Source organism: Eublepharis macularius, chromosome 2, assembly GCF_028583425.1.
Source record: "Eublepharis macularius isolate TG4126 chromosome 2, MPM_Emac_v1.0, whole genome shotgun sequence".
NCBI classification, from domain to species: Eukaryota; Metazoa; Chordata; class Lepidosauria; order Squamata; family Eublepharidae; genus Eublepharis; species Eublepharis macularius.
In genome coordinates this window covers 233,365,054-233,653,411 of record NC_072791.1, presented here as the reverse complement: position 1 = coordinate 233,653,411, position 288,358 = coordinate 233,365,054, and the positions used below count along the sequence as shown (strand labels likewise).

At 47.2% G+C, this 288,358-nt stretch overlaps 4 protein-coding genes and 3 non-coding genes across 7 annotated transcripts; 6 read left to right on the top strand and 1 right to left on the bottom strand.

Annotated features, from left to right (window-relative positions):
* Positions 1-25,996: 25,996 nt before the first annotated feature.
* FZD7 (frizzled class receptor 7) lies at positions 25,997-30,233 on the top strand. Its single transcript, XM_054971664.1, has one exon. It carries the CDS (start codon positions 26,101-26,103, stop codon positions 27,760-27,762), a length of 1,662 nt encoding a protein of 553 aa, XP_054827639.1. The 5' UTR covers positions 25,997-26,100; the 3' UTR covers positions 27,763-30,233.
* A 52,530-nt stretch (positions 30,234-82,763) lies between these two features.
* Positions 82,764-188,586, top strand: KIAA2012 (KIAA2012 ortholog). Its single transcript, XM_054971825.1, has 23 exons — positions 82,764-83,102; positions 90,033-90,317; positions 105,697-105,865; positions 106,762-106,917; positions 110,270-110,466; positions 113,788-113,980; positions 119,606-119,727; positions 121,279-121,435; positions 123,537-123,776; positions 126,131-126,334; positions 128,068-128,160; positions 140,132-140,220; positions 162,512-162,587; positions 162,678-162,821; positions 164,413-164,499; positions 171,150-171,243; positions 174,636-174,804; positions 177,346-177,481; positions 177,676-178,052; positions 181,031-181,233; positions 184,197-184,369; positions 185,845-186,064; positions 187,612-188,586. The coding sequence occupies exons 1-23, from the start codon at positions 83,016-83,018 to the stop codon at positions 187,757-187,759; spliced, it is 3,819 nt and encodes a 1,272-aa protein (XP_054827800.1). The 5' UTR covers positions 82,764-83,015; the 3' UTR covers positions 187,760-188,586.
* A 2,275-nt stretch (positions 188,587-190,861) lies between these two features.
* SUMO1 (small ubiquitin like modifier 1) lies at positions 190,862-206,894 on the bottom strand. Its single transcript, XM_054972114.1, has 5 exons — positions 206,712-206,894; positions 199,965-200,039; positions 195,247-195,324; positions 193,078-193,149; positions 190,862-191,972 (listed from the first exon to the last, which is right to left on the bottom strand). Exons 1-5 carry the CDS (start codon positions 206,721-206,723, stop codon positions 191,904-191,906), a joined length of 306 nt encoding a protein of 101 aa, XP_054828089.1. The 5' UTR covers positions 206,724-206,894; the 3' UTR covers positions 190,862-191,903.
* Positions 206,895-227,081: 20,187 nt separating this feature from the next.
* Positions 227,082-253,387, top strand: NOP58 (NOP58 ribonucleoprotein). The gene is made up of 15 exons (XM_054971706.1): positions 227,082-227,252; positions 229,479-229,555; positions 231,001-231,053; positions 231,692-231,816; positions 234,346-234,482; positions 235,584-235,648; positions 237,894-238,028; positions 238,662-238,807; positions 239,766-239,892; positions 240,309-240,472; positions 242,818-242,952; positions 244,301-244,362; positions 244,968-245,092; positions 248,395-248,540; positions 250,997-253,387. Exons 1-15 carry the CDS (start codon positions 227,208-227,210, stop codon positions 251,060-251,062), a joined length of 1,608 nt encoding a protein of 535 aa, XP_054827681.1. The 5' UTR covers positions 227,082-227,207; the 3' UTR covers positions 251,063-253,387.
* Positions 236,302-236,388, top strand: LOC129325374 (small nucleolar RNA SNORD70). The gene has a single exon (XR_008596620.1). It is a non-coding gene; the product is annotated as a small nucleolar RNA SNORD70 (small nucleolar RNA).
* Positions 239,102-239,187, top strand: LOC129325379 (small nucleolar RNA SNORD11B). The gene has a single exon (XR_008596625.1). It is a non-coding gene; the product is annotated as a small nucleolar RNA SNORD11B (small nucleolar RNA).
* Positions 240,062-240,149, top strand: LOC129325377 (small nucleolar RNA SNORD11). Its single transcript, XR_008596623.1, has one exon. It is a non-coding gene; the product is annotated as a small nucleolar RNA SNORD11 (small nucleolar RNA).
* Positions 253,388-288,358: the final 34,971 nt, after the last annotated feature.

Below are 288,358 nucleotides of genomic sequence, written 5' to 3'. Positions count from 1 at the left end.
TTTGTTTTACTTTAGGATGACAGATTAACACAGCTACCCTTTGCAATTAACTTTCTACAGAGTGTCTTGCCAGATTCTTTTCTGATTTTCCATACACAGTTCCACATTCCAATAGCTTCTTAAGGACATGTTCACATCAGTTTTGAAATAGGATTTGTGTGCTTTCAGTAATGGGTTTTTAAAAAAATGACACTAGGTCAGTTAGGTCTGAACTAGCTCTTGCATCCTGAACAAATTTTGCATGAAGGCAATTGGTTAATGGCTTGATGGGGGAAGATTGTATTCTGGTTGCAAATCCGTAAAAGGTTTAATAACCGCATCATTGTTTTAACAGCTGCATTGATGATGTGATTCTAGATTTGGCCCAAGAGAGCTGTATGTAGGATTTGTCTGTAATTTTAACATTAGGATTACTTCCAAGTGTCAACTGCTAGTGTGCAAATGGGTCAAATTTTCTGGGTTATCTTCTGGAGTTAAAAGAATTTTTAATAGCTAACTTCCCATTTAAAATGGGGTGCAAGTTATATAAGAGAGGAATCCGCCTTTTCCTTCAGATTTTAGGGGGCTGCTTGGCACATGCATTTTTTTGAACGCTAACGCTGGTTCCCGAGTATTTGTGCCTTGGTAGTGAATGATGCGCTACTGTCTTTGTGAGTCAAGGGCAGTTCAAACGGAGCCCTTGCCACATGTGGGGAAGAATAAGGCCCATATAAGGGCCTGTTTGCATTAGAATTTAACCAAGCAAACACCATGGAGGCAAGTCTAAACGGCCGGGGTGATTAAGATACAGCTGGGCAATTCATTAGCTAGTGGCACCTACAAAAACAGGCTCTAGGGACTGGAGCGTGGCTTTATCCCCCACTGTTCCCCTCATCACAAAATATAATTAAAACAATTGTTATCTGGTTTTTTTGTATCAATGGGAGGGGGAAGAGGAACGTTGTTCGATTCCAGTTGTTAGAAATACCTATTGCTATTGAAGGGAGAGAGAGACTTTAAACAAACATACAAAGCAGATGAGATGTGAATTGTGTCTTCGGGCATTCTGACTGGCCTCCACCCCCCAGTTTCTAGTCCATCCTGATTTCTCCATCAGCTTCAACAGAGAACAATCTAGCAAGCAAGAGGCCTTCATTTCCATAGCCATTAACCCTAAGAGCAAATCCCAGGCAGGAGACAGAGGCCGTTTCACACGTCTTACCTGTCTGCGCAACATCCAGCGAAAGACCCGGAAGACCGCGTCTTCTCATGCGAAATCGCGCCAGGAAGACGCTGTTATCTGGGAGTTTTGCCCAATTTCGCACAAAACTCCCAGATAACAGCGTCTTCCTGGCATGATTTCATGCAAGCAGACGCTGTCTTCCAGGTCTTTCACGCGATCTTCCGCAGGCAGGTAAGATGTGTGGAAATGGCCAGAATGAGTGATGCATGACCACATGGGAAATGAAATATTAGAAGGGAGGGACATTTTGTGTGTGTTGTGTGCCTTCAAGTCGTTTCCGACTCACGGCGACTCTATGAGTGAAAGACCTCCAAAATGCCCCATCATTAACAGACTTGCTCAGGTCCTGCAAACTGGAGGTCGTGGCTTCCTTTATTGAGTCCAGCCATCTTGTTTTAGGTCTTCCTCTTTTCCTGCTGCCTTCCACTTTCCCTAGCATTGACTTTTCCAGAGGTTGACTTTTCTGCATGGGGAGAAAACTCAGAAGAGAACCCTTGAAACACTGCTTTGAAATCTGAAGGGGGAGTTAATCAACCAGAATTTGGAAGAAAACCTTGGCCCAGCATACCTGCGGGACCTCCTCCCTCCCCGTGTCCCTCCAGGGCAGCTTCGCTCATCCGATCAGGGTCTCCTGCAGGTGCCAGCCTGCACGTGGGCAAAATCAACTGCAGCCCATACACGGGCTTTCTCTGTGGTGGCCCCTACCCTGTGGAACAGCCTGCCTGAAGAGGTCAGGAGAGCCCCCACCCTCCTGGCTTTCCACAAAGGACGCAAAACCGAATTAGTCAAACAGGCTTTTTACTCAGATAGGAGGTCAGTATTGTAGGGAGGGGGTCTCAGATGCTTCGCTAATGAGTTAGGGACCGTAGACTTCACTGCTATGTTGCCTTGCGTATTATCTGTTGCTTTAAATATGAGGAGGGAGCACAGCAGGGTATAATGCTATAAAGCCCACCCTCCAAAGTAGCCATTTTCTCCAGGAAAACTGGGGCTGAATCCACACACCCGCGGAGCGTCCCAGCGTTGCACTAAATGTTCGCTAAACACCAGCAAGTGTAGCATCTTTCTAGCGCGATTCAGAAATCGCGCTAGAAAGATGCTACACTTTCGGGTGATTAGCGAACGTTTAGCGCAACTCTGGGACGCTCCACGGGTGTGTGGATTCAGCCTGGGTTGTTTTCACCCGTCTTGGCAGAGCGCTAAACTCGTGGAATGAGGGTGTCTTCATGGCGCGATTTCTGACGTCACAATTTCTGTTGTGGCGCGATGATGTCAGAAATCGCACCATGAAGTCGCCCTCGTTCCACGAGTTTAGCGCTCTGCCAAGACGGGTGAAAACGGCCCTGATCTCTGTTGTCTGGAGATCAGCTGTAATTCCAGGAGACCTCCAGGACCCCTATGACATTTGGCAACCATACCACCCAGTCATGAAGCTCCCTGGATGACCTCGGCCCAGTCATTGTCTCTCAGGCTAACCTACCTCACAGGCTTGTTGTGAAGATAAAACAGGGAGGAGAGTGAGCCATGCTTGCTCACCTTGAAATCCTTTGAGAAAATGTGACAAATAGATCCTCTTCTTTTAGAAAATTAAGTCATCCGCCTCGTGGTTCATATTCTATGTATTCCACTCTTGGCCATACAGGGTTCCGGGATGTGTTCTGCACAAGGACCTCATCGGCTTACAGCCCCCCTCCAAATATGCAACGCCAAGATATACGCATACATGCCTTGTGTTTCTTCTTTTAGGATAGGAAAGCCAGGCTTTGTCCTTGGCAGATATAACTCCCTCAGAAGAAAAGCCCCCCCCCCAAACCCCACCAAAGCCCTCCACCCCCAAGAGCTGCTTCCTTGGCCGTTTGGTCTTAATCCGAGGCGACTGCTCTCGCGTTTAGCACGACTTATGTAACTCCAGATCCATCGAGATAAGGCCACAACAGATTGCCCTTGGATTATTTGGTCTACTGGGTTCACCTTCAGCAGAGACAGCTCCGCAAGGCCCGGCACTGGCTGTGTGCAACGCAAAACCACTTCGGTTCACCTCTTGGCGTGGCTGTGGGTGCCGGGCCCCAAGGGTGGCGTACGCTTCCCTTGAATAAGCTCTTCTCTCTACTTTAGAGATAGAGACAAGGAAGGGGCATGTTTATATTCCGACACAGCCTCGCCTTCCTTCGGGTTCTTGTTTTATTGATTAACTTGTTCTGTTCCACTTGTCATTTTTCTCTTCGTTTTCCCGGATCTTTCTTTCCCCCAGTCTCTCCTATATGTGCTAAATCTGTCCTTGAGTGAGGAACTTGGACTTTTAGAAAAATCTCTTTAATTCCAACTTCTTTCCTTCTTTGTAAAAAAATAATAACAGCGTCTCTCCGTAAACATTATTTTATTTTATTCATTTACAAAATTGATACTCTGCCCTCATCAGGGACAGCAAGGCATCCGACTGATTAACATACTTAACAAAAACATATATTGAAAACCATTAAAATCAAACAAAACACGTTATTAAAATAATTAAAACCGGAGTTAAAGCAGATGCACAAAAATGTAAAAACAAGAATTAAAGCATTGGGCAGAAAGGAAGGTTCGCTAAGGGAATGCCAGCCCCCTTCCTGCCTTCCGTGGCTGGGGGGCCCAGGTCCCCTTACCCTCCCTGCAGGAGAGGGGGCCCCCGGTGCTCACCTTCCCCCCCTTTCTGTGCACAGGAAAAGCGGGGGGGGGGGGGACTCCTGAACCTGTGCCATGGCTGACTTCCAGGAAGTGAGGTCATCATGGCTGACTTCCAGGAGGTGAGGTCATCATGCAGGCCCAGGAACACGCGTGCGCTTCACGCCAGGCCCAGATCAGCCTGATGCGAACAAGGGAGCACTCCCAGTGCCATGTGACTGCATCACTCCCAGGCATGGTGGCTGTAGCCCTCAGGGGAAATGATCAGAGCCGTCAGGTGTGAGAGAGGCAGGCCTGGGGGTATGCTGGTCCCAAGCCATTTGCACTCAATGAACTATAAAACCTGCACATTTAAACATATTAGTAAAGAGTCCAGAAGCACCTTTAAGACTAACCAATTTTATTATAGCATAAACTTTCGAGAACCACAGCTCTCTTCGTCAGATGCATCATAGTAAAGTATCCAGTAGCACCTTTAAGACTAACCCTCTTTATTGTAGCATAAGCTTTTGAGAAACACAGTTCTCTTTGTCAGATGCATCTGCTGAAGAGAGCTGTGGTTCTTGAAAGCTTATGCTACAGTAAAGTTGGTTAGACTTAAAGGTGCTACTGGACTCTACTATTTTACTACTACAGACTAACACGGTTAACTCCTTTGGATTTAAACATATTAAGCATTTTAAATGGATACAAATTAATATCAAATTTATTTAAAACATAGTTCTAGGTTATTAAACCACCCAAGGGAGTAAAATTAAGCAGGGCTTCTCAAGAGCAAGGCCTGAATTACTCCATAAGAAACATCGTGGAATAGGGATTAAACTGTTGAATTAGGATTAGTGAGTCATGAGTTCAAATTCGACCATAAGCCTCACTGGATGACCTGGAGACAAATTAAACTCTCTCCATCTAGTCTACCTCATAGGGTTGTTGTGAAGCTAAAAGGGAGGCAGGAAGAGTTCTTCGATGGATATAAATAATAATAATAATAATAATAATAATAATAATAATAATACTAACAACATTTGATTTATATACCGCCCTTCAGGACAACTTAATGCCCACTCAGAGCGGTTTACAATGTATGTCATTATTATCCCCACAACAAAACACCCTGTGAGGTGGGTGGGGCTGAGAGAGCTCCAGAGAGCTGTGACTAACCCAAGGCTTCAAGTGGAGGAGTGGGAAATCAAACCCGGCTCTCCAGATTAGAGTCCCGCGCTCTTAACCACTACACCAAACTGGCTCTCATCTGCATAGTTTGTGAAGCTCATGGAGTGGTCTTTCAACAGCTTAACCTACCTCAGAGGGCTGTTGAGAGGACGAAACAGAGGAAGAGAATTGAAGGAAAGGGGAGAGAAATATGTGATAGAGACAGAATTGTTCCATAACTGAACACTGTCACTGGCTAAGCTACAGTTTTTGCGGGCAGAGGATTCATAAAACTGGAGCCAAACTTTTTATAAAGCTCCCTGCTCCCTTTACCTGTCAAGAAATGGCAAAAGGAATACTAAGCAAAGCCTGTACAGATTATCTCAACAGGCCAGTGGTGAGAATTGCACGAGGAGACCTTTGCCTGGCAGTAGCCCTGTGCTTTTGACAACTGCAGCCCCCCAAAGGAGAAATTAGCAGGTGACACTTTTCCTGACGCGGAGGTGCAAACGTCCAAGAAAGCTTCAATTGCTGAAAAAACTTCAGTCATGTAAAGTGAGGGCAAAGTTTTTGGGGTTTTTTTTTTAAGTTGGCACCCCTCTCTATAATATGACTTCCAGCATCCGAGGGATAAAAATAGAACGTAGGCGATTTCCTGTCCAGCAATAACTTTTGACCTTTTCTATTTTGTTACACAACAGCGAGGAGCCTCAGATTACGTACTTTGGAGAAATCTCAAAGAAGGCGCTCGCTCGCTGCCTCTGGTGACATGCTTTTTCCTGGGAATTTCTAAAAGGAATTCCATGAGTTGCCAACTGCTTGGAGGAAAAAAAAACGTCCTGCCTCTTTAGTCAAGGGGATATTATTTACCTGGTGCAATGAAAAAAACTCAGCTGCCCACTTCAACACATTAAGCCCTTGTTATAGGAACAGGATGTTTTTATCCAGGTGTATTGGCAACCCTACAGGACAAAACCTATATCTATTTACTACAGACGTTTAACTACTCAGTGCTTTACAATCATCTTCTATAAATAGCTGTGACCAAGGTTACTGTTTATAACATGAACCTATTATTGTCTGACCAAAGGGACTCCAGGTCACCAAAGTTTTGCCACAATAAATCCATTAGCCTTTCTGGAAGAACATGTGTCGGGAGATGCAACGTTAGCCAGGAAGGGTAGTTTAAAAAGACAGAGCCCGTGGCAGGATAAAGACTTTGCTATACACTGGAGCTGTGTGAGGGGGCTGTGCAATGCCAGAAGGAAAAGTTCAGCCCATTATATCCTCTCCCGGTCCAAGCCCAGCTCTGGAAGGCAGCTCCAGCCCATTTCTAATCCTTGCTGTTCTCTGGTTGTGATCCCACGCAGCAGCCAGCCCAACTTCGCTGCAATCTTTCCCGAATCTGCCATGTCGCTCATTTCTCAAATCCAAGCATAAATTAAGGGGAGGGTCGCTAACAGACCTGGCAGAAAAAATGTCCTGTCCCTTTAGTAGCGGCTTTGTGTGGAAATGGGGCAGCCAAAGGTTTTCATGGCATGGAGGTAAAAGGCATCAGCAACAGGCCAACCAGAAAGGCGGGGGGGGGGGGGCAGAAGGGCCAATTGGCCGGGACCTCAAGCTCAACGGGAGCGCCGCAATTTGGTCACTTGTTAATTACAAAGAAGCTACATTTTCTCTCAGTAATTTATGCATTTGCACAGAAAAAGGCTAGAAACTGTTCATTTTTTTAAAAAAAAATGTTTTTTTTTGGTTCCTTGTTTTGTTTTCATGTTGTCGTTTGAAATTTTTTATGGCTAGGGCCCTCAAAAGCTCGAAGCGGCCTCTTGTCACTTCTGAGGGGCTGGGCTGGCCACTCTCACAATGTGGGTTTTAGTAAAGCTAACACAAGACACAATCCCTGCCTTCAGAGGGAATGCTGTTGGTCCACAGGCTCTGGACTCTCTTGCCTTCTGCCTCCCCTCAAGTCCCTTTGGTGTGAGAGCCAGTTTGGTGTAATGGTTAAGAGCGAGGGACTCTAAACTGGAGAGCCGGGTTTGATTCCCCACTCCTCCACTTGAAGCCAGCTGGGTGACCTTGGGTCAGTCACAGCTCTCTCGGAGCTCTCTCAGCCCCACCCACCTCACAGGGTGTTTTGTTGCGGGGATAACAACAACATGCTCTGTAAACCGCTCTGAGTGGGTGTTAAGTCATCCTGAAGGGTGGTATAAAAATCGAATGTTGTTGTTGTTGTTGTTGTTAAATGCGACTCCAGAACTGAGAGTCTCTTTACACGAGACATCTTACACGGGTAGGATCAAGTGAAAGATCTCACACTTGTTCTCCCATTGCGGCTACACGTGCACCGCTAGGGAGACTGAGCACACTTGACTATAAGACCACACAGAAAGGAAGTCACTTGAGCATGCCTGTGTAAGATGTCTTGTGTAGAGAGATTCTGTGGACTGTCCAGATCACAACAAACTAAGGTTTGTCTTTAAAAAAACCAAACCATACCATGCAGTTAAAACCTAACAACAAACTGCAGTTGGTTGCAAACCTGGAAGTTTTCAATTTCTGACTCATGCATGAGGAGGCGTGGGGGGGGGGCGATATATGGGCACAAGTATTTGTAATTATAAGGCATGCAAAAAAACCGATAGAATGCTTGTATAACCGATGTTTCACAGCAGCACATCTGCACCTGCCACGATGCCCTCCTGCACAGCCTTTAGAGCCCCCTTAGCGTTAGTCTTGAGTCGTTCTACACATCCCCCCTTCTTGTCCTCCCTGCTTTTAAGAGGGCTGCCCTCTGGGAGGGCTTTTGTGATTGTCACAGCAGTCACTGCTTCGGCATAATATGATCAGGGTAAAGACTCTCAAGTTTTGAGTAGCAGGGCACTTCTCTTGCCATTTGGAGACATGGTTTCCCAGCAGTAGCCCAGTCACTTCTGGCAGCTTTATATTTGTATGTATGTATGTGCAGATGACTGGGGAAAGCCATGGCAAACCATCCCGTAAAAAGTCTGCCAAGAAAACACCGTGATGCGACGTCCCCCCATGGGTCAGTAATGACTCGGTGCTTGCACAGGGGACTACCTTTACCTTTATGAGCAGACGTGATACAACTGGCTTATGGCAACCCGTGCAAGTGAAAAGCAGAGCTAGTTTGCCATCACTTTCCTCTGCAGAGTCTTCCTTGGTGATCCTCTATCCAAGCACCGAATTTGCGTAACTTGCAAAATCTGAGGAGATCAGGCTATACCAGGCCACTCCAACATCCCTAGAGCATCTTTAACAGCAGGTTGATGCTGCTCTATGAACACGTATTGAAGCAAACCAGGCACTTCACGTTCCACAGTACTGACAGTCCAGCAACTTTTCATCTCATGTTCCATACAAAAATGCGTCTTTTAGCAACAGAGTCAATTTTTCTCCCTAATATTCTCTGAAGCTCAGTTACAGAAAATCACAATGCAAAATTAGGAATGAAGTAGAAATGGCTTTGGTATACTCCACCCCTACCAGTTTCTTGCTGGTCATGATAATCACGCAATTTCCATTTCCCTTCTTGCAGCTCTGTCTCTTCAAAATTTCTGGCAGCCACGTGGTTGCTTAAGGCGCCTCTACCAGGGGAACTGATCTCTGCGCTCTGGAGATTTTGTAATTCCAGGAGATCCATGGCAACCTTATAAGGCCGGGATGGCTGGTCCAAGGCCACTGAGTCATGGCTGAGCAGAGATTTCGACCCAAATCTCTCTGCTCAAATTCCACATTGTTCCTATGCAAACACCAAGGTTCGTTCAAGCTTTAGAAACGTTTGAAACTAAACCGAGAACCCTGATGGGGCCATGTTGCCATCAAACACTTGGGAGCAGTTGTTCACTTTGTGTCAGTCATTTGGAAGCTGCAACCCAAACAATGGCCCAAGGAAACTTTGCAAGAGCAGGCCATTCTACGGAGCGGGAACCGGGCTTCGGATTTGTCCGTGCTGGCGGGAAAAGTCAGCCGTGATATTCCACCCTTGGTTTGAAGCCCCACGCCCACGAAAGGCTTCTTCTGTGTCCACTTGTGCAAGAGCAATTTATTTGCAGCTGTAACTTGAGCGCTAGCAAAGTGTTTGCACCTCAGTTCCTGTATGTGCTCCGACACAACACACAGCCCCGCATATGCTTCCAGTTGTTGTTCCTGGCAAACATGCATTTCTGTACTTATTCGTGGGAGATTTGCTTTTCAGGCAAGGAGTGTGGCACACAGAGAATGTTCGGAAGTGGAAGCGACATGACGGCGCATCGTATCACCTAACACCATGGCAGTATCTGTGTGGTATCTGGAGTCATCTCTGACATTTTACAGCTAGTAATAAAATACTGCTAAGCAAATAACTCACGGAGAGAGAGGAAGGGAGGGGGCTAACTGGAAACCATGTGAGGAAGCAGAAAGAGGGTGACCCTCCCAGTGGGAGGGGGGAGCCCAGCACCCACCTTATTCTTTGTCTTCGCACTCGCAGTGCAGATGCTCTCCAATGGCTGTGTGATGATGTCACTTCCAGGGAGTGACATCATCATGCAGGAGCCTGGAATGCTCTTGGGGCAGCATGATGTCATCACACTGCCCTGGGAGCGCACCCAGGGGGCCTGTTCCCCCGGCATTCCCCCCCCCTGCTGGCCAGGTGTGTGCTGGCAGGGGGTGGAGGGGTGGGAGTGAAGGATCCCCGCCCCCACAGGGGGCCCTGGGATGCCTAAAAGGGGCTTCATTCCCTTCAGTGTGTTAAGACAAACATAAAGGGGGTCTGAAAACTCTATGTAGGCCACTAGGGTCAGCTCCCACAATCGCCAGAGGAGGCCCATTGCTTGAGCCAATCAGAGGAACTGACAGGGATACGAAAAATAGTATTTTTGTCATGATTTTTTAAAGAACGTAACCATGGTGTTTGAGGGTTGTCAGGAGCTGGAGCTGTTTCCCAATTTTCTGTACCTTCTTCTGGTTCACTTTAAGTACACTCTTTGACGGTGCCGCTCCACATGATAATATGACAGGAAGTGCCTCTTGGAGCCAGAAAAGGCTGCGTCATCCTTCCGACTCTTGGTCTGGGCTGGAGGCAGTTCCATTTATAAAGTTATACATACTCCAGGGTAAAGTTAAATTTAACATATGGAATTCATCGGCTCAAGATGTAGAGAGGGCCTCTTGTTTTGTTAGCTTTAAGAGGAAATTAGACAAATGTGTGGAGGAAAAGTCCACCAAAATTAAGTGGAACATCAGTGCTCAGAGGAAGTAAACTCTTGTTGGCAAAAACAGGACCTTTATGGCCTGATTATCAGCCTTCCAGGGCACCTGCTTGACTACTGTGTGATACAACATGTGAGACTGGGTGGAGCACTGCCCTTATGTTCTTAAAGTTAATTGACAGATGATACATCAAAAACAAAGTCTTGGACCCTCAAGAATTAAAGCTGCTCCCTGAAACACACGTACTAAGGCAAGACAGAGTGCTCAGTTCAAGGAATTTAGCAGCCTAAAAGCCCAGACTAGCCCGATCTTGTCTAGAGCTTGAAAGGTAAGCAGGGTCAGAACTCGAATGCGAGACCTCCAAGGAAGATGGGGGCTGCTATGCAGAGGAAGGCAATGGCAAACCACCTTTGCTCATCTCTTGCCTTGAAGACTCCCACGAGGTGGGATTTTATGGAGTTGCCATGCGTTGGTTGCAACTTGACAACACCCTTTCCCTTTTTTTAATTCCAGGAAAATCCAGTTAGAATTGAGCTACGAGAAGACTCAACATTTGGGACCACTGTCGCGTTCCATCTGCTTCCACTGGGGAAACTGCTTGGCCACTGCGTAATACGAGATGCTGGACTGATTCTCTCTTCTCTCTTCAGCCAATTGCTTATGCGCTGACTGTCCTTATTCACCAGAGAGAGTCTCTACTGTGTAATGTTCCCTGTTCAGATTTGGTCCCAGCTATGAACACATGCAGAGGGCGGGAGAGATAAGCCATCCTATCTCATCGGTTTCTTGATCTATAGAGGTAATAATATTGACCTACCAGTTGTTGGAATTGTTGGAGATTGCCAAGATAATGTATACCATCTACTGAAATAATTAAGCATATAACCCGTACTGTTACGTACTACTAGTATGTACTACTCGGTCCCGTTAAAAAATCCTCCACGGATCCTCACCGTCTTTCTGTTTACAGCAATGACCGTGGCCCTTTTCCACACAAACATTTATTTGTAAATTATATCAAGGACTCTCGGGCTATAGTGAGGAACATCCTTGATGTTGTCAGCTGGGTGTTCATTACAGTCTACGGCAGATCATGAGAGGGAGGGCAGGAAGGTTGCTTAGTTTTCGTGGTCCCTTCTTACTTGCCCAAGGTAGGGCTGATTGCCACCTTGGGGCCAGGCAGCAATTTCCCCCAGGCCAGTTTGGCTAGGGATCCTGACGGTGTCTTGCCATCTTCTGGGCATGGAGCAGGGGGGTCATCAGGTGTGGGGGGGAGGTAGTTGTGAATTTCCTGCATTGTGCAGGGGGCTGGACTAGATGACCCTGGAGGTCCCTTCCAACCCTAGGATTCTCTGATTCGCAAACTTTTTACCTTGAGGGAATGCTTCTCATGGCAGATGGCCTTTACACAGCTGCCACAGAACCCACACACGCAGTACAGGTATTTGACAGGGTCCACATATGGTTCACCTATGATCGTGGCCTGGAGTTTTGAGCCTCACTTGCCCCCTGTGTGACCTGCAAGTACTTTCTCCTCCGTTGCTGTGTTACAGGAAGGTTGAAGAAACTGGGAATGTTTAGCCTAGAGGAGAGAAGACCGAGAGGGAACATGATGTTGCTCTTCAAACAACTGAAGGGCTGCCCCATGGAAAAGGACTTTTTTGTCTGCTGCTCCAGAAGTCAAGACTAGAACTAAAAGCCTTATATTATGGTGGTGGAAGAGAGTACCCGCAAGTCATAGCTGGTGGGCTTTTCATGACAAGAGACTAAAAGAGGTGGTTTGCCATGGCCTGCCTCTGCAACCCTGGTCTTCATTGATGGTCTCCCATCTGATTACTAACCAGGGCTGACCCTGCTTAGCTTCTGAGAGAGTCTCTCTACATAAAACGCCTCAATGCATTTTCTTCAAGTTTAGGGAGACACAATGTTAACCAAGAAGTGTAGTTTAAAAAGACAGAGCCAGCAAAGATCGCTCCACAGAGCATTCGTTAATTTCATCTTCCCCTCCTGGAAGGCTGTCAGTTTCACCTCTCCAGTCTAAAATTGTGTTGGATCACAACTAGAGGGCAGCGAGAAATGGAAATGGGCTGGAACTGTCTTCCAGAGCCGGGCTTGGACCTGGAGAGGTTATAATAGGCTGAAGTTTGCCTTCTGGCATTTCATTGCCCTTTCACACAGCTCCATGTATACCAAAGCCTTTGCCCTGCCACCAGCTCTGTCTTTTCGAACTACCCTTCCCAGCTACCGTTGCATCTCCTGACAGGCGTTCTTCACAGGTCAGAAGTCTCACGGAGAGAGATGAAGAGATCAGGCTCACCTGGGTTATCCAGGTCAGGGCTGGAAAAATGTCAGGAAAAAGACTTCTTGTCTGCTGCCCCGGACGTCAAAATTAGAACTAACAGCCTTAAATTATAGGATGGGAGATTTTGACTTCATGGGAAGCGGGGAGGAGCTGGAAGAGCAGACCTTGGACGTGGGCAGGACCTCACAGGACATGATATCTACATGCCCCGGGGCTGAGCCCTCTGCCCTCCCCAAACTTTGACCTCCCCAGGCAGCACCCTCAAATCTCTAGGAATTTCTCAAGCCGGAGTTGGCAAGCCTACCAGGGGATGGGGTGGCTTGTCCCTCCCTGAAGTTGTTTAAGCAGAGGCGGGGCTGTCATCTGCCAGGACTGCTGTAATCTAGAGCAATTTCCTCCACTGCGCAAAAAAATCAGACTAGACCCTGCACCATTACGATTTTAAGAGTTTGCATGCCGGCTGCTCCCCACGGAGGATTTGTTCTCCATGGGGAGCGGGGGGGGGGTGCATTCAGCACATGCATCCTGCACACATGCGCCTTCTTGCCTTACGCTGAGTTTCCCCCAATGTTTGTCATCGTATTTCATAAAACTGGAAAGATCAGCATCCAAGTCGGGGTGTTGCCCCCTGTGGACAAGAAGGTAAACCGTCTCCTCATCCACGTTCAGTGCCACCCCCACAACACACACACACACACACACACACACACTCACACACTCACACTGATGGGCTTCTGGGCATAGAAATGTTCTACGTGAATGGAAGAATTGAATTTATTTCATTTATACCACATCTTTCTTTTCAGTGGGGACCCAAAGCAGCTTAGATCATTTTCTTCTCCTCTATGTTAGTGCTCACAACAACCTTGTGAGGTAGGTTAGGTTGAGAGAATGTGACTGGTCACCCAACAAGCTTCCCTGGTAGAACAAGGATTCAAACCTGGGTTTTCCCAGAGAGAGAGAGAGAGAGAGAGAGAGAGAGAGAGAGAGAGAGAGAGAGAGAGAGAGAGAGAGAGCGCGCGCTAAAACACTGTGGAGATGTACCTCCTCTATTTTTTTGTAAGCAAGAAAATGTCCTCCGGTGGCATGGGGGAGAATGGTGAGTTTGAGGAGAACGGGAGGAAAGAATGGAGAATGGACAGGCAGGAAGGCTTCCTCACAGCCGAGAATGCTTCCACAAACACAACCGTCATGAGTCGGCAATGGGGAATGGTCCCAGTGCGGAAGCTGCCACAGCGTGAAGCCAGAGGAGTCAGCCGTGTTAGTCTGCAGTAGCAAAATAGAAAAGAGTCCAGTATGCATCTGACGAAGAGAGCTGTGGTTCTCAAAAGCTTATACTACAATAAAGTTGGTTAGTCTTCAAGGTGCTACTGGACTTTTAAACGGACATGGGGATTTTCTAGAATGAGGGGCATCTGGAAGCCCTGCAAAGAACAGGGCGATCAGCACAAACTTCTTTTGAAATACTATCTGACTTGCAAAGAAAGGATGGTTCAGTTCATCGCCAGCCGTTTAATTGTGAAACCGGTTCCATTCCCCCCACCCCAAAGCTACAGCATTTCCCATCAGCTAGCCAAGAAGGGGGAAAACAAAGCAATTAAAGCTGTTTGTTTTTTCTCCAAGATTTTGAAATGCAGTCCCTTGAAGACGTCACCCCCCCCCCGCCACCCCCACCACAGCAGTGGGATCTGAGCCGTCTAAGCCATTCTTTAGCGCTGGGGAAAGGGGGAGGGAGGGAGGGATTCTCCAAACAAAGGCTTAGCAATTCCTTAGACCCTTTGAAAGGCACCTGGAAAAAACCATCTCAAATAACAGCTCTTTTCTTTTGTGCTTTTAAGAGTAAAGTATTTCCACAGATTGTGTGTTATTCCTGGAGTGCTAGGGAATTTTAATCAAAACCTTGGGGGGGGGGGGTGTACCATTAAAATTTCCCATCACAGACCTGTTAGATGAAGGAACAGATTTCAAGATGAGCTGAAAGTCTACCCCATATATCTCCCTCTCTGCCAGTTTACCACATAAACAAGCCATGTGGTGCAGCCATAAATTTACCTGACCTTTTGGAACCCACAAAAAATTCAGATCCACTTGGACCCCCTGAATTAAACATCCATCTCTCTCTCTCTCTCTCAATCTCTCTCTCTCTCTGTGCAATGGGACACCATTTCCTCTTCTCACAACAACAACCCTGTGAGGTAGGTCAGTTATAAGATCATGTGACTGACCCAAGGCCGCTCAGCGAGCCCCTCCCAGAGCCTTCTCAAACTGTAGATAAGGGTGCCCATCCTAAGAGGGAGGCGGTTGGAGCCCCTGGTGGAGGTAGCTGGCACATTCCACGGCGGAAGCTAACTTGGTATAGCCCTGAAAGCTCACCAGGTGAGATCCTGCCTCCATACTGCAATCGATAATGCAATATTATGCGAAGTTACTCCACCCAAAGCCCATTCATTCTACCCAGCACAGGATGGTTCTGTCGGTTTCTTAGAGGAGGAAGGAGGCGTACTCAGTTCCTTAGGATACTGATGTCTGCCTCCCCAGAAGCAGAATGTAGTTTTCTTTCAAAGTCTGTTGTGACACCTTTCAGGACTGGCGTTGTCAAACACATTGAGCAAGAGTATTTCCAGACTTCGCTGCATAAAAGAAATCAGTCTGACATGGGCGACTGCCAGGGACTGCAACTGAAGCCAGAAAAGGACCCGGAGGCCTCTCCCCTTAGATGCTGGTGGCTTTATTATGTCAGGTTAGGAAATCAGTTGATGGGATGAACGCTTGGCCTAGGCGAGAGCATATGCAGCCAAGGGAACGGGGTGGTTGATCGAAGAGTCAGACCTTCTTGCATTTTTGACGAAACAAGCCCATTCATACAACAGCCCTGTACTTTGTTCAGATGTTTTAATCTATTGAATAGATTAAACAACGCGTAGGACGCTTTGTGCCTATATTCTTGTTCTATATGCAGGCATATTGGTTAGAGTGTCAAAAAAGAATCTGGGAAACCAAAGTTCGCATCTGCACTCTGCCATGGAAGCTTGGAGGGCGACCTCAGGCTGGCCACACTCAGTCCACCCTACTTCACAGCATGGTTGTTGCGAGAGTGAAGCGGGGGAGGCCAGGGTGGTGTTGCAAGGAGGGTGTAAATGAATTAAATAAATAAATAGTCTGATCCTAAGTACCTGGAGGCGCTTGTCATAAACCGTTTCCATTGGAAGCAGATCTGGCTGGAGCTAATCACTTCCTTAAACATTTAACACAATCAGGAGTCACGTCTTGGCAAGGCACCCATGCTTACGTGCTAAGAGCCGATGACCCAAATGGGAAAAAAAAGCCTCTCGCTTGCTATCTAAGACAGAAACAGATGCTGCGCCTACTGGGCAGATTGTGTGTGTCTGCACTGAGCCTTTTCCAGCAGTCCTCCCCGTTTAACTAAGTATTGGGGCCAGGGAGTTCTCTCTCCTGCCAGGTCTTGGCAGATTACTGAAGAGGCCAGAGATCCTTTTAGTAAGTCACGGGGCAGCCAGGGTCTAGCCCCCTCCCTGCGTGGAGACCTCAGGTCCTGCACTGCTCTCCTTTTGTCTTCCACACCCTCCCCAGATGCTCCTTGTCACTCACCTTGAAGAGGGCGGGGTGTGTGTGGTGTGGATCTTTGTTACCTTTATGCCAATGAAGTGTCAATACCCCCCCCTTAATGTTCAAATTTGAACAATGGGGAATGTTGACTCTTACCCCATACTGCAATAATACCAGGATCTTAAACATTACGACTGTAGGTTACATTTTGGAGGGATGGCCACTGATATGCGGACACATCCAAAATGACATAGGTGACATCTTGAGAGTTGCAAAGTTTGCTTTGTACTTTTATGCCATCCAGAATGAGGGATGTGACTCCCAGAATGTTGGTGAGAAAGATATTAGAGGCAAAGTTTGGAGAAACCTAATTCAATTACAGATAAATGTCAGATAAATCTGGAAAGGGAGTAGAGGTTGGACTATAACAGGGCTTTTTTTCAGCTGGAACGCGGCGGAACGGAGTTCCGGAACCTCTTGAAAATGGTCACATGGTTGGTGGCCCCGCCCCCTGATCTCCGGACAGAGGGGAGTTGATTTGCCCTCCACGTCACTTGGCGGCGCGGAGGGCAATCTCAACTCCCCTCTGTTTGGAGACCAGGGGGCGGGGCCACCAGCCATGTGACCGTTTTCTCCGAGGGCAACCCACTGAGTTCCACCACCTCTTCCCCCCCCCAAAAAAGCCCTGGTAATGCCAGCACATGACCAAAGCCTAGCGAAGGCAGATTGGTGACCTGCTCTTCATTAACTCTAGGAATTGACAATTAAGCATAGAAACATTAAGGTTAAGACATCACATGACAATATGCCTGGTTTATTCTCAAGTTCACAGACCTTCTACCCTTCCTTCATCCATGGAGTCAAGATTCAAAATGTCTTGGTTTTGCTCTAACCACAGTTCATTGTGAAGTACAAATTGTGTCAGTGTAACAGGCTGGGGGGTTTTCTCCAGCCCACAGAGCAGGATTCTGAACCTTGTGTTGGCAAGAAACAGCACCTAATTTGTTGAAGTTCCAAAACCTGGATGTCACCACAAATTGTGGCCAGATCAAAGACTTCCTAAACCAGAAAGTGTTTCAATATCCGCCCCCCCCCCCCACTCGGAGACCATTTTCTCCAAGGGCAGCCCACTGAGTTCCACCACCTCTTCCCCCCCCCCAAAAAGCCCTGGACTATAATAAACACTGATAGTTGCCAAATAACAGCAATTGTCTGCAAGATATGAGATGAAATGGAAACCAGGGCCGTTTCCACACGGCTCCCCGCTGCTCGTAACAACCTGGAATATCATGGAAGATCGCGTTTTCTCTCTCGAGATTTGCGCGACGTCACACGTCGCGCAAATCTCGCGTGAGAAAACGCTATCTTCCGCGTTTTTTTTCACAATATTCCGGGTTGTTACAAGCAGCAGGGAGCCATGTGGAAACGGCCCAGGAAATAAAAAGTCTTTGTTAATTTAAAAGCCGTTGACGATGACTGAAAATCCCAAAGCACATAATCTGAAAACGTTACCAGAGAGTCCATAGAATTACTGCTGGATTGTAGCTTTCCTGCCTCATGGAAATAAATTTGATTTAAACCGGATGAATTACTGACCCACAAGGTTGAAGTTTAGCACACATATGGAAGGCAATTCTGTTTATCGGACCAGACTTCTGCTGGCAAGAGTAGCCCTTCGCATTTATAAAACTGTAGAGAGCACTTTGCATACAGTAACTTCTTGTGATCCGTTGAAGAACCCTGTAAAGAAGGCTAAGATTATTATGTACACAAGGCTGGCAAGGCAAAGGAGATTGGTGGTAGAGGCAGGACTCAAACGCAAAACTCATTTTTGCACAAGTGGGCTGCCAAAACGGGGCCAAGTTCCAGGGGCCCGAGGGACCGTGGGCAGTGTAAGTCATGCGATTGGTTCCCATATTATGTTTAGGCTGGAGGGAATGAAGGATTTGTTATCTGTGGACGGAGCTCTCCACAGCTCTGGTTCACAGCTTGGTCTCTTAACCACTATACTACACAAACCTTTTGAATTTTGCTCACAGCATAAGTGTCACAGAGCACTGACGCCAACGTTTTGAGCAGTCATGCTCAAAAACAATATTTAAGGCATTGTTTTGTTATCAGGGAAAAAAAGGAAAACTGGAATATTTCTGAACTAATCTCAAAGGAAACTTTCAGTCTTAGAGCTAGTTCCTACGAGGTTTTCCTTTGGGACATAGTATCTGATGAAGGGAGCTCTGACTCCCAAAAGCTCCTCCCCTGGAAATCAGGCGGGTCTTTCAGGTGCTCCTGGGCAGGAACCTGGCTGTTCTACTGCAGACCAGCTCAGCTGCCCACCTGGAAATATTGGGCATAAATACCCAAGTACAAAGTACATAAGCCGTGCACAGGGCAAACATTAATCAGACCTGCGTGTCTCGTTATGCCTGTTCCTCCTCGATACTCAAGTATCAATACAAAGTATTATTCCTGTTCCTACTTGATACTCAAGTATCAAAAATTTCATGGCACCTGCCCTCCCCGGAACTCATCTGCAAGGACAACTACGCAACTCAGTTCAGCAGGGGGCCTGATCCCAGCGCACTTTCCCCAAGCCTTTCTCCACTACGGCATGGATGGGAGGGGTCTGCTTTTCAAAGGGCGAGGAGGACAACACTTCCACTGTGTATGCTCAACGTCTTTCTAAAAACACCCACACTTTAAAATTTCTAGAATGTCTTTAAATCATGGCCTGTACCCCAAATAGACCACATTGCTGCTGGTCAGGATCTTTGCCCTCCAGTTAACCTCTGATAACTATGCATGTTTACGCCGAAGTAAGTTGCTACGTTCAGGAAGACTTCCTTCTTCCACGTAAGTGTACCTGAACGAGTAGCACTCTTTCCAGGACACAGCAATTAATGGGAGAATTCTAGCGAAACTTTTTTTTACAAGGTTGATTTAAAAGAGGGGGGAAATACATTTGAAAGTGCATAAAGAATCTTGAACAGAATACAGAATAATAGATTTAATCTACAACAAAAAAAATAGGCTAAACTTTAAAAGGTATTGAAATGGCCCTCTGATGCACCCAGGACATCAGGGACGGATGTGTGAACAAGTATCCCAAGACTGTCCACTGGATAACTAATAGACTTTTCAACAATTTATTTAGATTTACACCAGACTATATTTTGAATAGAGCATAAGACCTAAGAAAATAAAGAATTGGCTTTCTACGTTTTGGGATTGTTGAGTAGTATTGTAGAATAACAACAGTGTAGGGGGAGTTACAGGATATAAGAAGATCAAGTTCATTTTCTTCCATTAATGTTGGATCTTCCATTGCCAAGCAGCACGTCGATCATGATTATTAAACTGCTTAGCTAGAGAAGGGAAGGAAATTTACAGATGTTTCTGTGCAAATGTCAAATCAAGATGGCGCCAGTCGTGCCATATGCTTGAAAGAAGCTCTGCGGATGGATTAAATGCCTTTCTGGTCCGCATCTAACACAGGGCCAAGCTACACATGACGAATGACACTTGAACAGCAAGTGTATTTCTCCCTGTTCACTTGCCCTCCACTCAATCCACTTGCCGTTCAAGTGTCATTCGTCATGTGTAGCTTGGCCCAAAGTGGCCAGAATGAGCCTCAAACAGGCAAACAAGCGCAAATTTTACAAGTAAACAGCTCAAGGGAAATGTGAGCCTTCTGGCAGGGGGTGGGGGGTGGGACTTTCTTTGCTCTCCAGCACCAGCTTCTGCAGGCTGACATTTTCCCCTACTGTGACTAACAACAGTTTAGAGGAGCCCATAGAAACAGCAGGAGGGAAAGCGTTAACTCACATAAACACACACACACACACACACACACACACACGAGCCCAATGCCATGGTACCAATCCAGATCAAGGCACTCTGTTGCTGCTTTTCAAGAAAACAGGCATTGTTTGGACACCCAGTACCCCATCCATTCAACATCCATCAGTAGATGCGGCCATCTCTTGATATGACAGGGGAAGAGGAAGAAGCCCATTGACTAAGAAGGCAGCAGTGCATACCTTCATGGCCCTTAATCGTTGTTACTCCCTGAGGAAGCCCATTAATCAAGAGTCTTGTGCTACTGAGAAAACTAGACCGTGGAAACTATTCTGGATAGAACTCATAACAGACACAGAACCTGAATCTCAGGGTGAGTAGCAGTATTTCCCGGCATTATTCCTCTCTAAGAACATTTCGGGAGAGAGAGATTATTTTTCCAGTATCATTGATCCAGAGGAGTTAGCCGTGTTAGTCTGTAGTTGCAAAACAGTAAAGAGCCCAGTAGCACCTTTAAGACTAAACAACTTTATTGTAGCATAAGCTTTCGAGAACCACAGCTGTCTTCGTCAGATGCATCGTCAGAACAGAGCTGTGGTTCTTGAAAGCTTATGCTACAATACAGTTGTTTAGTCTTAAAGGTGCTACTGGACTCTTTACGTATTTCAATACGACAGATATGTAAATTGAAAAAAATGAGAGGGGAGTGCCTTTTTAAAATTATAACGGTAGAGGATTTTTCCTGTACAGCTTTTCCTCATGAAACGTGGATTATTTACATGCTTTATCACTTTCTTTGCACAAAGTGAGATTTTTCCCCCCTACAGGAGGAGTTCCAAACTACTCCAAGAGGTTTAGCAAATTTTTTTTGTTTCCACTGCAGACGGTCCTTGTTTCAGTCCCAGGCCCGTGTCTTGCCCCCTCTGGAAAGCCTAAACTTCCTTTGGCGGGTTCAGAGAGAATCGTTTGTCCACGTTCTACCCGAAGGCTTCAACTCCTGGGCACTGCGTTGGATTAGCCGTCTCATTTCTGCCATGGCTGATTTGGGACGGCTTTTCCTCTCAAAAAAAGAGAAGGGAGAGCCAGCCTGCTCCCCCCCCCCCCCGTGCTTCCTGCTGTAGCACAGGTCTGGTTTCCTAAACAATCCTTTTATACATTTCACTGATTTGAATTGCTCTTTCAAATCCCCAAATCCAACGAAGGAATCCTTTGGTTCACATTTCACCTTATTTATTTAGTACATTTTTATCCCACCGTTCTTCCAAGGAGCTCAGGAATACATTGCCATCCCCTCCTCCCTTTCACAACAACCCTGAGAGGTAGGTCAGGCTCAGAGACTATGACCGGCCCAAAGTCCACCAGCAAGCTTCACGGCAGGACAGGAATTGGGAGGCACGCTTTCGGCAGTGTTTTGGTCCTGTCTGGAAGGCAAGTCTCCGAACGTGATGCTGGAAGACTGCTGCTTGGCCCCTCGGCCTCTCTGCCTACAGGGCCCCACAAGCTTCCACTTTGCCCTCCGTGCTTTTTAACCGCTACATGAAGCCACGGGGCCTTTCCCAAAGTTGATCTGAGACGGGCTGTCGTCATTACGTGGATGATAATCAGCTCTTATCTTGTGCTTCCCATGGATTCCATGCCCTGGTGCCTGGAGGCAGTTTGGGGTTGGATGAGGTCTAGTAAGGTGACACTTGATCCTTGCAAAATCGAGGTGCTATTGGTGGCAAGAAATACCGGGTCAGGAAACCGAGGAGTCTCCAATTATGAACGGGACTGCACTCCCCCTAAAGGAGCAGTGCTGTAGCTTGGGGGTTTCTCCTCTTGGAAAAGCGGGTCGCAGCGGTGGCCAGGTGAGCCTTTCTCCAGATTTGGCTGGTGGTGAGCCATCTGTGGCCTTTCCTGGGCAAACAGGTCTTGCTACTGTTGTGCATCTAGATTAGGCCACTGCAATGCCCTGTACATGGGGCTGACCTTAAAGAACGTCTGAAAGCCCCAATTGGTCCAGGCTGCTGCAGGCAGACTGCTGGCCAGAGTGTGTCGTAGGGGCCGCATCCCTCCAGTCTAGTTCCATCTAGACTTGCTCCCAGGCTCAATTCACAGTGCTGGTATTGACCTCTGAAGCCCTGTATGGCTGGGGGCCAGCAGAACTCAAGGGCTGCCTTCCCTCTGGGACCATTAGGGTCATCTTCGGAGGCTGTTGCACGTCCCCATCATCGGAGGCCAAATGGGAGGCAACTGCAGAATGGGACCCAAACGCGGCATTCCCTCCTCAGGGAAATGAGTTTTCTTCTGCCGGGGATGAAGGCTTTTGTGTTTTGTTTGGCGTTACCTCATTTACTTTAACCGCTGCACAAAGCAGGCCTACGCCTTAGCCATACACTCACTAACAGGGCAATCCTAAACAGAGTTAAACCCTTCTAGCCTCATTAGCTTCGGTGGACTTAGAAGGGTATAACTCTGTTTAGAACTGCACTGTAAGTCTCTCAGCCTCTCAGGTGCAATATAACTTAAAAGGCTACTGTAAGCTTTACTGAGATGATGTATAGCAGCCTCTCTGAATACCTATAAAAGGACTATTGTAAAGTACAGACAAGTGCAGAATAAGTTTATTCAGAAATATGTGGTGTGAGTCTGGTTTTGGAATGAGAAATTTAATGATGATATTAGACCATATGCTCCTCTTGAATAGCAAGATCTAAGGATTTAAGTCTTTCCATGTTTTGTACTATCTAAGAATACAAGGTTGTAAAATCCCCCCCCACACACACACACCAGTTACATGGTTGCTATTGCTCTTCCTTACAAGGTTCTTATAATACTTATTGAGATAATCTAGTACAATAGTTATTATTTAGTACATTTTTATCCCCTTCCCCTTCCTCCAAGGGGCTCAGGGAGGGATGTATTGGCCTCTCCTCCTCTACTTTATCCTCACAACAACCTTGCGAGGTAGGTTAGGCTGCAGGAGTGATGGGTCCAGGGCACCCCACCAGCGTCCATGGCAGAAGGGAGAATTGAACTGGGGTCTCCAGATCCTAGTTCTCCTTCTTCTAAGGAGTGCAGAGTGACCTGTAGAGTTCTCCCTTCCTCCCTTCGAACAACAAACATGTGAGGTAATTTTGGCTGAGGCGCTGGGACTGGCCTTAAGGTTTAAATTGGTGGGGGTTTAAACTCAGGTCCCCCAAATCTTAACCTGACACATCTATGCCACATTGGCCCAGATAATGTATGTGAAGTATCTGAAACCTTTGGGGAGAGCACTAAATAAAATATACTAAAGTATGTACTTAGATAAAGGTAGTCCCCTGTGCAAGCGCTGAGTCATTACTGACCCATGCAGGGACATCGTATTACGATGTTTTCTTGGCAGACTTTTTACGGGGTGGTTTGCCATTGCCTTCCCCAGTCTACCCTCAGGAACCTGGGTACTCATTTTACCGACCTCAGAAGGATGGAAGGCTGAGTCAACCCTGAGCCGGCTACCTGAACCCGGCTTCCGCCAGGTTCAACTCAGGCCATGAGCAGAGCTTGGACTCCAGTACTGCAGCTTACCACTCTGTGCCACGGGGCTCCTCAATATGTACTTACTTGGCAGCAAATTCCACTGAACAGAGTGGGATTTATTTCAATGTAACCACACAAAAGATCATTTTCTGTCCTACGTACTTCTCTTATTTCTTATTTTATTTCTCTTGTGACTGGAACGGTGAGGTTGTGGGGACCATATCACCCCCGTCTTGTTCCATCTGCACAGGCTCCCGGTTTACTTTCTGGCTCAATCTTATTTCTTATTTCTCTGATGTCCTTATTTCTTGTGTCCTATGTAAATGAATGTTTTAAAGGCTCACAAGACAAGAGGCTACTGGAAAACAAATAATACCCGGGGGGGGGGGGGTGAGGAAAGTTTTTTGCACAACACTCATCCTCTTTTTTATGTATCAAACTATTGGAAGAAACGTGGTGAAATTCATAACAAAAAAGCATAATTGCTGGGGGGGGGGAGGTTTCTTAGGGCTTCATTAGGAACTCCTCTCTTTCAAAACAAACATTACAGCATGACGTACGAAAACAGTTGAAGAGAAATGAAAACTTTTGATAAGAAATCCTCGAATGAGAAAAAATCTGGATTAATCCAAGAAAGGAAATGCATCTCTGTTCTAGCTGAAAAGGGGCACTTCCTCACGAGGCTCTATGTCCCTGCCGATAACGCTCACACAAAAATCTTCACATGACCAGGCTCTGTGTGGCCACAGGAAAATTAGCTATTTTTAAAGGAAATGGACTCTCTAAGCCACAGATAAAAGGACCACTTCAGAGTTCTGCAGTTACAAATAAAAGACAAGTGATTTATCTCCAAAATCAACCCAGAAGCAAGTCAAATCCTGCCACGTTAAACATATATTGCGACATGTCAACAAGGTGCCTGTAAAAATAGAACTGTGTGGGCGTAAGTCTTGCGGTAACTCCCGGGGCTGAACACGTCCTCCTCCGTGGAGGCTTCTCTCCCCACATCGATGCAGGCTCATCTGCTCAGCTGGTGTAAGAAGAGAATTTCACAGAGCCCTACAAGGGCAGTGACAGCACTCCGGTACAGCAGGGCTTAGGCTGGGCTGCAGGAGGAGGTGGGGGGGGGTCATTTCTCAGCCACGACACCTCTGCTCCACCCACCTGTATGGGATGGAGGAGGAAAGGGGGGACTTCTCGCCTGGCATTTTAATCCTGCTACTTTAGCCAGGTGCGTGGACTTACCAAAGACTTCATGCAGATACTCAGGAGTAAGCTAGTAGTATTTCCTGCCCTGAAGTGTGATGCGGAAGCCCCCTCCCAGAAGGTTTCCCCAAGACCCTTCGCTGGTTTTTAAAGGCACAGTTATGAGAAGGGAAAGCGCCTAGGCAAGCAATATATGATCGAGAGGGAAGAATTCTGATCCAGGCTGCGCGATTCACTCATTTTTAAAGTAGTTTCAGGTGGGCAGTTGTGTTGGTCTGCAGTTAAAGACCAAGATTCGAATCCAGAAGCACCTTAGAGGCCAATTAAATTTGCAGGGTATAAGCTGCAGCGCTCTCTGGTATCTGACAACGGCAAAAGCAAATACCCTGCAAATCTTAAAAAGTCCAGCAGCACCTTGAAGACTAACCAACTTTATTGAGGCATAAGCTTTTGAGAACTACAGCTCTCTTTGTCCTGCATCTGACGAACAGAGCTGTGGTTCTTGAAAGCTTGTGCCTCAAGAAAGCTGGTTAGTCTTCAAGGTGCTACTGGACTTTTTACTATTTTGCATCTAAAGACTAACTCGGCTAACTCCTCTGGATCTGTGACCCTGCAAATCTTGTTGTTTTTAAAGGTGCCACTGGACTGAAATCGCGCCACTCCTTTTAAAGGCTGCCGAAGCCTACAGAGTCCACCCACCGGAGTATTTGAATGCAAACTTTCAGACGCTGAATTCGGGCCGATCTGTTCAGCGGATCAGACCGGCGGCACAAAAAAGGTCATTTTTGCCGAGTCTGCTTCAGCGAACTGCACGATTTTCAGGAGGGGGCTGCTCGGGAGCAAGCGCCGGCGTGCGGCTGGGAGCCGGCCCCCTTCCCCGGGATCCTCGTTCCAGGACCCGAGCCCGGCGCCCGAAGAACTTTCCCCGTTGCCCTCTGCGCCCGGCTTTGGATCGGAAAGGCGACGCCACCCGGTTCTGCGGGGAGCCTTTCCCGGCCCGCCCTCGTCTTCTCCCGCGTCTGCCCGGCCGCGGCCCCGCAGGACTCGACGGGCTTCGAGCGGAGGGCGCCGCGGGCCCCGGGGCACTTTCTCCGGCGCCCCCTCCCCGGCGAGAGCCGCCCCTCGCCCGCCCGCCCGCCTCTCCCCGCCGTCCAATCGGGGCCGGGGCGCGGAGGCGAGGGGCGCGGCCATTGGCGAGCCGGCCTGCCCGCCGCGCGGCTGGGAGCGGGGTGGCGACGGGGCGGGGCGCCGCGCCTCCTCCGGCCATATAGGCGCCGGCCGGCCCGGGAAGCGGCGGAGCTGGAGCGCGCCTCTGCTGCTGCTGTTGCCGCCGCCGTCGCGGGTCCCGGGCGGGCTGCCGCGCCTGGAGCTGCCGCGGGGGCAGGCGACTTGTCGGCAGGGCCGCCGATGCCTCGGGAGCGCCGCCGGGCCGCCGCGCCGTGAAGCCTGCGCGCGGGCCGTCGAGGGGCCGTCGAGGGCGGCGATGGGCCGGGCGCCGGCGGGGGCCTGCTGGGCGCTGGCGCTGGGGGCCGCCGTGGCGGCGGCCGCCGTGGCGGGGGCGTGGGGCGGCGAGGCGGGCGTGTGGGTGCCGGAGCACGGCTTCTGCCAGCCCATCTCCATCCCGCTGTGCGCCGACCTGGCCTACAACCAGACCATCCTGCCCAACCTGCTGGGCCACACGAGCCAGGAGGACGCCGGGCTGGAGGTGCACCAGTTCTACCCGCTGGTGAAGGTGCAGTGCTCGCCCGAGCTGCGCTTCTTCCTCTGCTCCATGTACGCGCCCGTCTGCACCGTGCTGGAGGCCGCCATCCCGCCCTGCCGCGCCCTCTGCGAGCGCGCCCGCCACGGCTGCGAGGCCCTCATGAACAAGTTCGGCTTCCAGTGGCCCGAGCGCCTGCGCTGCCACCGCTTCCCCGTGCACGGCGCCGGCGAGATCTGCGTGGGCCAGAACACCTCCGACGCCCCGGCCGCCAGCCGCCCGCCCCCCGCCGCCCCCGAGGCCCGCCCGGGCAGCCCCCCGCCGCCGCCCGGCCCGCCGCCCGCCGCCGCCTGCCCGCGCCCGCTGCAGGTGCCGCCCTACCTGGGCGCCCGCTTCCTGGGCCGGCGCGACTGCGGCGCGCCCTGCGAGCCGGGCCTGCCGCACGGCCTGCTGCACTTCTCGGCGGCCGAGGTGCGCTTCGCCCGCCTGCTGCTGGGCGTGTGGGCCGCGCTGTGCTGCGCCTCCAGCCTCTTCACGGTGCTGACCTACCTGGTGGACCGGCGGCGCTTCAGCTACCCGGAGCGGCCCATCGTCTTCCTGGCGGGCTGCTACTGCCTGGTGGGGCTGGCCTACCTGGCCGGCGCGCTGCTGGAGGAGCGCGTGGCCTGCCTGGAGGCCGCCTGGCCCGAGGGCTTCCGCACCGTGGCGCAGGGCACCAAGAAGGAGGCCTGCACGCTGCTCTTCATGCTGCTCTACTTCTTCGGCATGGCCAGCTCCATATGGTGGGTGGTCCTCTCGTTGGCCTGGTTCCTGGCGGCCGGCCTCAAGTGGGGCCACGAGGCCATCGAGGCCCACGCCCAGTACTTCCACCTGGCCGCCTGGGCCGTGCCCGCCGTCCAGACCATCACCGTGCTGGCCCTGGGGCAGGTGGACGGCGACGTGCTCAGCGGGGTCTGCTACGTGGGCCTCTCCAGCGTGGACGCCCTGCGGGGCTTCGTGCTGGCCCCGCTCTTCCTCTACCTCTTCCTCGGCACCTCCTTCCTGCTGGCCGGCTTCGTGTCCCTCTTCCGCATCAGGACCATCATGAAGCACGGCGGCACCAAGACCGAGAAGCTGGAGAAGCTCATGGTGCGCATCGGCGTCTTCAGCGTCCTCTACACGGTGCCCGCCACCATCGTGCTGGCCTGCCACTTCTACGAGCAGGCCTTCCGGGACACCTGGGAGAAGACCTGGCTCCTGCGGACCTGCCAGAGCTACGCCGTTGCTTGCCCCACCGGCTTCACCCCCATGAGCCCGGACTTCACCGTCTTCATCATCAAGTACCTCATGACCCTGATCGTTGGCATCACCACCGGCTTCTGGATTTGGACTGGCAAGACGCTCCAGTCTTGGCGGCGCTTTTACCACAGACTCAGCACGGGCAGCAAAGGGGAGACTGCGGTATGAGGGTCTGCCCCCTTTCTCAGGGCCGCTCTTGGTTGTGCAGGAGATGTGGGGTGGAAGGGGGCGGTTGAGCAACAGAAAATGTCCCATGCACTGAACGTTCTGACTTGGTTTTCCTTGTGGGCTGAGTTGGAAGCGCACCGAATTAAGTGTCCTTCTTAAGACTGCTTTGGGAGACCGTGAGGGTCCGTCTTCCTTTTTTTGGGCTGCTGTTTTATTCTTGTAATGTGTGTCCTGCAGGGTCTGCTCAAAGGGGAGTGCTGGAATTCTTGTGCCGAGGATGCAACGTCGAGGGTGAGGGGTGGGCAGGAGAGAAAAGCGGAGCGCGCACACACGTACCTTACACAGAGTAGCCCCAAATCAGATGCAGGCTTGTAACTTGGATAGAGGAATGTTCCTTGAATCCAGTTTCATTCTCTCGCAAACCATAGACCAGCACGGACTCTGGTTTTGTGCTGTTTTTTTAATTGAAACTGCCAATTAAAGCTCTGTTGGGGCTCTCTGTCTATATGTTTGGTCTGCAGTCCCATTCATGCTGACCCGGGAGTAAATCGCATGCTTCTCAACAGGACTTAACTTCTGAGTGAATGCGTGCTTGGGCTGCAGGGGGAAAATATTCTTTCACTTCAGTTCAAAAGTTTTCTTTCCAGTGGAGTCCCCCTTTGGCAAAAGTGGGTTGCTAAGGTTTTGGGGAGGGGGAGGCAGGGAAAGAGAAGGAGACGCTTCTCTGTGGGGTTGTAAGAAGACAGGATGTGTTGATTTTCGGGAGAATGCTTTTTACTCTTGGGCCTTTATTAACAGAGACAAAAGAAAAAAGTCTATTCCCCCCCCTCCAGTAAAGCATAAGCCGGGGATCAGCTTTTATGGACAAACTAACAAAAGAATTTGGTGAGGTTCAGCTATGGATGCAGCCAGACCAGGCAGTTCCACATTCCTTTTGGAATATGGAGGGAGGGGAAGGGAAGTCTCCGGAAGGTCTCTGGTCAAACTGAAGGATATCCGAGACACCCTCCCCCCCCCTTTTACAAACACTGGTTTAATTCAGAACACCTGACAAAACAGCTCGCATAAAAATCGGTAAAACAAGCATGGATAAATATCTCCTTTCTTTCCACCAGCCTCTGTTTTCCTGTTAATTATATCTTGCCCTTTGATACAGGAAAAGAAGGATTAGCTATTTGGCAACAAAAAGAATATTTGGCAATGTAGACCTGAATGCTTTGATGGCTGCCCTGTGCTCCATTCGTGTGCTTGGAAACCCCTCTGGGGCTTAAGGGTGTTGAACAGTGTTGGGCTGTGGCTCTTTTGCAGAAGTGAGTGCTACCAATTTTGTGCATATTTTCTGCGTAACTGGCTCACATTGCAATCGTAAGAATACTTTCCTGGGAGTAAGCCTCATTGACTAGACCTGAGTAGGATTCTGAGGAGACCTGCTTAGGATTGCTCTCGGGTAGTTCCTTAAAAGAGTGATGATGAAGGCTTGTGGTCCTTTGCACTTGTATGTGAGCGTGTCCCACTGAACTCAGCATGTGGAGGATTGGGCTGTATGTCCTATGGAATGAAATCTGTCATGACTAATTGATGTCCTGTTAATTGACATGACCAAAAGTACACAACTAATTTGCGGGGTTTGTGCTCACAGTGCAGAGATTGGGATAGTGCAGTAGTTTAGTATGTCTTCAGAGTCCTTAAGAGGTGCCTGCCCTGCCTTCCTTTCCTTTCCCTTCCTTCCTTTCTTTCAAAAATCAGTGTTCTGAATCTTTTTAAAATAAAACACACAAGCTTTCTGATATCTAAATCTTGTTCTTTTGTAATAAAAACGCAAACATGTTTTAAACTACATCATTATGTATAACATTTCCTGAATGAGGACCACTGGTTAAAAATAGAAAGAGGGGTTTTAAAAAATGGGAAGAAGGAATATGAAATGCACCTGAAGGGAAAGTTCATTTATCTTTTATTTTTTCAACTTTTTGTATTGGCTGCTGTGAACTGAAGGGGTTTGACTGTCTTTTTTCCTGAAAACCTAATTGGAGAATGGTGGGTTTTAACAGGCTTACTTCTGTTTCTCCTTCAGCCTCAAGGCTGTAATCATTTCCTCTTTGTTTTAATGAATGGAGCCCCAAATTCTTGTTTTTAAAACCTCTTTAGAGAGCTGTTAAGGGAGAGGACAGCCTTCAAAGGGGTGTGCAGGCTGGATGTGTGTGTCTGAGGATGAAGCGGGGAGAGAAACAGCCCACTATAATTTTGCGGTACTGATTTCCTAGGTTCAGCGATGCTGGCTTCCCCCCCCTTTTAAGCGTGCATAAGACAAACTGAAAGTGCAGTATGTATATTTTGTAAATCTGATATTTTGTAAGAAAATATATATGTATTTATGTTTTTACTGGCTGTTTTGTTTCATTTTCAGAGGTCTGTGTAAGACTGATTTCATTATATGTACAGAACACAAAATAAATGGATTTTTAATACAATATAGCTTTTTAAAAAGTTATCTTTTTATTTTAAATTTCTTACAAGGTTCATGTTTCTTGCCCAGTTTTGCTTAGCTGTCTTAATCAGTCCTGAGCAGAGTTGCCCCCTTCGAAGCCCATTGGCCTCAGTGCTATTAGAAGGGGGTAAATGCTGCTAAGGATTTCACAGTTAAACACCCGCCAAGTCAAAGTGGCGTCAGACTAATTCCGGAGGTGATGCTGTATTCCGACATCCCCCGAGGCCAACGAAAAGCCCCCTTGTTCATCTTTCTGTCTCCGCTAACTAAACCAGGAAGTCCTCTGTCTCGGAACGGCCCGGTTTCTTCCACTGTCCCAGTTTGGGCGCTGTAAGGAACGCACTGGCCGTTGTTTCTTGCTCACAAACGAGGATCAGAATCCCGTTGAGACTGATCTTAGAAATGAAGCGAGTTCTCTAGTACGCAGCCCTGATCTTCCATAACTTTTCCTGGCTCTGCCAATTGCTTTAAGGAAGTTGCTTAATGCAAGTCCTGTTTGGTGGGTCCCCTCCCCCCACCAAAAGAGTGGCGATCATTTGACCGCTGCTAAAGTTACCAGGCTGCGAGTGCAAGAAATGCTAACGCAAAGACTTAAACATAGCTACTGGGAGGAAAGAGAGCCTTACTCATAGCGGAAAAAGGGAAAGGAAAATGTGCTTTCGTAAATGCTTTTTTGTCTTTTAAAATTCTGTGTCTTTTTCACCTCGCCTGGATTTGCTCTTCCCACACTTCCATTCTGAGGAATACTTGCTTAAGCATGTTTCTTCTGAATTAATTCCCTCGGAATTCAGTGGTATGCTACATGCTAAGCACGTTTGGGTCATGGCCTTGAGTCCCCAAGGAACACACACTTGCTAGTTCATCATGTACAGGATTGCTAAACTTTTTCTTTGCTAGCAGATAGCTTGTGCCAACCACAATCTAGAAAAAAAAACACCTTCACAGAATCCTTGACTCCAGGTAGTATTTTATTGGGATTTATACAGTTTTATCATGGCTTTCTTTAAAGTCACCTGGTGCTTAAGCATTGTTTTCAGTAACAAAGATACTAGAATTTGCAGTGCTTTGCTGCTAAACGTGCTGACGGTCCAGTGCAGATCTTTAGAGTTAAGGCAACTAAAATGTGTGACGTACATTATATCCAGTATTTGGGCCTACCCATTTCCCATCTTCCTACCACCTGGCTTCTCCCCCTTCCACTGCATGCAGATGGGGATATTCTTCTGTGAAAACAGGCATGGCTCAGGCTGATGACTGAGAGCAGAACCACAAGTGACAAAGGGCACAGATTGGACACTTGTCAGCTTCCCTCAAGTTTTGGCGGGAAATGTAGGCAGCTTGGCGGAATGTTGGACAAGTGACCGTTGAAAAGTCCGTTGGACAGCAGTCAGAGAGCCAAGCTGCAAGACCAGGACGCCTACATTTCCCATCAAAACTTGAGGGAAGCTGACAAGTGTCCAACCTGTGTCAGGCGTCACTTGTGGTCCCGCTCTGAGAGGGATTTTCATTTAATTAATTATCAATTAACTAATTTTCAGAATTTATCTTCTGCCTTTATCCCCAACCAGGGCTGCTGAGGCCCTGCAAATTAGCTGGAAATGTTCTCTAGGAACAATCCTGTCCTCGGGGTGTAGGGGAGAGGTATTTGCCCTGTGCTTCATGCTCTTCTTCGTCGCCACTGACGGCAGATTGAGGTGGGAGATGAATAGCATAGCCCTAAATCTTTTGGACCTCCGGATTTATTTGTTGACGCCATTTACAGTCTGCCTTTCTCACTTAGGCTCTAAGTGTGTGATCCCAAGAGCCGATGGTCGTGAGCCACAGCCTGCCAGAAAAACATTTCCAGATGTGCCTCCCTCCTCTAGTTTGAAAAGAACTGTTTTAAAGCAGTGGCTGCTTTTTTAAAAAGGCATCCTTGGACACATGCCATTTGCTTGGGTTGGTGGGATTTGCGATGCATATTGTCGAACAGTTAGATAATAAGGGGAATTGTGTCCATCTCGCCTTCAGGAGGAGGCCCTTAATAATAGCCACATTTCAGTGTGACAAATATCAAAACTAATGAAATGACTGTCAATTTTAGCTAAGGTTCAAGGCGCTGACAGCTTCATACAACAGTTTGCATCTCTGTCAAGGTTTCACAAACTTGCCTTGACTCTTATGAGGGTTTTCCTGGAAAATGGTGTATTTTGAATAAACCCCAGAGAGGCAAATTGCCTTTGGCATCTCTGAAGTCTGCTGAGTTGTTGACTTTGGGTATGTACGTTCCCAATTTATCTTGGACCCACCTGAACTAAAGAAGAAATGCAGCTTGTTTTCTCTCTTCCAGTCCAAAGCATGTCAGAGATCAGATTTTATTTATTTAAATTTAGAAAGAAACCTGAAGGAACGGCCTGGAGCCTGCATTTTGACAAGTGCAAACGAACCCCACTTGGTATTAGGAAACCCCAACCTGCAAAAACTTGTTCATTCGAGGTGCCTAAGCCATGTTACAACTTGGTTTGATTGCAAGTAAGTTTTTATTTGATACAAGGGTTGTTTTTTTAAAGACCGAGAATGAAGCAAGCCTACTACACTGTGTCACAGTGTGGCTTGCCAAAATAAATCTCTGCTTAGCATGAGTTCTGCACACAGACAACAGGCTTAAGCGCATCTAATCCTGTGGAATTTGCTGGCTTGTAGCCAGACATTTCTGCATTGGCCCTAAACAATAAGGCTACAGCATGATGAGTAGATGTTTACTGTTGGACCAATTCCTGTAGCTATAAGATGGTGCAAGCTTTTGAGTTACACACTATTCTTCATCATGCCGAAGGAAAGGTAGCTGGATCAAAGCAAAGGGAGTTGTGTTATGTTTTTTCCTCCCCATATTTAACCACTTGAAATACTTAATAAAACAGTTTATTGGCTATGATAATGATTGAGATGTCTGTTAAATCCATAAGGCACCAATTTGTGAAAACTTCTCCCGTGCATGTTAAATTGTATTGAGTGGGAACTACACTGAACGCCATCGGGCACAATCACTCTACATTTCAATGAAGTTTACGCAGGAGGGGATCCCTGCAAATCTGGGCGGAGGGGGAAGTGTTACTTGGATAGCAATAAGAGGTGCGCTCCTGGGGGCAGAAAGCCGCCTTCGGCTGCGTTGCTGCAGGTGGCCATTGCATCCCGCCACCTTGTTCTGCAGCTATCGCAAGTATCAGGGCCAGCTCGAGAAGAAAACATTCCCCATTCACACGTTCAGTGAATACACACCAAGTCAGAGGAAGTTACGTTTGCAACTTCCTTCAACAGCATCCTTCCTGAATTGGCCAGTCCAAGCACACAGGCTTTGCAGTCTGCACAGGTATCTATAATAATAACAATAACATTCAATTTATATTACACTGCCCTTCAGGACAACTTAACGCCCACTCAGAGCGGTTTACAAAGTATGTTGTTATTATCCCTGCAACAAAACACCCTGTGAGGTGGTGGGGCTGAGAGAGCTCTGAGAGAGCTGTGGCTAGCCTAAAGTCACCCAGCTGGCTTCAAGCAGAGGAGTGGGGAATCAGACCCGGCTCTCCAGATTAGAGCCCTGTGCTCTTAACCACTGTGGCGAAACGGAGCCTCTCCTCCCCCTGGTAGACCCCGCTCTGCCTACCCCTCCCTTTTCGCCTCTGGCCAGGCACCTGAAGGGGCTGTCTCCCTTTCCTGTCTCCGGGTAGTTGCTGCCACCACTGTCCCTGTATGGGGTCCTGGTTAGGCGGGACAGCCTCCTAACCCCCCTCCTCTGCTAGGGGGCCCAAGCGGTTGGGGGACTGTGTGGAACAGATCTTTCTTCCTTCATAAATTCTGAAAATCATTTATTTTACTTTTAACTATACACAGGCAAATATACAGTGAACAGAAGGAATAATAAAACCTAAAAAGAAACCCCTACTCTGTCTCCCTCATGCCCTGATTAGATGTTGGGTAGGGCAGGCCCGATCCTTTGGTACCTGGGGTTACACTAGATCTCCATCTTTCCCCTCCGAGCCGTCTCTCCCTCCGCTCCCCCCAGCCACCAACTGTCCACTCCCAACTCCCCTCCGTCAACCGACTCGCTCTCCCTCCAATCACCTTCTACTCCAGAACTGGCCCCTCCCCTCTGCAGCCCATAGAAAGGGAACTCCACCCACAGAATGGCGTTTCCCCACAACCGCTATACCAAACTGGCTCTCAGTCATGGATAGAATTGGAAGTGGAAGTGGTGGAGAGTGCCCTCAAGTCATAGCTGACTTATGATGACCCCCTGGCTGGGTTGGCGTGGCAAGAGACTAACAAGAGGTGGTTTGCCACTGCCTGCCTCTGCAACCCTGGTCTCCCTTGGAGGTCTCCCATCCAATTACTAACCAAGGCGGGCCCTGCTTAGCTCTGAGATCTTGATGAGATCAGGCCCACCTGGGCTATGCAGGTCAGGGGTATTATGATAAGTACAGCAATGTTTTTAAAACAAGAACACAATGCTATCAGAATTGTCAGCTGTAATGAATTACATTTTCATAACAACAGCGCTATCTTAAGCAGAGCTCCAAAGTCAAGGAGAGAGGGTCTGCTCAGGATGTCCAGGGCATTTGTTTGAGCTCTCCGTTAATATTTTCCTGATTTGTGCACTTCAATAATTTAATCTGCATTGCATTTCATACAGAGGAGCTATGGCTCAGTGGCAGAGCGCACACTTTGGGTTTCACCTGGGTTTCATCTCCAGCATCATCTGTGAAAGGATATCTGATAACTTTTCTGCACCAATTCCTGAAGAGCTCTGCTGGTCAGACTGGAAAACACAGACCTTCAAGGACCAGCAGTCTGTCGCTGAAGAGGGATGGTTTATATGTTCAACAAGATAACCAAGTTTCTTGGAGAAGTGTGAAATGCATTAGAGGAAGCTGCCCATTATCACTGAGGTTTAGGTTGCGTTTGTGGCACACTCACAATGCTGCATCTGTTAAGAAGTATTTAGAGCCATTCAGATTTCAGGTTTTACCTATGCTGGAGTGCTGTAGATCCATACCTAGCAGTATGAATGCTGGGGCCATTCCCAGGACATGACATAGAATGCTCCCTGGTAGCAAAGCAGATGACTGGATAACTAACAGACGTGTTGATACCAACACGTTCCCTCTAAGCTGTGCAGTGTTGTGAGCTAAAAATCTACTTTATGAGCCGAAACAACAAATTTCATTAAAGTTTTGAGTGCACCTCCTTTTTTTAAAAAAAAATCATGTCAGTCTACAAACAAACTACAAACTAATTGGTGTTGTTTCTCACTTAGAAGCAGTCATTCAAACACAGATTCTAAATATCAAACTAAATTACTCTGCAGGTAAAATTATTAATACTTCTCCTTCCCAACTATTTGATATACAAATATAAATATATCTGAGAACATGTGCTAGGGTCTGCATCCCATCCTGGGCATGTGTTAGTCTTCTCTATTCCAACAAGATTGCAGCAGGTGGGTGGAGAGATTTACGTATAATCCTGTACAAAGTAACTCCAGTCGAAGCCCATTGATTTCTAGCCTCTGTAGAATCCAAAAACAAAAACTATGTAATACATTTTGATTACAATCCAAACAAATTAATTATAAAAATCAGTTGTCCAAGTCCATCTAGTCCCATTAGGTGAAAGGGCCACAAAAATCAGAGTATACTTCTGTCTAAAAATGGATATATGTTCATGCTGATTGCAAAAGGGTAGCTGTGTTAGTCTGTTGCTGCAAAATAAAGCAGACACCCCGCGGCACCTTAAAGACTAGCACATTTATCTCAAGATGAGCTTTTGTGAGTCAGTGCTGACTTCTTCAGATATGTATGGAAGTCAACCTGAGAATCATTCTCACATTTTCTTTTTCCACATAATGAATCTGTACTTGAAAGACTCATGACAGAATTCATCCTTGATCATACTCTCCATCCCGCCCAATCTGCCCCATAAGAAGGATTTTAACGTTTGATTTCCACATCTGAAGGAGTGAGCAGCGACTCACGAAAGCTCATACTGAAATAAAAATGAATCTTTAAGGCACCACTGGACTTTCATTTTACATTCATGCTGACTGGCTTTCTTGTGGTTCAGGTGCGATTCTGACTTGGATTTCTCAGCTCAGACAGTTAGCCATTACCCTATACAAGCACCTGGAAATCTGACACCATACAACATTTGGAACAATTGTGCTTTAGACAATTACAAAATACATAAATGCAGTATCTATTCTTCCCCATGTCACAAAGAAAATGTGAGTCATCTACTCCTTTTGTTTTAGACAGAACCTGAGGAATGGCAAACCTGGCGCCTTAGTAACTTTGTGCATGCAACTTCAGTAGCCTGAAGTCCATTTGCCAGTTTTCTGGGGCAAATAAACAAGCTCTGCACAGTGTTGCAGCTCAGAGGGATAGAACGTATAAATACAGAATTGCAAACTTTTGATTTTTCTTTAGAATATTTATGTACCACCTGTACAGAGAGCTGCTTCAGGTGGCTCACACACAGAAAGCAACATAATTTTTAAGAAGTCAGGACGAGAGGAGGAATCATTTCCAGAATGCTCCGATCTATCATCATTAGGATACTCTAAAACTGGGCCCATCAGCAGGTTGCAAGCCAGTTAACATGAACAGGATCAAAGCTTAAACCCCTGGAACTGGCCAGTAACCACTGGTTTTGGACAAAGCGAAAGAGGAGACTTTGTGGCACCAAAACAGTTTTGGTTTGGTAGCCGTCTTGATCTGCAGTAGGACAGCAGGATTGGAATCCAGTCGCACCTTAGAGACCCACAAGATTTTCAGGGTATAAGCTTTTGAGAATGAAAGTTCCCTTTTTCTTTGTGTCTGAAGAAGAGAGCTTTGACTCTGGGAAGCTCCTGTCCTGAAAATCTTGTTGGTCTCTAACGTGCCACCGGATTCAAACCTTGCAAAATCTTCCAGGCTTCCTGTTTAATTCTGCACCTACAGACTGTGAACAAGGAGGCCTTCCCTCGGCTTCTGCTGCAGGCGAGAAGGCAAGTCAGGCACAGCTGCCCTTGGAGGCCCACTTTAGCTTCAGATCCAGATTTGGGGTGGAGGCAAAGAAGGGCTGTGAGCCTGCAAAGACGAAGGCGGCTTAAAGAAAACAAGAGAGCCAAGCGGGAGCCAGCCCCAAAGTGGCTGCGCTAAATGAACTCCCCAACAGCACAATCCTATGCAGAGTTACTCTGGTCTACATCCATTGATTTTATTTTAGATGGAGATACTCGGCTTGCCAAGACAAGGCAGCCAAATCCAGTTCTTGGCCAAGTCTGCATTTCAGGCTATAAAAGCCACTTTGGAAGAGCCCTCAAAAAGGAGGCCTCATCAACGGTAAAGTCCAACCAGCCTCCTTCAGCACCACAATGGTCTTCTCCTCATCATCTGGCCGTCAGCAGGCAGGATGAGCACCTGGCCCAGCCCTCCTTCCCCTCCTCGTCCTTCTTCTTTCCGGCCTCCTATTGCACCAAGGCCAAGTTAAACGACACCCTCACCATGGCAGCGGGTGAGGTGCCACCTCCTCTCCTCTGCTCTGGGGCTGAGGGGATCTCAATGGGGTCAGGTTGGGCCCCATCGCTCGGCTCTGCTCTGTTCCCCAGCTAGAGAGCTGGCGGCAATTGGAGTCGCTCTCTGGTTCCGCTCCGAGGGCTAAGCCAGCCACAGCCAAGAAGGAAGGAGAGAAGCGGGATGAGGCTCCATCCCTATTGGGCCCGCCTGCTGGCGCCGGCTGAGTGGGAGGGCGGGGCCACCTGAGAGTTAACACCTGTGAGCTACAGCTGAGAATCTGTGAGCAGAGGAGGCAGAATCTGTGAGCAATTGCTCACGTGCTCACATTAGCGGGAACACTGGTTGCTACCTGCAGGCACCTAGGAAGCAAATGGTGAATCATTCAGACAACCATCACCCAGTTTCCGAATCATATAGGAGTCATGTTGTGTGATTTATGGATTCTTAGCCATTCAGATGGATTCCTCCCTAACAGTCCAATGACGTATGGAAGCGGACTGAGAGGAAAGGGGGAGCAGGCGATGGAAGGACTTTCTAAACGGAGAACATTTCTTCGGTTCTACAGGAGAAAACGTTGCACCTGGAGTCTCCTGGGTGCATGAGACTGGCCTCGCTTCCGGAGGTAGGCTGAAATTCTTTGACTCTTCCCTTCCCATTGGGCTCCTCCTCCGAGGGATTTAGAGCAGCACCAAGCATTTAAAATGTGTAATGACCAAAATGGTAATGGTGTAATGTAATGTGAAATGGCCGAACACAGCAGGTGGTGGGGGTGCAGACATTGCCATGATGAGCCGTGGAATTTCACCCATTTCTGAAAACTATGCATCAAGTTGCATCTGAATAGGTGGAAGAAAATGAAGTTAAATCAGCTACATCCAAACCAAAGTTCGATCAAGTCCAGTTCACTTACACACAAACTCACTCGCTCACTCACTCCACTCACTCGCTTGCTCACTCCACTCACCCACCTGCTTTGTAGCAGACAAAAGTGCCTGTTCCTAGCTAACCTGCCAGACTGCATATTGTCTTAACGTGGGACGTTCAAAGAGTTTTCATTTTACTTTGGGAGTCTCGCCTTGGCAGCACCTCCTTACTGCCTTTTTCTACTTGGAGATTGCCCTCTGCCGATTTTCAGATCTGTTAGGATGAGGCCGAGAAACTCGATGCTTGCCACATATAATAAAACAAATATGACTCGGCAGTCCATGTTTTTTTTAAGCACATTCTTTTCAAGTTTACACCACCCACACTTCTCTAGAACTCTAATTGTCAATAATTTTTCTTTTCTTTTTCCATACACATCAAAGGCATGTTCCTGGCCCCAAATCATCGTTTTGTTTTTTATAGAGTCTGCACTGGAGACAGTCAAATTGAACTCTTTCCCGCATGTTTATCTAAACTATGAAGTAGATCAAGTGTCTTCCTTGGCCCCTTCCCAAGAATTTCCTGCACACCCTATTCCTCCACCCCACCCCAGCGCAGCACTGGCCCAAGTTCCAGCGTAGGTACGATGAAGAACGTAGTAAAGTCTGGGAATGAAAAGAAGCCTCTTCCCCCAGTGCAGTCGGCTGACAATTAAGCATCGGTATTCATGGCTGTAGTTTATCAGCATCCTATAAGCTGATTGCTTCCTTCAGATCCTTCGCATTCTCATAGAAATCAAACCTGTCCCTGAAAGAAATGAATGATGGTGATGTGTGTGTGCGCACCAGGGCTTTTTTTCTGGGAAAAGAGGTGGCGGAACTCGGTGGGTTGCCCTTGGAGAAAATGCTCACATGGCTGGTGGCCCCGCCCCCTGATCTCCAGACAGAGGGGAGTTGAGATGGCCCTCCGCACTGCTGAGCGGCACAGAGGGCAATCTCAACTCCCCTCTGTCTGGAGATCAGGGGGCGGGGCCACCAGCCATGTGACCATTTTCAAGAGATTCCAGAACTCCGTTCCACCACGTTCCAGCTGAAAAAAAGCCCTGGTGTGTACATATATTTGTAAAAAGGAGAGGGGAAAGGTTTGTTTTTTTAAAAGTGTGTGTGCACACACGCACGTGTGTGTTCATGCAAAAGTACAAACCCAGCTTTGATTATCTGAAACAAAAGTCAGCCTTTAGAACAGCAAAATTTTCTAAATGTAAAGGTGCATTTTTAAAAAAATGTAATCTATGAAGAAAAGGGATTTTTTCAAAAAAAAAAGGAAAAGGAAAAAATACCCTGGTAATGCAATACTTTTTTTTGTAATGCAGGAGTTTCAACCAGCATTTCCTGTGCTTGTTTTATGAGCGGCACACAGCAGCATTCCGCTGGGACCCGCAGCCAGTAAAATGGATGTCACTCGACACCCTTCCACATGTACGCAAAGAAGTCTGGAACTGTGCGGTATTGTGTGGGTGGATGGAAAAAACACTTTAGAACTCACTTTTGTTCATGTTGCTTCTCATTTTATTGTACACTAAGAATTCTCCCTACGGTTAATAAAATAAAATCTGTTTTGCCATTCTCATACAGGGGACTCGTTCAGAAGCAGAGAGCAACCCTCATCAGTCCTGGGGTGGGGTGGGGTGAGGGGTTGGAGCCAGGGGTTATCGCCCCTCTTTCTTAGGGTAATTTCTGGGTACCTTTGAGGAGGGCTGAAATTCAGGCAGAGCTCACAAATCTTTGCTGCGTGAATGAATGGATTTTACCACCCCTTGAAAACTATATTCTCAAATGTTGCCCATGCTACGTCATTTTGCCTTTGGTTTTCCTTTAAGCTGTAACTTCACCCATTGTGCTCGGTGTGTTAAAAAAGGGCCAGTGAGAACTGTGTTCCAGTCTTGACTCTGCCATGAAAGTCACGCGATGACCGTGGGCCAGGCACTCTGTGGCTACCTCCAAACAGTTTTTTCTCACTTTGGCTTTTAAACTGCAGCAGGGCAGGGCGAGAATGCACACAACTAGGGTTGCCAGCCTCCAGGTAGTATAAACCCCAACGAGAGAGCCACGTGTTAGGAATGGGAAAGCATAAGCCGTGGCCAACTAACTAGGAAAATATCAAAAAGTGTATTTGAAACAATTCTATCAAAGTGAATTATACAATAAGTACAATAAACATTCCTATGTCACAATCAATACCACTCTTTAGGGAAGCCCCAGTAAACACCTCTCCACCCCGTCGAACGAAGGGGTAACACAGGCTGCCCTAGAGTTCTTTTTAGGCTATGAACTCGGCCCGATTTGGAACAATAAATACAGCAAAATACAAGTACAAATATGTGCAACAGTTAATGCAAGGGTAAGTCACAATGCCAATAAGGTCATAATACAATAAATTCAATCACTAACTGCTGAAACCATTCAAATTGCAACCGCAACGGGTTAGCTAGCAAATGAACATCCCGTATCGGATTCTCCTTCTTCCAAGCAGTTACAACTGAAAAATACAAAATAACAATAAATAATCCATTCCAATATTGCACATATTCCCATAGCATCTTGTAATTATATACTCACTTCTTGCACGCACGATTCACAAGTATTCCAAATCAAATGCATAATGACGGCTCGCTCTCAGGCGTAAGCACAGCCTAATTGAACGTAAATTCTTAAATACCATCAAACCATCAATGCCTTATGAAGTTGCTCAGATATTTGTCCCCTTGTAAGTCCTTCATCCAGGGAGTTCCTAATAATACCCTCTATCTCCTTGGTGGGGTCTTTGGGGATTTGTTTGTAATTATTGATATCTGACAGTTGACGCTCAACCTCCCCTATATAATCAGTTTTATTCAAAATCACAATGGCCCCTCCCTTGTCCGCCTCCTTGATGACTATAGAGTCATCTGATGTTAAAGAGCGTAAGGCTTCATTTTCCTCCCGCTGTAAATTCGGTCGCCAAGGTTTATGTTTAATTTCCAACATTTCTATCTCCTTTAATACCATTGATTCGAAGGTCTGGATCTTGTGGCCGGTATTAGGTGGAATGAAGGTGGAACGGGGGCGCAAATTGGGAGGAACATGCTGTATTAAAGGCGAAGTTCCAAAAAATTCCCTAAGTTTAAGAAGTCGCACCAACTTAAATAGATCTATCCTCGTTTGGAACACATTATAACTGAGCAACTTCATAAGGCATTGATTAATATCACCCCTAGGGTCCCCATATTTTATATCTTGCCTAAAATACATAAACCAGGGTTCTCCCCTCCCAGGCGTCCAATTATCTCAGGCTCAGAGTCCATCTTGGAGCCTTTAGCTAAGTATTTGGACTTATTTTGCCAGCCGTTCGTCAAACAGATAAGGTCATACATCCAAGACACACGGGACTTTATAAGGGCAATGGAAGGCTTCCAGATCCCAGAACAGGCAGTATTCCTTACTTTAGATGTCATTTCACTTTATACAAATATACCACACAATGAAGCACTTTCGACCATACAATTGACGTTGGAACAACGGGAATCACAATCTCCCTTTACTACATTCTTGATTAATTTACTGGATTTGGTGTTAAGTAAGAACTATTTTCGTTTCCAGGATCAATTCTATATATAAACAAGGGGAGTAGCGATGGGATGCTCTGTAGCGCCCAGTGTGGCCAATTTATTTATGGCCCGGTTAGCGAATGAGTTTTTTTCAGAACCCGATCAAGAATCCTTTTTGCTCACAAATCTTATTTTATAGGAGATTTATTGATGACTTATTTTTAATAGTCTCCAATAAACAGGGCGCCCAGGATTTATGTCACTGGATGAATTCAGTGCATAGAAATATCAAATTTACATGGGCTAGTGACAGTATGGCTATTAATTACCTTGATGTGACGGTATTCCGAGACAAGGGTAATGTAGTGTGTGTGCGACCCTTTAAGAAACCAACGGATAGGAAAGCTTACCTGCATTTTCGCTCCTTTCACCCACCTCACCTCAGACAAAATCTGCCATATAGTCAATTCCTACGCCTGCGACAAAATTCAACCAGGTCACAGGATTTTTGGGACAGTGGGGGAAGGCTAGCTGAACAATTTCTAGACAAAGCCTACCCCCCAGAGATAGTAGCCAGCAGCAGGAGGCGGGCATTCCATCGTGATAGAAATGAGATATTGAGTATCAAAAATAAGCAACACACGGAGAGATTTACTTTTGCCATGGATTATACACCCCTGGCTAAAAACATTAAACAAGTGATCTTTAAATACTGGCCCCTAGTTGAAGATCTGCCGGGCTGCCAAGGGAGACCATTAGTGGCACTAAGAAAAACCAAGAGTGTTAGGGATCACTTGATTCGGACTGACATGTGGAGGGCTAAACCAGCAACTAGTTTACCGGTGGGTCACTTTAAGTGTGGCAGGTGTAACACATGCGATTTTGTTATGTCTCCTCTTCAGTTTAAAGCTATGGGACTTTACTGGAAAACTTTTTCCACGTGTAGTACACAGAATGTGGTATATATGATTGTGTGTGTATGTAAATTGGTGTATATAGGATGTACTAGTAGAACAATAAAGACAAGGATTCAAGAACATCGCTCTAGGATACGCCGCCAAGTGGAGGAAGCTCTGATGGTCTCTCACTTTAAAGAAAAAAACCACAAGGACACGGACTTTGTTTACTCTGTGCTTCATGTAAGCAACTATAAGGACCCACTTTTAGCGCAAAGGGACCTCCGAAGAAAGGAAGCATGGTGGATCCACAGACTTTGCACTGTTGAACCTAAGGGACTAAATGTAAACTGTGGTTTTACTGCTTTCTTGTGAGGACGGATCAGGACTCTGGTGCTTTAAATTACTCTAAATGCCTTCGGGTTTGATGGTATTTAAGAATTTACGTTCAATTAGGCTGTGCTTACGCCTGAGAGCGAGCCGTCATTATGCATTTGATTTGGAATACTTGTGAATCGTGCGTGCAAGAAGTGAGTATATAATTACAAGATGCTATGGGAATATGTGCAATATTGGAATGGATTATTTATTGTTATTTTGTATTTTTCAGTTGTAACTGCTTGGAAGAAGGAGAATCTGATACGGGATGTTCATTTGCTAGCTAACACGTTGCGGTTGCAATTTGAATGGTTTCAGCAGTTAGTGATTGAATTTATTGTATTATGACCTTATTGGCATTGTGACTTACCCTTGCATTAACTGTTGCACATATTTGTACTTGTATTTTGCTGTATTTATTGTTCCAAATCGGGCCGAGTTCATAGCCTAAAAAGAACTCTAGGGCAGCCTGTGTTACCCCTTCGTTCGACGGGGTGGAGAGGTGTTTACCAGGGCTTCCCTAAAGAGTGGTATTGATTGTAACATAGGAATGTTTATTGTACTTATTGTATAATTCACTTTGATAGAATTGTTTCAAATACACTTTTTGATATTTTCCTAGTTAGTTGGCCACGGCTTATGCTTTCCCAGCCTCCAGGTAGTGTCTGGAGATCTCCTGGAATTACAACTGATCTCCAGGCCACAGAGATCAGCTCACCTGGAGAAAATGGCTACTTTGGGGGGTGGACCCTATGGAATTATGCCATGCCAAGGTCCTTTCCCTCCCCAAACCCCACTTTCTCCAGGTTCTCCAGGTTTCACCCCCCAGATCTCCAGGAATTTCCCAACTTGGAGCTGGCAGCCCTACGCACAACATTGTCCCCTTTGAAGGTCCTTAAAAATGTTAATTGCTGTTGTTATAATGAAATAGCTTTGCAAGTTCCTCTAATGCCCAATTTTCATTTTTTTTAAAAAAAGGTCTCATCGTTTTTCCTTTGGGAAGATATAACAACAACATTCGATTTATATGCCGCCCTTCAGGACAACTTAATGCCCACTCAGAGTGGTTTACAAAGTATGCCATTATTATCCCCACAACAAACACCCCGTGAGGTGGGTGGGGCTGAGAGAGCTCCGAGAAGCTGTGACTGACCCAAGGTCACCCAGCTGGCTTCAAGTGGAGGAGTGGGGAATCAAACCCGGCTCTCCAGATTAGAGTCCCGTGCTCTTAACCACCAAACCACTACACCAAACTGGGTTTCCCCTTATATATCCTCAATGAAAAGGGCCACCAAAGTTTTAAAAATCAAAGCTGGGAACTCAGATGAACTGCTAGAAAATGGCCACAGATGGTTACGAAGCGGTTTCATTATCGTGGCTGATTTAAGGGTGGGGAAGCAGCCGCACAAAGCTTCCAGTAAGGGGGGAAAGTGAGGTCATGGCAGTTGATGGAAGGAAGCGCTTGTCAGACTCCCATTTGGATGCTTCTTTGCCCGTGCCAATGCCTCGGCATTTATGACAGCGGGGACAGGAAAGAGAACACCCTCCCTGGGCCATTTCTTTCATCCTGACCTACCTTGCAGGGTCCTGAGGGCTAAATGGAGGAGGAGGGAAATATGAATGCTGCTCCGACTTCCTCAAAGGAAGAACCGGATAAAGTTAAGCAACTTTGGGATTGTTTCATGTGGACTTTCTTTGCTGAATTTTCTCTTATTTATTTACAAAATAGTAAAGAGTCCAGTAGCACCTTTAAGACTAACCAACTGTATTGTAGCATAAGCTTTCGAGAACCACAGCTCTCTTTGTCAGAGGCATCATGCATCTGATGAAGAGAGCTGTGGTTCTCCAAAGCTTATGCTACAATACAGTTGGTTAGTCTTAAAGGCGCTATTGGACTCTTTACTATTTTGCAACTACAGACTAACCTGGCTAACTCCTCTGGTCTTATTAATTTACATCATTACTTTCCTCACTGAGACTCAAGGAGAATTACACTGTGTGAGCCAATACAGTTAATTCCAAGCACATTTCAATAAACAATGTAATAGGGTATGCAAATTTGCAGAGATTTAAAACTAAAAAGAATCTAATACAGAGTTGAAGAAATGCTAAAACAGCATAAGCATTTCAAAGATTGACACATTAAACAACACAGAAACTATCCAGTCGGATCATGCTTACAGCAACGGATAGTACACAGCAGTGAAGCACTTCCTCCTATCTAAGGAAAAATCTCTCTTGAATAATTCAGTTCTGACTAATAAATAGATAAATAAATAAAAATAAATGGACTCGCTACTGCTGCCTTTCTTGAGTTAAGCAACTTTGGAACTCTTCTGTGTGGATTTTTTTGTTTTGCTGGATTTTGTCTGCCTGATCGGATAAATGTGAATTCTTGTGCTTGTAGAGAAAAGTACTGTACAAACCTGTAGTATGTAAGTATACACGTGTGACTGCGTGCTCCACAATTGTGTCTGAACATTTTGGTGGTGCTGTGAGCTAGGAAATCATTATAAAGTACATTCATGCAGTACCAGTGCATATATTATTTTCTCCATCCAATAAAGTAGTTAGAGAATATTTGTGTGGAGTGAAAAAAATACCAAGTACTTTACTTTCCTGAAAGGAAGTCTAGCTTTTTTCTCCCCGTATATACCATCAAGGAACAGAAGGGGCAGCCATACGTTTTCATAGGAGTTACTGTTGTGTCCAGTACTAAAAGAAACTTCTTTGTGTATAGAAGCTTTTTTAGGGGGATCTCGGCATTCAGGGCTTTCTTCTTGCGGGGTAAATACAGTATATCTTTTTGACTTATCCCTAAGGTTATCCTTCTAAACACGCTGTCGCCAAGCCAGGCATAAGGGCTTTTCGGACATTACAATAATGCATACCAGGAACCTGTCAATCGTATGCCATGGGATTGCACTGCAGGCATGATCCTCCTGATAGATGCGGTTGCCATGTTGCGCAAACAGGAGCAATGCATGTATTTATCAGGCACGTCATGTGCAAACTGACTGCCAGAATGAGCAGGGCTCACAGTCACACACGATCAAGTACGCGCGTCGTAAATATGCGCATTGCCCCTGTTCACACATGGCGACTGCATGGAGTGGAAGGATCGTGTGTGGCGTGTGCTCCTGTTATGCACAGCTGTTGGGCTTCCAGTGCGCATCACTGTCATGTCTGCAAAAACTTCTACTGCTGAATGCAGCAACAGACTTGCCCAAGGCCGTGTCTGGGCTGGGGCCTGGGACCATTCCCCAAGAGGCAGCGCGCCGCTTCCCTGACTCGCCGTCTTCTCTGGCCTGCTTGCTACCGGGCGGGTAGACTGCCTTTCTTCCTCCAGCAGTAAAGCAAAGCAGCCTCTCGAAGCATTAAGAAAGTCGATCCATTCTTCTTCTTTTTTTTTACTTTTTAATTAAGCTTTATAACATACAACAAATAGAAATCAACAATGAACATCAACTGTAACACAACAACTAATCAATAATAGTTTACAAGTTTTGAAGAATATGAACATTACAATAACTTTTAAACAAAGCATACGTAATATTACCAAATATCAGAAAACTGAGTCAACGTCTGAGCAATTCTTATTTTGGGATGTAAATCGTGCATGTCTATAAATTCAAGAAAAGGGGACCATTTCTCATAGAAATTGGAACTGGCGGGAAAGCCTTCAGCATTGAGGATATTGTCATCAATTTTATCCAGGATGAAATGGTCCCGTATCTTAGAGAGCCACATCTCTTTAGTTGGCACTTTCTTCAGATTCCAGACAGAAGCTATCGCTGATTTCGCTGCAACTAAAAATATTGCTATAAGATTCCTGATAGCTTTTGGGATCTGTGGAATATTCCATTGGTCTAGAAATATAATTGAAGGTGATAATGGAATATCGTAATTCGTTATCTGTTTTATTACTTCCAATATTTCTTTCCAAAATGTGGCTATCCGTGAACAACCCCACCAACAATGAAGAGCCAAACTACAAGTGACGTCTTACACAGGTTGGACACTAGTCGGCTTCCCTCAAGTTTTGATGGGAAATGTAGGCGCCTTGGTTTTACAGCTTGGCTCTCCATTATAGCTGCAAGACCAGGATGCCTACATTTCCCATCAAAACTTGAGGGAAGCCAACTAGTGTCCAACCTGTGTAAGATGTCACTTGTAGTTTGGCTCTGAGAGAAGGATCCTACCTCATTGCAACCCTTCCAACACAGGGGAGAGCAAGAGGTTGACATTGTAGACAATCTTTTAGGCGTCAAGTGCCACCTGTGAATAATTTTAAACGTTTGGAATCTTACAGAAATTACTTTTGATGTGAATATTGAAGATGACCAGATTTCCTCCCATTTTAGAAAGTCGATCCATTCTCACTGCTGCTAATTAGGGCCCAGCGAGTCCCCAAGTTCCTTCCACACTGCAGTGGCAGCTTAAGCTTGATTTATACAGTTTTGTGGGTGTGACAAGACAGCTACGTTTAAAAGCCACAGCCCTCCGATCTGGAACGGCAAACAGATTTTGTATTCTGAACTTTAAGCTAGGCAGCTTCCCAGTGAAGAAAAAAGCCTGCACCTTCCAACTAAGACATGTTCGATGGGCTGTTTTTAATGCGGGCCAAGCAAATATTACTAAGGCTACGTGTCCTTAAAGGGACAGCCCACAACGCAGATGTCTCCGTTTGCAAAATGGTTGCAGGCTGTCTGGCTTCCATTTTTTTCAGCGCCTTTTTTGGGAACGCACTTTCCACAGCCCCAGAAAAAGTGTCAAAGAAATGGAAGCCAAAGAGCCCGCATCTGTTTTGCAAATGGAGACGTTGTCAGTGTTCCGTTAACATGCCATCCCTTTAGGGGCACACGGAAACGGCCGAAGACTTTAGGAGGGGCTGGTTACCCATCTTTGGAATGCTTCACCACGTCTCTCCCTGGTTCTCAGTATCAGCATTTCCCCAATATTTGCAACACCGTTTAGAGCAGTCACAGGTACAGGGGATCGCAGGCAACTCCTAGCAGCTTTTTTTTAAAAAAATCAGCCATATAAACAAATCAGCCATAAAACAAAAATAAATTAGCTTTCACATCAGATTCTGACCTTCAGCTTATTTCATGTACACCCCACCTTTCTCTCCAAAGTGACTTAAACCTCATCCTCTCCTCCATTTTATCCCCAGGACAGCCCTCCGAGGCGGAGAGAGAGCGGCTGACCCACAGAAACCCCGCAAGCTTCCCTGGCAGCGGGGGGGGGGGGGGGATAACAACAACAACAACAACAACAGCTGTGCTTATACCTCTCTTCTAGACTGATTAGTGCCCCACCCAGAGAGGTGAACAAGTCAGTGTTATTCTTATCCTCGCAATGCAGCTGGGGCTGAGAGGAGGAGCTGACCCAAGGCTGCCTGCTCAACTCACGGCAGTGGTGGGCGTCGAACCAGCAGAGTGCTGATTCACAGCCCAACCACTTAACCCCTGTGCTACTGCAGATCCACCCATGTTCTCTCAGATCCTAGTCAGACACTCTAACCATGAGGTGGATCTGGGACACCTGGGTTCGAATCCCCACTCTGCCAGGGCAACTTGCCAGAGCAAGTCACTCTCCTTCAGCCTCTGGGTTGTGGGGACAAAATGGAGGAGGGGGTGTGAGTTGCTTTGGGGGCCCACTGGGGGGAAAGGCGGGGTATAAAGAAGTGACTACGCAAAAACTACGCTGAAAGTCAAGCAGAAGGGAACATTCTGCCCTCGTTGCTTGTTCCTTTGTGCATGATGCAAAAATGGGGGATATCCCGCGTCTTGTAACATTTCCCGGTTCACAAGATGCTTTGCACAATTCCGTCGCCCCCTTCCAGTCTTAGAACTCCGTGGATCGGTTTCTGGTATTCCTTTTGTTTGCAGATCCTCTGTGAGGTGGGCCTGCCAGAGAATCAGGGAGGCATCCTCCCCACCCCAGCACTCCCAAATTCTCAGTTTGGCGCAGACTTCCCCTGCAAAGTGTGTGGGAGGGGAGGGGACCACAATCCTGCCTTCCTCCAGCACCGCTGGCAGTGGCTTTGCCTCGAAGTTGCTATGCTGGTCACTCGGGCACCTGCACCCCCCCCACACACACACACACTGGAACTAGTTTAAAGGGTTACAAACCACCCCCACCACCCCCGGTCCACGCACTCACTGTCTGCTCTTCTGCAGAGAACAAGAACCACAGCTTCCCTTTCCTCACTGGCCGCAATCCACCTACAAGCTGGAGAAGGAAGCCTTCCGTAGGGTCTGCAGCTGCTGTAGGGAGGCAGGGAAGGGAACCAGCCGGAATTGGCCTTTGCACAGCCAGACAGCCTAGCAAGGGGCAAGAACAGCAGCAAAGCAGAGCAAAACTAGCCCTTTCCCAGCCGTCCGGCGCCGCCGTTCACTTGCGCTCTTGCTAGAGACTGGCTGGCCCCATTAGGAACTGCTGCTGTGCCGCGAGCGACCCTCCTCCTCCTCCTCCTCCTCCTCCTCCTCTGAGTCTTCCTGGCTTCCCATGGAAACACGAGTCCAATTCATTCTTTCCTTCTGGGTAGAAATGAATGCATGAAACAGTGGGAGGGGGATCAGGGCCATGTGCTCTGGCACAGGAGCTTGGTACCCAGGACAGCCAGTGTGCTGTAGTGCTTACAATGGCGGATGACCATCTGCTGGTCTACTCTGCTGGTTGGCCATGGGCCAGCCACACCCTTTCAGCCTAACCTACCTTACAGGATGGTTGTAAGGATAAAGTGGAGGAGAGGAGAATGACATAGACTGCTTTGTATCTCTCTGACGTGCTTGGGTGTAATAAATTAAATTAGTTTATTAAATTAATTAATCCATGCAATGGCTTGCTTGATGAAGTCAAGAAGGCTCCCACCCGCCTGGCATTCCACACACTACGCAATACTGAATCATTCAGGAGGGCATTTCTACGCAGAGGATCGAGCCATACCGTAGCAAAGCGGTTCAGAAAGAGGCTTGAATAAAAGGCATTTCCTCACCTGGGGTTGGCAACACCCGATCAGCAGCCGGTATGCTGTGCCCTTGCCCCACCTAGGATTCTCCATCTTGGTTATGAAGAAAGCAATAGACCAGGGGCAGGAATTATAGAGGCACTGAGGTACTTTGCAAATTTGTGGTTTGCTGAAAAACCAGTCCCCTGTGCCCTGAAAAATACAAGCCATGTCTTTCGAGAAAAACAGTAATCTGCCCCCCACCCCCCAGCCCTTTCAACAGTCCAAATTAATGCTATAGGCAGGGCTTTTTTTCTGGGGAAAGAGGTGGCGGGACTCAGTGGGTAGCCCTCGGAGAAAATGGTCACATGGCCGGTGGCCCCGCCCCCTGATCTCCAGACAGAGGGGAGTTGAGATCGCCCTCCGCGCCGCTGAGCAGCGTGGAGGGCAATCTCAACTGCCCTCTGTCTGGAGATCAGGGGGCTGGGCCACCGGCCATGTGACCATTTTCAAGAGGTTCCGGAAGTCCGTTCCCCCGCGTTCCAGCTGAAAAAAAGTCCTGGCTATAGGTTTCAATCCACTGTGGGTACCAACCAAGTGCAGTTGCTACTGAAAGGAAGGGAAGTAGTCCAAGGGCACTGTCATGGCCCAGTCTGAGAGTGAGGTCTCCTCTGGAGGAGAGGAGCCTCGTGTAGCCAGCCAGGACTCCTCAGGAGAAGAGGAGCCCTGTGTAGCCAGCCCTAGCCCTGATTCAGCAGAAGCCAGCAATCAGGAGCAACAGCTGCTGGCTGATCGAAGCCCACAGCCAGCAGCTGAGACACCAGCACCCTCTAGCCCCAATACCACGGGGGAAGCTCAGCCAGGGACTTCTACAGGTGCAGCGCAGCCAAGAGCCTCCACCCCCAGGTTCACCCACGCCCAAGGAACACCGCAGGCAGCGCCAGAGACTGGAACTGCAGGAGAGACGGCGCAGTGCTCGCCTCTTGAGCCAACGCCAGCTGCTGGAGAGTGACGATGAGTAGTGTCAGGATGGAGCCCCAGCAGCTGGCTGAAAACCACGCCTGGCTATAAGAGCCAGTCTGGAGGAACTGCCGGGCGTGGAAGCAATGTGTCTATTGCCTGCAACCACTCCGTGTTCTGTGAACCGTGCCCGTGCCCGTGCCCGTGCCCGTGCCCGTGCCCGTGCCCGTGCCCGTGCCCGCGCCCGTGCCCGCGCCCGTGCCCGCGCCCGTGCCCGCGCCCGCGCCCGCGCCCGCGCCCGCGCCCGCGCCCGCGCCCGCGCCCGCGCCCGCGCCCGCGCCCGCGCCCGCTTTTGGACCTGACACTACCGGTAAATGACCTTGGATTGTACCTGACCTTGCTCTTGGACTCTGGACTCACTCCTGGCGTTATCTCGTGCTCTGACCACCGGTTTGACCTGGCTTTTGCTCTTGGAACTCCCCTCAGACTCTGGCATTAAGGTTTGGACTTGAACCACCCTGCTTGGGCTGGCCCAGCCCGTGACAGGCACTGTTGCTGGCGAGCCCACCCTAGAAAGATCAGAACGGCCTCTTTGGGATGGGAGGATTTCTTCAAATGGTGACTATGCCAAATGGCCTCTCCTGCTGGTTTGTTTTCCCAGCCACAAACGTCGTCGTCGTCTCACCGGCTGCAGGGATAATGCAAATTCCATCGCAGTTTCTACACTTTAAATGGTGACTCTGCTACAAGACTTCTGGCCAGCTGCCTTGCTATTCCCTAAAAGATGGGCGGTGGGGGGGGGGGGGAAGCCAGTCACAAAACCAAGTTGTCCATAAAAGTGTCTGAGAAGCCAGCCATCCGCAGCAGAAAACCAAAATCACTCTGACCGGAAGGAGGCAGTGGCACCGAGAAGGGGGAGAGTTGTAAAATCACACTCAAGACATTTCAAGGCAAACGTTTCTCTCAACTGTTGCAAGACATTAAATCTGTGCAGAGCAACCACAATATAATGATAGGGCTAATCATTAATATATAAGCATTTCATGAAATGTCCTCTTCCACCAGGATGTCTGCTGTGGCAACACGGCCCTTTGGCTGTTGGGCTGAGGACAAATGGGTCGAAAGAGTGCCTCACTGGGCATTGAGCATCCCCCAAAAACAGCAACATTCAGAAACTTTTAAGTCTGACAGATCCCTCCGCCCTTCACCTGGAAACTGCCTTTCTTCCGCAGAGGAACTTCAAAGGCAGAGTCCAAATTGCTGGATTAGACTTCATCCCTAGGTTTGATTGTATCAAGGAGGAGTTAAACAGAGCTGGCACCTTTCTTAGCCAAAAAAGGTGTTAAATTGCTTAACATAACTTAGTTACCCACCAATTACTACTGTGAAAGGTCAATGTACTTATCTTGTATACTTTTGCATTTTGCATGCAAATGTCAAGGACTGCATCTGTTGTATCCTGTGGCCATTTTAGCCATTTTTCTCATTTCCCCCTTTTTATTTTATGTAATTTTTTGCCCACAGTTCCACTAAGGAGCTCAGGGCAGCATATATGGGTCTCATCTCCTCCATCTTATCCTCACAACGACCTTGCGAGGTAGGTGACTCTGAGAATGGCTGGTCCAAGGTCACTCAGCAAGTTTCATAGTTCAGTAAGTGGGAACCTGAACCTGGATCTCCCCAGTCCTTGTCCAGATCTCTAACCGCTACCCCACACTGACTCTTCTGTCCCTCTGCTATATGTTTCTCGGACTGACAATTCACTTCATGCTTCTGGTGAAGTAGACCCAGCACATGAAAGTGAACGCCTCGATAAATCTGCTACTTTTTAAAATGCCATTAAGACTACTTTTCTGCCAGTGTTCCATATCTTTGAACAGTCTTGAATATGTGTATGTGGAGATTATTGTTATTGTATTAGGTAAAGTTAAAGGTAGTCCCCTGTGCAAGCACTGACCCATGGGGGGCTGTCACATCACAACGTTTTCTTGGCAGACTTTTCGTTACGGGGTGGTTTGCCATTGTCGTCTACACTTTACCCCCAGGAAACTGGGTACTCATTTCACCGACCTCGGGAAGGCTGGAAGGCTGAGTCAACCTTGAGCCGGCTACCTGACCCCGGCTTCCACCAGGATCGAACTCAGGTCATGAGCAGAGCTTGGACTCCAGTACTGCGGCTTACCACTCTGCGCCCCGGGACTCTTCATTATTGTATAATTATTATTGATTATACACACCATGAACCTTCTTCAGAATCATAAAGAAACATCAAAAGAAGAAAAGCAGATTTGCGTCCAGCGGCACCTGAGAGAGCAAGATTTTCAGAGCGTAAGCTTTCGAGAGTGAGAGTCCGAAGAAGGGAGCGCTGACTCTAGAAAGCTTATATCCTTGTTGGTCTCTAAGGTGCCTGCCGTTCTACTGCAGTCCGATACCTAATCTCAAAAAAGAAAAGCAGGCTGCATTTTTATACCCCGTTGAAAGGGGCATGAATAAACTTACTGATTTCAAATGAAGATATGTTTACATTACAGTTTAACAACTTACTATAGTTCGCTGTCATCCCCTCTGTCTGCTCTGTAGGTTTCATGCTCCTGTCATTTCACCCCAAATCCATGAACTGAGTTTTCCTGCCTACTTTTCTGCACTCTGGAAAATCCATTTCTGGCAGTGGAGGAAGACTCTGGAATTATGTAGCAATGGGCTGCAGCGGGCAGGGGACAGGGGGCCGAAACTGGAAGCACCACAAGGAGGTCTTTGCATCCAAGCCAAAATGTCTTGGGCTATGGTAGGTTCTGAGGAGCTGCACAGTTTCAAAGTTGAGAATGAGTAAATTGAAATTGTTCCAGATTTTCTATTCCTTGGCTCAATCATTAACCAACAGGGAGACTGCAATGAGGGAATCAGAAGGAGATTGAGGCTTGGAAGAGCAGCTGTGAGGGAGCTAGAGAAGATCCTAAAAAATAAAGATGTCTCTCTGGGGACCAAGATTAACATAATCCAAGCTATGGTATTCCCCATTGCCATGTATGGATGTGAAAGCTGGACAGTGAAGAAAGCTGACAGGAAGAAAATGGATTCATCTGAAATGTGGTGCTGGAGGAGAGTTTTGCAGGTACCATGGACAGCCAAAAAGACCAATAAGCGGGTACTAGATCAAATCAGCCTGAATTCTGCCTAGAAGCTAAATGACAAGACTAAGGCTATCGTCACATCATGAGAAGACAAGATTATCTGGAAAAGTTAATAATGCTAGGAAAAGTAGAAGGCAGTAGGAAAAGAGGAAGACCTGAAACAAGGTGGCTGGAATCAATCAAAGAAGCCATGTCCTCCAGTTTGCAGGATCTGAGCAAGTCTGTTAATGATGGGGCATTTTGGAGGTCTTTCCTTCATAGGGTCGCCATAGGTTGGAGGTGACTTGATGGCACATAACACATACATGGTCGGTTCCAAATTTCAGTTTTTGGGGTGGCCTAGAAGTACCACATCCATTTTGGCATACATTTCTTGCCTCTTGTTTAGAGAAAAAGACTTCAATGTCTCCTCTCAGCCTCCGAGGTGTGGGATGGTTCGGGGTTATAGAATCTGAGCATAAAACTCTAGGCAGGCCACCTGCCACGACTTGCAAATCCTCCCCCTCTCTCCACTCAACCCTGAATGCAAAAGTCATGCCTCTCTACGTGGTAACAAATATTTCATTTATGTAAGTGGACTCCTGTCTTGACTAGTAATGGAAGAGCCAACCACAAATGTATTGGTTGCTTGATTTGCTGTATGTATGTAGACTCTGCCTTTCTCTTGGAGACTCAGAAATCTCAATCAAAGGGTTCTCTGTTGCATATCTCAGCCTAAACTACCTCACAGGGTTGTTGTGAGGACCAAAAAGGGGCAACCATGTGTACTGCCCTGAGATCTTGGGTGGAAGGGCAGGAAAAATCTGGTTCTTCTGACCCACCTGGTATTGTTTTTGCAGCCTTATTCAGCAAGGCCCATTCTATGATGCAAATGCAGGGCTTTTTTTCTGGGAAAAGAGGTGGTGGGACTCAGTGGGTTGCCCTCGGAGAAAATGGTCACATGGCTGGTGGCCCCGCCCCCCTGATCTCCAGACAGAGGGGAGTTGAGATCGCCCTCCCTGCCACAAACTCCCCTCTGTCTGGAGATCAGGGGGGCGGGGCCACCAGCCATGTGACCATTTTCCCGTTCCCCTGCGTTCCCCCTGAAAAAAAGCCCTGTGCAAATGTATCATATAAGCAAAGTCTGCAAAGTCTCTCACAGTTGAGAGAATGAAATTCATCTTAGCAGGCTTAGCAGAGGAAACACTGAAGTGTTTTTTAAAACTAAAAGTAGCAATGATTTCAGGAGAGAATTAATTAAGTTAGATAAAAAAACAGTCTAAATCGGATTTGTGCTATCAGATCACTTAATTAGTTCTGGCTTTTAGTTACTAGTAATGAGTTTCTGTGTGGGAAGGCAGAGAAAGGATTGTTTATTCAAATGGTAATAATTTTGAGCTCCTTTAATTGACTCCTAGGGAGTGAGAGAGAAACGATTCCTGCTGTTTTTTTTAAATGCAGGATGGAAAGTTTTAGTGATAATGAAGATTACAGTCCATCTCCCACTGCAAGGAGCTTCTGTGATGGGAAGCTGATTTGCGTTCTGGGTCAGTTTTCAAGGTCTAAAGTGTGTGTGTGTGTGTTGCATCTGCAACAGCACTATCCAAGGGCTTGGCAATTTCTGGACGCCAGAGGGTTTGTTAATTACAGTGCAGAATTAATTATAGTCTTATAAATTAGGCTGGTTGGATTCTGAACGACATACAGATGTTATTCCGGACTACAGAGACAGTGAACAAGTCGGACCTTGGGAGTGGGAGGTGTTTTTGAAGAGCTGCTGAACAATCTCCAGAGATTTGGCGCAGGGGTGGGAAGGAGGCAACTTTGGTTTCAATGTAGAAACAGGCTAAGTCCACCAGCTTCACCGATGACATCACGACGCTGACTATGATATCACTACAAGAAATAGATTGTGAAACAGCGGCATGTTTCTTCCTCTCCGAAGACGTTTGTGCAGGGAGCTGCGGAGAGTTGACCTTGGAGACGGCAGTTCTCCCAGACAGTCCACACCCCCCCCCAAGGGAGGGGGCTAATGCTTTGTGTATCTATGCCTAGAAATATTATGTAATTCCTAACAAAGTCTTCGTTATACCACGAACTGGAAATTTTACAATAAATCTTCATATAACCAACCAGTGGAGTCTTTTGTGAATTTTCCTGGCAAGGTCCTCCTGACACATACTTTGTAAACTACGGGCATCTGTTCTGTTAAATTTACAGCATATAGCGTCATCGCTGATATCGGCACAGTAACGTTTCTTTGGGTCACCTTGCGTTTCTTCGCGCTCCCAGCTGTCCACACCTAAGCGCTCTGTTCCGTTCTCTCTAATGGGCGCAGAAGCAGCTCCTCCCCCCCCGTTTTTTAAAAAAAAAATTTGCCGTTTAATTCCGCTATAACGGAATAACATTAGATAAACATGCCGGCAGCACAACCCAGAAAGACACTGATAGGTTGCCCTTTTTTCCCGCCCATGGAGTGGCCAGAACATTGGTTGACCCTTTTACTCTTCCAATTTTGAAATTATATAAATAGCCCTTTCTCTAATGGCAATTCAGTCATTTTTACTTGTTTTCTTCAGCAGAAAATTTTCATTGTGTGATGTCGTTATAGCGATATAAGGACATTATTACAAAAAAAAGGGGGAGTCGTGGGAGAAATGGATTCTGGGATTGAGGAGAGAAAAAAAGGGTGGGCCTATGGCGTGGCGAGGCGAAAAACATCGATGTGAGGCATTCACACTGAGGCGCAAAATATCGCGACTATCAAGCACAAAGCAGAAGAGAGAAAATCGCATCAGTGTTGGAATAAGGTGGGTGTTTGCCGGGAAATTGCACCATTTTCACGCTAAATAGAAGCCCGTGTGACGACAGCCCGTGTGACGACGGCCCTGCTCTGAGTGGGTGTCAAGTCGTCATGAAGGGCAGTATATAAATCGAATGTTGTTGTTGTTGTTGTTAAAAACTGTATGATAAAATGGATGCAGAACTTGGAAGAAAATATTTCTGTGAGCCAATGGGAATCTTTATAGACTAAAGAAATTAAATGTATGGATTGTCAAATGTTAAGGGAGAATGGGTATAACATTTTTTTGATGGTATATTACTTGTAAGGAAATTGCAAAAAACTAATAAGGACTATAGTGGAAGGTGCTGGAAATGTCAAGGTACAGATGCAACATGTGGTGGACATGCAAGAAAGTGAGAAGATATTGGATAAAAATACATGAAGAGATGCAAAAGATATTAAAGTTCTGCTTTTTGCTACACCCAAAAATACGTTATTAAATATTTTACCAAGTAATGTTACAAAAGAACACAGTGACCTCTTCAAATATATGGTGACGGTAGCGAGAGTAGTATATGCAACAAAATGGAAGGCTGAACTTTGTCCAGACGTGACTGAATGGATGTATGCATTGTATGTTCATGTGTCAATGGCTTAATTAACTTCTTATATGCATAATATAAGATGCTTTAGGCTCATCCTGCACTGGGCAGGGGGTTAGACTAGAAGGTCTGTATGGCCCCTTCCAACTCTGTGATTCTGTGATAATAAGCCAGTTTCAGAATTTCAGGGAAAATGGAAAGTCTTTTTTAACCTTCACTGCTACAAACTGACTGCACACCAAAAGGAAATGTTTACATTTCCAAGCAAAGGAATGTTTTGATAGCCTCCATGCTAATTGCATTCTGCCTTCTTGTGATTTATGCCCCCTCCCTTTTTTCTCTCTCTTTCCCCCTCCTCTTCTGTATCTGCCCAGTTTTGATCAGGCATCTGACGAAGAGAACTTGATTCTCGAAAGCTTATGCTATAATAAAATTGGTTAGTCTTAAAGGTGCTACTGGACTCTTTTTGATTTTGCTACTACAGACTAACACGGCTAACTCCTCTGGTTTTTTAACTATGTGGCTGAAAGATAAGTTTTTTCTTAATATGTTGAATATAAAATGGCGAGCATAATGTATTTTAACATAAATAAGTGGGGCAGGGTGGAGAGGAAAAGTATTATGTAGTTTAATAATCTGATGTATATTCTGTTTTTGATATTATGTCAATTTTCTAATGTACTTTTTGTTATATTATTATGTAGTTTTAATACTTCCTTACATATTTTGTTTTCGATATTATAGTGTTTAATATCACTTTCTGTTATATAGTTTGTTTTTGATTTTTTTTACAGTTCTATGCTATTTTCTGTTTTAATTTTACAAAAAATTTAAATGCCATCATAGTTTCTATGGGCATAGATCCGGAGGAGTTAGCCATGTTAGTCTGTAGTTGCAAAATACTAGAGTCCAGGAGCACCTTTAAGACAAACCAACTTTATTGTAGTATAAACTTTCGAGAACTACAGCTCTCTTCATCAGATTCATCTGATGAAGAGAGCTGTGGTTCACAAAAACCTATGCTACAATAAAGTGGGTTAGTCTTAAAGGTGCTCCTGGACTCTTAACCATGGTTTCTAGGAGTGCAATCCTAACCAGGTCTGTTCAGAATCCTTCTCAGTGGGGCTTACTCCCGGGAAAGGGTTCTTAGGATGGTGCTGTGCATCACAGAGGTCACAGAGGTCAGTTTTGTGGCTGTTCATTTGTGCTTCACTTGTGAGCATGTGCTGTAGAGGCCACTTCCAAGGCAGATCTGAGTTCTCAGGAGGAGAAGGCAGGCGAGGAGTTGACCCCTGACCTGAGAAGGTTGCAGCTAGAAGAGGATTGCCAACTCTAGCTTGGTAAACTCCTGGAGATTTGGGAATAATGCTTGCAGAAGACAGAGTCTGGGAAATGGAGGGAGTTCAACAAGGACGTGATGAAACAACGGGGACTTGGTGAAACGTTCCACAGAGTGATGGGGCTCTTCCTCAAGACACAACATTAATCAATTAATTAATCGACGGGTCTAATTAAACAACTGGGCAGCAAGCGTGACTGGCCGTACAATCCTAAAGAAGCTTCCCTGGGTGTGAGCCCCACTGAATAGACTGCCATCGGCTTGCTTAGGACTGATGTCTTGAGGTCACACTTGTGAGGAGGGGAGAAAAGAAAACCCTGGTTTGCTCCAAAATACTGAGATGCAGCTTGGTGGTGGTGGAAAGGGCCATCAAGTCACAGACTCTCCGTGCTGTGGTTTTGCCATTGCTTGCCTCTGTGTAGAGGCCAAGGTCTTCTTTGGTGGTCTCCTATCCAATTATATCCAAGGCTGACCCTGCTTAGCTTCTGAGATTTGATGAGATCCAGCTAGCCTGGGCTATCTAAGTCAGAGCAAGATATAACTTAGTATTTACTAAGTTTAAAGTTATCTGATGCCCTGACCAGGATAGCCCATGTGAGCCTGATCTCAGAAGCTAAGCAGGGTCAGCCTTGGTTAAGAATTGGATGGGAGACCTCCAACCAAGACCAGGGTTGCAGAGGCAAGCAGTGGCAAATCACCTCTGTTAGTCTCTTGCCATGAAAACCCCACCAGGGGTCGCCGTAAGTCACCTATGACTTGAGGGCACTCTCTACCACCACAAGTTATCTGACACGCCCATTGATACCTCAAAACAACCCCTTGTTTTTTGCTTGACTATTTAAATATAGTCAATGAACTGGTTAAAAGGCAAATGAAACTCTTTTGACAGCCAAAATCATTACAAATAGCCAAACAGCAGCTGACTGGACGAGTTGTACATAGAAGTGAATGGCAATTCTCTCCCCCCAGCACAGAATGCCTCCTCCTGACGGTTCGGTGCCCCTTTAAACAGGCTCCGTGAACAGTTCCGGATTCCCTCCACCCACGAACATTAGCCAAGTTGCGCAAGACTTGACTGGGCCTCCTTGCTTAAGGGGATCGAATGTGGTCTGTGCTGGCGATCACATCCTCTCGCAGGAAGTTTTTTGACCGAGCCCAGCCGAGTCCTTGGCTCCAGAGCCCCTCCCTGAGGCGGGCGGTTGCCTCACTCTTCGGGAATGCCCAGGCCTTAAGCGTCACACAGGTTGAGGCCAATCTGTTAGCCCAAATCAAAGGAAACCGGGACCTATCACTTTAAAAGTCAGGCCGAGAGGCGAAATGATTCTTGGGGGAGAAGCTGGGCAAAGGGAGCATTACATTACCATGTTTATTAATAGGGGCTCTCTCTTAGACAGTACCGGGGGGGGGGGCTCTTTTTAGGCCTGCAAAGGGGGTCGTCCCCCCTCCACTTCTTTCTTTGTGACGCAACCTTCTCTTTGTGAGCATGCCCTTGAAGTGGCTTAAGAAGGAGCTCTTTGCTCCCATTGTTCTCTGATTCATATGTTAGGAGATTCCCCCTCCCCTCCCCTTTCCTGCTTTCCTCTTGTCGGGGGACAAGACTTCCACAATATGGATTTCATTGTGTATCCCCACACCTCCCACCGCCGGCCCTTGTCAGAACCAGAGAGGCTTCTCCGCCACCCTGGCCAGAAACAGGAAATTACTACTCGAGGAAGCACAAAAGGCGCATGGATTTGCATGGCACAAAAGAGCATTTCTGAAGAGGGTCGTTCCCCCCCCCTTTGGATCCAAACATCTGCACCAGGAAGCCGAAACTGATGTTTCCCAACTTGCCCCATATAAACCAGTGGGCGCAAGCGACACAGGGCAGGTGTGCGACATACGACCGCCTCGCCCTCCAGTTCGCTAGCATTATTTTTCATACCAGCTGCATCTTAAACACTCAGTTAAGATGGTGATTAGGGGTGGGGGTGGGGGTGTCGCGGCGGGGGCCTTCTGAAGAAGAAAAGGACTTTGAATGAGCCCATGAAAGCTGTTGCCAGGGAACCAGATGCTATGAACACATCACTCCGGGAGCAGAAGAATACAAACGATGGGGGGGGGGCATGACATGCATGGGGGGGGAGAAGGAATCCTGAAACATTAACCCTTGCAGTGCCACACATATCCACACAATTAATTGGGAGACTAATACGGAATCGGTCAAAAATTAAAGCACACACACAGCAAAGAGCATCCCTCTATACACCTTACCCAAAAAACCCCGCCTCAAATGAACTTTTTAGCGCCCGTTCTTCCCTTTGCCTTTTCTAGCATGTTTCTTCTCCTTATTAATGTCCTTCACCAGGAACATGGAAGGAAAATTTCCTTTCCTTTCACAATCATTAACCGTCAAAGGAGGTACTCTTGCCAAATCAAACATCTGCTTGGTTTTAAGAGAGTTTCTAGTACAGTTGCCAACTCTAGCTTGGGAAATTCCTGGAGATTTGAAGGTGGTGCCTTGAGAGGGATTTCACCTAGACTCTGTGGGGTTTACCTCAAAGTCTGCCCCCAAAGCTGCCACGGTCTCTAGAGGAACTCATCTCTGAAGTCTGAAGATCGCTGTAATTCTGGGAGGACGCCAGGCCCTGCCTGGAGACTGGCAGCCACACTTCTAGCCTTCTGCCTTTGCGAGGGGGGTTGGAGCTGCCGCTTTGGAACTGGTCCCTTCCCCTCTGGCCCTAGGTTTGGGCTTGAGGGGCAAGCTTAGCTGCGTCCCCTGAGCATGACTGACCACACGTTTGCCATCCTCTACAGTTGCTTCTGCCCCTTCCCCATGGCTGAGTTATTGCTGTTCTTCTTGAGAAAGGCCATGGGACTGTGGCAATCTCATTTTTAGGTTGCTTACACACGGGAGCGATTCTCCATTTTATTCTCATGCAAAAGAGGAAATGCATGTGTGGGGGAAACAGAGAAGCGCAGAGATCGTCTCCATGCTTTCCCCTAGCACCTACCATTCCCCCCCGCCCCAATTCTGGTGGGCTTTTGCCCTTTTTTAAAAAAAAGTCAGTTGTGGGAACATCACTATAAAATTATACCAACAACCAATAATGGGGGGGAAACTGGCAAAAGCCTGGCAGCAACTGGGGTGGGTGGGGGGTGGGATGGTGGACAAGGAGGGGAAGTGGCACCAGATGTGGTGCCAGATGTGGACGCAGAAATCCGCACCTTCCACCCACACTTCCCCCAAACCTCCTTTGGACACAGCCCCCCTGGAAAGATCTACCAAAGCAGTGGTAGCGTTGGGGAAGGGGCTCAGAAGGTGGGGCAAGGCACAACAACTTTGTTCTGAAGCCCTAATAAAAAAACACTGCTGTTGAGGGGGCAGGGGGGGCTGAGGAACAAGAGCTCTGTGGGGAAACAGGGCTTTTTGTCAGCTGGAATGCGGGGGAATGGAGTTCCGGAACCTCTTGAAAATGGTCACATGGCTGGTGGCCCCGCCCCCTGATCTCCAGCTGAGCGGTGGAGGGCAATCTCAACTCCCCTCTGTCTGGAGATCGGGGGGGGGGGGGGGAACCAATCATGTGACCATTTTCTCCGAGGGCAACCCACTGAGTTCCACCACCTCTTTTCCCAGAAAAAAAGCCCTGGAAACAACCTTAGTTCAAATCCTGTGAACGTTTACTCAGAAAAATAAGTCCCACTGATATCTGTGTGGTTTTCTTCCTTGTGCTGGGACATTGCTCTAAAATGACACAACTTCTAATTATTTTACAAATATCCTTATCCACTGTTCCTTGGTCTTACCATCTGAGACTTTATAATAAGGCAGCTTTCCTCATCCACTGTGTAAATAAAAAAAACAGTAAAAAAGGGAAGATGGTTTTTAAAGTCTCTTTATTGGTTTCCAATTTTTTACTAGTTTATTTCTATAAGGTCTTGCTGGCATATTACCACTTTTGGACAATGTGTTACCCATTAAAACATTCGAATGTTCACAGTTTGCTGCCTACTTAGCATGACGCCTACTTTACAACTGTTAGTGCTTATTAGTGCTGCTCGCACAAGGGCTCGTAGAATGAATGCCACAAAATACCCACATCTCTGGAAACCAGGATAAGAAAGCCTTATACAGCTTCCAGTGATCAAAGATTAATTTCTGGATTGTACCACAATCCCTTCACAACAGCTTCACCATCAAGTCATTTATTCCTCCATGAACAAGCTGTAAATTGTCTCTCTGACCTCATAATGGTCCCATTTTAAATAAATATACTCGGTACCAATTTAGCATGCTGACTGGTTTATGATCTTTATCTCATTCGTAATTAATGTAATGATCTTATACAACAGAGTGAATGAAATTGTCCCATATTGAATCATTTTCTTTAATACATGTTCCACAGGGTTCTGCCACTTCCACAATAAAGCCACAAATCATAAGCATGCCTACTCACAAGTAATTCCCAGAGCGGCCGCTGAGGCTTAAAAAGTAATCAAACATAGCCCAGCAGCCCAAAGCTGTAACTTTTTGCCTCCCCCCTCTGAAATCACGAACAAGGATATTATTATTCATCATTTTTATAGCCCCCGTTCAGAATGCTTTCTGGTCCTTCTCTCATTCATAACTGATGTCATTATGCTTTTTAAGAGCGTTTAAAAATTTTTTTAAAAAGGACAAGGAAGCTTTATCGCCTCTGTCAGTCAGTCCCCAGCAGCAGGGCTGACAGCGACTGGGACAAAGCAGCTTTTTAAGTAAATATTTTAAGTAATATTTGTGCCGTTCGCATCTCCCTGAACTGGTTCCAAATCAAGGGCTTGAGCTCAGCGCATGTCTTGTGAAGAGGGAGCCCAGGCATAGCTGCAGATAGAGGAAGGCCCTCAGAACCGAGCTACAAGTGATGCCTGACACAGGTTGGACACCTGTCAGCTTCCCTCAAGTTTTGATGGGAAATGTAGGCATCCTGGTTTTACAGCTTGGCTCTCCATTACAGCTGCAAGACCAGGATGTGCCTACATTTCCCATCAAAACTTGAGGGAAGCTGACAAGTGTCCAACCTTTGTCAGGCATCACTTATAGTTTGGCTCTCAGAAGCACAGCTGCTGGGGCGGGAGAGAACGGCATCACCACCCCTTTTCCATCCTCCCACCCCATTCCAAGACTCATTCCTCTCCCCCTGCCCTCCATCCCACTGTTCTCTTGCTCTCTCCAAATGGCTCTTGCTCTTGGACTGTGGCTTGTAGTTTTTGGCCCTGAGTGGACTGGGCCAGCGAAACCCTGCAGGAACGGTCTTGGTGATTCCGGGGGCCCTGTGCAAAAAGTCCAGGCTGGGGCACCAGAATCACGGCCACCCACCCAACGCTCCCAGGCTCAGGAGAGGTGGTCGGGCACGCACTGCAGCGGCTTAGCCAGCTGTTGCCCCAACCCCAGAGGGGTGGTTGTGCGGATGCCCAGTGACTGCTGCTGAGCTGGCTGCGGCAGAGCCCCAATGGGGCAGGTACTGCCGAGTCAGCTGGGTGCTACCCAAGCATGGAAGAGGGTGGGTGGGTGGCTGTAGCAACCACCAAGCCTGCCAGCTGCTGCCCAAGCCCCACAGTAGGCTGGTGTGTGCTGCCACCACGGGCTCTTCCTCTCCATTAGGCCAGGGGCCGGGCTATGGGCAGTTAGAGCCCCACCAAGCTTGGGGCCTAGCCCAGGATAGCTGTCCCAGATCAGTAGGGTTGCCAATTTGCCAGCCTCCAGGTGGTGTCTGGAGATCTCCCGGAATTAAAACTCACCTCCAGGTGATAGAAATTAGTTCCCTGGGAGAACATGGCTGCTTTGAAAGACAGGCTCCATGAGATTATAGCTGGCTGAAGTCCCGCCCCTCTCCAGGCCCCACCCACCCCCTCAATATCTGGCAACCCCACGCCCTGTCGCTAAGACAGCCTCTGAAACCCAGGCCAGGTTAGGCTACTGCATGCAGAGGTGGAGTGAGGGTCTGGTTGTCTGTTTAAATTGTATCCACATACTTTGTAAGCTGCTTTGGGTCTCCGCTGGGCAGAAAACGGATAAGAAATGCTCGATATGAAACATGTAACTCGCTCCTCTAGTTTCTTGGACTCCTGCGAAGCGGGCCTTAGAGCCCTGGTCTTCAACCCATAAAGGGCCAGGATCCCCAGGCCCGTTATCCTGTAGCCCCACCTGCTGGGTCAGAAGTGTGACCGATTTGTTTCCACTTTTCGGAAACGCCTGCACGCCAAGAAGGAGGGCACCAGGCCTCAGGCATCTTTTCAAAGGCAGGCTGGGAGGAGCAACAGGGCAAAGGGGGTTCCCTTGGAGAGGAGCCTCATTGGGCTCGGGCAGGTTGTGCGTCTGCCTCCTCCTCCGCCTCCGGTCAGGTAGCTGTGGTGCCTCATGGCTTCCTGTAAGCCCACTGGCCCCAGGCTGACCAAGCCTTCTCAGCAGGGTCACTAAAATTACGGAAAGCCTCCGTAGGGCATTCCTCACCCTTTCCGGATGATCTTCGGGTAGAGTTGCCAGGCTCCCGTACCCTCCCAGCGGAAGGACCCGGCACTCACCATTTTGTTGCTCCTTGTGTGTGCCCTCCCACACCTATGATGATGGCACTTCCCATTTGTGGCCCAAATTAGCCCACTGTGAAACGCGGGAGCACTCCCACACCTGCGGGATGACGTCACTCCCGGGAGTGACATCAACGTGCCACCCTGGGGATGTCCCTGCCTCCCCCCACCCTCGCACTGACCAGGTGACTGATGGCAGGAGGGCAGAGGATGAGGGCAAGGGATCCCCCACACCCACCGGGGGACCTGGGATCTCTGCCTTGGGGCATCTGACCAAAACAGTATTCTTTTGGAGGGCAAAACAGCTGTAGAAATATTTTGTTTTTGTCATGATGCTTGGCTGGTTTGATTTTTCTGTGGTTCTTGCTACTACTTTTTTATTGTTAGTAATTTTATGGTGGGTTCAGAATTCATATTTTAGCCACTTCAGGGAAAGTTGATGGAGTAACACGTACCTATATGCAGGGCTCATTTCGAGGGGGAACGCGCAGGGATGCAGTTCCGGCACTTCCCCAAAGAGGTCACATGTCAGGTGGCCCCACCCACCTGACTCTCGGCCATTTTGGGCCCATTTTGTCCTGGATTGGGGCTGAAACGGCCCGGATCGGGCCTCTAACAGGTGGTGGATCACTCTCCTGCTCAGCAGCAGCCCGATCCTGACCATTTTGGGCTCCTGCTCAGCCATTTACAGCCCCTTTTTGCCATTTTGGGCCCAATTTTAGCCCTGAATAGCCAGGATTGGGTAGGGGTGCCAGACCTCCAGTGAGGGCAGGGGATCCCCCGCCCTGGCCCCCCACACCCTGCCCCACTTACCTGGCCAGTGGGGGGGGCACACACCCTCTGTGCGCGCTCCTTTGCAGAGCTGCGTGCTCCTGCGGATCGGGCCCGTTTTGAGGTGCTGCAGAGCACTGGAATGCTCCTGTGCGCTGGAGCGCCTCAAAACGGGCCTGATCTGCAGGTGTGTTTTGGGCCACTGTGGAGTGCAGGAGCGTTCTTGCGCTCCACAGCAGCCCCCAACGCAAGCCCCTGCGGAGCGTGGGCGTTCGGGGGGAGCGCTGTGTGATGATGTCACTTCCTGGAAGTGACGTCATCACACTTTGCAAGCGCGTACACCTCTCGGAAGACAGGTAGGAGCCAGGCCCCAATCCCCCACTGGGAGATTGAGGGGGCCTGGCAACCCTAGGATTGGGTCCAAAACAGCCTGGGTAGATGATGTCAGGGGATGTGGCATATGCAAATCAATTATGCCAATGACACATTTCTGGTGATTTCAAGGGGCGTGGCATATGCTAATTAGTTATGCTAATGAGCTCCTCCAGCTCTTTTTCTACGAAATGACCCCTGCCTATATGAATGTGCTAAGATTTGCATCCAAAGTGTCTTAAATCTGGATAATGTCTATCAGAATTCAAAGAGGAAGGTTCACCTTTAGAACACGCAACCTGTGACCGTATTTCCATCTGAGGTGGTGGACCTGAGCCAAAAGGCTCAGAAAAACTACAAGCGCAGAGTTGCAGAGTTCTGAAGCAACCGTTTTTTATGTCTTTTTTATTGCAAGCAGCGCCCAACATCCCCCACCCCAGTTTTTCCCTGCTGCGAACATTACAAGGATGGACTGAGGAAGCTGGAATGCAAAGGGACAGAAATGACTATGAGGGTCAAGCTAGCCCTGAGCCTTCGAAAGCGGGGAGGGCGGAATATAAATCTAATAAATTAAATTTAGAAGTGACGGATTACCCTTGAATGGCAAGTGAACAGGGAGGAAGACACACGGGAGCCTGTTCACTTGCCATTCAAGGGTAATCCGTCACTTCTAGCTTGGCCCTGAGTTGGCAGGCGGCTGGCGAGAGGCAACAGTTTTTGTAAAGGATTCTGGGAACTGTTGCTCTGTGAGGGCATTTGAGATATCCCTCAGACAATGCCCATCACGAGCTTCTCACAAGACTACAGTTCCCATGAGTCCCTTTTGGCCAAAATTAATCTCAAACTGGTATCTCATGGATTTTAATTTTTGGCTTGGCGCCAAGCTGGGCCATAGTTCTTGGTGTGGGTGGCAGATCACCAACGCAGCCAGTTAGGGAAAGTATAAGCCAACTATCCATCACCGTTTGCTAAAGAAGCCTAGAACATCCACGGCATTTAAAAACAAACACCCCATTGCCCTAACTGGCGCTAATTGGTTCTCACATTGACAGCCTCAAAAGACGCATTTTGATGTGAGCAAAATGATTCATCTCCCTTCTTATCCCCTTGACAAATATGGTTCAGACGCAGCGTCTGGGAACACCACGTTGTGTCTGCATTTTACTAAACCTAATTTGTGAACAGAGCCCAGCCACAGCCTCCAAGGATATCAACTCAGCAACTTTAACAAGAACTAATATTCACTTGAAAGCGAAGAACTGTTGAAAGAGGAACAATTTGCACTGCGGCATCTTCAGGCGCCAAGTGTGGAAGTTTAGAGGCACACTGGCAATATTTATTTTGTTGCTGCAGGGGACCAAGGCATTGTTTTTTTTTGACCTTTGCATTTATTTAAGCAGTGACAGCCATGCCAGCATTATTCAGACCGGAGCTGCTGCCAAGATGAGTGTAGTAGCTGTTGAAACAGCTTCTCAACATGGCACATGCTTTGTTTATCCATAATGCAAATGCAGTTTCTCAAATTTGGGTGGGCCTTTTAAAAATAAAGGCAAACGTACAAGATACCACTTGCTGTGACAGTTTCAGCAGTAAAAACTACAGTCAAGTTCTCACCTGAGCACACTCTAGGCCACCGTTCAGGCAGGTACTTCTAAACACGCTTGGACGGCTTGTGCGGGCCCCGAAGAACATTTGACTTTTTGAGAGTTGTCAACTGCAGCTTGGGGAAAATTCCTGGAGTTGGTGGGGTGGGGGGAGAGTTTGGAGATGTGATGCCGTAGAATTCATCCTCCAAAGTTTCCATTTCTTCCAGAGGATCTCTGTAGTATGGAGATCAGCTGTAATTCTGAGGGAACCTTGTAGATGGTATCCTCGCTTTCCTCCTTTGAAGTACAGCCACATACTGTAGCATTTCAAATTGTTTTTGAAGCTTTTCCGTAACTGCTTCCATACAGAGGTTTTCTTTCCCCACGTTGGCAACTTGTTGGGATTTAGCAAGTGTTTTCATTTCAGTCATGAAAGAGTTGAACTGTTTGTGTGAAAATCAAGATTAAAAATAAATTAAAATAGAGAAGGACAGAAAGAAAGACTTGGGCAATGCGTATCAATAGATACGAAGATAGCTGGGAAAGATAGGATAATGATATTTAAATAGAAGTGAAATATTTAAAAGTGAATTTAAATAAGTAGTTCTATAATGTATGATTTGATTATAATAGATTATAGATTGTGAATGTTATGTTTGCGTGTTTCTAAAATGAAATAAAAATTTAAAAAGTCTTCACATGCTGGCAGAAGACAGCAACAGAAGTGGGCAGGACAAATTCTTCCATGACTGAAGGCCAAAGAACCTCTCCAGGGTTTGCCACCCCGAAGGAGGGCCTCTGAATCTGACTGCCATGGTTGGGCAGGTTCATAAGGGAGTAGGGATGTGAGGTATGTGAGTCCCAAACCATCCACTTGGCCCTGTGGAGCAATTATGCCCCCACAGTCTTTCCCCGGTCCTTGTTATCCTCATTTCTAAACCTTGTCATGCTCATTTCTCCGATCTTTATAAAAAGGACATAGTCCAAGCACATTATCATGTCAACTGGACAGGAAAGAACACATTTTCTAAGGTCCCACCAGGGCTTTTTTTCAGGGGGAACGCGGGGGGACGGAGTTCCGGCACCTCTTGAAAACAGTCACATGGCTGGTGGCCCCGCCCCCTGATCTCCAGACAGAGGGGAGTTGAGATTGCCCTCTGTGCCGCAATGTGGCGCGGAGGGCAATCTCAACTCCCCTCTGTCTGGAGATCAGGGGGCAGGGCCACCAGCCATATGACCATTTTCTCTGAGGGCAACCCACTGAGTTCCGCCACCTCTTTTCCCAGAAAAAAAGCCCTGGGTCCCACCATACTGGCATAATTCTCCTTCTGTCAGCCCCTCATGGCTGCCATTTTTCCCTCTACCAGCGAGTTTTTGGAGGGCATTTTAGTGCTATAGCACTATTATACTATGTGTTATAACAATTATCAGTTTTTAAAAGCCACCCAAAAATCCTCCATACTGCGAGGGCGGGGGGGCACAAAAGTGTTGGTTGATGGAGGAAAGTACATATAAAACTGCCCAGGGGAAGCTCTGTTTGCCCGCAAACATGCCTCTGCATTTGCAGGACCAATGAAGGCAAATGGAGAATCCGTGCCATACTGATGCAATCCATGTTTCATAACTAGTCTTCCATTAAGAATGAAGCAGGAATTGCTATTTGAGAAACCCATACCCAAAGCCCGAGCATACAACAATAGTTCTGCAGTTCTCTGAATATTGTAATATAGATTATGTGACTACTTTGAAAAAGAATCTGGAAATGGGGAGAAAATGCACTGGATTACCCGTCGTGGTCATGTTTGGAAATTTGCTTCTTGAAAAGGAGTCAAGAACTGATTTGGACTTTTTCAAATGCAGTATGCCAGTTCTAGAGTTTCTCTTGAATGCACTTTATATTGTACTGCCTTTTAAAGGCTATTTCTATTGTACGAATTTGGTATTGACTGGTATTTTTTACAAACAGGTTCTGCATATTTTAATATATGATATTGATTGTATATTTGTGAATGGCCAAATTGCACTAGCACTTTATGGGTCTGAGATACTCTTGTTGGACATAGGGATTTTGGATATGTAGTCACTAGCACTCACTGAGGTTTATATAGCACTTTGAGATTCTTTAAAACAGGGGTGGGCAATTGTTTTGGCTCGGGGGCCACTTTGTGGGAGCGGAGGTTAGCAGAGGGCCGCACCTTTTAAAATGATTGCATTCATTAGTTAACTTTGCATTACAGAAAAGGTATAAATTGTATCAAGGCGGATTTTTCTGACTGTCTTGGCGGGCCACAAAAAACTCTGTAGTGGGCCGCATGTGGCCCGCGGGCCGCAATTTGCCCACCCCTGCTTTAAAACATACTCAACCGAGCCTATTGTAAAAATGTGTCAGAGCATTACTTTGTTAGCCTAATTTGTTAGGACAAATTACATATATTTTTCATACACTATTGACTCTTGTTTTCTAAGTATTTTCTAAGTATTTCATTTGGATAATTTTGATTGATGGCTTAGTTTTCACAGCTTGTTGCTCTGGATATTGTAGGCAGATGTGATCCTCAACAAATATATTCACTACAAGATTGCCTTTGGGTAACCCCAGGTTATGACTTTTGAATTCTTACATGTAATAAAGCCGAGTGGTTTCAGATCCAAATCAGGCTTGAGAGTTCTAATCCCTTTCTAACATCTGGGTTTTAAAAAAAAATGCTTTCTCTGCTTGCCCAGGAAACCCAAGTCTTCAGTTTGAATGCTTATTTGTTTTGTACATATTCTATGGCTGTTTGTATTTTGCAAACCACTTTGAACACACGTTGCGTGAAAGGAATTCTACCAAATCCAGCAGAAGGTAGCCCTGCTGTATCGCTTTGTACAAGGCAGCAGGGGCCACTTTTAGAAGACGGATACGGAAGTACACTTGACATGTTAGACTGGTTTCTGGAGTGAATACACTCTCCTAATACAAGAAGAACAATTCTTGTTTCAAAGCAAGACAGAGCCCCCTTCCCTGCCTGCTGAAGTCCCAAGACAAATTAGGTTTTTTAAAAACAAAAATTCATAAAGAGATTCTGTCCAAAATGAGTATTCTATTGCTTTTGTGAAGGGAAAAAAAAAGAATTAAAACTACAAATCAATCCTCCCTCCTACCAAATTATAACCTAAATTAGATTTAAAAGAAGTATAATAACCTTTCTCCCCAATGGGCACCCAAAGCCGCTTACATCATCTTCCTCTCCTCCATTTTATCTTTACAACAACCATGTGAATTAGGTCTGGCTGACAGTGTGTGACTGGTCCAAGTTCACCCAGAGAACTTCCATGGCAGAGTGGGGGATTCGAACCTGGGCCTCCCAGATCCTAGTTTGACATTCGATCCACTGCACCACACAGGGCCTGACAGGTAAGGAAAGTTAAGCCCCCCCCTTTGTTTTGTAAAGGAAGAGCTCTCTTCCACCCTCCCTGTCTATGCTTCCTACGCCTTCCTGGCCTCTCATTGAATAAACTTTAGCTTCCATTGCAAATAGCATGTGTGTGTGTGGGGGGGTGCTTCTAGAGGTAACGGTGTCTTTCAGACACCAGCGTTGCTTGCTGTTTTCCTGGCTTCTGGGGTGCCTCCATCACAATGGGTTTGTGATGGTGGGGTCACACTGCAGGTTCTTATGTGGACCTTCCCTGTGCATTTCAGGTAGGTAGCTGTCCAGGGGCCCCTTAGAGACCAACAAGATTTTCAAGGTATAAGCTTGTATCTGAAGAAAGGAGCTTCAACTATTGAAAGCTTATACCCTGAAAATCTTGTAGGCCACTGGACTCAAATCCTGCTGCTCTGTGTGTGTGTGTGTGTCGTACGTTCCTTTACACACTTTTCAGTTTGTGGCTTTCCCCCTTCTCCCATTTTTGTGCCCATGTGCTGCAGCGATGTTGTGCTATATTGAAGACAAGATAATACGCATTCACACATGCACTACATTGCTGTGTCACTTAATCAGTTGCCAACTGAAAAGCCCACTTGTGAATTGTACCTTGAGTACGTCTCTGCCCGTGGACTGGTTTGCTGATTCCCCATGCTTGACTCATTTTCATTGGCTACTCAGGCCTTCGTTCCCTTTTTGAATTAAGGGCAGTAGCTGAAGAACGCAGCAGAGCTATGATTGTGGCCAGTTGCCACAGACGAAGGTGATATTGCTTTGAACGGTTGTTGTTGAGGCGCCGCAAAACACAGTGCGCTGCTCAGTGTTCTCAGCAGGGAAGGGTGAAGCTCTAATCCGAAGGCAGAAGTGCACAGAGGAAGGTCACTCGGGAATGTCTCAAGGAAGAGTTATTTGCAAGGGCACCATCTAAAGGTGTGGTGGTATTCTCTTGTTGAAGCTGGTACAGGCAACAATTTTGTTTTAAACTTTGCCTTACTTACAGCTCCTCCGTATATTACCTTAATCTTTTACCTCAGGAGGGCTCTGGTCACAACCAACACTCCTCCCCCCCCCCCACAGTTCTTCAGGTATTCTCTACTTTACCCGGGCTTTTACCTCAAGAATACCTTCCCTTTGGGGTTTGGATCCTACTGCTAACCCCCTCACACACACACCGGTCCCATTTTGCCCTGTTTGTGTGACCTATATATTGCTGCCTCCCAAAAGGTTTTCACTGCCACCGAAGGCTTTTGCCTCAAATCCCTTCAGTTAAACTGGTATTATAAAATGGTAATATGACAAAACTGTCAGATTGTGGGGGTGGCCGTGAGGTAAAAAGAGATCTTTTCCCCCTTAGAAGTAGAATTTATTTATAAGTACGTAAGCATGATGGTTGCAGCGTGTTGATAAGCATATTGGTTTCAGAATAGTTCATAAGCTTGGTGGTTTCAAAATAGTTGTATCTTCTTAAAGCTACATTTACAGACCCAGTCACAAAGACTTGTTTTCCACGCAGATCTCCCCTCGCAGACTAAACTCTCCTCCCCACAGACATAGATTCCCTCAGGCTTTTCCACACTTGCCTGACCTAGAAAGAATGACCCTCTTCCTGAGATGTACACAGACTGACCCAGGCGCATGCACAGTTTGCCTGACTTAGCCAGAATTTCTCAGAACGTCACACAAATTTACTTAACTTGACAGACTGAATACTTTCCTCTCAGTACTCTGACTAAAAACTGCAGTTCATTCTGTACCCCTGGGGTACAGCTACTGTCCAACCATAGCAGTCTCCATTCACCCATCCATCCCCTCCTTCTTACTTCAGAGGCCCACAGAAACCAACAGTCAAAACTTCCACATTAATGCACACAAACTGATTTACATGCAATTACAGGATGCGTTGTTGGTGTAGGGTTTATTCACACAACATGGACTCGTGGGAACAGGTTGTTTTGATCAGATGAACAGTGGATTCCTAATTTTTGCATGACCTGAGGCACACTTTTAAAAATTTGATTTAACACAGAAAATAACATTAAACACTGAACCAAGAATCAAAAAGAGAATATGTAACAGAGTATTAAAGCTACAAAATATATATCCTCTCCTTTCCCATACTTATTTACAATAAAATACACTATACTCGATGAGGCACACTTTTTGAGATCATGGATTTCCTCTGCCCACACCTCATGTGAAAGACAACACCGATGAGGAAATCTGTCCCAGTGGAGAAAAGGGTGGCAATTGTTATTTGGTACCTAGCAAACAAGGGCTGAATCCACACGTACTGGCATAGCGCTAAACGGAACGATAGCATCTTCCGGGCGCTTTTTCTGACGTCATTGCGCCATGAGAGCAGCATCATGGCACGATGATGTCATAAAACGTGCCAGGAAGACGCTATCATTCCGACTGTTTAGCGCTATGCTGGTAAGTGTGGATTCAGCCAAGGACTGCTACTGTGATCTTTGTGAACAGTTTGGAGTCGGGCCGTCCACTGCAGGAGAGATTGTGCTGGTGTTGTGCTGGTGTACTGCAGTTGGAACTGTTTGCCTCGGCGAAGAGATTGGAAAGGTAGCGTGTAAATCCTTCCTTGCGTGCTAGCAATGTAAACCACTCTTTGATTCAGTTTGTACATTGGAGTTTTACTCTCACAACTACAAAGTTATCAACAATTCCTCCACTATTAGATTGATTCTCCATGAGGATGTGATACAAGGAGAAATGGTAGAACAGAATTACTCTCCCTTTCCTTTAAAAGGACAGTTAGTAGTAATGGCACTGCAGTTTTTTGAGGGGGAATTTTACACGGGCATGTTGAACAATTTCAGGATTTTTCTCACCTCCCATAGATGGTTTTGTGAAGCTTGGATTTTCACACAGCTTTGATGGGGCTTCTATAGTCACATTAGAGCACCAGCTTGGAATGGTTATGAGAATTTTTGCTGTGTTTTTACTCCTTAGGGCAAGACTGGTATGTCATACGAATGTGCGTGGGGGTGGCGGTGGCATTAAACGATAGCAGTGAAGCCAATTCTCCTGCAAAGTCGCCTAACCACCAGTAAATGGTGACCACTGCCAAGAAACGCTTTTGAATCTGCCTTCTGATTTTTGAATTGTGACGTGTTGAACGGTCTACTTAGTGCCTTTGTAGGCAGTTGGCCTTTTTGCTGGTTTGTGTATTTGTACTCTAACAATCTAGGGCAACAAAGGGCACCTAAAGTAGGAGAGTTTTTGGCTTTCGCAGTTAGTTTCCCAACACATTGATCACTTTGAAAGCAACCCACGTGATTATTCCCAAAGTTAAAATCCCCTCTTCAGACCCCCTCCCCTCATAAGAGACCTTATGCCATGGAATGACCTTTCTGCCATGGGAAGCCCCCCACAATACTGACCCTCCTTTCCAAAATCTAACGCCTGCAGCAGCTCAGCATGGAAGGAGGAGGAAGAAGGTGAAAGAACATTCGTTGAGGAGACGCCTCTTGCCAAAAGGAGGCTGCCTTTCAGCCAAGGTTTGTACACGCCTCTTAAAACGCGTAGGGAGACGAGGAGTGGTTGCTGGGCAGCCTTTGTTATTCACTGCTGTCTGACCAGAGTTTCCTGGCGTCTCATCCCAGACACAGGGATTCATGGCTGTGGCTGAGCAATAGGAAGGGCAGGCCTGCGGCACAGCCAACATCAACACAAAGGACAACTGGCACAGCTGGGGGAGCTGCAGAGTCTGGCAAGTATCTTGCAGCAGAACTGCTATTTGGTTAAAGAACCTGCTGCAGAATTGTACTGAAAACCTTGCTTTATGGCTAGAAGACAAACCACAGAAGAGACCCAAACAGAAAACGCAGCACCCTCCCAGGTTGAAGAGCGCATGGAGTCCACATGCAGGACACACGAGCATTTTTCATCATACTGTACAGGCTGAGTTGGGTTCGATACATACTGTCTGAACAATTATGTATGTTAATTTTCCTCAATAATAACAGCTTTGCAGGGGCACAGAACACACTGCCAGGGACAGAGGCCGGCCTTTGCAAGTGGACGGAGGAGGACACGGCGTACCATGATGTGCGAGGAATTGGAAAGCAGACGGCAGGACCCCTGAACAACAGATGTTATATTATTTATTGTTTTGGTTCTGAAGACAAGATACCAACAGTTGCTGTTCCTAACCAATTGTCCATTTAATTACATACATCCCTATCGCAAGCATAATGTCTGTCTCCAAACAGTACTTGATTTAGAATAACCGGTAACTGGGTTTAAAACAAGAAATTGGTAGTGAGCCTTGAATCAAAAGAAAGTCCTGGTTAGGGGGAGTAAGTGTTGCAGGGTGGGTTTGTGTAGGCACATTGTGTAGGTGCTGCAGGTTGAGTGGGAGGACACAGGGGGGCACTTTCTGTGGGGTGCTGAGTGGATGTAGGCTGTGGTGCTAGTGGTGCAGAGGGGATCTTGCATGTAGTGGCGCATGCTGCTGCATCGAAAACATCTTAGAAGTGTCCAGTGCAGCCTCCAGGACAGTGAAGTTTCACTTTAGGGCTTCTTGGACACGTGTCGCCTGCTCCGTTATCTCTTCATGGCAGCACATCTTCTCTTCACGGCTCTGCGGACCACCAATTCTCCATTCTGCATGCCACCAGCTCTTCCTTATGCTCTTTGCCAGACCACGCTGTACGATCCCACGACAAGCCTCCACAGTCCGAGCATTTACTGTTTCCCAGTAAAGGCAGATGGGCGTGCGCGCACACATGCGCACACACACAGACACACACACACAAACACACATAAACATCACTAACACAAATTATAGCATGTAACGAAATGGTTACCCGGGGTGAAATGAGTGCCAGTGGCTGTTAATCTGTCTTTAAAGAAAGGGGAGGAAATGTTCCCCCTGAGGTTTAATGGGCTGTGGGGCCAGGGAGAGGCCTGTAGGAGTCTTGGGGCCAAACTACAAGTGATAAATGACACAGGTTGGACACTAGTCAGCTTCCCTCAAGTTTTGATGGGAAATGTAGGCAGCTTGGCAGAATGTTGGACAAGTGACAGTTGAAAAGTCCATTGGACAGGATTCGGTTTCGTTTTCTCGGCCATGTCAGACGCTCCTCTCCACAGGTCCGGGAGGAAGCGCCTGAGCACTCTGACCGGGCAGCTGATCTGCGAAGATTAGCCCCCAGGACTCCCAGTGAGGGAGGCACGGTCCGGGACGCTGCGGGAAGAGCCCCCCGAAAATCAATGCGGGGGGTAAATTGCCCGTTTGTCCCTATGGAGGCCGGCAGACGTGCGCGGCGACTCGAGTGCTTCCAGGCCATGGAAAACGGCAAAGAGCAGAACTAGGCGGAAGCCTGTAAGTAAGCGAATCCCTTCTGTTATTACAAGCGCACGTGAAGGAGTCGTGGGATCTGAAGCTAAGAAGGCTAGTTCTTCCCCCTCGCTGAGTCTCAGAATTTGGCTGGTGGTCCCCCCCCCCTAAAATGGCAGCGAAAAAACAGAGTCCTGTTCTGGGCAAGTCAATTTCGGCTGCCCTGCAGGGGAAGGGAGAGTCGCTCGAAGAATTGGTGCGGAGGTCGGTTATCGAAGCCATAAAACCCTTTGTTGACAAGCTGAACGAAACAGATCAAAGGGTGGGCTTAATTGAGAGTGAAGTGAAAACCATTAAGGAAGCAGCAGGGGGGGGCAGAGAAGTCTGCTCGGGAAAGTGCGTCACTCGTGAAGGCTATGAATAAAGAGTTAAAGCTGGTGGAGAACCAGCTGATTGGGCTACAAGTGGAACGAACACAAACAATTTTGCGCCTCCAGAATGTGAAAGAGGAGGAAAATGAGGATTTATGAGGATTATGGGGTCTGGTCTCGGAACTATTGGCGACACCCGCGAAGGCAACTAAAGAAGAGGTTAAAAGCGCCATTTTGGAGGTCCGCAGGGCTTCTTCAAAATATGCAACGAAGCGTCAGCTGCCTCGCGAGATCATCATTGATTTTTCATCTAAAAGGATCCGAGACACTATCCTATACAACTCATACAATGCGGCTCTGGACTTTTTGGTAACAAAGTCAAGATACTGAAAGACGTCCCATTTTTAGTTCGGAAAAAACAATTTAAGTATAAAAAGCTCGCAGCTCTTCTGAGGGAACGTGGAATAAAGTATAAATGGCTATTTCCTGAAGGTATCTGGTTTAGTCACAAAGATCAAGCTTACAAGATATTATCAGAAGATCAACTAAGGGATTTTGAGGATAAAAATCCGGAATTTCAGCGAGACACCAAGCTAGAAGAAAACGAGAAGTCTGAGGGGGGGGGAGGAAACGAGCACTGCGGCTGCAGCTGCTCAGAGAGAACTGCGTCCAGGACCCAGGAGGGGGAGGAAAACTTAATTTGAATTTGAATTGTAATTTGCATTTTGTAAGGTCAACCACTCCATCAATATTATACAAAGCTTTAGTTTTTTTTTAAATAATGGCAGTATGAAGGGAAAGCATTCTGTGTAGTGTAGATGTTGTATGTTATTGTTTGGTTTTTTTTTTCTTCCCTACCCTTATTCCCCTTCCTTTCCTTTGTATTGTTAGTTAATGTAGTTAATTAAAAAAAAAAAGTCCATTGGACAGCAGTTGGAAAACCAAGCTGCAAGACTAGGATGCCTACATTTCCCATCAAAACTTGAGGGAAGCTGACAAGTGTCCAACCTGTGTCATTCATCACTTGTAGCTTGGCCCTTGGTGTGGGACGCCCTCCTTCCTGGACTACAACTCCCAGCTGCCCCGGGCGAAGAAAGTGCGGGAAAAATAAGGGGTGGAGCCTGAATGGAGAGACCCAGCTGATCCTGAGGGGAAAAACGTCAGTTAGTCACCTTCTTGGTTGAAGAAGGAGAGGCTCCTGCTGCTGGGTGAGACCCGGGTGCCTGGGCCCTAAGTGTGGAGGGCCTGGGAGGCAGCAGAGAGGGAATAAAGAGAGTCACCTTCTTGGTTGAAGAAGGAGAGGCTCCTGCTGCTGGGTGAGACCCAGGTGCCTGGGCCCTGTGGAGGGCCTGGCAGGCAGCAGAAAGGAAATAAAAGGGAGTCACCCTTCTTGGTTGAAGGAGGAGAGGCTCCTGCTGCTGGGGGAAACCCGGGTGCCTGGGCCCTAAGTGTGGAGGGCCTGGGAGGCAGCAGAAAGGGAATAAAGAGAGTCACCTTCTCGGTTGAAGAAGGAGAGGCTCCTGCTGCTGGGGGAAACCCGGGTGCCTGGGCCCTAAGTGTGGAGGGCCTGGGAGGCAGCAGAAAGGGAATAAAAGGGAGTCACCCTTCTTGGTTGAAGGAGGAGAGGCTCCTACTGCTGGGTGAGACCCGGGTGCCTGGGCCCTAAGTGTGGAGGGCCTGGGAGGCAGCAGAGAGGGAATAAAGAGAGTCACCTTCTTGGTTGAAGAAGGAGAGGCTCCTGCTGCTGGGGGAAACCCGGGTGCCTGGGCCCTAAGGGTAGAGGGCCTGGGAGGCAGCAGAAAGGGAATAAAGAGAGTCACCCTTCTTGGTTGAAGAAGGAGAGGCTCCTGCTGCTGGGTGAGACCCAGGTGCCTGGGCCCTAAGTGTGGAGGGCCTGGCAGGCAGCAGAAAGGAAATAAAAGGGAGTCACCCTTCTTGGTTGAAGGAGGAGAGGCTCCTACTGCTGGGTGAGACCCGGGTGCCTGGGCCCTAAGTGTGGAGGGCCTGGGAGGCAGCAGAGAGGGAATAAAGAGAGTCACCTTCTTGGTTGAAGAAGGAGAGGCTCCTGCTGCTGGGTGAGACCCAGGTGCCTGGGCCCTGTGGAGGGCCTGGCAGGCAGCAGAAAGGAAATAAAAGGGAGTCACCCTTCTTGGTTGAAGGAGGAGAGGCTCCTGCTGCTGGGGGAAACCCGGGTGCCTGGGCCCTAAGTGTGGAGGGCCTGGGAGGCAGCAGAAAGGGAATAAAGAGAGTCACCCTTCTTGGTTGAAGAAGGAGAGGCTCCTGCTGCTGGTGGAAACCCGGGTGCCTGGGCCCTAAGTGTGGAGGGCCTGGGAGGCAGCAGAAAGGGAATAAAGAGAGTCACCCTTCTTGGTTGAAGAAGGAGAGGCTCCTGCTGCTGGGGGAAACCCGGGTGCCTGGGCCCTAAATGTGGAGGGCCTGGGAGGCAGCAGAAAGGGAATAAAGAGAGTCACCTTCTCGGTTGAAGAAGGAGAGGCTCCTGCTGCTGGGGGAAACCCGGGTGCCTGGGCCCTAAATGTGGAGGGCCTGGGAGGCAGCAGAAAGGGAATAAAGAGAGTCACCTTCTCGGTTGAAGAAGGAGAGGCTCCTGCTGCTGGGGGAAACCCGGGTGCCTGGGCCCTAAGTGTGGAGGGCCTGGGAGGCAGCAGAAAGGGAATAAAAGGGAGTCACCCTTCTTGGTTGAAGGAGGAGAGGCTCCTGCTGCTGGGTGAGACCCGGGTGCCTGGGCCCTAACTGTGGAGGGCCTGGGAGGCAGCAGAGAGGGAATAAAGAGAGTCACCTTCTTGGTTGAAGAAGGAGAGGCTCCTGCTGCTGGGTGAGACCTGGTTGCCTGGGCCCTAAGTGTGGAGGGCCTGGGAGGCAGCAGAAAGGAAACAAAAGGTGAACCTTCCCTCAGACCACCACCACCCTTAAGGCAGAGTAGGGGACAGTGTGGCAGGGAAAGCAGACGGCGGTTCTCTTCAGTTTGATTTTCTGCCCTGTGAGCTCTGAACAGGGGGGTCTACCCCTGTGTGTTGTGCCTTTACCTGCTTTGTATATAGTGCTCTGTATATAGTTATTAAATTATACTTTTTTGGAATATAAAGGACCTTGTGGTGCTCTGACTACGTAAGCTCCCCCACTTGGCACGCTACAGGGAGGGAGGGAGCCCAGGAGAACCTGATCAGGCCAGACCTTGGTGGGTTGCCAATTCTTCAGGACCCACCCAAAGATTGGGGAATTCACTTCCCAGTAAGGAACCTCAGCCAGTGGGGTCTCACTGCCCCTCAGTCAAGCGGTGTAAAATTCAGTGAGTGGTGGCAGCAACGAAGAAGGTGAGCCACGCCCACCAGGGACGGTGGGAGGCGGATAGCGGGGCTAGCAGGCCATTGACGGCGGCTCAGTTGCCCAGACTGAGAGCCAGCGCCCGTTCCGCCACACAGCATATGGAGGAAGTTCCCTCAGTGTCAACCCCTCCATGTTCTTTTCCAGGGAGGCCGGAACCCCCACCCCCATGGAACCAACATTCTGGGAAACTTCCTACAGAAAAAGTGTTTTCATGTGGACCCCATGGCATTATACCCTGCTGAGGGGCCTCTCCAGGCTCTACCCCCAAATTTCCAGGAACTTTCCAGCCTGGAATTGGCAGCCCTAACAAGGGTTACCAGGTCCCCCAGCCTCTCAGCAGGAGGCAGAAGACCTGGTTCTTAACTTACTGCTGTTTCCATAATCCCCTTGCCTGTGCATGAAGCATGCGAGCACCCCCACACCTGTGCGATGATGTCACATCCAGGAAGTGATGCCATCTCACAGGTGCAGGAGCATGTGCATGCCAAAATCGGCCCATGGTGAAGCGCGGGAGCACTCTTGGGGCAGCGCAATGACGTCACTCCCAGGAATGATGTTGACACGCCAACATCATCATAGGAGGTCTGTTCCTGCGCCTTTCCCCCCTGCCGGCCAGGTGAGTGGTGGCGGGTGTGTGTGTAAAAGTGGGGATCCCCCACCCCCACCAGGGGAATGGGATCCCTAACCCTAGTCTGAGCAGGTATAATGCAACAGAGTCCACCCTCCAAAGTAGCCCTTTTGTCTGGAGGAATTGATCTCTGTAGTCTGGAGACCAGTTGTGATTCCAGGAGATCTCTAGGTCCTACCTGGAGGTTGGCAATCCAATTTTGCACCCAGGTATGGAAGCAGCTCCCCAGCTATCAAATCCCACTCCTGCCCTGAGCTCAGCAGGTGGCCTTGGGCGAGCCCCTCCTCTCAGCCCAGCTCCCAGCGGCCTTGTGGGGATAATGATAACACTGACCTTGTTCACTGCTCTGGGTGGGGCACTCATCTGTCTAGAAGAGCGGTATACAAGTGCAGTTGTTGTTGTTGTTGGTGGTGGTGGTGGTTGTTATATATGTGACAGAAACGAGGGGAGAGTTGGGCACGGGGGGGGGGGGAGCATAAAATCTCCTTGGCCTGCAGATTCTTGAGTGACAAGCCCCAACGGGTCATCGTCATCCCTGAAAGTCTGGCTTGACACCAGCGGGGTCCGGGAGGCTGGACATGGGCAAGGGAGTCTGGGAAGCCCTGCTGCTGATTTCTCTCTTGCAAGCCTTACACATTTGTTTGTGTGATCCTAGCAAAATGTATGTTGGAGAATGTCAAAGAAGAAGGAAAAGCAAGACAACGACCAGGAGCCAGCGGGGCAGCGGGGCAGTCCTCCAGGCGCCCCTCCCCCTCCCCGTATCCTTTTCCACATCCAAAAAAAAAAAGGAAAAAGTTTTCTCCAGAAAGTGGAATGCTAGAAACGATGGATCCTGGGAGAGGAAGTGGGTGAAAAACCCTCCGGACAGCTGCATTTCTGGTCCGTGCTTTGCTTCTTGTGATAAAAAGAAATATTAGAAGTTTGTCATATTCTGGGAAACAAGAGAAAGGATGAGCTGAAGTTGCTGCATGAAACTCTATTTTTGTTGCGGGGGGGGGGCGGGGGGCGCGTTTGCCGGACCCGCCGTCCCTGAAATCCAAGCCCGGTCCTTCCGAAATCGGCGCGCTCCCTCCGTCCCTCCCTCTCCCCGGCCTTCCCTCTGGCTGGCTCGAACAGCTTCATTTCCTTTTGCTGCCATAGCAACGCAGAAACAACCTCAGCGCACGATAAAAAGGATGGCATGGCAGAGCTCCGCAAACCCCGGCTGAAGGACCGGCGGGAAGAGAAGAAGGGGCGGCCGAGCAGGCGGCAGAAAACTTAACTCGCAGGACTGAAAACCGCTACAGGGAACTTGCAGGCTCTTTGGTTACTTCCAGCACAGGGCGGATTTATGGACCGGGGGGAGTCCGCGCAAGAGGCCCCCGCTGGCTTTTTCAGTCAGATGCGAGGAAGCCATGCTTGCAGAAGGCCGCTGAAGTTGCCCAAGTTTTAAAATGCCCAACCTGTCTCTTTTAAGTCGTGGTGCGGGACAAGTGGTCAAGACAACGCAAGAGAAGCTGGAAGTGCATGTCCAACCAGAGGCAAGTCCCCGTTTTAAGACTGGGACAAACAAGGCTGTTTTCTGGGCAGGTATTCCAACCGAGGTTAAAACAGTAACTGTTTGGGGAAGTCCTTTTTTCAGTATGTCTAGAATGCGTAGAGTTTGCAATAGCAAAAGAATAATAATCTTGCTTTATTGGCCTGTTTTAATCTGTAATGGGAATATCCGTAAACAATTTCAGCATCATAGTATCGCTCCCTGTCTGCCAATGGCTTTAATTGGTCTGTTTTAATGTTGGACATAGGAAGTTCATGTGAGTTCAAATGCATCAGTTCTGAAATAATATCAGAATTCTCTACTGGTTCGAATCCCACTCCTGCCCTGAGCTCAGTAGGTGGTCTTGGGTAGGCCCCTCCTCTCAGCCCAGCTCCCCAGCTGTATTGTGGGGATAATAATAACACTAACTTGTTCACTGCTGTGGGTGAGGCACTAATCAGTCTAGAAGAGCAGTATATACGCGCAGTTGTTGCTGTTGTTTTGTTGTTGTTGTTGTTGTGGTTCATCCAGGTCAGTCTAAAAAACCAGCTTTAACTATTTATCCTGTTTAGAATCAACTCCGTTTGAAGAGCTTTGAACGATAGTCCTGCAATTTCAATAGTTTCTTAACCATTACTATGAGCAATCCTAAGCAAGTCTACTTTGAATCCTATTCTTTGAGGCTTACTCCCAGGAAGGTGTTACTAGTATTATGCTAAAAGTCGCCTGGTTTTACGGGCCTTTTGTGGGGTGGCAGTGGGGGTAGTTCCATTTATGCCTTAATTCTGTCTACTTCAGCAAGTCAATCTTTTATCATGTACCTTAGGGACTGGTGGGACAATGCCACAAAACTTGACTTTATGTTATGCAGGCACTAGACTGATAAATGAGAACTGAAGTGGAGCCATGGATACCAGAATAGTGTATTTGCTGTATATCTACCGTACTCCCCACCGGATCAGTCTCTGGAGAAATTAATCTGGTGCACACTCAGAACATTGGACATGGTCCATTTTCACACTGCTTACCGGCCACGGAACATCACGCCAAGCTCCTGGAATAACAGCGTCTTCCTGGCATGATTTTGCATGAGAGTTCGCCTTGCAAAATCGCGCCAGGAAAACGCTGTCATTCCAGGAGCTTGGCGCGATGTTCCGTGGCCGGTAAGCAGTGTGAAAACAGCCATGGTGATTGAACTGGTGACAGAGATCTCCAAGAATTACAACTTATCTCCAACTACATAAATCATTTCCCCTGGAGAAAATGGCTTTTTTAGAGGATGGACTCTATGGCATTTTACCCCTCTGAAGCCCCACCTTTCATCCTCTGTCTTAACCCCCAAATCTCCAGGAATTTCCCAAATCAGAGGGTGGCAACCCTAACCTAGAGTAATATGCATGGGCAGCAGGAGTTTATGCTTCTGGATTGATCCGTGTTGACATGGAGCGACTAATTGTGGTTGTGGCGAAATGGGGCCTTTTCTCCCACTGGTAGACCCCGCTCGGCCTACCCCTCCCTTTCTGCCTCTGGCCAGGCACCTGAAGGGGCTGTCTCCCTTTCCTGTCTCCGGGTAGTTGCTGCCACTACTGTCTCTGTAGTGGGTCCTGGTTAGGCGGGGCAGCCTCCTAACCTCCCTCCTCTGCTAGTGGGCCCAAGCGGTTGGGGGACTGTGTGGAACAGAAGAGCTTTCTTCCTTCATGAATTCCGAAAATCATTTATTTAACTTGTAGCTATACACAGGCAAATATACAGTGAACAGAAGAAATAATAAAACCTAAACAGAAACCCCTACTCTGTGTCCCTCATGCCCTGATTAGATGTTGGGTAGGGCAGGCCCGATCCTTTGGTACCTGGGCTTACACTAGATCTCCATCTCTCCCCTCCGAGCCTTTTCTCCCTCCGCTCCCCCCAGCCACCAACTGTCCACTCCCAACTCCCCTCCGTCAACCGACTCGCTCTCCCTCCAATCACCTTCTACTCCAGAACTGGCCCCTCCCCTCTGCAGCCCATAGAAAGGGAACTCCACCCACAGAATGGCGTTTCTCCACTGTGGTAAAGAGTGGAACGTGTTCAGGAGTTATGACGTGCTGTTGTAGTTGTTGGAGGGGCTAATGCAACATGGAGGACACGACGGAGGGAAGGAGATTAGTGGAAGCACCTGGGTCCTCATTGTACAGAAAGGGGATAAAAATGAAGTAAATAAATAATCAATATAGCTGAAGATGGTGGAGCAGATAAAAAGTACTTAGTGTTTTGGAAGGAGAGAAGGAAGCAGAGAAGGGTGAGGATCTGCGGTTGCCAGGAGGAGGGAAAGAGAAAATCGTGGGGGGGGGGGGGAATGAGATGCCATAATATTCCCAGGGAGAGGCTAACAGGGGGAGGAAGCAGGGGAAGCTGAAGACCGAGGTGGGGCAGATAAAGGTAGGCTGGCTGGTGGGCGGGAAGGAGAGACGGAAGCAGGAAAAGGGGAGGGGCTGTGGGAGCTTCCAGGGAAGGGAAAGAAGAAATAGTAAGGGAGGAATGAGATCTCCCCCGCCCGCAACTCCTGTGGTTCTCCTGCTTGTGGTTTCTTTTATTGGGCTGCCAGGTGTCCTCCAGTGGTGGTGGGGGGGTTTCCAACCCCTGCCAGCCGCAGCTTCTCGCCACTGCTCACTTGAGTGGCAGCAGGGAGGCATCCGGAAAGGGGGGAAGCCGGTCAGTGGGCATGCAGGCAAAGCACGAGCCCGCCCTCGCACTCCCTGGCAATAACACAAGGCCCAGAGCAACCCAGGAGTGGCAGATCAAACCATAACCAGTTTTTAAAAACTCTGCTCCCAACACAGCATTTTCACTATGTTGGGGCCAATTTTTAAAGAATTGACCCTGGTGTGACCTGTTGCTTACAGGATGTATCAGAAACTACATGATTGTTGGGAGACGCAGGGGGATGTGTATGATTTCTGTACATGCACAGGTGTGCACCTGCTGCCCCCCTCCATTCCCCCCATTCACTATCCCAGCCTCTTCTCCTCTGCTGCCTCTTACTTGGCTGGCAGGGGGAAGAAAGGTGCAAGAGTGGCATGCTGGAGGTGAAGCATGCACGCACCCTTGTTGCTCCAGGAATAATGTCATTCCTGGCGTGATGCAGAAGTACTGAGTTGTGCCAGGGGCAGACTGAGTGAAATTCGGCCCCAAATTTAGCGTTTGGGGCTGATTTTCACTCCGTTGGCCCCTGGCACAAGCCATGACTTCTGCATTGCTCCAGGAATGACGTCGTTCCTGGCGCAATGTGGGGCACTCCGGAGCATGCATGTGTTTTGCGTGAAGTGAGTACCCCCCCCATGTGACTCCCTCCATCCCCCGGTTTGCCCCCTAGGGACCTGGAAACTCTTCCCTGGCCAACCCTGATTTCCAAACAGAGACACGGCTGTTTCAGCAAGCCTTCAGGCTTGCCCGGCTCCTACATTACTTGCTTTCAGGCGTCAAGGCAAAAGTTCCCCCTGGCTTTCGAAGCATAGCCTGCTTCTAGCCTTAGAATTGCTCTATGAGACTCGTAGTAAGCTGCTTGGTGTTTTGTGCTGTTTTATGCTTTGGCTGGGTTTTTAAAAGTTAACAGTTTTTACTGTGATACGTTTTTATTATGTTTTATAAGCCGCTGCAAGCAGGTTCTCCAGGGAGGCAGCATAGAAATGTTCTTGATGAATAAATAATTTTTTTCTATGTTCCTATCTGGGCAAAGCTAGATAGTTACGGCGTTGTAACTTGTAGTGCTCTGTATATCTGTAAAGACTGGTTTGGAAGGTGGACCCCATTACATGGCGCTGGCAACTGGCTTGGAGGAAAATGTCCTGTCTGTCCCTTGACTAGAGGCTTAATATGTGAAAGTGGAGCAGAGGAGGCTTTTCATGGCCAGGAGGTAAATAACACCACTTGGTAAATAAGATCCCATTGAGCCTCCATGAAAGGGACGGGGCATTTGTCTGGAGGCTTGTTGGTAACTCTAGCTGGACTCCTTGAGGTAAGGAAATGTTTGGAAAATCTCCCTTTGACCCAGAATTTCTCTTTGCAGACTATTATAAATTCTCAGAGGCTCAAACGGGTCAATTTCTTCACTCCCTCACTTCCATTCCCACCCCCACCCCCCTTTAACTGATGCCGGACGATCCTCAAGAGCCTGCATCCCAGGCAACACGCGCTCCGTCCTCATCGGGTGGTTTGGGGAGGATGTTGTCATCATCTTCTTTCCAACAAAATAACATCGGAACTTGCACGCCTGGATATTTCTCCTAGTATGAAGAAACCTCTTACTTGCCTGTGGGCAGACCCTCTTGGTTGGTCCTAATAGAAGGTGTGGTGCGGACTTGGTTTGGGGTTTCGCTTTCGGAACAGCTTCCTCCCTCTTTCCTGTTGATAGGCACTCAGCCAGGAAGGTTCGGTCAGAGAGGGCTCCCATCTCAGTTAAAACTAGGAGGCTCCTGGCGCTTCCCGGACCGACGAACCAGTTGGTTCACGAACCAGCTCCGGACCATGAAAAGTTTGTGGTCTGTGGTCCATGAAATGCCACGGACCATGGATCGACAGCCTGTGGGTTTTTCCTAGTCTGTGCCCACCCCTAGTTGGCAACCATCCTATACAGGAGGGAACAAAAAGTAGGTTCTGCGGGCTCTCTTAAAGCTCTGTGTCACAGGTAGGGCTGCCATTCCCCCGGTGGGGGTGGGGGACCCTCTGCTCCCACTCTCTACCCGCCCACCACCACTCACCTGGCCAGCGGGAGGGGAAAGTGAGGGGACAGGTCTCCCAGGCATGCTTCCAGGGTGGCACAACGATGTCCGCGATGGCATTGCACTGCCCCAGGGCTCTCCCATGCTTCACACCAGGCCGATTTTGGACCTCAAATGATTTGGGCCCTGGGAGCACACCTGTGCTTTGCGTGCATGAAGAAGAGAAGACAGGTGACTCAGGTCCCCCCCTCCTGCCAGGACGGTAAGGGAACCTGGTAACCCTAATCACAGGGCAAATTGACAAAGGCTCATTCATGAGCAGAAAAGGAGACCTTTCGAAGGCCCTTCCACAGCCACAGTGTTCACTGGCAACCCACCACATGGCTGTGCCTCAAGACAGCCTGTATCATTCACCTGGGAGCAGTACAGTAGTCCCCTGTAGAAGATCCCAAGCTGAAATGCAGCAGCAGGTACGTCTGAGGGCTCGGTCTCGTGGCTGCTCCGTCATGCGGAAGAAGTCACAGGGAACGCTGAGTCTGGCGAAATTCCACGAGGCCAGCTTCATTGGCGGCTGGAGCTGTTCGTCTTCACGCAGTCTTGTTCGGCTGTAAGACGAGGCTCTCAGACAGACGTTCCTTCAGTACCTGAACTGTGGCGCAGACACATATTCTCTCCACATGCCTAAACACAATTATCCTCCCCCTTAGAGTGTATATGGCGAATTCTCTCTGCAAAACCAGGTTGACGAAGATCCAGCAAAAGGCCTAAGATTATGAGGGGCCTCTAAATAGGAAAAAATGCACTAAATGTGTGTGTGTGTGTGTGTGTGTAAAATGCTTATGAAGACTCACACTTGACAGAGCTTAGGGCCTCAGAATATCTGTCAAGTCCTTCAGCTCAGCATAAAAGTCTTTCTTCAGAAGCAAAAAAAGAGATACACGGACAGTAGCATCTTAAGACCTGTATCTGATGAAGGGAGCTTTAACTCTTGAAGACTTATATCCTGGAGATCTTGTTGGTCTTTAGGGTGCTACTGGACCCAAATTGTGCTTCTAGCAGACCAAAACAGCTACTCGGCTGAAAAAAGAGATACATGTGCATGCTTGAAGAAAAATTCTCAGGCAGCAGCATCAGGTATTAGATTCAAATAAAGAATCCTGGAACAGCCACCTCCTTCTTCTCCTTCTTCTTGCCTTGTGCAAGTAACATGCCTTTGTTTTGCACATTCCAGAACGATGAGCTTCATTGTAGAACAGCATTGCCAGTAGGTTGCCAACTCCAGGATGGGAAATTCCTGGAGATTTTAGGGGTGGAGACTGGAGAGGGCAAGCTTTGAGGAGGGGAAGGACCTCCACGAAATAGAATGCAAAAAAGGCCCTAGAGTCTACCCTCTAGGGTTGGCCAAATCCTGGATTGGGAAGCTCCTGGATGTTTGGGAGAGGAGCTGTTGGTGCGTACTGTTGGTGCATACTTGAGAGCCAGTTTGGTGTAGTGGTTAAGAGTGCGGGACTCTAATCTGGAGAGCCGGGTTTGATTCCCCACTCCTCCGCTTGAAGCGAGCTGGGTGACCTTGGGCTAGTCACGGCTCTCTCAGAGCTCTCTCAGCCCCACCCACCTCACAGGGTGATTTGTTGTGGGGATAATAATAACATACTTTGTAACCTGCTCTGAGTGGGTGTTAAGTTGTCCTGAAGGGCGGTATATACATTGAATGTTATTATTATTATCATTTGTTGTTGTTGTTAAGCCTACTTCTGAAGCATATCGCAGAAAGCAATTTTGATCATGCCTTCATAGTCAGATGGAAAATTGATATGAGTGCCTCTGTTTTTGTTCTGCGAATTTCACAACCTTGTGTAGCCATGAAGCTTATTCTTTTCCTCACACTGTGGAAGCAGCCGATGTTTTAAATTCCCGCTGGTAAAGGAAACAACATGGCTGCTGTTCCTTGTCACATAGTCAAACACAGCCACAGTACCCTGTAGAAAAGTTCAGAATGATGATATGAGGCACGTGGTCTCCACACATGGAGTCCCTCAGAGAATTCCATCTGACTGCTTCAGAGCCCCTTCTCTGTAACACCAACAAAGCAAATGGAGGAAGGACAGAAAATTTTAAAAATAGGATTGGTTCATTTTTTCTTTCTTTCAGGCCCCAGAGATAAGATATATGCAACTCTGACCAATTAATTTTGTTGCATTTCCTTTTCTAATATTATTGTCCCCCCATGTTAGGATTACTTCAACTGGATGTCCCCCGAATACCATTGCGATGTCAGCAGTCCCCTGGATAGCAGTGAAGTCATGGAGAGACCCTGGAGGCTGTACCTCCCTAAAACCTACAGTACAAAAACAGGCGGACTCGTTCTCTATTCGGAAGGTTTAGCCAAATCTTCTAGGAAGCTGAAAGGATGCAAGAAGTCCCAGCGAAGACTTGGAGGTAAAAGCAGGACACGACAGATCGAACCGCACACCCTTCAAGATCTGGTGCGAGCCATTTTGGCATATGGTAGCAAAGAGGTAAGAGGACACAGTCAATTCATACTGAGGAATCCGTAGTTTACTCATTTTTAGTGATGGGGTTTCTTTTAAAAATTGTTTCAGCAATAAGCACTGGTTGTGTCATCGCCAGGGCTTTTTTTCAGCAGGCACACAGTGGAATGGAGTTCCGGAACCTCTTGGAAATGGTCACATGGCTGGTGGCCCCGCCCCCTGATCTCCAGGCAGAGGGGAGTTGAGACGGCCCTCGGTGCGGAGGACCATCTCAACTGCCCTCTGTCTGGAGATCAGGGGCGGGGCCACCAGCCATGTGACCATTTTCTCCAAGGGCAACCCACTGAGTTCCACCACCTCTTTTCCCAGAAAAAAAAGCCTTGGTCATCACCATCCCACCTTTATATGTAACCCTCTCTCATTCATTTATTTGTTATTGCAGCAAAAGCCAGTAAAACAAAACAAATCTGAGATAAAAGATGAGTTATCACATCAAAACATAGCAATAAGATCAGAACATTGGCAAAGGGAAGGTTAATAAAATAGGAACAGTAGAGATAAAAAGGGGGGGGAAACAATTATACGACATTTTCAGCTAAGAGGAGTCTGCGTTTCCTAATGGCGAAGGAACAAAATTTGGCCACAGCGTAAGTCACTGAGCTCTGAGCATCTTCTAAAAGGAAATTGTGCAAGACTTCTGGTCTGAAATCAAGATAGGACTGCAAGGGATTGAATCTAATCAAGAGAGGCAGTATAAGGGAGGCCTGTTCCTCTTGATAAGATTCACAGAATAAGAGGACATAAGTAACCGTTTGGTGCAACACGCTGCGGCGCGACAATTATCAGGAGCGAGTAGGAGCAGGAGCATCACCCCCCATCCTGCAGTCACTCCACTGACTACCTATCAGTTACCCTGCTCAGTTCAAGGTGTTGGTTATCCCATACAAAGCTCTTGATGGCTTTGGTCCAACACACCTACGGGACCGCCTCCCTCCCTAAGTCCCTCCACGGCAGCTTTGCTCATCTGAACAGGGTCTCTTGCAGGTGCCAGCCTGCAGATGGGCAAAAAGTAGCCCGCACACGGGATTTCTCTATGGTGGCCCCTACCCTGTGGAACAGCCTGCCTGAGGAAGTGAGGAGACCCCCCCCCCATCCTCCTGGATTTCCACAAAGGATGCAAAACCAAATTATTCAAAAAGGCTTTTGTATTGTGGGGAGGGGGTCTCAGATGCTTCACTAATGAGTTAAGGACCATAGACTTTACTTCTATGTTGCCTTATGTACTACCTGTTGCTTTAAATATGTGCTCCTATGAGCTACTTGTGCTTCATGTGGTCTAATGTCATCCCTAGAACTGCTTATGTTCTGTTTCAACATTTCTTCAACTCTGCATGGATTCTTAATAACGCTATGTCTTTAGAAAATTGTGTTTATTTACCCTTTGGCATTGTTTATGGAAATTGTTGTTGTTGTTGTTGTTGTTGTTATTACATTTCTAACTCCCTTCCCACAAGCGGGCTCAGGGTGAGGTACAGCAGTTATAAAAATATAATACAAATATTAAAACAATTCATAAAACAACAGTTAATCATAAAATCAACAACAGATACTAACTGTCCCAAGATGGGGTCAATTTCAGATTCCTGCCCATCAACATATACGGGGAGGGAAGCGAACAGATAATGTACTGCAACCCATATGTGGGTCAGTAAACAAATGGGCACTACATAGCCCCGTGCTGTACCCATATGTTGGGCAGCCATCCAGTGGACACTGTATAACCCCCCACTTCGTGGGGGGCTGGTGGGAGGCTCAGTGAGGATCTCATGCTGGCCTCAACTATACGCTGGTGGAACATCTCCATCTTACATGCCCGCCGAAATGATAGAAGATCCTGACGGTCCTGATGGTGTCCTCAGACAGAGAGTTCCACCAGCTTGGGGCCAGGACCGAAAAGGCCCTGGCCCTGGTTGAGGACAACCAAGCCTCCCTGTGGCCAGGGACCACCAGCAGATGTTTTCCAGCTGATCGGAGTGTTCTCCGGGGCACATACGGGGAGGGGCGGTCCCTTAGGTATGCTGGTCCCAGTCCATTTAGGGCTTTATAGGTCAAAACCAGCACCTTGAACCGAATCCGGAATTCCACGGGGAGTCAGTAGAGCTGCTGCAGAATTGGTGTGTCCTATAAGGAACACTTGTCAGAACACGTGCAGCAGCATTCTGGACCTGCTGTAGTCTCCGGATCAAACCCAAGGGCAGCCCTGTGTAGAGTGAGTTACAGTAATCCAACCTGGAGGTGACCGTTGCATGGATCACTGTCGTTAGGTCCTGGGCTGAGAGATAGGGGGCTAGCCGCCTGGCCTGCCCAAGATGGAAAAAAGCAGCCCGGGCAACCGTTGCAATCTGGGCCTCCATAGATAAGGAGGAATCCAGGATCACTCCCAAACTCCTGACCGATGGTACAGGTACAAGTGGTGCCCCCCCCAAAGGCTGGGAAATGGATCCCTTCCTCTGACAGCCCACGGCCCAAGTACAGGACCTCTGTCTTCACGGGATTCAACTTCAGCCTGCTCTGTGCCACCCATCCAGACACGGCCTCCAAAGCTCTTAGCAGGGCATCAGGGGCAGAGTCAGGTCGATCATCCATCAGCAGATACAACTGAGTGTCATCCGCATATTGATGACAACCCAGTCCAAACCTCCACACCAGCTGGGCGAGGGGGCGCATATAAAGACTGAACAACAGAGGAGAGAGTATCACTCCCTGAGGGACACCACACACCAAAGGCTGGCGTATGGACAATCTCTCTGTCCCCAACCATGGAGAAAAGAAACAAGCCGCTGCAAGGCCATCCCTTGAATCCCCACGTCGGCGAGGCAGTGGGCCAACAACTCATGGTCGACTGTGTCAAATGCCACTTAAAGATCTAACAAAATCAACAGCACTGACCCACCACGATCCAGGTGCTTACGGAGGTCGTCCATGAGGGCAACCAACACTGTCTCCGTCCCATGGCCCAGACGGAAACCTGACTGGTATGGGTCCAGGACAGAGGTCTCTTCCAGGAAAACCTGCAGCTGTTCCACCACTGCCCACTCAATCACCTTTCCAAGAAACGGGAGGTTCAATACTGGGCGGTAACTAGACGGGTCAGTGGGGTCCAAAGATGTTTTTTTCAGAAGAGGCCTCACTATGGCTTCCTTCAACACACGGGGAAAAACCCCGGAGCTCAATGATGAATTCATAATATCCTCCAATTGGGCCCCCAACGTGTCACCACTGGCTTTCACCAGCCATGACGGGCAGGGGTCTAGGGAGCACGTAGTGGGCCTGACCAGCCGCAGGATCCTGTCCACTTCCTCCTGGGTGACCAGGTTGAAGTGATGCAAAGTTGGACCGGAAGATGGCCAAGGGGCCTCCAGTTCCCTTACTGTATCAATTGTGGAAGGCAGGTCATGTCAGGATCAGAATGCTCTTTTGTATACAGTTGGATAGCCGGCGTAGCCTGGGATCTATACCGGAGCAAGCTGAGGGCCGTCCATGGCTGTTCTGGAACCGGACGGCCGAGCGAACGGAAGGGGATACTTCCCAGCGAAGTGCTCTGAGTTGGGACTATGCCGAAGTCACCCCGAGAGCGGGGGAACCAGATGTCGGAGAGCATCAATGGGCACAGCTCCAGAGCAGAACCATTGCCATTGATTCTGGGATTTCAGCAATCACTGGATTAACCAAAGGTGTTCTTGCTGCGCGGTCGCAGGAGGAACAAGGGGTGGAAGCACCCCTGCCGTGGCAACAGACGCTGAGCACGGACCACCCGACAACCCCTCCAACTACTGGGGATACGGGGGATCCGCAGCAGTCCACAGACAGAGTACAGAGGTTGGAGAATAGACTACAGAATATGGAAGAGAGTCTAGCCAACGCTGTACATTTGCTTTCAGTTTTAGTGGCGGGAGACAGAGATAGGGCCCCGCCAACGGGCCTGTCTGGCATTAGCCAGAGTCTGGCTAACTTGCAAGACCAGATATGGCCGCAGCAACCGTCGGAAACGGGTGAGGTGATTGGGGCCACTGGAGGGGGATCCCTCCTGACGGGAGAAGTTGGTGAACCGTGTCCGGGGGACCGGTACCCAGACCAACCACGGATACCGGCAGCAGCGAGGAAACGGAGGAGGAGGAGGAAGAACCGCCACTCAGACCGGCTTCCCCTATAATTCCTCCACCAACCACCCAAGCGAGTCAGCCCACCACACCGACGGTGGTTCCCAGAACTTTGCCGGCCCAACCACGCAGGCCGATTTCCCCTATAATTTACCCACCGACAACCCAAGCAAGTCAACCAATTACACCGCGGGTGGTTCAAGGAACGCAGACTTCGCCGAGGGGACCTCGCCCCACCCGACCAGCGCCAACCCGACCGACGCCGCGCCAGCCGACACCGAGGGGACCCCTGCCGTCTCCGGGGTCGATACCGCTAACGGGGCCAGTGGCCCCTCCGCCCCTACAACCTCTGCACCCGCAGCCAACGCCAAGGCAACCGGTCCCCCAACCTCAATCGCATTCCCACCCGCGCCAGTCACCGCTGCAACTGGGGCCAATGGACGTTTATCCCATGCCAGACCAAACCCCCAGACAGGATTTACCCATGGGATGGGTCAAACTGGACGCTACTTTTGATGGAGACCCTTCCAAATTGGGATTTTTCCTGGTACAAGTGGTGCAATTTTTTAATCGTTGGGGACACCTGTTTGGAAGCGAAGCCAGCCAGATAGAGCATCTGGGATCGCGTCTCCAAGGTAAAGCTGCGGACTGGTACGTGGGACTATATAATGTGGGGGGGCCCCGAGTTAGAAACTCTCCAAGGGTTAGTGGATGCTATTCGGGCGCAATATGAAGATCCCTTGGAGGAAACTCGGGCTCGAACGGAGTTGCAAGCAATTAGACAAGGCAGCATGTCGGCTAGAGACTATGCCACACAATTCCGACAGCTCGCTGCCAAATGTCCGAGGTGTGAGGAGTCCACTAAGATCATCTTGTATAAACAAGGATTAAATCCAAAACTACTTGACCGAGCGCTCATGCAAGACAATCCACCTACACTGTTAGGATGGATACAGTTGACTTGCGAAGTTGAAAATCGGCTCCTGGAAGTTCGTCTAGCGGAACAACATCAGCAACCCCCGAGCCAAAGACGCTCCTCCACACCTTTGTCTCTGAGAGGGAGCAGGGGAACTGGGTATGCCACCCGGGGAGCGCAAGATGCTAGATGGCAACAGGGATTGTGCTTACAGTGCGGCCAGGGTGGCCATTTCGCAGCACAATGCCCATATCGGCCTGTGCAAAGACCTCCGCTCCAACTACGACGTCCAGCTCCCCTAACCAGCCCAGCGCTGCCGCGCCCTTCTCCGGTACCCAGAGCTGCCCCGAGGAGTAGGGGAGCTCCCAGAAAAAGTTTCCCAGAGAGAGGACTGGAGTTGGAGGAGATCACCGAAGACGATCAAACAGCCCTGATTGGGGAAGGAAATCCCGAGAGCCCGGAGTCGGGAAACGAAATGGATCTGTCGTAAAAGGACCCAAACGGCAGATCACACGTAAGTCTGGTCCGGTGTTAAACCGACCCCCGGGGTCCATACTGTTCATTCCTGTAACGTTAGTAAATGCTGACAAGAAGATGCACATCCGTGTGCAAGCCCTTATTGATTCGGGCTGCTCTAGAGACATTATTGCACCTGCCTTAGTTAATGGACTGGTACTCCCAGTGAAAGAGTTGGATATACCGGTCATTTTTGAACAAATGGATGGCACTAACATGAATCCGGTTACCACAGAGACTGCTCCGATCATAACCGGCATGGGATCACATTGGGAAATCAGATCCTTTGTCATTAGTGCCACAGCTAAATATCCCCTGATACTGGGAAGCCGATGGTTGTGTGATCACAACCCCCACATCGATTGGGCAGAAGGGAGTATTACTTTCACCCATGAATCTTGCAAAAATCATCGTTGGGATCAAAACTGGGGAAGAAATCCCACTATGTCTGATTCAGCTCTACTCACCCAAGAAGAAATTAACCAAATACCTAAACAATATAGGGCATTCACTCAAGCCTACACAGAAGAAGAGGCCAATACGCTCCCTCCGCACAGGAGGACAGACTGTGCTGTGGAAATTTTACCAGGGGCTTCACTGCCAAAGGGTCGGTTATACCCTATGAGCCCCAACGAAAGAGACAAACTTCGGAAGTTCATTGATCTCAATTTGCAAAGGGGGTTCATCCGCCCAGCTAATAGTCCCCATGCCGCCCCAGTGTTGTTCGTGAAAAAGAAGGATGGGGGCTTGAGACTGTGTACTGATTTTCGGGGACTAAACGCTGTGTCCGCTAGCAACGCCTACCCCATTCCACTCATCAAAGATCTACTCAACGTCGTGGCCCAAGGTAAGATCTTTACTAAATTGGATTTAAAAGATGCTTACTTCCATGTCCGTATCCGAGAAGGGGATGAATGGAAAACCGCGTTTAATACCCCACTCGGACAATATGAATATTTAGTAATGCCTTTCGGCTTGACTGGCGCCCCGTCGGTTTTCATGTCCATGATCAATGAAGTCCTACATGAATTTCTGTACCAGGGGGTAGTGGTGTATCTTGATGATGTGTTGATTTACTCACAAACGGAGGAGGAACATGTGGAACTTGTATGAAAGGTCCTAACTACACTCATGAATAACAAACTGCCTATTAAACTTTCAAAATGTGAGTTCCACAAAACCAAACTCACTTATCTGGGCTATTGTATATCGTGCGAGGCAACATTCAATCAATTAAAAGAGCAATTTGTCTCAGAACCCGTACTACAACACCCCGATGAAAACCGCCCCTTCATAGTACAGGTCGATGCCAGCGATATGGCAATTGGGGGTGTGTTATTGCAGCGAGGAGAGGACGGAAACCTCAAACCTTGCGCCTTCCTTTCTAGAAAGTTTTCTGAGGCAGAGAGAAATTGGAATGTGTGGGAAAAGGAAGCCTTCGCTGTTAAAGCGGCGCTCACACATTGGAGACATTGGCTAGAAGGAGCCCGACATCCGTTCGAAGTCTGGACGGATCACAAAAATTTAGAGGCCCTGCGTAGCCCTCGCAGACTAAACGCCAAGCAATTGCGGTGGGCGGAATTCTTCTCGAAGTTCAATTTTACCTTAAACTTCCTACCAGGCAAAACCAACTTCCTCGCTGACGCTCTATCACGCATGCCCCAACATAAAAGCAAAAGGGAGGAGACAGTCGACACGGTGTTTTCGCCTACGCAATTAGGGGGTGTGATAACTACGCACAGCCGCACTAAGCCCTCCCCGTCACCCGATCAGGGGTGGAGAGAAAAACTGAGAGCCGAAGTGGAGAAGGAGGGGGGGGGAGGCGCCCAAAGACAAACTGCAACAATCCGCCACGGGGGAATGGCTTTGGGGAGACCGTTTTTATGTGCCCAAATGTCTGAGAAAGGATGTTTTACAACGATGTCACGATGCCCCCACAGCGGGACACTACGGTTACTTAAAAACGCTCCACTTGGTGCAACGCCAATTTTGGTGGCCAGGCATGCGCAAGGACATTTCCCAATACGTAGCCTCTTGCCCCATCTGTCTCAGCGCCAAATCCCGAAAAGGCAAACCTCCGGGGCTTTTGCAACCCTTAGAAACGCCAAGTCGACCATGGGAGATTATTTCTATGGACTTTATTACTGACCTACCTCCCTCTAAGGGACATAATTGTATTTTGGTCGTAGTCGATTTGTTTTCCAAGCAAGCACACTTTATACCATGCACCACCATTCCCTCCGCTAGAAAACTAGCTGATATTTTTATAAAAAACATTGTGAAAATACATTCTTTTCCATCCAAGGTGATTTCGGATCGCGGCGGGCAATTCGTTGCCAACTTCTGGCGGGAGCTTTTGCAACTACTGGGAATTGAACAAGGGCTCAGTTCAAGCCATCACCCAGAAACAGACGGACAATCCGAAAAAACTAACCAGATATTAGAACAATTTCTAAGATGCTACATCAACTTCCAACAAGACAATTGGGTTGATTTGCTCCCGTTAGCAGAGTTCTCCTATAATAACAGTGTACACACGTCTACAGGAGAAACTCCTTTCAAAGTAGTTTATGGCTTCCACTTCAAGCCGTTCCCGTTCGAAGCGCTCCCCCCTCCAACTACAGCTTCTCAGGACGTCACCGAGTGGTGGGGGGAAGCAGCTCAACAATGGACTCAAATCAAAAAACGCCTCGACAAAGCCAAGCAGGACTACAAGAAATATGCAGACCGCCACCGTGCGGCGGAATGGGATTTACAACCTGGCGATCTTGTCTGTCTGTCTACAAAAAACCTGAAACTATCTCAAACCAGCAGGAAACTAGCTTTGAAGTTTTTAGGACCTTTCCCAGTGCGTAAAGTAATCAACAAAGTGACTGTTGCTTTAGATTTGCCAAAGAACCTATGCTACGTGCATGATACTTTCCATGTCAGCCTCCTAAAAAGGGCTCCAACGGATAACCAGTGGCACATCAAAGGCCCCCCTATTCCAACGTTAATCGATGACCAGACCCACTACGAAGTACAACAAATACTGGACTCAAAAATTAAACGAAACCAGCTGTTTTACCTAATTAGGTGGAAGGACTTTGATTCTGGGTTTGATGAGTGGGTCAGTGCTGTACATGTCCATGCCCCTAGACTGGTGAAAGCGTTCCACTCTCGCTATCCACATAAACCGGGGGGGGGGGGTTAGGGGGGGCAGAATGTCAGGATCAGAATGCTCTTTTGTATACCTATGCTTAACCGACTCCATATTTAATCCTTTCAGTGTTCAGTGCTTTCTTCCCCAGGTGCAGAGGTTCCCAGGCAGCTATCTCACAGACCAGCATTGTTTTGGCTACCGACGTTCCACCACGAACCGGCCTTGGGGAAGCTTTCGCTTTTGCAGCTTCAAAGGGAATATTTTGAGAACTGTGGGGGGAGGATGGGTCAGCTATGATATTTAATATGTATCTCTTGCTTTGCCTGGCATTGGTAACAATGCATATGTACCAACCTGGATATTGCATTCAGGCCAGTGGACTATAATAATCTTTTTCTTCATTAAATGCTTTTTGGAAACAATGGACTTTTGTCTAATTGCAGAAGGCAGACTGGAGTAAGGATTTTATCTAGCCACAGTTCTGACAGGTCACAGCGGAGAGACAAGATTTTGTTTGCAAAAAAGCTCCCAAAAGCCTCACAGCCGATGGCCGAATTTCTAATTTGGCAGTCCCCCTGTGAAAGAGAGACCAAGGAGTGAACTACATGAAACATTTTTGCCGGGCATGAGCTTGCAGATGCTATGGAGGTGGCAAAGTACTCCTTCTTCATCGCCTTCACGGCCACCTCATAGGCCTTCATAAACGCTCTATATGATGTTCTCGCCTCTTCGCCCCGATTTCGCCGCCACACTCACTCTAGCCGTCTCAGTTCCCGCTTCATCTGACGTAGCTCCTCTGTGTACCAGGGAACCAGTCTGACACGGGGACGGAGAGGGCGACGGGGAGCAATTTCGTCAATGGCTTCTGAACGACGGCCATGTCAATCCCCCACTGGCTGATCTAACGAACCGCCAGGGGGCATTGGTTCCCGCAGAGCATTCTGGAAACCAATTGGATCCATAAGTCTCTGCGGGTGAGCATAAATTAGCTCGCCGCCTATGCAGGAAGGGGCTGGCATACCCAGATGAGCCCTCAGGACATGGTGGTCCAACCACAGCACCGCTTTAATAGTGTCCAGGTCCACCTGAATCCCCGCCCCAAAGATCAGATCCAGCGTGTGGCCCGCTTGATGCATAGGAGCTGAAACAAATTGAGAGAGTCCCAGTGCTGCCATGGAAGACACCTGGGCCGTCGTCACACGGCCATAAATTTAGCGTCAAACTAGCGCCATCTCCCGCTGAATCTCACCTTATTCCGACTCTCTTGTGTATTCGTCACTCTCCCCAATTCACACTTTGTGACTCTTTATGTTGTCTTTATCCACTTCCATGTGAATGCCCTAGATCGACTATGAACGCTTTGCAACACCAAAACGCTCACTCTCCCTGATCATCTGTCTCACCTAACACTGATTCTCCTGCCCTACACTCCCACAAGCCCCAGTGCAACCCACAATTAAGCATCAAAGTAATTTTTTTAAAAAACGTCAGCCTTATAGCACTATTCTGCCATGGGTGGGAAACCTCTGCAACCTATCACGGTTGGCTTTCGGGTTGGCCCAGCATAACATTATAATAGAAGAGTGATATAACGTAAATATGTGGGGGGGGAAATTTTTTTAAAGGGGGCAGGATTTTTAGGGCCCCGTTTCCAGAGGCACTTTGACTGACTATCGAATTGCCTTTCCCCTTTTAATGTGACTGACTGGAAGCACAAGCAGTCGTCAAAAGATGGGAGAATTCGTTCTAATAACGATAACAGAAGAAACGATTTCTAGTGCAAAACTGACGAAATAAGGGCCCGTGTGATGACGGCCCAGGTCCGCAGCCTGGGAAGTGGTGGCATCATCGACATGGACACTGAAATCAAGACCAACAGCCTAGGGTGCTCCAACGCCCACCCCGATACCACCTCTAACAAGCTCGACAGGGTAGCTACTGGTGCGCTAGGCAGTCGGTACACCAAGTAGATAGCCAAACTTTCCTCAGCATCCCACGCCAGACCAACACAATCAATGCCAGTGATCTTAGGAGTGGGGAGTGTCCTGAAGGAGAAAGACTCTCGAATAAGTATTGCCACTCCCCTCCCCCATCCATCCGTCCGGGCCTGATGAAGGACCGAGAAACCTGGGGGGGGGGGGGTGGAGTTGTTTCAAGGCAACTGTTTCACCTTCCCTCACCTTCCCTCACCCAGGTCTCGGTCACACATGCCAGGTCCACTCCCTGTTCTTGATATTTTTCTTGATATTGACTGTACTATTGATATTGATATTGTTCTTGATATTGCCAAATGTTCTTGATATTGACTGTACTAATCTCCCACTGTGTAATCCGCCTTGAGTCTCAGTGAGAAAGGCGGACTATAGATGACATAAACAAACAAACATACAAATGAACAAATAAAAAAATAAATAACCAAGTAAGGATAATCTTTAGGGGTAAAAGGTGGGCAAATAGGATATCATACTAATATTTTTAGCTACCCCTAAAGAATCCTATAAATTGTGATTTGGCAAAATGTTGTGAGACTTAAAGATACCCTGCTCTGTTGCATAGAATTGGGTTCCTGGAATGCCAAGCATGAGCCTTTCAGCGTTTTCTAAACGAGAAGCCAAACGGCGGAGGAATGTCTTTCTCGTCTTAAAACTGCTGCTGCTAGGAACATTTGGTACATTTGAAGAGACTGAACCCATCACAGTAGTCTACAGCACAATTCTCTGTAAAATCCCTGGGAAGAGAACCCATTAATGAATACTGGCTGACCCAACAAGAAGTCGGTGCCGCACGACTGAAAACAAAACACATCTTTAAAATAACAGCCTGTAATAGGAGCAACCTCTGTGTATCCAAGCACATGATCTATCAAAGATTAAAGGCACAGAAAAAAGGGCACTGCTGTGACCAAACACGAGAAATCAAGTGCCGCCAACTGCAGCAGACAATTAGAATCCGGCAGAGATGATCTTCAGCGCTTGCAAATCCTGTTGCTGCTGCAGGAGTTGGCAGCAAATGAAGCTGGAATTAACCTATCGTAGCGTACTATACTGTTTTAAACAGCACAATACTGTTTTAAATAATTTCACTTTTAAAAATCATCATATAAAACACAAGTCTTTTAATTGCTTTATCTATAAAATATTGGACCCCAGTTCTACAATGTGTAATACTCAAGGAAGCATTCAACAATAGATGAGAGATTCAGTCAAGTGGAACTTGACAAGGAAGCATAAAAGGCAGGGTGTGGGGGGAACCAGTGCGGATAGAGGAGGCGGGGGCAGAAGGGACAGCCTTTGTCTTGCACCACCGCTGATCTCGCTAAAAGCATACAGTTGCACAAGAAAGACCACTGTGGGGATTCTGCTGGTTCCTTATAACCTAGGGTGTGTTACCAAACTCGGGATGGAAGACACCAAACCCCCAAGTCCAGTAATTTGATTAACCCCTTTATTCTGAACCAAAGTATGTCGCTCCAGACAATGTCATCCTTATTCACCAAGTGAGTAGGCCGTGTCTGTAAGAGGTGGTGCATCGGATCAGGCGGGTGGCCCATCCAGTCCAGCATCCCGTCTTGCATAGTGGTCAACAGTTGCCGTGAAAAGCCAGCAATGCCTACAGAAATACCCTTGAGCAGAAGCGTGCAAATGGGAGCCTGGGAAAAGAGAGGAACGGGCAGCGGGACCACAGGAAATGGGCAAGTCTCAGCATGCTTTTTACTCAGCGCGCTTCAATGGTTTTCATAACAAGGCACCAGAAGATGTTAGTAACTCAGTTCAGTGGCACTCAGAGCTAAACTACATGAGATGCCCGACACGTGTCGGGTTCCCGCAAGTTTACCTGGAAAGTCTAGTCAGACCCCGCACCCAAGCTCCTGGAGGAAAGCCCGCTCCGGGAGCTCAAGGGCAGGACCCAGCTACACTTCCCAGGTAAACTTGCGGGAACCCGTCGCATATTAGCCGCCTTGTGTAGTTTAGTTCTCAGCTCAGCTAGAAATGAAGTCATTTCCCCTAAATTTCAAGTCCTGCTTCAGGGGAGGGGGATCAGGGGGACACAAAATTGTAGGTAGGAGAAGAACTTTAATTAAAGTATACATAGAACATCTTTCTCCTTTCTAGAGATATTTTAAAATTATATATTTGTTTCCATTTCTACTTCATTGTACCTTTTGCCTGACATAAGAGAACTATTTCAATATGGATTCGTAATCAACAAAATGGAAATGCAAAAAAGTAACAAATTTAAACCAGAGACTATTATTTTAATGTTTGCTTACAACTGATTTGGAGGAGACTGTTTCAGAGTTGTGGACATTTAACGTAAATGTCTTGCCACAATTTAGGAATTTGTATTCCAATAAAAAGCGGATGGATTAGAAATTATTTCCTATTTTTCCTTTCTATGTATTTGTTCTCATCTATTTCCTAAGAACGGGACGGGTCTCGTGTGCCCTTTTAGCCTGTGCAGGAAGCCTTCTTCTAGCTCCAGGTGATCTGCTGGTGTACCTTCATATTTTTCTCACCTTCTCTGGAACTAGCAGTGTTGCATTATCCACGAGTCTTTCCCTGCACTTCTCCGGCATCACCTCCATCTCTGTTGCTCACAGGGGACAAAGAAGAGAAAGATCCATTTCTGTCACCACCTTCCATTGGTGTTGTATAAAATTAAACTCAAAGAATTCAGACATAGCTTGATACAACACCCGCTGTTTCACAAATGGCAGGTGGGTGGTAGACACGTGTCTGGACTCTGCCTCTTCAGACAACGAGGGGGAGGAGCTCACACGAGAGGGTGCTCTTCCATACAAACAGTTCCCTACCCCTAAAAAAGACGAGACGTTAGTAAGTTTTTTAAAATGGAGACGCACTGGATGGTATGAGCCGCCACTTGTATGAAGCAGCAAAGGGTGGGCACAGATTTACCACCTCATCTGTTTGCGAGTTCTAGGCCGATGTGAAGTTTCTTTTTAATGTCTGGCAGACTTGGTTCTCATCTTCGTATGTGTTTGAAAAGACAAATATTGGGAGCAGTTTGTCCCAACACCTCTCAGGAAAACCAAAAAGTCCATCTTTCAAGGCAACGAACTAGAGTTGCCAGCCTCCAGGTGCTGGCTGGCAAAATTACAACTCACCAGGGATCACATTCCCCGAGCGGGGGCGAGGAATCCCCCATTCCTGCCTCCACCCTCTGCCACGGCTTACCTGGCCAGCAGGGGCGGGGAGATGGTGTGGGGAATGGGCCTGGATTGGGGGCTGATTCTGGGGTGCTGATTGGGGGCCTTCAGTTTCTTGTTGTGCCAGGAATAACGTAATTCCCAGTGTGACAAACAAGTCCTCTGGACCACGATTGTGAGGATAGTTCCCCCAACGCATGCCACCCCATCCCCTATTCCCCTGTTTGGCCCCCGGGGGCTCAGGCAATAGGATTGCCAGGTCCCTAAACCCTCCCTGTGGGAGGAGAAACTTGGCATTCACCTTGCACTTCCTGGGAGTGTTCTCCCCTGCGCATAAAGTTCATGCATACTCCCAGTGCTTCTCCAATGATGTCAAAGCAGCCGTCTTGTCCAGGGGAACTCAGCTCTGTAGTCTGGAGGTCAGTTGTCCTTCCAGGTGGTCTCCAGGCCCTACCTGGAACTTAGCGCTTCTGTGTAAAACTCCAGTTGGCTCGTGTCCTATTAACATGCTTCTCTCAATGACGCTCTTATGAACTTCTTAATCTTTAATGGTTTGGGTCTTTGTTGCTAAAGTGAAAGAGGTATGATCATAAATATTTGTCTCTTTGGTTTTTTCATTGTTCAAGACCATCTACTTTCCTTCAGAGCACCATCCCTGGTTTTTAGCATAATTTTCTCATTTTAATTTTTCCCCTCATTAATAGTTTTCCAGTGGACAGAATATACTCTGTTGTAAACATTTCTTAATATTTAAAACCTATCAGGTATTGCATTTTGCTAGCATGTGTGTGTGTGTGAGCGGGGTGGGGCAGGGCGGGGGCATGACTCATGGCTGGCTTGGGAGAGGAGTTGTGTTCTAAGTAGCTCCTAATCCGAGAAGGGATGTGTGCTTTTGGAAGCTTATTGCCGTGAGTCGAAGGCCTCTGCCTGAAGTGGAGTGACTGGGTACAGATGACAGTCGCCAGACACCAAGTGGGGCCTGGAATTCCCTTGGCATGCCGACTGGTCTCCAGAAGACAGAAATCCCTGCACTGTTTTAGTGAAGGAGGACTGGGCAAAAATCCCTGCCAATGACAATCGATTTCCCCTCCTTGTTAGATCTGCCCAGACTACCGTTCCTGAGGGTCATTTAATCCTCAGAGAGGATTTTTAGGATAAGACGGAGGTGCTGAGGGAAGAAATCAGCAGGGAGACATGCAGCCTGCCAGCTTGCCTGCTTTATCAAGCCCACTATGTTTATACTGGTTGTGATGTGGCTTTCTGATCATCTAACTTCCCTTAAAACGCGACGTCTGCCTTCACCCTTAACTGCTGAATTGCTCAAAGGTCTTTCGGAAGTTTTTAGATTTGTTGTGACCTGAAAATGCTGGTCTTGTTTGGATCCACCAACACGTGGGTTCATCTTGAAATCTGTTGGTTGATGATGCCAGCATAGATGGTCTGGGGAGAATTACTTAGAATCTCTCAGTCTCTCAGAGATGCATTTTGCTGTGTCTGTGTTAAAGGCATGGGAAGACCAGGAGGAGACGGCAGGGCAGCCAAATCTTCACTTCCTAAGCGATCCGGCTATCCAGTCTGACCGACGAATGAGACCAGGTTATTCAGCCAAGAGGTACCTCCTCAAACTGACTCAGATCTTGGATCCAAGCGTTTTACAAAAACTTCAACATGCAGGTCAGTGTAAGGAAGAATCAACCCAAGCCTAGAGGCCTATGGAAGAAAATTACTGTAAATATTTACTAGAGCGGTTGTTACGTAGCTCTTTTTTACTGGGTTTACAAGGTTGTCCTCTGTGGATCTCCTTCGTTCACTGGCTCTGGCCTGTTGTTGTCCATTCTTGTAGTGGGAGTAAATGGGGCAGGGGTGACATCACAGGCATGGCAATATCTCTTTGAGCCTCCATGCCTGCAGTACTCTAGGAATTTCTCCCAACTCAATAGTCTTTGCCATAGAGATCGAGGGATTTCCTAGAGCATCACATGATGCTCCCATTCCTAAAAGCGCTAGGAATTGCCAGGCACAGGCCTGGCAACTCTACTCTTAACTGATGAGAGACGTAAGAAAATTGCAAGAAACGTGAACATATTTCGAATGTAACAAATGATATGTTGGCATAATAGTAAATTAAAATCATTCCAATTTCCACTGTTTTCAAGGTAACTAGGTCAGAACTCAAATTGCTACATTTCTTGGATGAACTTACATACCTGTTTTCTGTAGAAAAGAGCAAGAGTCCAGGAGCACCTATAAGACTAACATAATTAGTGGTAGGGTGTAAACTTTTGTGAGTCACAGCTCACTTCTTCTGAAGAAGGGAAGAAGTCTGTCCATTGTTACAGACAGACTAACACAGCTGCCCATCTTTATCTATGCCTTTTATAACATGCTCTGGCCAATCTAATCTGCTTTATATGCTGTCTCTCTTTTTTATGTTATGATGTATGTATGGTGGATTGTAGTTTACCGTACATCCCTATTGATGTACCGTCTTGTACTTCTGAACTTTGTTTTTACATTCCTTAGGGGTGTTTTTTCTTGTGTTCTCAATATGTATGCTATGTACATTTCAGGACATATCAGGGATCCTTTTGTGCTTGAGGAATATTTGCCATATCACAGAAAAAAAGAACAAGATCTGTCAGCCATTCCACCCAAATATAATCTCCTGCCCATCTTCTGTTCACCTTGCTCATATCTGTGGGCTGAGCTGGAGAAGGCGAATCCAGGTACGGTATGAAAGGAATGCATTTGAACATGACACGCAGCTATTTATGATGTGAGTTCTGGGTCTGCACAGGGATTGAGCGCTCTAGAGCAGGGCCCTTCCGCTGGTTATAATGCCATAGAGTCCACCCTCCAAAGCAGCCATTTTCTCCAGAGGAACTGATCTCTGTAGTCTGGAAATTAAGTGTAATTCCAAGGAATCTCCAGGCCCCACCTGGAAGTTGGCAACCCTATTTGTAATTGGTTCACCAAATGTACAATGGCCTGTACCTTACTATGCCACTCAGCCAGGTCCGAAGCCTTCTTGCAGCCTGAGATGACTTCCTCCAAGAGCAGCAGTTCTCAGGCAGAGAAACTTTAAAGGAAAATTACAACATGAGGTAGCTGAAATTGAATTTATTTGCAACTTCAGGTCAGTGGACTCCCCTCCTCAGTACTGAATGAGGACAGTGGATTTTCTTGCACTACAGATGCTAAATTTCTGGACTTTCTCACCCCTGCTCTATCAAACTAATTACAACATGTATTATAGCTAGCTTCCTGACTAATTTATAATAGCCCTCCCACCCTCCGTTTGGATTATAAAGACTCTGGCCTTTTCCCACTCCTCCTATCTGACAAAGGGGGCTTTGACTTTTGAAAGCTCATACCTTGGAAACCTAGTTGGTCCTTAAGATGCTGTTGGGCCCAGATGCTGCTCTTTCTCCAACTGGAGAGGCTTTTCCTTCAACAGAAACACTTCTTACACTAGAGGAATTCGCCTGAGGCTAGAGGAAGGCTTCTAACATTGCCAGGTGGTCTGGCAGGGTACAGGCCATTGAGTTTAGAAGGGGGCCCAATTCTAAAAGTCTGAGAACCTCTGGGTTGGGGGTATTCAGGGCACTCCAATTCCATCTTCACTTGTGGCCATGTCACACTGAAACTGTGGCGGTGGGGAGGGCAAATACTTTCTAAGGCACAGCCATGGTCTCTGGTGCTTGCTGAAAAAAATTGTTCACCTCCAACATCAGAATTCTTTGAGTGTTTCCATACCCAAGTAGATTTTCCGTGAGGACGCCAGTTAGGCGGCAGATCTGGTTGTATTTAAGGGCAGCAGAATGTCGCCAAGTGATTGGCAGAGCAGGAGACGGACTCCTCTGATCTGCACTAACCGTCCACTGGGAAGCCTGTGTGTTCTGCCAGTGCCTTAATTACCACCCCTTCATTTTGTGCCGGAGAATTTCACAGCTGTTTATGCCCCACGTAAGTAGGCGGCGCCTTTGGGATTTTCGGCCTCGGGCACCAGCATGTCCCGCTTTCACATTGAAAGAACCCATGAACTTACCTTGTCCTGTCTCTGTTCACATGTGAATGGTGTTAATGCATAACAGAAAGTAGGAAAGAGCTGATTTTAAACTGAATGTACATTCTAGCCTACAAATTACCAAAAAGGGGGAAAGCAGAAATCCACTAAAATACCACTTTTGAAAACTGCTGAAGCATCCCGGACGTTTCTCTCGGCTTGGGACTCTTGTATGTGTTATACAATCACTTCATGTTGTGCTGTGCTGCTTCTAACCTAGCCATTTGTCTAAGAATTGCCATAATTTTCCGCAGTGAGAATTCTGCTGACATTGCTGTCATATCTCTGTGGGTCAGCGTTTTCTGAATTTTATCACTGCTTCCAGGGCTTTGTTTCTGGGAACAGAGGTGGTGGAACTCAGTGGGTTGCCCTCGGCGAAAATGGTCACATGGCTGGTGGCCCCGCCCCCTGATCTCCAGACAGAGGGGAGTTGAGATTGCCAGAGGGGAGTTTAGATGGCAATCTCAACTCCCCTCTGTCTGGAGATCAGGGGGGCGGAGCCACTGGCCATGTGACCATTTTCAAAAGGTTCTGGAACTCCATTCCACCACGTTCCTGCTGATAAAAAGCCCTGACTGCTTCCACAGGGGGCCTTAAAAGTACACTTCTGCTGCAGCAGTTGCGGCGAGCAGTACGGAAGTGGGTGGGCATGGCCTCCAGTTCTTGCTCCTGCTGCGGCCACCACTCTGTCTCTCTCTGTCTCTCATCTCCCCCTTTCCGTCTGCTGTGTTGCTGCAGAAGTGCTGACACCGTGACAGTTGCAGTGCCCCCCAAGACCCGGCAGCCCCCTTCAATCTTCCCCGCTTCCCAGCTGAACCATAGTGCAAAACTGCACCACAGCTCAGTTGTGGGGGGAAAGCCTATTAAAAGGCTAATGTGGGGGGGGGGGATACAGAGGTCAGCTGACCTGTCCCCAGTTGGCTGTGGGCACTGTGTTTACTTGGATGCCCCAGCCCACTGTTTTCCTTGTTAAGCCAGATTTAGGGAGAGTTTTTCTTATCTGGAAAAAAATGAGGGCCAGAAGCATCTTGCCTGCACCGGCTGCACGGGGTGCTGCAGATGCTCCCAATTAAATGGGCTTCCGGCTATTCACAGAGGAAAAGACCTTTTTGTGAAAGCAGCTGCTTTTTAAAGACAATATTTTTGGCTTTGAATAGAATTGCAGCATTAGATTATCCGGTGCTGATTGGAAAAACATTTGTTCTATTTATTTATTTCAATATTAATATCCCTCCTTTATGCTAAATAAAAGAGCACTCAAGCCTATTCATGCACCTTGTAGGAGGATCTCCAGGAATCTTCCACCCCAAAGTTGGCAACAGTAAGTGGCCAGGTTGGCACTGCAACTGGTAATCTCCCCCCCATACACACTATATCCAGGCAGCACTGCCATTTTAAAGTTGCCTGCAGCACTGTCCCTTCTAGCTTGGAATAGAACGACTGATCAGTTTTTAAAACTAGAAAATGGTGGGCTTGCAAAGAAGAAAGAAGACCGTGAAACCATTAATTTAAAAAATCAGTAGTAATACTGCCCATGGCCAGTAGGAAACGCTTGCATCAAATTGGCCTGTCCTGGGTGAACATACTTTGCCTCTTTCCGTGCGGGACCAGGTCATAGCGGGATTCCACTGGGGTATAGCCAGGGCTTTTTTTCAGCCGGAACACAGTGGAACAGAGTTCCGGAACCTCTTGAAAATGGTCACATGGCTGGTGGCCCCGCCCCCTGATCTCCAGACAGAGGGGAGTTGAGATTGCCCTCCGCGCCGCTGAGCGGCGCAGAGGGCAATCTCAACTCCCCTCTGTCTGGAGATCAGGGGGCGGGGCCACCAGCCATGTGACCATTTTCTCCGAGGGCAACCCACTGAGTCCCACCACCTCTTTCCCCAGAAAAAAGCCCAGGGTATAGCTCTGCATTAGGTGCAGTGCAGAACCGCCGCGATGGTCTATTTTCACCTTAGAACGGAAAAGCAGGGCAAGGACCTAAGACACTGGCACATTCCCCTCTTCTGCAGGCCTCGGTCTTTCCTCATACAAGAAATCTGAGAACGAAGCCTGGCTGGTGGAAGGCTACAAAGGAGAAGAACATGTCAGAGGGAAAGCGCGAATTCCTCTCAGGATTTCCATAAGAAAGCTGAGTTTTCGTCCTAGTCGTCAGAGTACAAAGGGGAGCACCTGGAATCTGAAGGCCTCGTACAGAAGCCGCGCAGAGGTAGGACCGTTTTTATCCTTTTGCGTTTCCAGCAGTCTGTGTTGTACCCTGGATTGCATTGCCTATAGCTTAGACCAATCCTCTGGGGGTTTTTTCTCTTGGATCCTAAGCACCGTGTGCTAGAATAAGGTAACCCTCCCCTCCCTCGTTCACCTGAAGGAGCAGCGTGGGGAATACATTGGGAGTCTCGGGCGGGGGGGGGGGGTGTCGGCAAAAATCCTCTCCCTTCTTTCACAGATGGAAAAGCTACTCTGGCAGAGGAGCAGCTGCTGCAAGCACACCTCCGGCTCCAAGACTATACGTTTGTAGTTTTCTTAGAAGATATAAACATAAATGCATGTGAGAAATATGATGCAGTAGAGACTCATTGGTAACGGCACACAGCCTCGGAGGGTTTGGAAGTTTTGGTATAGTGTCTGTACTAAAGAGGAACAAATGAAGCTGCCTTAGACTGGATCAGAACATGGGTCCATCAAGGGCCGATTCCAGACGGCCAGAAATAGCGTTTTTTCCGCGGGAATAATCGCTTACCGGCCACGCGTGTATTTTCGCCTCCATCCGCTTTGTCTCATCTCCATCCGCTTTGTGCCGTGCCATCCCGCTTCCGGATGTTCGCACAGCCAACTGAGGGACCCGGGATTGGTTCTTTCCTCCCCGCCACAACTGACGTCGGGGGCCTTCATTGGTTCACATCTCTGTTTTTTTTTTTTTTGGTCTTTTTTCTTGTTTTGCGCAAATGTGCAAATGCGCATGTGTGCAAAAACGCGGCGTCGACGAAGCTCTCGATGATTGGTCGGGAGCGTCTCGCGAGGTACATTGGTTGACGATGGCCCCTCTCAGCCATCTGCCTTGAGATTTTTTGGAAGTAGTCCAGGTTCCTATGGGTGCTTCGGAGAGCTTCCTGTATCTTCTCCTCCCCCCAGAAGTGTAGCAGATCCATTATCTCTCTATGCCACCAGGACACCCCCCGCTTCCCAGCCACTTTCCCTCCGCCGGCCATGCTGCTCCCGACAAGCCGATATTGCACGAGCATAAGCGTGTGTGCCTGTGCCTGCGTGCTGTGATTTCTCGGCAACCAAGATTGCCCCCCCCCCAAAACGCCCCTGCAATCGGCGCACAAGTCTGCAGGGCAAAGGTCAGAGATACATCTCAGGGTTGGATTCTCTGAGGGTGACAAAATGGCGGCCGATAGTAAAGCCTCAAGTGCGCATTTCAGGAGGGCCACACCAATGCAATTGCGCACATGCGGAAAATGGATCGAAAAAAACTTGGCCACGCGTCCTGATGCTGATTATGCATCTGTGCGCATTTGCGCAGTTCTATGTTCGCAGATGCGCGAGTGCGCAAATGGCCCCGTTTTTGTTTTTTTTTTAAAATGGCGATATTGTGGCCGGCCACCCGGCAAAGGTCTGGAAAGGGGAGTGCCTTTCTGCCGCAACGAATCGTCATGAAGTGGCCAAACCCGCCATACCATGTTCACACCGTCTGCTTTTATAGCGCGACCGAGCGCCATGGACCGCAGGTAAGCCGGGACGGAAAATTGCGGGTTTTTATGAGTGCTGTCGCTTGAAAAGTGAAAGCACTCACTTTATTTGTGCCCGTCTGGAATCGGCCATGGTCATATTGCCTGCTCAAGCTGGCAGCAGCTGTCCTGGGTTGCAAGTAGAGGCCACCTCGTACCTGATCCTTTGACCTGGAGAAGCCGTGGCGGGACCTGCAACCTTCAGCGTGCAGATGCAAACGCCCTGTGATGCAGTCAAGGTGTTGCGTCACTGTCTGGCCTCTGTGGTCAAATGGGGAGGGGGGGAGCATGTTGGAACTGACCCCAGGCAAGACAGAAGTTATGCTGGTTGGGAGGGGGGAGATGTTGAAGGCTGGTGTGCTCCCCACTTTCTGTGGGGTTCAGTTGACACTTGCAGGCTCAGTTAAGAGCCTAAGGATTATCCTAGATCAGGGGCAGTGCTGCGAGAGAAGCAAGTTCATTCCGCTGTGAAAAAAGAAAAAAGCCTTCTTAACAGCAACAACAACAACATTCAATTTATATACTGCCATTCGGGACAACTTAACAGCCACTCAGAGCGGTTTACAAAGCATGTTGTTATTATCCTCACGACAATCACCCTGTGAGGTGGGTGAGGCTGAGAGAACTCTGAGAGAGCTGTGACTGAGCCAAGGCCACCCAGCTGGCTTCAAGCGGAGGAGTGGGGAATCAAACACACTTCTCCAGGTTAGAGTCTTACCATTCTTAACCACTACACCAGACTGGCTCTCAGTCTAGCCTGGAAGATGATGGCCTAACGTGACATGGCCGATCTGGCCCCCTGGATTCATGCCACGGTAACATCAAGATGAGACTGCTATAATGCCCTCCACACAGATCTCCCTTCTCAGGCAACTTGGAGACTCCAGCTGCTGCAGAGCCCTCCAGCTCAGTTATCACGAGCTGGGCAGTGCAAGCGTGTTACCCCCGTCCTGCTTTGGCTACTCATCAGTTACTGGGTTCAGTTAAAGGTTCTGGCCACCCCCTACAAAGCCCATCAGGGCCTTGCTCCCCCCCATCTATGGGGCTGCCTTTCTTCTTATGCTCTGCTATGGCCGTTTTGCTCCTCTGAACAGCGCCTTCTGCAGGGGCCATCTGCAAACGTGCGATTTCCTCCACAGGAATTGATCTCTGTAGTCATAAGTGGTCATTGCAGGAGATCTCGAGGCTTCTCTGGAGGTTGGTAACCCTTGGAGTTCCAACTAATCTCCAGACCACAGAGACCAGTTCCCCTGGAGGAAATGGCTGCTTTGCAGGGTGGACTCTGTGGCATTGCACCCCACTGAGGACCCCCCTCTCCAGCCTGTACTCCAAATCTCCAGGAATTTCCCAACCTAGCAGCTATGGTTGACAGAATTTGCACCTTGGGTTACTTTAACTCATTATATTTGATTAACTAAATAAAAAGTTACTACCTTTGAAAGGTAACAAGAACAGTTGCAAGACTGTTTGGTGCAGTGGTTAAGAGTGCGGGACTCTAATCTGAAAAACCGGGTTTGATTCCCCACCCCTCCTCTTGAAGCCAGCTGGGTGACCTTGGGTCAGTCACAGCTCTCTTGGAGCTCTCACAACTCCACCCACCTCACAGGGTGTTTTTTTGTGGGGATAATAATAACATACTTTGTAAACCACTCTGAGTGGGCGTTAAGTTGTCCTGAAGGGCGGTATATAAATCGAACGTTGTTGTTGTTGTGACTGTTCTCTGTTCTCTTTAAGGCCAAGCTAAAACAGTCATTGCATAAATACAATTTTTGAACTACATCAGTCCTGCCATCTTCTAGGACCCGAATGTGGGCATTCACCAAAACCGGGAGTTAACCAAGGAAGATGAAGGCCAAAGTGAAATGGTAAATCTGAGTTCAGATTGCGCAGCTTTGGAGAAGATCTGTGCGGATACTTCAGAGCTTTGGTGTGAGAAATCCCATGTGACATTCTATGGAGGATTTTTTCCTGGAAGAAAAATCTCAGACAGCGGTAAGAAGCTAATGTTGAGAACCAGTTTGGCTGGGTATTGTGAGATTTCCTAATGAATTTGATAGCTTTTGCCTTCTCAACACAGGCAAGCGATCTGCTGTTTGGAGCATTTATAAAATGCATTGTCTTTAAATATCGGGGAAGCTACAAGTGAAAAACAGAATTCTGGCTCTCCATCTGCCCTTCATTCTGGTTTCACTACCACTAGACCAGGGGACCAGTAGACCAGAGAGGCATGTTGCCAGTTGTGGGAACATGTCCGTCTCCTACCACATCGTGGCAGCCTTTCTGTGGCCCACTGGGAGGGGAGAAAGGCTCTGAAAGGGGCCCCAACCCCAGCCCACCCAGGCCCAAATCCCTCCAAGGAAGGACTGCAGGAGAGAGGGAGGGAGAAGAGGCCAGCCAGCCTTGCGGCTCTGCCAGGCCCGGGCGCAGCAGTCGCCAGCACAGTGTGCCCAGCTTTGCCCAGGCCAGGTGTGAGCCTTCCAGTCTGGGCTGGATCGGCCCAAGTGGGGGGCGGGGCAGGCCAGCAGCCCCCTGGGAGATTCTACCTCTGTGGCCTTTGGATTTAGATCCCACCCCTAGGCTACTGGTAATGGTGACGAACTCTGTCAGTGAGGCGCAGATCTCGGGTTACCAGACTTGCTGTGGGACCGGGGGCCGCTGTCAGTCCCTGGCAGGTAGAATCCCCCAGTTCTCCACAGCAAACGCGCAGGTGTATTGGTTGAAGTAACTTTATTAGAGATTCAGCAAGTTCAAGGTGCTCAGACAACTGAACTGGCAGAAGTGACGTAACGGGGGTTGGTGATGTTAGTTATAGGGAAGGTTCTCGCCATCAGGATAAGGGCCGTTAAAGTTTTTGGGCACGAAAGAGCCAGGGGGGTAGCCAGGGAAGAGCTAGGTTTAGGCTAGACAGAACAAAGAATGAAATCATCTCAGTTCCCAAGGAAGATACATTTCGGGCCGCAAGCTGCCTTCAAGGACACTTCTGGAGGCAGCGGGGAAAGAAAGAGTAAATACTTGAGAGATAACCTACTGCCTTAATATCAACAAGAAACTTCTCATGCCCTCAGAGGACCAGCACAGAACACCGAATACATTCATGGCAGATATGCAGGCAGGCGTATATGACAGCCGCCCCCTCCCATCCTCTCCCCTGCTACCACTTGCCAGGCTGGCGGGGGGGGGAAGTGCAGGGAATGGGCCCCCGAATTCCCAGAGCGTGTCACTCCAGGAACGACATTATTCCTGGCACAACAAGGAAGTGAAGGCCCCTGCGCCGGGAAAGGGGCTGATTTTTAACAAATCAGCCCCACGTGGGAGCCTTCCCTTCCTTGTAAGTTCCCCCTACTCTGAGCACCCCCCCCCAAATTGGGCTCCAGGGGACCTGGCAACCCTCCTGACAGATCCGAACATCTGGGGCTTGTCTTTGGCTGCTCAGAGAGAGCAATATCTGGGGCCATTCAAGCACTACGTTGGCCCGAGAAGCAGCATTTCATTATTTCAGCCCTGGGCCCCAGGATCCCTTGCAGCGGACGGTATTGTTCTCGTTGAGACAGTAAACGGGTGTTTGGCCTATACTGCTTGCAAGAGCAAGTGCAAATCCTCTGTTTTTTAAATCTGAGTTTTTAAAATGACAGTCTCGTTATTTCTCTCACCTGTAAAGGCTTCTCTACACCATGCGTGAATGTCCTTCCTTACCTGAGCTGATCATGCCTTTAGCATTTATATAACACAGGGCTTCTGGCACTGGACAGTGGGTGCAACCACAAAATGGCTGCCACGAGAGGCGGAGCCCACCACAAAATGTCAGGGAGCCAGGTTATGCTTAACTCTACAGGTAACTCTTCAACATTTCAGGCAGAAGCTCGGTTCAACAGGATTCCTTTTAAACCGTAGATGTTGTTTTAAAAGTTTTTTTGCTTGCCTTCAGTCACACGGTGAAGAACCTTGTGTTGTGGTGGTAGCTGCTGCCAAAACAATGTTACTTTGGAACTGCTCAGCCAATACAATCTCCGGGGTCCAGTCAGACCCCCTGCTGGGCAAAGCCCCACCTGGCCCTGCCCACTTTCTATAAACATTTGGCAGGTGCCAAGAAAGCTGTTGGTGGGCACCGTGGCGCCCATGTGTTCAAAATAGTTCACAAGCATTATCTTACTGTAATCCTGTAAGGTAGGCAGGCAGGGCTTTTTTTCAGCAGGAACGCGGTGGAACGGGGTTCCAGCACCTCTTAAAACTGGTCACATGGCTGGTGGCCCCGCCCCCTGATCTCCAAACAGAAGGGAGTTGAGATCGCCCTCCGCACCGCATGGCGTGGAGGGCAATCTCAACTCCCCTCTGTCTGGAGATCAGGGGGCGGGGCCACCAGCCATGTGACCATTTTCACCAAGGGTAATTAAAACTTTAAAAACCTCCCCCCTTGTTCCGGCTGACCCAAAGTGATGTCATTGCGTGGTCTTGAGTTCCACCACCTCTTTTCCCAGAAAAAAAGCCCTGAATGTAAGTATTTTTATTCCCATATTGAATAAGCTGAGGTATAGGCTATTTCCCCACAGGTGGCAGAAAAGTTATATGCACTGCGGAAGCAGGAGCAAGTGGGATAGAGGCAGAAGGGCGCCATGCCTGTACTGCTCGCTGCTGCCCCTTCATCATGCCAGCACAGACATGGCAACACACCAAGGATTTTGCCATCCAACCCCCTTCCTCCCGACAGCTGAGCCCTTAAAAGGCTGAAAAGGGGGAGAAAAGCAGGGCCTAGCACCACCGTTTTGAAACTGGTGCTGAGCTCTGCCAGAGCAAAGGGGTGATTTCTTTTGCACTGGCCTAAAGAGGAAAGCCCCAGGAGCGTCACATGGTGTGCTGAGCATGAGTGTGGCATTGTGTGGAAGCTGGAGAGGGAAGGTGGAGTAAAGGCGCTGGGGAGGCACCATAACTGCTTGCCAAAGGCCATTTGGTGAGTTTTTAGCAAAGGTGCGATCCACCCCAGGAACTTCTGGATTTGGCACAAAGGAGACATGGCAGTGGAGCATCTCATCAGAGATCTCCTGCTGTTTTTGACAATGCTAAAAAAAACAGCTGTGATGCCTCTGACTCAGCTTGAGGCCGCTGCCCTGGGAGGTGTACCATTTTCCTGGTTTAAATCCCTGCTCCCAAGTTGCTGTTAGGTACATTGGCTGTACACCTTTACTTGAATGATCACTGGCATTCTGATTAGTAATCTGCACCATTCCTGTTGGCCAAGCACTTTATTCGGAAGTCTCACACACAAGGGCCGTTTCCAGACGGCTTACCTGCCTCCGGAATGTCGCGCCATGTTGCGGGGAAATTGCGAAATACGCATTTTCTCGCGCAAGTTTTGCTCGACATCGTGCAAAACTCGCACGAGAAAACGCGATATTTCGCGTTTCCCCCGCAACATGGCGCGACATTCCGGAGGCAGGTAAGCCGTCTGGAAACGGCCAAGGTCTCACAGTAAGTCATAAATAGACCCATAACTCTGTGCAGTTGTTCTAGTGCACTGGCATGAATCTGTGCAATAGTTCACACTTGGATTACTGGTCATTGGTCACCTCTGTTGTTTCCCTTTCCGTTAAGCACCTCTAAGAAGCCCTTCAGCCCCACGAATACTTTTGCCTGTCATTCCCTTCCCATATCGGTGATTGTAGTACACACACACTCTACTATTTAATCTAGAGATTTTCAGTTAAATCCTAAGTAGAGTTACTCCAGTCTAAGCCCACTGAAATCAATAAGCTTAGACTGGAGTAACTCTACTTAGGATTTAACTGTTTGTTTTCTTTTTCCAAGAGCCATATTGGTGCAGAAAGTTGTGTTCTCATCTTCCTGCTAAAAGCAGGCACCTGGAGATGCAGGTATCTTTGTTCTCAGCTCACCGGGCTGCACAATGCTGATAGTCTGGGCCCTTTTCACACTGCTTACCTGCTCCCGGAACGTTGCAAAATATCGCAAAAAACGCGGAAGATAGCTTCTCACAAGAGTTTTGCCCGACATCGCACAAAACTTTTGCGAGAAGACGCTGTCTTCTGTGTTTTTTGCACAATATTTCGCAACGTTCCGGGAGCAGGTAAGTAGTCTATCTCCATGCCACGTGCCCTCTTTTGCTTTCTCTTCTGCTCTCCAGTTTGTAAACTCTGGAGAGTTGGTAGTTAATTCCTTGTGCAGTCGCACATTATCTGCCTTGGCATGGTGGGAATGTAGTGGTACATTTCTGTAAAACAAAATGTTAGAGGATAATCCGCTAGTGTGATAGACATATGGGGTGGAGCAGGAGAAGAAGTCATAGCAACATGCCTAAGAGCAGCTTGTTCTCATCCAGAAACGCCACATCTCTGTAAACACAAGTCCGCTTCACACTATCCATGTTAGGGGCACATCTAAAAAACATAAACGTGTCATTCAGATACATGTGTGGGAGCTGGGATTATCCAAGAGACTTCATTATTGCATATTCACAGCCCCCCTCCTGAAGATATTGTACCAATATTTAGATGGTTCTGTAGCCCCCACCCCCTTTTTAGGCAAACTTTCGGAACGTGAAAAGTATATTGACTTTTCTTGTGCGACAGTTTGTTTTGTTTTATTCTCTTTTGTTAGAGGTTTTTTCCTGATTTTTGAACAGACTATCTTGGCCGTTGTTATCTGTTTGATTTCATTATGTTTGTAAGCTCCCACAAAGAGGCAGTGAGTTCTTTTAAAATAAATAACAGTTTAAATAATGTTTTTAAATGGTAAAATAAATGTGTTCTATACCTGGGAATCTTTGTCCAAAAAATTGTGCTGAGGAGCTGAACTACATGAGACGAATTACACGTGTAGAGCGCGTGATTGCGCTGGTACATGTTTCCCCTGTTACTTTCCTGTTCACTTGCACACTTCAGCCACACAGCAGTCGATCTCGTGTACGGACTGGCACGGGTTTCCTCTCCGTTCCTTTGAGACAGTCAGGAGTCTGTCCCCTGTAAATTTTGTAGATTCCTTTTGCAAAATGTCACCCCATCCCCCTGGAGAGCCCCCATAGTTTTCTCCATAGGGAATAATGGAGATTGGAGGTGGACTTTGGGAAGCCGTAAAATCCCCCCCCCTAAGTCCAATATTCATGAAACTTGGGGAGTCATTAGAGGACAGTAAGGAGTAGGTTACCATCACATTTGGTAAAATTCGGTCCTAAAATGCCCCCCCCCAGGCCCCCGGAAAGCCCCAAATTGCTTTTCCCATTGCAAACAATAGCTGAATTTTACAGAATCTGCTTCTGTACTGCTTGTGCCGAGAGAGGATCCATCATGGGTTACCATCCCTCGTCTCCCCCGTGCTGACCAAAATCGGCACTCTGCATTGGCGACTCGCTGATTAGGAGGACTCGCGAATGCAGCTACACAAAGTTACAGGACACGTGCAGGGACTGAAGTCACAGGACACACACTCAGCTTGGGGAAAGGCTAACACAGGGATGTTGGAGCACACATACTTCAAAATTCACGTTTAAACTTGCATAAGTCGTCTTGTGAGGTTTGGCCTGAAGTCTCACTGAAATAAATGGGTGTTGGGCTTTTCCCAGTTCAGCAGGGCCGCCGTGTTTGACCTCTCTTTTTCTCCGGCCTTCCACAGTCAACCAAAGAGATCCTAAGTGCCCAGAGGGCAGAGAAGGAGGCGCCTCCAGCTTCTTGCCCCTTATCCAACCTGGCAGAGGCTCAGAGCAGGCAGAAGTCAGGAAACCCCAGAGGAAGCAGGTGAGTCTTGTATTCGTTTCAGTGGGGCAGAAGCGTCACGGAGGAAACGTCATCAACCAGTGGCAACAACGGCAGAAATTGCTCTCGGGGTTCAGAACGGTAGAGTTGGCCAGCTTTTCCAAGACCTGTTCCCTTGCAGAAATAACCAGAGAAGATGGTGTGCTGAAAAGACCGGTATGGGGAAGCTACGTGACTGTTGTTAAATTTTAAAAGCCTAATCGTTTCGTCCAGCATCTTACGTAGGCCCTTCCTGCGTGGCTGCACAAAGGACGACCTGTGGCTTGTGCAGCCTGCCGCCCTCTCCTGGGTCTGGGGGAGAAAGGCGCCAGCACGGCACCCGTCCCAGAGCAAGAAAGCAACCAGAACTTTCCTCTCTCCTCTCCTCTGGGAGGAAGGAACTGAACCCCACGCATTCCAACCCCTCTCCAGGGGAGGGAAAGCTTCTCGTTACATTCCAGAGTAAAGACACAGTGAGAAGTTTGGCTGGGACCACAGCACAGGCCTGCAACTATTTTCTGCCCTGGGAAATAATCTTCTGATTCTGCCCTTCTTGGGAAATTTCTTTGTCACATCTCCATGGACTCATGAAGCCTCCCATCAGTTATCAGGGAAGTCCACTTAGCTCCATTCAAGATCAGTGTGGTTTAGTGGTCAGAGTGACGGACCAGGATATGGGAGACCCGGGTTCGAATCCCCACCCGGCCATGAAAGTTTGCCGGGTGACCTTGGGCCAGGCACACACTTTCTGCCTCACCTACCTCATGGAATTGCTGTGAGGAAGAGGAAAGGGGGCTGCACCGAGGCAAAATGAAGATGAAGAAACCCTTGATGCAAAGGAAAGGAATCTTTAATATTTGTATAACCCCTGTACGTTTCGCACGCAGCTATGACGGGGGAATCTTCCAGAGTCCCTTCAAATCTGTTCCCATATAAACAGTTTAGCAAAAGGGATGCAGAACATGTAGGGGATATTCAGATATTAAAGATTCCTTGGCACCAATGGTTTCTTCATCTTCATTGCTGTGAGAAATACATGGAGGAGCGGAGAATGACAGAAGCCACATTGGAGAGAAAGATCTAGTCTAAAAGAAGTAAATAAGTAAGTACGTTACGGCCCACGTTGTGTTTTGTCCCTCTGCCTTATTGCAGCACCGATTAGGTCCAGCTTTATAAAAGCTACAGAAATGCAACTTTGCAGGGTTTGGCATCATTCCTTGCTTTTCATTTGTGATAAATTGTCACCTAGAGGTAATACAAGAAGGACAAACATCGATGCTCTCAAAAATTATTTCGAAATAGTTACAATGCTGTGGACAAAAATCAGTTCCAAAACCAGATTAAAATTGTGATCCCAGCCCATCTGCAGAGCCGTTCCCTAGCAGGGTAGGGTAAAAAAAAAAGCAGACAGTTTCTGGGAGGCAGACATGCTAGAATCCACTTGGAGTTGTTTGGAATGGGTGGTGTCAAAGAAGTCAAAGGTGGGTGTCGTCAAAACAGCTTTGGTGTCAAAGACAACAAAAAACAACGTCTTGACGTTTTGTTTTCCTGCAGATGCCAGAGATTTTCAGGTTACCTGTGATATCTGAAGATCCACTCAGAGCTCGCAGGCAAAAGCTTAAATCCAGAGAGCTTCCTAAAGAACTTCTGGTCCTTCCTTTGCTGGTTCGGTTGGAACGGGATCCCCAAGCCAAAAGGAAAAAGCCGAGAGGTACAGCGACACCCTCTGGACAAATGGTCATCACGTGCCCTATAGTGATATCGTAAAAACAAGCTCCCCCTTCAGAGTAGTAGACATTTGCCCTCGTGTCGCATTGTCTACTTGAAGCAACTTGCTTTGAGTAGAACTGTTTTGGACGAACATCGAGCTCTCGTTACACAGGTGCGTCAAAGCAATCTCTTTGCTATCTTCAAACAGTAGAAAAGAGCAAGAGTCCAGGAGCACCTAGAAGACTAACAAAATTTGTGGTAGGGTGTGATCAGGAGTCACAGCTGCTGTCATAGCCTACCACAGATTTTGCTCGTCTTCTAGGTACTCCTGGACTCTTGCTCTTTTCTACGGCTACAGAGAGACGCACACGGCTGCCCGTCTTGATCTATCTGCAAACAATTCGGCTTCCCCTCCCCCAATTCAAACAATGTTCTTGTACATGATATAGAACAAAAGTAGGCTTAATTCTATGCAGGGGCAACTCTTGCCATTGGCTGCTTTCACTCATGTTGGTAGTGCCCTTTCAATGTGCTTTCAATGCACTTTTGCCGTCGTTTGTGTGAAAGATCCAAACGTGAATGCTTGCTAAAGTGTATTCACGAATGTGTGTGAAATAACTCTATAGTCTGAGAGCCTGTTCTTTTTCTGCCTTCTCGTTCTGATGTGATCATTTTCCACAGGGTTTCCCAAAATTGTAACACAGTCCTGACACAAATATAGCCTCCCTTGGCCTGTTTTGAAAGGTGAACAGATACTTGCAAACAGATATTACATGAACAGACATCTGCACATATTTTGAGACAGAAAAGCATCTCAATATCTTCCTTGAATACTTTGGAGCTCTTGCCCCATCCACGTGGTTCTTATCAGCAGTAAAACCAACCTGGGGGTGGAGAGGGGAGAGCCCTGGGCCGTTCCTTGCCGAGCTCATTCTGCTAGGATCTTGGTGTTTGCTAATATTTCTCATTCCTTCTTCAGAATCATCTACAGATATACTATAGACAGAGCCAGTCCTCAAAGGTTGTGCTTCTACTGTCCTAAAAAATGACAGAGCTAAAAAAGATCAAAGCTTATATATTGAGAGGCAGTGTTGTGTAGTGGTTAGTGTTGGGCTAGGATCTAGTAGACCCAGGTTCGAATCCTCACTCTCCATGGAAGCTAGCTGGGTGACTGTGGACCACTAACCTTCTTTACAGGATGGTTGTGAAGATAAAATGAAGGAGAATTGTATACATTATTTTGGAGGGAAAGGTGGGGTATAACTAAAGTAATAACCATAATAATAATAACATTTGATTTATATAAACGCCCTTCAAGACAACTTAACAACCTCTCAGAGCAGTTTACAGTGTGTGTCATTATTATCCCCACAGCAATCACCCTGCGAGGTGGGTGGGGCTGAGAGAGCTCTGAGAGAGCTGTGACTGAGCCAAGGTCACCCTCTGGCTTCATGGGGAGGAGTGGGGAATCAAACCCGGCTCTCCAGATTAGAGTCCTGCTGCTCTTAACCTCTACACCAAAGTAAATAAATAAGAAAACGAAGAGTATAGATTACTATTACCATTATTACTTTTACAACTTAGACCAGGGATCCCCAACCTTTCTGAGCCTGCGGGTATCTTAGGAATTTTGAAAGGGGTTAAGGGAGCACTGCCCCAAAATGGCTTCCACGGGAACCAGAGTCAGCCCTCAAAGGTGGAGCCAAATGGACCCCCTCCCTCCTCACACTTCCTGGGAAGAAAGAAAGCCTGAAGGAGACTTGAAATGAGGCAGCGTACGAGTAAATATATTTGTTTTGGTTACACAGCAAGAAATTCTTAACTTTCTTGTTTTATGGAACTCAAGAGGGCTTGCATAGAATTCCCCTCCAGGCACCAACGAAACTCATATATTTATTTAGCTTCATCAAGGCTGCTGATTACATGCCCTCAGGCCATACCGGGAGATCCATGTCTTTTCATTACCTTTTCCATTTTAACTTTGAGTCCCGTTGGAAAGTCCAGAAAAAGTAACTGTTGCTACTGTAGGAAGAAAGTATCTGCAAAGGGGAGACGATGTTCTCTGCGCAATCCTGCCAGCTATTTTCTCTCTTGCTTCTCAGTGGCTGGCTGTCCCACATCCAGTTCGGGGGCTGATGCCTGCAATAAGCTGTTGGCTCCTTTGCCAAATTATCACTTTTCTGATGCAGAAGGTCGAAACGAGCAGCAGCAGGTGATCAGTGGAGACGAGACCCCAGAGACTCTTCCGAGCAGTTCTCACTTACCTCCAATAAGTAGTGGAGAGATCGCTCTCAGTCGGGCGAAGACCAGAAAGAGAGAGAGAGACAAGCAGCACCCAAAAGGTTCGTCACCTCAGGCAAAGCATGCGCAAGGGGGACTGTACCGGGAAAACAGCAGCTTCAGGAAGCAATTTAGAGAAGGAAAACTTCCGAGGGGACAAGTGGAAAACAAGCTTGCCCCCCTGCCGTTTTCGCCGCTTAATTGTCCCCTCTTCCCTCTTTCTCCAAGACTGAGAGTGGGACCACAAGTGACGCCTGACACAGGTTGGACACTAGTCAGCTTCCCTCAAGTTTTGGCAGGAAATGTAGGCGTCCTGGTCTTGCAGCTTGGCTCTCCGACTGCTGTCCGATGGACTTTTCAACTGTCACTTGTCCAACATTCCGCCAAGCTGCCTACATTTCCCGCCAAAACTTGAGGGAAGCTGACAAGTGTCCAACTAGTGCCAGGCGTCACTTGTGGTTCCGCTCTGAGTTGAACTTAAAACAACAACAAACCAGCCCAGGAGTTCCCAGTCTTTTCCCTTCCGGTTCATCCAACTGAATCCTAAGACCCAGTTGAAATGTGCACTGCGATTGCTGCTCAGGAAGCTGAAATACATGGATTCCTATCCACGCAGAGTCTTTCTACACGAGACACCTCAGTGCATTTTCATCAAGTTTCTGTTATGCAATGTTAGCTGGGAAGTGTAGTTTAAAGAGAGAGAGCAGGCGGAGATCATGCCTTGGAGGGTTTGTTAATTTCATCTTTGCCTCACGGAAGGCTCTGTTACTTTCACCTTTCCAGTCTAAAACTGTGTGGGATCTCAACCAGAGGGCAGCGAGGAATGGAAATGGGCTGGAACTGCCTTCCAGAGCTGGGCTTAGAATCAGAGAATCATAGGGTTGGAAGGGGCCTCCAGGGTCATCTAGTCCAACCTCTTCTCAATGCAGGAAATTCACAACTACCACCCCTTCCCCCACACAGACCCAGTAACCCTTGTTCCATGCCCAGAAGATGGCAAAACACTGTCAAGATCCCTAGTCGAACTGGCCTGGGGAAAATTGCTACGATTGGCATTACCCTGGACATGTAAGAAGGGCCATGAGAACTAAGCACTGATGTAACCTTTCCTGCCCTCCCCTTCATGATCTGCCCAGGTTCACAGAATCAGCATTGCTGTCAGGTGGCCATCTAGCCTCTGCTTAACAACCTCCAAAGGAGGACAGCCCACCACCTCCCAAGGAAGCCTGTTCCACTGAGGGACTGCCCTAACTGTCAGGAAGTTCTTCCTAATGCTTGGACCTGGAGAGGTTCTGCTGGGCTGAAGTTTCCCTTCTGGCATTTCACAGCCCCCTCACACAACTCCAGTGTATAGCAAAGTCTTTGCCCTGCCCCCAGCTCTGTCTTTTTAAACTGCCCTTCCCAGCTAACATCGCATCTCCCAACACGTGTGCTTCATGTGTCAGATATCTTGTGTAGAGAGACTCCTAGTTATTGCAAAGTCCCTGTGATTTCTCCCAGTTGTTACTCTGCCAGGGAAACCTCTCATGCGATGACGCTGGGGGATTGTTTGGCTTGATAGCTCAGTTTTGTATGAGCCGTTTACCATTCAAGGGGCCCTCATGCCATTTGGTAGCAACCACACTGTTGAAGTATCATAGACCTGAAACCCAGGACCATATGCCTGGACAGCAGAAATGCATATGAGTCATCAGCATGCAAAGTGTCTTTTTTTCAGGGGTGTTAGCAAAGACAACATTTGGTTCTGTAAAACAAATATCTGACTGACACATGTAAATCTATACCGAAACAATGCATGAGGAAAATTAAGATTCACTTGTAAAAGAGCTTGCTTTGGGAATCTCTTGTGCAGCTGTATTATCAGACATGACCAAAGCAAAATACCTATTTTAACATTTTTGATAGAGGTGGGGGAAGAAGGGTTCATGATAACCCAGTGCCCGTCAATGAGTGCTGTGTACAGCTCATAACAATAGTCCTCTGCCTACAAAATTTCACACTAAAAGCAGTTTTAACTGTATCATAAAGCACTAACTTCCTTTTAGTTTCTTATACAAAGAAGGCTCATACACTTAATCAGGGCTTTTTTTCAGCAGGAACGCAGTGGAACGGAGTTCCGGAACCTCTTGAAAATGGTCACATGGCTGGTGGCCCCGCCCCCTGATCTCCAGACAGAGGGCAGTTGAGATGGCCCTCCATGCCACTCAGCGGCGCGGAGGGCCATCTCTGTCTGGAGATCAGGGGGCGGGGCCACCTGCCATGTGACCATTTTCTCCGACGGCAACCCCCTGAGTTTCACCACCTCTTTTCCCAGAAAAAAAGCCCTGCACTTAATTAACTTTGTCCATCCTCTGCTACTTCTGTGTCTTCCTTTAACTAGTACCTTTTCTATCCTTCATTTTTATTCCCTTACCAGCTTTTTTAGAAAGGGACTTGGGTATCCAAGGTGGCATCCCAACATTGAATCAGTTGCCGGCGGTCACCAGAAAGAAGGACCCAGGAGGTCAGGCTGACAGAGCTAACTCTGAAACCTCTACAAGTACCAGTGCTGGCATAAATGGTGTTTGTAAGGATCCGTTTGTTAAAATTGCTAACAGCGTCCTGCAAGAAGAACTGGGAGGTAATCACTAGCTGTGTGCCTGCACTCTGACTGCATTTCATCATGTGTGGCTATGAAGCTCTTCAGAATAACGTGCTGGTTTGGCACTGGCAAAGGGTACGGGTGAAATGGCTTCAGATTACGTCTTTATTATTGTAGGGCCATTCGGCCACAGAATTTTCGCTTGATAGCACATTAATCTTTAAATTGGGAGCCACCATCTCAAAGGAAGCTTTTCTCATGCACCAGCTCATTGCCTAGATTTTCACTATAGCACCACAAACATCTCTTCAAGGCCATTCATAGTGGCATGATAAAATAATGAGATGCTATACAGGAACGGCTCACTAGATAATGAAAGCCTTTAATTTTTTCATAGTGGAGAGATGCTTCCCCCCATGTATCTCTAAATGAAAGCTGGAAATTCAGACAACCTGTTGAATATTTTGGTATAACAGTGGCCGTTTCCACACAGCTTACCTTTTGTTGGGATACAGCGTCTTCGCACGCGAAATCGTACCAGGAAGACGCTGTTATCGTGCAAGATCATGCTGTTATCATGCGATTTCATGCAAGAACACGCTGTTATCGCGCGATTTCGTGCGAGAACACGCTGCGTCCCGGCCAAAAGTAAGCCGTGTGGAAATGGCCAGTATTATTGATATAATGCTATTAAAGTAGGGACAGGAAATGGCTACTCTGGGGAAAATGGCTGCTGTGTGGGAGGTCCCAAGAAAATCTGAACTTTTCCACTAACATAGTAGCTGCCCAGGTTTGACAAAGACTGGAGAAAAGCCGGGGAAAGCACGGGAGGTGTGTGAATGTGCCACCCACTTTCCAAAAGCATCAAACCCAGGATCTCTAACCCAGGTAGAAACACTCTTAGATACTCATTGGAAAATCTGTGACCTGCTGGGGTTCATCTGCAAGAAGTAGTCACTGCCTATGCAGTTTCTTTGAACAGTGTAAATACAGGAAATGCTTCCGCCCATTCACAGGTGTAATTGCCAAAACACACCTGTGCTGCAGATTTATACCAGTTTAGCCATCAGGGATCCCTTTAGTCAGAGGATCCCTTGTGTCTGTTTGTTAAAAGAAAAAAAACCCTACTATTTCCAGAATTACTTCATGAAAGACAGGATAGTACAACTGGTTTTAAATATGTAATGTAGATCACATCTCATGATTTCCCAACCCACAGTTTTCATTCAGCACAGATCTCACTGGGGGCCAAAGAGATACATGCTCTTTAAAAACAAATGAGCAGCCCCAAGTGGCTGCTTTGAAGACTGGCGAAGGATCGCTGGGTGAAGGAGTTTCAACCTTTTCTTCTCAAGCCTCTTCCGCTGTCTTTCCCCCCAACTGCGGAATAAATTCAGCAAAAATAGTTAAGTTTACAATATTTTTTTAAGATTCAGTTTTAATACCCAAGACAATTTTCTTCTATTGTCTCCATAAACATGAGAGCTAGAACCATGTGTTTAAACTCACTTCCCTCAAAGAACTCATATACTATAGTTCCCCAAAAGTTGAATTCTACAACAGATACGAGATTTCTCAGTTCCAAAAAAGTGCTGCTGGCTGATCTGAACATAAACGGACGTGAGTAATTTAAGCAGAAGTTCCCTGGAGTTATCATCCGCTGTAGTTCTCCCCGCTGATTAACTAGTTTGGTAGTCCTACCCAAGTCCTACCATTTGTTTCCTGCTAATATGTCCTCACCTAACTCTCCCCCCGTCCCCCTTGTTTTCAAGAATGTGATCATGGCACTTCACTTAGCCGTCTTCCTATGAGTCCTGGTGGAGAAATTGTCTGTGTATCACCCTTGGGACCCATCCAAACTACAGGTTAGTTTTCCTCGGACAATACTGATTGTGTTAATTCAGACACAACAGTTAATGTTTGAATAGCAAGTTTATTTGTGCAACGATTTGTATGGAATAGATGAAACTGTAAAGTTCCAATTAAGAGAGATTGCGTATATTTAAACATTTATAAAGGATATTAATATATAACATATTTTGTGTGTGTTTTTGTATAGACAATACATTTAAGCTTTTAAGTAACAAAATAACTTTGTTGGAATTTGCCCAATACAAGCAGTACATTTTTTGTCTTTAAGGCAAGAAGGTAGATCATTTATAATCTGCTCAGGCATTTGTCCTTTGTTTCAGCCGGCCCATATGAGTCACCAGTCTTCTAAAAGGCACTTTGACGCAACCTTCAGAAACTGATTGGCATGTTGTTGACTTGCAAGGAAAAGGAGCACATGTTGTGTAATCAATCTCCCCCCTCCTTCATTACATAGATATGTAAACACATAACCCAAACAGAATTAACCTTTACACCCTTCCCAAACCCAATTAATAGCAAGACTTCTTTTCCTGGGAACATGAAAGAACATTGAAGAGATTTAGCCCTATAGAAAAGCTATGCCGTTGTAGTATAGTGGTTAAGTAGTTGGGTTGCAAATCAGCACTCTGCTGGTTCGACTCCCACTACTGCCGTGAGCTGAGCAGGCGGCCGTGGGTCAGCCACTCCTCTCAGCCCAGCTTCCCAGCTGCATGGTGGAGATAATAATAACACTGACCTTGTTCGTGGCTCTGGGCGGGGCACTGCTCTGCCTGAAAGAGTAGTATAAGCTCTGTTGTTGATGTTGTTGTTGTGATAACAAAACCAGCCCAAATGGTAATAGTGTCACTGAAGAACTGAGATAAGACAGAAAAGGGCCCTTCAACAAGGTGTGGGGCTGCCCCATCCCAAACTGTCATCCCTCATATGCCACAAATTCTAGCCCCCAAAAGAGCTCTGCTGGAATGGTCACCTTTTTTTCTGACCAGCCTTCTTTGGAGTTGTGTGACAAAAGCTTTCGCCAAATAATTTATCTCTGTGCCAAAGGAAAATGTGGCATTTTTTCCCAAACTGTGTAGCTACTGAAGGCACAGAAAAATGCTGGCAATCTTAGGCCTTGGGGCCACGCCCCAGCCTTGAAGCCTGAGGTAGGAAGGGTCAGTGAGCAAAAGGCCGACTCCCATTGGCTGAAGGACAGTGCCCCAGAGATGTAACGTTGGATTTCATTGGCAGAAGGTTCTTGCCTTGGGATGCTTCCTGAACCAGGTGATTTCCTGATTGCTGTCCTTGCCATTTCAGGGGGTTTCATAACAGCAGTGGGTCCATAGGACCGTTTTCCCTGTGTGTTCCCCTGCCACCCCCCCCCCCCACATCTAACTTGAGTTTTTGCTGGGGAGGAATCTTATTGGTGGTAGGAATATAGCTGTAGTTTTAGGAACCTTGTTCTTACCCCATTAAATGAGCTGCTGAGGAACGGACAGCACAGGGCCTTTGATGGGTGCCCAGAAGCCGAATGCCTTAGATCTCAGAGAGCCCCAGCCCAAGCAATTAACTCTCAAGACTTTTGCTGTGTTTGATGGATTATAGTAATGGCCTGCTCCATTAACACGTGCTTTGCCCTTGCAGGGCTGGTTTAGATAAAGGAGGTATCCCTTTCCGCAGCGCTCTGGCCCTGGGAGCCACCCCTGACAATAAGCCCAGGAGCAGGGGATATCTTCCAAATGCCCCTGCGCCACTCTCTAATCCCAGGCTGCGCTGTAGAAACAGCTGGATGCAAATTAGTATAAACTTAAGGGCACTGCACAGCTGCGAAGAGAAAGAAGCTGTGAAACAGAAAGCTCCCGGTTCAAATCCTGCCTCTGCCATGAGCTTATTAGTTGGTATATTAGGAAAACCGCCATGCAGCCAGACACCATCTGTAATGAAAAATGGGGGTCGTGGTGCTGATCAACTCTGCAGTGTTGCCCTAAACATGTAAAGCACATGTAAATGCTAAAGGTATTACATGAATTAAAGCTGGTGCGGTAAGAAGCTACGTAAAGTAAAACCACTTTTCTTTCCTCCCTCCCTTCCTTCCTTCCTTCTGCCTTGAGCCTTCTTTGCAGATTTCAGCCACGGTGGGCAAAGCACTGGATGCAGGGGGATGATGGCATATTTTGGACAATTAGTGTTTTGCCTTGATAAGAGGACCGGAGCCAGGGTTTATCCATTTTAGAGGTGTAAAGTCTTATCTATCAGTGTTCCGTTAAATGCTCCCTGCCTTTCCATTTTAAAACTATAATTATCCACTAGTGAACCTGGGGCGGAAGTGATGTCATCTCACAGGGCCCAGGCACAGTCCCAGAGCAGCGTGATGATGTCACTCCAGGAAGTGACATCGTCACGCCACCACAGGAGCATGCCCAGGAAGCCGGTTCCCCCAACGTCCCCCCCTGCTGGCCAGGTGAGTGGTGGTGGAGGGTGGGGGCAAGGTATCCCTTGCCCCTACTGGGGGACCAGGCAGCCCTACCACCCCCCCACCACCCTGCATGGCTGACCTGTTCCTGGAGGGCTCCCTGTCCTGCACAAGCAGCATTTCAGGGGGCATTTTGTTCTGCAGTGGGAGGAAGGGGGTGGAAATCCTTTCTGCTGGGGTGGGGGTGGGGGTGGGGGAGAAAGATGGGGGAGCCCAAAGGAGAGGTTCTCAGTTGGGGGGGGGATTGGCAGGACATGGAAAGGTCAAATTCTCACACGTGCACTGACTCTCCCCTGCAAATTGAGCCCCCAGTAGCATTAGGAGACAAATGCGGGTTGGGAGGCAAGCAGAAAATAAGTCCTGCCCTCAGCTGCCTGGACTCCAGTTAGAGAAAGGAAGAACATTTATTCATCCGTTTGCTTCTTTGCTCGTTTATTAATGAAGCAGTTGTGTGCCACCTTTCTATCAAGGCTCCTGAGTGTTTGGGAAAAGACAAAACGCTAAAGAGGAGGCATTACGTTTGCCCATCTGCAGGCGGGACCTGTTGATCTCCTGGAAGTGATCGCCAGACCACAGAGATGAGTTCCCTGGGCGAAGATGGCTGCTTTGGAGGGGGCACTCTGTGACATTATATGCCACTTCAGCCTGTGTAATCCACCTTGAGTGAGAAAGGCAGACTATAAACCAAGTAAACAAACAAACAAATAAAGAAGTACCAACCAATAAAGTTTGGGATGCTTACAAGGCAGTTGTAAGGGGCATACTAATGGACTTAAATGGTAGAGCAAGAAAGAAGAAAGAGGAGAAAAGACAAGAGATTGAGGAGAAAATAAAAGCCAAAGAAACACAGCTAAAAAAGAGACCAGGGAAAAAGAAGGTATACCAGGAAATTAAAATACTTCAAGAACAGCTAACAGCAATGAGCAATAAAGAATTGGAGTGGAATCTCAAAAGACTGAATCAAAAAGCGTTTGAGGGTGCTAATAAACCTGGGAAGTACCTGGCATGGCAATTGAAGAAGAAAAGGGAAAAGAAGATAATAAATAAAATTTGCGAAGATAACAAGACGTATTTGGAGCAGGCTACCATTAGTAGAGCCTTTTATAAATTTTACGCTAAGCTGTATAATAAAAAAGAAGTAAACAAAGAATCAATAGCGTCATATTTGGAGAAAACCAAACTTCCAGAAATCTCGGAAGCTTGGAGAAATAAGTTGAATAGTGAAGTAACTGACGAGGAAATAAGTAAGGCAATACAATCTGCAAATCTAGGAAAGGCGCCAGGGCCAGATGGACTTACGGCTAAATTCTATAAGACAATGGCTAATGAACTGGCACCATTCCTAAAAGAGGTGATGAATGGGGTTTTAAGGGATCAAAGGATTCCAGAAACTTGGAGTGAAGCGAATATATCATTGATCCCAAAAGAGGGCCAAGACCTGACTAATGTGAAAAATTATAGACCTATATCGCTACTCAACAATGACTACAAAATTTTTGCGAAGATATTGGCGGAGAGATTGAAGGGGTGGCTCTCGGAAGTCATAGAGGAGGAACAAGCAGGCTTTTTGCCAGACAGACAAATAAGAGACAACTTAAGGACAGTGATCAATGCTATTGAATATTATGACAAGCGTTGTGACAAAGAGGTTGGTTTCTTCTTTGTTGACGCTGAAAAAGCGTTTGACAATTTAAACTGGGACTTTATGTTTGCCACTATGGAAAAGCTACAATTGGGAGAAAGATTCATCAGAGCAATTAAGGAAATTTATAGAGACCAGACTGCAGCAATTGTGGTGAATGATGAATTGACCAAGAAATTGACGATAAGTAAAGGAACAAGACAAGGTTGCCCGTTATCTCCATTGTTGTTCATTTTAGTATTGGAGATTCTGATGATACAAATACGTCAAGATGATGAAATTCGTGGAATAAAAATAAAGGACTATTCATACAAGGTCAGAGCATTTGCGGATGACATAATGTTAATTGTAGAGGACCCATTGGAGAACATGCCAAGAGTGATAGATAAGATCAAGGAGTTTGGAGACTTGGCAGGTTTCTTCATTAACAAAAAGAAGTCAAAGATATTATGCAAAAATATGACTAAGCAGAAACAACAATTGTTAATGGAAACAACGGATTGTGAAGTAACAAGTAAAGTGAAATATTTGGGAGTCGAATTAACTGCAAAGAACATAGATCTATTCAAAAACAATTATGAAAAACTATGGACTCAGATAGAGAGAGACTTGATTAAATGGAATAGATTGAATTTGTCATGGTTGGGTAGGATTGCAGCAGTTAAGATGAATGTGTTACCAAGAGTAATGTTTTTGCTACAGACAATACCAATCATCAGAGACTCCAAACAATTTGAAAAATGGCAGAGGAAAATATCAGATTTTGTTTGGGCAGGCAAGAAGCCTCGAGTGAAAGTGAAAGTTTTACAAGATGCAAAGGAAAGAGGCGGAATGCAACTGCCCAATCTGAGACTTTATCATGATGCAATCTGCCTAGTTTGGTTGAAAGAATGGATGACATTAAAGAACAAGAAACTATTAGCCCTAGAGGGATATAAAAAAATATTTGGATGGCACGCATATTTATGGCATGACAAAGTAAAGGTCAACTCGATGTTCCTGCATCACTTTGTTCGGAGAAGTCTATACATAATCTGGAAGAAGTACAGAATTTATCTACAAGAAGGAACCCCTTTGTGGGTGGTTCCATATGAGGTGATAGACCCGAGAGCTGTTGATAATGAACAACAATGTTTAACGTATAAAGAAATAACTAAAACTGAAGCATCCAAACTTAGAATAAAGACACAAGAGGAACTATCACCTAACTACGATTGGTTCCAGTATAGACAGATCAGAGACTTATATAATTCGGACTCTGTAAAGGGAGGTATACGAATAGAGAATTCGGAACTAGAGCAGACCCTTCTTAAAGAAGATAAGAAAAGAATATCCAAGGTATACCAAGTACTGTTGAAGTGGTATACCGAGGATGAGATAGTTAAAACACAAATGGTGAAATGGGCTATAAACTTTAATAAAGAAATAACAATGGAGGCATGGGAATACTTGTGGAAAACTACAATGAAGACAACGACATGTATTAATATCAAAGAGAACATTCATAAAATGATCTATCGTTGGTACATGACACCAAAGAAGATTGCGCTAGGGAATTTGAATACTTCTAATAAATGCTGGAAATGTAAGAAGCATGAGGGCTCCCTCTATCATATGTGGTGGTCGTGTGAGGTAGCCAGGCAGTACTGGGGGGAAATAATAAGAGAAATGAGTGAAATTCTACAATTTCAAATTAATAAGAACCCAGAACTCCTGCTACTGAACTTGGGAATGGAGGGAATTCCAGCCCAACACAGGACGTTGATATTTTATATGACAGCAGCAGCTAGACTTTTGTATGCGCAAAAATGGAAAGTACAAGAAGTGCCAACTATTGAAGATTGGACTTACAAATTGCTGTATATGGCTGAAATGGACAAGATGACAAGAAAATTGAGAGATCTGGACTCAGGGCAGTTCAACACAGACTGGGAGAAGCTGAAACAATACCTGGAGAAGAAATGGGAGGTGGGAGGAAAACTGTGGCAGTTTGAGAACTACTGAAGTATTGAAGTAGAGGGGGGAGACTTTACCGGGGGGAGAAGAGATAAATGTGAATTAATAAGCAGTCAGATTAATAGATTGACATATATATAGATATATATAGGTTAACAAACAGAACATAGAGAAAATAATTAATTATAAGGACTAAATATAAGGAGCGATTAACTAACAATATTTTCTTTTTTTTCTGACAAGTTTTGTACCAAACTGAATGTCTGAAGATATAGATGGGTCAAATTGATTGACTACGTGAGGAGAGATATATAGAACTATTATAAAAAGATAGAATGAGTAATATATATAGAGAATAAGTCAAATTGTTTGATACAAACGAATGTATGATCTATATGGTTTATGATATATAGAAATACCTGAAATTGAAAAATTGGGATAAATTGTTTATCTAAGATGGAAACAAAGGCTTACAGTTTGGGCATATAATGTTAAAAATAGTTAAGGATGTACTGCTTAGAATAATGGAGAATATATATTTGTTTTAGATAGAGGAAGCTAATAAAAGTAAGGGAAAGGGGACAAAGGGTTGGAAAGCTGTTGGAAGTCAACAAAAAGGGGGGGGAAAGGGAGGGGGTTAGAGATGAAAAAATTGGGGAAAATTGAATGTAAATGTGGAAATAATGGATTCTAACCCAATAAAAATTTTTCAAAAAAAAAAAATAAACAAACAAACAAACAAACAAAAAGACTTGACTTAACGGCTTACTGCTGGGCTTCCCATAATTCTAATAGTACTTTCTGATTTCCAGGTGAAAAATGCTAATCCCGATGTGCTGCTAGTCTTTGCTCAACTTGCATTATTGCTTTTATCCATTATTTCTTGGCAATTATAAAATAGCCGTGTTCCACTTCCACCGCCATTACTATTTCTGTGGCTCTGCGCAGACGCTGCCTTCCCCATGACCACGGTTGCTGCCGCCTGTCACAGTGAAAATAAAATTCATTATGCGTTTTTATTCCCCCTCTCCATTTCCCTCCCTGAATATACTTCAAGCTTCACATCCACGATTTTCATGCTCTGTAGGGACTACCTTTGAACTCCATGGCAAACAATTAACATTTAATTAGGCCTTCACAGCAGAGTGTTTGTTCCCCCAAATCCACTAGTAACACGTTTACACCAGATCCTTCTTTTTTCTTACTTCTTTTTGTTTAGTCTCAGCTATCTTGACCCACATTCCTGAGGTTTGCCGATATTTCCATTCAGATAGCTAGCGGTGGCTCAACAATATAGTCTTGAGATGGATAACAGGGACAACGTCGGTCATTAAACACTTAGTTTCTCAGATAATTTATTTGCAAGCTTCAGAGACAATAGCCAGCACTTTACAAAGAGTTGGTGTGTTTCTTCAGTCATAACAAGATTTGAGTCCTGCTATCTCCTTTTCAACAACTGTGTACCCATCGTATTCCCCATTCTCTGCTGAGAAGCCGCAACCTTTTCATCTCAATCACTTTGAGATAGAGAGCCCAGACTTCTGCTTTGCTGCACGGCAGCAGTGACCATGGGGCTGCGTACAGGAGCAGGGGCGTTCTCTTACCCTGACCGCTGCACAGAAGAAACACAACGAGTCTCTCTATGCAAGACTTCTTACATGGGGAAGCTCAAGTGTAGGGAGACACAATGTTAGCTGGGAAGGACAGTTGAAAAAAGACAGAGTTGGCAGAGATCACTCCTCAGAGGGTTTGTTAATTTCATCTTCGCTTCTGGGAAGGCTTTGTCAATTTCACCTCTCTACAGGAAGGTAGTTTTAAAAGACGGAGCCTGCAGAGATCACTCCTCAGAGGGTTTATTAATTTTATCTTTGCCTCCCTGAGGGGGAGGTGAAATTGACAGAGCCTTCTTGTAGAGAGGTGAAACTGATGGGGCCTTTGGTTCTCTCATTTTAAACTATGCTTTCTGTCTAACATTGCATCTCCCTACCCTTGAGTGTCCCTGTGTAAGATGCTTCGTATAGAGAGAGAGACTCAATTACTCTGGGCATTTGGAAAAGCCCCTACCTAACCACATATGTATTGCACACAGGATTCTGTTGGAACATTGTGGCCATAGAGAAGGAGCACCTAATTCCCTGCTTGGACATCTGATCCATGCTAAGGGTGCCTCTGTGTCTCGCATTAGCAATGCAAATCTGCAGTCGGTAAAAGGTATCCTACGAGGAGCAAAGAAGGCGTTAGATAGGCAGGAGAAGCAGAGGTGGGCCGTTCTAGCCGCTTCCCTTGCACAGGATTCCGCGGAAGCTGTCGGGGGGGGGGGAGAAGCGGGGGTTCTGGGTGGGACCAAGAGACTTTGACTTAAGAGCTGCTATTTGGCAAGCGTGTCAAGGATGCCCTGAGAAGGGAGCTCAGATCTCTCTCTGGATTTCATCCCTTCCCTGTCTTGTGAGCGTCTTTGTTGCTAGGAGGCTGGTTCCCAATCAGTGTGAATACGTTCAGCCTAAATGCAGGCAGGAGTCAGGACAACATAATGCCAGGGCTTTTTTTCAGCGGGAACGCGGTGGAACGGAGTTCCGGAACCTCTTGAAAATGGTCACATGGGCTGGTGGCCCCGCCCCCTGATCTCCAGACAGAGGAGAGTTGAGATTGCCCTCCGCGCTGGTGATCAGGGGGCGGGGCCACCAGCCATGTGACCATTTTCTCCAAGGGCAACCCACTGAGTGCCACCACCTCTGTCCCCAGAAAAAAAGCCTTGCATAATGCTAAGGTTCCTAATAGAGGGTGGATGGCTCCTCAAAAGGGGTGCAGGTTCTTGACTAGTCCCTCTTATGTTACTGGCGTAAAGTGACATAATACTATGCCCACAGCATTTTGTTACCTTTTAAAAGTGCATTGTACAGAATTACAGAATATTACATCTTACAGAATACTGGCACCTCTTGAGGGGGTCCTGGCACCTCTTGGGCATTTGGGACTTGAACTGAGAGGGGAGAATGTCATAAACGGAGGCACTTGTTAGTTTGTTTGTTTATAGTGCTTCGCTTCCATTAAGATCTCAAAGCAGTTCACAACAATTTTTTAAGCACTGGACACTCGCATATGTGACATATTCTTTTATTACTCTAAAGCTACAAGACTCTCCGTAGAGGCTCTGGAGCATCCCTAAGAGATCGATTGTGCCAGGACGGTGTGCTAGTTTGTTTGCTTGTTTTCATTTACATTATTTATAGCCCACCTTTCTCGTGAGGCTCAAGGTGGATTACACAATGTCAGTCCATACCATCAACAGCGGGAGGGGGTTCAAATCCTAGACTGCCATGAAACTTTGGGCCAGTCTTTCTCCCTCGGCCTCATCTGCCTTAAAAGGTAGTTGTGAGGATAAAATGGAAATGCAGAGAATCGCATACAGAACTCTGAGCTCCTTGAAAGAATGATAGGGTTGGAAGGGGCCTCCAGGGTCATCTAGTCCACAATGCAGGAAATTCACGACTACCTTCCCTTCCCCCACACACACGCACCCAGTGACCCTTGTTCCATGCCCAGGAGATGGCAAAACACTGCCAGGATCCCTAGCTGAACTGGCCTGTGGGAAATTGCTTCCTGACCCCAGGGTGGCGACCGGCCTTACCCTGGGCATGTAAGAAGGGGCCACAAGGACTAAGCACTGATGTAACCCTTCCTTACAGAATCATAGAGTTGGAAGGGGCCATACAGACCATCTAGTCCAACCCCCTGCCCAGTGCAGGATGAGCCTAAAGCATCTCTGACAAGTATTCATCCAGCCTCTTCTTGAAAACTGCCAGTGAAGGGGAGCTCACCACCTCCCTAGGCAGCTGATTCCACTTTTGAACTACTCTGACCGTGAAAAAGTTTTTCCTAATATCCAGTCGGTACCTTTGTGCATGTAGTTTAAGCCCATTGCTTCGCGTCCTACCCTCTGCTGCCAACTGGAACAGCTCCTTGCCCTCCTCCAAATGACAGCCTTTCAAATATTTAAAGAGAGCAATCATGTCCCCCCCTCAACCTCCTCTTCTCCAAACTAAACATTCCCAAGGCCCTCAGCCTTTCCTTGAAGGGCTCAATCTCCAGACCCCTGATCATCCTCGTCGCTCTCCTCTGCACCCTCTCGATTTTGTCCACATCCTTTTTGAAGTGAGGCCTCCAGAACTGCACACAATACTCCAGGTGTGGTCTGACCAAGGCAGTATAGAGAGGGGCTATGACCTCCTGCGATTTCGACGCTATGGCCCCTTTGATACAACCCAGGACTGAATTAGCCTTTTTTGCCACCGCATCACACTGACTGCTCATATTCAGTTTACAGTCCACTCTTACCCCAAGATCCCTTTCACATATACTACTGCCCAGAAGTGTATCCCCCAGCCAGTATTTGTGCTTCCCATTTTTGTGGCCCAGATGTAATACTGTGCACTTGTCTTTGTTGAATTGCATCCTATTCACAGCTGCCCACTTCTCCAGAGTATTCAGGTCTTGTTAAATTTTAATTCTATCTTCTTGGGTGTTTTCTACTCCTCCCAATTTGGTATCATCAGCAAATTTAATGAGCAGCCCTTCCACTCCTTCATCCAGATCATTGATAAAAATATTGAAAAGTACCGGGCCCAAAACCGAGCCCTGTGGCACCTCACTGGACACCTCCCTCCAATCTGATGAAATGCCGTTGACCACCACTCTTTGAGTGCAGTCCTCCAACCAGTTCCCTATCCACCGAACTGTCCTATAGTCTACTCCACAGTCTTCCAGTTTGCCCATCAGAATGTCATGGGGGACCTTATCAGAAGCTTTACTGAAATCCAGATAAATCACGTCAACAGAGTTCCCCCGATCCAGTAAGCCGGTCACTCGATCAAAGAAGGAAACCAGGTTGGTCTGGCAGGATCTGTTAGGAACAAAACCATGCTGACTTCCCCGGATCACTGAGCGGTCCTTCAGATGCTTACAGATTGATCCCTTTAAAATCTGTTCTAATATCTTCCCAGCAACAGAAGTCAGACTGACCGGCCTGTAGCACTAAGAAAAAAAATAATTCCCCCTCTCTTAGCATTGTTATCTTAAAAGGCTCAACATGTTAGTGTCCAGAATTTTCTAATAAGTCACCTTCTAAGAATTATGCACTGAATAAACAATCTTTTTTTTCATATGATGCAACAGATTTGTCATTTTGGTTAATTCCTTAAACAAGGGAAAAGTTACTTCATCTGCGTGGCCAGTGCTTTTTTAATTTACTTCACGTGTGCCCCCTCTTTCTCCCCAAGGTATCTTACATCATTCTCCTCTGCTCCACTTAATCTTCATAGCAACACTTCGAGGTAGGTTAGGCGGAGACCCGCCCAAGGTCACCCTGCTATCTTCCACAGCCAGAGTGGGGATTCAAACCCGGGTCTCACAGATCCTAATCTGACACTCCAACCACGACACCCTGTTGGCTCTCACTGCGTGCTTCCTCTGTGTAATTCATAAATACAAACTAGGATTGACTGTCTCTGCCTAATCCATGAAAGAATTTGCTCGCTTGAGGGTTTCGGTATTGTCAGTTTCAGGAATTAAATAATAAAGAGTCCAGTAGCAACTTTATGACAAATCAATCTATTGTAGCATAAGCTTTCCAGAACCACAGCTCTATTCCTGCATCTGACAAAAAGAGCTGTGGTTCTTGAAAGCTTATGCTACAATAAATGAGTTAATCTTAAAAGGTGCTACTGGATTCTCTACTATTTTGCAACTACAGATTAACATGGCTAACTTCCTCTATTTGAGAAATCAAATAGAGGGTTTACATGTTCTGTGAATACATTAAGCAGAAGCTTTTTGAGATTTCTCGACTTAAGCAATTGTTCCTTTATTTTATTAATTCAGCAGTTTTAATTATTTTGATTTTGCTTTCACATTGCAGTGGATGACGCAGAATCCCTTGAAACAAAAATTGGTGCTGCCGGAAACCAGCCAGAGACCTCCTTTTCTGCTCCAGAATTCGATGAGAAGGTGCCAACAAAAATACTGTGTTATAAATTTCGTGCAGAGATTCAGAAGCAGTTATTGCAGGGCTTTTTTTCAATGGGAACGCGGTGGAACGGGGTTCCGGCACTTCTTAAAAATGGTCACTTCTTAAAAAAAGCCGAGCGGCACGGAGGGCAATCTAAACTCTCCTCTGTCTGGAGATCAGGGGGCGGGGCCACCGGCCATGTGACCATTTTCGAAGAGGGCGATTTAAACTTTAAAAAACTCCCCCCTTGTTCCAGCTGACCCAAAGCGACATCATTGTGCGGTCTTGAGTTCCACCACCTCTTTTCCCAGAAAAAAAGCCCTGAGTTATTGTATGTATAAAATATATTGGAAATTCAGGGTCAGATTAACAATAACAGCTACTTAACAAAGTCAGCTACTTTGACATGTTTGCCTCTGTTCACAGACAAAAAGTGCGTGTGAGTAAAATGCCCAGTTTACGCCCCTTTCCTAGTACTTGATCAGCTCCGGCACTTCCCTCCTTTTCCAGGGCTGCCGGGTCTCCCACGGTGGCCGCAGAGCTCCTGTTCACAGCCACCAGCTGTCCACCGGCAATGTGGGGTGGCAGGCTTAAGGGGAAATCAGCATTGTGACAACAGTGCCCTGTCATCTCTGACGTGAACCCAGGAGTGACATCATCGCGTCACGGTGATCCTCTTCAGGTTCATCCTGGAGAGCCTGATGATGTCACTTCCACGTCGGCACTGGAAGTGATATGCCCGTGTTGCGCAACACCAGTTCTGTTTTCCCCATCCCCAAACTCTCCCAACGGGTTGCCGGTGCTTGGCTGGCATCCCTACCCGACTCTGATGTAGGAAGTGAGGTAAGGCTGCCAGAGGCCCACTGCTACGCCCTGCCCCCCATTGATTCTCAATGAAGTGGGGGGGAGACAAATGGGGGCGCATAGTTCGGTGCGACGCCACATTATCTCTGGCTAGGAATCCAGAAGTGCCATCTCTGTGTCATCCAATGCTCTAGGAATCCTACAGCATCATGCGACAAAGGCCCTTTTCACACTGCTTACCTTCACTTGCAACAATGCGAAACATCGCGCAAAAACCACAGAAGATCGTGTTTTCTCGCATGAGATTTGTACGACATTGCAAATCTCTCGCGAGAAAACACGAACTTCCGTGGTTTTTGCGCGGTGTTCCGTGTCGTTGCGAGTGAAGGTAAGCAGTGTGAAGGCCACAGTGACATCACTTCTGATTATGCAGCCAGAAGTGACCTTGGGCATTGCGTGACACTCTTTCATCAGGTCACTCCCCACCCACCCCGCACCCCCCACCCCGGTCTTCCACTGGTTTCCAGCAGAGGGCTGCCCAGTCTAATGAGCAGGGTGAAGTCACGGCAGGAAGGCTGAAATCTCCTTGCCCACATTCCACTTGGTCTGCAATTTGTCACCCCGCTGCCGTTCCAGACGTGAATGGGGCAGACACGTTAAGAAAGGACCGTGGTGGCAGTGGTCTGGCTCTCAGCATTTTTGCTCATGTTTTTATCTCAGGCGACAACACACCCAGTCTGGAAGTGCCCACTCCACGTAAAGTTCAACTGAGCTCCTAAAGATCCTAAAAGTGCCCTGTGAGTGAGCACTTTTAGATGGCCAGCTCATCTGCAATGCGGCCAAGTTGCTAGGGGAATTTTACTACATATCTGGCACAAATGCATGGTAGGAAGTATGAAGAATGGACACCCATTGGAATCTCACACTTTTCATTTAACTGGTGCGCTTCCTTCCTTCCTCCTTCTATTCCCTGTACAGTTTACATTGGTTTCCCCCAAACCCCCCACCCCAGAAAGAAACATGGTATGGGTAGATAATTTTAGATTCTGGACTTAATGGTCTTGTGCACCTGTGAGAGATTCTTGCATGCTCAATATGCAAAGCTACAGCCTGCTTGCAGTGGGGGGTGGGGGGCCGTTGAGTCAAGGCCCTGTTCTTCCACCCCAAAGTCTGACCCCGGCCTTTTCCTCATGGGCGATTTTTGCCACCTTTGTCCCCACACCTCTTCTGCTTTTCTTCCGAATTCCAGACACTTAACGCCCCCTTCAGATGTCTGCTAATCGTCTGGAATTTGGAAGAAAATTCGAAGAGGTATGGGAACAAAAGTGGCAAAAATGGCCTTTGCAAAAAGGCTCCTGACAGCAACACCGCCCCCAAGTGCTGTAACATGACAAAAGACAGAAGAACACCCCCACTTTTCATATCTACAGAAATTAAAGTGCTTCCTTCTGTTTCTGTACGAGAGATTTCCTCCGAGCGACGCTTTTAATCTCGGCATGAAGGAGAGCACTTTGGCTAACTCCTGCTGCCAGAGATACACAGAACTGGGGAGACGCTGCAGTCTGAAGTTCTGTCGACGTATTAATATCATTCCCTTCACAGTGGTGTCTCTGTTATCCTAGTTTTGACTATTTGTTATATAATTGGCTGTTGAGGGGAAACCACGTTCCTATAAAAGTGAAGGTAGATGTAACGTTTGAGAGCAATGGGACCGGTCTGAAAGCATATTCAGTGCTTTTAGTGCAAAAGTAGGTTTTTCTGTCTGGATAGTTTGGTGGGCAGCTGTCTTGGTCTGCAGTAGAACAGCAAGATTTGAGTCCAGTGGCACCTTGGAGACCAACAAGATTTTCATCGTGTAAGCTTTCGAGAGCTCCCAGGTGTCTGAAGAAGAAAGCTCTGACTCTCGAAAGCTTACACGCTGAAAATCTTGTTGGTCTCCAAGGTGCCACTGGACCCAAATCCTCCTTTTCTGTCCAAGAGACGTTGCTCAAAAACTTATTTCTACAGGTTTGCACAAAAGCTAGTAGTGGACAGAGCTGACGGGCTAGTGCCAGTTGGGATCGATCCAGATGCACTGGATAATTTCTACCGATGACCCCTCCCCACTGCAGGTCTCCTTCACGTCACTCCTCGGGGTCTCCTTCCCCCCAAGAGCAGCATTTTGTGGAGACCAGCGGACTGCTGTGCTGGCAAGAGGGAGGCACAAAAGTTGTGTTCTGCTGATGGAAAACTATGAGTCTCTCTACACGAGACCTCTTACACGGGGGCGCTCAAGTGTAAGGAGATGCATGTTAGCCAGGAAGCATAGTTTAAAAAGACAGCCAAAGGTGCTGTCAATTTCACCTCTCTACAGGAGGGTAGTTTTAAAAGACAGAGCAGGCGGAGATCGCTCCTCAGAGGGTTTGTTAATTTCATCTTCACCTCCCTGGGGTGGGGGGGGGGGAGAGATGGAATTGACAGAGCCCAGACGAAGATGGCATTAACAAACCCTCTGAGGAGGGATCTCCACCTGCTTTGTCTTTTAAAACTACCCTCCTGTAGAGAGGTGAAATTGGCAGTCTTATCTCCCTACACTTCAGCTTCCTCGTGTAAGGTGTCTCGTGTAAGGAGCCCCTGTGTCTGGATTCAACCCACAGCAGCCCCAACAAACTTCTTCCTTCAGAATCTCCAGAGATGTTTTGCGGTGTGTCCCCCCCCCCACCCCCCCGCCACACACAATTATTTCCCTTGTTTAAAAGAATAAAGGCAAATGAAACACATGTAGACAGGTAAGCATGGCTCTGGTGTTTGAAAGGATTAAAAAGCAGACGTCCTGCAAAGAGGCTGAACCGAAGGTTGTGTACATGCTGAACCTGGGAGACAGCCGGGTTGACCCTGGGAATATAAAGCCTCATCGAGTCTTTTACTCTTATATCTGCATACCACGGAGATGCCTTTCAGTTTAAGGCCAGAGACATTCAGAACTAGAAAATAATAATCACATGCAATTTATCCTTCAAAAATAATCAAGGGCAGAATATGTTTTAATGATTAAGTGTCAGATCTTTCTAAACATTTCTGGTGATTGGGGGGCAGGGGGGATTGCTTTTCACCGGTTCCCTCTCCCACTGCAGACACTCCCCCATCATGTTCCTTCGGGTCCCCCACCTCCAGAAGTAGTTTGGGGGGGGGGTGTTTGGGGGCTGCAGCCCTGACCCGGATAGCCCAGGCTAGCCCCGTCTTGTCAGATCTTGGGAACTAAGCAGGGTTGGCACTGGTTGGGTGACCACCAAGGAAAACGGGTTGCTTTACAGAGGCAGGTAATGGCAAAGCCCCTCTGTTAGTCTCTTGCCTCGAAAACCCCAGCAGGAGTTGCCATGAGTCGGCTGCAACTTGACGGCACGTACATTTGGGGGCGGCAGCAGAAGGGGGAGGTGCAAGGCATACTCTGCTGGTGGAAATCGCCGTGCCAGTGGGAGTTTTCAGCCAGATCCATGGGAGAAAGGGAGAGGGGCAGAGGCGAGCAGAGCCGGCTCTTGGGTGTGGCAGGACGGCTGCCGTGCATCATTTTATCTCCCACTTCAGCCTTTAAAGGGTAATTTCTCTTTCCCAGCCCAGCTGTGCTGTATCTTTACAGTGTGAGACAGGGAAAGGGGGGCAGGTTCCCAGCCATGGGGGACTTCGCACAATTGCTGTGGTTCTGCACTTGTGTGCATGTGTGGGTGGAAAATGGCTGGTGGCAGCAGCAGTGTCGGACCGTGAATGGTGGGGTGCAGGTTTTGTTCTTATTGTCCCTCTCGCCCTGCTTACTGCTGTCACCAGGGCTTTTTTTCAGGGGGGACGTGGGGGGACGGAGTTCCAGAACCTCTTGAAAATGGTCACATGGCTGGTGGCCCCGCCCCCCCGATCTCCAGACAGAGGGGAGTTGAGATTGCCCTCTGTGCCGCAATGTGGCGCGGAGGGCCATCTCAGCTCCCCTCTGTCTGGAGATCAGGGGGCGGGGCCACCAGCCATGTGACCATTTTCTCCGAGGGCAACCCACTGAGTTCCACCACCTCTTTTCCCAGAAAAAAAGCCCTGGCTGTCACCATAGCATCTGCATGTTTTCGCACCCCCCCCCCCCCGTGTAGATGCAACCCCAAATTCTCTCTTAAAACTAAGGAAATGAACCGTAGAAGCACCGATCTTAATGGCTAGGCTGAATAGGACCTGGTTTCCCCATGGCTACACCTCTGTTACATGACATTGGTGTTTGATTCAAAATGGGAATGGGACACGTGCCTTTCCAACCATTTGCAGCAGAGTCTCAGCCAGCCATCATTCCCAGGTGAGGCCAGGGGTGGCGACAAGGGGGTGAATGGAGAGAGTGGAGAGAAATGGAGAGAATGGAGAAGTGCAGAGAATGGAGAGAAGTGAGTTTTTGTTCACTGCTGTATTTAGGAATTGCTCTTCTACAAAAAGAGCTCTAAGATTTACATTGAGAATGTATTTTAAAAAGACAATACCATCCCATTCATGTTGGTTATAAGGACACTTTCCTAGAGGTAGGTTCCTGTTGCCTTTTGCACAGTGTGGCTTCAATGGTTAGGAAAGACCCGTGGGGGGAAGGTGTGCAAGAATGAAAGCTGAAAAGGAACAAAGATAAAAGGAAAAAAATTAAAGGATGAGACAGGCAAGAAGATAAGCTCCAATACTGATTTTTTTAAAAACTCTTTTGAATATACTGATTCCCCACTGTGAGTGTTATTAATATTTATCAGTGCATTTTTGCATAATAACAAAAGCACTTAATATCTTCCGTTCAGGAACCTTGATGCCAATGGTTTTGCCATTGTAGCACAGGCTAAGGCTGTGAGCCAGCAAGACCAAGTTCAAATCCTGCTTAAATGCACTATGGGGTCTTAAACTCGCCACTGTTCTTCCCATGAGCTATATAAATAATATGGTTATTATTCTCAGTATGTCTTGGCTCACTAAAGAGATGCTTTTCCAGGAATAATCAGGGATGATTATTGTCAATCAGCACCTGAATTCATAAAATCAATTATCACTTTAAAAAAACTTTAGGCAGATTCATAAGTATCTCAGAGGCATTTAGTTTTTATGGATCTGACACCTTTGAAAATAGTTTTAAGTGGGTAATGTTTGTCTTCAGTAGAAGAGCAAGATTCGGGTCCAGTAGAACCTTGAAGCCCAACTAGATTTCCAGGGCAGGAGCTTCTGAGAGTCAGAGCTGCCTTCTTCTGTCTCCAGGAGGACCCAAATCTTGTTCTGATGCTTTTGGTTTCAGATTAGCAGGAACAGATTTATGAGTTTCACACCTCAGGCTACAGACAATGTTTGACATTCTTCTAAGAAATAAATACGGTTGTATAGAGAGAGTGGAGAGTCTTGGTTGGACTCCAGCCCTCCTGGCATGAGCAGATGGGCACGTCCACATACACAAGAGGGGGACAAATGTTCACCAGTTCTCCCTCCCCGGCGTATCCCCCTCACTGTATCCTTCCCGGTCCCCAGAGCTCGCCTGATCCTTGGGGGCTGTTTTTTAATATAACGTAATAACGGCTCAAGCCAGTGGTCGGTCTAGTCCAGTATCCTGCAGGTAGGTCCCGCAGACGACAGCCCTTCCCTGCTGACTGTTCCCAGCACCTAACCATCAGAGGCGTTCTGTCCCTGAACCTGGACGTCACATCCAGTTATCCTTGCTAATAGACTGCAATACACGGGCCCTCCACAGTCTTTTTAACTCTGTCGGAATCAACACGTCGAGGAGGCTGTGAATTCCACAGGCTCATTACTGTCATGTCTGAGCCCCATCCATGCCAATGCTAATGCTGGTTCATGCTGTACCTTGATATCCTATTACCAGTGCCATTCAACCAAGAGCTGGACTTCTTGTTGCGATGGTACAGGGATGTGTCTGCCATATCCTGTCATCCATAGCCTGACATTTTGACAGGAATCCCTTTATTTTCCTCTGTATCTGCAACCCTTGGAGAATGGCTACCGGCTTCACGTCGTCAGAACCGGATCTGGGGCCAACAGCACCAGACGATCCCATCAATCAACTGGGACCAGGTGTAACTCCGGAAGGGACTTCCAGAGAGCTGGTACCTGTGACCCAAACGAGATTGGACTACCTAATGGACTGTAATAACTCTGTGACGAGGGGACTCAGTGCTGCAGGAACCCTCCTGATGTATCCTGAACTGGGAGCGATCCCCAAAGCCGGGTCTACCTACCAACAATGGAATCTACCACCCACACGCAAGTGGGGCCCTCGCAGATCCATAACTGCAGAGGAGAGGATGCCACACCATGGGACAATGTATTTTCAACGTTCTATCGAGATGGAGGGGTATGTTGGTGAGCCAATGGCAAGGAGAGCAGCTGCTCTAGCGGGCCACGCAAGGTGGAGTGTGAGGCCACTGCGGATGGCTGAGACCAGCGAGTACTGCTTCTTGAGAGACATAGCAGAGGATTTACAAATATTGGGGGACGCTGGATTACCCCCCGGCAACGCCATGGAATATCTGCGAGTTGGGGGCCGCGGCCGGGCCAACCCACCAGAATTGGGGTCAGACGCCACGGTTACCCACGCTGCAAGATAAAGCAACACAATCGGTGTTGTTGGATTTACAAATGCAGGGGAACCGCAGAGTAACCCCTGATAATGAGCGCGCTTTGGGGGACTATACCGTTGAGGACAAGATGGACTCCATGGAATCAAGCGACTCTAAGGTTGCGGCCGGGCCAGCGATCCCGAGTGGGGGCCAGAAGCCGCAAACCGTGAGAGATGGGATGCATCCGACTCAGGAGGAGCTAGCCCATGCCTTGAGGATACAACAAGAATGGGAATGAAACCTCCTCAAAGGGCAAGAGAACGTAAGTTCACCGGAGGCACCGGTGAGGACAGTGACAGGAGCACGCGGGGAGTCAGGGGAACCCCCTATCCTGCTGCAGCTGGAGGGAGTCTCACAAATCGTGCAAGAACCAATAGACTTTACCGGGATAGCACTGCTGGAAAGGGGAAGAGCACTTTTAATGACTCCCGCGCAGTTTGTGGATGACCAAGTAGTTCCCTCAATTACACAGTTTCCAGTAGTAGCAACAGGAATAGAGGGAAGGAGTCTCATCCCACCTTCCCCCCTGCTGACTGCACCAAATATACCCTCCTGAGGAGTAGGGATGGGTCCGTATGGGAGAGAACAACTGTTGACCGTTCCTCCGACCGTGGGTGGCGCCAGGGTGCCAATTGCCACGATGGGGATGAGAGTGCCAACGAACTTACAGACTCAAACTCCCTTACCAGTATTGACAATTCCCACTTTACCACCCCAGAGGGGAGTGGGGCCCCAACAAGGGGGAACCCAGCCATTGAGGGTCCTGCGTGTTACAACAAGCACAGGGGCATTGGTTGCCAGAACAGGGATGAGGGTGCCCCAACCAGGCCAACCACAAGGGACCCCTGTCGTCGCCCCGATGGGGACAGGAGCACAAATGAGCCAGCTGCAACAGGGGGGTCCCACAGGGGGATCCCACAGTATACCCCCCTCAAGGAACATCGAGTAAACCACAGGGAACCCCTATCGTCACCCAAATGGTCATAGGAGCACAAAGGGGTCATTTCCAAACAGGGGGACCCCCAATATACCCCCCCTCAGGGAGCACCGAGGGCTCAAGCACACGCTTTCATCCTCAGTATGGAGGGGTGACACAAGCTGCTCCGATGGGTTACGGAATGAATAGAACCCTATCAAACACCCTTCCCGGCACAGGGGCATACTCAACCACCGTCCAGAGCAGCCCCAATTCAGCAGCCGGTCAGGCATCAGGGACCGGGGGCTCCCATGATGGGACTGCCTCAAGGATGGTTCAAATTGGAAGCCACATTCGATGGAAACCCCAGGAACTTAGGATTTTTTATAGTACTAACTGTGGAGTTTTTCCAAGATTGGGGACATTTGTTTCCTTCGGAACACAGCCGAGTGAGCCACTTGGGGTCTCTATTGGAAGGAGCGGCAGCCGAATGGTATGTGACTTTGCATAACATGGGAGCACCTGAACTGTATGACTTGAATGCTTTTGTATATGCGCTAAAAGCCCAATTTGAAGACCCATTGGAGGGAGAAAGGGCTTGAACAAAGCTCAGAACCATAAAACAAGGGTCCAGACCCATAAGAGAATATGCTGCCGAATTCAGGAAATTAGCCACCAAATGTCAGGGCTATTATGAAGGAGTTAAAATTGAACTTTTCCAAAATGGATTGAATGCTGACCTATTAGATAGAGCATTAATGCAGGACGCCCCACAGACTTGGTTAGGTTGGATCCAATTAGCATGTGAGGTTGAAAACAGAATCGAAGTGGTGAAACTTGTAAGAATGCAACAACATGCAGGACCGAGGAGGCCAACCACCACAGACAGGGGATGAACCCCACAGGGGCCGTGGCCCCTCATACCTGGGATTGAGAGAGAGTTACAATGGAGATAAGGACTATGTTTACAATGTGGGGGTGTTGGACATTTTGCCACACAATACCCCATAAGGCCAGCGCAGGGGAGAAGGGGCCAGGGTGCACCCAACCCCCCCCCCCTAAACCACTGGGTCAGAAATTGCCTCTGAAGCGTGGGAAGCCAGAGACTGGCTTGGAGGCCAATGAAAGTCCCGGAAATACTGAGGAACCCACACAAAAAGAAGCAGAGGAGGGTTTTACACCGCCGTCGGGAAATGAAACAGAGCTGCCGTGAAAAGGCCCCAACAGCAGGTCTCTAAGGATCCCAAACCGCCAGAGGTGAAAGAAAGAGGGGCCATACTATTTATGCCCATGATGTTACTGAATCCAAAAAAGGGAACTCATGTGCGGGTGCAAGTCTTAATAGATTCCAGATGTTCCCGCGACTTGATATCACCAGCCCTGGTTACAGGACTTGGACTGGAACTAATAGAACTCAAAGACCCTATAGTATTTGAGCAAATGGACGGGTCTAGCATGAATCCTGCATCCTATAAAACTGAGCCTACCCCGACGGGAATGGGAGATCACTGGGAGAATAGAACATATGTAGTCAGTGATGTGGCCAAATACCCCTTGGTACTGGGAAGTCGTTGGCTGTGGGAACATGACGCGTACATCAAATGGTCCACTGGAATGGTGATTTTTAAAGGAGACCATTGTGCAAAACATGCCTGGACTAAAGTATGGGGGTGGGAGGTACCCTCCCCATTAGAAACTGTGTTATTAAGTGCTGAGGAGGAAAAAGCTATTCCCCCCCGAATACCAAGATTTAAAACAAGCGTTTGATGAAGAAGCTGATGAGCTTCCCCCTCAAAGGGGCACAGACTCTGCTATTGAACTTATTCCAGGGGAAAAGTTACCGAAGGGAAAATTGTACTCTATGAGCCCAGCAGAGAGAAAGGAGCTGAGAGAGTTCATTGATAAAAACCTGGAGCGGGGATTCATCCGCCCTGCCAGCTCCGCCCATGCGGCGCCTGTGTTATTCCACAAAAAGAAAGATGGGGGGCTGAGACTGTATACTGATTATCGGGGAATAAATGCTGTGTCCATGTCAAATGCTTACCCCCTCCCTTTGATCAAAGACTTGCTCAGCGTGGTGGCACAAGGGAATTTTTTTTCGAAACTGGATCTAAAAGACGCTTACTGTCAGACTATGGATGTCAGGTTATGGCAGATAGATCCCTGGATCACTTCAGCATGACACATGTCCTTGGCTAAATGATATTTATTCAGGAACTCAATCTTGTACATATACACAGGTCCATAGGAGTACATGAAGTAAAAGGCAGATGAGCCTGGTAACTTCTCATTGAAAGGAATAAAGCTTCAGGCTATTACAGGACAATATAATCAACCAACCTCCTCCCCCCTAGATCACAAGTACAGAATCAGTCTGGGAAACATTTCTGAAGTTCACACACTAGACAGACAAGATACCGAGTAATGCAACACTTCAGACGCTCAAGGTCATTCTAAACAATATCAATAAGATTGTCCACAGCTGCCGGCTGTGCTGTGAGACTGAGAAAACGAAAGTGGTTATTGCAAGTTAAGGAATGTACTTATCAGTTACGACATAAGACCAGGTACAACACCAAAGCAACTCTGGACCATACATTTAATATTGGCATGGACGAATGGGCACATTCAAACATGACACTTACTTCCGGATCAGAATAAGGGAGGGGGATGAATGGAAAACTGCTTTCAACACCCCCTTAGGACAATTCAAATATCTTGTAATGCCTTTCGGCCTACAGGGGGCGCCAGGTATGTTCATGAATTTAATTAATGAAGTGCTGCATGAATACCTGTACAAAGGTGTGGTTGTTTACCTAGATGACGTGCTGATTTATTCTGCTGATAAAGAATCCCATGTGGAACTGGTCAGAAAGGTGCTGACCACTTAAAAAAAGCTGCCTGTAAAATTGTCTAAATGTGAGTTCCACAAGGAGGAACTAGATTTCTTGGGGTACCAGGTCTCACATCAAGGACTTAAAATGGACCCGGCAAAAATCCAAGCTGTGGTGGGGTGGGAACCACCCAAAACAAGAAGGCAATTGCAATTGTTTCTAGGGTTCGCTAACTTTTACAGACCCTTCATACAGAACTTTGCTCAAATTGCTCTTTGTCCCTCTCACCGCAACCAGAACGCACGACTCCCTCTGGCTGCTGAGTGCATTTAGTGGAGCAAGAGTAGCATGCTGGGGGGGGGGGCGAGAGGGACAAGAAGCCGATCACCGCCGCCAGCGCAATCTGCTCCCTCTGGCTGTGGCGTGCTTTTAGGGGAGCAAGGGGAGCCGGCAGCGGTGAGAGGTTCTTCCTCACTACACTTCCCATGGGACTTTGCGGGGAACTGACACTTGTCCTCCACGCGTCAGGCGTCTCGTGTGTTTTGGCTCTCAAAAAGGGAGGGAATCAAACCGCCCCATACTAGTCCAGCAGACACCAAAATGACCTCTCTGTTCTCATGGCCCTGTTAAATGTATTATACATCTGTATCAAATGAGTGTTCATATTACCTTACATTCTGACAGTTTATAAGGAATGCTTTCTACATTTGAAATTTTTGAATCCTTTCCCTCTTCATTTTGTGATTTTTTAAAAACTGGCTTGTATTTGTACTACTGGATGCTCAGCATCAGGAAAGCCAAGTTTCAGGTTTTATATTTTTTGTTGACATTAATGGGATCTTATTTATCAAAATTTTGTCACGTTTCTTTCATACACTTGTGTAAGGAAGCACATTCCTTTATTGCCCTTTTAAAAAGTGAGAGCTGAAAGAGAAGTCCGTAGCCGTGGTAGCATTTCACAAGACTGAACGACGGCCGCTTCAAGCTTTCTGCTTAAGCCCTCCCCCGTCTAACTAAAAAGAACCTGTGTGTGTCCAGTCATCTTAGGCACATTTTCTACTCTTGAGTTCTGAATTTAGGAGTATCCCAGTGTGGCCACCACTCCCAGACGGTCCTCTCATCGCTTTTCAATGTCTATCCCTGCCTCATCTGTCACGGTTTCATTTATTTTCATTTCCCTTCAGTCTCTTTTATTACCTGCAGGTGAAAGTGCTGACCAAGACAGCAACTTGTGCTGATTGCTCTTGAGATCTATTTAAAGCCAGGGCCGATTCCAGACGACTAACCGGAAGGCGCTTCATGCCGCCATGTTCCGGATCGCGACGGGGAAAACGCGAAATATCGCGTTTTCTCACGCAAGTTTGGCGCGATGTCGTGCCAAACGCGCGCGAGAAAACGCGATATTTCGCGTTTTCCCCGTCGCGATCCGGAACATGGCGGCATGAAGCGCCTTCCAGTTAGTCGTCTGGAATCGGCCCAGATCTCCATGGGACAAAGTTTTCTTTCTTCTCAGTGCCCAAATAGGCTTTGCTGTAGGGGAAGGTTCACTGCAGGGCAATGTTAGCTCCTGCTTGCTAACTGGAGTAGCACAAGTAAAGTGGTCATTAAGAGGTTGTCTAAGCAAATTTCAGTGGGGTAAAGTTCCACTGGAACTTGTAAAGACTAACATTTATTCCAATATGAGTATTCGTGAGTCAGGGCTCATTGTATCTAAGGAAGTGAGCTCTGACCCATGAAATCTCATACCAGAATAAATGTTGTAAGGCCGTTTCCACGTGTCCTTATAGGCACGGCCCACCCACAAAACTCTGGCGACTTTTCCCCAGGGTTCCACATGTGTCGGTTTGCAAAATGTTTGCAAGTGTAAGGATCTGCCAAGCAACTCTCAAAAGACTTCACTGCAGGCAGTAGAAGAACTTTATTGAAAAGCTGCTGGTATCAATCATGAGCTTATGCCATCTTTGCCAAGAATAACATTCCCATGCAAGCAACAAGCATATATAAGATTTAAAAGCATGGGCAAATCCTAAAATCCGCCCCCCCCCCCCGAGTCTAACAGTCAGCTAGGCTCAGCGGGAAACATCTAAGCCGGAAAACAGCAGAACTGATGTGTGGGATTTTCAAGGTCATGGTGTCTGTGAACTACTGGGTGCAGTTCAGGGGAGCACGCAGATAACAGCCAGAACAAATGCCTCCCTTGCATAGTTTCACATCCCGGGTCTGAAAGGCAAGGTAATTAACAATTGCAGTCCGGTCAAAGAATGGCTGCAGCATTTAGCCATAACCATGACATCAAGCATTAGACTACCAGCAGAACAGCAGGGGGTTGCTGGGTATGGCAGGTGATGCTAAGCACCTGTCAGCAGGCTGTTTTCTTACCATTTTTTTGGCATTTTTTCTGGAACTGCACTTTCCCCCATATTTTCTTTTGCCGCAAGTTGATGGAGCGCTTCTTTTGCATTCTTGTGCATGTGAATGGTTAAAGCACTCTGAAGAATCCTCCGATAACTGCCAGCTCCTTCCCCCAAGCTCTCAGCAAATTTGAAAGGGAGGAGAGCGACAATGATGAAAGTGCCTGAACTCCCCTCCCAAACCGCTTTTTCTACGAACTGTGGAGGCTGTTCTGTGACCTCCAAGTGCAAGATAAGTGCTTTTGGGGACTGTGTGTGGAGGCTGAGTTTTCGGAGCTCTTTTCTCAGGGCCAAGCCAGAAGCAATGAATTGTCAGACTGTGGCTTGCTAAAAGTTGTAATCCAGACTACCTCTTGCAATGAGACATGAGTCCATTGGTTTCAAAAGATTTACTGAATATAAACAACCATTATAGTCCACAATCCAAGATGCTAGGATCTTGGCTGATACAGAAGTATTGTTACGAATGACAGGCAAAAGCTAAGGTACAGAATAGCAATCCTCTGTAGGCCCCATCCTCCCCCACAGTTCTCAAAACAAACGGCCCGAGGGTGAGAAAGTGAAAGCTTCCCAAGGCTGGAAAAGTTGTAGACATAACATTCTTCTTCTCTCTGTGATGTTCCAGTGAACTGCTTGCCACCTGCAACAGAAGCACTTAAAATACTGACAAGATTAAAATGGAGTCTCTTTGGTTTGAAAATACATAAAACATAGTCAGAACCTGACATTCTTCCCCCTCTAAAACGTTCCTCCCCCGGGTTTGAGAGGATACAAAGTATGAAAGGCTTTTAACAATTTAGGAGCATGAACATGAACAGACTCCACCCACTCATCATGCCCAGAATCAAAGTCCTTCCACCTGATGAGGTAAAACAGCTTATTACGTTTAACTTTAGAGTCCAAAATCTCTTGTACTTCATAATGGATTTGATCATCAATCAAAGTAGGTATGGGAGGAACACGGGTGTGCCATTGATTTGCTGGAGGGACCTTTTTCAGTAGACTGATGTGGAAGGTGGGATGTACGTGGCGTAAATTCTTTGGCAAATCGAGAGCTACAGTAACTTTGTTGATTACTTTGCAAACAGGGAAAGGTCCTAGATATTTTAACGCTAATTTGTGCTTAATGGCTTGTTTGTGCCACTCTTAAATTCTTTGTGGACAAATATACAAGATCTCCTGGATGTAATTCCCATTCGGCCACACGATGGCGATCAGCATACTTTTTATAATCTGGTTTGTCAAGATGTTTTTGAATAAGAGTCCATTGTTGCGCTGCTTCCCCCCACCATTCTGAAACATCTTTAGGAGCTGTCAGAGGGGGAAGAGTTTCAAAAGGAAAGGGTTTAAAATCATAGCCATAAACTACTTTGAAGGGTGTTTCTCCAGTAGAAGCATGCACACTGTCATTGTAGGAAAATTCTGCTAAGGGCAATAAATCAATCCAATTATCTTGTTGAAAATCGGTGTAGCATCAGAGGAATTGCTCTAATAGTTGATTAGTTTTTTCCGATTGCCCGTCGGTTTGCGGATGGTGGGCGGAGCTTAAGCCTTGTTCAACGCCCATAAGTTGGAGAAGTTCCCGCCAGAAGTTGGCAACAAACTGTCCGCCGCGGTCAGATATCACCTTTGATGGAAAAGAACGTAGTTTTACAATATGTTTCAGAAAAATGTCTGCTAACCTTTTTGCTGACAGTATAGTGGTACAAGGAATGAAGTGGGCTTGCTTTGAAAATAGATCCACTACGACCAATATTCAGGTGTGGTTTCTGGAGGGGGGTAGATCTGTGATGAAGTCCATAGAAATGATTTCCCACGGTCTGCGTGGGGTTTCAAGGGGTTGTAAAAGTCCGGGGGAGTTGCCCTTCCGCGTCTTGGCACTGAGGCAAATGGGGCAGGAAGCCACATATTGGGAAACATCTTTGCGCAAGCCCGGCCACCAAAATTGTCTTTGTACTAAATGGAGAGTTTTTAAATATCCGTAATGGCCTGCAGTTGGGGCATCATGACAGCGTTGTAATACTTCTTTTCTTAAACTAGCTGGTACGTAGAATTGATCACCCCAAAGCCACTCCCCTTGCACAGATTGATTTAGTTTTCCTTTGGGTACATTTTCCCCCTCCTCCACTTCGCTTTTCAGTTTTTGTCTCCACCCCTGATCTGATTGAGGAGGTTGCGTTGCGCAACTGCGCGTTGTAACCACTCCTCCTAGTTGCGTAGGTGAAAATACAGTATCCACTATCTCCTCCCTCCGGCTTCTGAGTTGGGGCATGCGCGATAGTGCATCTGTGAGGAAATTCGTTTTACCGGGCAAGAATTTGAGGGTGAAATTGAATTTTGAAAAGTATTCCGCCCATCATAACTGTTTGGTATTTAGCCTCCTAGGGCTACGCAAAGTTTCTAAGTTTTTGTGATCTGTCCAAACTTCGAAAGGGTGGCGGGCCCCTTCTAGCCAATGCCTCCAAGAGGATAGTGCGGCCTTAACTGCAAAAGCTTCCTTTTCTCAGACATTCTAATTCCTTTCTGATTCAGAAAATTTTCGAGATACGTACGCACAAGGTTTGAGACTATTATCCTCTCCCCGTTGGAGAAGAACGCCCCCAATTGCCGCATCGCTGGCGTCTACCTGGACTATGAATGGGCAGTTTTCATCGGGGTGTTGCAGCACTGGTTCAGATATGAATTGCTGCTTTAAGAGATCAAAAGCTAATTGGCATTGTGGTGTCCATAGTAGTTTAGCGGTTGGTTTTTTGGCTTGTTCCCCTTTGTTTTTTGTTTTTAAAAGCTCTGTAAGGGGAAGAGATATTTGGGCAAAGTCATGTATGAATTCTCTGTAGAAATTAGCAAACCCCAGAAATGATTGTAGTTCTTTACGATTTGTGGGGGTTTGCCATTCTTGAACTGCTTTAACTTTGCCTGGATCCATTTTTAGCCCATCTTTTGAAATGCAATATCCTAAATAACTGAGTTCAGTTTTGTGAAATTCACATTTGGACAATTTGATGGGCAACTTGTTGCACATTAGAGTAGTTAATACTTGTTGGACTAATTGTACCTGTTCTTCTTCTGTTTCCGAATAAATTAATACATCATCTAAGTAAACGACTACTCCTTTATATAAAAATTCATGTAATACTTCATTGATCATGGACATGAAAACCGAAGGGGCCCCAGCCAGGCCAAAAGGCATGACTAAATATTAATACTGTCCTAAAGGTGTATTGAACGCGGTTTTCCATTCATCCCCCTCTCTTATACGAATGTGGAAGTAAGCATCTTTTAAGTGGTGGAAAGGAAGGAAGCCAACCCAAGCATTCAAGCCCGTATGAAGAATCTGTGCACATGGTTAAAAATATGAAGATATAATGGGGGGGTGGGGGGTGGGAGGGAAGGAGTAAAAATAGATGTATACGGTTCAATGTATGATTATGTACATATGTTATAATAATAAAATTTAAAAATAATAATTAAAAAAGCATCTTTTAAGTCCAATTTTGTGAAGATCTTACCTTGGGCCATGACGTTGAGTAGGTCTCTGATGAGAGGTATGGGATATGCGTTTGTGGAGGAGACTGCATTAAGTCCTCTGAAGTCAGTGCATAGTCTTAATCCTCCATCCTTTTTTTTTAACAAACAATACTGGAGCGGCATGAGGACTATTTGCTGGTCGGATAAATCCTCTTTCCAGATTGATGTCAATAAATTTGCGGAGCTCCTCTCTTTCTATAGGGCTCATTGGGTATAATCTGCCCTTGGGCAAGGTGGCTTCGGGAATTATTTCTACTCCACAATCTGTCCTCCTATGGGAAGGTAAAGTGTTAGCCTCTTCTTCTGTAAAGGCTTGTAGATAAGCTCGATATTCTTTAGGCATTTGATTGATTTCTTCCTGGGTTAGAAGTGCTTGTTCCATGAGGGTAGGATTGCTACCCCAATTTTGGTTCCAACGATGATTTTTGCAGCTATCGTGTTTAAAAATAATGCTTCCAGCTGGCCAGTCTATGTCTGGGTTGTGGTCCGACAACCATATGCTCCCCAAAATCAAGGGGTATTTAGTTGTAGAGCTAATCACAAATGATCTCATCTCCCAATGTTGACCCATTCCAGTAATCACAGGTATTGTTTCAGTGGTAACTGGGTTCATGTTAGTACCATCCATTTGTTCAAAAATAACCGGAGTCTCTAGTTCCTTCATTGGGAGTACTAGTCCATTTACTAGAGCGGGTGCAATAATGTCTCTGGAGCATCCAGAATCAATGAGAGCTTGCACGCGAATATGAGTCTTTCAGGATTGACTAATGTGACAGGCATGAATAATATGGACCCTCAAGGTCTTTCCACTATGGGAACGGACTGCTTTTTGATCTGCCGTTTGGGTCCGTTTACGGCAGATCCATTTCGTTTCCCGAACTGGGGCTCTCTGGTCCTTCTTCTCCAATTAGAGCGGTTGAATCAAGTTCCATGATTTCTTCAAGCTCTAATCCTTTCTCGGGAGGGTTTCTTCAGGAAGAACCTCGGCCCCTCGCAGTTCGTGGAGCTGGCATTGGGTGGTACGGGGGAGGAAGGGTGGTAGAGGCTGGACACCGTGGTTGGAACGGAGTTCGTTGCACAGAGCTGAATGGACATTGTGCTGCGTAGTGACCGCTTTGGCCACAATGTAGGCACAGTCCTTGTTGCCATCTAGCTTCTCTCGCTCCCCTGGCTGTGTATCCTGCTCCCCTTCCCCCTCTCACAATTATTGAAGTCCGTTGATGCCCTGACGCTTGCTGCTGTTCCACGAGCCGTACTTCCTGCATTCAGTTTTCTACTTCACATGCTAATTGAATCCAGCCCAAAAGTGTGGGGGGATTATCTTGCATAAGGGCTCGATCCAGCAATTTGGGATTCATGCCTTGTTTGAACAAAATTATTTTTGTAGATTCCTCACACCTTGGGCATTTGGCGGCCAGCTGTCGGAATTTAGTAACAGAGTCTCTGGCCGACATATTTCCTTGCCTGATGGTTTGTAATTCCGTTCGGGCTCTACCCTCTTCCAATGGATCTTCATATTGAGCTCGGAGGGCTGCTACCAATCCCTGTAGGGAATCTAATTCTGGGGCCCCCAACTCATACAACGTTACATACCATTCTGCCGCTTTTCCTTGCAACCGGGATCCCAGGTGTTCAATTTGACTGGCCTCGTTTTCGAACAAATGTCCCCAACAATTAAAAAATTGAAGTGCTTGTACTAAAAAAATCCCAGTTTCGCAGGATCCCCGTCGAATGTAGCTTCCAGCTTCACCCATCCCATCGGTAGCTCCTGAGGTCTGGCAACCAGTGATGGTAGCAGGTAGTATTGTAAAGGCACTGGTCTCTGTTCCAGCCGTACATCGGGTCGACGCGGGATGGGTTGCATTGGGGGTTGTTGGGGTCTTGGTTGCAGGGGGCCCCACGGTCTCGGAGGAGGAAGACCTGGAGGCCTCTGCGGCGGGCCTTGCGGTCTTGGAGCCGGAGGACCCTGTGGACGTGGAGGGGGACCCTGCGGTCTCAGAGGTGGAGGACCTTGCGGTGCTGGACCCCATGGAAGAGGCTGAAGAGGAGGCTGCTCCTGCGGCTGGATAGGTTGATCTGGTGGCCCTTCTCCTCCGTCGTCTCCCGGAGGCCCCAGCAGCACATCTAGAGGGGGTCCTCCCGGAGTCCCGTCTGGTGGCTCTTGAGGTTGATCAGGAGGTGGCATCACTGGTTCCTGCTGATCATCAGCTGGTAAAAGCGGTTGCTCATCCTGAGGGGGTGCCTGGTCTGCTGGTGGACGTAATCCAGGTAAAATCCTCTGGAGGGCTGCCACCCCTCGGCCAATCAAAACTCTAGTACGTTCCCCAACTTCTTGCGGGGGCCCTTCTCCTGGGCCTCCTACAACCAATACTGACAGCAAGTGAACTGCATGTGCTAAACTCTCCTCCATGCTGCTGATTCTCTCTTCTAATCTTTGTACATGTCTGGGGGCTGAGGTATCGACATCCTCCTCAGGTAATTCCTGGAGCGGTTCAGTTGGAAATTGTGTAGTTTCTATAGATTCTGGATAGGAGGCGGCTGCTCAGGGCCAAAGTCGAATCTCTTCCATTCCGATGGCCCCGGTACCTTCTTCTTCCTCCGATATGCACGCCAGGATTCCTTTCATTAGCCCCGTTATTGCCGAAATTCCAGCATCTACCGCTAAAGTTCGGCTTTGTAACTGCTGCCAACTTTGCTCGCTCGACTCACGTTGCCCCGTCCACGGGGTGACTTCCACGTAGTCCCAACTCATCAGATCGCGGCGGGAAATTTCCCACACCTGGGTACTTTCAGAACCTCTTAGGTCCCACTCTATTCGGTCAGATTCTCTGTTCCAGTAATACCACGGTTGACTACTGGATCTCTCCACTGACGAACCAACGACTCTTTTCCCATCCACCTGCGATCTGGAAAACACCGTACTCGCTCTCCTCTCCCTCGTCTCTCTTGGCCTCGAACCCCACTGCCTCGGTGTAGGCAACGATATCAGGGGTTCCACCGTCGCCCTTGGTCGAGCTCCCACTCTGTCGGGTGCGAGGGTATACACCGTTGTACAGCTTGTCTCCGTTCCTCCCTGAATGGGTTGATTAGGGGGTTCCAGTCCTTCTGAGTTGGAGGCATAAGGATCAAACAAAGGGTCCCTGTTGGACGCGGCCTTGGAATCTGTCTCCCCCGGCTTAGGCATTGGAACAGATGTGATTCGTAACAAAAATGTCAGACTGTGGCTTGCTAAAAGTTGTAATCCAGACTACCTCTTGCAATGAGAAATGAGTCCATTGGTTTCAAAAGATTTACTGAATATAAACAACCATTATAGTCCACAATCCAAGATGCTAGGATCTTGGCTGATACAGAAGTATTGTTATGAATGACAGGCAAAAGCTAAGGTACAGAATAGCAATCCTCTGTAGGCCCCATCCTCCCCCACAGTTCTCAAAACAAACGGCCCGAGGGTGAGAAAGTGAAAGCTTCCCAAGGCTGGAAAAGTTGTAGACATAACATTCTTCTTCTCTCTGTGATGTTCCAGTGAACTGCTTGCCACCTGCAACAGAAGCACTTAAAATACTGACAAGATTAAAATGGAGTCTCTTTGGTTTGAAAATACATAAAACATAGTCAGAACCTGACATGAATTACATGTGAATGGCAAGTGAACAGACTCATGTGTATATTGTCGAAGGCTTTCACAGCCGGAGAACGATGGTTGTTGTGGATTTTCCGGGATGTATAGCCGTGGTCTTGGCATTGTAGTTCCAATGTGGTTCCTCCATTGTAGGAACTACAATGCCAAGACCACGGCTATACAGCCCGGAAAATCCACAACAACCATCAGACTCATGTGTATTCCTCCCTGTTCACTTGCGCTCCACGTACACTTCACTCGATCACAAATAGTGTGATCACACTGGAACTATCATTCATAATTCATCAATCCAAGTTATGAATGTCAATGGGCTTAAGCTTACCTGGCTCTTTGCTGGGTTTCAGCATCTGCATATGTACACATTTGAGCTGACACATCTTTGTGGGCTCAGGAACTTCTGAACTCTCCATTCTGGTCAGTTTCTCTCACCAGTTCTGGTCTAGTGGGAGCTGCCACATCCTTAAACTGTGGTCCCAACCAACTCTAAAATCCTGTCTTACTACAACAATAAAAAATGTCACTGCTGAACATGCTCATTTCAATCGCCCTCTTACTGATCCCTAATTGCAATTTCAGTGTTTTTATTTTGTAAGCCTTCCCTGATTAAACGCCTCCCAGACATAGAGCTCTCTGCCTAAATATTTGTTTAATTTCAGCCCCGTCACTTAGGTTTACCTGTCAAGTTTTCTTTTATTAATCGCCTTGACCAGCCCAAACCGCTTATACTCGCAATGTCTCACATTACATTTGCAGCCATTTCTGTCCCACCCCTTACAGTTATTTTCCATTGAAGTAACTCGGTGGAATAATTGCACGTGCATCGCTGGGCCATGAGAACACTTGACTCACGCTCAGTAGGGTTGCCAACCTCCATGTGGGGCCTGGAGTTCCTATGGAATTACAGCTGATCTTCAGACTAAAGGGGTCATTTTCCCCTGGAGGAAATGGCAGCTTGCAAGGGTGGACTCTGGGCGACACATCGCTCCCAGCCCTCCCCAAACTCCACCCTCACCAGGCATCACTGCCAAATCGCCAGGGATTTGCCAAGCCATAATTGGCAACACTCGCTCCCAATCCAGCAGTTACTAAAGAAGCTGAAGGTATTGTAGGAAAGGGATCCCAGATGTTTCGCTAATGAGTAAGAGACCATAGATTTCACCATTATGTTGCCTTACATATTATCTGTTGCTTTAAATATGTACTCCTATATCCTACCGTGCTTCATGTTGTTCAATGTAAGTCCTAGAATTGATTATGTTCTATTTCAGCAATTCCTCAACCCCGTATTGGATCCTTGCTAATGCTACGTCTTTGTAAACCTGTATTCATTTACCCTATGACATTGTTTATGGAAATGTCCTTGACACTGTATGGAAACACCTGCCCTTGTCCTTGCTACTGATTGTACTAATCTCACACTATGTAATCCGCCTTGAGTCTCAGTGAGAAAAGCGGACTATAAATAACATAAATAAATAAATAAATAATCCAGGCATGTAAAACAGAGAGATCTTACAACTGACATTTTCTGCTGCTGCTTCTTTTTTAAAAGGTAATTCCTCAAGCACAAGAAGTTGGAAAGGTACCAGAGCACGGGAACAGCCTACCAAATGAGCAAGGCATCATGGGTAAATGTATATGCATTTTATCCGGTAGCATCAACATTAGCTCTGTCAGCAGAAATCATCCGTGAACCCCCTTTCATTTTGATGCACTAGGAAATGGGAGCACTTGTGCTGAGTTCAGACGAGAGGTTCAGCCCAGCCTGGGCGGCTTCTGCGGAAACAGCCTCCCGCTGCAGAGGACACAGAGAGGGAGACTCTCGGGTGTGCCCCGAATGCAAGGCCCAAAGCAGAGGGAAGGTAGGGACGGCGTTTTCCTCAGTTTAACCCCAACAGATAGTCTGGTTTGTTCCCGTTTCTTTGCTTGCCTGAATGAGAGCATAGAGTGGGATGGTGGAAAGCGCCATCAAGTTGCAGCTGACTTATTGGCCACCCAGTGGGATTTTCAAGGCAGGAGGCGTTCAGAGGGGGTTTGCCATTGCCTGCCTCTGCAAAGAAATCACATCTCCAGAATATGGCTACGTGAACAAGGCCCCGGAGTGGTGACTTGGGGGCTGTTAAAAGTGTCTTGGCTTCCCACGACTGAGTGCAGCTCAGCTTTCCCAGTCTTTCATGAAGATTTTATTCTTGCAAGCAGAAAGACGACCAAAGACCCGGCAATTGTTTCTCTACACAGCCGTGTGAAGGGCTGGGTCACTACGGCCTCCTCAAAGAACTACAGTTCCCAGAGTTCTCTGTGAGAAATCCATAGCAGTTCAATTACTCTAAGGCTCATTCAAATGGCAGCACCTCCGCCTTACAGCAGGAGCCGTAAGCCTGTGTTGCATTTCAGCTGGCATTACGTGGCTTGAATGCTCTGACCCGACCCGGGGTGTTGGCTCTCTGATGGTTGCCGCGCACATGCCAAATACCATTTGGTGTGGCAGTTAGGAAGTGATGCTCATGCATGTGAACTAATCTGAGACTGCAGTACTTGCTGCGGCCCAGGCTCATGCGCACTAAAATACACATCCATGAGATGCCTTTGTGTGTTGCAAAATTCGACATTTCCGGTTGGTGGTGGAGAGTGCCCTCAAGTCATAGCTGACTTATGGCGATCCCTGGTGGGGTTTTCACGGCAAGAGACCGACAGAGGTGGTTTGCCACTGCTTGCCTCTGCAACCCTGGCCTTGGTTGGAGGCCTCCCATCCAATTACTAACCAAGGCTGACCCTGCTTAGCTTCTGAGATCTGAAGAGATCGGGCCCACCTGGGCTATCTAGGTCAGGGCATCATTCTCGGTTGGCACTGTGGGAATATTGAGCAAAGTGCAGGGACTACGAGCTGCTGAAGGAACCCTTTAGCTGCAGTGAAATCCTTCCTGCCCCCTTCTTGTTGTGCTTCTTTAAGTTTCTGGCCATCATCCTCTGACACCAAATTTTTTTCCATTTTTGTGATTTTTTTTTTTTTGGTGAATCAAGTGAAGGACTCTCAGAATAACTTCAAAACTAAAGACCAAAAAAAGAAGTCAGAATTCAGGGTTGATTGACACGCTACAAAGTCCACGCAGCCGGCACATGGCCAATGTGAGGACTTGGGCTCAGGCGTTCACCTGAAGTTCCATGCTGGGAATGCCATTCCTCGGCATGCAGCGGCTGCTTAGGACTGGGACTGTGGCGTGCAGAGCGTTTGTGCCCGCTCTTAGTAATGGGTGTTTGCCTGTTTGGTTATTGGAGTACAATATTTGCATTCTGCTTGCAAGCAGACGGTTTGCAGCACACTTAGAACAATGTTATGTGAGACAAGGTGGCACAGCAGAAACCCAGAAATAAGCAGAATCTCCAGCAGTGTTAAATCAGTGAGGGGAAATCTTGCACATGGCCAAATGCCTGCATAGATAATTTTTTTAACAGTCCAGGTGCCAGGTGAGGCATCACAAGGAAGGAGGTCCAGAGGCAAGCCACAGATGAACTCCATGCCACAGGCAAGCAGTTCCAGAGGTAAGGGAGAGTGTTTGTTTGTTTGTTTGTTTGTTTGTTTGTCACTGAGACTCAAGGCGGATTACACAACTTGCGAGTAATACAGTCAGTATCAAGGACAATTTCATAAACAATGCTGTAGGGTAAATAAACACAATTTTACAAAGACATAGCGATAGCAAGAATCCAATACAGAGTCAAAGAAATGCTGAAACAGAACACAAGCAATTCTAGGGCTGACATAGGAGCACATATTTAAAGCAACAGATAGTGCATAAGGCAACATAGTGGTGAAGTCTGTGGGTGAAGTCTATGAGAACTTGGTGGGCAGAAATGTGGGGTAGAAATTTTGTTAAATAAAACTTCCTTGGTCAACCCTTATAGGGTTTATTGTTTCCCTTGAGTTGCGGACTTGTGAAACGATTGTAGGAAAATTATGGCCATTTCCACATGTCTTACCTGCCTGTGGAACATCATGCGAAAGACCTAGAAGATGGTGTCTTCTGGGTCTTTTGCGCAATGTTCCGCAAGCAGGTAAGACGTGTGGAAACGGCCTGTCTTCCGTTCCGAAGAAGCCAAACCAAATCTCCCCCAGATACTCTGAATGGTCCCACTGCAGCTGTTTGGAGAGGCAATAAAACCACCAATAACTAAGTGCAAGGGCTGATCCTGGGGCTAAAAGGGCATTCCTTTCTCCCACAGTGCAGAATGCCAGCTCAAAAAGCACCCTGCGCATGCTCGGATGGAGGGGCCTCGAATCAGATGCCCAAGCACAGCCAGGTTGCAGTGGTTGCCGTGAAGGTCGTGAAAGTTGGGGAAGTGAAGCATGGCCAGGGTAGATATGTTTAGAGAGCAGGGGGGGGGATACCCATCACGTGATTTCCAAAGGGTTATATGACTGAAGAAAGCATGGAAGCCTCTTCCATAATAGCCACATCGTCCTCGAGTTTGGAGCCAAATCATGCTCATTGGCGCAGGCCCTGTAGCTTGCTGCCCTCCGGCACTAGGGCCGTTTGACTCTTCGGAAGACACTGGGCTTGGATGACTGGAATCTTCTAGCACTGGAGGTATGCAGCCCCCCGCGGAGGACCACCCCTACAATGGAAAAGGGTGCTGCGTCCCCAGAAGGGGGGCAGAGACTCCAAGCTTTTACCTGGGTATGAGTGTGCATGCACAGTTGCGAACGGATACACGCACAACTTTTCTGCACAAAATATGTGGGAAAGGGAGGCGTGATCCTGTTTCTTTCCCAATCACTGTTTCTGTGTTTATGGTGGAGGAGCAGCCATTTAAATACCCTTGTGCTTTCTACAACAGACGCACCACATGTTGCATTTGTGCAATTTAGGAAAGGTGAATTAGCTCAGAGAGAACTTGGAGTAAAAATGAAGGACTAGTTCTTTAGAATCTTTCATTAAAACTAGGAGAATACTTTTAAGGGGGGGAAATTGGTCTATAATGATTGATTCCCAGATTCCTGGCTTTATTGAGTGGAGACCTCAGACTACAGCTCAGCCACAGTGGTTTTCTTGAGCTGCTGGCAATACTAAAGAAAACATCACAGTACATTAGCAGGGGAGTTTTGTTCCATTAATCTCTGATTCTCCAGCATTTGTTAGCTAAACCTCTTAACTCCCCCAGCCACCGATTGCTCACCCCAGGGAAGTTCCTAAAGCACACCTTTTCACACAGCAAGGGTTTTATCTTCCAGTTGATTTCTCATTCTGAAGTCCACACACAGAGAAACTCTTATGAGTAGGTCCGTAACAAGGAGAAAATTTGAGTTCTGAAAACTCCCTCCAGAGCTGTATCCAAAGTGCTCATTTATGTTAGTATTTTCTTCCCTTTCCCTTTTTTCTTCCGACAACCCTTTGCCAAAAGCAGCACAGGGGGAGGGGGGGAGTCAAGGTCTTTACACAGCAAATTGGCTTTCCTGGCATCGTAGAGATGAAGGCATGGGTTGGCTTTGCTAGAGGAGTGAAGTTTTACATTCACTTGGGGCACAGAGATAATTCTAGGAAGGGGGACAAAGATTGGGGATTTATTCCGATATCTAGATCTAGATATAGAAATACCGATTATATTGGAAATCTAAGTGCTTTCATGTGTACCTGTCAGTTGGGGGGTCATATGAGGTGGGACCCTGTAGAATGGAAGCTGAGGACCTGGTTACGCACTGCATGCACCATGTTATTTTCCAGTTTTCTAAGACAATTGGGAGATCTTGGTCTGTTCCATTTTGACTGAAGGCAAAAGAGCAGACTTTTAGCCCCCCAGGTCCAGAACACTGGGTCAGGCACGGCTATAGAAAACAATAGAGAGCAGACTTGGTTAAGAGCCTAAGGGTTATACTGGATCCAGCATTACTAGAAAAACAAGTTAAGGCAGTGGCAAAAATGGTTTTCTACAACCCCACTCTAGCCTGGAAGATGGCTTCTTATCTTGACATGGCTGACCTGGCCACTTGGATCCATGTTATGGTAACATCAAGGCTTGACTATTGTAATGCTCTATACATTGGCCTCCCATCTAAGTTAACTAGGAGGCTCCAATTGGTGCAAAATGTTGTAGCTCGACTGTTAGCAGGAGCGAGCAGGAGCTTGAACATCACTCCCATCCTACAGTCGCTCCATTGGCTACCCATCAGTTACCGTGCTCAGTTCAAGGTATTAATTATTACATACAAAGTTCTTCATGGCTTTGGTCCGGCATACCTACGGGACCGCCTCCCTCCCTATGTCCCTCCAGAGCAGCTTTGCTCATCTGAACAGGGTCTCTTGCAGGTGCCAGGCTGCACATGGGCGAAATCAACATACACAGGCTTTCTCTGTGGTGGCCCCTACCCCTGTGGAATGACCTGCCTGAGGAAGTCAGAAAAGCCCCCACTCTCCTGGCTTTCTGTAAACGATGTAAAACTGAACTATTAAAAAAGGCTTTTTACTCAAATGGGAGGGCTGTATTGTAGGGATGGGGTCTCAGATGCTTCGCTAATGAGTTAGGGACCGTAGGCTTCACCATTATGTTGCCTTACATATCTATCTGTTGCTTTAAATATGTACTCCTATGTACCACCTGTGCTCCATGTTGTCTAATGTCAGTCCTAGAATTGATTATGTTCTGCTTCAGTATTTTTTTCTACTCTGTACTGGATTCTTGCTAATGCTATGTCTTTCAAACTTGCATCTATTTACCCTATGACATTGTTTGTGGAAATGTCCTTGATACTGTATTGAAATGTACTTGATACTGATTGTACTAATCTCATACTGTGTAATCCGCTTTGAGTCTGAGAGAGAAAGGCAGACTATAAATGACAAAAATAAATAAATACTATTTCTGCATAGCTTTGGCAATCGAAACATCCTCCCCCCCCCGCCCCCGCCCCCGCCCCGCCGCTCACACTGTTGCTGGCTTTGGAAGGACAAAAGATGAGTGGAAGAGACAGGCTCTTCGTGCCTTCTTCTGCATGGGGGATGGATTGACCAAACTGGAAGAGGGGTGCTGGCCTGGGCTGCTATTTCATTTTCAAGCATCTTTGTGAAGATCTCGTCATAGGTCCCCCTGGTGTCTTGCTGAGTTCGTCCTTTAAAAACACTTTGGCAGATTGGTTGTTTTCAAATCTGGATTTCACTGTGAGTCCCCTCCGTATTTTTTGGACCACACCAGTGTGCATGCAGCGTTTCTGCTATGAAGTGAAGTCTTACAGCATAGCATCATTTCTTTATATAAATGTTCACTGCAGTATTTCTGAATGGGCTCCTTTCTGAAACTCCAGAGTGTCCATCTGTTGCAAAATCACAGCATCTTATTTCTTAACAATTCTCAAGACAGTTTCATACCCCAAAGTGTTCTGTTGTTCTTTCTCTTCTGTAATTGCTGAAGTTACAGAATGCAGACTATTTCCCAAGCTAAAGAATCTGTTAGAATTGATCCTGCATTGTTGAAAGAAGAGAACATACATGACTGGTGAGGTGTAATGCGTTTTGCAGTGAGCCGGTGAAACTCCTTCTGTAACTCTGTGTCAGAGCAATGTGGGTTTCAGGTGCAAATTGATTTCCAGATCGATGTAATAAGTGTAAAAAAAAAATTAATTGAAGCTCATAGCGCCTTAGTACTTAGTGGGAGGGTGAAATGGATGACTGCCCTACGGAGAAGGTGCAAGGAGATGTGTGAAGGAAAGCCAAGTGTCAGGTTGTTATAAAGAGGTTGCTTTGATTTACGACTTTCTCATCTCCTCGAATCCTGGGATATCACTGCATTTATGTATGGACAGCATACCAATGATGTACAGGGTGGAATATTCCCTTTGCAGGATCCTGGATTAATGTGAGGAATGCATAGCACTTTGCATCCTGCGTTGGTAGAAGTCGAGGCTTCTTTCAGTGTGGTCCCCAGGCCAGTCAAAATGCAAAAGGTTACCCAGCGGGTTTGCGGTCGGTTCACAAAATACCTTTGGAATATTGGGATGTCCAGCGGCTCAAGGCTGATTTGGTTGTGGGCTGCCAACTGCTGATCTCTGTCTAATGATCGGGGGTCGGGAGCAAGAAGAATATAGCTAGGAGAGGGGCACGCCGCCAGCTGTGTCTGGGAGGCATGAGATAGGTACCTAAAGATACTCCATGTAGGCATCAGCTGGTAGGGAGATCTCACGTTACACCCAATACATAGGGCATCAGCAGACAAGCCGAATTTGCTCCCCCGCTCCATTCACATGGGTGCACCAGTGAAGAGAGCCCGTGATCTCATATGGGAGCTGTATGGGTGCTACTGTGATTTGTACATTTGCAGAAAAGCTCTTGGGGGTGCTTCACCGCTCGCAGTGGCCACACATTGCAATCCCCTCAGGTTTCTCTCCTGGGAGAGGAGTCCAGCGGTGAGCCTGTTGGGACACCGGCTTTCTTTTCATGGGCGGCCACTGCAAACAAAAACCAGGCCCCGTCCCTGCCTGCGCTGGGCTCGATAGGCCTTCTCAATTGGCCTGACGGAAAAATAATCCTTCATGCCACATTACAGCATTTGGAGAACCCATTTTCAAGCAAAGCGCTGTCTCTTCCACTGATTTATACTGCCACTGGGACAAAACTGGCTTACGTCACAGGATGGAAGTGCCATTTCTGTATTATTTTAAAACCTGTTTCTTGCCAAATGCTTTTTAAGCCTGCTTTTTCAAGGGCTGTATTCAGGGCTTTTTTTCTGGGAAAAGAGGTGGTGGAACTCAGTGGGTTGCCCTCGGAGAAAATGGTCACATGGCTGGTGGCCCCGCCCCCCTGATCTCCAGGCAGAGGGGAGTTGAGATTGCCCTCTGCGCTGCTTGGCAGCACGGAGGGCAATCTCGACTCCCCTCTGTCTGGAGATCAGGGGGCGGGGCCACCAGCCATGTGACCATTTTCAAGAGGTTCCGGAACTCCGTTCCACTGCGTTCCCCCTGAAAAAAAGCCCTGGCTGTATTTTAATTAATAATTCTGAAGACTGCTCATGGCAAAAACAGAAGAGTACGGCTGCAGTCCTAAGGAAGTAAGCCCCATTGAATAACATTGAACTTACTTCTGAGTAGACCTGCTTAGAATTATTGTTTCATTTTACCCTACCTTTCTCCCCAAGGGGGACCCCAGCATCTTACATTGGTCTCCCCTTCTCCATCTTATCTTGACAACAACCCTGTGAGGCAGGTCATGCTGAGAGGGTGTGACTGGCCCAAGGTGCTTCCATGATGCAGCAGGGAACTGAACCGCTGCCACCCACGTCCTGCCCCAGAATGGATCTCGTTGCTCTCCAAGCTTGCAGTTTTAAGAACGCTTTCCTGGGACTGGGAGCAAACCCTCGTCAATAAAAAGAGGCTTGTTTCCAAGTAGCCCTGTTTAGGAGTGTTCCATGAATATTCCCAGTTAGAGTATTCACTGCTTATGATCTAGCACACTTTTAGGTTACGCTCGTTGACATTAATGTGTTGGATTGTGGCCAGTGAGCACTTCCTCCCTTGTGAAGTTTTGTCCAGATAAGATAGTTGAGAGCCAGGGAAGAATTTATGACCTAGAAACGCTTCTCTAGTCGTGCTTCGTTCCAAAGCTAAAGCCAAGGTTTTTGCAATCTGCCGTTCCTCCCCATGGCATAAATTAAGGGATGCTCTTGGTACTGTCTGGCTAAATCTTATTGTGCATGCTTGGGACCACAGCACCCTCCACTGGCAATAAGGAACTTCTAACATTTCGATGCTGTTGTTGGAGATGCTTTTTCTAATCTATCTGGACGGCTCAGGGGCAGATAATCCTTTGCTGAATTTGAAGACGCTTTTCAAAAATATCAGGCTGATGTACAACTATATAAAACAGTAAAAACAACAATCAACAGTGAAAAAAAATCACACCATAATAATGTTAGCATTAAAATGTTTTACAGTGTGCGATAAAGACAGGTATACCAATAATTTAAATAAAGTCAGAAAACTGTTGATTCAGAACACTAGAATCAGAGCAGAGCAGGAAATCGAGAAGCACTCCGTAGAAACGGGCAGGTTTCCACCCAAAGCCGGAACCAGCGGCTTGAGTGGCAGGAAGCCGGAGTAGTTGCTTTCATACTTGTGCCCGGTTCCGCCTGCTTGCAAATCCCAGGCAAGGGGCACTTGGCCGCAGCTCGTCATACCAAGTTAAATCTTCCCCCTGCCTTCTTTGCAGCTACAGGGAAACAGATGGAGAACTCACCTCGGCCAGAACGTTTCTCACTTTTGGAGCCAGGCTTAAGCCAGTGGGCGGCTCCTGAATCAGAGGTGTAAGTATATGAAATAAGCAGCCTCTTTTTCCTATGTTACATTTTGCAAATACAGGAGAATAGTTTGTATTCAGTAGTGAGGGGCAAATTTGATGCATCCGTTTACCATTCAAAACATTTTCGAATTCTGGATCTCTTGGGATTTCTCAATGTATTTCCCTTACACCCTGCCTTTCTCCACAAATAGAGACCCAAAGTGGCTATATTGTCCTCCTCTCCTCCACTTGTCCTCACAACAACCCTACGAGGTAGGTTAGGCTTACAGTGCCTGACTGATAGAAGGTCACCCAAAGAACTTGCATAGCAAAGTGGGGATTCAAACCTGGGTCTCCAAAATCCTAGAAAAAAACAAGAGGGAAAAAACCCAACCTGATAAACAAGGAACCGATAAGGTTGAATGGCCAAGAAAATATAAAATAAAATATAAAAGAAATATAATTATTTATTGCACAGTGCAATTAAAAACCATGGAACAAAGTTAAAAACCTAGAGATCTGGTAACATCAGTGACACTGAGTCACAAAATTGTTGGCACATATAAAAGAACCTAGTCACCAAATTGATTGCACATATACAGAGACCAAATGCGTTTTGGGCCTCTGGGCCTTTCTCAGTGGTCTAATTTGTTATTACACACGCATAAAAATTATGGCTCATAAATATAAAATATTACTTTTTCAGGCCAGGTAGTTTAAATATGGAACATTTATAGCCCCCAATATAAGTCACTTGTGCAAAAGTGCACACTGGCCAGCACAGGAACACATACTTGGGCTGATTCTGCACGGATTACCTGAAGCCAGGACGTTGTGGAACATGCCGGCAAAAACGCGGACATCGCGCAAAACTCATGCGAGAAAACGCGATCTTCCACGTTTTTGCTGGCATGTTCCGCAACTTCCCGCAACGTTCCGGCTTCAGGTAAGCTGTGCGGAATCGGCCTTGGAATGCAACTCTGGCTTGGGACTGAAAGCTGTTGAGCTCCACTCTTGTGGAGTGAGGCCACCCAAGGAGATCTTAACAACCCGTAACTGGTTTGAAAGGCACAGAAATATTTCCTTGTTTACAAGATGGCTGCCGTCTTTTGCTTTGTAGAGCTTACTTCCTGTTTGATCGGTCAGTAGCTAAGAACGGCCAACCGTTCAGGTCCCTACTAGGGAGGGTGGACTATAAATTGAATAAATTAAATTAAATTAAATTAACAAGTTCATTTCTAAAATCACTCCTTTCAAAGACCATGCATCTCTGTATTCTGAAATAGATCTTCGGCTTTTTGATCAAAAGTTCCAATATACTAAGATTTTATTCATAGTCCATATAAACCATTACTTAAGCGAAATGGAAAGCAAAACAGGAAAGGGATTCAGGATTTACAATTTCAATAAGAGACTGGGAAAGGTAACTTTGGAGGATCCCTAAAATATCTGTGAATTTCGAGATGAGAGAGAATTATTTAAAGGTTTGTTGTAGGAGGTATATGACCCCAGTATGATTAGCAAAAGTAAAGGGGGATAATGGCAGATACTGGAAATATGGAGAAGAGTTGGGGACATTCCACATACGATGGCCTTGTTCAGGAGTGCAAGAATTTTTGGAAGATTGTACATAGAAAATTAGAAGTCATTGTGAGATGTTCCTTGTTTATAATCCCAAAATGTATTTGCAACAAGACTTACCAAGTGACCTGGATTTACAGCAGAGGAAGCTTCTGCCGCAGTTAACAATTGTGACTAGATTGTGACTTTGGCGCAAACTTGGAAGTTACAAACTATACCGTTGTTGGGGGGAAATGTATTGCTGTTGCGGACAGTGACTCACTTCCATCAACACTGGGCATTTCTGCATCACAAACTGCTATTGTTTTTCATGCCATTTTGACTTTCATGGCTTCCCCTGGAGAATTTTGGGGATTGTAGTTTGGCAAGGTGCTGAGAATTCTTCATGAGAGATCCCTGTTATCTATAGTAAAGAGTCCAGTAGCACCTTTAAGACTTCATCTGACAAAGAGAGCTCAAAAGCTTATACTACTACAATAAAGTTGGTTAGCCTTAAAGGTGCTACTGGACTCTTTACTATTTTGCAGCTACAGACTAACACAGCTCTGGATCTGTTATTTACAGTATTTGCATTCTGCTTTTCAGCCATAATATTTCTCAAAGTGGGTCAGAATAATAAAATCAGTTGACAGGTAAACAATATTGTTTTGATGCTGACAAACCTCTGAAGTTCAGCTAAGCAATGGAGAAGGTGCTTTCTGAGCATCGTTATCGTGGTGGTCTGAGGATTTCTGAGGGGGAAAGAAATGAGCTGCTTCTTGAAACAGCCTATCTGGCTGGATCCAGGTGGTTTCAGATGAACCCAGGTTTATGTATGTATGTCATTTATATATGTGTGTCCTTTATAGGTTGATGTCCACATGCTGCTCCTCTGAGCTCTGCTTCTCCTCAACAGCCGTAGTAGTAGTCAATGTTCAATATAAAGTGAAGGCTCAGAGCTCCCCCCCCCCCGCCCCCAGTTCTCCACCTGTTCTTAACCATCAGTGCCACGGACCCTCTCACAGAGCTGTCATTCACAGGGAACCCTGAGCAGAAAGAATGACCACTTTAGATCTACAGTGGAATAATAATAATGGTAACATTCGATTTATATACCACCCTTCAGGACAACTTAACGACCACTCAGAGCAGTTTACAAAGTGTGTTATTATTATCCCCACAACAATCACCCTGTGAGGTGGGTGGGACTGAGAGAGCTCTGAGAGAGCTGTGACTTACCCAAGGCCACCCAGCTGGCTTCAAGTGAAGGAGTGGGGAATCCCCTCCAATCCCAGCTCTTATTTTCACTCCTTCCCTGACTCCAGTTTTCCCCTCTCCCCCAAGAACTCTGGCTTCCCTTCCCTCTTCTGGCCCCATTGTTCCCTCTTCCTCATAAAGGCACCTATAGCATCACAACTGTATTTTATTGCTGTGCTGATGTTGGCTCGAGTGGAAGTTGTCGGTGCCCCACATTTTTCTAAAGTGAAGCCATAAACCTTTTGTGGAGGACTTTGGGACGTCATGAGATGAAAAGTGCTAAGAGTATTTTGGTAACTGGCCTTTTATCATTTACTACATAGAAGAGTCTTGGGATCACCATTAATACTACAGGGGGATCATTCTTGCTTTCCTTTGTAGTAAGACAGGAGCAAAACAGCTCCCTGCTGGGATCCCTACAATTACATGAATTGTCTATCAAGGGATTTCATAGCTTGCAAGTGTATAAAATCAAACATAGGTCGAAGGGGTTGCCCACAGTGTTGATGCTGTTGTTTTCTGCTCCTTTTCCAATGCAAAACAAAAATGGTCATCACTTCTTGCAAGTTGGTCTGGTCCTTCTGTCCTGCTTTTTCAAAGGATCCCTCATGCAGCAGTCTTGGAGTTTCCTGGCCTCAGCAAGGAGCTTAGGCAGAGCCCAGGAATGTGCATACGCTCGCCCGAAGAGCAAGTGGAGGCCGGAAAAGATGACGACACAACTTTGCCAGAAAACCCCAGCTTACGAAGGAGGAGCGTTGATCGTAGCTCAGTACGTTTAATACTATGCCGTTAAATTCTCTTGACAACTCATAGGAGACCAGTCTGGGGCCAGAGAATTTGGGGAGCAGGTCTGACCTAAGATTAAGTAAGGTGACATTCTGGAGGACCGTTAATAGGCAGCCAATTGTCTATTACTTACCATATTGTTATATCTTTACCGTCACAGATAGTCATGTCATTTGGACTTTCTCTGTCAAACACCGAAGTGTCTAGCCCCATTGCTTGATGGGAGGAGCCACCACATGCCTTCCTTGAAGCAGAAGCGGGAAAGTGATTCAAAGAACTATGGGCCTGTTAATTAGTGCAAGTAATCAAATAATAAAATTATAAACGCTTAAATAACAATTAGCGGGTTGTTTTTACCTTTGAGCTCCTGAATTTATGACCGCTGTTATGTTTTATGCTGGTCTAGGACTGTTTTAATAAAGATTTATTTATCTGATTGATTGCACTTATATTCTGCTCTCCCTGCAATCAGGCTCATCACAGTATAAAAACAAGGTAGCAAATAGATAAAACAATTCCAGTTCCAATTGATTGATTGACATTTAGTGGGTGGTTTAACAGAGATGTATTGCCCCAGTAGTAGGATGAGTCCATGTTTGCATACGAAATGACAGGCGTGCTTATCAGTGTATTGGACGGCTTAGCTATCAGTCTTGCTCCCCCCTCCACTTCGGGACAGCTTATCCACTTCTTTAGTTTTAAAAGCTGGTTATTTATGCTCATGCATTCATACATTGATCACTCTGTTAAAAAGAAAGTTTAAAACTGGATTAATTGTTGGGGATGGGAGAGGTTTCTTGGTGACCAGAGATGTGTTATTATATATGCTCAGGAAAATACATGTGGTCTAGTGCACATAGCTCACTGTCCAGTTCAGGCCTAAATTCACACTGGGCTAGTGTGAGTGTGAAGAAGAAAAACTTTCAGTGAAGAAGCCTGTCAAGAGCTTCTGCCCAAAGCAGCAAGGCACCTTTACAAACATGGAAGGAGTACCAAGAATCTGGATAGAGAGAAAACAGAAGTAAAGTTTCTTGAGGGTAATAAATTATAATACTATGGACTATCAAACTCGAGTGGTCAGAATAATACTAAGCATTCCCTGTAATATTCAGCACAAAAAATCCTGCTAAAATACAGCATCCAAACACTGTACAAGTTACTCCCTTTAATAGAGGCGGTGAGAGGCCAAGGGGTACAGCAAGAGAGAGATGGCCTTAGCCGCCTACCTGTGCAGGTCTGAGGGAAGATTCAGTCCCCCAGGCAGGGGTCTAGAGGCGTCTGGGCAGCAATAATCCAAAAGTGGCCCACAGGAAACAAAGGCAGGGGAACATTTATCAGTGGATACTTCTGCAGCTTACAAGATGGGGTAGTTTGGGGCAGGCAGAAGCCCACTTTTGGGACAGATTCTGGCCCCAGTTATAGGGCAAGTAGTCAGGTCCAAAGAGAAAACATTTTCATCTTTCCAGGCGCAGAAAAAGGGTAGGGCAGGGGGGGGCGGTGACTGATTAAAGTGGCTGAACCAGAGTCCTGGGAAATAATACCAAGAAGGTCCCAGAGGGAAGGTATCCTGGCTGGGAGTTTTGTGCGCAGTCCGGCAGATTGGCAATGTGAGTCTTTGGAGAGCAATTCCAAATAGTCTATATTAGATAAATCCCAAGTGAGAGAATCTTTCCTTGAGAAATGCAACCCTGACCAATTCTTTATGGGGCTAAAGGCCCACCAGTCCATCACAGAGAGGCCTTGGTTAACCATCTTGTTGACAGATGCTGGGCAAGGTCAGCTCTTTTACTCAAGGCAGGCTGGCAAAGTCGCTTATTTTACTCCCAGTTAAGGGGAGGCGAGTAGGAGCGGTCCCACTCCTTGTGTCTTTTGTGGTGGAAATAGCCAGAAACTGTTTACTGGCTTGATGGAATGACAGAGAGGGAAGAGGAATAGGAATAAAAGGAAAGTGCACGAGCAAGAGCAGGGACTGCTAGTTAGTACCGTGCCAGCTGCTGCTACAGACTTGTCAAGACGTGTTTCAAAGCCAGACCCAAGAGGAGAACAAACTCATTTGGGCTGAATACAGCGAGGTCAGTTCCTGGTCAGTTTATTTTTATTTATTTATTTTATTTTGCCACATCTGATGGCAGTTTCTTTTATATTGTTTTATATAAACTGCCTTAAGGAAACCAATTTTGGTTGAGAATTGTGGGTTATAAATGTGTATAGTGAAATAAATGACATCAATTCTCCCTTTGTTCTTTGGAGCACTGACCCATTTTTTTCCTTGCAGAGAGAGAGAGAGAGAGATGATCTCCCCCTTTCCCCCCTGTACCCACCACCTCTTCTTAGGTTCCAGGCACAATGCAGCAGCCATACCCCTTCCAACAGGAGGATGAGCTCGTTCAGAATCGGACCAGAACTCTCCCAGACTGCCCAAGACTGCTTTGAGTCAGTTGAAAAAGAGAAGCCAGTCAGTATACAGCACTAACATATTTATCCAATCACTAACATAGCAATTTGCTTGTTTACTTATTTTTAGGCTGGAGATGGTTTAGAAAACAAATTAATGACCAGGCAGAAGAAACCTGAGCTGAGAAAGACTGGGCCGGAATCAAAGGCACAGAAAAAGAGCTTGAAGAAAGATAAACGGCAAAACCGGGCAGAGTTCGTTGTAGGTATGAATGCAGGGGTGTTTTTTATAACCATTAATGCCCCAGACAACAGGTGTCGGAAGGAAATACCACTGTAAGTTTGGACCTGAAGCCCCCTCCCACCCCCAAATCCTATGTATCTGTGACACCCAGAAATCCTTGCACCACAATTGCTTGACACATCATTGGTGTTATCGTTGAAATGCTTCTTTTTACAGGAAAACCAAAGCAGAAAAAGGCTTTTGGAAAAACAGCTTCTTTCTCCAAGGAGGAGCCAGATGTCAGAAGATCAGAGACGCCGGACAAAACTGAGGAAGAGGAAGAGAGGAAGGAAGCGGATGCGGAAGGGGAGCAGATTATTACTGGCACAGAAGAGGACACCTTGGGAGGAGCGTTGGACAAAAGCCCTCCTCCTTCCTCACGCTGTCTTATGGAAGAGAGCCCCTTGCCTCCCGGAAGTGGGCAGGCTTTCCCCGCAGATGTAGACTGTCCTTCTGGGTCTCCTGCTCTTGAGACCCCCGTTGCAGCCCACCCAATAGTTTCCCCTGCAATTGGTTCCCAGGCTAGCATCATGCCCAGCAGCGAGCTGCCAGAGGTAAGAGCGCCCCTCTTCACTGTCAGACGGGGAGACACAGAAGAGACGATTCTTTTCAGATATCGCATGGAACACAGCCTCATGCTCAGCAGATACAAATTTGTTCCCACTCACCTTTGCACCAGAGTTTTCTGAGCTGTGGCTCACTTTGAAGTGGGCTGCCACATGCCACAAACAAATGACAAAAATATTCTCAAGTCTTGTTGGTGGAATGTTTTCCATTTTTGCCAATGGCGGGGAAACGGTCTATTAGGCACCCTCTTATATTTGGAGGGTTTTCCTCCATATGAAACAAAAAAATCACACTGAGAAAAGCGTGGCAACACAAACTGAACTCTCCTAGTCACCCTAAACACTATGAGCCTGGTGGAAAACGCTGTTACAAACTTTGCTACCCTATGGCCGTTTCCACACATCTTACCTTCTGCCGGAACATCGCGGAAGACAGCGCCTTTGCGTGCGAAATTGCGCCAGGAAGACGCTGTCATCCAGGATTTTTGCACGAAATTCCGTCTTCCTGGTGCGATTTCACGTGAGAAGACGCTGTCTTCCGTGATGACAGCATCTTCCTGGCACGATTCCGCGCATAAAGACGCTGTCTTCCGCGATGTTCCGGCAGAAGTAAGACGCGTGGAAACGGCCTACGTCTTGGCTTGGCCACTAGCAATAAATGCTAATGAACTGGGAGATGTCTTTCCAGTTGGGGAGGGGCTGCTGTTAGCAGCCCCCTCTGCTGGTATGGGGAGGCCAATCCCATGGGAGTTTCTGGTGGAATCAGAACCACCAGTACTGCAAAAGGTGGGGTGCCAGTTTCATGGGAAAGACCCCCCCCAGTTAGGCTCAAGGTCATTTCTAGCTATGTGGGAGGTGTTCTCAAAAACCCTCCAAGGAGCCAGTGAACAGCTTCCTTACCTGAGCCTGACCTTTGACCTGTCAAGGTCGCACTGTCTGCTTCGGCAGTGACTCTCCAGATTCCCAGGCGGAGTCTTTCTCACCCTCTTCTGCCTTGTCTTTTTTACCGGAGATGCCAAGGACCATCTGGGACTTTTGGCATGCAAATTCCCTATCCGTGAACCATGTCCCATCCGCTTTCAAAAGCAGCTAGGGATCCAGATTACACTTAGTAGCTAAGAGATCACCTAGAACAGATGGCCGGAGATCTGTGATCTGTCTTAGTACCAGTTTGGAGTCCGTGTGCTTTTCTTCCATCGGGGCAAGCAGCGGCACCAGCAGCCAATTTAAACTGGGAAAATGCTGGAACGTCGGTCCAGTTCCCCCCCCCCCACTCCTTTTTTTTTTTTATAAATTTTTTATTTTTCAAACTACAAAACACTACACAGCACTACACAAGACTATCACAAGGAAAGGGGAAAGGGAAGGGACAAAGGGGATGGAAAAAGAAAAGGGGGGGGGATGACCTACAAACACTAAACACTAAACACTACACTTCAATGTTTTCCCTTCATACTGTCATAATACAAAAATAGCTCCATAGGATAATGATGGAGTGGTTAATCATACAGAGAATAGGCATTTCAAATTCTGATTAAACTTTCCTCCCCCTTCTAGGTCCCGGACGCAATTCTCTCTGTGCAACCGCTGTTAAGAACATAAGAACATAAGCAAAGCCATGTTGGATCAGGCCAGTGGCCCATCCAGTCCAACATTCTGTCACACACAGTGGCTAGAAATCCAGTGCCATCTAAAGGACTGTCAGTGAGGCCAGGACACCAGAAGCCCTCCCACTGCCTTCCTTCCAGCACCAAGACAACAGAGCACCACCTCCCCACAAAGAGAATACCATCTATCTCCTGTGGCTAATAGCCACTGATGGACCTCTGCTCCATATATTTGTCCAGTCCCCTCTTGAAGCTGGCAATGCTTGTAGCTGCCGCCACCTCCTGTGGCAACGAATTCCATGTGTTTATCACCCTTTGTGTAAAGTTGCGGTGCTCTCCTCCTCCTCCCCCCCCTCCAGCTTCTCCTTTTCTTCGTTCTCGGTGCAGCAGAATTCCGGGTTTTTCTCCTCAAAAACCTTTAGTTGATCTTCTGATAATATCTTATAGGCCTGATCTTTATATCTAAACCATATTCCTTCCGGGAATAACCATTTGTACTTTATTCCATGGTCCCTCAGAAGAGCTGCAAACTTTTTATACTTAAAACGTCTTTTCCGGACTAGAAATGGAACGTCCTTCAAAATCTTGACTTTCAAACCCATAAAGTCCAAATCCGCATTCCCCCCCCCCCCACTCCTCACAGCTGCTGTCTGCTTTTTAATGACAACAGGAATCTCCCATTGGTCTCATCTAGTTGCATCCTGAGATCTGAGTTGTCTCTAGAAACGTGTCTTAACACAGTCACAGCAGAGACCAGACATTTATCTTCTGCAGGTGGCACTCGGTTTGAGGATTTTAAAGGGCTCAACGAGACAATATGTGATGCGGAACATCAGGGAACAAATGTTCCCAAGCACTGTGGAGCGGGATTCAGCTTGTAAGTGCAGCGTGGAAGGAGGAGGGGCTTCAGCCTCCCCTCCCCATCCTGTTTTCCTGAGCCAAAATGGCCACGGAGGGGAACTGATTGCTCTCCTGTGCATCAGCTGATGTGCCTCCATGTGCTGATGCATGTCTAGTTGATCCTAAGCAGGGCTTTTTTTCTGGGGAAAGAGGTGGTGGAACTCAGTGGGTTGCCCTCGAAGAAAATGGTCACATGGCTGGTGGCCCCGCCCCCTGATCTCCAGACAGAGGGGAATGTAGATTGCCCCACTGGGGCGCGGAGGGCAATCTCAGCTCCCCTCTGTCTGAAGATCAGGGGGCGGGGCCAGCAGCCATGTGACCATTTTCAAGAGGTTCCGGAACTCCGTTCCCCCGCATTCCCCCTGAAAAAAATCCCTGATCCCAAATATTTCACACGATAATGAGGCCAGAGCACAGTGTGCTGTGTACAGTAATACACTCTCTCTTTTTACCATACAGGTTCTCCCCGAAACCAGAGGAGAGGAGAGATTATCACGGGAGAGGATCATAGCGGAGAGGGCAGAGAAGAGACGGCTGGCGGTAGAGAGAAGGCGAAGGGAGCAAGAGGAGCTCAAGCAGAAGCAGTGGGAGGAGGAGGAGCGCATGGAGAGCATGAAGGAAGAAATGGAAGAGGAACGACGGCGGAGAATCGAGGAGATTCGGTTCGTAGGAAGAGTAATCCAGTTAGACAAGGGGTGGAACTCTACCCAAGGCACTGCTTCCTTGGGCGCTTGAATAGCCGTCCTAGAGGATACTAAACGAGAGGATCCATCTTCAACAAGTTGGGTCAGAGGTCCCAGACAAACGTTACGTCAGAGAAATCACATTCCCAAGGGGATGGGGCTGATTTGGCATGAAATAACAGTGGGGAAGGAGGGGGTTCAGCTTTCCCTTCTGCACTGCTTTGAGCAGGTGGAGCTCCACAGAGGGGCAAATAGGGTTACCCCGCGGTTGTTTCAGTTCCCCAGAACAGCATGGGACAGAAAACTAAGGCTTCTCTTCCCCCTGCCGTGTGTCCCCAAGCTGAATCAGGCCCAGTGCATCGGGAATGTTGGTTAGGCACAACATCTGTCTATTCAAGGAAAGCTGAACTGACTCGTGGCAGAGGGATCGTCCAGTTTGGCCCAGATCCCAATGTTTATGGGAGGAAGCCTGTACAGGCAGCTTCCTAGCCCTACTTTTAGTGCCGCCATGGCAGAGAACCAGGTGTAGTTATGTGGACTCCTTTCAAACCCTGAAGACACTGAAACCACTTTTAATGCCATCAAACTTATCTGGAAAATGTATTGTCGAAGGCTTTCACGGCCGGAGAACGATGGTTGTTGTGGGTTTTCTGGGCTGTATTGCCGTGGTCTTGGCATTGTAGTTCCTGACGTTTCGACAGCAGCTGAGAGATCTCTGTCTTTTGGTGCTACACCTCTGAAGATGCCAGCCACAGCTGCTGGCGAAACGTCAGGAACTACAATGCCAAGACCACGGCAATACAGCCCAGAAAACCCACAACAACCATTATCTGGAAAAGTGGGTACGGAATGAACTGGGCCGGGTTTGCTCCCGTTTCACAGGCAAGGCTGCTAAGAAATCTGTTTTAAATATTAGCTCACTATGTATACTCAAGGAATTTCTGGGGAGTGGTGTTTTTCACTGAGAATCACCACAAGATGCCACATTCTAACATCAGCAGAAATCAGGCAGATTTGCATGAAGCTCCTCAACGTGCCACTCCTAGAAACGGCAGCGGCCTCTGGCCCTGCAGTAGGAGGGACTGGCTCATTTGGTGGATGAAGTACGGGTGCAGCATCACAGGAAACCATCCGGAAAATACTGGTCGGAACTCGGAAGATGTTTTGTTGCTGTTGCTGTTCTCAGAGCTGTTGTGTTTGTATGTACACACATGCCCTCAAGTCGCAACTTTGCGGTGTACCAAACTGCTTTTGAAACTTTGGGGGACGAGAGTTCAACTGCACGTGCACATTCTGGCTCCTGGCTTTTGAGGAGGCTTCTGCGCCGGTTGGGACTGTGCCATGGGAAGAGGAGGCGGCTCCTGCCTCCCCCGCTGCACTATTTTCCTGACCCCAAATGGCCCGGGGGGGGGCTCTGATTGGCCCTGCCAGGTGGCTGAATGCGCACTGAATGTTTGCATGGGCAGCACCCCAGTGGGAGAAATAACACCCCCCTGTGTCATTTCAGTTCAGGGAAACGGCACAAGGGAAAAACAGGAGCGCCTCCTCCCCCTGCACCATAATCCCCCAACCAGAATTGGACCCCTGTGACGCTTCTGTACAGAGTTCCTGTCGGCACTTGCAGCTGGTGCCCTGCTGCCATTTCTCAGGGCGATGCTGTGGTCGATGCGACGTGTACTTTGGCCCTTTGTTTTGCACTCGGGGTGGATCTTGCCTTTGATGTCTGGTGCATCCCATTCAACACCCCTTCCCTCCCCCAAGACTTCCAAACTAGACAGGGAAATGGGCAACGTTGTTTGCATTCTATTCCGACTTGAACAATTGACATCAGAATGCGGTACTTCTAGGGTTTCAAAGTTTTTCACTATTCAGTGTCCAAACCTGAAGCAACTAAAGTTCAGTATTGACAAAAACGAGCTCATCCATTTGAATCTGAGAAATCAGGGCTGCATGTCACACCAAGGATTTTTAGAGGAAAATTTGGAACTACACAGAGCTTTGCTACTTGTCACGTTATATAACATTTAGTAACCTAGAGTGGGACAAAATCTTCATAATTCAGAATCTGTTAGCATTAACTCTGAATTGTGTTATATTCAAGCTTCATACAAGAGGCATGATAAATTCCAGCAAAACTTTATTTGGAGAGATTTAAAAAAACTGCTAAGAGGGAGAAAAAACCAGATGCACGTCCTCAATACAAGACTTGCGGGCCTCGACACGTGTCCTTTTGGTCCCCATATTCCAGGATGGTTTCCTTCATCCTGGAAAACGCTGGCTAACAGTCTGAAAAGGTGCAGGGGAGTTTGTGGGGAGTCTTTGGCAGGTGGAGGAAGGGGTGTGCTTATTTATCTATTTAGATATTTATCTGCTGCTTTTCTCCTCAATGGGGAGTGGACCCAAAGTGGCTTACACCGGTCTCCTCGCCTCCATTTTATCCCCACAACAACCATCCTGTGAGGTAGGTTAGGCTGGGAGTAGCTGACCCAAGGTCCCCCTGCAAGTTCCCATGGCAGAGGGGGGATTTGAACCGAGTTCTCTGAGATCCTAGTCTGATACTCTAGCCCTGTTTGATCGGTCGGAAGTTCTAGAGTTTTTCACACCAGCTTATAGGAAACAACTTTTGCATTACTTCAGTCTCTGATCCACAGAACTGTTATGGAACCTGCTCAGTTTATCCTAGAACTGTACATTTTGTGTCTGGTTGCACATTAAACCAAAAAACACACACACAAAACTCTGAGCTAGACCAGTAAATATTTCCTTCATTTCTATTCTTCCCTTCTTTCACATCTAGGATACACCGCCCGTCTATTTTTGCCATTCTCCTCTTGCTCCTCTTATTATAAGGGGTGCCAACGAAATGCCTCCCGTTTCTTCTTTTTTTGCCAGTAAATGATCTACGTGGGCCTGTCTGCTGAGCCCCCTTTTTCCTGTTTCAGTTTAAGAAAGCGGCAGCTAGAAGAAGAGTGCCGGCGGCAGGAGGAGGAAGCAGCCAGGAAACTCCAAGCAGAAAAGGCAGCCCAAGAACGCCTCCGACAGCAGCAAGAGGAACTGCGCCGGAAGCTTCTAGAAGCTCAGAAGAAAAAGGAGGAGGAGGAACAAGGCCGCGCAGGTGCGCTACGGCCGGCCTTGATGCGAAGGGGCTGGGAGCTGCAGATCAGAGCCACCTGGGGGTCTCTAGGAGCGAAGGGCGGTCTCTTACTCACAAGGTGGGGAGCAGAATCCATGCTCCATTGAGTAGCCTTGGGGCTCACCTCCACGGTGGATCTAGGAGCTCCCAAGTGCTCGGGTGGGTACAGCCACCCCTTCCACGAGCAGGCATTTGCCACTGGATCCAACCCATTATCTCAAGCGTGGGATGAGTAGACCAGGCTGCTATTTTGGTCTCGAAATACTGAAACTTTTCAGTGCCTCCCATTTTCAGCTGCCCCCGCAGGGTGTTTTTTAAAAAAAATCCAGCTCTCTTTGGCCTTCACTGACGTGGATTCTGACAGGTACCAGACATCCTTTTCTGATGCTCTCAGGTGGCCCTTCTAACATCCAGCTCCAACTGTTTTGGATGTGTTTTACGCCCTTTTTGTTTTCTTCTCACGACTGACCCTTCTTCCTGTATTTGAACCCATTTATCAAGTCTCTGCTTCTCCAAAGGGGAGAAAAACCAAACCCCTTCCATTTTTCTTTGCGAATATATTTCAGCAATCAGTCCTGGACAGATGTGCTAAACACCGTAGGCACCCTTGCAGAGCAACCCCAGGCAGAATTCATTTAAGATCCTTGATTTCAATGGGATGAGACCGGAGGAACTCTGAATAGGACTGCACTATAAACTTTTCATGGGATTGGGCTGCAGGCTTTCAGTTTTTAAAAACAATTCCTTGTAATCTTGCCCATTTCTCCATAGACCTTTTCTCATTCTTTCTTTATTCCCTTCCATCTTTTCATGTTTTGTAACCAGGGCTGTATTAAGACAGTGTTGAGTCCCCAAGCTAAGTTTAAGAGGCATCATAACATCACTAAAAAATCCCATCCTATTCAGAAGCCCCTCATAGTCTGAGACCCTAAACTGTAGCTTGCTTAACTTGTGTTTAAATGAAGATGTTTGGAAACATCCTATTTGGCTGTTTTGCATCGCCATGAATTTTGAAATATGGAAGCGCAGATCTGAGAAAGGTTTCTCCTCTAAGCGCCAAATAAATAGAAGGGAACACTTGCCTTCATCCATTCCCCGCTGCCGTAACACCTGTGGGCATTAAAACAAATGTCAAGAAGTCTTGAATCTCAGTGCCAAATAGCAAGTATCCTTCCTGGGAGCTCCACACCCGTAACTGCCAAGTGGCTCCTCTTTTTAAAGAACTGGTGTTGCCCCATTTGAACTGGGCCCGGGGTTGGGGGACAAAGTGGATCAAACCTTCCCCCCCTGTGCTGTTTTGCCAACAAGAAATGGTCCAGCAGAACTGCTATTTACAAGCAGCTATATTTTGCCCCACAAGGTAAATAGCAGCTCTCCAAGACCGTTCCATGAGCATTTTAATAATCTCTAAACTTTGAACAGATCACAGCAACTAATAAATCTGTGACCATCTTCAGAAGCAGAGAAACGCAGACAGAAAGATAGGGAAATGTGGCTAGAAGAAGAACGCCGACACTTAGCTGAGATGGCCGAAGAACAGCGGGTGGAATACGAGAAACGGAAACGAGAGGAGGAAGAGAGGGCAAGACGTGAGGCTGAGCAGAGGAGGAGGAAGGCAGAAGAAGCCACTAGACTTGCCTTGGAGGAAGCAAGGAAGCAGGCGCTGTTGCTGGCAAGGTACACAGCCGAATGAACCAAAAAACCTTTATTTACAGTGCTACGTGTTAACTATCAGGCTAGTCTGAACAGAACCCAGTGCTTGACACAGATCAAACTGAAATGCTTACCTGGCTGGGTGTGCAGCGAGTATTGTTTCCCCTGGGCAAATCTTCTGCATTACAGTGAGCAGGGCTTTTTTCCAGCTGGAATGCGGGGGAACGGAGTTCCGGAACCTCTTGAAAATGGTCACATGGCTGGTGGCCCCGCCCCCTGATCTCCAGACAGAGGGGAGTTGAGATTGCCCTCTGCGCTGCAGTACAGAGGGCAATCTTAACTCCCCTCTGTCTGGAGATCAGGGGGCGGGGCCACCAGCCATGTGACCATTTGCTCCGAGGGCAACCCACTGAGTTCCACCACCTCTTTCCCCAGAAAAAAGCCCTGATAGCGCAGCAGTGAGTGTGGCCTTATTCTTTATACACCTGCCTTGAGAAAGATACGTATGGTCCAAAATGATTTTCCAGATGCTCGTTGGGCACATCTTCCCCATGCGAAGCCTTGTTCCTGTGGTGCTTGTTGCAGCTGCCTCTTAGCACTCAAGTACTGCTAGGTACCTGCAGTGATAACCCTTGGCCTGTGTGGTGGACCCTAAGCCTTTCGTGCATTTCCGCAGCCCTTTCCACCACTGCAGGAGTGGTGCTCTGTTACGGGCCCGGTTCCTCCAGCACTAGCCATTTGCCAGTGATGCCAGCCCAGCATTTTCACAATGAGAGCCCGTGCCAGAGGAAGGCATGCTGCAACAAGAGCACGGCATCTGCCATGGAGAACGCCACTGCAAAAATGGATCCAAGCCCAGTGATACCAGTGGTGGCCCAGCCTCTCTCCAGAACATATCTAGAAAGTGATGAGTATGCAGAAAGGGGAGATGGAGACCAGCGACATAATTCAGGCTGGTGTCACAGGTGAGCACAATCCAATGTGAGGCACCCAGTAAGCATCCATGACACTAGTGTAGCCATCTTGCCTGCACACCCGTGGATGTACAGCTATTGTTGCTTGTAAGAATTGCTTTTTACCAGCAACTCTGATTAGCTGTGGTTAGTGAGGGTAAAGCAGCAATTCCTTCACAATGGGCGTGTTGTTGTTGTTGTTCACCAGCACACGGGTCTCTCAGGAAGAACTGAAAGAACTCTCAGTCTGAAAAGTCCTGAGAGGCCGGTGAGTACTGGTTCCGAATCTTTTAGGAATGGTAGGGGATTGAAAAATCTGCTGGTGGTGCTTCAAAATGAACATTTCAGGGTTCCCTATTCGGCATCTTTAAGGTGACATCACTGGGCAGACCAGACCTCAACCAAGGTTGAGAATCGACACACATTCAAATGGAGCCTGTAACACTCCCGTCACAGTTCAGAATTCAGCCGTGGGCATCCAAACTGCACTCCTGCTCAACGATCACTTTAGACATCAGAACACACACAATTGTTTTGCAACACAAAATAAAGGACCAGAGCTTTAATTAAAGAGGCAAGATGATCTCATTGCTGACTATTAACCTCTCTGGTTTTCAGACAAGAGGCAGAGCTGGAAGAGAAGCTGCAGTTCCACCATAAACTTTTTGTGGAAGCCAGTGGACTGGAGCAGCGGCAGGATATTTCGCGCCCCTGGGTTTATTCCTACTTCCAGCATCCCTTTCTAAAGGTGGGGAAAGAAGACTGATGAACTCGGCAACGATGAATGACTTCTTTTAAAAGTGATTTCAGATTATCGTCTTTTCACTGAAAATGCCAACACTGTCTCGATTACTCTGCTTAATTTGGGCAAGTCTGTTTGTTTAAATCCATGTATTAAGAGAACTCCGCTCCCGTTGATTAATTTATGGACAAAAAAAATCAAAAATTAAATGACTTCCAAGCCTTAGTCTAGAAACAAGAAATAGGAGGACTGGTCTCAGATGGAACCAAAAACTCTGCGTACTTCTGGACTAACTGTTGGAGAAATGAAACTTGCAGTAGCACAGATTCTCTGTAACCTTTATAGAAGTAACCTTTTAATGAAGTATAATGTAATTCAAAAGCGATCCTTTATTCTAGAACAGAGGTAAACCTGTGGCTCACAGGCAAAATTTGGTCTGGGTTCCTTATGCTCAGCCTCCAAAGAGGGCCTTTGCACTGACTAGGCACTGTGCAACCATAAGGAGAAGATCCACACTCGAATGGACTTGTTATTAGAAGAGAGAGAGTCTTTACCATATGAAGTGAAGTATTAGCTAACTGTTAGCCCAAATGTAAGTGGACTTAGAGTTAACAGATATTGCTAGAATTACTAAAGTAGATATTTTATCCAACTGTTAGTTAGTTTAAATTTAAATATATGTGGAGCTAATATAAAGTAATAGATAATAGATTTTAAGTTTATAACAATATTTTTGAAGTTAATAGATAGGGCTTAGTTGAATAAAAGAGTTAAGTAAGCATGAGATAAGGAGTTACAGAAAAAGGGGACAGATTGGGAATAGATTAGGCTATAGGGTTGGAAAGCTGTTGGAAGTCTTGGAAAAGGGGGGGAGGGAAAGGGTGGGGGAAAGGATAATGAGATGCTATTTGAAAGTTGTATATTAATATTCTCACCTAATAAAAATTTTCTAAAAAAAAAGAGAGAGAGAGAGAAGATCCACACTCTTGCATTCCCTTCTCAGAGAGATCAGGATGTCTCGGCTGTGGAGGAGCTGGAATCCCAAGATCCCCCCCCCCCCCACACACACACACACACCGAAGGCCATTCTGGCCCTGAAATTCCTGAACATCAAGACCCTGCTATCTCTTTATCTACTACGTTTTCATCCTCTCCTTCCAGAGAGGTTGAGGTGCCGTGTGTGTTCTCTTTTCTTCCTTCTAATCTCACAACCCTCGTCCAGTTCACATTACAGTGAATACACGTACATCTGTTTGTAAAAACCAACATGGGTTCACTTTACAAATGAAACTGGGGACAAGTACCTAGATTTAAGTTTGAAATCACATATTGAGCTGTACAAGTGTTGAATGTAACATGAATTACTCAACACACAAAGAAAAATCAAGTCTTCACGGTACACAGACTGTTCACTGTAACTTGTGAACAGCGCTCCTGAGAGTCAGGACGGGCCAAGACAGAATGACTGTCCCAAGACAACCAAGATTTTCCCAGCAGAGACGTGAACCTGGGTCCTCCAGATCCCAGTCAGGCAGGTTAACCTCTGCAGCATGCTCTGCCACAACCGCGACTGTCTTCCTGCTTTCATCCCTTGTATGTGGGCCAGTCAGCTTTCCAGGCGATGAATATTTGAAGACAGAGAAAGAGATGGCTTGGAAAAGTGCCCAGGTCTTGTAGGTGTGGACTTAGTTAACATAACACTTAACCCCGTATCTGGATTTTTGAAAACAAATTTTAATTTTTTAAAAAAAGTTTAGCATGTGTACAAAAAGGCATCCGAAGCGGGACATGGAAAGTACAAGTGGTGTTGAAGGTCCATTTAACACTTTACATTTAAGTGCCAGCTTGGGGGTGGGGAGCTACTCACAATTAAACCATTTGTTAAATCATGCACAGGAACACTCTGGTCTTAATTTCTGTTTCTCCCCCCCCCCTTTCCTTGCCAGAAAAAAGTAGAGGCAGAGGCAACGTGTTTCTCTCCTGCCCTCGTCACACCCAAAACCTGAGCAAAGGGGCCCCTTCTGTCGTCATGACAGCGTTCTGCAACTTCCTACATTAGATATCAGTCAAAAGTGGTAACGAGATAACACAATCAATGGGGGGTGGGGGGGCTAAAAGTAGACTAGTTCACAGAACAGACACCACATGACCACTGAATATCTTATTTCAGAATATTGCTCACTGGCTATTTCTGTAAGGACGGTGCTGGTTTGGAAAGTGTTTTCAGAAGAACCTGCGTGCTTAGGGGAGCTCCCTGGGAAGCAACTGGGCCGGTTTCTACCTACTCAGAAGTTTCAAGGGCTCCATCCCAGATGCTGCTGAAGTCAAATGACAACATTTGGGACTTCAAAAGGATGCAGGTCCTGATATAATGTGACAAGCCCCTCTGGCCCCTGTAACAATTTCTGTCCATTTCATGTCCACCACTTCTTCTCATATCCATGGAAAGCAACCAGGGGTCATTTCGTAGAAAAAGAGCTGGAGGAACTCATTAGCGTAACTCATTAGCATATGCCATGCCCCTTGACATCGCTGGAAGTGTGTCATTAGCATAACTGATCTGCATATGACACACCCCCTGACATCACCTATCCTGGCTGTTTTGGACCCAATTCTGACCATTCAGGGCCGAAATTGGGCCCAAAATGGCAAAAGGGGGCTGAAAATGGCCGAAAAGGTGCCCAAAATGGTCAGGATCAGGCCACTGCTGAGTGTTAGAGTGATCCACCACCCGTCAGAGGCCCGATCCGGGCCATTTCGGCCCCAATCCAGGCCGAAACGGGCCCAAAACGGCCAAGAGTCAGGTGGGCAGGACCACCTGACATGTGCCCTCTATGGGGAACTACCAGAACTGCGTTCCTGCGTGTTCCCCCTCAAAATGAGCCCTGAATACAACCACTGCTGAACTGAGCCCAAAGGAGAGCCCAGACTTCCAAGGCAATGCTTGGCATCTGGGCTGCAATTCAGAGAAGAGCTACGCTGATGTCACATTGACCACCACTATGACAAGCACCTTCCTCCTCATCCAGATCAAGATGCCTCCTCCGCACTCAAGGCCTCTGGGTCCAGACCCTGGTTCAGAAGAAATAATTACGCCATGTTATGAATAAGCGGTTGACAAATTCCTTGGTTTTTCCACTACTTACAACTTACTTTATTTTTCAACATTACGCTAACACGAAGTTTCAGAATTTAGGAGGCACACATTGCATGTACAAAATACAACAGAGAACTTGGATAGTTATTTAAAATTTCAGAGTGAGCAGCAAGGTAGGTGCTAGTTTGCACGATTAATCAAAACTCATTAAATAGCTCTGGTCAGTTGCGAAACCAGCCCTCCTTAATATTCTTTCCCACTTGATTCGTCAAACAACTTCTCAACTTTAGCTATCTCAAAAGAAAGTGCAGATGTTTACGTATTTGTTTTGTTTATTTATGGGAAGCCAGTACAGAAAGTGTCCTATATCCCAGGCCAAAAGTTGTAACATACAAATAATTACCAATTCTTGATGCATAAAAGTTACATATCAACTACTATAAATTCATCCTTTCATAGGCTCTTCTGTTGATGAAAAATCAGCAGACTTTTCCACTTTTATCTTCCAGGAAAGCATCTTGAATTTCTATTACCAGAGGGGGGAGACCCTACATTTTCCCATCAAATTTGGGTACTTCTCTGTTCTAGGCTATCAACAAAATCTACAGAAAACAGTTCTGAATGTAAGGACTCATTCCTCCTATTGTGTAGATTTCAGAAGAACTTCCATCTTCTTTGTAACTTAAAATCCACACATAAAAGTCACATCAAAACTTCGGGGTGAATATGGAAGTTGTTAGGATCCTCTGCCCATTGGGCAGATCTGTTAATGTGCTTGAAAATACATGAGCCTTCTGAACACACGAATGCATGTGTGGGCAGGTGGAGTTCTAAAAAGGAAACGGGGAAAATAGGGAAGGAGAACCGCGACGGGATCACAAGAGTTCGGCACTATGAAAACAAATGATAACGCAGAGTGAGCACAAGAACTCAGAACATACATTTGAAAATAAAACCCCAATTAGGGACGCGGGGTGTAAATGTCAATTCAGTGTTATATACCACATTACAAAAGAACTATTATTTAAAAATAAAAAAGGATCAAAGGAAAAAAGGGGAGGAGCAAACAGCCTAAATTGTCGAATGGCCGCCTGTCTGTTCCTGATAAACCTCAATCACGTCTTCTTCTTCCATCCCAAGCTGTGAAAGAGGAAACATGTTTGGTTTTTTAAAAAAGAAACATTCAGCATTCTAAACTCACAGCACTCTCCCACCAGGGGCTGGACTGTTCCTGCCGTGGCATCAGCAGGCTGACGTCTCCGGGGCTGCTCCGTGCTGACGCTCCGGTGAACCGGCTGTGCCCCTTACGGTACTCTGACTGGCTGGGGTCCCATTCTAAGCTTCCTTCCAGCTTGCCCACATCTACACTCGGAACAGCCGGCTATGCTGTGGCGCTGCCAGAACGCCTCCAAGGAAATGACCGCTGGAAGTGCATCCAGGACAGCCGTCCCACTTGCCCAGTCTCAGCTGCACCACTGAGGCCAGAGCATGGAGAAGCAGGCAGCCTCAGGAAAATCATTCTTATCACGCGCACGACTGCAGGAGAACAAGTTTTTAATAATAATGTTTGATTGATACACCACCCTTCAGGACAACTTAACGCCCATTCAGAGCAGTTTACAAAGTATGTTGTTATCCCCACAACAGTCACCCTGTGGGGCTGAGAAAGCCAGAGAGAAGGGAAAGTGTGCAGCGACAAAAGTGGTGAATTGAGAAGTGATTTTGAAAGAAATATTGTTTCTAGTAAATACAGTCTCTCCCTCAAGGGCAGAAAATTTTGTGTGACTAAGAGAATGCTGCTACAAATACTGAGCTTGGGTTGTGACCATCTACCAACATCCAGAGAAACCCACAACTCACTCGAGGGCGGACTGTGGCTTGGCTGGGGCAGTAATGTCTGTCCTTAGGGGATGTGGGTCAGTGGAACGGGACTTCCCTGCGTGCCCCATGCAGCGAAGGCCCCAATGCGCCCTCAAGTGCTGCTCCACAACATCAGGGAGAAAAACGACCGGGGAGATCACAGTGTGTGTGTGTGTGGGGGGGAATCAGCAGACATCCCCTGCCATTGGTGGAAATCCACTGCGGGATCCAGCCCTCCGCCATCTGAGCCGGAGTCAACAACGCTAATCAAGGAGCCGCTTCTGAAATGTGGGGAAATGTGAAAAGTGCCCAACTAACATTCACCTCCTATTGTCAGAAGTTTTAGTTGCCACATAGAATAACTCATTTTTTTAAAAAAGCTTACCTCTTTTGGAGTATGATTATCAGTAATTCTCTGACCCTCAAAGAGGAACCTGAGTGAATTCATTGGAACTCCCTAAAAAAAACCCACACACAATAATTTACTGAGACTTACAAGACTAAACAAAATGTACCTACACGCAACACGGTTTTACGCTGGAGCAGCCTCGCCTCCCCTGCCTGCCCCTCCCTCGTCTGGTCGAATAAAGGACTGCCTGGAGGTGAGCTGACCCTGGACTCCCCCCTCCTCTTCTTCAGGCCCCAGGGTGAGTCAAGGGTGTCTGGGCCCAGGGCCTCACTGGCTGGGGCTGGGCCTTCCCTTCTCCTGCCCCACGCTCCCCCGTCAGAGGCTGCTGTGCCTGCCTGCTCAGGCCCCAAGGAACCCCACGTGCTGCTGGCCTGCTCCTCTGGGGCCTGTTCCCTGCTGCAGCCCCTTGGCAGAAGGCAGCCTCTTTCCCAAGCCACAGGCAGGGCCTGCAAGGCTCCGAGACGGCTGCTGGGGCACCGCTGGGCATGGTGCTCCCCTTGCTCCTTTCCTCCCAGCACCCGGTCAAGCTGCCTGCCTTTACAGAGCCTGGGAGAAGCTGCCCCCTGCCTGAGATTCCTCTGGCATGGGTAAGTGTGTGTGTGTGTGTGTGTGTGTGTGTGTGTGTGTGTGTGTGTGTTGGTGTGTGTGTTGGTGTGTGTGTGTTGGTGTGTGTGTGTGTGTGTTGGTGGGGTAGACCTAACACCTCCAGACACGTGCCTCTTTTCCACCTGAGGGTGCAGAAGCAAATACTTAGTGTGCAAATATTTACTGGTAGTGTATTCCACTATTCGTTGTATGTATTATCTTGCTCTTACAGAATTGTTTTCTACTTTTGCAAATGCATTTTTGGAATTGCTTATGATACATCCAATACTTTTCTTGCATTGTTCCTAATTTTTGTAATCCTACTTCTATTGCATTGCTGGATGTCTCATGCCATCATTTGACTTTTTATGCTGCATAATCCATCTTGAGTCTCAGCAAGGAAGGAAGAATAGAAGCAGATAAAGCAAACCAACCACATTCTTGACAGTAGTCTGGACTGAAAATGTGTTTTTACACTTTAAAGAACCTGATTCTTTCAGTACCTTCACCCAGATCAGCACATCTAAGAAGTACCAACACTAACAAAAGGCTGAGGGCAACAGGGGAATCTCCTCCTGTAAGCTTTTTTGGGAAAATACTTGAGATCTTCTGCACTGGGACAGAGTAGATGACCCATGTGCCATGCTTTGGAAAGTCTACTTGTAATTTTATGGAATCAGAACACGTAACACTGCCACTGCGGCCTTGAGCTCTGTAGCTGTGGGCCCAGAGAAAGAGAAGCAGAAGCGCTGGTGTTGGGGGCCCCAGGGCTTCCGGGGGGGGGGGGTGTTTCCTGGCACAGACCTTAACTTTTAAGAATCGTTTGGAAGAAGTCTGACCACAACGAGGCTTTTCCCATTACAGAGCTCTGCCAACAGGAGAAGTAACACCTAACAGAGTTTTCCTCTCTCTAATTTTTCTTTTATAAAGTGTAAGGACTGCCAAGGGCCTGGATCTTATAAACCTCCGCCAGCTACATCCGCACACGTGGCTCCCTGACCTGCATTTCTCCAATCCTGAAGGCTTTATGGCCTGTCCTTTCTCCTCTAGAGAATAACGCGAGGCCCCTTCTGACTCTCCGCCCACTATGAAGCCGTGCTTCATTCTCTTTATGCTTCCACCATTCATTTTTCTTTCTGATTCCACTGCCAGTTCTGCCATGCGCCTTCGAAGCTCTGTCCCCTTAGTTATTCTACTTGCTGGTAACACAACCTCTTCAGCTATCTAGTCCTCCATCTTCTTACCAGTTCCCTCTGCCCATAAGGACTATGTGACATTTTAATTTCAACCAAAATGAACTTTCACTTCTTTTACAGAAGCTAAACTGTTTGCCAAAAGTCTATCACTGGGAATTTCATTTCCACAGTAATTAGAATATCTGTGAAGATTCCATAACATCATAACAGCTCAACTCATCAAAGCCAGAGGGCGCATCCCACATCATATTCAAATCCTATTAATCTGATGTACCATGTTGGTTTGTTTATCCCATTTCAGTCCCTTTGACTTTTGAAGAAGTTCATTTTAAAGGAGGAAGGGCAAGTTTCGAATTTCACAAACCTGTCTCTGACAGTATGATTCTTTAAGTTTTTTTAGATGCGTTGTCATTTTCACCTTGAAGTGGATTTCGCTGCTGTCCTACGAAGGAAGTACAAAATATATTACCACACAATTAAAAAACACGTGAGTATTTGAAACAACAATTTCACAAAGGAAAAATATATCAATTTATCTAATTCTCAATTTGGCCCCATCCATGGAAACTTAAACCTGCGGATCAGGGCCATGGATAAAGTAGATTCTTCTACAAACTTGCAGGTTCCCTGAGATTTGCAGAGAAATCTGAAAAAAAAAATTTAAATGGAGGAGGACTGAAATCCCCCAAAACAGAGGAATACATTATCTGCATGAGCTCAGACAGCATAAAATTGCTATCAGCAGAGGGGAGGAGGAACCCATGGAGGGGAGATAAAAATAATGATTTTTTTTAAAAAAAAATTAAAATATTTTTAAATTTAAATCAGATTTTGTTCAATAAAATGGTTTTTGAGGAAAAATCCATCTAGTTTTCTATTTAAGATAACAACGGTTTTTCATCATGAAACAAGGGTTAATTTTTAATTATATAGTATGAGAGTGTATATGTTTAAAAATTTTGTAAATGAAGTCTGTTCATTCATTCATTGGGGACCCAATGTCATGCCACCTCAGAGGTTTCTGTACGAATATTTTTGAGTAATTTCACTACCTAGAAGATATCATCACAGATGTTTGGTTTTGCCGTTCTCAAAACTGTGAATTTGTGTCTGCGGAGATAACATGCCTCTTCTAAATAGCAAAAATGTTTTAAAATAAACCCAGAGTTGAGAAAGAGACATCAAACCTATTGTTCCTCTGCAAATCTATGTACACAGAATCAATCCCTTACCTCTTAAGTGCTAAGTTTCAACAAGTTCAAAGAACAGAAGATTGCTTGGGGGGGAACAGATCTGGATAAGGAGGAGATGTTAAGCACTAAATGTGAGGAGGGCGAGGGAAGCAGCACAAACGAAAGTGAAACTTTTTGAGAAGACGACGCCCGAAGCCTCAAGACCTTTGTGGATATTGCTGCCCCCCCCCCTTCAGCCAGCCTGGCAGCAAGCAGGCAGATGGGGGGGGGTGAGCTAGAGCCACTGCTATCCCCTCCCCGTCTGGCAGTGAGAAGGACAGAAGGGCAAATGGATGGGAGCTGCCACCCCCCACACACACCCACACACACCATTACCACTAGGCAAGCCACGAAGAGGCAGGAGCAGCCAACGGTGCTGCTATGCGAGCTGTGGAGGGGCAGCAATGTGGGCAGGCAAGGAAGGAGCCACAAATGCCACCTCCCACGGGAGCTGGTGAGTAGGTGGGTAAGTCAGTGGGCAGGCTACCCAGCAAGTGGCTGGCCTGATGGCAAGTGGAGGGGGGAGATGGGTCCCCCACGTCTTGCATATCCCTACCTGTGCTTACTCACAACAGCACCCCCAATTTGCCTGACTGCGTGTCCTTTCAGTACTCAGTACCACAGCTGCCAATGAGGAGGATGTGACACAGATCAAGTCCGATAAATTTCAGTTCTCTTTTAAACAGATCCTTCATTGAAATTTTTGGTTTAATTTTCAGAAGTTTGCTCTGAACATATATCTTTATGGAAATCTGTCATATGTACACCAATTTGGGTTAGTGAAAATAAAATCCTACCACCCACAATTTATGCCAAGTACAAATATATCCTCCCAAACCACAACCAATATCAGTATGTTCCTACACAAATGATGATGGCCTGTCAATATGTAGTTGTATCAGTTGTACATGAATGTCATTCTGTTGTACTGATAATCAATAAATCAGTTGTGCTGAATGCCAGTAGCTATCCAGTGTCTCAAGCAGAGATCTTAAGCCTACAACTCAAGAAAGCGTTAACTCAAGAAGTCACTCAAGATTTCACTTGGGACTTCTTCTGCGCAGGAACACTTAAGCAATTCTATCAATGGTTAAATCTATTACCATAAAAACAGAAAAAGAGGAGTAGCCACTGCAGCTCAAAAGTGAGATTTGTGACTTTGGGAGGACAACTTGCCGCAGAAGACATGGGCAAATAACCACTCTTCCCATAATATATACCTCCAGCAGGAAAAGCCAAAGCACAAGCAAGCCACACGCCTGCTTCCCTCACGCCTCTGGTTCTTGGAGCTACACAAGAATCCCACATCTGGCTGTATCATAGAGCTGTCCTTCATTTGAGGGCAGAAGCTTCTGGATTATTAACCATCAAGAAGATACTTCCGTGTCTTTTTAAATCCTTTGCCCCTAACTGTTCAGCAATGATATTTTCTTCATCTGAGACATTTTGGTGGGCAAAGAAGTGCAGACATGGTGAACTGATCTATGTCAGTGATAACGAACAAAGCCCTTTTTCCAAACCCATTCTCAGGATAAAGTCACAATAATTGGGAACTTTTCCACTGACAGTTATAAATACCACTCTCTTGCCAACCTCCTTATTTCCAACCACAAACTCATTTAACCATGCATTATTGTGTTTGCTCACATTCACCCCTTCCTACCTTTACCACTTCCTACCTAGTCATGCCCTTCCCACTATTAGTGCCCTTTTTAGACGCGTGAACTCATCAAAGTAAGGAAATATCTAAAGTCTGTTAATGTGCGCTGGTGATTATATAAATGCTATTTTCATAGCGCCCGGAAAACGTAAATTCTATACACACACAGTCAAATACACCTGGCTAATTAGAGAAGTTTTAAAACAGAGTATTTGTACATTCCTCTGGCAAATGAAGAACATGAAGTATACTCCAAAATAAAATTGGTTAGTCTTAAAGGTGCTACTGGACTCTTTTTGATTTTGCTACTACAGACTAACACGGCTAACTCCTCTGGATCCAAAATAAAAGTATACTCCAAAGTAAAAGTAAAATTAGGTACATGTGACCTCAGAGACATTAATGACTAGAAATGTTCAAATATCCCATTTTCAAACATCAAATATTTAAAGATGTAAATTATTAATTTTCTTAGCAGAGGCTATTATCACACCAAAGAGCAAGAAAAGGCAGATGTGGGATAGAATCAGGCCCAGCTGCAAGTCTGTGCCTGCCCTTGGACACAGGCTGCCTTCCAGGGGTCCTTCCATTGCAGTTGTCTTCCCCTCCCAATGGTAGCTCCCTTCCACCCCTCATTATGGTTCTGCCAGGGAGTGTGAAGCATAACTTTCACAGAGATGTTCCACCAGGCATATGGCTGAGGCTGGGGCAGGGTTGAGCCTTCTGGCTGGTCTCCCGTCGGAGGAGGGTAATGCAACCCCCTGCTCTGGTTTCCATCAATTGGTTCCTAAGTTCATCTGGTTCCCCCTCCACCCTGTGGGCTGTGTAGGCTGGGGTTAAGGAAGTATAGCTGCCACTCAGGGTGATGTTTTTACTGAATCGAACTGCCTGTATTTATGATTTTATTGGTGGTTTTAACTATCGCTGTTATCTGCCCTGAGCACATTCGTGGGAAGGGTGGAATATAAATGGTAGGTAGTAGGTTTAATTGTATATGGCCAAAGGCCGTCACAATACAAAGTTAAATACAGTAAAAATAGAAATCTATCTTACAAGCATAAAATACAGTTATTAAATAATAAAAATAAAATACAATTAAAGAAACTGGCGTTTTCCCGTCAGGATGGAAACTGAGTATTGTAGCTCCTATTCATAAGAAAGGTGGTAAAGCAGATCCAAAAAACTACCATCCCATAAGCTTGTTGAATATTACAGCAAAACTTTATAGTAAGTATCCTCTGCATAAATTGGAGGACTGGGAAATTTCTAATCATGTAATCCACCCCAATCAGGCTGGCTTTAGAAAGGGCCAAAGTACAGTTGAGCACTGTCAAAATCTTTATCAATTAGCCCTATCAGGCATAAATGGCCCCACTGAAGCCCTTTTTGTAGCATTTGTAGATCTTGCTGCTGCATTTGATTCTATGGATAGAAACCGTCTCTGGAAGAAGCCAGCTAGCACAAACATAGATACATAAATGGAATCAATCAATCTACCACGATCAAACGGGAGTGGTGCCAGGACACTTCAGACGGCCTCCGTACTCTCTTGCGCGCCAAGAAACTTGAAAGCATCACGCCTTCCTCTAAGGGAAGGGAGGAAATGAGAAACTGTCATGGGCCTCCCTGCAACATCAGGGGCCATCTCCCTTTCCCTGAGGGCCGATGGCTAGCTATAACCTCTGGGGGTTCTGGACGGAAGGCATGCGATGGCTGCAAGAGATGAATTCCCCCTGCTCACATTTGAAATGAGGATTTATGAGACGGGACGTTTCCAACAGCAGGCTCGGGAGCATGCACCTGCACTTGCAAAACACATACTTGTTTCTTAGCACACACAGACTCTGCTGTTGCCAGACGTCACCTGCTCACATACGGCAGTGATGGGGCAATGTGCCTACCAGCTTGCATCCTATGTAACTGACCAGAAAAGCTCATTTGCACTGAACTTTGAGGTTCTTTAAGTATGCTGAAAGCATGCTTCTGCGATGGGATTCTGTCATCATTTAATGTGTCATGTTAATGCTTATGCTTTGTTTCAGCTGTTTTCAGATCTCTGCTTGATTCCAGAATTCTGCAATCCAAACCCAAATTGTTTATTGGATATCTCTGATTGTGTTAACTTGCACTGTTGAGTCTTAAAGAGAAAAAGATGGACTATAAATAATGTAAATAAATAAATGAACTCACCTGTCCAATGACTTTGAGTTTAATGTATTCTCCTTCTTTCTTATCTCCCAAGTCCTCTGTTGAAGGTTTGGCTTCCTACAAAGCAAACAAACCAAAAATCAGAGTGATAAACTGCAACTATAAACTATTTCCGCTGGATAAGTCTACTACAACTTTTTGCATAGAAATGACACTAGAGGAAACAACTCAAGTCTTTCTTTTGTGTTCATTAGACAGAGAGCCATAAACAACTGTGATTGGAAGAATTACGTCCAATGTGCAAAGACTACAGAACAAAACTCTTTGCATCATGTATCTAACAGACAACTATGGGCCCTGTGTGGATCAAAAATCTGCAAGGGGAAATCATATAAACAAACCATTAAAATTTAAATTTGGTGGAGCTAAATTCCCCCCACCAAAGGAATAGTAACATCTGTGCATGGCAGTGAAAAAGTAACTTTGGATGGCATTTTGGATTTCTACAGAAACTCAAATGGCACCTGACAATAGAAGGGAGTTAGTGGAGAGGGGCTTGGAGAGGAGGAAAGGAGATGAAAGGGAGGAGGAGAATGGGGAAAAGAGTAAAGGAGACCCAAAAACAAAAGAGGGGGGAGAGGCAGCAGATGTGGACAGACAACGGGCATGGAGAGAGGTGGCGGCTGTGAGCAGGGGAAGAGCATGTGGGGCAAGGAGCCACTGGAAGGAAAACAGGAGGGCAGATGGGCAAGGGGTACGGAGGGGTACAGGGGGGGGAGGAAAGAAAGGGAACGCTGCTTTGCGTGAGGGCTGGGAAGCAGAGCTAGAATGGCTGTGGGGAAAGCAGGCAAGGGGACAGCATCTCCCCCGCTGCTTATTACTAAGATGGGTAGCCGTGTTAGTCAGTCTGTAGCAATTAAAAAGAGCAAAAAGTCCAGTAGCACCTATAAGACTAACAAAATTTGTGGTAGGGTAGAAAACCCAGGTAAGTTATAGAAAAGAGCAAGAGTCCAGTGGCACCTATAAGACTAACAAAACTGGTGGTAGGGTATGAGCTTTTGTGAGCCACGACCTGAAGAAGTGAGCTGTGGTTCATGAAAGCTCAGACACTACCACCAATTTTGTTAGTCTTACAGGCGCCACCGGGCCCTTGCTTTTTCTACTGCTGATTACTAAGGAGACTAAAATTAAAGGATGATCAGTCACCCCATCACATCAGGAGGATTGCAATATTAGAATGGACTGTAGGCCAGATTGATAATTTCCGTGGATTCTGTGGTTGATTTTATGGCAGGGTGGATAAAAATCAATGGTTTTTTTAAAAAAATCAAAAAAATTGGATTTTTTTTATTTAAATTGGATTTTTGAGGAAAATATATTACCATCCAAAGGTTATTCCATCATGAAATAAAGATTAGTTTTTAATTATGTAGAATAAGGCTGTATATGTTTAATTTTTTTGGTAAATAAATTCCATTAATCCATTCACAATGTCATGCTCTTCCAGAGGTTCCTGTAAGATTATTGGGCAGTTTCTCTGCCTACAAGATATTATCACAGATGCTTGGTTTTGCAGTTCTCAAAACTGAATTTGTGTCAGCTCAGCAGAGATCACATGCCTCTTCTTCACAGCAAAAATGTTATAACATGAACAGAGTTGAGAAAAAGACCTTAATCCTATTGTTCTACAAACCTATGAAGACAGAATCAACCCCTCCAGTGCTAAGTTTCAAGAAGTTCAGTGAATAGAAACAATATTTTTCTGATTGTTTGGAGTGGAATAGATCTGCACAAGAAGAAACTAAGTGTGAGGAGGGAGGGGCAAGCAGTACAAAATGAAAGTGAAACTTTTTGAGCACAATACTGCACAAGTCTTTGGATCTTTTGTGTGTATGACCTGAGGTTTATCACATTCTTTCCTTGGAGGAAAAAACCTGTAATGGCAGCAGGCCGTAAAAGAGACCCAGTTTGGGAGTACTTTAATGAAGTTCCTTTACCTATCGGTGAGGCAGGCATTTACTTGCATATTAAAGTTATGCCAGCAAGAATTAGTCTTTATGTAGAAAACTATGATTTAAATCAAGCCTTAATGACTAGTGATTTAAACCGTGATTTAAATCGTGATTTAAATCAGTTTGATTTAAATCAAATCCACCCTGTTTTATGGTGTGAAGTATGAGGCGAGTTCTTTCCACTGGTTGAGCAGTAATTTCAGTGGAATTTACTCTTTCTAACTGGGAGGACCACATGGCGTGACCACCTAGTTACCTGACAGTTCTGGGAACCTGCCCTTTCCCAGTCTATTAGCACTCTATCCTTGCCAGCGTTTGCCTGAGCAGGTATCAAGGTAGGACCTCTACCCTCCTCTTACTGGCATTAAGCAAGGAAGTCCTTTGCTACAAGGGCAAATGAGTGTAGCAGGTCTGCACAAGGGAGACCTTGATATGGCGAGGAGATAAGAGAAACCTTCGAGCCCTAGGAACCGCTGCTTAGTGTCCTCTTTCACTTTATCCAGGCTTCAGGCCTGCGCTGCCAATTTCTAGCCAATCAATGCATTTTTTGTGCTGTCAAGTTGCCGCTGACTTATGGCAATCCCACTGAGTTTTCAAGGCAAGAGACATTCAGAGGTGGCTTCCTACTGTCTGAATCGGCATAGCGACCCCGGACTTCCTTGGTGGTCTCCCATCCAAATACTGACCAGGGCTGAGCCTGCATAGCTTCTGAGATCCGATGAGATTGGGCTACCTTGGACTTTGCAGCTCAGGGCAGAGCCATTAACCAGGGAGACAAAAATGTCACAGCCTGTATGTTGCTCACCAACCTGCACAGCCTACACGGGACCCCGTGCTCTCCAGGAGAGGAGAGAGTTAGAAAAGAGCAGGGCTTGCAGGGCAGTGGAAATCCCATTTCCTCCCTCCGGCTCCCACTTCGCTTTGTGTGAGACGTGCACCGCTAGAGATAATGCTGAAGGCAGTAAATGGCCTGCCTGTGAGGAAGCACCCAACGGCACACACGCCTGCGGGCAATTAGGCTGTCACCACTTTCAGATCACTAGGAAACCCATTTGGACCTTTGGACCTCGCTGGCTGAGGGTTGCTCAGCAGACGGGCAGCCAGCCGCTCGCCCTACAGAGTGGCATCTCAGAGAGACGGTCAGGGTTGCCCTGCCTTGAGGGACGAAGGGATGTCTTAAGTTTATCTTGGTTTGGTTTTGCGTTCATCGCTGTGTAACCACCACCCTCTTTATAACCTCTTGTTAACCTTAATAATAAACACCACTGTAATCACAAGCAATCTGTCCTCTTCCAGGGGATCCCACAAACCTAAAAGCAGAGTCCAGCACGGCCAGACTTTAAAGGAAGGCAAGAAGCCACTTGCTGCCGCTAGGGGTGGATGCAGTTTTAGAAATTTGAGAGCTGCAAATATGTTTTTAACTTGTAAAGGCCTATGGCCACATACAATAAATTCGTCTGTCGCTTGTTACAGCATGGTTGTTGATTATTTTTTAGCTTGCTTCTGATTTGTACTGGTCGAAGGCCAAATAAATAAATAAACTGATTGTTACGGCATGAAAAAAGCATCCACCAGATCACACGAAGCAATAACTGTACTGTGCACACTTGCTGAATTTATGAAAAGTAATTTTGAAAATATGATAAGAAGCCCAAGATCTTAAGAATTCCTACACCAGATGAGATTAAATGTCTGTTGCAACAAGAAGAGTAAAGGAAAACATATAATTAAAAGGAATACGAGTCTTTCCAACAGATTACAACCCCTCGTCTGAGCAACCAATAAAAAGAGATGAACACACAGGTCCCAGGCAACAGTCCACAGCTTTGCAGAGCTGCCTCTGTCAATAGACAAGATATGAATTTTTTCCAAATTAAGGACAATGTTATGTTAACACTTTTAGACAAGCAATCCCTCTTTGTGTTCCCTAAGAGGTACAACCTCATATGCAGAATTTACCAGACCAGCCTGTTTGGAACCGCAAGCTATGATGGCAAGCTACTGCAGAAGGCAATGGGGATGTAGTTTGCTCATATATGGAAGTTTGCTTTCCCTTTGCATTGCCTACAAAAGAAAGGAACTCTCCAAGTAATAATCCGCAGGTCCTAAGTGTTTGCAATAGTATTACACACTAAAGTCAAATTACTGATGGTAAAGATAAGATTAAAAAGTGTCCCCTTATTCTAAACAGTTTCTATTTTGCATTGCAGTTTGGGGTGTAATGATGGCTTAATAAATGGAAAGAAGACCTAGAGACATGTACCATCATCTGATTATTAAATAAATTATTTTCTACAAAAGGTGAAACAGCAGCATTTCTTGACAAGGTGCCCGTGCTACTTTGCAGTAGCACCCACAGAGGAAATGATACCAAGTATATTTCAATACGACTTCCAATCTGGAACCCTAAATTTGCCAGAGCAGAGCATCCACCTTCATTTTAGTTCCAGGTGGGCAGTTGAATTACAGTGCAATCCTATGGAGAGTTACTCCACTCTAAGCCCATTGATTGCAATGGGCTTAGACTGGAGTAACTCTGCTTAGGATTGCACTGTTAGTCTACAGCAGTACAACAAAATTCAAGTCCTGGAGCACCTTAAAGACCAACAACATTTTCCAAAGTGTAAGTGTTATGAGTCAATGCTCCACTTGTCAGGTATCTGAAGAAGTGAGCTTTGACTCACAAAGCTTATCCCTTGGAAATTCTCTTGGATCTGTAAGGCACTTCTGGACCTGAATTTTGTTCTCCCCTCATTTTAATTTCTGACTATCTGCATTTTAATGAATACACAATTCATCACACAGTCTTATGCAGAAGTGGTCTGTAAACCTTCACGTTAGCTTGTACACAGATTACTTTGGCCACACTGATTTAGGAGTAAGTCACATTTTAGGACACACACTCAATCCACGTGGGGTTAACATGACCCCATATGAAATGAGCATGTAACTAAGTACGCATTTTATTGCTTCTCTGGGGCTACAAACTGGAGGGTGAGAGGATGAAACATTGCAGAATCCTGTTTGCCATTCCTGACCTTCTTACTGAAGAACCTTTGTTAAGTTTCCAGTAAATCCAGGGTTCTCTAAAACAGAGTCCAAAAGCCCCTGAAATATCATTGGTAAATCACAGCAGGTGTAAAAGAATTCAGCACCTTGTTTTATTTAATTAATTACAATGTAAGAGGAAGGGAATACTCCTCTTGCTCTTACCAGCGACCATTTATTTATGGAGAGCGCCTAGAAGAACTAGGCATTTTCTGGAGAACTCCCAGACAAAGTAGCTCTTACTTTGCAACTGAATATTCTCTTGCAAGAAGCACACATATAAAATGTTCTGCAGAAAGGACAGCTATCTCAGCATTTAATAAAGCATTATGCTTCCTGCTGAGAAAGCTTTTTTGCTTAAACCTAAATTCATCAATACTTCTACACATCTTGAGCAAACTCAAAGCTATACAAAAAAAAATTTATTTACCATACAATGAGAATAAAACATCTCTGAGAGGGGTATGACTAGCAAAGACCTATACTTAAAAAAATTGTGGCCTAGTTTATATTATGTCAAAAACAGAGCATAGCAAAATTGGAAGTGCCAAATAAATATAAGATCAAGGAAATTAAGAGCAATAAAACAGGAACGTCTAAAAAGTTAACTATTTCTGCTAGAACTGGAGAAGGTAGAATTTTGAACTGTTTGAAGCTCACCAATAAATTATGAGAGACTCCTGACATCATCTTGGTTGGGAAAAGATGCTTCCAGCGAAGTTCCTACTTGGATGAATGTTCCTACCTGTGTTCCAGAGCCCAAACAGAACTCCTCTTGCAAACGGGTCTATGGCAAAAACCCCTAAGCATGGAAGGGCTGCTGTGTATTAACACTAGCGGGTCACATCGATATACTGACACCGGTTCCAAAGTGGTGAATTCAACTTGTTTTGAGAAAGCATGCGACATTCTTGGGGACTGTTTATATTCCACCATTTCGTGCACACTTTGCAGACCAAGCTCTGCTGCAAAAGATATTCTGGGCATCCCAGAACAAATAATTTTTTAAAAAAACAACCACAAAGCCCAGTTACTAGATTGCAACCCACAACATTACATAAAACCGCAACAGGATGGACTAAAAACATTAAGATTTGAGTCCAGTGGCTCATACTGGACCCACATCTTGCTCTTCTGCTACAGACCAACACAGCTACCCACTCGAAACGAGAGGGAGGAGGAGGATGAAGAGGAGGAGGAGGAGGAGGAGATGGCCATCAGTGCGATGCCAATTCACAGACTTGGGTTTCTGTTGGGTCATTTACAGCGCGATCCTAAACAGAGTTAGGCCCGTCTAAGGCCAGGCTCGGTGCTTAGGGCGGTTGGGTGAAAAGCGGGTAGGACGTCGGAAAGGGTTCGGGGTTCTTTTTAAAGGCAATCGTGGGAGGAAAGGCGGCTGGCCGGCGGCGGCGGCGGGAGAGGCGGCCGGGGAGAAGCGCCCTCGCCGCCCCCCACCCCACCCCCGGGGGAACAAAGCCCGGCGGGGAACGGGGGGGCCCCCGGCTGCGCCCCCCCCGGCCCCAGAGGCCCCCCCCCGCCCCGCCCGCAGCCCGGCCCGGGCCGCCCCCTGCGCTCGGGCGCCGCTTCACACGAGCCCGGGCGACCCGCGTCGGGCGGCCTGGCGGGAAGGGGCGCCTCTCCCCGGCCTTTGTTACGGGCCCCGCCGCCCCGCCTCGCCTCGCCCCCCGGCCCGGCCCGGGCCCCGCCGGCGCCCGAGGCGAGGCCTGACCTGGTCCGACATGGCTCTTCCGCAGGCTCCGCCGGCCTCGCCAGGCCCCGCCGCCGCCGCCTCGGCTCCACACGCAGCGCAGCAGCGCAGGCCGGCCGCGGGCGGGATTTCCTCTGCGCCGCGCCACTTCCCGCGACGCCGCTCGCCTCGCCTCACGGAGCGGCCCGGCCCAGCCCAGCCCCCGCCCGCCCTCCTCCCCCCCCGCCCGGCTGCGGCCCGGCTGGGGGGAGGGGGGGACAGCGGGGGGGGGGGCTGCGCTGGGCCGGGCCGGGCGGGGGGCGCCTCAGGCGGCGGCGGGGGGGGGGGGAAGAGCCGCAGGCCGAGGCCTCTCTCGCCGCCGCCCCCCCCCCCGAGAGACGGAGGCCGCCCCTTCTCCAGCCAGGGCGCCCCTCCGACCCCGGTCCAGGGCCTCGGGGCTGTGCTGGATCCAGCGCTACTCCCACAAGAACCGGTCCAGGCACACGCCCCCCACTCTAGGCTCACCTCGACGCGGCCCACCTGGCCCCCGGGATCCATGCTAGGGGAACGGGCCGGCCTGACTCGTGTAACGCGCTAGACGTGGGACTCCCATCTAAGGGCCAAGCTACACATGTTGAACGGCAAGTGTATTTCTCCCTGTTCACTTGCCCTCCACTCAATCCACTTGCCGTTCAAGTGTCATTCGTCATGTGTAGCTTGGCCCTCAGTTAACTAGGAGGCTCCAGTTGGTGCAAAATGCTGCAGCTGGACTGTGAGCAGGAGCAGGAGCATCACCCCCCCCCCCATTCTGCAGTCACCCCACTGGCTGGCCATCAGTTACCCTGCTCAGTTCAAGGTGTTGGTTATCCCATACAAAGCTCTTCATGGCCTTGGCCCAGCATACCCATGGGACCACCTCCCTCCCCGTGTCCCTCCACGGCAGCTTCGCTCATCCGAACAGGGTCCCTTGCAGGTGCCCGGCTGCACATGGGCGAAATCAACAGCAGCCCACACAAGGGCTTTCTCTGTGGTGGCCCCTGGCCTGCCTGAGGAGGTCAGGAGAGCCCCCCACCCTCCTGGCTTTCCACAAACAAGGCAAAACCGAATTAGTCAAACAGGCTTTTTACTCAAATAGGAGGTCAGTATTGTAGGGAGGGGGTCTCAGACGCTTCGCTAAGGAGATAGGGACCATAGGCTTCACCATTATGTTGCCTTACATATTATCTGCTGCTTTACATATGCATTCGTATATACTGCTTGTGCTTCATGTTGTCTAATATCAGTTCTAGAATGGATTATGTTCTGTTTCAACAACCCTTCAACCCTGTATTGGATCCTTGCTAATGCTACGTCTTTGTAAACTTGTATTCACCTACCCTATGACACTGTTTATGGAAATGTCCTTGACACTGTATGGAAACGCCTGCCCTTGTCCTTGCTACTGATTGTACTAATCTCCCACTATGTAATCCGCCTTGAGTCTCAGTGAGAAAAGCAGACTATAAATGACATACATGAATAAATAAATATGTGCTTTTATGAGCTACCTGTGCTTCATGTGGTCTAATGTCAGCCCTAGAATTGCTTGTGTTCTGTTTCAGCATTTCTTCAATTCTCTGTTGGATTCTTACTAATGCTATGTCTTCATAAAATTGTGTTTTATTTACCCTACGACATGGTTAATGGAAGTGTCCTGAAAATTGACTGTACTAATCTCATACTGTGTAATCTGCCTTGGGTCTCAGTGAGAAAAGCGGACTATAAATGACATAAATAAAAATAAATCTATCAATCTTTCACTCTATCTGTCTATCAATCTTTCTATCAATTGCTCTCTCTCTCCATCATTTACAGTCCACCTTTGAGACTGACGGACGGTGACCCAGTGTGGGTGAGCGAAGTCAATTTCAACACCATTTCAACAAACACTGTAATAGGGCACAATCAAAAAGAGTCCAGTAGCACCTTTTTAAGACTAACCAACTTTATTGTAGCAGAAGCTTTCGAGAATCAAGTTCTCTTCGTCAGATGCTACAATAAAATTGGTTAGTCTTAAAGGTGCTACTGGACTCTTTTTGATTTTGCTACAACAGACTAACACGGCTAACTCCTCCGCATCTATGTAATAGGGCACGTGTGTGTCAATTTGCAAAGCATTAAAACCAGTAGAACTGCAATACTGAGTTGAAGAAACGCTGGAACAGACGCATTAAACAACACAGGCTCTACGCAGTAGGATCATATTTACAGCAACAGGATGAGTCCAGCAGCACCATAGAGACCAAGAAGATTTCCAGGGCATAAGCTTTGGAGGCTCAGAGCTTCCTTCTCTGGACAAATCCTGCTGTTCTACTGCAGACTGACACGGCTACCCATTCAAAACTACAGCAGTAGTCATAAAGTCTATAGTCTATCATGTTTGTGTATTAGGTGCTGTCAAGTTGCCTCCAACTTATGGCGGCCCTATGAGTGAAAGACCTCCAAAACATCCTATCATTAACAGACTTGCTCAGGTCCTGCAAACTGGAGGATGTGGCTTCCTTTATTGAGTCAAGCCATCTCGTTTTAGGTCTTCCTCTTTTCCTACTGCCTTCAACTTTTCCTACCATTATTGACTTTTTCAGAGAGTCTCGTCTTCTCATGATAGCTTCCGTTTTGATATTTTAGCTTCCAGGGAAAATTCAGGCTTGATGTGACCTAGAGCCCCCTTACTTGTCTTTTAGGCTGTCCATGGTAATTCTTAAGTATGCTACACAGTCTCTCACACTTAACAGCAATAGTAGTAAAGTCTGTAGTCCCTCCCTATCCCTTTAACTGATGCTTCCCTACAGTACAGCCCTACTATCTGAGTAAAAAGCCTTGTTGAATAATTCAGTTTTGCATAGTTTGCAGAAAACCAGGAGGGTGGGCACTTTTGTAACTTCTTCAAGTAAATCATTCCATACAGTGGGGGGCCACCACAGAGAAGGAGCACGTACAGGCAGCTGTTGATTTCACCCATGTGCAAAGTGGCACCTGCAGAAGGCCCTGTTCAGATGAGTGAAGGTGCCGTGATGGGGCACAGGGAGAAAGGCGGTCCCATAGATACTCTGGACCAAGGCCATGAAGAGCTTTGTATATGATAGTCAATACGTTGACTGGTAACTGACAGGCAGCCAGTGGAGTGACTGCAGTACTATTCATGCTCCTCCTGACTCCAATAATAGCACCATCTGGAGTCTCCAACTTAATTTAGAGGGAAGACATGTTCAGTTCATTACAGTAGTCAAGTCCCACTGTTACCATGGCATGGATCTAGCTGGCCAGATTGGCTGTGTAGAGATGTGGGGGGGGGCATCTTCCAGGCTAGAGAAGTTTGTAGAAAGCGTTTTTTGCAACTGCCTTGCTTTTCTAGCAGTAGCACTGGATCCAGTATAACCTCTAGGCTCTTAATGAGTCTGCAAGAGTCAAACAAACACCATCCAAAGTGGGGACTACCATGTCCTCCAAGATCTCCATCGTCCCAACCATCTTGTCTTGGTTAAGTTTCAATTTGTTTGCTTTTAGTCATTTGACCACAGCCATCAAGCAGCGACTCAAGATCTCTACTGTATCCCATGCTGATTTGGTTAGAGAGATAAAGGCCTGGGTGTCATCGGCATATTGATGGCATCCAATTCCATATCTACAAATGAGTTCCCCTAAAGAGTTTCCATAGAGGCTGAGCAGGGCTTTTTTTCTGGGAAAAGAGGTGGTGGAACTCAGTGGGTTGCCCACTTGAAAATGGTCACATGGCTGGTGGCCCCGCCCCCTGATCTCCAGACAGAGGGGAGTTGAGATTGCCCTCCGCGCCACATTGCGGCACAGAGGGCAATCTCAACTCCCCTCTGTCTGGAGATCAGGGGGCGGGGCCACCAGCCATGTGACCATTTTCAAGAGGTTCCGGAACTCCATTCCACCGCGTTCCCCCTGAAAAAAAGCCCTGAGGTTGAGTATCATGGAGGATAAGATTGAGCCCCATGGAACCCCATAAGATAAGATAATTCCCACCCTGGCTCTAAATTTACAAAAGATTGTATTTACAATTAATATCCCTAAGTCTCTGCAAATGCTTTTATATCAAATTCCAGTTTCTGTTACAGCATAATAAAATACAGGAAGTATCATAAAATACCAGATTATCATATAATTATGTAAATTATACAAGTAAAAGTATCAAGACACATTCCCTCTGCACCCAACTATACCATGTTGGTTGTCAAGTCTTGATAACCAAGAGGGAGTTGGTCAGTTGGTTCACCACCATTTCTGTACACCCTAGTATCTACCAGGAGAGATCCAAGAATAGCGTGACATCTGGATTGCCTGTAATCATCCCTAGAAGGGGCAGAGAACCGCAGTCTTGGCACAACCCAGAAACCGTGATATGGGTGAGTCAAAAATCCACAGCTTCTGTGCTACCTAGTAACCACTGACAAAGAATAATGGAACACCACAACCTCTGTGCAGCTTAGGAGTCGACAGCTACTGAGGGTAAATGCCACAACTGGATCGTTGTCCAGCAAGCGACACTAGAAGAGGCCAGACTGCCCCCCTCCTTTCTCCAGCCTGGCTCCTAACAAAGGAGGAGTCGAGGCCCGTAGCACTAAATAGCCCCAGAACCATCGTTTTGGGACTGAAAGAGCTGACTTGGGTCAATTCCATAGGGGTTTTTTTCCAGGGCAAGAGACATCCACAGGTGCTCTGCCGTTACTTGCCTCTGCATAGACTTCCTTGGTGGTTTCCCATCCGAAGACTGACGCAGGGCCAGGCTTAGCTTCTGAGATCTGGATGAGATCAGGCTAGCCTGGAGTATCCAGGTCAGGGCAGAGCCATCAAGAGGGAAGGGAAACGCCACCGCCTCCGTGTCGTTTGCCATCCTGCACGTTTCCTCCGCGCCCCACCCCAGGCCAGCAGACCAACGTTCCTGCTTTCCTTTAGCCATTTCCCCCTCTCCGCAATCATGTTTTCTTCCCTCCCGTGCTACCTGCCAAACTGCCCTCCCCCTCCCTTAACCCCCTCAGTTGCGTAGTTTTCTCTCTCCTCCCAGCTGATCACATTTTACGTTATTGCACAATTTGGAGGGGCGACATTTGCAGACATCACTGACTACTTTGGAGGGTTAACCCTCCCCCGGATTAATTTCTTCCCGATTTTCCTACTTTTTTCTGCAATGCTGTGGGTTACTCTAGCCATGTGTGGATTTTTTTTATCTGCATGGGAGGACCACACATCTTTATTAGAGATATGATAACTTCGATGTTGCTTAGCAACCGCTAGAGTACCCAGAGCTTCATGTGGCCTAGTAACCATAATTAGCGCACAATTTGTATGCTGCTTAGTAACCAGCATGATGAACAACCAAAGTATCACAACCACCAGATAGCCTGGCATTGTTTGCTGGATACAAAGATGTCTCTTGTACAAATTGTGAATCACCAAGAAATAAGTTGCAAATAAAATTGTGAGTGGATTTCAACCTGAATTAAAGTCCAGAAGACCACACTGACGCCTGCTCAATGTTCTCACACTTCGTTGTTTAATCCAAAAGGTAACTGCAATTTGATGCCCCATTTTATCCAACGACATTCCTCTTCTGTTAACAGCTCTTCCTTCACCTTTTGTCCAGCTGCACATTCACCTTTTTAGATACCGCATCACACTGCTGACTCATGTTCAGTGTGTGGTCTACTAAGACCCCTAGATCCTTTTCGCAGGTACTACTGCCAAGACAGATCTCCCCCAACCTATGTGTGCCTTTGATTTTTCCTACTGAAATGCAGAACTTTACATTCAACTCTGTTCAAATTCATTCTGTTAGTTTTAGCCCAGGTTTCTGATATGTCAAGATCATCCTGAATCTTGATTCTATCTTCTACCATATCAGCTACCCCTCCCAAATTAGCATGGACTGCAAATTTTATTCCTTCATCTAAGTCATCACGTATAAAGACGCTGGACAACTTTGGTCCCAGGACCGATCTCTGAAGTGCTTCCAAGATGAGGAATCGTCCAACAATATAGAGCAACACGGTAATACAATTGTCAAGCAAGAAAAAATCCCCGTGTGGTATAATGTCTCCACAATTAACAATAAAGCATATATTATATTGTCTCCACAATTATTTATTCACCAATGCATAAGGGATATATTGACCAATTTTGTATTTTATATTATAAGATGAGGAATCGAGCACTCTTTGAGTACAATCTGTCAACCAATTACAAATCAACCAAATGGTAGCAGTATAGATTGCTACCTGATTTATTTTAAATTTGACTTAAGCTGATTTAGGCTGATGAAAGTCAGTGGAGCTAAACTAGCATGGGTTTCTCTGGCGTGCCAGACTGTCTCCCCGTCCAGAGCTTTTACCCAGCTGCCCTCACTGCTTAAAACTGAATTAACCGAGCCTCAGCAGGGCAAAGGATCTGGAAGGGGAGGCGGCGGAGGGCTGTGAGAGAATCTGTCCCCTCTGGCGCGACCTCTGCCAGCTCTCTCTTTCAAAACCACGCTTCCCGGCTAATATTGTGTCTCTCGACACGTGAAGAATACATATCAGATGTCTTGCGTAGAGAGATTCTGAGAGTCTCTCTACACAAGACTTCTTACACTAGTAAGATCAACTGAAAGATCTTACACTTGTTCTCCCTTTGTGGATACATGTGCATTGTTAGGGGGACAGAGAGCACTTGAATATAAGACCACACAGAAAGTGAGTCACTTGGGCATCCCCGTGTAAGATGTCTTGTGTAGAGAGACTCTTAGCAGGGAGCAGTAGAGCTTCAAGGACAGCAGAAACAGTACCTGAAGAAGTAAGGAAACCTCTTTGCTTCCAGAACTGTCCAAAATCAACGTCAGTGTAAATACTTACAGTTTGTTCAGCTAACTGAACGGAATTTACATCAGGAAGAAAAGTGTGTTCAGCAACAGCATGAACAGTGATCGCAGCATGGCTGGCAGATTCCATGGGGGTCCCGTTAGCAAGAGCCATCTGTAAAAAATCACGAAGGAAGAGGAACATCCGAGAGGGCAGGACGAGGAGTGGTGAGCTGATCAGAGAGCTAGATGCAGTTGTGGGTCCTCCATCCACAAGCGTAGCTAACGTGGCAGGCTTCAAGGTGATGCGTTGGTGAGTGTGACGTAGGGGGCTCCAAGTAAAAGAATGGTGCATTTGGTTAACCTGGCAGTAGAGAGAGGTTCAGTTTTGGATTTCAAAGAAGTGCCAAAATTGAACGAGGAACTGCAAGAACGTGAAGGAAGGTCCAAAGCAGGGGCACAAGAGAGACCATTTGGGAATAGTAGGACAGTTCTTTGTCTCTCCCCAAAAGAGGGGTTCAAGGGTAGAAAACTTGGTAAGGGCCTCTAAAGGTGTGATGATGGAAGCATATCGCAGAGCCCTAAGGAATGGATGCATTTGAGAGACAGTAGTCGGGGCAGGGACTGGCAGAGGAGCTGTGACTCTGCCTGAGGATCGGTGGCGGCGAGAGCCTTTGGAGATGTCGTGGCCCAAGTAGTGAACTGTAGCAAAGGCAGAGCTGGAGACTTTCTGCAGTAGATTGGTGGTTATTGTTAGCCAAAGCAGTTCAAAGGACCAGAAAATCAGGCGGGCTTTAGCCCAAGACGGAGGGCAAAGAAGAAGAACCAGACCTTCCTGTAAGGCTTGTGAAAATTAAGACAGGGACTCTCCGTAGCCTTGAGGCATGTTCACAGCAGTGAGAAAAATAGCAGCAGGGATTCAGGAAGGTTTGCAAAGACCGTTGCAAGGAACTAAAACACCTTGTGGAAGGACCAACTTAATGACAGGTTCAATGCCCGTTTCTGCATCTGGTTTCAGAGGACAGGACGCCGAGGAACGTCAGGCAAAATTTGGTGAGGAATCACTGTAAGTTTTACAGTGCCAAGAGCAACCTTACTACATTCATTTGGATGCATGGACCAGAGGGAGGTCAGGTGGTTGTTTGTAAAGGAAAACATCTGCAAAAGAGGTGAAGCAGGAGTATCAAGACAGGACAAAGCCGCACTGGACAAATCGAGAAGACCGCAAGATATACTCCATTGGGAATACAAAAAAAAAGGTACATTGAGTTTGAAAGAAGGTCGCAACCTAGATTGACAAAAGACGTAGGACTTAAAAGAAAAGCATGCTGAGCAGAGGTGGGCCCAAAGGTAAGAGATAAATGTTGGGAGACAGGATGATAGTTTGATTAGAGGTGCCAATGGCAACAGGAGTTTCTCTAATCCAAAGAACAGAAACATTCCGTGCTCAAGGGGTAGAGGAATTCGCTGGCGCATCAAGAAGAAACCTGGCAGGTTGTCCTGCGAACTGACATTGAACGTATGGACCATCTTCGTTAAATGGGGTAAGTGCAGCCTGCAAAGTAGATGGGGGGAAATTGTGGGGTGGGGGGTGGGGTCCTCATGGCTGTCCAATTTTTTTTCCTAGTTGCATAAGACTGAGACCATTTTTGTACGGGCAAATTTTGCTGTTTGTCTCCATAGCTCTTCGGGTTTTCTTCCGAATTCCAGACAATTAACTCCCTATTCAGATTTCAATTAGGCATTTCAAGGGTTTTCTTCAGAATTTTCTGCCTACACCACACATTGAAATCTGAAGGGGGAGTTAAGCACTTGGAATTCGGAAGAAAACCCAGAGAGGTATCGGGCCAAAAGCAGCAAAAATCGTTCATGTAAAAAAAGTCTGAGAGGAGTGGAAGAGGGATCCAGAGGTGGAGGAAACACGAGGACTTGCTGAGGACCTGACCGAACGTTGAAAGTGCCCTCTACCTCTTCCCGTTATTTTTAGGAGTAAAACATTGGATTTGTAAAGCTGTACATTTTGCCTCGGCACAAGACATACACACACTCAATTTGACTGCCAGCAAAATAGCATTTAACAGTTGTTCACAATTTTGCAAATGTGTTGTAACAACCGACTACTACTTCTAGTGTTGTCTTGGCATTTTAGAGAAACTGTCAGTGCGTGGCCACCAGGTGGCAGGCAAAGCTGAGTCTTCGCTCCCTTTTGCTCCTTCGCAGGTCAAGCATGAAAAAGTTTCCATTTGGAGCTGGGAAATTGTAAGGCATGGAGAAATCCACCTATATAAACAACAACTTGCTGTCCTTTGTATATGGAATCCCCAAGCAATTTATGTTAAAAAAAAATTCATGCTAAATTCAACCCAGTTATACACCCTTGAACACTAACTGAGGTAGCATATTTTTTTCTGAATATAATTTATTGGTTAAAACTGATTTTTAATTATTATTGCATTGCGACAATTGTAATTATTTTTTTCTTGCTTCTTTCTGTCTTATTTAAAATGCTCAAGGGTGTTTGGAGCCTTCTGGTAAATGCAACTTGTGATGAACCTGCACTGAAATATAAACAAAATCTTTTTTAAAAGAGAAAGTTTATTAAATGCCTTGGACTGTTGAGGAACATGGCACATTCCCCAGTGGCGGCAGACTCCGGACTTTTTTTTTCTGGGGAAAGAGGTGGTGGAACCCAGGACCGCACAATGACATCACTTTGGGTCCGCTGGAACAAAGGGGGAGTTTTTTAAAGTTTAAATCACCCATGGCAAAAATGGTCACATGGCCAGTGGGCCCCGCCCCCTGACCTCCAGACGGAGATCTGTTCCCTTGGAGGAAATGGACATTTTGGAAAGTAAACTGTATGGAATTGTATCTCCCCTGAGCTCCCTTCCTTCCCAGGCTCTGCCTTTCCCAGGCGCTGTCCCCAAATTTCCAGGAATTCCCCACGCCAGAGTTGGCAGCCGTTCCGTGTGGACCTTATGTCTTAGGCCAAAGACAGGGTACATCTTTGGATGAGTTTTGCCTGGGCTGCCCAACAGGTCTTTGAAGGACTCGGTCACGTATCACGGTGCCGGAAACTCATTTCCCAGTTCTGAGTGATCTGGACCATGGCTCAGGCCGCGAAGGGGCTGGATATGCTCCCCACACACCGTTCCCCCCCCCCCGATTTCCAGTGGACTGGGAATGCTTTTTGTCCTGTTGAGGGTGCACATGTTCATATGTTCGTGTGAAATATCTTCAAGCAGTCTGTTTAGGACAGAGGATTTTATTCCTTCCTACAGATGCCAAAAGAGTGGATGGCTAAAAATCTGGAAAATGTTAAGAATGCCAATATTTTATTAAGCTGTGGCCCTACGAGGGGGTAAGGGTCTTCCATAAGTGACAGAGACCCCCTCCCAGGCTCCCTTTCTTGCCTGAACAGGAGCCCACATGACAGCACTTCCCTTCACCACCTGCTCCGCCCTTTTAAGACCTCAAGAGACCTTGAGGCCTCTTCTGCAGGGCGCTCCCCCCCCCCAGCTGTTTTACCTGGCCCAAAGGCCCAACTCCTCCTCCTCCTCCGGCCCCCTTCCTCCCTTCTCTGGACATTGCCAGCCTGCCCCAGCCAACTTGCCCCCCCTCCACACCTCCCATTTTATCTCCAAGGCTCCGCCCCATCCGGCCACTCCCTGCTCTGCCCCTTCCTTCTCTTAACCCCTTCCTTGCCTTGCTCCACCCCAGTTGGGTTTGCATAGGGCTAGCCTTTTTGCGAGGCTTACCCCCATCCAGCCAGAGATTTAGACTGCCAAACCTCCCACCCCTGCTGGTGTACTCAACAGCCGGTTTGTGAGGGGAGAGGCCTCCTGCGGGTGGGGCAACCCACTCCTGCTGGGGCCACCCTGGGTGGTGCCCTGCCATGGCCTGCTGCCGCCTTTGGCCTCCTTTGGCCTCTGCTGCTGCCTCTGAGAGCCAAGCTACACGTGACGCCTGACACAGGTTGGACACTTGTCAGCTTCCCTCAAGTTTTGATGGGAAATGTAGGCATCCTGGTCTTGCAGCTGTAATGGAGAGCCAAGCTGTAAAACCAGGACGCCTACATTTCCCATCAAAACTTGAGGGAAGCTGACAAGTGTCCAACCTGTGTCAGGCGTCACTTGTAGCTTGGCTGTGAGTGCCACATGGATCAACATTTTTTCAACAGTGCCTCTTCAAGCTGAGCAAGGGAGTGTGTGTGAGAGATGGCAAGTAAAGGATACCTGGAGGTTTTTTGCAGTTTCTGCTGGAAAAAACTTCCAGAAACAGAAACTTATGCTGATGGTGGATGAGTGGTTGTGCAATGGTGCTAATGAGTTATAATTTAGTTTAGGAAAATTTTTATGAATACTTATCAATAATTTAGTTTCAAAACAAATTTATCAATAATTCAGAAAACAAAAAGAAGTACTTCAAGAGCTGCAATAACTATTATAAACACAAAAGAACTCCAGTAATAATAAGAACCAATAATTAATCAATTATCAAAAAAACAAATAAGAATAATCATAAGACCTGCAATAATTGTTCTCATGAACACAATAATGCAGTATTAATAATTATAAGAAAAAGATCCACAAAATAACTTCAGTAATCTTAATAACCTACAATAATACCTACAATAATAACTGCAATAACTGCAATTATAAAACTACAACAGTACATTTGTAGTAATAATGAGTATATACAGTCAAAATTGCAGTCATAGAAAATGCAATAATCTGCAGTAACAAAAACTGCAGTCCAAAGGCCTGTAATAAAAATGTGGAAGTGTGGGGTGGGCCCCTCTCCTCCCCCTCCCCCTGGAGTTCATTTGGACTGCAGTCTCTTTGGTGGCGAGGGGGGGGGTCTTAGGCTGGAGGGTCTTAGGCCGGTAGCTGCCTCCTCCTCCTCCTCCTCTGTCCAGCCTCTCTCCTCTGTTGCTAGGAGAGACTAGCTGGCCTCTCCACACGGTCCGAGTCCTCCCCGCTTTTAAAAGCAGTCCTGCTGGCTGGCCAAGAATTCCCTCCATGAGGCCCCCCATCACGTCATGCGTGGCATCTCTGTACGAGTCACTGTGCCTCTTTTCCTCTGTCTTTCTCTGGTGTGGTTGCTAGGGGGGCCAGGTCCCTATACCCTCCAGGGGCAGGGTGGGGAGGGGGTTGGCACTTGTCTTGTGCCTTTCACATGGTTTTTTTACACGTGTGTGAAGAACGCGCACGCTCCTGGCGCTTGCATGAAGATGTTACTTCCGGAAGTGATGTCAGCGTGCCTCCCATGGGAGTGCTCCTGCACTCTGTGTTCCTGGGGTGCCTCCTGGTGGTGGGCAGTCTCTGGACAGCCCAAAACCTCCCGCCGATCGCCAGCAACCGGTGGGCAGGCAGGTAAACCCCTGGGAGACCGCCCACCACTGGCGGGCCCCTGAGATCCCTATGTGGTGCTAGAGTTACAAGTTGCATCCTATGGCCATTTTGCAAAGGGGCAATAACTGACAGAAACAAGTTGTGGACAGCACAGCAAAGGAGACAGACTCTGCCGCAAGCCTGCCAAGAGCCGGGTTTCTCGATTCAGTGTGGTGATGATGCTCCGGGGATAGGCAGAAACACATACAGGCAACCACAGCTGCCAATGCAGAGTCAGCCCTCTGACGCCAAGGAGTTCCTGGCCACACGTTGTTTTAAACTGTTTCAATGTTGTAAACCTCTTCGGGTTTAAAAACTGGTCCTGGCCCTGTGCTATGAGCAGCTACTGCACAATTGGGCCAGGCCTCACGCTGGCAGCCACAGCACAACTTGGCCAGATGTTTTTCCAAGGAGAGGCCACCTGGGGTAAGAAAGGAGGGAAAGCTGGATGCAAGATGGTAAATAAAGGTAGATTGGCTGGTGAGTGCATAGGAAGCAGGTACATAGGAAGCACTGGGCCCAACAAGAACAACAGCCACATTGTTATAAATGAAAATAATAGATCAATAAATAAATCTGGCCCTGGACTGGCCCAGCACTGCCAGGCAGCCCCCATGCCACTGGGACTGGCCCAGTGCTGGAGGCACCCATGCATCTGGGCCCAGCCATGCCCTGGTGCTGGGACCCAACTCTGAGCAGGTGGCAGGTGCTTTTGTGGTGTTCCTCTTCGGTCTCCTCCATAAGCTGCACCAGCAGTGAAAAGAGAGGCCAGCAAGTGAAGCTGCTGATCATGGCTGCTGACCAAGGAACTCTGGGAACTGCACTTCTATGAAGGAAACAGGGAATCTTCCTCAAAGCTGCTTTATATCCCTTCCAGCCAGATTAGGGAGAGGGGGATTGGTGGCCCTTGCAAGGGCCAGCCAATCAGAACTCTTCATAGGTGAGTGGGGAGGAAGGAAGGAGGGGCTTGGGGATTGTCACAAGCGCCAGCCAATCAGCAGTTTGTATAGCTGAGGGTAGTTGTGGCTTGAGGATCTTTCCATGGGTCAGCCGATCAGTTCTACACAGTAAAAATGCCAGCCTCTAGGTGGGTAAGAAACCTACTAAACAGCTTGAATTATTAAATGAAGACCACTGATATCTTCTGGAGACAGAAGACAGGACAACCACGCGAGCAGGCCATCAGCGCACAGTCGCACCCCATCCTCAAAGACGGGCAGCCCTTCGGAATCTCTCGCCTTCCACTCCTGCATCGACTCCATCATTTTCTTGGGTGTGGCAAATTATTCCAGAGATCTTTGTCACTACAGCTGGGAGAACTCCAGGCCCCGCCTAGGGGCAAAAATACCCAACAAAGGAGAGAGTCACCGTAAAGAAATTAACAAACAAACGAAAGAACCGTAACAAACTTACTAAACAGCTTGAATTATTAAATGAAGACCATTGATATCTGCATTTATAAGAAATATTGTTCAATTAGAATTCACTTTTAAACAAAAATAGGCAATTGAGGATTCAATGAGAGCCAGCAGAACACCACTACAATTTCATATACGGTGCTATAGCCACTGACCAAACCTACCTGGCCAAGGAATCCTGGCTGGGGAAAGGGGGGATTTACTCACAGGCCTGTTAATCTGCCCCTTGAACTGCCAACTTCTTCTGGAAACAGGGAGAAGAGATCGCTACGAATTCAGAGAACTTCTCTGTGCATCTGCATTTCGTGGTGGTGGGACACTTACCTAGATGGACTCGGGGTGCTGTACAGATAGGGAGCTTGCTTTCATTTTCCTCCTGAAAGGCAAACGGAGTCTCTTGGGAAGCGTCCAGAAGACACCGGTGCCAACTAGATACTGGGCATTCATCTTCTCCCCCCCTCCCTCCCACCTGCTCACTCGCACCGATCTCTGCACGCAGACGGCCGTAGCACAGCCACACCTTGTCACTCCATTCATGGCACTCAGTAGCAAGCCCGGGCCTTGTGTGTGCGCACATCTGACTTGTGACCGTGTTCCTTTTCTGGGGCTTCTCCCATCCCTGAGCCAGACTGCCTGGCTGGAGCCCTGCTGCTGTTTCAGTATCTTCAGGGGAGATTCGGCCCTGAGAGGCCCCCACTGCCTTTTAGGCAAGAAGAACGCGGCCTGCACCGCCCAAGACCAGAGACTGACTGCCTTCCCGCCCGTGCAGGGCCTTATATGCCCTCCCTCAAAGCCCCGCCTCCTCCTCAGCCATTGGCCCTGCTTTTCCCTCCTGTTCCGCCAGGCCCAATCCTGAGGCTGGGAAATGTAGGCCCAAAGGGGAAATTGACAGCCAGGCCTGAGGCCTGTGAGGGAACAAGGAAAGGCTGCCTGGAGGAGGCCTACAGGCCTCAGATCCCAACACAAGCGCCTGTGTGGATCCTGGGCTAAGAGCCAGCGCAGCCCTCCGGAGGGCCTCTCCACACCCATCTTCTTGGAAGGCCTCTCAAAACATGAGGGGGCCTGTCAGCACTGCAGCCAAACATGGAGCCCCCATGGACAGGGCAGCCCACCTCCAAAGCCAGCCACTGGGGGCAAATGGCAAGGGGAAGGGACGGGGCAATGCCAGGAAACAGTGGAGCAGTGTCCATAACCTCTGCCTCAAACTTATTTGGCAAACTGACAGCCTTAGGCAAAATGACTCAAAGTCTCCTGTCTCCAATCTGCATTAGGGGGAATGAATAAGACGACGACTGACCAACCTTACAGGGGTGTTGTAAGAAGCAATTTGAATGCTCCTCAAAGTGCTGTTTATTTGAATTAGGAGTCAGACTGAAAGTCCGTCGAGGGCAGACCAAAGTTCTGATTCTTACAGTTGCCAACCTGTTGTTCCTGGAAAACTCGCACGCAGGGCACAGATGCCGAAGCCTCCTCCCGGTCGTTTGCCCTTCCCAGCCCCTGGTACCTAGGGCTGCTTACCTCTTGCCGGCACTTACCTTGTGCCGGTTGCACGCTCTCCGTTTGCGCACACGTGCTCTGGTGCCTGCGTGATGGCATCACTTCCAGAAGTGACCTCATCGCACTGGGCACGGAGCACTCCCATGCACCGTGCAGGGCCAGTTTGGTCCATTGGGGGGCATAATCGGCCCCAAATGAAGTGTGGGAGCACTCCTGCGGGCAGCCCAATGACATCACTTCCGGAAGGGGCGTCGTCGCACCAGGGGGCTGCCAGCCTCCAGGTGGTAGGACTAAAGCACTCAGGGCAAGCCTCCCCAGAAAGAAAAGCTGACGCAAAAAGTGGAAAGCCACATCATACTAGAGCACAGAACTTTTATGGGAACAGAGTTCTCTTTATTCCAAACTTGCTTGTAACCAGGGGTCATTTCGTAGAAAGAGCTGGACGAACTCATTAGCATAACTTATTAGCATATGCCACTCCCCTTGACATCACCAGAAATGTGTCATTAGCATAACTGATTTGCATATGCCACACCTCCTGACATCACCTATCCTGGCTGCTTTGGACCCAATCCTGGCCATTCAGGGCCAAAATTGGGCCCAAAATGGCAAAAAGGGGCTGAAAATGGCCGAAAAGGGGCCCAAAACAGTCACGATTGGGCCACTGCTGAACAGGAGTGTGATCCACCACCCGTCAGAGGTACGATCCAGGCCATTTCGGCCCCAACCCAGGACAAAACGGGCCCAAAATGGCCAAGAGTCAGGTGGGCGGGGCCACCTGACATGTGACCTCTTTGGGGAACTGCTGGAACTGTGTTCCTGTGCGTTCCCCCTCGAAATGAGCCCTGCTTGTAACAATAAAAATTTATTTGCCAGTTGGACAGAAAAATGAATATCATCTTAGAGATTTGTTTTGCTGTTAACAGACCAACTCTTATTTTAACTGTCTCTCTCATTGCGTTATTAGGGTTACTCTTAAATGCAGGAGATTCAAGTACTGTTTACTGGAAATTTTGACATCAAACATATTGCCGTTTTCCATTCAAATCAGCAATTAAAATTCAAAGCAACATAAATTCTTTCAACATAAATTCTTTCATTTTCCTTTGCAGGTGGGAACGGTTAATAGACTGGTTAATGGATCATAAACGGACCTCTATTCTAAGCGTGCCAATTGTCATCAGAAAGAAACTGAATACACGGTTTTGTTTGTGGCATCCAAAGGTCCTTGTTGAAAAACAAAAACTTTATTGCAGAAGGAAGAATTTTGGATTCATTCCTTAAGAACTATGAAACCATTAGGTCTAAATCATGAATTTAATTTAACATGCTTCCTGTAGATATCTTTAGATTACTGTTGTGTTTGTACCTTTAAGAAATACGGGGTGTGCTCCTTTAATGAATTTATTTAAAAGCTTAGCTTAGAGTTACTTTGTTGCACATGGCTAGTGGATGAGGTGCGCCCGACAGACGCAGGCGAGAGCTCAAGGGCCAGTTTCTATAAATGCCTTTGGAATGTATGATTCTATAACAGAGAGGCACAATTGGCTTATTAGAATTAAAATCTCATTACAGATGCGTGGTGGCAAGGGCTTTTGGCCCCTGATGAAGCAATGCTTTGGGAAACAAGCGTCTTGATAGCCGGTCCCTTGTTGGGTCTGTGGGTCCTTGGCAACTCGGAATAAGCTGTTTCCACCTGCAAAGGAAGAATAACATTAAGAATCTTTTTTATACTTATTGCGGATACCTTGATTGTTGGGAGTTCCTTTGGGAATGCTCCATCTGCATTGCACCTAGAAGAGAACTAGATTCATTATACAAGAAGTCACAGAGGCTGCTCCAATAAGCGAAAAGATTTACAGTGTTAGCATGGACATGTTTGCTCCTTGGCTATTTGTTGACTGAATAATTTGTTGATTAACTGTGTATTTCTCAATTTTATTGTAGCATAAGCTTTCGAGAATCAAGTTCTCTTCGTCAGATGCATGGTACAGAAACTGGTCAAATATAGAAGAGGAGGGGGGAGGAGAGAGAAGATGCAGTTGGGGGGGGGAGAAATAGGGTGCAACCAAAACATTCCTTTGCTAGTAAATGTAAACATCTCCTTTTGGTGTGGAGATCATTTGGCTTGTGTGAGGCTTCAAAGGAGTTTGCCGTGTTAGTTTGTAGCAGCAAAACAGCTAGACCATCCAATTCCAATGCAGTATAATCCTTCGATAACCACAGCTCTCCCCGCCAGATGCATCTGACAAAGAGAACTGTGGTCCCCGAAAGCCCACGCCAGGCGCCACTGGGCTCCCCCAGACCCCACCTCTGTAAAGGAAATCTGTTACCTGTGATAATGTGACAACCATTCATAGTCCCTATTCTGTCCCAGCTTGACAGAGTCAAATTTGCATATGAATTCCAATTCAGCAGCCTCCCGTTGGATTTTGTTTTTGAAACGTTTCTGTTGAACTACAGCGACCTTTAAGTCTTTGATGGAATGTACAAACTAACATGGCAAACTCCTTTGAAGCCCCACACAAGCCAACTGATCTCCACACCAAAAGGAGATGTTTACATTTACTAGCAAAGGAATGTTTTGGTTGCATCCCCCCCCCTAACTGCATCTTCTCTCTCCTCCCCTCCCCCCCTCTTCTATATTTGACTAGTTTCTGCACCATGCATCTGATGAAGAGAACTTGATTCTCGAAAGCTTATGCTACAATAAAATTGGTTAGTCTTAAAGGTGCTACTGGACTCTTTTTGATTTTGCTACCACAGACTAACACGGCTAACTCCTCTGCATCTGTGTATTTCTGCATCTATGATTGTAAATTTAAATTTGTATGAACTTTGTATGTGGTTGTAAATTATATATTTATTGTTATTAGTTAGAAACTATTTGTGTTGGGTCACTTTAAATATTTATATATTTATAACATTTTTAATGAGTAATCACATTTTATAATGTTGATTAGGGTCCCTTGGGTATGGTTTTCCACTTGGAGTTTGGCTCTGGAAGGCAGCTCCAGCCTATTTCCATTCTCCGCTGCCCTCTGGTTGCGATTCCACAGTTTTAGACTGAAGAGGTGAAATTGACAGAGCCTTCCAGGAGGAAAAACAAAATTAACAAACCTCTGAGGAGCAATTTCCCCCAGCTCTGTCTTTTAAAACTATGCTTCCTGGCTAACATTGCATCTCCCTATACTTGACACACAACACACCGAGGGGGCTCATGTAGAGAGACTCTAACAGAGGTGGTTTGCCATTGCCTGCTTCAGTAACCTGGGTATTAGTTGGAGGCCCCCCATCCAATTACCAACCAAGGCTAATCCTGTTTAGCTCCTGAGATCTGACAAGATCAGCTCACCTGGGCTATCCTGGTCAGAGAGTCCAGATTCCCTATTGGACTTTAAATCCACACACTTCTAAATCCTAAGGCAAGAAAGCCATAGCCTTCCTCACCCATTCCCTCTAGACCCACTTATTCCACCACTAACCCAGATGAAAAGCAGGTTAAGAGACAGACAAAGGGGAAACAGGCAGAAATAAACTACAGCTTCATCATCTCCCAACTTAACAGTAAACATAAAAGAATAAAGGGAACAGAACTCCAAATCAGAACTCAATTCCCATTGAACTGTGACCCATTTAGTTCTCCTATTGCAGAGACAGAACTGAGATTCTGAATGGCTGTTTATAACCCAGTGCATTAAATGTGCTATGTGTAAAGAGTCTGAGATTTTTTTTAAAAAAGGTGTTAAGTATAGTCATGGTTAAGTACTGGAGACAGTTATTTACATTAGTTTAGTTCAGCAGAGTTATCTCATCAGGGAAAGCAAGAACTCAGCGTACAGAAATCAATCTTCAAGAAATTAAATTGTAGAAAGGATAGAACTTGCATTTGTCCCTGCCTTGGACCCTAATGTTTAAGTTTTCCCCCTTATAACCTTATGTATAAATGTCTGCTTTGTGAAGTCCCTGTTCTGGGGCTTCCTAACCCATTACTTTAACCACTACACCATACTGCCTCCATTCCTGACAGCCTTCAGATAAACTTGTAAGGCTATTGTTTTTTGAGAGGGAATTTTGGTAGATTTTGGCTTCCCATGGGCACCGGGTTTTTATCTGTTATGTTTCTTATAGTCTTATCGTGTTGTGCAAGGTAACTTTTTAAAATATATGTTGTATAATAACAAGTCAATTGTTTACAAATGAGATTCCTTTCTTGACTGTTGGCACTGTGGTACCTTTTTGGTAGTAAATATAAAGAAAAAAGAAGGCAGAGGCAAAGACACAGGAATCAATGTCTGAGTTATTTAAGTGTTCCTTTCTACTCACACACTTTATTTAAATGTTCCCTTCTATTCGTATGCTTTCAGTGCAATCCTAACCAAAGTTACTCTAGTGGAGTAACTCTGCTTAGGATTGCACTGTTTGTCCCATTGTCTGAGAGCCAGTTTGGTGTAGTGGTTAAGAGTGGCAGGACTCTAATCTGGAGAGCCGGGTTTGATTCCCCACTCCTCCTCTTGAAGCCAGCTGGGTGACCTTGGGTCAGTCACAGCTCTCTCAGAGCTCTCTCAGCCCCACCCTCCTCACAGGATGTTTGTTGTTGTGGGGATAATAATGGCATACTTTGTAAACCACTCTGGGGGGGTATTAAGTTGTCCCGAAGGGCGGTATATAAATCGAATGTTGTTGTTGTTGTTATTTTTAAAAAATACTGTGCCCCCCTACAGGAGCAAAGTTGCATTTGATTTTGAGGAAGAAAAAATGCATGCGTTTGGTTTTACATTTTAATTCTTACTGAACAGAACTAGCAAAATTTATTAAGGACGTGACAGCTCCTACTCCAATCACAAGTTTCCCTAGTTTTGTTCAGTAATAATTTAAAACACACGGAATGATTAAAACACAATGAAATAACAAATAGTGATTAAATAATAGCTAAATTATTGTTTATAATAATTTAATGTTACTTATTTAATATTAAAAATCATTACATATTATTGAATATAAATATAGATTGTGACTATATCAATAATAAAATGATCATTTATTTAATATTTAATGTCGTTGAATATTAAATATTATTGAATATAAATATAGATGGTGATTATTATCAAATAATAATAGTGAAAGCACAAAAACCAAACCACCGGCGCTCTTTCAAAGAGGGAGACAAGAGGGACCGGAAGTCCGCCGAGAGAGCGCCGGAGGCCGCCGCGCCTCCATCGTCCTTTCTCCCGGCGGGCCTTTCGCGCTGCTTCCGGCGTGGCGCGCAGGCGCACTTCCGTCCTCGTGGGCTGCCAGCGCGCTAGGCGGCCGCCCGTCCTGCTCCCTCCGCGCTCCCGCCGGCGGCGGCCTCTCTTCCCCGGCAGGGCCCCCCCGGCAGGGCCTCCCCGCCGCCATGCTGGTCCTCTTCGAGACCGCGGCCGGCTACGCCATCTTCAAGGTGCGGCGGCCGCTGGGCTGGGGGCGCTTCGGGCCCGCTGCGAGGGGAGGGGAGGGGCGCGGAGAGCTCCCGGCCTCGGCCTGGCAAGGGGGGGGCTCGGGGGGGGGAGGCGCGCGCTTTGAGGCCGAGGGCGCTCCTGCGGGTCGGGGTGCCAACTCTGGGCCGGGAGAATCCTGGAGATGGGGGGTGGGGTTTGGGGAGAGGGGGCCTCGGCCGGCGGTAATGCCACAGAGTCCACCTTCCGAAGCGGCCCTTTTCTCCGCGGGACCTGGTCTCTGCAGTCTGGGACTGCAATTCTGGGAGACCTCCAGGTCCCACCAGGAGGCTGGCAACCACCCTGTCACCGTTTTCCACCACCACCGCCTCCTTCACCACGTCCTCAGTGGGGCAAACGATGCAAAACCGAATTATTCAAAAAGCCTTGTATTGTATGGAGGGGGTCTCAGATCCTCTACTAATGGGTTTGGGACCATAGATTTCACCACTGTGTTGCCTTGCCTCCTGTTTGTTGCTTTGCGTGCTACCTGTTGGTTTTCAGTATGTGCTTTTATGAGCTAGCTGTGCCTCACGTGGTCTAATGTCAGCCCTAGAATTACTTATGTTCTCTTTTGGCATCTCTTCAACTCTCTATTGGATTCTTACTAAGGTCTTTGTAAACGTGCATTTGTTTACCTTATGGCATTGTTTATGGAAATGTCCTTGATCTTGGCTGTGCTAATCTCATTCTATTTAATCCACCATGAGTCTCAGTGAGAAAGGTGGACTATAAATGACATACATAAATAAATATAATGCCATAGAGGCCACCCTCCAAAGCAGCCATTTTCTCCAGGGGACTGATCTTTGCAGATCCATTGTAATTCTGGGAGAATCCCTGTTCCCACATGGAGGTTGGCAACTCTAAGAGATGAAGAAAAGAAGGCAGTTGGTCCAAAGGGAAGGATCTTTAATAATAGCACAATCCCTGCACATTTTGCATACAGCTTCGTGCCTTTCCCGTGTCTGTGCTGTATTATTATTATCCTCGTGACAATCACCCTGTGAGGAGGGTGGCACTGAGAAAGCTCTGAGAGAGCTGTGACTCACCCAAGTTCACCCAGCTGGCTACAAGTGGAGGAGTGGGGAATCAAACCTGGCTCTCCAGATTACAGTCCTGCTGCTCTTAACCACTATACCAAACTGGCTGTCGGTGACCTGTTCCAGAAGGTCTGGACGATGGATTGTTGAACAGCCTCTGATTCAGGCATGATTTGTTCACTCGGTCTGGCTGTGAGCCTGCAGGTGTAGTTTTGCCAACTTCAGATTTCATTTAATAATAATAATAATAATAATCAAAAAGAGTCCAGTAGCACCTTTAAGACTAACCAATTTTATTGTAGCATAAGCTTTCGAGAATCAAGTTCTCTTCGTCAGATGCCTGATACAGAAACTGGTCAAATATAGAAGAGGAGGGGGGAGAAGGGGAGGAGAGAGAAGAGGCAGTTAGCGGGGGAGAGAGAGGGATGTAACCAAAACATTCCGGGGACCACAGTTCTCTTTGTCAGATGCATCTGACGGGGAGAGCTGTGGTTATCGAAGGCTTATACTACATTGGAATTGAATGGTCTGGTTGTTTTGCTGCTACAAACCAACACGGCAAACTCCTTTGAAGCCTCACACAAGCCAATTACTCTCCATACCAAGAGGAGATGTTTACATTTACTCGCAAAGGAATGTTTTGGTTGCACCCTCCCTCTCCCCCCCTAATTGCCTCTTCTCTCTCCTCCTCTTCTCCTCCCTCCTCTTCTATATTTGACCAGTCTCTGTATCAGGCATCTGACGAAGAGAACTTGATTCTCGAAAGCTTATGCTACAATAAAATTGGTTAGTCTTAAAGGTGCTACTGGACTCTCTTTGATTTTGCTACCACAGACTAACACAGCTAACTCCTCTGCAATAATAATAATAACATTCAATTTATGTGCCGCCCTTCATGATGACTTAACACCCACTCAGAGCGGTTTACAAAGTATATTACTATTATCCCCACAACAAAACACCCTGCGAGGTGGGTGGGGCTGAGAGAGCTCCAGAGAGCCGTGACTAGCCCAAGGTCACCCAGCTGGCTTCAAGTGGAGAAGAGGGGAATCAAAACCAGTTCTCCAGATTAGAATCCCGCTCTCTTAACCACTACACCAAAGGACAATTTACTTACTGCCACATTTTGTGTTTGTGTGTCTGCCCTAGGTTCTGAATGAAAAGAAGCTCCATGAAGTCGATAGTTTATGGAAAGAGTTTGAAACACCGGAAAAGGCAAATAAAGTGTAAGCTGGTTTCTCGGGAGGTCCATGCCTCTTCTTTTCTGGAATAGCCCAGACATGACACTGGGCCACGGTCTGTCCCTACCTAAACTAACTTTGAAGGAACCCTCACATCGTCCGTCTTCCCCGTGTGTACTGCCGTTCCCTGCTCCTTGGTTTGACTGTGATGGCCAGTTCTGATCTGGAGGGCAGGAGCAAACTGTAGTTTGCCATTTTGGAGGTCTAACACAAACCGCGAGGCCTGTGCATGCAGACAGAGCGACATTTCGCTGGAGAGTCTGTGATCCACTTTTCTGTCTTTCCAATGGATTTCTGCTAACACTTTATTTCATATTTTATTTAAAATAGTTTCCCTTGTCTTTCCTCTTGGAATAACTCTACTTAGGATTGCATTGTAAACCTTGTCGCTATTTTATAGAAGTGACTCCCTCTTAGAGGCAGCCTGTGCTCAGGTAGAATCGGGACCGAAGTTGTTGGAAAGGAAAAGGTTGGGTGCCTGGAAACAAAGTCATCATAAATAGAGTGTAGGTTACTCAAAATGGGCCTCGCCAGAAAAGCGTGAAGCAGGTTGTGCCAAGAGAGCTGCTTAAGTAAGATCCTGTTTGGCTGCAGAAGGCGGCTTGAGTCTGCATAGTTAGTAGGGTAGATTGAAATAATTTAAACAAGAAGTCGGACATTTTCATAGCTGGAAAAGGCTATATCTAATCTGTGTCAATGGCCTTTACACAATAACGAGGGAAAGACCAAATATTTATATGGCCCTTTTCTTGCATGCTTAAAGCAGATCATGTTATCCTGAAAATTGCTGCAGACCACCTTTAAAGTCGTCCATTGTTACCTCTGTATCATAAATGGGTTGCTGGCCTTAAGAAAAAGCTTGCCAAACATTCTAACATACGCTCAGCCAAACGCTGCCCTGTGAAAGCCATGGTTGAATGGGCACAGGAGCAAGATCTGCTTCCTTGCTCAAGTTCTTGCCCAATGAACCCTACTAGCTGGTCCTCAAGGGCCTCAATTGTGATTTGATAGCGGAAAACTGGAACCCTGTGCAGGTGATCTGTCCACCCGGGGAGGGAAAGCAGGCACGAGAGTGCCGGTTCCCCTTTTGTGTGTGCTCAGGCACTTCTGTGCAGTCGCACAATGCAGACTACTCGGCAGTTGTGCAGAGGTGGGAGGGAGCCAACACACTCCTGTCTGCTTTCCCCACATGGTGCATCAGCATGTGGATGGGTCATCTGCACAGGGCTTCTTTCTCCACCTGGCAACAGGTACTCTCTTTCTATATACCCTTTCTTATAGAGAAGGTTGGTGAGATGGACTAAGCTTTCTAAGGCTTCCCTCTTTCTCCATCACAGCAAGATTGTTGTTAAAACCCTTTGCCTTTTTGCAGTTGGTAATCGATGTTCAAGCCTCCTCCTAACCCTTATAAAAATGTGTCTGTTCCTTAGAGTGAAATTGAAACACTTTGAGAAGTTCCAGGACACAACAGAAGCTCTTGCAGGTAAAACAAGAGTTGAAACGCCCCTTTCTTCATTTTCTTACTCGATGACTACGTTGTAGGTGTTTTGAGACAGGAATTCTAACATACACTCAGCTTTGCCAAAAAATTCACAAAAGTTACACAGTAACAAAAATGAAGTGTTTAGATTGCCAAGGCATACCAGTGTAAGCTGTTTGTGGCACATCACGATCCTAGGAAAAAGAACAGGTTCTGATCCAGACTTCCCCACATGCTCTACTGGAAGCAGTCCCTACTCACTGTAGCAGGTGAGTACCTGCTTGGAAGCCTCTACGAACTAATCACTACTGTAATGGTCTTCCGGACTGTCCATTCACGCAGTGGTTGCATGAACTGGTGAGGGCTGAAATCGTACATATGTGCCTCAGCCTGTTGGCCTCAGGGAAGCTTTACCGAAGATCACAGCCTTGGAAATGAACAAAGTAAAAGTTTTACTTAAGCTAGTTCAGTGATAGAGAGTGGAATTGTATCTCTGTAGCTGCACACTACAGAGAACAGATAAAAATAAGCGATGCATGTCATATTTTGTTGGGACACGTTTTGTCCCACAATAAACCTCCCTGGCTTCAGAGTTTTAAAAAAAATCTAAACGTTTCCAACTTCTGTTTTCTCTTCTGAAGCATCCACAGCTCTTGTAGAAGGCAAGATGAGCAAGAATTTGAAGAAGATTTTAAAGAAGATTGTAGCTAAAGATGCCCATGAACAGTTAGCTGTAGCAGATGCCAAACTGGGAGGGGTCATAAAGGTAAGAACAAGTTAGCATGCCTGCCTGAGATCAGTAGCATCCTCTTTAGGCCTGGGCTGGCTTTTGACAATGCATCATGCTGCAAGCTTTGTTTGTTTAGCTTTTTTATCATGCACTTTTCTCCCCAAAGAACTTGCATTATTTTCCCCTCCTCCACTTTATCCCCAGAACTACCCTGTGAGGTGGATTAAGTTGAGTGTCTGGCCCAAGGGCACCCAGCAAGCTGCCCTGGCAGGCTGGGAATTCAGATTTGCCCAACGATCTCACCGGTGTTCCCTGCTGGCTTTCAGCTGTCAGCTCTTGCCATATTTCTGGCAGGAGCGGGGTGGGGGGTGGGGTTCAGTTGTAACCTGTGTCTCATGGCATTCTTTATATTTTAATTTCTATCGTTAGTACCGTTTTCAAGGCAAGTTTTATATTTTGTATCAACATGCAAGAAATTTGTGTTGCTGTGCCATATGAATGGCACAGTCGGCCCACAAGTCTCTCCCTGCTGGGCAGTGTCACATCTCTCTTTGGAGTCTGGTGCCAAACAGTAAATACATTGGATACCATTTTGTCATTATGGATATTGCTGTTGTCACATAGTCATTAAGTGGTTGAGCTGCGAATCAGCACTCTGCTGGTTCGAATACCATTACTGCCATGAGCTCAGCAGGGGACCTTGGGTAAGCCGCTCCTCTCAGCCCCAGCTCCCCAGCTATACTATCTTACTATATAATTGAGTAAGCGTGTTACAGACAACTCACTTTTTACCCTGGTGCACCACCAGAGGGCGCTGCTGCAGAGGAAAGCCCAAGGAACTCACTACATCACTCCAGAAAACCTACTGTGGTGGGAAGCCCAGGCAGAGAACAGGAGCGGAGAAGGTGGCAATGCCCTTAACCTGGCTGGTATTAGGTGTGGAGAAGGTGGCATTGCCCACCCACCCCACCTTAACCCAGCTGATACTAGGATCGGAACAGGTGGCAATGCCCGCCCCCACCTTCAGCCAGCTGGTAGTAGGAGTGGAGCAGGTGACTGTGCCCACCACCACCTTAACCCAGCTGGTATTAGTGCTGGAGAAGGTGGCAATGCCCACCCACCCACCCCACCTTAAACCAGCTGGTATTAGGAACAGAGCAGGTAGAAATGCCTGCCCCCTGCATTAACCTAGCCGATACTAAAAGCGGAACAGGCGGCAATACCTGCCCCCCTTGAGCCAGCTGGGATCAGGAGTGGAGCAGGTGGCAATTCCCACTCTGCCTTAACCCTGCTGTTATTAGGAGCAGAGCAGGTGGCAATGCCAGCCCCCTTCAGCCAGCTGGTATTAGGACTGGAGACGGTGGCAATGCCCACCCACCCCCACCTTAAACCAGCTGGTATTCGGAGCAGTGAAGGTAGAAATGCCTGCCCCCTGCATTAACCCAGCTGATATTAGGAGCGGAGTCGGCGGCAATACATGCCCCCCCTTGAGCCAGCTGGGATCAGGAGCAGACCAGGTGACAGTGCCCATTCTCTGCCTTAACCCAGCTGTATTAGGAGCGGAGAAGGTGGCAATGCCCACCCCACCTTAACCCAGCTGATATTAGGAGTGAAGCAGGTGGCAATGCCTACCCCCACCTTAACCCAGCTGGTATCAGGAGTAGAGCAGATGACCATGCCCGCCCGCCCCCCCTTCCTCCAGCTGGGATCAGGAGCGGAGCGAATGCCAATGCCCGCCCAGTGTCTTCACCTGGTTGAGATTAGGCATAGATCATGAGGCAATTCCATTCTTCCCTTCACCCAGCTGGGACAAGAAGTGGAGCAGGTGGCAATGCCCACTTCCTTCAACCTACTGGAATAAGGCACTGAACAGGTGGCAGCGCTCACCCCATCTTCATCCTGTTGGAATCAGGCAGCAATCTTCACCTCCCTTCAACCTGCTGGAATCAGGAGCAGAGAAGGTGGCAATGCCTGCACATCCTTTACCCGGTTGGGATCAGTAGCGGAGCACGTAGCAAAGCCCACCACCTGCCTTTGCCTGTCAGGGGTCAGGCGAGGAGCAGGAGGTAGTGCTCGCTCCTCCCTTCACCCTGCAGGGAACAGGTGGCAGTGCCTGTCCCCCTTCACCCAGCTGTGATCAGGCTTGGAGCAGGCAGCAATGCCTGCTCTCCTTCTCCCAGCCGTAATCAGGCGCAGAGCAGAAGGCAAAGCCCGTTTTCCCTTCACCCAGCTGGGATCAGGAGTGGAGCAGGTGGCAATGCCTGCCGCCCTTTACCCGGCCTGCATCAGACGTGCAGCACGTAGCAAAGCCCACCACCCCTTCACGTTGCTGAGATCAGGTGTGGAGCAGGTGGCAATGCCCACCCACCTCCTTCACCGGCCGGGGTCAGTGACAGACAAGGAGGGAATGCCTGCCTGCCCAGTCTCCCCTTTCTAGAGCCTGTTGTATTTTTTCCCACAACGGGCTTTGTTTCTAGTGGTTTCTAGTACCTCTCTCAGCGGGTGCTAACCTGTCCGGAAGAATAGTATCTAAGCACACTGTTGTTATGATGATATTTTTTGCAGGACAAGTTGAACTTAAGTTGCATCCACAGTCCGATGGTTACTGAATTGATGAGAGGTATTCGTTCTCAAGTGGAAGGGCTGATCACTGGCCTTCCGTCACGGGAAATGGCAGCCATGTGTTTGGGGCTGGCACACAGGTAAGGTTTTTCTCAGCTGTGGTTTTTCCCCACTTTATTCTTGATGCTTGACATTCTTGTCCGAAGGGGCTTTAGGTGGACGGTGCCATCCCTGAAGAGAGTGTCCCCGTTCTGTGCACTTTGACTTCAGGGGACTCAGAAGGGTATGGCCCTGCCTAAGGTGCAGTCACACCTGAGTTCAGTTGCATTTACAGAACTCAGCCTCCCTGAAACGCGTGGGATTGGTTTCCAGTTAAGGGTGCAAAGAACTGCAAACTTACCTGTGTACAACACTTCACAAGTGTGGTGTTTTCCCAGCTTATGGAGTAGGAAGAATCAGATTTCCAAACATCTGCAACTTCAAAAGGAAGGGCCCAGTTCAAAGAAGCGTGTGGAGACCAGAGCAGGGACTTTTCCTTCCTTCGTTAATCGAAGCCGTTTCTGCTTTGTGAGGAAATCATGCAGGTCAGAAGTGGCTTCTGAAACTGCGCTAGAGATGCCATCTACAAAAAGAAAACGGCTTGTTTGCTTTATTCGGTTTTATACAGGAACAGGGATTTTTAGAACCCCAGTAGTGGTCCAATCAATAGTGGGGTGGCCTAGAATCAGTAGCCCTCAGGTCCAGTTTCCTTCTCTCCCCATATTTTAATTGAACGCTCTTGTCTTTCTACCTATCAGAGTAGAGATAATAGGTCCTATTGAAGATAGGTGGTTGATAACGCCAATAGCATTATTACCCGTGTCAGCAGGGACAAGCAGCTATTAATAATTGGTGCAAGAACAGTTAATACTTTTCAGTTGTATTGAGCTGTCTGCCTGCTTCCTGTTAGATTAGGCGATGATGTGCGTCTCAGAATACATGTTCGGGCTGCCTCTCTCCTGTTTAACCACTAGCCACAGTCGGAGCTCACATTGTCCAGTGAAGTGCACCCAAATGTCCACCTGCCTCACTGTGTGCGACCAATAAACCAGTGGGCACGTTCTCTCCATAGCAGTCAGCAGGAATGCCCTTGATCTCAAGGAGAAGATGGAAGATACTCGGCTATGCCAGATAACTTGCATAACAAATTGTTTTTACTGGGGAGTTATCTGTGACCTCTTTGTGTATATATTTCTTTTCAGTCTCTCCCGGTACAAACTGAAGTTCAGCCCTGACAAAGTCGATACGATGATCGTCCAGGCAATCGGTGAGTACTCTTGGAAGTTGCCCCTCTTTGCAGGTCTCCCATTGGCAATACGAGATGTGCTTGCCCCGGTGTGACATCCGTTGCCCTTCTCCATGTTTGAGTGAAAGGCAGAGAATTCTTTCCAAGCACTGAAAGCTTTAAAAGCGGCATAAAAATACTTTTTCAAGCGTGGTGCAGTATGGGACACACCCCCACCCCCACCCCCACCCCCACGCCTGGTTCTGAATTGGAGAGGAGGCCAAGGCTCACCCTTGGGATGGGCTTCAGAAATACTCAAGGATCCGTTGGAGATGCATGGGATGTTGCCCTGAAGCACTTTGTCCCTCTTTTGGGGGGGAGGGGCAGGTCACTGATGCATAGAACGGACCCTGCATAATGCCTTCTGCAAAGGTTCTGATACTTAAGTGAGAGGGACCGTTGCCCCACTTGTATACCTGAGTGGACCCTTGCCATTTGCTCACCTGAGAGGTGCTCATCCACTCAGCACTGGTGCTAAGGTGCTGGTGGCTCTTTCAGTCTCCAAAATTCACCCAGGTTATTGATGTGTCATGGTACCGTATCTGTCAAAACTGAGAGTAGTTTATTTGTCCTTTTAAATCTTTCTCCTGACTGGCTCAGCCTAATTTTTTCATGACCGTATCTGTTAAGATCTCTCCTATGTTGTCAATGATGGAAATATGTTGACCTGAAAATGATGATATAATTCAACATTTCGTCACTACCACTGAGACAACGGGAGGGGGCTCGGGAGTTTGTAAGGCTTTGGACCAGAATTTGATTTTTAAAAAGTACATCTATTACCCAGACACTAGTATCTTCGGGAAAAGGTTTGCCTGCCGTAGCTCCAGCTGTTCAAAAGACAGATTGTTCAGTATTTCCCGTCTGGTTTTTTGAGGGAAAGGGGTATCATGGATTCCCCCCCCCCCCCAATAATTGAACCATGCTAGGATGTCGGACTGAAGCAAGTCCCTAAACCATTAGGAGTGGCTCAGGATCAAGCGCCCTTCAGTAGGGAAGGCCTGGCTGCTTCAAGTCCGTCGTCACACCCTGCAGTATCGCAGATTGGGGTGCGTTGGGGGGGGGAGGGCCCACAAGCAACCTCAAAAAAGGGGCTCACTTTAGCTGCCGAGAGGAGGGGCGGCAGGACCGGGCCCCAGGAGCGCCTAAAGGGCAGGCAGGGCCAAAGACTGCCAGTGCTGGTCTTCTTGGGGGGGGGTCAAAGCTGCCTTGGGAGTAGAGGCCTCCCCGGGAGTTAAGGCGTGTTCATGAGTAGGTCAAGAGAGCCGGGGGGGGGGCGAACGTGGCAGGAGGAAAGGGAATAGGAAGGCTAGCAGAGGAGGGAGGAGAAACGTGTGTGTGAAGCCAGAGCGCTGGCCAGGCCTGGGAGGACAGCCGGGACCGGGGAGGCGGCCTTCCCGGCTAGGGGAGCAGCAGGTTCCTCTCCGGGGCCCTCTCTCTCTCCACGCCTAACGCTGTGGTAAGGGTGCGGTGGCTACAGGCGGCCAGTGAGGAATCCTGGCCGCAGGAGCAGAGCCTCGACAGAGGTGGGGCTGCAGGCAGGGAGGGGTGAAGTCAGAACTCTTATGACTGCAGACGGAGCCCCGGCCCAAACGGCCCTCCTGGTGCCTGCCTCTTACCAGAGAGGCTGGTCAGTAAGCAAGTGCCACAGTGGAGAAGTAGCCGCTGGCCCAGGGGCTTTTCCCACCCACTCATTGAAGCATAGCAGTTCCCTGGGAGGGGCATTAAGTATGAACGAGGGCACAAGTGTTCCAGTAACGGACCCAGAAGGCTCCAGGCTCGGCATCCCTCCGTCCCTCCCCTGCCTCCTCCCTGTGGCAGGACGGGGCAGCCCTGCATTTCTTTAAACACAAGCTCTCCCCCAGGTCCTGTGTGAGACCGCCTTACACGGCAGGTGGGTCAAGGGCTAGGGGCAGCCTCCTCTTGAAGTAACTGTAGTGCTGATTTCAGGAGGGGTTCTGGGAAATAACATTTGCTTCAGAGTAGGCAGAGGGTTATTACTTGCAAGGAAATGATGCTTGTACAATGAAGGATATGTTTTCTTCTTGAAAGATCTATTAGCTTTTTAAAATATATCTTGCTTAATAGCACAGAGTTTCAGAGAAAGTGAAACATCATGGAAGCCATTCTGCCATTTTGCTCTTTGATGTTATTTTGAACAAGGTGTAATTTCTGAAGGAAAGCGTCTCTGTGTTTGTGTTTAAAAAGTAAAATTCTGTCTCCTCAGCCCTCCTCGATGACCTGGACAAAGAGCTAAACAACTACATCATGCGCTGTAGAGAATGGTACGGCTGGCATTTTCCTGAACTGGGCAAAATTATCACCGATAACTTGACGTACTGTAAATGCGTAAAGAAAATTGGTGAGTGATCCTGAGTGCTGGTTGATCTTGAAAGCGATGAATACGTTTCCCTGTTTCTGAAATTGTGCAGCCCATTTAGCCCCCTCAACGTATTATTTGCATCATCGCTATTGGGCGAAAGTTTGGGCTTCGACTTCTTTGTAATAGAATTGTAAGTTAGTAGATGTCAGGAGCAAGGCCCCAGGGAACTGTGGCAGCTCTCGGGAGCCTGCCCAAGTTGTACGGGCAGCCATTCAAAAACAATTGGGAAAATGTCATTTCAGGAAGCTGTAATGGGGATGTTGAAGGTTTCCCACAACTGCCGCTGGTCCGTAGGATTTAATGTGCCCAAAGACCCCCTCCTGTGCTTTGCCACGTTTGACTTTGTGACCGCAGGACATTGTGCATAAGCACATTTTATTTATTTATTTATTTAGAAAACTTATGTGCCACCTCTTCAGAGAGCCGCTTGAAGCAGCATGCCATTAACCTAACAGAACCATTAAAACACCAGTATTAAAAATAAAACAATAAAAAAACAAGCCAACCCCATTAAATCCAGCTAGGATATAAATGTGTATATCATTATTATTTTTTAAAAAATCACCTCCATTGCTGTTTCTCTTCCTTCCTACTTCTTCTTTTGCTATGCAGGAGACAGAAAAAACTTCGCCACTTCTGATCTGTCAGAGGTCCTGCCCGAAGGCGTTGAAGAGGAGGTGAAAGCTGCCGCAGAAATCTCCATGGGGACTGAAGTGTCAGAAGAAGATATACAGAACATACAGCATCTCTGCGACGAGGTGACGGCATAGAGACGGGAGACAGCTCGGACTTTTGCTGCCTGTTGTCGCTTAAAGACCAGGGTCTGTTAAAAGCCCGGACTGTTTCCTCTTGTGTCCCTGGCAGCCGATCCACAGTCCCATTTAGACCACTGTCACGCCATTTCCTTTGGTGGGAACTAAGTCTGTTTTAAACCAAAAGTACTCCCGGCTTGTGGTTTGAGTAATTAGGGCTCATAGATTCAGGCTGCAGGAGTTTATCCTGGTCTGTGTCTGAAGAAGCCATTTTTGAAAAGGTTTCCAGGCAGCTCCTTTTGATGGCAGTGATGATCCGCCCGTGTTGCTCTCCTGAAGTATAAGCCGTGAGGGTTGCACAGTCACTACCTCTTCTGATGCCATCTTAAATAAGTAACTCCTGTTTAGAAAATACTCAGATAGTGACTCTGGCTGGACCGAATGCATTTCTCTCTCCACATTTTTCTGGGATCCGGAGATACGTGGCTGTTGTGTACCTCCCAGGTCACAGCAGGGTATATTTCATGTGGGGGGGGGGCAGGGGAGAGTCTGTCAGGAACTCTCAAAGAGCCCCCCATTTGCCATGGTCCAGGCCAATAATTTTGTGAGTTGTCACTTTTAAGAGGCAGGAATGCAGGGAAAAACACATTTTCTGCTGTGTGTTGTTAGACTCCACCATGCAGAATAAAATGTTCTCTTGTACCTAAAGCATTAAAACATTAATGTTATTTTCCTGTCTTCGTTCTCTTTCTTGTGAATTGTGTTCTGTGGTTGTGCTCTGAGGTAGGTTACTTGAAGAGTGAGTTGTAATTCTAAAAGAAAAATACAATTCCTCGTATTTGAGGTTTCATTCTTGGCTGAAGTGATGTATTCAGCCGAAGGCTGAACTTGTATATCTGCCATCCGGTGTTTCTTTTCCACGTTCCTTTGTGCAAGGATTGACCGACCTTGTTATGTCTTCCAGGTGATTGAGATCTCGGACTATCGAGCGCAGCTGTATGATTACCTCAAAAACAGGATGATGGCCATCGCGCCTAACCTTACGGTCATGGTGGGAGAACTAGTCGGAGCGAGGCTTATCGCGCATGCAGGTACCAGGACCCCCATGTGGTGTGCTTACAGCTCCTTAGCAGCGTCTTGCTGACAAGCTTGTGTGTTTTTACGGCCCCGAAAGGCTCCCCTTCAGGAGGCGAAGTCTGGTCTTCCGGTCTAGGGGAGTGCAGAGTGTGTGGACTTGAGTGTCCTCGCAGGAGCTCAGAAGTAGTCGGTGATGATGCATTTTAAAAGTTTGCCTGATCTCTTCGTAGCATATGAAGGCAACTCTAAGTCACTACCTCTTCTGAGACACTTCTGGTGCTGCCTCTCGCGCCCCTCCAGTTTTTGTTTCAGGGGTTTTTGTAGAGGGCACGTGAGGAGACGTGGCAGTTTGCACGGCCCGAGTTGGAAATGTAAGCTCTTGTCTGGGGCCTGCTCTGTGATTATGATGCTGCACCTGTTTGTCCCACAGGTTCTCTCTTGAATCTGGCAAAGCACCCGGCTTCGACGGTTCAGATTTTGGGGGCTGAAAAGGCCCTCTTCAGAGCGCTGAAGACGAAACACGATACCCCCAAGTTTGGTCTGATCTATCACGCTTCCATCGTGGGGCAAACGGCAGCCAAGAACAAAGGAAAGGTGAGTTGCTGACGGGTTACCTGCAAGGTTTTTCCCCCCCTCAGAGATGACTTGGAAGTGTCATACCACACCGTGTGTAGGGCAGGTTTAGTTTTCCGTGGCAGTAGAAGAATGGGTGGCTGAGAAACTGTGGTTTAAAAATTTGGTTCCGTCGGTTGGTATAACTCATGGGTGGAGCCTGCCCCCCTCCCCCACCACATCCATTCTGCCTCGTGGCCTCCCTGGCCAGTGGTCGGTTCCATGGGTAGTTTTAGGGGGATAAGCCACGTGGAAGCTGGTCTGCAGCAGAACAGCAGAGTAGACCAACAAGGTTCTCAGGGTGTGAATTTTCAAGAGCAGAAATTAGCATCTGCCGTGAGAGATGTCTGCTTTAATCAAACTGCATTGTGCCGTTGTTGCCTTTACATCCCGATGTCCTTCTTCGCTACACCCCTCCCACCTCATCAAGCTGCGCTGTACCTTTCCATCCGCCCTTGTGACGACCCACACACCTTTTGGCCGGGGTACGAAGGCTCTGGGTGGGGGTCTCCATTCCTACTTGTGTCTGAAGAAGGGAGCTCCCTCCGACTGGAAAGCCCATGCCCTGAGAATCTTGTGGATCTCTAAGGTGCGGCTGGACGGAAATCCTGCTGTTCCACGGGCACCTGCAGAGAGTGTCGCACCACCTCCTGTTGCCGATGAGGATCTGTTAATCCCCCATGAGCCTCAGCAATGCGTGTCTGGCCGGGCTCTCAGGGCCGCCCTAAGCAGAGTCGCCCTCTTCTGCTCCCGTCAGCTTCTGTGTACTGAGGCGCAGCTCTGGCCAGGATGTCTTGGTGCCCTTTAGAGAGAGAGGCCGCTGCCGCTCTTTGCTCCTCGGATCAGGGGGAGGCCGTGGGGAGGGTCCTCTTCCAGGAGGTGTTGCATCCAGGGGCTGAGGGGGCTCCGTCTTGCTCGGGGTCCCGTCCGTCCTTAGGGGTTTTTAATGACACACGCCTTCACCCATCGGGTGGCCCCTGCTGCTCAGTGGGCATCCTTCTGAACTAATCTGCGGAAGGGCAAACTTCCGCTTGCGGGTCGTAACAGGAAAAGGGGGGCTTCTTTGCCTTTCCAGCCCCAGAGCTAAAGTGAAATCCTTGCAGTAAAGAGCTACTGGTGTGTCTTCATTATTTTGTCATTTTTTAACAGACCTTATACATTACTTAAGCCTTAGATGGTTGGATCCTGTGAGCTGTGAATGCCAGGGCAAGATCTCACCTGGAGGTACCCAGTGATAGGAGGGCATTCTCACTCGCAAGACGTCCAGCCCTCCCCCCTGGCAGTTCTAGAGGGGCGATCCCAAAAGGTTCAGGCAGAAGATAGGTTGTGTCCTTGTGGTGGAGGGGAAAGTGAAACTGTAGAACATGTTTTATTACATTGCCTCTGGCGTGAAGAAATTCGCATTAAGTTTGCTTCCCCTATAACAGGGGTGGCCCATCTTGCTTAATGTAAGAGCCACGTAGAATAAACGTCAGATGTTTGAGAGCCGCAAGACATGATGATGCATTGAAGTGACTTCAGATGAAGAGGCGGGTTTGGGGCAGTGTCCTGAAAGTGACATCACAAAAAGGGGTGGGGTTTTGCTGCAGTATGCTGGAAGTGACATCATTGGAAGGGTTGGAGCTTGGGAAGAGCCATCACCTGACCTTTGACTTGGAAGTGACATCATAGAAGTGATGTAACATCCTCGCTTTGCTTCATCTCCCAAAGTCCCCCCGTATTTTCTGAATCAGACCTAGCAACCCCAATATTTTTATTGAAAATCTGAAAGACATGGAAAGGAAGAAGGAAGGAAAAAAGGAAAAGGGAGGGAGGGAAAAACATGGAAAGAAAGAAGGAAAGGGAGAGAAATAAACTAAACTAGAATAAAATGTCTGGCCACGGCAATTCTCAGAGACTTCCGGGAGCCGCACAATATGTCTAAAAGAGCCACGTGTGGCTCCTGAGCCACAGTCCCCCCCCCCCCCGCCCCTGCCCTATAATCAATCGGCCCCCTGGCCACTCAGAATTTGAGTGTACCAGAATGCTCTTAATAGATGAAACCCAAAGGTTACAGTGTGTAGCGCAAAGTTTTTCGTGGCAGTTTACAAAATCCACCGGTTAAGGAAGGTTTAAAAATATGTGATGAAATGCAGTTACTGTATTTCAATTTTGTGCAGTATTTTTTGTGTGAGAGCTAATAACTTTCACCTTTGATCTCTTGAGAATAAGAATGCTGTTACGTTTTATGCTAGTCTAGGACCATTTTAATAAAGACTTCCGTCACGGTACACAGAGCGAGTTATCCCCTTGGTCTCATGGTGGGTGTTTAACCCTCTCTTTTTCAGATCTCACGGATGCTAGCAGCCAAAACCGCCTTGACCATTCGCTACGATGCCCTGGGAGAGAGCAGCAGCGCGGAGATGGGGGCCGAGAACAGACTGAAAGTGGAAACGAGGCTGCGGCACCTGGAGGAGAAGGGGGTGAGCCCATGGAAATTTAAGGGGGCAGACGTCACAGGGGTCTTAGAATTGTCGCCTTAAGGCATGACTCTGAGATTAGGCAGTGCAGTGAAGAGATACATCCCTGTGGCTAACATTTGGGGAAAATTTTTCAGTACATGATGTGCGTTGACTTTTCCATTTCACAAACGAACGCTGGTAATGAACATACATGCTCCTTTCCCCCATATTCTTTCCTTTCTTTCTTACATGTATTATTGTTCATTGTGACATCAAAATCCAGCATTGCAGCAGTGATTTGATGCCACTGCAAATAATAGTTTCCACATGTCAAAACTTGTTGAGGGCACAAAACTTGTAGTTGAGGGCAGTCAACACATTTAGCTGCAGTTCATCAGAGGCGATGTGGGAGACGCCAGTTCATAGGCTGGCGTTTATGCAGACACACCGTGGAACAAGGAACCACCTTCCCATTTCCTCCATAACTGTCAAGGCTACTTCCCATGAGATGGGGCTGTGAGAATTTGAGGCCAGCAGCTAAAGAACGAACCTTAATAGGTCATCTTGCCTGTAGCTGTCAAGTTAATTAACCCGTGCGATGGGGCTTTAAAGGCACAAGAAAGAGCAGCGTTGGTGATCTTTGAAATGTCGAACAGAAACATGGCAGACCTTTGCCTCCTGTTATGAAGTACAGCAGTACCGGCCGTGTCGCTGCTTTTGATCAGGATCCAGTGTCATTTTGCTCATTCCTCACATGCGGTCCGGAGCCTGGCAGCCGCATTATCGTGTGATGCAGGACCTGCCTTCTGTATTTACTCCACTTATATCCCTAAGTGGTTTACAGCAGTCATTCTCCTCTCCTCTGTTTTATAATCACAACAATCTTGTGAGATAGAGTAGGTTGAGTGTGTGTGTGTGTGAGAGAGAGAGAGAGAGACGGGGCCACGGTCACCCAGCAAACCTCTGTGGCAGAGAGGGGATTCGAACCGGGGTCTCCCTGGTCCTAGCCCGGCACTCTTAACCTCAACACCACACCATTTCTTCATATATTGCCATGACCAGCCAGGTAGCCTCACAGGGATTTTTATTGCCTCAGGAGGAAGTCCAAGTTTTCTTGGTTCTCCTGGGAATGAATGAATCAATTTGTTGTGTTTGGCCCCTGGGCTGTCACAAAATTGCAGAAATCCCGCTAAATGAAATACAATTAAATATGCAGTACAGATTTGCCAATATGATCGCTCTGGGTGGGGAGCAGTTTGTCAGCTCTTATAACAGGACGAGAGTCTAGTCTTACACCAGTTCTAGGGATGTAAAGGCTTGTCATTGTCGGTGATTTGTTTTACATAGCTGTGGCTGTTTCTTTCTTCAGCTGAGACGAATAAGTGGCACAGGAAAAGCTTTGGCCCGAGCAGACAAATATCAGCATAAGAGGTGGGTGGCTCTTTTTTTCTTTGCCTGCACACATGATCTCCGCACAGAAGCAATACGTCTCTGATGTCCAGATGTCAGAGACAAACGGGGGTCTGGATGCATAACAGACTGAAGGCCTTCTCTTTCTCTCTTCTCTTCCACTGCTTGCCCTCCTGTTTCCACGTGTGTTTCTTTTTATTTATTGCATGTGTGTGTGCTCGTCTTTTTTCACAAGCACCTCAAGACCCTAGGTGGGTAACAATAGCCTGAAAGTAATTTGTTAGCTGAAGATTAAAACAACATGTTAAAAACATTACAGACCGTTCTAAAAACCTCTTACGCCTCTGCCATCAAGGATGTCCCCTTTGCCCAGGTTCAGGCTGCCCCGAAGGCTCTTTCATAGCGAAATGAGTCCCGCCGCACGCGCCCCCCACCCCTTGATTTTTTAGCCTTCCTCCGGCCTGTTTTTCTCACGTAGATTTGTGTGCAAAAGTGTCATCCCTTCTGTGTTCTGTGCCGTGCCATGTTGTGCTGCTGGCACTCCACAGCCCTTAAGTAGCCGTGGTAGCCTGTATTTTCACCGCTGTTGTGCCTCACAGGATCACAGCCTGTTTGCTTTCTTCCAGTGAAGTGAAGACCTATGACCCTTCTGGGGAGTCCACGCTCCCTTTGGTCCCAAAGAAGCGCAAAATGGAAGCAGGAGAGGAGGAGGCGCCAGTAAAAGCAAAGAAAGCTAAAGCGGAAATCCAAGGTTAGTTGCTCCTTGCCTGGAAGAACAGATGGGCTACCAGCTCCTTTGCTGCCCTTTGAATCTGTAGAACTATTTCACTGTCGTCTGTTTGATGACAAAATGGTCTGGAGTGAGAAGGAGGAATTGGCAGAAATCACCCCCTCCTCTTCCACCAGCAGAAGTGCCCTTAAGTTGGCATGAGGGCATCTTTGGCTCCAGCCCCCGTTCACGACATGAGAACCACTGTGGTGTAGCGGTTAGAGTGTTAGACTACTACCTGGGAGAACCAGGTTCCAATCTCTTCTCTGCCATGGGAGCTAGCTGGGTGGCCTTGGGCCAGTCACACCCTCTCAGCATAACCCACCTCACAGGGTTGTTGTGAGGATAACATGGAGGAGAGGAGAATGCTGTAAGCCGCCTTGGGGAGAAAGGGGGGATCATAAATAATAAATAACATAAATTCTAAAGTCTTAACATTGTCAAGGACTGGTCTCCTGTACGTGTTTTCTTTGTAGCAGAGCGTGCCGTATAGACGTTCATTGGCATCCTAGGAAACGCGCCCGTGTTCTCCATGAAATCATTGGGGCGGGGGCGGGGGGGGTTAGAACGTTCGCTAAGTTCTACGCAGTGCAAGACATGAACAGAAATTTCGAATTGTTGAAAGAGCACAAACGTTTTTAATCTCTCTTACTATGTTTATACATTTCCTGCAGAATTCCTTTACTGTTGCCATCGAATTGTTTTTTTCCATAGCTGTTCAGTTAGTATTTACCTTTAAAGAGGTACTCGTTTGTTGCTTGTCTGAATGCCTGTGCTGTTTGTGTTTGGATACTAGTAGCAGCTGATGTGTATCTGAGAGAGGACGTTTTTTGTTTTGCCATAACCCATTTTACGTTCTTATACGGTCGCTGACAGTGCAGTCGAAAGCAGCGTTACACCTTTCTAAGCCCAGTAGTGGGTTCAGAAGGCTTAGAGGGGTGGAATTCGGATTAAGAAAGCCCTGTGCGTCTGTCAAAAAGTCAAGGAAGCTTTTAAGCAAACATCAGGGAACCTTCAATTTGACCTTCAGAAATAGTCCAGCGAGCGAAAAGTTTTTACCTGAGGAAAGCAGTACATAAACACACAAAGCATTCCTTTGTGTGTATCCCCACCACAACAAAACACCCTGTGAGGTGGGTGGGGCTGAGAGAGCTAGAAGCTGTGACTGACCCAAGGTCGCCCAGCTGGCCCCAAGCGGAGGAGTGGGGAATCAAACCCGGCTCTCCAGATCAGAGAGAGAGTCCCCACAGGTATGTCGATCCCAGTCCACTAAGGGCCTGAAAGGTTAAAACCAAAACCTGGGACCTGATCCGGATTTCCGCTGGGAGCCAATGCGGCTGTTGCAGAACTGGTGTGTAACGTGCATCTGGAATGGCATCCCGGTGAGACGACGCGCCCAAATGGCGAGGAGGAGAAAGCGAAGAAAAGACTGAAGGGAGAGGGAGAGGGGAAAAGGGAGAGGGAGAGAAGTGGAGAAACAGGATTAATTTTGCAGGTTATTATTTGGGTACATTTGGCTTTGGTATGCATGGAGAAGGGAAAGAAGCTGTACAGCACAGTAAAACCATTCCACCCGTTACTGGAAGTCTTATACCCGTTTCCACTTCTTATTAAAGAGGAAACAAGAGTTGTATGATTATTAAGCCAGAGAAGTTAGCCATGTTAGTCCGTAGAACCACAGCTCTCTTCGTCAGATGCCTCGTGGTTCTATGCTACAATAAAGTTGGTTAGTCTTAAAGGTGCTACTGGATTCTTTATAATTATCAGGCGCCATTAGATACGTATGTATTTACAAATTAAATTGTTCTTACCCCACTTTTCTTTGTGGTTCAAGGCGGCTCCCATTAGTATATATTAAAACAATTACAGTTAGAACCCCCCAAAATAACAGCCCCAAAGTCCCTCCCTCCCTCCAGGGTTTCCAAATCACCCGTGGTGACTAGTGGAAGGTGGGGGGTGACTCCAGGGAATGGGACGTGCCTGCGGCCGTGGGCCCTGGCTCACAGTGTCATCGGGGTGCTCTCCGTTGGGGGCTTCCAACTCCCATGTGATGACATTACTTCTGGGGGCAAAAAAATGATGCCATCACATTGCCGGTCAAGCCTCTGTGTCCCTGGCTAGGGCCCAGGGTAGTGGGCAAGTTGCCTCCATTTCCCCATCTGTCCCCAGTACCCACTCCGCTGGCTGGCTGCACACAGGTTGGCAGCTCATTTGGGGCATTGTGCAGAAGGAAACGCAAGAGGTGCACCTTCTGCCATCCCAGCACGTCAAGCTGTTCCTTGCCACGTCCCCTCCTGCACAGATGTCAGGGTGCCAGGAGCCCCTCTCTGCCTTCCTCTTTCAGGTGGCCTCTCGGCCTACTTGTAAACGGGATACGCCCCTCCCCCTGATGTGCTCTTAGTTCAGCGTCGAATATCCTCCTCCCCATAGTCATCTAGAGAAGAAAAGCACTTGGGCGTTCACGGCCAGACCTCCAAGCTGCAGCCAGAAAGGCTTAAAGGAAACAGGGTTGTGCTTACCTGTGACTGTTGTTCATCGAGTGGTCCGTGCAGGCACAAAGCTCCCATGTGTGCCTGCGCAAAAGATGACTCGGTGAACTTCTGGATTTACCTTTCATTGGCTGTAGCCAGTTTCCTGACCAGGCTAAGATCATCAGATCTTCAAAGCTAAACAGAATCGGCCCTGGTTAGTACTTGGACGGGAGACCATCAAGGAAACCCAGAGGTGCTGCACAGAGGCAGGCCATGGGAAGCCACCGCCTCTCTTCGTCTCTTGCCTTGAAAACACTTTGGGGTTGCCATAAGTTGGGTGCAGCTTGATGGCACTTTACACGTGCCGTAAAATGCCTATGTTGTAAGACACCATGAACAACGCAACAGAGCAGAATTAAAAGGAAATGATGAATGGCAAACTGCCCAAGGCGAGATTTGTCACCTAATCCTATCCACAGATAATTTCTAATCATTCACCACGGTGGTGTGTCACTTCCTACCTTGGAACCAAAAAGCTGTGAGCCACAGACATGAGGCACTGTGCCCCCCCCCAAGTAAATTGTACAGTAGGCTAATAATTTGTGCTTAGGAGCTAATTACTTATCCTTAAGACTCCTCACTGCTGTCTTTACGTTCTGCTCGATTGTGAAGGGGTGGTCTAGGTCGCTCCTGCCACGTTCATTTTCTTCTGTATGTCCATTTTATGGTGGTTAATTTGTTGTGGGGGGGTGTTTGGCTGATGGCCGCAGGCTTCATTTCTGATTTCCCCCCTCTCCCCACCCCCCATATAAGAACTAGAAGAAACGGAAGAGGAGGAAGAACCGGTCAAGAAGAAGAAGAAGAAGGAGAAGAAGAAACAAAAAGAGGTTGTGGTTTCTGTGAAGGAGGAGGAGGAGGAGGAAGAAGACGAGCAGCCGACAACCAGCACAGCCGGGGAGGTGAGGAGCCGTTTGAATTACTGGTGCCTGTCGGGTGGCCAGCTTCTCGGAATACCGTTCCTGAGGATCTGTTCACTGCTTGGGGCTGCCTTCCATTCTGTCTGTTGAAAGCCCGAGTCGGTGGTGGGACCCTTGAAATCCATAGCAGTGTTGGCTGGCAGATGCCAGAGAACAGACCTCCTCTTCCTGCTGTTAACATGGCCCATGGAGTGCCCCCTGCCCCCAAACTTCTCCTGAGAGTTAGGAGTAGGGCTGCTTCTGGGAAAAGAGGTGGTGGAACTCAGTGTGTTGCCCTCGGAGAAAATGGTCACATGGCCGGTGGCCCCACCCCTGATCTCCAGACAGAGGGGAGTTGAGATTGCCCTCCATGCTGCTCAGCGGTGCGTAGGGCAGTCTCAACTCCCCTCTGTCTGGAGATCAGGGGGCGGGGCCACCGGCCATGTGACCATTTTCAGGAGGTTCCAGAACTCCGTTCCCCCGCATTCCAGCTGAAAAAAAGCCCTGGTCAGGGGATAGCAGGGAAGCCGTGGGAAGAAGCCATCAGCAGAAGGTGCTTGCTTGTTTTGCGACTGGCGGAGCTTTGGTGGGGTCTGTGCTGGGGGAGTCATTTGTCAACTCCCCCTTCCTGCCTTCCCCCCATTCCTTGGGTTTTGTGGCTCTCAGGATGCTCAGGGCCCACACTGAGAAGGCCGTGTTTCTGCAGATACGCAGCAGGGCTAGATCCAAGCCAGCGTTCTTCCTGTAAATACACATCTTTAAAGTTCAGTGTGGTAGTCTGTGCATAAGAACGATCAACCCTCTATCTTTCCTGTCCCCAAACCCACTGAAGACCAGAATAGTAGAGAGAGATGACGATGCTCTTTTTCAGTCTGTTAATGTATTTGTGAAACAGCCAAGTAAAAGCATATAATTTAAAGACTTCACTGCAGGCAATTTTATTGAAAAGCTGCTGGTATCAGGAGTTCGCTCCGTCTTTGCCAGGAATAACATTCCCATGCAAGCATCAAGCGTATATAGGCTTGCAAAGGGCAGGCAAATCCTAAAATCCGCCCCCCGAGTCTAACGGTCAGCTAGGCTCAGCGAGAAACATCTAAGTGGGAAAACAGCAGAACTGGTGTGTGGGATTTTCAAGGTCATGGTGTCTGGGGACTACTGGGTGCAGTTCAGGGGAGCACGCAGATAACGGCCAGAGCAAACCAAGGCAAAGCAAATAACAGTTGCAATCCAGTCAAAGAATAGCCACAGCATTTAACCATAATCATAGCAACCAGGAACCACAGGTGTTGCTGGGTGTGGCAGGTGATGCTGAGCACCGGACAGCTTTACTGTCTTTTTGGAAGGGGTGCAAGGTGTGGGCCTTCTTGGGCACGACAACAGCACGTGAGAATTTCTAGACGGCAATGCATGGGGAACTGTAGTGGCAATGCTAACTCCGCTCGCCTCTTGCCTGCCCCCCTCCCCAATACCCCCTCAGTACTTTTGACTTGAAGGAAGGGAACAAGCAGCACGTGCTGAGTGGTAGAGCATTTGCTTTTTGAGCAGAAGTTCCCAGGTTCAACCGCTGGAGTCTCCACTTACGAGGATCAGGTAAGAGGTGATATGAAAAAGCTCCTACCTGCAAGGTCGTAGTGTCTGTGAACTAATCAGTGCAGTTCAGGGGAGCACACAGATAACAGCCAGAGCAAACGCCTCCCTTGCATAGTTTCACATCGCGGGTCTGAAAGGCAAGGTAATTAACAGTTGCAGTCCGGTCAAAGAATGGCCGCAGCATTTAGCCATAACCATGACATCAAGCAGTAGGCGAACAGCAGGGAACAGCAGGGGGTTGCTGAGTATGGCAGGTGATGCTAAGCACCCGACAGTTAGCAAGCCTTTAAAACAGAAGTAATGATCTCGTGTGACGCCTTGTGATCAGGGCAAGAACTGAATTTAAAAAGGCGGACTTAGGGTTGTTTTAAGATGTCTTTGGCTGCTGTTGGCCTGAAGCGAGGGGGCTGCCTGTATTTTGGGGGTTACGTTGTTATGGAAAGGAGGGGGGGGGGTTGGGCTTGTGCAAGCAGGCAAAAGTCCCTTAACAGCGCTTGAGCGGTGAGCGTCTTGTCTCCATCTCAAGCTTCCCATTTCACATCCCAGAGAAACCGGCCTCTCTTGCAGCAGATGGCCGCTGCCCAAACTGAGGAAGAGCAGCGTTTCCACTGAGGTGCTTAGAGGTGGAAGCTTTGCTGCTTAGTGCCAACGAGCCTCTTCATTAGGCTTTTATCGGTGGTAGCCATGGATTCTCACAGTTCTCTGGGCTTTTGTAGCCAGAGAGGTTAGCCACTAAATACAGGTCAAATACGACTCTGCTTTGCCATCCGTGACTCTTTACTGCATTGCACAAATAGTACCTGCTAACTGTGTATTTCAGGCGCAATAACGAGTCAAGCTCAGCCATGTACTACATTTGTTCTTTCCAGAATACAGAGAAGAAGAAAAAGAAGAAAAAGAAGAAAATTAAAGAGGAACCAGAAGATGACTACTAAAAAAGAGAAGCTGCAATTTCCCAAGATGGCTTTTGGCGTATTTTGTTGTTCTCTGGGACACTTGCTGGGAGATATTTTCTTCTCCCATGGCTAGGCAAAGCAGATAAATTCTGTCTACGTAACTCAGTACAGTCTCCCTCCTCCTCCCCTCCCTATTTTAATCGCATCTCTGTGGAGCAATTACTTTTCTATAGCAGGTCACTTTATAAGGATTCTGAATAAAATGCTGTATTTTGCATAGCTTTTTGTTTCTTATTAGCTGAACTTCTAGTCAAGTCCATTTAATGTTGTGGAATGTGATAGAGGGTACTTCAGACATTGGGGGGAAAGCAAAGGAGGTTTATTGCAAGATGCTTGGGACAAATGCTGAGCTCAAGTTCCTTTAGGGCAACCCTTGATCACTATTTGCCGTAAAGATCTTGGGGCCAAAAAAGTGTCTGGTGGTGGTGAGTCAGCTTTTGCTGACAATTTACCAGATTGCAGTAAGCCAAGCTGCCCTCTAAACTGTTGTTCCTTCCTAACCAGACCTGGTTTTGGTACAGCACTGCTTGGGTCGCAAACAAACAGCTATGGAACGGAATGTATAGCCCAGCGGCAGTCTTCTTATGCTTTGTGCAAATGTGCCACTGGAGACAAACCTCACTTTGAAAGGCTGACAGGTTGTTCTACAGAGTCTGCTTTTTCATAACTGAGTGAATATCCAGTGCTAGGATAACGTCCTTTGATAGTTTCAGGTGGGTAGCCATGTTGGTCTGCAGGAGAAGAGCAAGATTAGAGTCCGGCGGCACCTTAAGGGACCCGCGAGGTATCCACGGTATGAGCTTTCAGGAATCAAAGCTCCTGGTGTCTGATCAAGGGAGCCTTGGAAATTCGTGCCCCGGAAATCTTGCTGGTTTTTAAGGTGCTCCTGGACCCAGATCTTGCCCTTTCTTTACTTGGAGGCCACCTGCTGCAAAGCACTTAACTGTATACAGTCCTTAGCACCAAAGCAACATCAAAACGTACACATCTGCTGCACTTGTCACTTCTTGGGATGTCTGTCATTTCAGTTGTTGGGGAGCAAAACTTGTCCCTCTGAGGCTCCCCCAGTGTCACCTGTGCACTTTCAAGCCTGTGGCCAGAGGGACTTGCAATGATGTTTAAAACTAAAAGGTTCTGATTTTTACATTTCCGTTGTGGTGGTAGTGGTTAGAGCGTCAGACTTGGGTCTGTGGGTCCAAAAACGTGGGTCCTAATTTGCCCTTGTGAGTCAGTTTTGACCGGTGAGGAATGCACGGTCAACTCATTACTTGATCAGAATAAACTAGCATGATTTCTTTAAACGCCATGAACAACTCAGCCAATAAAGTAACATAAATGTTTGCTGCCTTGGTATTTGGATAGAAAAGCGGCATATAAATGTTTATAATAAATAAAGCAATAGAATGTACACAGTAGAAAAATGTTAGATTTCTAATGCATTTCAGGCAGAGCAGGTAAACGCCCTAGGGAGGTGGAATATGTCAGTACAGAAAAGGGCGTAGTAATAAATAATTGCATAGAACTGATTTCATGACAATGAAATAGGTAACAGCTGAAACCAGTTGCCTCCAGCCTCCAGCCTGTCTTGTTGGACATTAACCAGAGTCCTCTTAAGTTCCTCCGCTTTACTTGCGAACGATCAGCCACGGAATGTAATTCTACAGCAGTTTGCCTGTAGCTACCAATTTCTTCCTTCAAGGTTCCCAGATAAAAAGCTTATAAAGATAATACAATCAAAGGGAAGCAAAGCTATAGAGGGGAGTGCTAGTCAGTAAAGACAGAACTAAGCAAAGCTTAAAGTTTAGAACAGTATGTCCCGCTCTTCCATGAAGTATCTACTAAACTAATTTTTCAAAACCTGCACGTTAAAATGTTTGCAGGGAGTGCAATTCAATTTCTGTTAAATTGTAAAAAAACTTACTGGTGAAGAGCTGACATATATATTTATAAGTCAGCTTGCATAACCTTAATAACCGTGATATCTCAAAGGGTATTTGGAATTTTTCATGGGATTTCAGAAATTTATATTTATTTATTCCATGATTTCCTGCAAAAGCCCGGGATCCCAAAGACCCCTGCTCGGGAAACACTTTGAGAACTTGAGAGGGGAAAGTCTGGTTCCCGTCTGCGTTGTGCCTTCTGTACACCTTTTCATTCCTCCGAGGCAGCCCCCTTCCCTGCTTAGAAAACACGGCAAGTTTCCCCTGCGTTTGCGGTTGCTTTCTTTTGAAGGGGATGCACTGTGATTTTTTCAAGAAGACCTCCTCTCCATCTGCTTTCATTAAAAGAACCCTGTTAATTGTCCATCCTGTCTCAGTGTCTCAATGCATGAGGTATATTCAAGGAGGCTGGCTGATGCGAGTAACTTGTGGGTTGCTTAGCTTCGTGGGGAAAAGATCAACAGAAAGGGTTGACTTCAGTGCTCTTCAGGGGCAGGTGACCTTTGGAAGGGGTGTATACTGCCTTGGTCAGGCCACACCTGGAGTATTGTGTGCAGTTCTGGAGGCCTCACTTCAAAAAAGGATGTGGACAAAATCGAGAGGGTGCAGAGGAGAGCGACGAGGATGATCAGGGGTCTGGAGACTGAGCCCTACGAGGAAAGGCTGAGGGCCTTGGGAATGTTTAGTTTGGACTGCTGGCCTTGGAGGGAGACAAAAAATTGTTTGGATGGCATGCGTACTTGTGGTACGATAAAGTTAAAGCGGACTCTATGTTTTTGCATCACTATATCAGAAGAAGCCTTTTCACAATCTGGAAGAAATATAAGAATTACATGGAAAGTGGCATCCCCTCATGGGTGGTACCATACGAAGTAATAGATCCGAGAGCTGTCTATAATGAACAATAATGTTTAACTTATAAAGAGATAATGTCGATGGAACATAGAATACCAAAAATAAAGACACAAGAAGAGTTATCTCCTCACTATGGATGGTTTCAATATAGGCAAATCAGGGATCTTTACAACTCGGACTGTCTAAAGGGAGGAATAAGACTAAAAAACCCGGAGTTAGAAGAAGTGATTCTACTAGAAGGCAAAAAAGATATTTCGAAAATATATAAAATACTTTTAAAATGGTATACGGAAGACGAGACAAAGTCCAGATGGTGAAATGGGCAATAAACTTTCATAAAGAAATAATGGAATCATGGGAACATTTGTGGAAAAATACTTTGAAGATTTCAACTTGTACCAATATTAAAGAGAATGTATATAAAATGATGTATAGGTGGTATTTAACGCCTAAGAAGATTGCGCTTGGAAATGCAAGTATGTCAGATAAATGCTGGAAATGTAAAAAACATGAAGGATCATTGTATCACGTGGTGGACTTGCGAGGTAGCTAAGCAATACTGGGGAGATATAATAGAAATAATTAATGAGGTTTTGCAAACCCAAATAAATGAGAACCCAGAATTGCTGCTACTGAACTTGGGAATGGAAGAAGTTCCAAGGCAGTACAGAAAATTTGCTATTTTACATGACTACAGCAGCAAGACTTTTGTATGCACAGAAATGGAAAGTGCAAGAAATACCAACTATAGAAGATGGGATTTACAAATTGTTGTACATGACAGAAATGGACAAAATGACAAGAAAATTGAAAGATCTGGATCCAGGAGAATATTTTGCAGACTGGGGTAAACTGAATATTTAGAAAAAAAATGGGATGTGAAAGGAGGACTGTGGCAGTTTGAGAATTATTAATTTGTGATTTTATAAAGGGGAGAGAGAAGTAACTTAATAATAGTTAAGAAGATTATTATTATTAAGAAGATTGTATTAAAAATAGATAGGTTAAATAGTTAGGAGTAGAATGGATATATTAGAGAATCTGAGATATAGAAGAATTTGAACATGCTTAGAACAAGGGATACAATATATATAAGATTTAGAAGACTATAGTTAAAAATAATTTAAATTATAAGATGGATTAAGGGTTGGAAAGCTGTTGGAAGTCAATATGGAGGGGGGGAAAGGGGGGTTGTTATAATTTAGGTAATATGGGGAATTTATGTAAAATTTATGTACTCACCAATAAATTTTTTTAAAAAAGGAATGTTTAGTTTGGAGAAGAGGAGGTTGAGGGGGGACATGATTGCTCTCTTTTAATATTTGAAAGGCTGTCATTTGGAGGAGGGCAGGGAGCTGTTCCAGTTGGCAGCAGAGGGTAGGACGCGAAGCAATGGGCTAAAACTACATGCACAAAGGTACCGGCTGGATATTAGGAAAAACTTTTTCACGGTCAGAGTAGTTCAAAGGTGGAATCAGCTGCCTAGGGAGGTGGTGAGCTCCCCCTCACTGGCAGTTTTCAAGAAGAGGCTGGATGAATACTTGTCAGAGATGCTTTAGGCTGATCCTGCACTGGGCAGAGGGTCGGACTAGATGGTCTGTATGGCCCCTTCCCACTCTATGATTCTATGAATGCAGATTACTTCTGAGGAGGTGAGTAGGACAACAAATGCAATGGGGCTGTGGGGAAGATACGGGTTTGCCGGCTGCCGAAGTGGCTGCACACACACAAGGTGGCAGGATTGGAGTCTCAGGCTACACAGACCCTGCATGGCCACATTGCGCAGCATCAAGCACTTGGGGTTTGGGCCGGTGGCACTGAGGCAGCCAGAAAAAACTCACTGATGCTGTCTAGGTCCAAAGAAGGTCCTGCTTTTGTGGGTAGAGTAAGGGAGCTGCCGGGCCAACAAAAAAAAAGTTCTGGCGTGCCACCAGAGTTGCCTATACCTGTTGAATTCTATACTATAATTTCCCGGATGGTTATCTTTCACCTCCTCACCCTGCCCTGAGCTGGTTGACACCCAATTTCTTTTGTGACTACCAGAAATGTCCTGTAGGGAAGTGGTAGTGTGTAGTTTTGGTAGTGCGCTAGAGCCAAGGTTAAAACGTACCCAGTCACACTCTCCCTGTTACATGAAGTCCATTGTGGGCCACCTTACATCTAGCAGACAGGCTGCTATCTACCATGAACATTCCACCGAACTTTACCATGTGGAGAACGGCCTTGAAGGCTAAAAGGTCATTAGGGCCTCCTCTGTTTTTATCCAGCTCCATTCCTCAAGCAGACTACCTGGTCAAGTGGATGGCACGATAAAAGGGCCTGTTATAAATGCAAGATTATGTGTTGCTTCCTTGCAGTCTGGCAACACACTATGGATAGTGTCTGCTCTCTGACCTTAGGTGGTTTCAATTTAGTAGAAGATGGCAGACGCAACCAATGAATTGGACCCTTTGCTTATTCCGTGCTCTCTGAAAGTATGCCCCAGCTGGGGAAATGTTATTCTCTTCCACAGTCAGAAATAGCGGGATACCTTTTATTGACGGAATACTTGTTGATACACTCCGTGATCTTCGGACGGAAATGGTCATATCTTCAGAAGGCAAATGGAAAGGAATAACTTCGGAATGGTTACCTGGGGCGGATGTGATGGAAGACTGATGTTTTTCCACCACAGGAAAATTTAAATCTGTTTTGGACCACCAATGGGCTATAAGCAAAAAGATTTTTCTCTGTTCAAAAATAACAGAATTAGACAATCTATACTGATTCACTCACTTTTTGGCTTGGATTACTGTTAACATGCAGTGGGCAGGTAGGGAAAGGGCTTGGCCCTGTTGCCTACTAACCAGTTCCTTCCTTCCAGCTCAGTCTTACTTGGCCTTCAAGGTGTGACCAAGAAACCAACTTCTTGTCATGCAGGGAGGGGGTGATGGTGGATCTTAAAGGAAGACACACAACCCTAGAGACTGTTTATGTTTAATATCTGTTATGTGGCCCTTGAAAGAAGAAAGTCCAAGCACTTGGGAGCTAGATTTCTGGTGACTTGACTGACTTAGCGTCACCTACCAGATGTGCCTTGAAAAAATAAATGCACTGGAGGGGAGTGCAGAAGGCAGGTTGAGTTTGTAACTAGCACTCTCATTTGGGAAGCAAGCTCTGCAGAATCTATTTGAATTGTTACTATGGATATCTTGTTTTCTGTTAATCTGCTTATGTACATCTGGAGGGTGGCTTCACCTCTTTACACCACTCTGTCATTTCATGGATGTTGTGAATGTGACCTGGGGGAAAAAACATATAATCTCATCACGTCATAAGCACATTTATAGTAAGCAGCGATGGCTTCGGAAAGGAGGCTCCCAGAAGAGGACATCTGTTTGGGGCAGAAGTGCATGTTTCACACTAATAACATACTTTTGAAAATAGTTTCAGGTGGGTGGTTGTGTGGGACTGTAGTAGAAGAGCAAGGTTTGTGGGTCCAGCAGCACCTTAAAGACTACAAGATTTCCAGGATATGAGCTTTTGAGAGCCAAAGCTCTCTTCATTAGATACAAAGAGTGGGAAAACATTCCTCGTATCTGACCAAAGGAGCTTTGACTAGCAAAAGTTCATAACCTGGAAATCTTGTTGGTCTTTAGGATACTTTTGAAAGTGCTTCTGTTATTATTATTTTTTCCCCCCATGAAGACAGATAAGGCCTGATCTAAAACATGAAGACCAAGAACTGCGTATGTGTGTGTTACAAGCCTGAAAATTCACATTCTTATGTCCACTGTAATTGATGTTGTGGCTTTTTTCATCCAAGATACCAGCCATTCTCATACAGGTTATCTGCCCCAGGTTCAGTGCTGTTGGGACGTGTGTTTTCCCCCCTGCTTTTCCATAGCATCATGGTGCATTCTTACACTCCATCGGGTTTTCCTGGCCTTTCTCTGATCCTTCTTAAACCTTCATTGCTGCAAAGTTTTAGGAAAGGCTGGATGGCTGCCATGCAGATGGGAAAATTCAGATTTTCCAGTTCACATGGCAGTCATGTTCCGTAACACTCTCCCCCCCCCCCAGCAACCATTTCCTTCCCCTGCCAGCGGGTGGGGGGGGGGTCTTTAAAAAAAGGCAATTGAATGTTGTTCTGTCAATATACCTTATACCAATATGTGTACAAGTTTTCTGAATTCCCAGTTTTTGGGGTTTTTAAAATCTTTCTAGACCCTTTCGTTGCAGAGATGTGAGGAGAAAGCCATACCTCTGCAACAGAAAAAACTAGAAACGTATTTTTAATGCAAGCTTGGGATTCAGTGAGCCTGTTAGCACAGTGGTCTAAACAATATGTATACGTAACAGTATTCAATTGCCTATTTTTTATAAAGTGAAAACGCCCCAAAGGCTTGAGGGAGAGACCGGAGCAGGGAAAGGGTGGGGAAACTTGCCACGTGGAAGCGTTCTCGCTGCTCTGCTTTATCTCCAGCCACACTAACAACCGTCCGTGCCCTGTTTCCAGTCATCTTTTTAGGTACTTTTCTGAGTGACTTTTGATTTTTAAGTTCAGGAAACGGTGACCTAAAAAACACTTTTCTTGAACAATCTAAAGGAAATAAAATTCTGAAGCTCCAGTAATCAGCAATAAAGGAAAGATATCCAGATAAAAAGAAATGCCGAAAGATAAAATTACAAGTTCGCTAAACAAAGGAACTTCTTATCGCTTGGCTAGACTCTGTTGTTCTCATGTGCCTCTGCGCTGGCCTTTTCAGTAAAAAACAGATATCCTCTTGTTCCCCAGAATGGCACACGGCCTTTTAAAAATGTGTTAGTGTAAAGAACCCAGCCATTCCTGCCAGGGTTTAGCAATCCCACAAGCGTTTGGGCTGAAGACATTCTGGCTAAATCCCATATGCTGAGTAATCCACAGAGCAGAGATCCAGTTACAGCACAAGCCCCCCCCCCTCTTGCCCTCTGTGAGGGTCTCCTTCAGAAGTTCCCCTTGCTCAGAACAGAATCTCGTCCTCCACTCGGCAAAGGAAAGCAGTGACCATACAACTGGTTGCCCAGCCAATGTGATGAGCAGGAAGCTGGGCTGCAAAAGCAATAGGACTGGACCCATTTGGCAAAGTCCACCGATTCCCCCGTCCCCCTGCAGACCCTGCCCTAGGTTGTGATTCAGCATTCTGTATGGAGACCCTCCCTTCCGTTGGGAAGGTAGAGGGGCCTGGGAATCTTAGCGCATAGGTGTAGATTGGGGTCAAGCACAGAGTTGCCAACTCCAGCCTGGGAAATTCCTGGAGATTTGGGTGTGGTGCCTTGGAAAAGGGGAAGCAGGGGGAAGGATTTCATCTGGAATCTATGCCCTCTCAAGCTGCCGTTCTTTCCAAGGGAACTGATCCCTGTAGTCTGAAAACCATTTGGAATTCCAGAAGAACTCCAGGCCCTGGGATTCCCAGTTGCCTGCCAGTGGCAACCCAACAGGCCACCCAGGAAAGCGTGCAGTGGGCATGCTCCTGGCAAGGCGCAACGGTGTCAGTTGCTCAAGTGACGTCATCATGCCAGCGGCAGACATGCTCCCATGCTTTGCAGGGGCCAATTTTGGCCTCAAATCTCCAGGTGACAGAGATCCGTTCCTCTGGAGAAAATGAGTATCTTGGAAGGTGAGCTGTAAGGTATTACACCCAGGGCTTTTTTTCAGGGGGAACGCGCGGGAACGGAGTTCCGGAACCTCTTGAAAATGGGTCACATGGCCTGTGGCCCCGCCCCCTGATCTCCAGACAGAGGGGAGTTGAGATTGCCCTCCGCACCACTCAGCACTGAGTTCCACCACCTCTTTTCCCAGAAAAAAAGCCCTGATTACACCCATCTGAAAACCTGCCCCTCTCCAAACCCCGCCCTCCCCCAGGCTCCACTTCCCAAATCTCCAGGCATTTCCCGACTCAGAACTGGCTGTAACGTCCCCCTTTGGCTGTGGTTTCCTAGGTCAGAGTATTCACTCACTCACTCACTCACTCACTCACTCACTCACTCACTCACTCACTCACTCACTCACTCACTCACTCACTCACTCACTCTTCTCAGGTCCATTCAGCAGAGGCAAGCTGGCTCAAAACAACAGCAGTTTATTTGCAAGAATAAGCGGACATACAAAACTGGAAAACTGGAACAAGTGCTCCACCCCATAGTTTCACACAGATATCAGGAGAGGGCAGACTGTTACATTGCATACAAACGTATATACACTACAATAAATATACGCCACTGGCAACCCTAGGCCCCACCTGGAGGTTGGCAACCTTAGGAACAGAAAGTTCCCGTTGCCATGGATTCATGCCAGGGGAAGGAAGACCCCCGCCCTTTATAACAAGTGAGCAAAGTGTTTTAAATTGCAAGCGAAATGTTTTCTATCACTGCCTGCAAGCAACATGAAAACTTTGCACTTGAAAAACTGCGTTCAAAGTAGCGATCTGGAATTTCTTACGAGGCTCTGGTATCAATTATGCTAAAGCCTAGAGATCTTGGAAACTGCCACTCCTCAGCGCTTTTAGGTCACATTGATTAAATGTGAGGCTTTTACGCCAATATTTCGCTCTCGTCTTGTCACCAACGGAACTTAGTGAGCCTGTGCTTGCTCTCTTTTTGCCTTGCGTGTAGTTTTCAATTTAAACAAATCCTACTTATTCAACACTCGCCTTGATTCTAGTTATCAAAAAACGCACATCTTTATACCAACTCTGCCTGCATCTGGCAGGGCTCTAGATTATTGTGAAATAGTTTCATGAGATCTCGAGGCTCCTGATAACGGGAAGAAACCTCACAGTCTGGGACTCAGCCTGCTCTTTATTTATTCAGTCCCAAGTGCATCACCACAACACAGGCGAGAGGAGCTGGGGAAAGAGACACCCTTGGCTCAGCCAGAGTCTTGCCACACAATATGAAGCAACTGGGGAGCGTCGTGAGGCCTCTGCGTGTTTTCCTGTCTTGTCCAGCCGGGCTCTGTGGGCAGAGAGGAAGGGGAAGGCGGAAAGGAATGTCCTTCGGGATGGTGCGTCTCCGCATTCTCATTAGACAGGCAGAAGGAAGGCAACACAGAGAAGAGCCTACTCCAGAAAATGTAGATGAGATAAACCCAAATTGCTCTCAGCATACAAACTTCGTATCTGCTGCTGCACTACAGAAAAAGGACTTCTATAGCTTTGCCAGCCTCCAGGTGGTGGCTGGAGATCTCCCAGAATTACAGCTAATCTCAAGGCCATTGAAGAAAATGGCTGCTTTGGAGGGTGGACTTTATGGCATTAGACCCTGCTGAGGTCCCTCCTCTGCCCAAACCGCCCCCCTCTCCAGGCTCCCCCTTCCCCGCCCCCCAAATCTCCAGGAATGTCCCAACTTGGAGTTAGCAACCCTACGTCAACGTCAAGGGCCTGACAGTATGACATGCTGCATTTTGATTTCTCCATCAAATCTCTGGCACAGAGGTTAGTGTGTCCAACGAGGATCTGGGAGCTGCAAGTCCAATGTCCCGTTCTGCCGTGGAAGCTTACTGGGTGACCTTGGGCCAGTCAGACTAACCTACCTTGCAGAAAGTCTCTCTACACAAGAGATCTTACATGGGGATGCTCAAGTGTAGGGAGATGCAATGTTAGTCGGGAAGGGCAGTTTAAAAAGACAGAGCCAAAGGTTCTGACAATTTCACCTCTCTACACCAGGGTAGTTTTAGAAGACAGAGTAAGCAGAGATCACTCCTCAAAGGCTCTGTCAATTTCATCTCCTCTTTGGGGAGGCAAAAATGAAATTAGCAAACCCTCTGAGAAGTGATCGCCACCCGCTGTTTTTTTAAACTACACTTCCCAGCTAACATTGCGTCTCCCTACACTTGGACATCCCCATCTTAGATGGCTCGTGTAGAGAGACTCTGAGTGGTTGTGAGGATGAGGAAAGGAGCGTGATGGAAGCCATGTTGGGTCCCCATTGGGAAGAAAATTGGGATCTAATTAAAGTCAATAAATAGATAATCTCAATCCTCCTCGTACTTGGGGATGACACCTCTTCTGTGAAAAGACCCACTGTGACATCACATCAGGTCAGCCAATGGCATTACGTAAAGTGGAGCCGGCAGAGAGGCCAAGTGATCTCACCGGCTCGTCTCCTCTCTGCCTGCTCCACTTCAAGGCCATCGGCCTTCCTGATGGGGTGTCACAAGTGGGTCTTTTGTGGGCTTTTGTGGGCTCACAGGCCAAGATTTATAGTAGTAGTTCAGAGTGTAGTGTGTACAGCCATAGGCCCTCACAAAATGTTTAAAAACCCATTCGATAAGATAAAACTTAGGCAAAATAAAATTATGTACAACAGATTTACCAAAATGTGGGGGGAACCAAGTTTTAAAGGGTTATGTCAGTTGCCAGTCTGCTTCCGTGCTCAATTCATAGGGTTACCATGTGCCGGTGACAGGCAAACTCCTGGGGATTTGCCCCCTTATCCGCCGATCGCTGAGCCAGTGTGATGTCACTTACAGAAGTGATGTCTCCACGCACTTAGCATGGTGACATCACTTCTGGAAGTGACATCATCACACCGCTGATGCGCATGCATGAGGGTAAGTTCCAGTCCCCTATACTCCCACTGGGAGGACAGAGGGGCCTGGCAACCCTACATGGGGAACCCTCATTTTAGGGAGTTCTCAGAACTTCGTGCCAAAAGCTATATTTTCCTGTTGGGAGGGGGGATGTGTACTTGGGAAGTATATGAGCCCTAGTTTTACAGATCTTGTTATTCCTGTCAACCTCTGACAGGAGGACATATCTACACAGTTCCCCCGACAACGGCGGGACAAACTGCCCAGTTAGTACCAGAAATGATGAACCTGCCGGGAGGACCGGCTACGAAACCCCATGAGGAGCCCGAGGGGTTAAGGCCAGAGACTTTCATGCAGCCACGGCTGCCCAGAGAGCGAGAGAGAGCTCCACAGATCGGTCAGGGACCAATGAACATTATGGGATTAACACCTTACAGGAGGGGGAGGCCAATCCTGGTGTCTTCAGCACTTTCAGTAGGAGCACAAAAGATTCCCCCGGCTACGCAGTTTCCAAGAAGCGGGGAGAGGGGGACTAGCTCAACCTCCCGTAATCGTGACTGCCTCTAATGTGCCACCCCGAGGAACAGGGGTTGGCCAAACTGAGGGAGCTCAGCCCTTAATCATCCCAACAGCAGCGACTAGTACAGGGGCACCACTCACCACCACAGGGATGAGAGTAGTGCGGGACCTACGGGTTCCAGGTCCAACCCCCCCCCCAGTAATAACAGTTCCCAACTCACCACCCCAAGGAAGAAGTGCTGGGCAGCAAGGGGAAACACCGCCAGTGAGCATCCCGCCTGCTGGAAGAAGCGCAGGGGTGTTGGTTGCCACAACAGAGATGAGAGTACCCAGAGGCTGTCAGCCACAGAGAACCCCTATCATAGTCCCAACGGGGACAGGATTACAAATGGGCCATCCACAACTCATAGGCTCCCTAGTATACCCCCCTCGGAGAGCAACGGGGGGGCCAAGCACCAGCACCACCGCTTCAACCATCTCACAGGGTAGTGACTCAACCCGCCCCTATTGTGCATGGAGTAAATGTGGCACTGCAAATTCCCTACCTGGTGCAGGGACCCATTTAGCCACCCCCGGAGTGGCCCCAATCCAGCAAGGAATCAGGGAGTAGGAGCTCCCAGCGCAGGGCTACCGCAAGGGTGATTAAAGCTAGAAGCCAGATTTGATGGGAACCCAGAGGACTTGGGATTTTTTATAGTACAAGCGATGGAATTTTTCCAGGACTAGGGACATTTATTCCCAAACGAACATAGCCGGGTGAGCCATTTAGGTTCTCGATTGGAGGGCCCTGCAGCCGCATGGTATGTGACTTTACATGAGGCGGGAGCGCCAGAATTGTATGATTTACATGCGTTTGTGTATGTCCTAAGAGCCCAATTTGAAGACCCACTAGAAGAAGAGAGGGCCCTTACAAAACTAAAGACCATCAGACAAGGGCACCGATCTGTACGAGAGTATGCCACGGAGTTTAGGCGATATGCCACCAAGGTGCATGATTACCATGAGGGGATCAAAATTGTTTTGAAATGTACTAAATGCCAACTTGTTAGCTAAGGCGCTAAGGCAAGACAACCCGCAAACCTTGCTAGGATGGATCCAGCTAGCATGCGAGGTCGAAAATCAGGATCAAGTAGTGAAACTTGTGTGAATGCAGCAACACGTGGGGGCGAGGAAGCCGACTGCAGAAGGGACAGGATGTACTCAGCTGGGGCCAAAACCTCCCATCCTAGGAACTGAGAGAGATTTACGCTGGAGACAAGGACGGTGCTTACAATTCCTGGATACCTGGGTCATCCGCAAAGCAAACTTTCAGTTAGGTCACAAGGTCTACAGGAAACCAACTCACACTGATCGGTACCTACACAAAAACTCCAATCACCACCCCCGACAAAAAAGAGGCATAATGAAAACATTAGTGGATCGTGCAAGACGGATATGTGAGCCACACTTTCTCAATGAGGAAATTAATCATCTAAACCACGCACTTCGGGCAAATGGCTACTCCAGAAATGAAATCCGAAGAGCAATCAAACCCAGGATGAATCAAACAACCAAAGAAAAACAGTCTCCCACAGGAAAAGTGTTTTTGCCATATATCAAAGGAATTACTGATCAGATGGGAAAGCTTATGAAAAAGCATAACCTTCAAGCAGTATTCAGACCCACCCGAAAAATACAACAGATGCTACGATCAGCAAAAGACAGTAGAGACCCCCTCACCTCTGCAGGAGTATACCGTATACCCTGCAGCTGTGGACAAGTTTACATCGGGACCACAAAGCGTAGCATCCAGACAAGAATAAAAGAACATGAAAGACACTGCAGACTTGGACAACCTGAAAAATCAGCAGTGGCTGAACATAGCCTAACTCAAACAGGGCACAGTATCTTATTCCAGGACACCAAAATACTGGACAACACTTCCAACTACTTTGTCAGACTGCACAGGGAAGCCATTGAAATTCACAAGCATAAGCAAAACTTCAACAGGAAAGAAGAAACCTTAAGAATGAATCGAGCATGGTTGCCAGTTCTGAAAAACACCAGGCTAACAAAACATTCTATCCCTGACAATAGCCCTGCAGAGAAGATTAGCACATCAAGTACCAATCCATATGCAAAAGAACCTCCTCAGGATACAGTGAAGCCTCCCTCCATTAGCATTCCACACCCTGGGAAACTCTTACAGGATGACTCAGCTCAACCCCACCCCTCCTGAGTAGATACAAAGGACCTACATCTGTTCCACACTGTGACACTGAGAGATCTCTGTCTTTTGGTGCTACACCTCTGAAGATGCCAGCCACAGCCACTGGCGAAACGTCAGGAACTACAATGCCAAGACCACGGCAATACAGCCCGGAAAACCCACAACAACCAAAGCCTTTTCAACCAAGACCATAGAGTGCTTGCTGTGAGGGTACAGGGACCTATCTACCATAGCCTGTCATCCATAGACCTGACAGGTCCTATATAATGTATACCTAACAAAAAATCCTTCCACTCCTTTGGAGGTTTTTTTTAAAAAAATCAATAAGGAGCATAGACATATAAACAAACTTCGATCCATATCATTCTGGACACGCTGCGTGTTTGTGTTCCTAGAGATTTCTATCTGCTGAATTATTTGTGTACTATAATTCCTTGGTTGCAAATAAATTTCATCTCCCCTAAAGCCTGCTGTATTTTGTGGTCTGGTTGGGGTTGATTCTACAGTATATTTAAATTAAAATCAAACTGATATGCAAAGTTGGTGAGTCTATGGACTCAGTCAGATGAGATGATGATAACACATCTCACACTGCCCAAGCCAAGTTAAATAGAAAAAGCAAGAGGCGAGTGATGGCTTAACCCCTCCTTCTCTCCTTCTCCTGGAATGGTTGTCATGGGCTGAGGTTTTCCTTCTGGCATTTCACAGCCCCTTCACACAGCTCCAGTGTATAGCAAAGCCTTTGCCCTGCTGCCAGCTCTGTCTTTTTAAACTACCCTTCCCAGCTTACGTTGCGTCTCCCAATATGTGTTCTTCACGTGTCAGATGTCTCATGTAGAGAAACTCTGAAACGGCTGCTTTGGAGTCACATACTGGCAGAGCTCTCTCCCCTCCCCAAATTCTGCCCTCCCCAGGCTCCTCCTCCAAATCTCCAGGAGCTGACAGTCCTAACGCTCATATACTGATTCTTTTTTTGATTTCAAGAAAGGGAAATGCAAATGACCAATGAATTCAACAGGCCAAGGACTTCCTGTGCTCTCTTCTTCCCTTTAGCTCCATCCTGACCTTGCAATGATAAAACCTCCCCCCCCCACCCACCCCGCAGACAAAAATAAAAGGGAACCCGCACAAAAATCCTCTGCCATCTCTGCCAACACATGAGGCGGCTTATTGGGAAAGGAGTTTTCCTCGCTCTTGGTGGCTGCACAACCGATCCTATTACTTTTGCCCCACCTTATTAGCTTCCACTGCGGGATCACTCTACTGCCCCCCACCCCAAATCTGAAATCTAGACCTCCTAAAAATGGTAAAGTTGTTAAAATGTCAAGGAGTGGGACATGTAGAAGTATACCAGTAGAAGGGCCCCAATTAGACGCATTGTGCTGGAGGGGGCGCCGAGAACATAAATGGGGTGTGGGACTTTGAGATGGGGTCATAAAGCTCCAGGATAGTGAACTAGCCAAATTCAGCTTGTGCAAGACAAATTTTATAGGAAAAATAATTAATAGAAGGTTATATCTACTTATATTTAAGACATATTTACCTCATAGTAGTCAGAAAGAAAATTAAGCCAATTTTTTTAAAACGTCAGATTTATAATATTAAAGCCAAGCTAGGAGAACAACAGAATTGCTTCATTAATATCAAAATTAAAACAAACATTATCAGTAAGAACAGGGCTTTTTTCTGGGAAAAGAGGTGGTGGAACTCAGTGGGTTGCCCTCAGAGAAAATAGTCACATGGCTGGTGGCCCCGCCCCCTGATCTCCAGACAGAGGGGAGTTGAGATTGCCCTCCACGCCGCTGAGCGGCGCAGAGGACAATCTCGACTCCCCTCTGTCTGGAGATCAGGGGGCGGGGCCACCAGCCATGTGACCATTTTCAAGAGGTTCCGGAACTCCGTTCCCCCGCGTCCCCCCTGAAAAAAAGCCCTGAGTAAGAATCAGATCAATAGCATCAAACCTTAGACAACAAAACTATATCCCACTCAACTCTAATCAGTTGTGGACTCAAACTGTTTAATAAAAGCCTGACCTTCTTAGATAAATGATTACAAGGAAACTCCAAACCAGAATCTTCTTTGAAGAACAGGAACAATTGGTTTCAGTAATCTCTATTTGTTTAAAGTCAAAGAAAGAAGATCCAATATACGTTTAACAGCTGACTGACTTATCACCAATCTAGACTTTTGCCAGATCTTAGTTTCTTAAACCCATTATCGTAGACCCTCAATAACATGTCCGTAGGTTTCTTTCCAAAACAAGGAAGTTGGATTGCAATGTCAAAGTGGCTATAATTCTATTGCTAGTCCGCTCTGTTCCAAGATCTAAACATGATACTTTCATTCTTCAACATGTTTCCTTTCTTCTCCTTCAAGCATACCATAAGTGTTAAGGGATAATAAGTAATGAGATTATTATACCAAGTTTGGTTGTCTAAATAATTCAACTGGTTAAAAGCTTAATTTTAGGTGGATTACGCTCTTCGGTGTACATGGTACATAGAGTGGCAAGCCATGCAATATCCTAGATGTAGTTTCATATACAAATTCATACACACCATCCTTTGGTCCTATATCCATTGTCTATAGCTCAGTAAATATGCATGGGATTTTTAAAAAGGAGTAGAAAGGGAAAAGACAGAAAGGCCGCAAAATGAATGGAAGGGGAGCTTTAAGAGATTAGTGGGGCTCAATAAAAAGAAAATCAAAGGGGGGGCATATTTACCTTTAATTACCACACACAACAAAGGAGGGCTCCTACTGAGTAGTTGCCCATTTGTTTTAAAAAGAAAATTGGAAAGAACTGCTTTTTCACATAAATGCTCAATTGTCCTTTGGGATAGAATGTATTACCTTCAGATCTCCTTTAAAAAAATTAAAAAGCAAATCTAACGAATGGAACCATGCGTGGCTATTTCATAAAATAGTCATCTTTGTATGGAGGGGGGAAACCTTACTGTTCCTTTAATAGACTCTTAATGCATGGCTATCGTCACCTGAAGCTTTTCATCGGTCAGGTATGCTTCCCAGTTGCCCGCCAAGAGCAGGCAGTCTCCCAGAGGTTTGCCCCGTTGCTCGCCCATCGTCAGCGGGAGGTGGCAAGCCCCCTGGAGATCTCCCACAACCAGCAGGAAACTCAGGGAAGCGCAAAGCAGACACACTCCCAGCGGGGTGCGACGACATCACTTCCTGAGGTGACGTGGCTGCGTCAGCCTCGCGAGTGCTCCCATGCTTTGCTGGGAACAATTTCGCTGGGGTCAAATGGGCCAGAATTAGTCCCATGGAAAGAGCAGGCTGGCGTGATGATGTCACTTCCGGGAAATGACATCATCATGTAAGAGCTGGGAGGAATTGACTCGCAGTAAGTCCTGGGTCCCTCCGCTCCCAGGAGAGTGTAGGGCGCTGGCAACCCTCTGAACATCCCATCAGCCTCTATTAAAGAGAGAGGAAATCTTTGCCCCAGGCTGGCCAATTCCACTGCTACAAGCCGATTGTTTTAGGGCTTTGCCTGGCACTTTGAAGGCACACCAGCGGGGCATGCCCACCATTCCACTAGAACAGGACAACTACATTTTAAACAGTTTCATAGCATTTATTTATTTACCCGTGGGGACCCAAAGCAGCTTCTACTGTTCTCCTCTCCTCCATTTTATTTGCACAACAGCCCCGTGAGGTATGTTAGGCAGAGGGTATATGATTGGCCTATGGTTCCATGGCAGAGCTGGGAATCTTCTTAGTCCAGCACTATGACCACTAAACCACTCTGCCTCTTGACTGTCTACTCTTGACTGTAGTAGCACTTGACTACTAGTTTGCTTCAAATGTCAACCGAGGATTGGCTGGAATTGTATGTCTTGCAAGAGGCTGGGGATCTAAATAAAAATAAATAAAACCATCCGTTTCCTCTGGAAACTGCAGTCCCCGTGAATCTTTTGACAGTTCAACCAGTTTAAAGACAAACATAACAAAACTTGGGTTTTTTGACCCACTTTCAGAAGACAGAACATAGCTTTATCTGCCCAACTGCCAGCTACTGGGCGGATAGTGGCAGCTGTTTATATACAGCCACAATAATTCCACCATTGCTATTTCTACAGGAAAAGAGATTCAATTTTTCTGTGATTCCGTTTTCTCTTCTTGTCCTATTAGGGTACAAATCAGGGAGACAGAACAAGTGGCATGCTGATAGGCAGTGCTAATCTCTTCAACCGTGCTTTACATCAATATGGCACTATTTCAATTTCTACAAAGCACGGTCCAGTAGTTCTTGCCGCTCCATCTGCATCTAAAAAAGAAAGCAATCATGAGGCAAACAGAAATGACTGCAGGTCAAGGGTTTTTATAAGGCTTTAAAGGAAAAACAAAATCAGACCGGCAATTACTTGCAAACCCTGTGTTTAATGTGACCAGCAGAGGGGGCTAATTCAGATACTTATGATTTTTTCTTTTTTTGATAAAACTCTGGGAGGGGCAAGACTGAAGAAAAGCTCCTTAGTATAAGCAGAGAGATGTTTGTCGTGCTGGGATGTATGGCAAGTGCACAGAAAAATGTAGAATCATTAACACCAGCGGAGTTTAGTTTGAACCAGGGCTTTTTTTCTGGGGAAAGAGGTGGTGGAACTCAAGAGGATTGCCCTCGGAGAAAATGGTCACATGGCTGATGGCCCCGCCCCCTGATCTCCAGGCAGAGGGGAGTTGAGATTGCCTTCCACACTGCTGGAGCAGCGGAGGGCCATCTCAACTCCCCTCTGTCTGGAGATCAGGGGGCGGGGCCACTAGCCATGTGACCATTTTCAAGCGGTTCCGGAACTCCGTTCCACCGCGTTCCTGCTGAAAAAAAACCCTGGTTTGGACTACCAGTTACAATGCCAGGAACCATAATACAGCTGAGAAACTAATATTTGTATAAAACCGTAGTAGGAATAAAAAACCAGTCGCAAGCTTTATTTGCCAGATGAACTGTTAGTGCAACTCCAATCCTTTCTGTTTTTGATTTTAAAAAATCAAGAGCTGTGGCAGAAATTAAGTTCATTAACAGGGTGATCAGTTGAGTTTTGAAACAAACGGATTTTCTGAACCAAGTGTTAGGATGCATGTGGGATTTGCAACACACCCTAAACAGACTATTTTTGGTTTTGCATTGAATTATCTCTGAGGGCAGACTCATGAATGCGAAAGCAGTCCACGTGCCATATCATAACCCCTGTGTCAGCATCATAGCAAAGAGTCCAGTAGCACCTTTAAGACTAACCAACTTTTTTGTAGCATAAGATATCGAGAGTCACAGCTCTCTCGAAAGCTTATCTGATGAAGAGAGCTGTGACTCTCTAAATCTTACGCTACAATAAATTTGGTTAGTCTTAAAGGTGCTACTGGACTCTGCTATTTTGCTACTTCAGACTAACATGGCTAACTCCTCTGGAACTTGTGTAAGCATGTAAGGGAGCCTTCGAATCATTAATACCAACTGTTTTTTGCTATGTTAAGAAGAGGTATTCTTCAGTCAATATTTGCCTTTTCTTCTGCAGAGAAACAATGACAAAAAGTTCTCAGATACTAAGAATTTAAATTGCAAAAGAAGCCAATCATACCAATGCATAATGACTGGATCATGTGGATCCATTTCAGTAGTAGAAGAACAGAGCTCATAGAAGTGGTAGTCTGAAAGCAATTAACTTCCTCCAGTCCTAGATATGGATAATTTTGTTGCAATGATTTAGTGGTTATATAGAAAAGAGCAAGAGTCCAGTTGCACCTATAAGACTAACATCATTTGTGATAGGGTATGAGCTTTCGAGAGTCACAGCTTACTTCTTCAGATATAGCTAGAATGTGAGCATGAATCCAGTAGCACCTATAAGACGAACAAAATTTATGGTAGGGTATGAGCTTTTGTGAGACACAGCTCACTTATTCAGAAATTTTAGTAGGAAAAGGTATCTGAAGAAGTGAGCTGTGACTCACAAAAGCTTCTGCTTGCTGTCAGACCGACGAGGAGAATCTCCTCATCCTTCTGACAGTGGGCGGAGCCGGCACCACCGTGGGGCCGCTCCTGCCCACTGTCAGACCGACGAGGAGAGACTCCCCTGGTCCCTCTGACAGCGGGCAGAGCTGGTGCCGCTGCGGGGCCGCTTCTGCCTGCTGTCAGAGAGACGAGGAGAATCTCCTCGTCCCTCTGACAGTGGGCAGAGCCAGCGCAGCGGGGCTGCTCCTTCCCAGTGCCAGCGGGATGGAGAGATTCTCTCCATCCCTCTCACACCGGGAGAGCTGGCGCTGCCCCCTTTGCTGTCATTTTCTCCTCACAGTGGCAAAAATTGTACTGCCTGTTGGAAGCTACTTTGAGGGGTTACAAAACTGACCTTCCCAATGTCCAATACCCACCAAAATTGCAGGGGACATAGTCCTCACTGTCCTCTGAAGACCCCCTAAGTTTCAGAGAGATTACAGCCCGGGAAAGGTATGATCCATGAGTCCCCCCCCCTTTGCTGTCTATTTGTCTTCTGAGTGGCAAAAACTGGACTGTCTGCTGGAAGCTGAAGGATTAAAGCCAGAAAGAAAGCCAGAAGGAACTCAGACAGAGTTCAGTCCTTGCCGTTGCCAGGGGAATTGATTGAAGATGCCTGAGTGTTTGGCTTCCCGAATAGCGGCCAAATGCAACGAACGAGGCTTGCGATGACCACCTGTTCATTTGGAATGGGGACTCACGAATGGCCCATTCACGAACAGACAAACGGGCTGTTCATGGGGTTTTTTTGTTTGTATTGCTGTTCGTGCCCATGTCTAGTCATGAAACCCAGATATCTAAAGGTGTACTGGTATCCTTTGTAAGGAAATTATTTTCCGATGTGGCTTATTCTTGACCTCACACTGCTATCATGGATGCAGAGAATGTATAATCTGTTTAAAACAATAGCTTCTTCATTTCTGGCCATGGATGAAAAATTATCTTTAGTCATTTCTATTTCTGGTTATTTCCCTGATGGCAATCTAGATATGTTCTACATTCCATATTTTGGCTAACTTTGTACAATATCATAGATTTGAGGGTGTATTTCTTTGGCTTTAGATTGGTCATTAGAGCAAGGCAATATATGTTATTTTAGATACATGCATCCCTTTAAAAACTGTAGATGGACAGTGTATTGCTTACAAAGCACTAGCTGGGAATGCTAATGGATGCAATAGCCTTCAAAGCAGGAACAAAAAGCATTCTCTTTGAAAAAAAGCAACGTCAAGGCACAGTGGCAGACTGTGAATTTCATTTGCAGGCAAAATGCTAAACCTGCCTAGAACCAAGTCGTTTCTTTAAAAGGACAGACCCTTAATTGGATTGGAATGCCGTCTCGCAAACCTGCGCTTGGCAAATTGGGTATTAGGCAGAAATGCAAGATAATAGGATGGAATTCTTTGGGCAATTTTATGCAGCTCCCTGAGAGCCAAACCACAAGAGAAGAGTTTCACGCGGCAGGTTGGCGCAAGTTTACCTGGGAAGTGTAGGAGACTCTTTCCCCTCTCCTTCCCCTCTGTGAGAGCCGCCTGCCAGGCTCCCCTCACTTGCTGAAGAGCCGGAGGAAGGCAGCAGCAGCAATCTGCTTCCAGGCACAAATCCGCCGGATGCGAGGACCCCCAAAGACCATTCGGGGCGGGCAGCTGCTGCTCTCTCCCAGGGCACCCTGCGATGCTCACCAGATGCAGGGCACCCTGGGAGAGAGCAGCAGCTGCCCGCCTTGAATGGTCTTTGGGGGCCGTCGCATTCAGCGGGTTTGAGCCTGGAAGCAGATTGCTGCTGCCGGCTTCCTCTGCTTTTTCAGCAAGCGAGGGGAGCCCGAAGCTGGCAGTCGGCTCTCACAGAGAGGGAAAGGCGTCTCCTACACTTTCCAGGTAAACTTGCGCTGACCCGCTGTGTGAAACTCGTCTCTTGTGGTTCGGTTCCCAGGTTCCTAGGAAATAAACTGGTATAAACAGTCAGGAAACGAAGGAACAAAATGCTTGGCTGTCCCCAGACTCCACTTCCTCAAAACATTCTGATCCAGCCAACGCCTTTGGAACGATTTTACACATCACCTAAGTCAGTGAATGACCTTATCAGAGTTCACTAAGAAATACAGAGATCAGAACCTCCAGTTCTAGTAGGCACATCTCTGCTTGACAGACTGCTCACACTTGGTTGTTCTTAGTGCTGGCCTGATTACGTCAACGGTCACAACACTGGATTCTATTAGAATTGGCTAATACCGAAGCAGCAATTCCATTACCATGTTACAGACAAGAAAGAGTAGAATTAATACAGAGAGCCATCCCAAGCAGGTCTACTCAGAAATAAGTCCCATTTTAGTCAATGGGGCTTAGTCCCAGGAAAACATTTTTAAGATTGCAGCTAAAATGTACTGTTTCCCAGACTACAAAACTGTCCTAAAGATCCTTAGCGAATGTGTATTCTAAAATTATTGTGTAATTTGACAAGGGGAAGGCCCATGGCTCAGTGATAGACCTCTGCATGCCGAAGGCCCCAGGTTCCACCACCAACTTCTCCAGTAAAAAGCGAGAGCCAGTTTGGTGTGGTGGTTCAGAGCAGCAGGACTCTAATCTGGAGAGCCGGGTTTGATTCCCCACTCCTGCACTTGAAGCCAGCTGGGTAACCTTGGGTCAGTCACAGCTCTCTCAGAGCTCTCTCAGCCCCACCCACCTTACAGGATGATTGTTGTAAGGAGAATAATAACATACTTTGTAAACTGCTCTGAGTGGGGTTTAAGTTGTTCTGAAGGGTGGTAGATAAATCGAATGTTGTTGTTGTTATTCAGGAAGTAAGTAGTGATGTGAAAGACTTTTGGAGAGAGCAGCTGCCAGCCAGAGTAGACAATATTGACTTATCAAGAGAGTCAGTGTGGTGTAGTGGTTAGAATATCATATTAGGGTCTGAGAGAGCTGGGCCGATTCCAGACGGCCCTCCCCATGCCGAAACGTCGCGCGTCGTCACACGTAAAACGCGAAATATCACGTTTTCTCACGCGAGTTTTGCGCGACGTCGCATGACGTCACACAAAACTCGTGCGAGAAAATGCGATATTTCGCGTTTTACGCGTGACGACGCCCGACGTTTCAGCATGGGGAGGGCCGTCTGGAATCGGCCCTGAGTATGAATCCCCACGGAAACTTGCTTGGGGACCTTGGGCCGGTCACACGCACTCAAAACTCGCCTACCTCATGGGTTGGTAGGGAGAATAAAATGGCGGGTAGGAGAATGTTGTAAACTGCTTTGAGTCCCCAGTGAGGAAACAGGCAGGGTATAAATGAAGCAAACAAACTAATATTGTCTACTCAGATCTTGGCCATGTTAGACCAAGACCATCTATCAAGCCCAAGAGTCTGAATAAGGCAGCTGCAACGTTCGTGCTACCTCGGCAGCAACCCGTTCATTCTAGTGACGGACCAGGCGCCGCTACAGTGGCTGTCAAGGACGAAGGACCAAAGCAACTCTGTATTAAGGAAGGTGGGCAAGATGCCTCAATGCCGATTTCATGTCAAGATCCTTCAAGCCACCGACTGCCCCTGCTGTGCATTGCCAAGGCAGGGGGTGGTCGGAGGTGGTGGGGAGAGAGAGAATGTGCCAAGGATGAACGAGAGAGCCCTTCTCATAATTTAGGCATAGCCAATGCTGTGCTAAGGGAAAGGAGCACTGGAGAGGGCCTCAGCCCCGGAAGGGCAACAAAAGCCTGCTTTGGGCCCTGTGGTGAGGCCAGTCATTCAGAATCATTCCAAATTTCCTACCTGCATAGGCCTGCCTCTTTGTCTACCTCGCGCCATCCTGGGGCCTGTTTCTTGGTCACACTGAAGGGTGATGAAACACTGGTAAATGGTAACGTACAGATACACAGAGCAGCACGCGCTTGCACAATCAACCGTGAGGCACATCTCTGAACTTCACAGCTCCACAGCAGGGAGGGGACAAGGGCTTCCGGTACCTCGGGCCAGCTGGCCCATCCCCACCTGGCAGCTGGCCCAGTATGGCCACACCCTCGCCAGCCTGGTGACCCAGGTGGCAGTGCTGGGGCCAGGGCACTGTGTGGGAGCCCACTTTGGGAGCCCTTGCTGTCCTCCGCCCTCTGTTGCCCTCGGCAATCATCGAAAGCTGCCTTGTGGGTGGGCTGCCTCTGCTCTGGAGCTCTCTCTCTCTTCCTCCCCCCCAACCGCACCCCCCCCGTCTTTAAAAAGAAACCCGTAAAGCAGTTTCTTCACCTTGATTTTGGAGCTCTTGTGATAAGCAAGGATGAAACTGCCTAATAATACTGCCTGTGCAAAGAAGCATTCGCATCCACCACCATTACTGTCTGCGTTCAGCCAGAGGCCTCTCTGTCGTTCTGTGGTTATCCCCCCCCCACCTCCCCCATGCAGGGGGCTGGCTTTTCCTGGCACAGCATCTGTTTTCAATAGCGTACACACCAAGATCGCTGACAACTAGGAGTCCAATTGCATGCTCCTTAACCCAAGTCCTGGCCTGTTTTTCCTGGCAGCACTTTAGACCTTTAGCATCTTTACTTGCTCTTCAGGGATTGACAGACCTAACTCTGAGAAACGGCTGGTTCCTTTCTCTGCTTCTCAGCCTCTTCAGATCCATTCCTTGAGGTGACCCTTGAATGCTGTCTCTCGCCCACCAACCTGCTGCTCTTTGACGACCCTCAGCTTCCATATCCCACTTGCAACCTTTAATGAGGTTATTATCCTATATTTATTAGAGCCCTGGTGTGCGGTAGCAGAGTGCTGAATGTGAGCTGGGGAATCCCGGGTTGAAACTCATGTTCCGCTGTGGATACTTAAACAGTTCAAAGCAGGCATGAAGTATTTCCCCCAAACAGCATGGCATACAGCATGGCCATATTGTGAGCCCAAGCACAGCCATTTTTGCTTGCTAGCTTGAAATGCAAAGCGGCTTAGTTGCTTGGCCTTCGATATATAACAATTGGGCCATTTTCACACTGCTTACCGGCCACGGAACATTGCGCTGAGCTCCCGGAACGATAGTGTCTTCCTGGTGCGATTTCGCGCGAGAACTACTGTTCTCGTGCAAAATTGCACCAGGAAGACGCTGTTGTTCCAGGAGCTTGGCGCGATGTTCTGTGGCCGGTAAGCAGTGTGAAAACGGCCAATGTAAGAGAGCAGCTTCGACAGCAAGGCAGTAGCTGTAAACAAGAACTAGTTTGAGCTAGAGAGGTAATGAGAAGAAGAAAGGTATAAAGGACCCTCCCCATCATAGCCGGGCGGGCTCAGAGTATTTTTACTTGTTGAAACTCTGTTCCCCCTTATTTCATGAAGTAAAGGTTTTTCCTCTTCAAAGTTCTCCAAGTCTTGGTATAAATAATTGGGCAAAGCACCAAGTCACAAAACCTTGCTATTTTTGTAACAATATGAAATGAAAGCCTGTTCACAGCTTCTTTTTCTGGGTCAGGTTTTGAAACTTCGGCTGAACAGCACCCAATGCTGACTAGAAACTAGGGCAAAGGTACTATCAAAAATATTAATTAAATCCATATTTTAAAAATATATATGAAATTGTCAGTGGCGTATAGATCTAAATACACAGAAATGGAGGGAAAGCACTCCCCCTAGCTCGGGTTGGTGTCCAGCATTTGTGCCTCCTTTACATTTCTCTCTCAGAACAATTTGCTTTGTGTTTTTTGCTCAGGCTAAATCCTTGCTCATTCTGATTTCAAAAATGACCTCTCATGATGACCTGCCTGCCTCAAGCAACGGCTCTCGAGTTGGCGGCTCCATAATGGGAAATTCCTAGAGATTGGGGGGTGGAGCCTGGAGTGGGTGGAGTTTGGGGAGAGGAGGGGCCTCGGCAGGGTATAATGCCATACAGCCCACCCACCAAAGCAGCCATTTTCTCCAGGGGAACTGATCTCTGTAGCCTGGAGATCTCTTGTAATCCCAGGAGATCTCCAGCCACCACCAGGAGGCTGGCAACTCTCTAGACCATGTGCTTGATGGGCTGAGGAGATAAAGGAGGAAGGGGGGGTTGGAAAAGAAGATCTGCTAAAGGAGAGCTACAAAGTGAGGTAGTTAGGAAAGGAAACCGTTACTGATGAAACAGGGAAGGGTTAGGTTTATCGTCATCTCTTTTGTAAAATGATTTCTATTTCTCTAGTGTTGAGATGGAGGTAGAAAGAAGTGATTGAGTTTTCTTAACTCTATGTGATTTGTAAAAAAATATATATATTGTTATTCGTTGTACATTATAAATATTGTGAGCAGTTTTTCACCTAAGAGTAACAGTTTCCAGGGTAACACTCATGCTGGTTGGGTTAGTTACTGGAAAAAGTATCTGAAGAAGAGAGCCGTGACTTATGAAAAGCTCACAAATTTTGTTACTTACAGGTGATACTGGACTCTTGCGCTTTTCTGCTACTGGAAAAAGAGACATAGATGAATGAGGGTTCTGAGTTACCTCATAATTTGTTGGGGTTTGAGGGAGGCCCAAACTGCACCTCAGATTCCAGACAGCAGAGAAGGCCCAAGAGGACGAGTACAGATGTAAAGCAATCTAAAGAAGTGGAATACAGAAGAGAAGGTAAGGGAGGAACCACATTAACAACAACAACAATAATGATAATAACTGTGCTTATATACCGCTCTTCTAGACAGATTAGTGCCCCGCCCAGAGCGGTGAACAAGTTAGTGTTATTATTATCCCCACAATGCAGCTGGGGAGCTGGAGTTGAGAGGAGTGGCTGACCCAAGGCCATCTGCTGAGCTCACAGCAGTAGTGGGAGTCGAACCAGCAGAGTGCTGATTCGCAACTGAACCACTTAGCCCCTGTGCTACAGCAGCCATAGTTATGGCCACTGTCACCTGTACGAAGCCTCATGTGCTGCATTGGGGATCTCAGTACTACAACAGAAGGCCCTGGATAAGAAAGCTGCCCTTCCGCCTCAGCACCTGAGAAGCATATCGGCATGATTAATGGGCCTGGTAGTCTTTCCCTTGCCCAGGGAGCCCTGGGCACTATGGCTGCATGGGAGAGCAGGGCTGTGAGGGCCGGGGCCCTTTCTTTCTTTGAAACTGAGGGGGACTCACGCTGCCTCTTATGCGCCTGGGCAACCTGGCTGGTTTTGAGAGATGATCCTTCACTTACAAGATGTTCTTAGGGCCCGAAGTGTAAAGACTTTGCATCACTGCTGTGAGGTGAATTTTGTAGGGTTGCCATCTCTGGGTTGAGAAATTCCTGGAGATTTGGGGAGTGGGGCCTGGAGAGGGTGGGGTTTGGGGAAGGCAGGGGCCTCAGTAGGGTATAATGCCATAGAGTTACGGTTATCAGGACCCTTTACTCTCCTGGTGGGAGGGGGGACCTGGCGCTCACCTTTGCTTCTTGTGTGCTCCTCATGCACAGGCTCTCCCCGCCCCTGTGTGCTCCTCATGCACAGGCTCTCCCCGCCCCTGTGTGATGATGTCACTTCTAGGAAGTGATGTAATCTTGCAAGCGCAGGGACACACACACTTCTCAGTGGGCTGATTTGGGCCTCAAATGGCCCCAATTCTGTCCCCAAATGGGTCCAAGTCACCCCGTTTGGGCCCAAATTGGCCCGCTGAGAAGCCCAGGAGTGCTCTTGGGGTGTCGCAGAGATGTCACTCCTGGGCGTGATGCCATTGTGCCACCCTGGGAGTGCGCCTGGGAGGCCCTTTCCCTCACCTTTCCCCGGTCTCCCCCCCCTCTGGACTCACTTGTAGATGCAATCACACAAAAGGAGCTCCCATGAAAGCGGTGTACACGTGTGCCGAGCAAGAACAGCCTGCACATGAATAGAGAACTACACTTACAATTCTGCACTTGTGTGTCCCTAAGTACTTAGTAATGTGTATTTCCACTCTGTGTGGTGTGGTGGTGAGAGTGCCAAACAGATGAGATCAGGTTCACCAGAGTTCGTCCCCAATTGGCTATAAAGCTCACTGGGTGACCTTCGTTCAGACAATTCCCTTCAGCTTGAGCCTTAGGTACCTCATGGGGTGGATGTGAGAAATAAAAAATGGAGGATGAGAGAAAGAACTATACATTGCCCTAAGTGCCTTTGAGGAAGGACAGGATCAAAATTCCATAATAAATGTATAATGAATGCATAACAAATCCTGACTAAAGGGCACCTGAGGCAGAGTCTGGGGCTTGGATCCTGACAAGCACGGGTGGCAGGGCTTTTTTTCAGTGGGAACGTGATGGAACGGAGTTCTGGCACCTCTTAAAAATGGTCACATGGCCGGTGGCCCTGCCCCCTGATCTCCAGACAGAGGGGAGTTTAGATTGCCCTCCGAGCCGCTGAGCACGCGGAGGGCAATCTCAACTCCCCTCTGTCTGGAGATCAGGGGGCAGGGCCACCAGCCATGTGACCATTTTTGCCAAGGGCAATTTAAACTTTAAAAAACTCCCCCCTTGTTCCAGCTGACCCAAAGTGACGTCTTTGTGCGGTCCTGAGTTCCACCACTGAGTTCCACCACCTCTTTCCCTAGAAAAAAAAGCCCTGACGGGTGGAGTAATCTGCATGACAGCTGCTCACGAAGTTCTCACAAAATGCATTTATTTAATACATGTTTTCGCTGCCTCTCTGAAATTCTGCTCCAAGGCAGCACTTACCACACCCCTGTTTGCCGTTAACACCGCAGACTGGCTCGCAGTTGCGTTTTGCCATCCTTTGCATCTAATGGCTGGCCTGACCTAACCAGTTTGCCTTCCCCCTTTGGCGTAACGCAAAAGCTGAGAAGCATTTGCCTTTATATCACACCGAAATGTGGACAGATACAGGTGTTCCTTCCACTATTCATTGTCTCTCTCTCACACACAGATATCTGTGGAAAAATACAGCAGCTAATTATTTCAACACATTTGGCTCCTGAAATTCCATTGTGGTTGATTTGGAGGTCAGGAAGACATGATAAGAATTCCCTGCTTATCGAGAGACCGAAGTTGCAAGGCCTTCTGGCAGAGGACGCGAGCTCACTTCCCTGCCTGCCCGAATGCATACTTTCTTTGCAGTCCTGCTGATTTTACATATGCCCCTTCAATACAAATCATAGGTGTAGGGGGCAATTTTTCTATAGGATGTGGCCTAGGTTGTGTGACTCTTTATTTGTTATTTAAAAAGGAACACTACCCTTGAGAGGGAGGGGTTGTTTGCTACAGAGATGCTGAGGAGTGGGTGCCTAGCAACAGGATAAGGTTGCCAGCTCCAGGCTGGGAAATTCCTGGAGATTTTGGGGGTGGACTCTGAGGTCAGGGTTTGATAGGGGGGGGATCTCAGTTGGGGTATAAGGCCATAGAGTCCACCCAACAAAGTAGCCATTTTCTCCAGGGGAACTGATCTCTGTGGCCTGGAGATCTGTTGCAATTCTGCAAGATCTCCAGCCACCACCTAGAAGTTAGCAACCCTACGGACAGGACAGCTGGAGGGGAGTGAAGACTCTCAGAGGAAGGATTTGAAAGGCGCAAGCCTGAGAAATGGAGAAAGGCAGGGGGGCAAAGTGTGGCCGTCGCCAAGGGCAACCCTTTTTTACTTGGGAATGCTTCCTGCTCCTGTGAGGAACTAACTGTTGCTTCTGAGAGCCTTGCTACAAGTGACATTTTACACGTGAAGGATAAAGGATCATTTTCGCAAGTCTTTCTGGGAACTGAAGTTCCTCTCCCCCACCCCTTTTCCTTTTGTTCCTTCCCCTTGCTGCCTGAAGAGACAGAGAAAGCCGGCGGCAACAGCAACTTTTGCAAATCGTTTCTCCATTCACGAGCCTGCTCTCAATGATCTTTGGGGCAGGCAGCTGCAACTTTCTCAGCTTTCTCCGGCGCATTCCCCCCCCCCGCCCCCCAGCAAGACGATTTGCAAAAGCTGATGTTGCCGTAGGCTCTCTCTGTCTCTTCAGGCAGCGACGAGAAGGAACAGAAGGAAAAGGGGTGGGGGAGAGGAACTTGAGTTCCCAGAAAGACTTGCGAAGATGATCCTTTATCCTTCACGTGTAAAATGTCACTTGTAGCAAGGCTCTCAGAGTCCGTAAAGAGGGTGTATCTCGCTGAGCACCCAGAGTGGCCCAGGGTGTGTGTGTGAGAGTCCGGAAACGGAGACTCGAGTACTCCCTCACTGTGGATTTGAGACTGTTTAGTATATTCTGTTAACCACAGTGTTTTGTTGAAAACCCCTCGTTCCGTTCCCCTGGTTCCCCCCCCCCACCTTTAAATAAAGGTTCCATTTGGGGGGCAGATAAAAGGTAAGTTGTTTAGTGGGTTTGAAAGAGAGAAGGAGGTAGGGAAAGATGAGCATATGGAGGCTGCTAGGAAAAGGGAAAGAGGTCACGGTGTGGGGCAGGGGGTGCAGGGGGAAGTGAAGTACCCCAGCAAATCCTTGCAGGCTCCCCACCATGCAACTGGGCCCAGCTCAGACACAGGGGAGAGGCTGCTGGGTGGGGTGGGGGGGAGGTAAAGACAGGGGGCACCCAAAAGAGGAAAGGAAGGAAAAAAGGGGAGAAGCCAAGGGGGCAGGGAAGGGAAAGATGGCATGGTGGGGGAGGGGGAAATTAGATGCCCCCTGCAAACCCTTGCAGGCCCCTCCCTTGTAGAATATTATAAAAAAAAAACCCTTGACTCTAGTTAGGATTGCATTGTTAGGGGTTCAAGTTCCTTCATTCTGGATGGCTAAATCAAACCTCTTATGATATACACGGATACTTCCTCTGCCTTTGTTTTCGTGCCGTCCACTTCTTTCTCTTTGTCCTTTCATTTATCGAAGCTACTTGTCCAGTCTTCAAACATTCCTTATTTATCTGCTCCTTGACTCGGAACTTTAAAAAATCAGATAGATTCAGGCGAAATTCTGGAATGTTTATGCAAAAGTAGCCTATTTGCATTTATTATTAAATTTGGGAAACTGGTCTTGATTGCAGAATTTGAACTTTGGCACAAAAGTGAGACGTTGATACATTCAAAAGTTTCTCCCTGAGCAATCACTCCAAAGAACATGGTGAGAATAAAGGTGTCAGGCTTTGGGGCAGGTTAATAAGATCAATGGGTTTAGAACAGTGAAACTTTGAGTGGGATTGCGCTATGCGGTGCTTAATTTAGTTGGATTGAGCCCTTGGTGTGTATTATGCTAGCTAACCATCTAATGTGGTCCTGCCCTACACTTGCCTTCCAACTTAGACTGTAAGCCTATATACACTTACTTGACAGTAAGTCTCATGACTCACTTTTGAGAAAATGTGCAAAGGCTCAGGCTGTGTGAATTATATCTGTCAAACATACTCATTTTCCCTTTGTCTCAGGGAGGCCTTATAGAGGGGAAACAAACCCACTGAACGGATCACCCCTGCACCCACCTGGGAGGGTACTGATGACTCTGGCATGGAGACCATGTAGGCTCAGGTTTACCACCAGGCAAAAGGTGGCACAGACAACCCAACTCAAGATTTTTCACCTCTTGTTCGGACAAGCATCCAAACAACATAATCAACAGATCAGACTTCTGTGGGCTATTTGAGCGGAAATATGGGTCAAATCCACATTACTCATTCTAAGTCGCATGTTCCCTGCATTCCCCACGCAATCCCGCGTGCCGGTCACATTACCTCATTAAACAGATGCATTTCATTTGCATTTCTCCTGAATATGTGGTCACAGGTTTTCAACGGGAGTTTCACGGTGGTCGTGAACGGGCCAATGCGCAATTTACGCAGTTTTTTTAAAAACCACCCCCCTTCCTGTCTCTCCGGCCGTTCCAAGAGTTCCTGTTGGCTGATTCAACTTGCAAGTGCTCCGTAGTCTGCAAAAGACTGTTTTTGACTTCATCATAGCATTGGATTTATTGACTATGCTGTTTCTGAATCAAATCTGGTAGTTTGAAAAATCATTTTGGGGTGAATCCATCCTCAGAACAGACTCGTGAAACTTCCTTTTTAACTGGTTTTTTTTTTTTATATTACTGTAATATCAAAATTACGAAATATCGAAATAATGACACTCCAAGGAAGTGAAACTTCAGTAAAATGCAGGCACTGAACTGTCCTGCATAGGAAATGCCCACAAAAGCTTCCCACATGCTTCCAAATTTCCAAAAAAGAAACGGGAGAGAGCCATCAGTGCTGTCAGTGGGGGAAAGAGAGGCATCGTTATCTTCAATGATGTTTCTTTATAAGCCAAGATCGAAATAACGGAAAAGTGCGCTCAAAAAAATTAAAAAAAATGGGTGGGAAAAAAGGTCCCGCCCCAAAAAGCGGTTTTCGAGCGGCCGTGTGACCGGAGGGACGCGCGAGAAAGACAGATTGGAAGCAGGAATGTGAACGAAGAGGAAAAAATCGCAGATTGGAGGCAAACGGAAGATATCCGATAAACATGCGGGTAATGGGTGAATGTGGATTCGACCACAATTAGACAGCCAATGCAAAGCTCATGGATTCAGAGAAGGAAAATAATAATCTGAATAATATACACTTTTATATATTTTTAAAAATGCATCAAAACACTCCCACCACAATGGGGAACCCATTTAAACATTTGCCACACAATTGCTAGTAAATCATCCTAAACAATTACTCTGATCAGCAGACACCAAAAGCAAACAGCACACTTCCTGTGCAAATCATACATGATTACTGGCGTTGTTGCAAAAAATTGTATAGGTAAATATCTTTCCATCAACAGCTAGAAGCTACTGACCTGTTTTTTGGCCGTCAGAATCAACCCTAGCAATTTCTTAAGTGTCTTTCATAATTAAAACACAATTTTTTTTGTGTTTTTTTTCAAGCACAAACGCAGGCTTGAAAAATTTCCCTTTTATGGCAGTGGAAACAGAATGCAACTTGATATTTTTCAGAGAGGGAATGACAATAGTATTTTAGTTAATCCCATGATTAACAAGTTAAAAACTATACTATCATTGATCTGAAATGAAGGGGCTTCAATGGGTTACAAAATCTAGAAGAGTTTTTTGGCAGACAAATGAACAATGAAACTCCCCATCTGTAACAAAGGTCGAGATAAGGGGACTCTGTTTGGGGGATGTCTCCAGCATGGCTAGATGGAATAAATAAGATACGTAGATACCAGTTGCTAACCAACAGTGCAAACCAGTGATACTGGATAGCCGATGTGATAAGAAACATCAAAGACACACAAATGTTTGCTTCAAAGACTGCGTAATGAAAGAGACTTGTTGGAGCTGCTACCTGATGGGAGTGTTGCTCCATTATGATCAGGAGACTGTGAATATGAAGGTTGAGTCCCACATTCATTAATGTTAGAGGGGTCCTTCGTCCTTTAGAATAACAGAACAGCGCTGCAGGGTGGTGGTGGGGGAGTTCTACTCAGAAGTAAACGTGATGTTATTCAGTAGGGCTGGTTCCCAGGAAAGTGTCCTTAGGACTGCAGCCGTAGTTTTTGCTAAGAGAATCTTGGACTGTTTTCCGTTTTCCCTTTGTGCGGTTCCCCTGCCAAAGCAACCAGTTCCTCTGCCATGGCCTCTTTGCAGAAGCTCCATTCGTACATAGACAGCTGGCGTGGGCTTCACGTGCGAGCAGGAGAACTGGGGTTCAGATGTCACCCCATCCACGAACTCACCTGGTCACTCGCTCTTTCTTAGCCCCACAGGCACCCTGCAGCTGCACCCACGCTTGCATTAGGCAGAACGCTGATATCCACCTACCATAAAGTATGTAAAATACTTAAATAGCAATCTATACATGCTAAATATCGTTGTTCCTACAACATCCCAGTACTACAGGCACAAGCTGAATTAATCCCAGAGCACCTTTTGGACACAACTGCTCCCACCCTAATATTTCTCACAGTTGCTTTGCCCCAAATGGAAATGTGGCACATGTTGAGCTTTCCACTGCAGGGACCATTAAGAATCCACATTCCCAGGTGGAGCTGGTGTTCTCCAAGAACTGGATCTGATCTCCAGACTACAGAGACCAGCTCCCCTGGAGAAAAGGGCAGCTTCAGAGGGTGAATAATACCATAGAATCAAGGAGCAGCAGAAATCCTAGAGTGACATGATAACTAGAGGTGTGCACTTTGGGTTTCTGATTTGAGTTTTTAACCAGACTCAGGCCTGATTCGGAATGATTCGGTATTTCCAAATCGGCCCCAGCATTGCTGAGCCAGTTTGGAAATACTGAAGCAAAGCTTTCTGAAGTCCTTCAGAATGCTTCGGAAAGCTTTGGGTGACTCCTCTCCCCTCCCATTGGGTAAAAAAAAGGCAGTGGGAAGCTTGAAAGTAGCGCTTTTCTTGCCGTTTGCAAAGTGCTGCTGCTGCTGCCGCTCTACCCCAAGCTTTCCAAAGTGACAGCTTGCCACTTTGGGATTCAGGTTTTTCCAAATCTTTTTCAGGTTTTTCCAAATCTCCAAAACCGAATCTTTGGGGGTGCACATCCCTAATGATAACCCTGCTGAACTCCTTCACCCCCCAGGCACCATTCCTAGATTCATACGAACTGCTAGCCCTTGCAGTGTGCATTAATATGATCATAAGAAGAGGCACTCATCTGGATGACCCAGGCTGGCCCAATCTTGTCAGACCTTGGCCCTGAGGAAGAAGAGGAGGAACAACGATGCTTATATACTGCTCTTCTAGACAGATTAATGCTCTTCTCGGAGTAATGAACAAAGTCAGTGTTGTTATCTCCACAATACAGCTGGGGCTGAGAGGAGTGGCTGACCCAAGACCACCTGCTGAATTCATGGCAGTAGTGGCATCTGAACAAAAAAACTCTACCCAAACAAATAAACAAACAAGAGATACTATAAGGGTCAAGCTAAAAACCTTTACAATATATTCAAAATAAGTATTTATTATACAGTGTACACAGTACTAAAATTAAAAACGTAGGGCCTGAATAGCAGGCTACACACATGTGCTTAAAATAGGTATAACGTTCTCCAAATACAAATGTATAAAAATGCTCCTAATGTTCTTATCTGGAAATGCAAAAGGAGAAAGGAGGAAGAAATGTTTTAAAAATTATGATGGCAATAACTACACTGTAAACAAAATTATGGGGGAAAACAGAAACAATTGTACCTCTTATATTGTATGGTATGCTGTATAAAAATATTTATTTTAAGTAGTAGGATTTGCACCAGCAAAGTGTTGATTCGCAGCCTAACCACTTAACCACGATGCTACAGCATAGGAAGGAAGACCAAGCTTGCTATGCACAGGTAGGTGTCAGATATACCTCCAGCATATCTGTCATGTGGTATGGATTTCTTGCTGCAGGGTTTAGTGTACCTCTGAGAACATGCAGAGGGAAACCTGTTTTGCTGAATGGTTTCTAGCTGCTTATCTTGCAGGTGTTTTGGTTACGATTTCCTGGCAGGCCTGAGAACGCGGCCTTGAAGTTCCAGCAGAGACTGCACCAGGCTCCTAAGAGACTGAGCAGAACCCATCCTTTCCCTCCTCCCAGGCTCTGCGCGCGAAAATCCTAACGGACTTTCTTTCCCACTGGGGGCCAAGGACTTTGACCTATTATTAACCTTGCTTTGCTACCTTGAGCCACTTTAGCCAATGCTCCTGTCATAGCATCTTGATACTGGTATTCTCCTTTAATAAAACCAACTTTAACTCATTAACTCCCATGATGATGTGAAGTGTTTTGGGAAGTACCTGGCAAGACCTGACATTTTGGCTGAAGTGGCTCAAAGTAGCAAAGCAAGGTTAATTATTGCCCCTGCGTTGGTGGTATATGCAGGGCCGGCGCACCCATAGAGGCCAGGTAGGCGGTGTCCTCAGGCGCGAGGGCCCTGGAGAGGCGCCAGAGGGGGTGTCGGGGGCAGAGGTGCGTGCCGCGGAGCTGGAGTGGCTGGCCCACAGCTGCTGCAGCCAGCCAGCCCCGTGCCGCTGCCGCCGCCACCGCCACATGCCCCCAGCCGGGCGCAGCAGCCATGAGCTGCTGCCGGGGCAGCGTGCAGAGCACGGAGCAGCCTCCACCCGCCACCCCAGCCATCTGCCGGTGAATGCCCTGGCTTGCGCTTGTGCGATAACGTCATTGCACGATGACGTCATTGCGCAGTCCGTGGCGCGCGCACACGCTGTGCGCATGCTGGAGGGGGGTTGCCACAGGCGCCAGAGACCCTGGCGCTGGCAGTGGGTATATGTCTCCTGACAAATTAGCAAAAATGAGTAAAGGTATGTCAAACAGATGTTGGAAATATGTGCAACATGAAGGAACATTTTATCATCTTTGATGGACCTGCTCTAAAGCTAAAAAATGTTGGTCACAAATTCATATAATACAAAAAATGTTGAAGATCAATATACAGTTTAAACCAGAAGCCTTTTTGTTGGGATTAATGGATAAACAGTGGGAAAATCAGCATGGGGTTTTATTTTTGTATATGAATACAGCAGCTAGGCTTTTATATGTGCAAAAATGGAAAAGTATAGTATTGCCTTCAATCAAGGACTGGATTATGAAAATGACGGCGTTAGCGGAGATGGCTAAACTGACAGCTCTGATTAGAGATAAAACATTGTCTATTTTTATGGTTAACTGGAAACCCCTTACTGACTTTCTGTGTGAGACAAGGAAAAATGAACTGATGATTTGTGGCTTTGATTTTTAAGAAGATAAATTTGGGAAAAATAAATAGAAGGTGGGCAGTATTGGAGAAGGTAAATTTTGGAGATGCCCAAACTAAAAGTATAATGTTTGTTAAAATATGATAGGTATTGTAGAGAAAAATAGAAAATGAAATATGTATCTTTTAAAAAAAATTCTAATCTTTGTCTTTCTCTCTTTTTTACTGTATTCTTTCTTCTTTTTTATTTTATTTTTTGCTCTTTTTTACTGGGCTTTGAATCTTCCTAATAAAATAAAAATTTCTCTCAGGAAAAAAATGGGAATCTGATAACGAACAAAGGATACTTTTTTTAAAAACCCAGACGAATAAAACAAGCCCAGTTTTCTTTAGCTTTTTTTAAAAGGAGAGGTAAAAAACAGAGGATGTGAATAAAAACTGAGAAGATAAATCTCTGTAGATATAAGATTGTAGCAGACTTAAGATCCAAGACCTGCTGTGGTTTTCTCGTACAAGAAGGGGGGCTGATTTCAGTTCAAGAACGTCGCAGGATTGACAGCCGTCTCCCTTGGCTGCAGAATGAGCGTGATTTTTAAAAATCTGATATTTTGCCACTGCAGTCTTATAACACATACCTGGAAATAAACGCAGTGGAATT

What these genes read in the sequence shown, in the direction of transcription:
- FZD7 (XM_054971664.1), top strand. Translation starts at nt 26,101, where the DNA reads ATGGGCCGGGCGCCGGCGGGGGCCTGCTGGGCGCTGGCGCTGGGGGCC.
- KIAA2012 (XM_054971825.1), top strand. Translation starts at nt 83,016, where the DNA reads ATGCCCAACCTGTCTCTTTTAAGTCGTGGTGCGGGACAAGTGGTCAAG. An exon ending in GCGGCTCCTGAATCAGAGGT is followed by an intron (nt 171,244 to 174,635) that starts GTAAGTATATGA and finishes GCTTTTTCAAAG; the next exon opens with GATCCCTCATGCAGCAGTCT. An exon ending in CCAGCAGCGAGCTGCCAGAG is followed by an intron (nt 178,053 to 181,030) that starts GTAAGAGCGCCC and finishes TTTACCATACAG; the next exon opens with GTTCTCCCCGAAACCAGAGG.
- SUMO1 (XM_054972114.1), bottom strand. An exon ending in AATCATACTGTCAGAGACAG is followed by an intron (nt 193,150 to 195,246) that starts GTTTGTGAAATT and finishes GGTTTTTTTTAG; the next exon opens with GGAGTTCCAATGAATTCACT. An exon ending in ATAATCATACTCCAAAAGAG is followed by an intron (nt 191,973 to 193,077) that starts GTAAGCTTTTTT and finishes CCTCTTTCACAG; the next exon opens with CTTGGGATGGAAGAAGAAGA.
- NOP58 (XM_054971706.1), top strand. Translation starts at nt 227,208, where the DNA reads ATGCTGGTCCTCTTCGAGACCGCGGCCGGCTACGCCATCTTCAAG. An exon ending in GATGATCGTCCAGGCAATCG is followed by an intron (nt 235,649 to 237,893) that starts GTGAGTACTCTT and finishes CTGTCTCCTCAG; the next exon opens with CCCTCCTCGATGACCTGGAC. An exon ending in CAACCAGCACAGCCGGGGAG is followed by an intron (nt 248,541 to 250,996) that starts GTGAGGAGCCGT and finishes TGTTCTTTCCAG; the next exon opens with AATACAGAGAAGAAGAAAAA.